The sequence below is a fragment of the Micrasema longulum genome, unplaced genomic scaffold, assembly GCF_059751315.1.
Source record: "Micrasema longulum isolate JH-2025_06_02 unplaced genomic scaffold, ASM5975131v1 h1tg000584l, whole genome shotgun sequence".
Classification (NCBI taxonomy): Eukaryota; Metazoa; Arthropoda; class Insecta; order Trichoptera; family Brachycentridae; genus Micrasema; species Micrasema longulum.
The window spans coordinates 25,121-313,478 of NW_028277780.1; the positions used below are offsets into that span (position 1 = coordinate 25,121).

Sequence of the window (288,358 nt, forward strand, 5' to 3'; positions counted from 1 at the left end):
TTAAATTTAGTCTAATCACAAGAAAGGGCGGCCTCCGTGGTGTAGTGGTCAAGACGCTTGACTCACGCACGGAAAGTTCCGGGTTCGATTCCCGGTGAGAACACAAAAATTAAAATGTGATTTTTCTCAAGCCTGGGTGCTCTGTGATGTAATTCACAACTGTAATTAGGCCTCCTGGCCTGTTGTGGTGCAAAAAAAAATGTAAAATGTAAAAAAATGTAAAAAAAATGAAATGTTGCTAGTCGCAACCTGAAACAATGAACCTATGTAAATCATGTTTTTTTTTATTAACTTAATTTTTTTTTCTTCTATGTATATGAATATCTCACTGGGCATAACTTGTACTGAGGCTTTCAATAACATTATTTTTATATAATATTCCAGTTAAAATAGTTAGTATCTATAATAACATATGCGCATACATACAGACACATACATATATGCACAGATGTACAAATATATAAATAAATAAATAGTTGAAACATTAATAATAATAAGAAAATAATCATAATAGCAGTAATACGAGTATTATAATACACAAAGGTACTGTGCAGATATTGCCAATCATACACAACTCTAAAATAAATCAATCGTTTTCAAGCTGTATACCGTTTAATTTAAAAATAAAAAATAAAACACTACTCAATCTATGTTCAGGGATCAAACGGTTAAAAGGTGATAATTAAAAATGTATAATTAAATAGATAAGTTACAAGTAAAAAAAATGGTCCTTTCAATTTGTGGATAATTGCCTTCCATGTCATCGTATTTTAATGGAATTTCATCATGATCAGACGTTATGCTACGCAGAAATATGTTTATTTATTTTATTTAATTTTACAATGCGCCCAAGGGGCATTTACAAAAAATATACAGGTAAGTAAGTACAAACATAGTAAGTAATAAATTTAAAAAATAAACAACGCTTTTTTGTATACATGTTAAAACAATAAAAAGCATACTACATAGTAAAAAAGAAAAAAACATGGATATAAGAAAAGTAATTGAATTAAAAAGCAAATTGTACATAACTTGTAAAGAATTTAAACAAAAATACATAAACATGTATATATATATATTTATACGTATAAAAAAATGGTATTAACAAATAATAAAAATTAGTTTACAGTAAGTATATATAAGATAATAACATGATATCTGGTACACAAAAATATTCATATATTAATTTCAGAAAAAGATAATATTAAACAACAATACACATAAACAACACAGAAAAAATTGTTTGAAAAAGAAAGTTTCATTACGACATTAATAGTTTGTTTTAAACAGCGCATTTAAGAACGTTTTTAAATGAATAATTGTCATATTAAAAATATCTGTATCACAAGTAAATTTGTTGGCTAAAAAATATCTGAAATTGTTAATTACAGAACACACGTATCTTCAGTAGTTAAATGTGTTGTTCATTTCTTATATCCATTTTCGCATTGATCGTTGCGTGCATTTCAGTTTCTGGCTACGTTTTTGTATCACAGACGTGGTTTCTAGTCCGTATGTCATCACTGGCAATATACAAGATTCAAAGTTAGATTAAAAATTCAAATTTAATCAACCTGTTTCGCTGATTAAATACCACCTTATAGTTGCTAAACAAAATTGATTTAATAGATTATTGTTTAACAAAGTAAACAGTGCTGTTAACATAATGTTATTCCTCCCCGTAATACTTCGAAAGCAATATTTGATTTTCGATTATCTTGACAGACTTATGAATATATAATGTAAATTGAAACTACTCAGCCAAGTAAGTTGTTTGTGGAATTTCCAGTAATATTACTAACAGTAACTGTGTACACAGTATTTATAGGTTTTCCGAGGTAGGAGTTGTTATTCGTTATTCTGGGAGTTAATGCCAAAAGTGCCTTCGTCAGATTTTGGTCAAAACGAATGTGGTCTTACACTGGTCGAACACTTTTTTTATTCTTTGAATAAAAACATAAAATTACTATGTTAATGGTATTAATATATTTTTTATCTGACGTCGCATAATTTTTTTTTACAAAGGTTTTAAATGTTCATATTTTGAATTACCGGAAAACGAGACGTTTTGCACGAAGTGATACATATGGTTTGTCGGACGTTTCGGCGCCAAACTAGTGCGCAATTTTTATTAGAAGCGCAGTTGGCAGTCATAACGCGTGACGTCAAAATGACATGATACCAACTGCGAGCTGTTTTGTAAGTGCGCATTTTTCAACCCGAAAATTATATTTGAAAACCTGTTTTGACGACATTAATAGTTAAATCATTAAGATCGTTAAAATTATATCTAAATATGTATATTACTTCTACTTCTTTGACATGAGTCTCTTTCGTGTATTTTTTTTTCTTTTTTATAATATGTACGTATTGAATATATTTTTGTAATGTATATGTTATATTTAAAATAAATTAAGTGAATTTAATTAAAAATTGAATTAAATTTTTAACGTTATTTCCGACATGTGAATGCACCAGAAAATAGTACGAAATAACCATTATTTCTGCGCAACAACTGAGTCACTTTAGTTATTTGTAAACAAATATGCGTTTTTCGTATCTCAAAATAGAGTGACAGCCTCGAAAGCGTTGATCAAAATTAAACTTTTAATAATGATATAAAATATTAATTTAAAAAATACAGATTAATTATAGTAAGAGTGAGAGAGATGTCGTTGTAATGGTGGGTTTGTCGAAACAAACAAAGGCTCTCAATTGCCCAACTGGACGAGCATTTATGGCTTAGCTTCAAATACCCTTGCGAGATGCGCATTGCGTGTCCTTGTAACTTTAGTAAAATAACCCAACGGTACTTTTTTAAGATAGACGGTTTTTTTCTAAATTGAAAGAATTTATTAACAAATTACAACAGGATGGAGAATACCTTAAATAAGGGAATACGGAAGTCAAGGCATTTACAAGGCTTATGACCTGTCATTGGCTAGTTTAATTGGCCACTTTACACACTGTGTAACATTCACCATTTTGCCTATGTTTGAACATCCGTATTTCTTCAATTCTTCCATCTGTTGATTTTAGTGAAGTTAAAGAGCTGAAACATTTATTATTGTGAAGAGATTCATCTGACTGAATTATTTCACATACTAGGCAACTAAGGCGTTGTTGTATTTAAGGTTTTCTCCATCCCTGTTGTAATTTGTTAATCTTAATTACCCCCGAGGGGGTGAAATCCAGTATTTTGTCTATGAGCGTTTGGACAAACTCAAATATTGTAAAGGAAGAATTTATGTTTTTTTTTGTCAAAGCGGGATTTTCGGTCTATATCAAGTGTTTTAGCATATTTAATATGGGCGTAATCTTTAATTGAAATAAAAAAACATCGGGACAACTGGGTTGTGATCCCGTGGTAGTATTGTGGACTCACGGACCTAAGGTCCAAGGTTCGAATCCCACTCTACCGCAACTCGATTTCCATTTTCCCAGCACAAGTTATTTACGACTTTTAGGAAATTGTCTGAAAGTTTAAATATTAAAAAGCAAATAAAAAGAATTCAAGTTTTTCCCTTGTTCTTTAATAAAATAATATTCGTAGAATCGAACATGCCTGATAATTTCAATCCCTGTCTGTGAAAAATTCACTTCCCCCTTTTACTTAATACAATAACGTATTTTATTTCTCTGGATAATCTTCTCTCGGCACAAAAAAGTACATTCCTCGACATACCCAGAATCGTTTTTAACTCTTGTATGGCTGTGATGTCACATTAGTCGACATAGGATACAAGATTTATTATATCTCTCTAAGTTTTTTGAATAATGAGTTCGCATTTTCTGTAATCTTAAAATTGACATTTTCACACCCGATTTGCAAAGTATAATTTGTATAACTATGCTAAATGTTAATACGAAAAATATTTATCCATTCTACGCGAAGAATGAGTCCGCTAATTTAGCAACACATCTATTCAGATACCTTATACACGAGAGAGCACGAAGATAAAAATCATAACAAGGAAGACAGAGACGCTATTCTGTGGCAGGTGTTGTTTAAAACAGAATCAGTCTTCAGCAGGTTGACGACAGTTATGGGGGACGCACGCGCGTTATATGAGTGACGTATTTGTGATTTTCAAATTATTTTGCAATAACAGGGCTAAATTATACGTTTTTTTGCATAAATTATGAATAAAGATTTATTAAAAAGTATGTCTTTATGTTTTTTTTTTCAAATGTTTAAACTTTAGAATATTCCATCTTTTACCAGTGGTAACACGATGTTACAACACTGCGCGCAAAGGGATTATTTACCACAGTCCTTTAAGAGTTAAGACTGTGGATCTTTCTATCGGTTTCACTAATACGCTCATTTTGCACTTTTACAGTCAGTGGCTACCTACGGTATAGGCTGGGGAGGTTGCACGGTGTCTATCGCGAACCTCTGAATAAATGTACAAAAATTAATACTTAAAGTTATGGTCCCGTAACTTTCTCATGTGAGACATTGTTTTAATTTATAAAAGTACTTGACATTAGTCAATTTTTTTAAAAACAGTTGTTCACACATTTTTGGTCGTGAACGAATTTCGCTCTAAAATTTCTTTGTTGTAGACCCAGGAGTATTCAATATCCGGGATAAACGTATTTTGTTCTCCAAAACGAAGGACATTTTCAGGAGAAGTAAACAAGTTAGGAATTTATCTTAGAGAAGAGACCATTGCAGGAGACTGCTGCGAGACATTGAATTATATATATTTATATTCTATTAAGTGTGTTGTGCAAATGTTTATATGTTTAAGAAGTCATTTTTCATCATCATCATCATTCCCTTTCCGCACCCAATGGTGCATAGGGCACTGCATTGGTTCACCAATTGCAGCGAACCTTGATAATTTTTGTTAAGGTAAGATGATCAGTCCTACGCTTTAGGTACCAGTCCAGAGACTATGAAATATTCTAGTGTGAAAACACTAGAATATTTCATAATCATTTTGTAATATAATATATTTTTATTTTTAGTTTTCTTTGATAATATGCATACTTTTACTTTCCATTATGTTGTATTTTACCTAGACCCAGGGTTTTTGGCCTTGTAGTGTAAAGGAAACGTTATTATTTTCTTTGTGTATCTTTATATGAATAAATATTTTTTTTAAAAATTAAAAAATTTGCTAATAAGAGAGTTACTCTTTTAAATTTTTTTAAATTTTTAATTTCATATTTCGCGATACTAATTTAATTTTTAATTGAATTTTAATACACTGTTGCCGAAACTACCGGATTACAGAAGACTCCTTCGAACAGCTTTTCTTGTTTTTTTTCTTTGGTTTTTTTAATCTTCTGCACTACAACAGGTCAGGACGTCCGATTACAGTGGTGAACTACACCACAAAACATCCAGACTTGAAAAAAACTTTTTTTGTTGTTCTCGTCTGGAATTAAACCCGGAACCTTCCGTGCGTGGGACAAGTCTCTTGACCAATACACCACGGAGGCCACCGTTGTGTTGTGAGCACCGCCGAGGAGACTTTAGTTCTAAGATGTGGTGTGCGGTATGTGGCGGGCAAGCTGTCACCTTAAAAAATTTACATGCAATTTGACGGTATGCAGGGTTCAAAACAGTTTAACAAGGACAGTTTTACCAACTAGAAGTTTTGTCTTCACAAAAAACCGAAGTTTCATCACAAGAAACGGTTTTGTGTTTTTTCGGGTGAAAATACATCATAGGTAATTGTTACACATAAAAATCTTGTTATTTTTAGTAGTGAAAGAAATTCTTAAGTCGAGTAATTTTGTATGAAAAATTGCTACTGATACAAACAATCCCTTTTTTGACAAAGGCACTTCTAAGATTAACCCCCTATAATATACTAACAAAGTTGCCAACTTATTGCTTTGTAAAGAAAATGTTTTACTGGGTTTAATATTTTATGGTAATATGTTTTTATACTTGTATCTAAACCTACGTATTTTGGAAGAATAAAAAGCAATCACATTGGAAAGTTCAAAAACTGTTTTACTTGTCAAGTCGTTTCAATTCCAATGATTTTTTCACCGTCATCGTAGAACGTTGGATGTGCAAAAAATGGTATATTTACTTTTTTAATATTTGATATTTAAACGAATTTATAGTGGCTATGTTTCGTTTTGAAAAAAATTACCTACTAACACAAGTATCAGATGAAATAATTTGGTCTTTATAGAGTTGAGACATAAAGTTTTTTTCATTTTATTGAATCCACTCTCATGTTAAAGTAAAGAAAATCACATGCATCATTGTTCTAAGATCATCACGATTTGTCCGATGACAAATATAAAATTCATTGCGTAATTGAAAATATTTTGTTTTCTTACAATTAAAACCGATAAAAAAATACAATGTCATAATATTTTATTTTTTTTTGTATATATTTTTTTTTTTATTTATTTTTGAAACCAACACAGTCATAGTTATAAACAACACATAAAAAAAACACCAAATAACAAGACCAATTATCAGTTTCATATAGAAACACAAATATGAAGAAACAAAACGTACAGTTCGCTAGGGGTGAAAGGAAGTGGGATGGGAAAATAGGGAAGGAAGAGAAGAATAAAAAATACTTAAATATAAAACAATGAAAAAAGAAATAAAAATGCACATAAAAGTACACATACAACATACATACATATACATACACACACACATCCATGTATATACATGCATATATATATATATATACATATTTAAACATACATACATACATACATGAACATATGCGAATACACTAATTCACATTTTTTTGCATGCACATACATAATTAATAATAAAACAATGAACACTAATAAGCAATACGATAAAAGAATAGTAACTAAAAATTTTGCTCTTATGACGTCTCGCAATTTTGATACATTTTTTAAAACAGTATTTTTTAATAATATGCGAACATTAATTATTTTCGGTATGCCATTATTCTGTCTGGTGGTATGGTCAGCACATTTGCCTTCTATGCAAAAACATTCGATTCCCGACATAGTTGACATAACATATTCATTACAAAAAGGTGTTTTTTTACTAAAATATTTCAAAGTCCCTGGACTGGCACCTGAAGCGTAAGACTGGTTATCTTACCAAAACAACGATCAAGATAGATACACTGCGATTGGTATGCAAATGCAGTGCTCTATGCACTATTTGGTGCGGAAATAGAATGATGATTTAGACTATTTTTGTTTTAAAATAAAATAATTATTTGCTTCTTAATTCAAAATTCTTACAAATTTTTTTACCCCGTGTCAAGGCGAATGCAGGATACAATGTGTAAAAAAAAAGAATTCTGGACAAGTGTTTTCGGTTTTTGACTCGATGACTACTCTCAGGTAAAAATCCTGAAATAGGACATCGAGTGGAGTCCGCCTCACAGTTTATTCATTGACGCGTTTGCCTATCATACATGAGATCCTGTGTTCGATTCCTGGGAGACTAGACGTGAAATATTTATTTATAACCACTTACCAACTTTTCTATTTATCTATGTGTTCCGGTTTCAAGGCGTACACCCGTCTCTCAATAATTACTCGTATACTCCTATAAATTCCTTTTTTAGGCAATCAACAAGCTCGTGAAAGCCCCAATATATTGGTATTGCTAATTAATTTAACATTGATTTGACTTAACTTAAATAAACTGAGAATTTATCTGAATGTGTAATTAGAGTTTTCATTCTATTAGAGAGGTAGAAACGTAATTATTAATTTTGTTTGTACCAACCATTTCGTAATTGATAATTATTTTGTCAATTTTATTCTGAATAAATATTCAAAAAAGGTATACTGTTAATATAATTAATGTCTTGACGAAGAGACGGATACTTCGCGAAACCGGTAAACATAGAAAAGTCGGTAAATGGGCTAATATAAATATTTAATAACATTTATTGAAATGTTTTACTACGAAGTTAATGCTTTGAATATTTATAATATAATATTTTCACTTTGTTATCTTACTTGTTAGTACTTAAAAGCTACATTTATTTTATCTTCATGTCCAGTTAGAAAACTAGTTTCATTACCCCTGGAGCTAGAAATAATTCTGAAATTCCTATTGCAATAGAAAAGGAAAGCGTCCGTTTATGCTCATTAATATTACAGTAAAGCTAAACGGAGCCATAGAATACGGGAAATGAAATCATAAAAGCCTACTTCCTGAAAATGAAAATTCTCAATGGTACTCACTCAATTTAATTAATTTCCTTAATTTTCTGAACATATTCACTGCTAAGTAGCAAAATCTAATAACGTTATAACATTCATAAATGAAATAATATAACATTTGTTTGACAGATTAAAAAAAAATAAAAATAATCGTTGATGGCGACCAGGCACCGAGTAGCTATCAAATAAAATATTGAGTTATAAATATTAATTTAAAAATATTGTTGAGAGACTATCACTCCCTCTCACTTCTGTTCAATGTACTTCATAGTCCTAACGCTCCTATATACCTGTGTGAAAAATTTCAACGCTTATCAGTTCATGGTTTACCTCTTCGTTCTCATTCTCAAGGCACTCTTACCCATACACAATTCCTCTTTCTTCTCTAACTCATAAAGTGTCCATGCGGCTCGACTGTGGAATCATCTCCCACCCACCATCAAAGATGTTACTACATTATCTCTGTTTAAATCACGTCTGAAGAAACATCTCCTTTCTCTTCCTTAATCTCTCCTCCTTTCCTTTTTCCTCTTTCCGCTTTTTTCCTTTTTCCCATTGAGTAATAGTTTTGATTTAAGGTAATTTATAAACAAATACGTTTATTTCTATTTTTATATATTTTTCACTTTTTATTCTTTTTTTTTTTTTTTTTCTATTGAATATGTTCTGTAACTTGAATTATAAAAATAAAACTTTTATTTTATTGGTTGGTTGGAAGAAATTGCCATTTGGCAATAAGCCCGCCAATGTACAAATAACATTATGTACAAAAAGTTAAATAAATAAATAAATAAAAATTGTTACGTTAGCAATATTTTGAGCGTTTTTAGAAAAAACCGAATTTTCCTCCCTAGGAGGTCATTTTTTAAGACGGGAATATGGAAGTCTAGGCATTTACAAAACTAATGACTCGTCACTGGCTGGTAAAATGGTCAGTTTACGCACTGTTTAATATTCACCATTCTGTCGATCTATCACCCACATAAACAAAGGTTCTAGCTCTTTAACTTCACAAAAGGCAACGGGTGGAAGAGTTAAGAAAATTTGGATGATTTAATATAGACAAAGAAGTTAATGTTACAAAGTGTGTAAAGTGGCCATTTTACAAGCCACTGACATAATATTAGCTCTGTAAATGCCTTTACTTCCTAATTTCCTTTTTGTATATGTTAAACTTTTCTGTTTCAATTGATGATAGTTTAAATTTCATCATAATCATAGAAGCCAGTCGTTTTGTATAATTTTTTTCACTTATCAGGTGAAATATAACCCCAGACGAGTTTTTTGTTTTTGTTAGTCCCAATTAAAATTTAAAAAAAATGATTCTAATGGAAATATTTCCGCCTCATAGTGTAGTGGTAGATACGTTTGTCTACCAAGTTTAAGGTTCTGGGTTCGCACCCTGCAGGGTGTTTATAAGGTGGCTCTACACTGGAATACTTCATTGTCTATGGACTGCTACCCAAAGCGTAAGACTGATCACCCTACCTTCCTGTAACAAATGATCGACATATGCTGCACGTACTTTAAAAATGCATACCCACCATCAGAAGCGAATAGTGGTTTGAATTTGACCATTACGTTGTAACCCGTTTTGACGAAAAATGCAAAATTTATTAATTTAACTAAAAATTTTTTCAACTTAACTTTTTCATCTTCTTCATACTCCTCTTGTTTCATCTTATAATAGGTGAAATTAGTATTTATGGCGATCTTTTAAAAAATTTAAAGAAATAGCAAAATCATAAAACATTTATTATCTAGGGCACATACTCACTGATAATTGTAAAGACGATCAGGACATAGAGAGACAGAGAAGAGCCATTAATGTCAGGGTCTCTATGCTAGCGAGACGCTTCTTTCAATGCAGTAACGAAGTGAAGAAAATCATATTTACTTCGTATTTGACGTCCATGTATACAGCGGAACTTTGGAACAATTATACGCAAGGAGCGTGGAATAAATTAAGGATCACGTATAACAACTCATACCGACAATTATTCGGATTGCCTAGGTACTGCAGTGCCTCTGAAATATTTACAGCTGGACGAATAAACACCTTCGCTGCCCTGCTTCGCCAAAGAGCCTGGAGCCTATGGGAACGCCTAAAAAAGTCTTATAACGAAATTCTCCAAGCCACTGCAGAGTGGATCCAATCACCGTTGTTCAAGCGATGGTGCGATATGTTAAGACCACCATAGGTGCTGCAATATAAAAATTTATTTTATGTTTATATTTATGTTTATTGTTATATTTATGTTTATTGTTATATTTTTGTTTATATTTATAATTATGTTCATGTTTATATGGTAGAATTGGCTCTGCACTTTATAGCGATTTTACTGGAATAAAAATTTAAATAAATAAATTAATTAATTGAGGAATAATCAAAATAACATGCGGTACCGCGTTTGCTTTCCAAATAGTTTTTAGCTTTTCATTTCTTTTGGATTTCGTTTACTTCATTTAAAATACGCATAATTTATCGTATGAAATAGTTAACTGTATCACTTTTTGATTTTCTTCCTTCTTAACACTTATCCTAATTTCCACGTTATATTTTTGATGTCTTGTTTTTTTTAATATCTTTTAAACCGTTATTTTTTTGTTTGATTGATTACTTTTATTTATACTTTATATGCCACGATGGCATTTTTGTACTATATGTTGTTTTCATTTTAATGATATTAACATTTTGAAAAGTGGTTTATGTTTGTTACTTTATATGTCTCAATGAAAAGGCGGACTGTAAATGAAGAACAAATTTCATTCAGTTTTGTGATTTGGAAATATTTGAGAAAGGATAGGAACATGGAATGGATACCTACTTTTAATAGGATCTGACTGTTCTTCAATTTCTGGCACTGGATGACAAAATGAACTATAAAATGTCATAGTGTTTTCCACGACGCGCGATAATTCCAACCACTTTTATACGATTTTTTTTGTGAATTTAAAAATCTGGTTTGGATTTTGTTCTAAATCCGAATCTTCTAATTTTGAATTTCTTCTATCTTGATGTTAGGTAGGTACCATAAGGATGGGTCAAAGGAAGGATGGGAACGAAAGGTAATCGGCCAGGAATAGTAAATGCTGTTATTTACTTAACAATATATATGATTTATATTCTTGAACTTTTATATGTTTAAATGCTATTTCTTCAATTTGGATTTGTGTTTCAATAATAAACTTGTTATTTTTTATTTTTAATATCGTATCATTATTTTCAAAGTATTTCATGTAAATTCTTGAATTTGGATTGCAATTTTTTTTTAAATATGTTGTATCATATTAAATTATCAATTATTTTAATTTACTTTTTATTTTGTTGTTTATTATGTTGGTTTAACACGAGCTAAGCCTAAAAAGCCGTAATAAGTTGATGAATGTATTATACAAATGTTATTTGAAATAAATAGTAAAAATACGTACACAGTTTTTTTCCACTTATATTCAAAATTTTACCAGTAACAGATCACGACAAAACCCGGTAAATATGTGTATTTTTTTATTATAATTAAAATGGTGTTCCACCAAAAAATATTAGTAGGAAAACTCAATCTATTTTTAATTTATATTTGAGAATATATTTAAACTTATTGAGTGATATACTTGAGAAAATCTGTAATTGGCTTGTTTGTTATTTGTATTGTTTATAACGAATGACGAATGTAGCTGTTGGGTTTCAGAATAGAAGATTAGAAACACAAAGTGACTTGTACTGCTTCACGTATTTAATTCTTAAGTTTCCTCGTTTATTCTAAGAAAGCACCCAAATATGTCTGTTGAAAAAAAACAGTGAAGAACTTTAAATGCTTAAAAAATCAGCTATTAGTGACTTGCACCTCTTTACATAAATGCCACAGAATTATTTCTTGACAGAAAAGAGTAAGTTGTAGCTCAGAAACCTACAAATGGGTGGACATGATGCAAAAACGAGGAAAGGTACCATCACCGGTTTGTGATTAGTGCCGAAAGGCAAACCATCAAGCATATTGCCTTGATGTCTCTAATGTTTGTCAATGTTTTTTTCTTTTTTTAAAAAATGTTTTTAACTATTCTTTTATTGTAATATTGAAACCCTTTATATTAAATAAATGGAAAATGTCCGTTATTAAATAAATAAATATCGTCATGGATTGCCCTACCGCTACCCTGGTGATTCAGATGCGGATATTCTGACTGCGGTTCCTAAATGAATCGAGTATTTGACTGGCATGGATTTGGGCTTCTTCATCTTACATTTTCTAATTTTCATGTTTTTGTCGCCTTTAAATTGTTTTCTGCCATAATCTTAAGAATAATAATTGCCGGTAGATAATGAAATAAATGTTAAGTGGTTAAAAATAAAATGTTTTTATTTTGGTGATAATGAAATAAAGGTTTCGGTTTTCATCTCACAGCGTCACAAAAATCAACAAGTTGTGAATGTTTGCTTTAAACATCATCTTGATATCCTACAAAACAGCCTTTTATGAAAACTTTCCAAGTCGTTTGAAAACATCTAGATTCGGACGAATCCAGCTACAAATAAACCAAAATACTGAGGCCGGTCCCAGCTTTGGCAAATCTTCGGATCTCGACTTACAAAAGCTTTACTAACAAATCTTAAAAATAACACAGTACCGTAAAAAGGAGCCTCACCTCTCGTCGTATGTCCAATCCCGGGTAAGCCTGCTAAGGCTTCTAAGTAGTGGTCATAGAAAATATTGTATTTGTATTCCATATTCTTCAAACGTTTTTTTATCCCTTTGTCTGAAGCTGCCCCAAAAATTATGTGGGATTCTATCATTTTTATTATGCATTGTGGTATCTTTTGTACTTTATGTTCATTTTTGCTGAATTAAGTTGATTAGGCAATTTTCATTCAGTGAATTACAGTGGCGGTTATGAAATAAAGAAATATAAAATAAAAAGTTGCAAAAAATTTTACCAATTCTAATTTTTGACACATTGTTCGAATAGTTTCAGGAACTGCCAAAATGCTCGGACGAATATTACGTGGGCATTTTTTTTTTACTAACTGCATCTTCAATATAACAAATATTGCATTATTTTGAACTGATTCAAGTTTAAGAGATAGCAAATCATGATACACATGGAAACATTTGTATGAGAAAGAGATATGTACATATTTTATCATCAAATTTATTGCATTTTCGAATATTTATGTATTTCGACCTCCGCCTTGGTGTGTAATGGTAGCACATCGTGTTTTTACAATGAAATATTTAATGTTCCTTAGACATGAAGCGAAGTCTGATTATTTTAACTTTATTTGAAAAAAAAAACAAGATTCAAGGAAATTGGTGTACTAATGCAGTGCCTTATTTTTATTATTTTTTAATTATTTTTATTTTATTATAATTTGTTTTTTTTTTTTTTAATAACCCGCTTAGCCTCTATTTTGAGGCTAAGCGGGCTATGCACCATTATGTGCGGCAAAGTAATGACGATGAAGTAGTTAAGCTCAACAGTCGGCGGCCTCCGTGGTGTAGTGGTCAAGACGCTTGACTCACGCACGGAAGGTTCCGGGTTCGATTCCCGGTGAGAACACAAAAACTAAAATGTGATTTTTCTCAAGCCTGGGTGCTCTGTGATGTAATACACCACTGTAATTAGGCCTCCTGGCCTGTTGTGGTGCAAAAAAAAAACACAAACGTCGAATTAAAAAGTCGAAATTCGCTTCAAGAAAAAGTTACTAAAATTATTATTATTATTTTTTTTAAAAGAAATATTTGAGTTCTTATAATTAACGCAAATATTTAATTTTGAGGGCTATTTTCAGCGAGTTGTTAATAACTTACTATTAGACATGGGAATCAAGTTGGGGTAGAGTGGGATGCGAACCACGGACCTTTGATCCGTGAGTCCGAGATACTAGCCACGGGACCACAACCCGATTCTAGTTTAATTGTCGATTAGATTTTTTTGGTTTCTATTCAATTTACAAAATCTTACTTAATACCCTTACAAATACGTATTATACGTTCGTTTTTGTTGAATTTTATTTTGAAATTCAGATTTGGGGTCTTACGCTGAAAATATGTGACATTTGCCAACCACGCGACAAAAGTCGAGTGATCATCTCGCTTGCTTTGTCATAATGCCATTTTTGAAAACCCTACGACAATTTAATTAGAAAAACGAATGGAAAAGTGGCAATACTAACAAATATGTGTTTATCTATGGTCGACTGCCACATAAAAACTTTTATTATTTCTAGTTAATTTTTGTCTTTTGGATATTTTGTGTATAGAACATATTATAAAAAAAACAATGGAAGAGGTTTTACTAAGACACTGCAAAATTTATAATCGTTATATACCTTTGGAATAACACACATCGACATGTTAGTTGAAATGCAACATATTAATTTGATCGATGGTTTTTAAAAGCAAATTACAAGATATATCTCCCAAAAACGTATTTTGACATTAAAGAGCGATAAAATAATTTTCAAATCTCTTTTTCTAGTGAAACTTCATTTTTTAAGTGACTGGTAAAAAATAAAGTTGTATTGTTTCACATTCGTTGATACACCAACATCAAAACATTTATCGGTGTTGTGAATTTTAAGTTGAAACGCAGTAAAAATATTCGTCATTCAAACATGAATGGCGACCGTTTTACACTGAGAAAATTTGACGGCTGAAGTTGCGATGTCGCATTTGATTGTCGATTTCAAGTGATTTGGGGCACTCGAGATGAAGTCTACAGGTTTATAATCGACTTTCGTATAGATGGTTCAAAAATGCTGTCACTCGTCAATTTGGGAGTCGCATACGATTCTTAAGACGAACGAGTCCATCATAAGGCCCGTGAAGTCTATCGAAAATTTACCCAAAAAGTAATCGCTAATTCTCAATTCTCATAACAGTAGCGGAAGCTCAAAAAAGCTTTTATTGTCCTTGACACAGCGGGGAATCCGCTTTACAGGGACCAAACTCTGTTCTTCTTTCATCATTCCAGCTTAGTTAGGCTTTGTATTCAGTTCCCGAAATAAACCCCTGAGTGGTAGGGATTTGACGTAAGTACTTTTCGATATCTGCGACCAACGATCAACGATGCCAACCCGTGATTAGTTGACGGTAAAAATATTACGAAAATATCTTTATTTTTCCTTATTTCATTATGTGTAGTATTCTTATTATTTTATCTGGGATTTCGTAAAAAAAATTAAGTCCGTAACAAGCGCACGGAATATGACAGAAATCACATTTCACGAGTTTTTACGTATGTTCCTCCGTTTATTTGCTATGGGATTTTTAAAACATTCATTTAAGATTTCAATCATTATTACCTAACTATCTCGATAGAATTAACAGTTCAACCATCAGTGATCCTGCTTCTTTTGGAATAACACAAAGTGATTTATTTCAACAGACAGGGAAAACATTTTTGAGAAAGGAATATGGAAGTCTAGGTATTTACAAGGCTTACGACCTGTCATTGGCTGATTTAAGTGGCCAACTTTACACACTGTGTAACATTCGCCATTCTGCCCATGTTTGAACATCCATATTTCCTTAACTCTTCCATCTGTTGACTGTTGTGAAGTAAAAGAGCTGAAACCCTTATCACCTCGGTGAGATTCATCCGGCTGAACCAAATCACCTACTAGGCAACGCCTGAAAACAATTTCCAATTTTAATACTTCTTCTTTTACCAGGAAATTAATTTAACAATGTTCGAGTTTGTCCAAATGCTTGCAGACTGGCTGGATTTCCTCCCTAGGGAGTTATTCATATTTAAATTTGTTTCAACAGATAGGAAAAACATTTTTGAGAAGGGAATATGGAAGTCTAGGCATTTATAGGGCTTATGACCTGTCATTGGCTGGTTTAAATGACCACTTTACACCTTCTCAAAAATGTTTTCCCTCTCTCTTGAAATAAATTTAAATATGAATAACTCCCTAGGGAGGAAATCAAGCCAGTCTGCAAGCATTTGGACATACTCAAACATTGTTTAACACGAAGCGATGTATTTTATATCTGACCCTTAACGCTCTCAGTACTAAAGCTTTCGTGTAACGCACATTCGATAAAATAAGTAAATTAAGACGATAAAAATAAAAAAAAGTCTTTATTCGATATTATTATCTGAAACGCGTTTACAAATATTAAAATAAATATCTTTCAGAAAAATATTTCATTAGGGTAAGTTAGGGATTAAGTACTCATAGTAGCATAATTTAAAAAAAAAACATCACATAACATTATTTATGTAATATTGATGTTTTTTGTTGATGTTTCTTGATAAAACTTAACCATAGTTAATGATCTTGATAAAATTATAAATAAAATTATCAATGAGACAAATTGTAAAAAAAATTATACCACTGTAAAAATGTTTTTTTCCCACTTGTATTTCGCCATGTGTTATTTTCCCACCTTTTAAATAATAAATGGTTAATCCCAATTTCGGTCCAAAAACTCCCAAAAATGAACGGTTTAGCAAACTAGTTGTAAATATTTATTTTTATTAATATCCCCACAGAGATGAGGTAGAATTTTTTCAAATTCAGGATTATGGATATTCGAGCGTTTACAGGGCTTATGACCTGTCATTGGCTGGGTACAGTGGCCATTTTACGTACTACAACATTCCCCATTCCGCTTATTAGCGAATATAGACACAGGTAACATTTTTGATTTTTGTATATACGTTATTAAATGAGAAACCATTCACAAGCGAGTTGGAGCGCCATCTATGTATTGATATTGAAGTTAAATATTTTTAATTAGCATATTACTTTATTTTTATGTATTTAAGACTCTTCCGAGTTAAATTAAGTACTAGTAATCGCCTGCAGATGACTCTGCAATTTATTTTTATGTACAAAATACACGTACCAAAAATAATGTTGTGTAAATATTTATGTTTTCTGTCCTCTGTTAAAATACTTATATGAAATTTTTATCTCCAAAATATGTAAATTATAGTATAAAAGCTGTAAACGTTACAATTCACCAGTCATGAAGATTTTTACTTAGGGAAAAGCGCTCGTTGGTCAAAATAATAAAAGAGTGAAACTTCATTGATAATTTTACTTATAATTTTATCAAAATCATGAATTATTTATGTATTCTGAAATGTACCTTTGAACAATTTTTATTAAAATATAATTAAACATCCGCATCATCCCCATTCTTAAAATTATCATAATCATCACCATACACAGTTCTCTTCTCGTAATCTTCAATTCCTTTAGAGCAGGCTCAGCGTATGATTACCTCCAAAGCATACGCTCAAATCCAAAAAAGGGGAAGATAAGGGATATATATTTTACTCTTTTAAATTTGACTTAAGATACTTGTACCAAATAGCTAAATACAGTCGGTAAACTCTTTGAAACTTTTTTTATAACTCAAACAAATCTAAACGTTTCAGTATAAAAAAAAATGGTGTTTTATAAAACATATATTATGTCCATGCATTGTACATATTTAATGATTAATTGAGGCAAACAAAACGAACGTAGATACTCATACCCGTATGCAGAGACAGAACTTAAGGTGAGGAAAGGACATTCTATTGTCTTTACGTTTGGGTTATTCTCTGCTTTGCGAGCATGCACAAACTGTTTTGTTGCGTCAGTTAAAAAAATTCTAATTGTGAATGTGTCGGGGAATCAATCACATTAGCCTTACTTTTCAGGAGATAGTTTTTGTGTCTCAAACTCTTCAGGAATTAAATCTAACATTTACAGAATGTCCTTTTCTTCCTCCATACTCATAGGAATTGGATTATTGCTAATAATTAGGAATATATAGTAAGGTGAAACTTTTCAAAGTGTCGTTAAAGGCATAAAGTTAAAAAAGGTTCTTCTACGAGAAAACTTTATTTGTAGCTGATAGCAAATATATTTATTACAAAACAAACAAACAAACCATCACGCCGTTTCCCCGTAGGGATAGACAGAGAGGATACAACGCCATAACACTCTATCTTGGCAAACAGACATCGCTTCCTCTACATTCATGTATCTTCTCAAGTACGCACGCCGATTATTCTTACTTTTGACATGTCCATCTTCCAGTATTTGATGGACTTGATCGTGCCACGTCTTTCTCGGTCTACCTCGTTTTCTGCATCCATCAACATTCGCATCGTAGATCCTTTGAGCCGTTCTTTCGTTCTACATGTCCAAACCAACGCAGCACCCCTTTCTCGATTCTGTCGATAATGCTTGTCTCAGCCTTACACACTTCACGGATCTCGACATTTGTGCTCCTATCATACATCGTCTTACCACACATTCACCTAAGGGATCGCATTTTAACAGCATTTAACCTACTTTAAGCATCATTTTTCCAATTCCATACTTCGCTTCCAAACATTAGATTTGGCACTAGAACTCCATTGTGATCTGCTAGTTTAGCCTCCTGCGATAAATATCTGTTTGCCAAAGTAGATTTCAGTGCACCGTTCACCCTGTTCCCGGCACTCACCCGCTTTTCAAGGTCTTTTCATCCCTAGTAAACATACTTTCCAAGTACACAAATTCTTCTACCTGATTCAGAATATCTCCGTTCACACTGATCTCACATTTAGTTATATTATCATCCCTTTCAAAAACCATATATTTATTATGTGTAGTTTATTTTTATTATTGAGTAAAAAAACAGTATGTACAAATCTGTTGACAATTTCCTTGTGTATTAGTAAAGAACACTCATACACATATCAAAAAATTGTTTACACAGAAAACAATAATTAAAATTATGTTAAATATAACAAGTGTCAAAGATAAGTAATGAAAAGTATGTTGTTAATGATAAAATCAATTAAATATCTGCTTCGCTCAATGTTTCTATGATTTTCGACTTAAATTTATATACATTGTCATGAAAAATATCAGTCTCGGTAAATCAACAGTTATATTGCCAGCATATTATTGGTATTGTGATTGTTTTAAATGGTTTGTTGACTTACCTTATTTGACTGACGTGTTTTGGAACATGTGTGAACATAGTTGCATACTGCAAGATAAGCAAATAATAAAAAAAAATCTTTGCTTATGTGATTGTTTCCCCGCTCATAAAATTGTGCATTGGTTTAATACAAACGATTTAAAGTATTTGTGGTTAACAATGTTTGAGTATGTGCAAATGCTTGCAGACTGGCAGGATTTTCTCCCTAGGGAGTTATTCATATTTAAATTTATTGGATCAGAGAGGGATAACTATTGAAAAGAAAATATGGAAGTCTCGGCATTTACAGAGCTTAAAGTTTAAGTGGCCACTCTTCACACTTTGTAACATTCACCATTCTGCCCATATTTACACATCCACGTTTCCTCAACTCTTCCATCTGTTGACTTTTGTGAAGTAAAGGAGCTGAAACCTTTATCATGCGGGTGAGATTCATCCGGCTGAACCAAATCACCTGCTAGGCAACGCCTGAAAACAATTTTTCAATTTTAATGCTTCTTTTTTTACCAGGTAGTTGATTCAACAATGTTTGAGTATGTCCGAATGCTTGCAGACTGGCTGGGTTCCCTCCCTAGGGAGTTATTCAAATTTAAATTTATTGCAACACAGGTCAAATCAAGTCAGGTCAATGACAGATCATAAGCTGTAGACTTTCATATTCCCTTCTCTATAATATTTTCCCTCTCTGTTGCAATAAATTGAAATATTTGTGGCTAGTTTGAAGTCAACAACTTAGCCTAATTTGGTCATCGTAATTCACGTATTCGGACTTAGGTGTGGTGTTGTGGACCGTTGCATTACCTATGTCTTATACACCAACAAACTTTATAAGCAGTTCAATTATTATTTGTTGCCAATTTTTCGCTTACAATCGACAAGCGACAAATGCCAGCAGTAGATAAATCATTCTTGTCAACACGAGAGTGTTTTTGCCTGCGACCATAGCGGGTGTAAACGCTCTCAATACTTAAGCTTTTGGGTTGCGCGGTGGACCATCGCCTTACGCCTCATTAACCATGAACCTCCTCCCCATAACTCTCTTACCCCTTTGATCGTAGAGTAGTTATAACTGTGACTTTTTAATGACGCAAACACTACGCCAGTAACAAAAAAAGAATTAAGCCCAGAAAGTGTTTCATTTATTATATTTATTATCCTAATGTAAATTAATATCGACAGGTTTTAAGCATTTTGTTATCAAAATATAATTATCAACTATGTAACATAACAAAAAAAAAAAAGAAAATTTTAAATTAGGAAATATGGAAGTAAAGGCATTTACTTTTGACTTGTCGTTTATTTAAGCACTTTATATATACAGGGTGTTTTCTTTTTTTCTTTTTTTTTGCACCAACACAGGCCAGGAGGCCCAATTACAGTGGTGAATTACATCACAGAACACCCAGGCTTGAGAAAAATCACATTTTTTTTATTTTTGTGCTCTTACCGGTGTTCATTAGACCCTGTCACATCCGAAACCACGATGATCAGTATGAGCAAGAAAACATATTGGCACATTAAAATATTTTTTTAGAACGAATATTTAAAATAAAAATTGAATATAAAAAAAAGCAAATGGTTTCTTATCTCTGCAGGGGAGAACCGAGGAGGGGGAGGAGGGAGTCTGATATACCGCCGACTGCGTGGCCAAGCCCCCCCTCGTTTCTCCCCTGCAGAAGTAAGCTACCATTTGTTTTTGTAATTATTTTATTTTTAAAAAAAATCTTTTTTCTAAATTTTTTTTTTTAATATGCTTATGTCTTCTTGCTCATACTGACCATGTTGGTTTTGGATGTGACGGGGTTTAAAAAACACCCTGTATTACTAGCTGACCCGACAGACATTGTCCTGCCCGAACGTTGGCTAGCCTTGGAAAAATACTTTTTATTGATAAGCAGGTATCTAGGTACTTGTTTGTGATTAAATTCCAAAGCTAAAAATTGTTTGTATTCAAATATTAAATTTGAGTAGGTACTTGTTTATGGTTGAATTATAAACCTTTTTGCAAACGTCAAACTTCGCTCTTGTCACCTACAGAAGGGTGTACTTATGTAGGAATACGATATTTGAAAATTTATTAAATTTAAAATTATTTAGGTATTACCGAAAATCCAGTAAAAATAAATGAATGGGTAGAAATTATAAAGAATTTAAGGAAAAAATCTGATTGAGATCCACAAAAAAATGCAGTTAGTAAACATTCAAAAACAATCTTTTTTTATACATTAAAAAACACTACTTTTCCCCTTTTTTGTTAATGCATTCTCCTCAAATGCAACCCTGTTAGATCGATGAATAAAGAATTTGTGCTCTTTAATTATTTTTACACGGTAGATTGAAGATTTTAATATCTACAAACACGTACAGCAAAAAGATCTATATTTCTATAAAAAACCGCACGTAAATCGGTTAAGCCGTTTAGAAGGATTCGGTGACATCACACGTACAGAAGAATTATATATGTAAAGATATATACAGTTTACACATAAATGGAAAAGGGCGTTATTGCCTTAAAACAATTTCTTCCTAACTACCCAATTCGTTAAATTTGAGAAAATCAGTGATAAACGAACATAATATTATAGTTAAAGATATGTTATAATATTTTCGTAATAAAACAAAATATTGGTATTTCAATTATTGTTTTACAAAACAAAAATTCACTTAATATCTCCCTTAAACTATGAAGAGACGAAATTCATTGGTTGGTTGTAACATATACCATTTTGTCGAATGTTCAAATGAAGATGTTTATACAGTAAACGTTAGATAAATCGATATTTTACTTGCATCTTGTCAGTAATGTTTCATCGTTCAGATGTGTGTTTTGATCACTCAGCGTCTAGAACTCGCAAGTCACGGGTGGTTGAAAAATAACGATAAAACAAAAGCTATGATAATACGATGCACTAAATTTTTTTTTCTTTCAATTCGTGAATGGTACACAGTGTGTAAAGTGGCCACCTAAACTGGCCAATGGCAGGGCATAAAGCCTGTAAATACCAAGGCTTTTTTATTTCCTAATTTAAAATATTCTTCGTGTCTGTTGTAATATTCTCCCTTCCTTTCCTCTTTGCTCTTAATTTCTTTTCCGATTGACTAATAGTATTAATTTAAGGTAGTTTATTTACAAAAACAATAGTTATTTCTATTTTAACATTATGTCTTTAGCCTTTTTAATTTTTGTTTTGTGTTGAATATGTTTTGTAAATTGAATTATAAAAATCACACTTTTATTTTATTGGTTGGTTGGAAGAAATTATCATTTGTCAATAATAATATTTTTTTATTTTTCTTTGCTTTGTTTGATGGACCATAAAACAAAAATGAAATCATTGAGTTTCCTCTGAACTGAAATGGAAAAACACTGCTTGGCCTCTGAACCACGGGGTGAGGAGAAAAAAATGATAAAAAATATCTTCTAACCTTGAATTATATTTCGTCGGGTTTCTGGTATAAGCTGGTGATTACACATTTTTGATTATAAGAGTTTTTCATTAATGGCATCAAATAATCTTTATTAGATTTTATTTGAATTTTTGATTTGGAATGAGTACCTTACAATATCTTACAACCAGTAAAACGTTATTTACCAATTTATTCCAGAGATCCAACAATTTGTCTTAAGCTAACAACATCAACAATAACAAGCCGTCACGCCGCGCCGTTTCCCCGTAAAGGTAAGCAGAGAGAATAGAACACCATATAACCCTGTCTTTGCATACATATCTCGCTTTCTTTACATTCATACATCTTCTCATGCATGCCCGCCGATTATTCCGACTTTTAACAAGTCTATTTTCGAGTATTTGTTGAATTTGGTCATGCCATGTCTTTCTCTGCCTTCTTCTATTTCTGCACCCCTCAATATTTGCATCGTAAATATTTTTAGCCGTTTTTTCTTTTTCCATTCGCTCGACGTGCCAACACAGCACTTTTTTCTTGATTTTGTCGATAATGCTTATTTCAGCCTTGCATAATGCAAAGGTTTTGACATTTATCCATCTATTGCACATAGTTTTACTAAACATTCGCCTGAGAGATCGCATTTCGACAGAATTCATTCAGCCTACTTTTATCCCTGTATGTTCATATTTTGCTTCCATACATCAGGGTAAGCACCAGGACTTCATTGTGAACGGGTAATTTCGCCTCTCGCGACAGAAGTTTATTTGCCAAGGTTGGTGCGTCGTTCCTGTTCCTGGCACTCCTTTTCCTTTCAATATCTTTCACAGTCATTTCATTCCTAGTAAACAACTTCCCAGATAAACAAATTTCTCTACCTGTTTCAAATACGTTTTTTAAAAAAGTGTACAACATCACTTACAACTTTAGCCAAAAATGCAAAAAACGTATCATGAAAGTACCGTAAATTCTTCATAAAATCTCCCTTAATCTCTTAAACACGCGATATTATGAAGGCAAAAAAGATTTTTCTCTCGTCGTATTTTCCTTGTAATAAGATTCGTGTTCCGAGTAATATTTCCGCTTAATGTCACCACAGAAAGTGTGACCTTAAAGTGCGACCCTTTTCTGTAGATAAGGGTTAAATGACTTTTTTAATTATATAAATTAAACATTTATTTAAAATCAGATAAGGCGTATTTTAGAACCGCACTTTAAAGGTGATTTCTAAATGATAATTACAGACGTTTAAATAATTTAAGTGTTTATACATTCAAATTTTTACGTTTTAGCACGTTCGCTGTTTTCATTTTCAGGATATTTCACCGATTTGTTTCCAAAAATATTATTTTATGATGTTTGAAAAGGTAAGCGTATTGATAATAAATATTATTAATTGATTCTGGGCGAAAAAAGAATGCCTGGTTACTAAAGCGTTATTTATGGACAAATTATTTTTTTTCGACATCTTTTTTTTTATATAACATGTTAAGTCCCGCATCATGTAATCTATGTCGAGGCAGATAAAAAATACAGCTCTGTGTGTAAAATAGAATCAGAAACATAAAAAAAGTCAATGTTACTCAGTTTGAGCAGTGTCCACCGAATAGCCGATGACTTTATTCCCTACTCTAAAATTTCTTCACCTTTGAAATACGTTCATCTTGATAAATCCCCATGGGGTGAAATCCACTTTCTGTCTGCAAATGTTTGGGTAAACTTAAAATATTGCTATTTTTTTTTTCAAAACATGGAATATTTGCGTTCTTATGATATACCCAAATATTTAATATAAAGGGCAATTTTCAATGAGTTCTCAATAATGGGAATCAATTTGGGGTAGATTAGGATTTTAACCACGGACCTTTGAGCCATGAGTCCGAGACACTAACAACGGGACCATAACCCTATTCAATTAATGTGAGTAAATATTTGTATATAACCACTGTTGCAGACACGCGCGCGCTTCCGGATCAAAAGGGAGGCGGGCGGCCACTAGGCTATCGAAAAATTCGCTGATCCGACACTGCTCCAGTTCCTGGTTCCGGGTTGTAAAGCCGAAACCGAGACGGCGCTTCGCCAACAGCGGCAAGACCCCGTGATCCATAGTGAGACGAATACAAGGACTGTGCACCTGACTACGGCTTCAATCCACGCGGCGTTTGTCCCTCCCCCCCGGGGGGTCTAGCTTCCTCGGGAGAAAGATCGCGGTCAGGGGCCGCTGCGCAGACGCCACCGTCCCTAGTGAAGGTCGATCGCTAACCCCCTGCTTCAGTTCCGAGTCCCGCAGCGCAGAACCTCGTTGCTTAGTCCGTGTTTAGATAACCCCATCTAGAGCCCGCACAGTGGTCCGCAAGCAGGAAGAACCTTCGTCAGGCTCTCGACGTGGTTAGCCACGACTCCAGGACGGAGCGCTCAGCGATCTTCGGATTCGGAGTGGAGCGGGGTGACGGTGACGAGTATGGAAATAAAACGCAGATTCGAGAAAAACTAAATATTTATTGTTTAAGTTGCACATGTATTATCAAACAATTTACACCGTCCCGCAGATGGTCACCAAAAGGTGTACATTTTGAAAGTTTTTTTTATTTTTGTGACACAACGTTTGAGATCACTTAAAAAATTAAAATATTTATAAATATATAACTTTTTATATTTGATTAACGAAATTCTTTTCTCGACTTTCAGAGTAAAAAAAATAAATATTTTTTTGTAAAGGGCTGGCCCGGGGACAGGATTTACCTGGATTTTACGAGCATAAAAATTATAAATATCTTGGCATTGAATTTCGTAAAATTAGGTAGGTAAAAAAATTGGATTTTTTCAAATAGAACTTGCTAGGCTCAACCGTTTAGCGCATTTCAGGTAGATACCTCAAAAGTGGAATTTGATACGGTCGTTCAAGGTAAATATCTAAGTCAGCTACATTTGATTCGGCTCCGGCTCGTTCAAAATGTATGGAAAATTAAAGTGCAAAATTTATGCATTTTTTATGTCAAATTGTAGATATTTAAAAACAGTGATGATGAGCGAAGATCGTAGTGAGAGCGGTTTCCAGGTGTGCCCGGCATCGTCTTTTCTATCTCGCGCCGGCAGATTCAAAATTCCGCGTGTTTAAATCCATCGGACCGATTTTTCCAAGAATAACTGCAGACCCCCCTAGGTCCCGATTCCACCGCGGAAACCACCATTCCTCATGGATTCGAGTGTTTTACCTAACTTTGCACGAAAATCACAAAAATTAAGAAAATATTTGTCAATACAAAATACGTAAAATACGTAAATAGCTCGGCTCGAAAATTTAAAGTTAGTCCTAAAATTCTTAAATAAATATCATGTGCAACAGATAATGATTTTAAATAAACCAAATCAAAACTTATAGGATTGGAGTCTATCGGACTTTAAAATATCGAAATCAAATTCAAATATTAAATAACAAACATACTTTAATAAATTTTTTTAAGTTTCGAATTTAATTATCAACTAAATTCTAATTAGTTTTATTTCCACAATTATTATCTTCTAAAATTCATCATATTTAAAAATATTAAATATTTAATGGTCACCGATACAACCACTTACCGGCTTCAAGACGTACCAGTCTCTTCGTCAGGACACTCACTATACTACCATGTAAATACTAAAAGACACTTTTACCTTTACCATCACCGTAGTGGACATGTTATTCAGGAAAAAATACATAAATTTCATGTCGGGTTAAAGGGGTGGCAAACACCACCATGTCCGAACATGCAACAAAATTAGGTTAGTAATATTTATCCATATATTGCAAAATGTGTGGAGGTGGAGGTTAGAAAGAGTAAGGGCTTGGAGGTTGAAAGTTACATAATTGGTTTATTTTTAAATAAGAAAGTGGGCTGTATTGAGAAAAGGTTTAACTATCAATTAGGATAATAATATTTTTCAAAATTCTTTTTATGTGAAACACCCCTATGTTGTTTATTTTAAAACGTTTTTAGTATTTGAACCTAAAATTTAAACTTCTGTTTCCTTTTGAGTTAAAATCGTTATTTGAATTTCATAAATTATATAGATGATTAGCAAACTCCAAAAAATTATAATTATTTTTTTTTTATTTTTATTTTATTTTTTTTGCACCACAACAGGCCAGGAGGCCCAATTACAGCGGTGAATTACATCACAGAACACCCAGGCTTGAGAAAAATCACATTTAATTTTTGTGTTCTCACCGGGAATCGAACCCGGAACCTTCCGTCTGTGAGTCAAGCGTCTTGACCACTACACCACGGAGGCCGCCGTTTTAACATCTCTTGTGTTCTTTAAGTCAAATATTAAAGCTATGTGACGTTTTCAAAATACACCTTGAGAGACACGTATTGCATCGTAATATTATAAGTTCTGTATCATTAAATATTAAAGGTTCTGTTTAATTTTTATGTGACAACATTTATAATAACAATATTATGTGGAAGCCTCTGGTTGGACTTTATGATATGTATTTATAATATAATTGTATCTTATAAATTTATAAATGTATGTTGGATTTCCAATAAAATATATTTAAATAAAAGAAATAAAATAAATTTATAAATAAAAATATATATTGACACATAAATATTAAAAATATTGGTGCCGCTTAGAAGACCAAACATTTTTTGGTTTTCTTTTCCAGACAAAAGTAATCAGAGATGTATGACAATAAAATATGTGTGGAACATTCTTATTCTGTTTTCTCTACATTTTCCACCCCTTTTTACTCCACTATTTGAACGAAATCAATCCTCAATAATTAATTACAAGTACACCACGAACAATTACGCTGTTTTCGGAATGTGTCATTGAATTAATTTCCTTGCATATTTCATTGCGTTCCTTGAGAACTTATTTAGGAGTCGTATTTAGAATAAGCTTCATGTGTACCTGTTCAAGCCTGTACGCTAGTACCTACCGGGTGTTTTGTATATTTTTTCAGCATTTTAATTTTTGAAAATAATATTTATTTAAGAACAATATTTTGATTATATATTTGAAGCACTGACTTTGTGATTATTCATATTGGTTTACTTATTTTTTTTACATCCTTTGTTTTAAAACCACCAATTATATACAAGTACTCACTAACCGACTGATTTTGGAGCTACCACGTGCTCCTTTACGAAAGTGCATTTTAGAAATGATTATAATCGTTGTTTCTTGATTTTGCAAATTTTAAGTCTTTATGCTCCTACCAGAAATACGAAAAACCTGCAACTATTTTATTTTAATAACAGTCTGGACTCAATGCTCCCATACATCGAATGCAAAACCTTGGAAATTAATATTCAGACTATATTGATTTCCGGAATTTGTCACTCCCTAAGTATAAAGAGATAATAATCTCAATACTTCTGGCTATTGCATAATACCTTGTTTCATGTGTACAGCCTTATAAAGATAATTATTTTTAAAAAAGAGAGAAATTATATTTAGTTTGAGACCCCTGAAAAATTATTTACACACAATCATAAGTTAAATATACACATTTGGTTTTGAATAGAAAAAAGAAACTACGAACGTAACAACAATGACTGATGAACCAAAAAAATAATCTGTTTATAAATAATTAAAATTCATATAAAGTTTATATTTGAAGCACTAACTTTGTGGTTATTCAGTATTTAGTGAACACGATAAAAATAAAAAAGGAATCAATTCATTAGTTACGTAAACCTTGACAATGAAGCATGTTTGTTTTGAAACCGGTCGGTGGAAAATAAAAGTTAATGGTTAAAAAAAAGTATTTTATAATTCTTTAATAATTAAAATTTTATTTATTTTTACTAACGTATGCAACATACATAATGTGCTCATGTGTACATCATAATACGTATGAGGGATTTATAAACTTTATACATACATTGTATTTTATAGTTTTTTAACTATGTTATACGATTGCATAAATTGGCTACGGCCGTTAACAAATAAATAAATGATCCTTTGTTATGTATTTCCGCATAAATCTAGGTAATTAACCCTGGACACCTTACGTTCGTGCAAACCTCATTAAACCTAACAATTCGTCAATTCGACGAACAATTTCCGATGTGGATATTTCTAATTAAAAACAATTATTTTTGGTATGTTTATAAGATGAATATTACATAAAGCAAAATTTATGTAGATAAAAGAAAATATATGAAATTAATTAAAAACATTTTTTTAGATAACAATTTTGAGTCAGACACAAATTTTTAGAATAACATAAACCCTAACTATTCGTCAAAATGACGAGTAAATTCGCAATATGTCAAGAAATTATGTACTTACCCGTTGGACATAATTGTCTTCCGAAAGACCTTGGCAAGCACTAAGTTGACAAGCCATAACACGATCATCGGCGTTCGTAATCTAATCTGTAATCTATCCATCTCTTTGGTGAATCATCTGGAGTCTCTTGCATTGGGTCCATTTTCTCAACGCTGTCTCTCCAAAATCATCCTCTCTGCCTTCTCCATCTCACACTGTCTTCTATATTAAAGATTCTTCGATTTGTTTGTTGGATATCCTATCTTTGAGGGTTCTATCTATGACAAGTAGCATGTTTTCATTTCCGATGATCTTAATAGAAGTTTTTTTCCGTTCTAACAATGCCTGCTCTTGCTTCGATTTCGTAAGTTATTAGGATCTGATACATTTTACCATATTCCAAAGAATTTTTTCAGGTATCCGAAAATAATCGTTGTTGTATAAGTCTGTACTTTGACTTCATTATACAGATTTCTGAAACTAGATAATCCACACCTAGGGACTTAAACTCAACGATTTGCTCCAGACTATTGTTTTCAACCAGTTTGCAGATAAAAGGTTGTCAAGATATTAAGTTCATTCTTCTAATACAAGTTTGGTATTTGGTGAATAATTTTTGAAATGAAACTTTTGTAACAATCGAATTTCATAATTGAATAAAAGGAAAGGGAAAAAAAGAAGGATTCTGAAGAACTGCTACAGAAATTACCCAGCTGTGGGCTTCCGGGAGTATCTAAAGGAGCCATAGTTGCGGATATGAGTGGAGCAGTGGAGAGGTTGACAGATACGAGCAAGTATACCGGTAGCCACAAAGAGAGGTTTGATGACAAAGGGAAAAGGAAAGGATTAGCCGGGAGAGAAGATGAAGCAGACACATCGGGATACGTCTCGGGATACAAAAATAAAGATTGTTACGATAAAAACACATTGAAACTAAAAACCGTATTAATTTTGCTTACAATCTTAATTTTGTAACGATTCTAGGAAGACTCAAGTAAAAATACATATCTAAATATCTAAAGAATAACTATTATTGTGTATTTTTGAACGTGTCTCTATTAACTTAACGTTATTTTTATATTGATCTTTATTTTGTAGAAGGCAAAACCGCTTCCTTGTATTGTTTGTAAATTTTATTATTTATTTTGGAAGTATTGTAAAAGCCGTCTGGACGTTAAATGGAAAAAGATTCAAAAAAAGAGAATATGCTTTACCAAACAATTTCAATAAATACATATTTGAATATAGTTTTTCCATCACTCTCTCGCAAATGCCGCCCCAATACTGTGCAAAAAATACGTTTTGTGGTCCAGTTTTCTGCTTCCCAAAACTGAATCGACTTGGTTGTTTTTTTTAAGAAAAAGTGAAAACGAAGTTTTCTGTGTCCGTACCATTCGCGTTTTTCCAAGAATAGTTTTCAAATTTGTTTACTGTACGTCCGATGACAGCAGGTATAACTGGGCGCTTTTAAGGGTTTAAGGTTGGTCCTATTTCCTACTACTACTACTACTACCATCACGCCATTTCCCCGTAGGGGTAGGCAGAGAGAATGGACCGCCACACACGTCTATCCTGGCATACAATCCTAGCCTCTTCCACATTAATACATCTTGTCATACATGCCCTTCGGTTCTGTCTGCTTTTGACATGACCAGACTTTAGGTTTTGGTTTATCTGATCATGCCACGTCTTCCTTGGTCGTCCTCGTCTAACGTTGTAACTATTTCCCATAGTAAATAATCTATTTAAAGAAGAAATAAGGTCACGCTAATGGTCAATATCTACAAAGTGTAAAAGCTACCGCAATCCAGGGAGAAATATGGAAAAAGGTTTGTATAAATAAAACTTATATCGCATTTCCTCTTAACATCCCGGATTCAGTTCTTAAGGTTTGTTTTCAGGTATTTGGAATTATCGGGTATAAATATCAACTAAACTCAAGTTATAAAACATAATTTTAATTAATTACTGATAGGGTTGGATGGTGGTAATAAAAAAAGGTGGGGTGGTAAAGGGAGTAAGACAAGGCGGGTTTTAATATTTATTGGAAATATTGAAAGCCGGGGTTTAGAATTTTGAACTAAATATTATTAATTAAAGTTTTGTAAGAATTTCTTTTTTGGATTTGTATAATTTATAAATTATTTATTATTATGTCTTTATTTGTAACTGAATGTAAAAATTTTATTCAAATGAAAATAATGATATTTGTCTGCAATATGATTTGCGAATTCAGAAAAACTTTTGCTAGAAAGGCCGCGGTGGAGTTGGTTAACTTTTTTTTTTATTCCACATAATTAATTCTGAAAGAGTAAATAATACGGTTGAGAAGTTTAAATATCGATGTTTATTTTATAACATGCGATAGTTTTATTTTTTTATAAATCGATATAATCAAATTCGTTTTAATTTGAGAAAGAAATGTAGGGTGTACCCTGTCGAACACTTACTTTGGTACAGAACAGAAAATAAGCCATCCGTACAAAGGCACTTAAGGTCCCACAAACACATTATAAATTATGTTCTATAAATCTGTTTTGCTACTTTCTGTCATATGTTTGCTTGGCGAAACGTGGCTTTTATTCGTACTGTACCTACGGAGCTCACAATTCCGTGTTATGTGGCCATTTCGTTCACATATTAAGCGAAATTGCCCGTATTAACATATCTCCAAGTTGGTTCAACTGAATTCCGAGAAACTTGTTTTTATACCTGTACTAAACTTAGACATATTGAATTATTTTTGAATAATTTTATCTGTAATATATATCGTTAAGTCTGTCGTAGCATTTGGTACAAACACTTAGGTTATTGCCGAATTCGACGACGGTCTCTTACTTTATTGTAAAAATGAAATAAAGTAAATGTCACACAGTGTGTTCATATTACTATTTCAACCAGCCTTGCTTTTGAAGCTTTAGTCATGAAATATAATGAATCGCGTCAAGGAGAAAGGCTCAAGTCGTCGTAGTCACTAAGTTGATCCATCTTGTTGAATTTTTCCGAGGGATTCAGATTCTTCTATCAGTCATTGTTTCACTTATTTCTTTATCGTGTAAGTTTGTTCTATGACTTGACCGCAGTTAATTTTTCTTTATTAAGTGCCCAATCAGGTCCCTGTGACGTAGGCGATAACCATGGAGTAGGCCTCTCTATCTTCCGCCGTCCAAAACGATTGCGCGACGCTCCTGATGACATTGTGGACTAGACCACTCCCGTAAGTTACGAAGCCATGACATCTGGTGAAAATGGTAATGTTTATCTTATGGGATGTTTAAAAATATCTTCTTTTACCAGATTCTGCACCAGCATCACATTTTCAACCCATTCATTTTGCTTTATTTTTTTCTTCTTAAAATCCAGCATTCGGCTGATTTAAAAAAATATTTTTTTTTTTTTTTTTTTACAATATACATAAGAGGTAAAAAGAAGGTAAAAAAATAAATCATAATTACTTTGCAATGAAATACATATAAATTGTAAAAATAGCAAAATAAAAATCCCACAAAGGCAGGGCCTGTTTGTGGGTATTTATTTATTATTTCACGTTTTACATAAAACTTTTTTTTAAATATGAATACCTCACTGGGCACAACCCGTTTTGAGGCATTCATTTACATGATTCAATATATTATACTCATAGTGTCTAAAAAATATACAAGATACAAGAAATACAAGAAATATACAAGAAATATTTATGAATTTTTGCTCCTATGATAAATAGACAGTTATAATACTTTTGTGTAACATAAGAAAGAGAAAATAAAATATTCTGTAAAATATGACATGGTATTTTTTTTAAATAGAAATTAAAAAAAGAAATAAAAAATATTTAAAAAAAACATCAAAATATTCATTATTATTAAAGGGCAACAAAATATTTTATAGAAAAAAACAGTTCATATCATTAGTTTAGAGTATACATATTTAGAAATATATTTTGCTACCACGCTTCATTTAACATTCAAATTAAAAAACAAACCGTACAATTTATTATTTAAATATGAGCATTTATATTTTATATAACATATTTAAACACCTGGGTAAGTATAATGTATTAACCAAATGTTATTAAGTATATAACCACTTACCGTCTTTTTTTATGTCTACCGGTTTTGAGACGTACCCGTCTCTTTGTCAGAACACCAATTAAACTAACGTACAAAACCCACTATACTTCTCTACTATAGTTGTTGCACAAAAATATCAACCCAACATATTTGAAACCACATGTTTTTAGTAGGCAACCCTCACATGCACTGATTAGTTTATGAAAATATTTGATATCTCGAAACCGGTAAACATAGAAAAGTCGGTAAGTGGTAATATACAAATACTTCATTATATTTAGTTAAATGTTTGACCACACAGTTAATGCTTTAAATATTAATATTAATATTGATTTATTTGTTAAGGCAAGAAATATTATATTTTTATTTGTGTGTGCCAAAATTTTTCCGACCATTGGTCCGATCTAAGATTCAGTCAACAGTCGAAGGGCATGCATTGGAAAATGTGAATACATTTGAAAGTGTAGGTATACCAATATAAACGATTATCAAACATTGTTACTTATTCTTTAATATTGTTAATCTTTGTATTTTTAGGTACAAACCTAAAGAGTGAGTGGGAAACTCCTTGATGATTTTCCAAATGCTCGAGTTTACTGTTTACCATATTGATGTGCCATATCTTCTTCTTTCTGTGCCATATCAGGTCTCCCCGACGTTGGCGATCACTCTAGAGTAGGCATTTCGGTCCTGCGCCAACTAGAACAGCGCCTCAACCCCACGCACTCCCGTCCAGTCGCGGATGTTTCTCAGCCAGGACATCTGCCGCCTTCCAACCCCACGCTTTCCCTCGATCTTTCCCATCATAATAAGCTGTAGAAGCGTATATTTGCTTCCGCGCATGATATGGCCCAGATATGCGAGTTTTCTCTGTTGTATTGAGGAAAGTAGTTCTTTTTCGGCACTGGCTCGTCTCAATACCTCCACGTTGGTCACTAAATCTGTCCACGGGATTCTCAGCATTCTCCGGTGAAGCCACATTTCAAAAGCCTCACATCGGTTCATGGAGTTCACCTTGAGAGTTCATGTTTCAACCCCGTAGAGCAGTATTGACCAAACATAGCACTTGACCATCCTCTGTCTCAGTTTTAAATTAAGACTATCACTGCAGAAGAATAATTTCATGCCATTGAATGCTGATCGTGCTATTTCTATTCTGCATATAATTTCCTTATCCGGATCCAGATCAGAAGTGATTTGACTGCCGAGGTATTTAAAGTTAGTCACTCTCTCTATTGTTTGACCATTTATTCGCAATACATGTGCCATATACGTATATGTTTTAAAAAATATTTTTTATAATTATTTTTGGTTTCTAATCCTTTATTTGTGGTGATATACTCATGTGTCTGTGTCATATAATTGCTCGTCCCATCTCAACACAGGACTTTTAGTCCCATGGAGTTGAGACTCATTGTCTCAAAAAATAAACAATAACCTTATGTATGTAAATAAATAAATAAAGTAAAAAGATTTTATTTATTTCTAATACATTTTCTTACATATTACAAAAATATATGGCTTCCTCTTCAAATATACTTTACCGCTTCTCTGCTTTATAGAGATGTTTTTGTGATTTATTTACCGGGTTCAATATATATTGTTTAATCAGTACAGACCTATACAAACGTTGTTAAAGTGTTTGCAATACCAGGTTTCTTCTAGATTGAAAGGTGTTTTAAGAAAGAGTGTTGATTTTGGATTGTGGTGATGAGAAAACACGTCCTTTCCAAAAGAAATCTGTTTTTATCCTTAGATTTTATGTTTACTTACCTCTAAACCATTCACGGAAAAATAAATTTATTTGTTTTTGTTCAGTAAAGTCCACCAAGTATATTTAGTTTTTAAAAATCTGGTATCAATGTGGGTGCTTTCTCATGTGTTACTTTATTTATTAATTCAAGTTTATTTATTTGACTTTTTTTACAATAGTACAATATTATTTGCACTAATATTAGCATAGTTACGCCTTATTGTATTTTTTTTTAATCGTCTTATTATATATTTATAGTATTCCATAAAAATATTTTTTTTTGTTTATAAATAATATAATAAAATGAAATTTTTCAAAAATGGCAATCAAGTTGGGGTAGAGAAGGAAGTTTGAACCTCGGACCTCCGGTCCGTGAGTTATTTTGATTTAATTCAAGTTATAGCGGAAGTTTGAAATTACCAGTACAATAAAAGAAAATTTTGATTCAGAAATTTTATTTTGTTTTTTTTACTACTACATTTTTCCGTTTATCAACTAAATATTGGTTAAATAAAATAATAAATCAACATACAATTATTATCCTGATATATTATATTTATTGAAATAAGGATACTGTTTAATATTCGTTGTAAATGATAATAAGGTATACACTTATAATTTATTTGAGTTGAATCATGAACGTGTGATTTTAAAGAAGGTATAAATAATTCTTCTACTTTGTTTCCCAAAGACAATATTTTAATTACCAATATTTATTTTCGAATAGTTCGGTAGTCAGCAGGTTTCTTCTGTCACAATTTCATTTCGTAAGTTCTTTCATTCGTCATTTGTCCATCTTATTCTAACTTAATCAAAACCATACTTCGCTCTCGTTCCCTCTCATATGAATGAACTTACGAAACCAATTAGTTACAACATAAGGCCACGGATGACAGAAGGGACTATCTGTATTGTTTTAAAATAAGAAAGCTGAAATAAGACATTGATTCAATCTACAAACTAAAATGTTTTAGTTTTTGTTGTGTTTTAAATAATAAACTATCCTTTTAAATAAAAGAGTGATTAAAAAAAAACGTTATTTGACTAAAATATTTTATAAATCTATTAAAAACTAAAAAATAAAAACTACAGATGGTCCCATCTGCCATCGGACTAGCAAATTTTACGGTCATTTAAACATAGATATATTACTTAATCAATATCATTTCATTTATACATATTTACAAATGTCTTTATTATAATAAATACTAAATTATTTACATTTCGCTCATATACTGTTCATTAAAATATAAATAAAAACTGCACATAAAAACAAATGATCAACAAATATTCATAAAAAACAAATACATATATTTGTTTTAAACATCTAAGATAAGAGATGATGGTTTAAAAATGTGTATTAGATTTTCACATGTGTTGAAGGTACTTATTAACAAACGGCGAATGTGCGATTCAGAAGGACCTATGTAAGAATCTAAGTTCTAATTTGTACAACTATATTTATACAAATTAACTTAAAAAAAACAAATGTGAGAAATAGTATTATAAAATAACCACAAAATGAACCTTACAAAAAAATTAAATTTATGCGAAACTCTTAAAAATAGTTTTTAATTTTACAAAAATATCAAAATGCAAAAATCAATTTTAAAATATTATTTTTTCAATAAATGTATATAATATTAATATTTTCGATGTTAACATCGTACAGGTACAAAAAATATTCAAAAAAACCGTTTACTTTAGGTGCCCAATTTAAAAGTAACAATAATTTTTTAAAAATACAAATCAAAATAAATATATATTTACTAGATAAAAAATATTATTTAGGTATACACATGTGTTCTATCATTCAGACAAAAATAACTCAAACTTATGCTGATAAACAAGACATTCATAAAAAAGTAGAAACAATTAAAAATCTACAGCGAAATAAGTTATTTTGACCAAATATTTTTCAAAAAGTGGAATTGTTTTTTAAGTTGTAATGCCGTATTTTTTTATATGTACATATATAAATTTAATGAAAGTATAAAAACCCCAATAATAAATTCTGTAATGTTGTCTTAAACGGCTTAAAGATTTGCACAGAGAACAATGTTATATTTATGCGATAAGATTATTATTTATTTAATTGTAGCCAAGGAAAACAATAAACATTCAAATTGTATTTTGTATTTTGTGTATTGGGTATATTTTGTGACAAATCATTTGAGTTGGTATTTTTTAATTGAGGTATAAAATATGTATTTGTTACATTACCAAAACATGTACTTAATGTATTTATTTGAGTCTAAAATTTGAGCTATTCGAAGAAATGTAAATCGTTTAAAATAAATTTTGAAATCCTCAATATTAAAGTTTTGATAGAAAATAACATATAGAGTAATTCAATGTTTGTGTAAAGTATTAAGATGTTATGAACTAACCCAATAAAGCATAAATGATTAAAATTATTATTATTTCACTCTTGAACAACGTAGAATAATGACAGAACTATGTTTTTTTATCGTTTATTTACCATTTAGATTCTCGTAGATACATCAATATTATTATTATTGTACAATATAGTTTTCAGTTTTCGTGTTTAAATTTCAGCGTAGTCCTATTTAAAATTTGATTTTTTAAATCAGATTTCTAATAGGAGTTATTTTATTTCACAAAAATATTTAAATTTTGGTGGGTATTTTCAACGAGTTGAAAATAACAATCAGAACATGCAAATAGAGTCATGATACAGCAAGGTGCAAACCTCGGACCTTTAATTTGTAAGACCACGACACTAGCCACGGCACCGAAATCTAATTGTTATTTTCGTAAATTAATTTTTTTTTAATATTAATTTCTGAGTTTTTTTTAAAGACAATGAAACAATAATTTTAGTTCTACAATCGAAATTGAATTAAATCAAAATCAATTTAATGATGGAACTGTGCTAATCTGAATTGGTAGGCTTATCAACGAATTCGCACATTTATAAACATATATTTTTTAAAAGAATTACCCGCCAATTTTAGAGGCTTGTCACCAGATGGGAAAGAGAGGATATGGGAATTACTTATGAAAAATACACCAAAATACCCAGATCAATTAAGAAAATAATATTTCTTGAACTCTTTTCTTGCCACTCATGGAAATTGAACCTGCGACCCCAGTTCACAGTTCACCTTTTTACCAACTGCCCCACGGTGCCTGTATTAAATAATTAACGATTAAGGATTCATAATTTTGACTTTCAGTTTAACTAAAACCATTTAAATCAATTTTAAGGCTCTTGCGTGTACATTTTTATTCAAAACAAATTAATAAATATAAAAACATTTTAAGGGTACATACATTTATTTTTTATGTATTTGGATTTTTTTTTTACATACATTACTTATTATCGTTATTGCTCCTGTAATATCCAGAAAGTGTCATTAAAAAATAAGGAAATATTTTTGACAATGAACCTTTTGATAATATTTTTTTTTCTTCATATTTTCGATTGATGAAAAAACGATAAATAATTAATTTTATTATGAATCTGGGTTTATTTTGTTAAAATTTTTGTATTCTTAATAAGAAATTAAAAATACTTTTTTTTTAAATCACTCAACGGATTTTGCAAGCATAATACCATGTATAATATTGATAACAAAATATTATTTATGTACAAGAATTCAACAAAAAAGAGACAACATAAATCTGTATATAAACTCTTAAAAAACTATAGTAAATAATCCCTTTGCGCGCGGTGATGTAACATCGTGTTACCACTAGTAAAAGATATAATAGGAATATCCTAAAGTTCATACATTTGAAAAAAAAAATAACATGGAGGCATATTGTTTAATAGTTACTTTTCCATAATGTATGCGAATAAACATATTATTTAGCCCTGTTAAAGAAAAATAAATTAAAAATCACAAATACGCCTTTCATGTTAGGCGCGTGCGTTCCTCATCACTGTCATCAACTGACTGAAGACTGAATCTGTTTAAGACAACACCCACCGTAGAACAGCGTCGCTGTCTTGCTTGTTATGACTTCTATCTTCGTGTTTTCTCTTGTATAAGGTATCTGTATAGATCTGTTGCTGAATTAGCGGACATTCATTATTTATGTATGTAATATTTTATGTTTTAACATTTAGCATAGTCATACAAATTTTACTTTCCAAATCGGGTGTGTAAATGTCAATTTAAAGATTACAAATAATACGAATTTTTCGCTTAAAAAATAAGAGAGATATATCGAGTCTTGTATCCTATGTCGACTACTGTGACATCACAGCCGCCACACAAGAGTTAAAAAGCAAAAAAAAAATCTATCTCCATGGTGTAGCGGTGAAGCCACTTGACTTTAGCACGGAAGGTTCTGGGATCTATTCCTGGTGAGAACACAAAAATTAAATGTGATTTTTCTCAAGCCTGGGTGATATGTGCTGTAATCCATCAGGAAAAAAAATCTCCAACAATACATTTAAAAGCTAAAAAAGAATTATACTTTGGTACATATTAAAATTCATTGTAATATTTTTGAAATTTTGTATAACAATTTAAAATAATGATAATGTGGCCCAGACAAAAAAGTAAGATATAACGCAATCAATCTGTCACATACTTAAAAATACTTTAACGTAAAACACAATGTAAATTTAGGAAAGATTTGTAAATAAGAAACAGATGTAGTAATGCTAGGAGCAACTCTGAAAAACTCAAAAGAGTTTGTGTTCCTTGGAAGCAGGATCTCACGGGATGGTAAAACAAAAAAAGATGTCGACTGTCGCAAACAACAAACAAGGCTTGCGTTCTACAAAAATTCAAAGATTTTTGAGTCAAACAGCTCGCCCACCACATACCGCAAACCGCATCTGAGGACATAAGTCTCCTTGGCGGTTCCCACGTACACGAAAAAATTGCTCGTTAACGTAACCAGCCAAAAATGATAACATCTTTGGCTGAAAAAAGGTAATTTGAAAGAACACAATCTTCACCCGATTGGATTGAGAAAAGAAGGAGGTGAATTCTTCACTGACTGGGATTGAATTCGAATCAAATAAAATAAACCTAAAACTCCTCAAGTAACTTGCCAAGACATATGTATGGAGCATGTACGGTTTTGAGACGAGGTGCCTTACCGAAAGAGATAAAAAAAGACTAGAAGCCTTTGGAGATGTGATGTAACAGAAGAATGCAAAGAATTTTCTAGAGAGACCACATCATTAATGACGATATTCTTAGTAAAATCGAAGAAGGGAGGCACGTAATCAAAACCATCTCAGAGAGGCGAGCCCAATGAATCAGCCACATTATGCGCTTTGAGGGTTTCCTGCATTACATTATAAAGTGAATGGCTAAGGGAACAAACTACAGAGGGCGTCCCCGAAGGAAGCATATAAAACAAGTGTACGTGGATTTAACCTGCGCCTCATATGTTGAGCTCAAGCGGGCTGCAGAGAATAAAGAGTAGAAGAGGACAAGATGCAGGACTTTGGTGCAAACCAATTCCCAGGATTGAGACTGCGAAGGAGAAGACAGATTTGTAAAACTGTTACCAATATTATTTTTAAAACCTCAAAAAAAAATATTTTTATATTAATTTGATAATGTTTATTAAATCTATTTACAAAACATGTTCTTAATTCGGATTTTAAATAAGTTAAATTTAGTTAAAAAACATTTTTATCATAATTTTTTATAAATCATTTATTGAATATTTTTTGCTTAAACTTTTGATTTTGTAAAATAATATGGATACAAAATATTAATATTTTTATATATGGATACAAAATATTAATATTTTTACATATAGATACAAAATATTATGAAAAAGAAAAACAATGGAAAATCGAGCAATTCAATCGATAGTTTGTACTTGAATAACAATATTTTATAATATGTAATTACATAACCATAATTTTGAAAAACACAATATCCTCAATTGATGGCTTTTATTTAAATAAACGCGTTAAACTAGCGATAACAATTAATTTCATGGGTGGTTGTGCTACTTTTCTGTGGATTTTTAACAAAAACAAAGAACATATCATATACAAATAAAATTAACATATCATATACAAATAAAATAATGAAATTTCGTAAAAACATCCAGTTTATTTAGAAGTAGAAAGTAATTTGAATATTTATGTACACATTTATAATTTAAAGCACCTAAATAATAACACCAACGACCAGTGTCGTATCTATGACATAAAGCTACGAAAAAATGAACCAAAGAAATGTGTATTACTTCCTGTATTTTTCCTGTGTATACCTTCATGTATTTTTCAGAAAAAAATTCATTCGTGTTTTTGTCATCTCTATATTTTAAATTGTTTATAGCAATATTCGATGAATAAAGGGTGCGTCTCGTGATAAAAAAACGTGTCTGTTTATTAAATTCATGTAAGGATCTTCAACTGTACATTAAAAAAGAAGTATTGTTCGCTTGATCAGTGATTTTTTTTACATAAATATCTTAGTCATTTAACATTTATATATATTTAATTCGTAGTCAAAGATAAGACCTATAAAGATATGAAATTCTATGCACTTTGCCTAATAGTAGACATGCGGTACTAGCAGCCCAAAATGGCCACTATGACGCTCAATAGTATGACAACGACAGGGTACTCAGTCCTAAGATGCCCGCCTTGCTGCATAGCCGCAGGGTGCTCTCCTGAAATAAAAAAATATTTTTCATGTATTCTTTTTCAATTCGTTTCATTGTTTTTTTATTATTATTAGAAGAATAATCTTCGTTTACTGAGATACCTCATGCAGTAAGAAAACAATTTTCAAACATTTATTTTTACAAACGTGCCTTATCACAATACATCAACGAACTAACATAATATATTTTTATTATGTTACCACACTTTTGATTTTATTTATTTATTTATAATTTAAAAAACAATGATGGTTAGATATTTAAATAATAAGGTCAAGTTGTGTTATTTTTCCTCACCATGTGCTTTGTAATGTTGTTGTTGTCAATAAATATATTTGTGTGTCAGCATTTATGGTTACTGGCATACATCTGTTTTTTTTTTATTAAAGGAATAACCCACTAACCCTCTATATTGAGGCTTGTCAGCAGGTAGGATAGAGGGGATAAAGAAGGAGGTAACGAAAAATACACTACAACACTCAGACCAATTGAGAAAAAAATATTTCTTGGATTTTTTTCTTGCAACTGGCGGGAATCGAACCCGCGACGCCAGTTTCACTGTTGGCCGTCTAACCAACTGCGCCACAGCAGATGTCTTTGGGCATATATTTTAAGTTATTATTATTTATTCACCATTTAACAAAATATAATCTTATCTACATCAAAACGAATCACTCAAAATCAGCGCGTTTCTAAAATAGTAAAGAAAAATAAATAAGAACAAAAATGATCATTGTGTACATTATATGTTATTCTTATTTATATATTATGTAGGTGCATATAATATGTATTTGTGTGTTCGTTTTGAATCAACGTTCGCGTATTGTCAAACCTTATTTTATTGTTGTCATTATTTCGTATTTACTGCATTTTGTGATTACCTACTGTATTGTATAGGACTCGTCGCACATTATTCATTCGATGTGTATCAGTTAAATTTGAAAAATAAAATGTTTTTTTTTTTTTTTTCAGAATACGGTTTTGAAATTTAACATACTTAAATAAATAAAAAAAACATTTTATAACATTTCGTCATTTGAATTTTAACAAAAAGGTTTCTAACTTTTTACTAAGCTCTTTATTGTACCATTTTCAATACAATTTACAAGTTTTAAGCAAATATATTATTTTCATACTTCGGCACCCATACACACGCACCCTCTCCTCATTCATTCCCACACGCACATGTATCCTCTCCCTCATTCATTCACGCATACACACATTCACATACACATGAATACAAACGTCACACAAATACAATTACTAAACTTATTTTCTTATATATTATGTGTCATTATATTAACAGTGGATTTTTTTTATTGGCTTTAGTATTGTTAAGATTTTTCTAATTATTTTGTTTATGTAATAGCTGTGAAAATCCCAAATAAAATAAAATAAATAAAAATAAAATGCAAGTAGGTACAGTAAATGCATTAGCGATATAAACTTATTTATTGATTATATAAACGGAATTTCTGCATCACAACAGGCCATTGCTATGCAAAACAAATTTTCAAATAAAATAAAAGATATATAAAATAAACAAATACAGAAATGCTAATGGTGAAAAATATAGATGAATAAAATAAAAAATACAAATTGCTAAATGTCCCAATAAATTATCCTACTTTTAAAAGGGGCATTCTTTTAATTCTGATATTGAACAACAAATGTTTTTGTTTTAAGAAAAAATCTACACAATACTGTGAAAAGAGGAGGTATTGAAATTGGGGAGGAAAGAATAAAAACCCATTCAACATTCTAGAATTTCTAAAATTTAAATTTTTACTTCATGTTGTGTGTGCCATATTGGATGCATCTCAAAAACCAACCATGCATCGTAATAAATCTTTCTCGTTTCAACCGTTTTTGCATTAATATATTTAGTTCTAAGGTTGCGTGCTCTTAGCTTCTTTTTGTTAAAAGCTCATTTATGCAGCGTTTCAACTTTGTGAAGCACTTTTTGTCCCTTTGGCGAAACAAGCATGCTCGTTATTTATCTTGCTTTACAACTGCAGAATGTGTTCTCCACTTAAAAAGTCTAGTCTCAATATTTATCATGGTACAATAATTATTAAGGTAACGGAGCACGGAGTTTCGGGCTAAATAAATACAGGTTTTGCTAGCGCAACGTGCACACGTTTGCATTAAATGTTAGAAACTTCCAGATCTCTCTGATACGAATGAGCAGAAATTTGTTTTCGGAACTTTAATTTGTTTTACTGGTAATTTCGGGTTAATAATTCCAAACTGACTTTTGCGATTTTCTCCATTGTCCCCATTTCGTTCTACTTGTTTAAAAAATTCAATAAAACATTCAATGGGTGATCAGAAACGGTTGGGATAGATTCTTTTCAACGTTTCGACTACCGTTACAGTAGCCATCTTCAGGGTAAACTATGTGTTGTGCGGAAAAAAAGTATTCATTCAATAGTAGTTTGTACTGTGTCGCAGTCAACTGTGGATGTCTGTTTGTCTTATTTACTTTAAGTCTCAACGCAGCAACCGATCGACGTAATTTTTTGCATAAAAATAGCCAGAGAGTGTGACGAGTTTCTTTTTTTTCCGAAAGAAGCTTGGAAATTTTTTTAGTGAAAAAACGAATAAATGTCAAAACTAAAACACGATGCTGCGCCGCCATACACAATCGTATTTTATTTTTCAAAGTGATAGTTGGAGGACTGACAATTGATACAAGCTACTTTTTATCTCAAAAAAGATATCATTTTATTGGAAAAATTCAAATTATTAAACAACAAAACTGATTAATTAACTAGTTTCTCCCTAATATCACGCGAACAAAGCCACAGGTAAAAGCTAGAGTCATTTTAACCATGTAAAGTGCCAGAAAATATATTGATTTTAAACAAAGACGACGCGGTGTGATTACATTTAATTTTAATTACACTTTGATACACACAAAGACCATTAATATTGATAACAGTCACCGTAAAAATCTTCTCTCTTATTGTTTAATTTTATCATTTATTGTTCGTTAATAATAGTTTCTAGATATGTACAGTACGCTTGAATGTTTAATAACCTTTTGTTTATGCGTTAGTCAGGGAACTTTTTTAAAGAAAATAATATTGTGTGCCTACTAGCACAAACGCAATTTGTATTATAACTTGGTTCACTGACAAGCATTTACACATCAATATAAGATATTTAACTTTTGAACGCCCATTGCATTGATACCAACACCTTTTATCATCAACATAATTTATCTATCTGCACTGCGTGGTAAATAGGGCAGTGCATTGGTAATTCAAATGGAGCGTTTCTGGATAATTCATTTTAAATGTCTTCGACAAAGACAGCATCGATTGTTTTACCTACCACGATGCAGAACCAACCTGCCAATGGTTGTGCCGGTTGGTAAAGCAATCTTGCTACTTAAGTAGCAAGTTTGTATTAAAGAGTAGATTTTAAGTAGAAATATGTCGACATCCGAGGCGATGCAATTAATCGCATCGCCTTGGATGTGGACATATTTCACGACAGTGGGCCCTCCCTTAGAAAATCACTTTCTAACTTTTAATTTTTCTTTTTACAGTTTGTTATATTATTTTAATAACATAACTATCTACTGTAATTTGTGATCTCTTATTGTATTTAGAATGAATTGGGTCTTTTTTCTGTAATGTTCTAAATATCTGAATAAAAAAAGGAAAATGAAATAAATGAAAATGAAAAATAAGACGATCGGTTTAACGCTCAAGTTTCACGTTCAGGAATAGTGAAATATTAGTATTTAACTATGTTAAATGAAATACTTCATATTCAACACGCCAGGAATCGAACCCGGGATCTCAAGCGTATTAGACGAGTGCGCCAATCACTACACGACAAAGCGGACTTATCTCCGCCTGATTTTCTTTGTTGGGATTTTACCCGAAAGTCCGGGGTGCTGGTTCTATTTCTCACCTAGAGCTGTATTTTTAATCCGCCCCGACACCCGACACACATTAACTTGATCATATAGATATTTGACAAAAACTAGGGAAAAAAAAATACGACTACCTACTTAAAATAATGTGTTGTTTGGTGATAAAAAAAGAAGAGAAGAGTCAAAAATAAAATGATGTGTACCGTAAGCGGAGGATTTACCGTTGAGCACGTGTACCACTACCGTGCGTGGGTTGGCGTTGGATGGGCTGCAGGTGTACTTGCCCGAGTCGGGGGCGCGCGCTCGCTGGATCAGTAGGTACGAGGTGGTGATGTCACCCTTCTCCGTGATGACGCTCACTCCTCCGCGGGGTGAGTCGTAGTTGATCTCCTGAGGGATAAAATACCAAAAACATTAAACACCATATCCAGTAGATACACATTAAGGGTGTGGAGGATTAGAAAGCGCAGTCGCTATTTTTAAATTATTGCCAGTGCAACACTGAAATGCTCCTCGGTAAGCAACACCCACTTTGTCGTGATTCCAGACAACCTTTATTTTCTTTCAGACCACACGGTCCTTCTTCCAGTGTGGGCTAAAAGATCGATGCGTAAAAATTGTTATCATCGGAGATGTTGAAGTCAGTGTTGTCAGTCGGCAGCGATCACTGGGTTGCGTTCTGATCCTCCACAGGAGGATCAGCAAGTACGAGATGTTGATGTCATATTTTTTCCGTAATCACGCTCACTAATCCGTAAAGTGAGTCGTAGATGATACAAAATACCATCAAAACGATGTCTAAAAGATATATTTTATGATTGGATTAGCAGGTAAGAGATGGTCAAACTAGTTATATCTATGGTCACCATCATATCTCACCATTTTATTAATTCTACTTTTTATTCATAATAATCGAAATTCTATATTAAACTCAAAAGTACATACCGCACTGCATTGGAAATAATACTGTGCATTGAATTGTTGGCATAGGCACCACCTACTGATGAACGAGGCGTGCTACATATCTTCTATCGATTTTTAAAGATTTTAAGGATTTTTATCTCAGAATAACCGTTGACATAAAAAATATTCGCTAAGGTTTCTGATAATATTTTATGCATCAAGATATTACACAGTAAAACTCAAATTATCTGGATTATTGAATGCAAGATTTTTTTACTTTTGAAATAATTTAGCGAATTGGAATCCAGCAAAGTTAATTGCGTAACTAAATTGAAATTTAAAATTTATTTTTAATTCCTAATAACGTTCTGGATATTTGGCAGTTCGCATGACTGGAATTCGAATAAACGGAGCTCCAACGTATTCTTCTTCCACATAGACATGGATGAAACATAAAAAATAAAATCATTAGTATTGTTCCTGTAAATTGTCTTGATTTATGCAAAAAATGATTATGAATAAAGTCAAAAGTTAACTAATTTGAATTTCTATTTTAGTTGTTATGCCATAAAGTATTTGAGAATTCCATGAACATTGTTAAATAACAATTTAGTAATAAGAAAAGTGGTATGCGGTAAAGGTATTTTTTTTAACCTTTTACTTTAAACTCTGGTATAAATTTATTAATTTGTTGCTATATTTATAAAATCAATATCGTTTGATACTTTTACAAAATATTCCCTGAATAGAGGTAGAGAAATGAAAAATCTGGAAATAACAACAGTAGCTGATATGCTGATAATGATAAATGATTAGCCGTTCAATCGTTATGACCTCACTTGTCGGTTATAACCGACACGATACAAGTTTCTCGTTGTGATTGTTAATCGTTTTAGCGATTCCGCTGTAACACCACCTAAGATTAGTCCATAATTATGCAGGATTAGGTTTCTGAGGGTTGGAGCTCCTACCCCAGTAAGATATCGACAGAAGACAAGAAGTTGTTGTTTAATGGGTATTTGGCAAATAAATAATGAATTGAATTATGTTTGTCCTGGGACTAGCTAGACTGACTGAGCGTTACGCCCTGTGGTCTCTTTATAGACCGCGTACTTTTGTTCTTCGTGTCTCCTTGGAACGTTATCGTTTTCGGTAGAGCAGGTATAAAGGTTATAAAAACGTTAAAAAGATGTTGTTTTTAGTTAAGTATTGTAATCAGTATTGGCTTCTTTTAAAAGAAAAAAAATTTCCATAAAAAAAGGTTTCCACTAAAATATTTCAATTAATTATATATTTTTTAAGTATTACCGAATGCATAATTTTACGTAGAAATAAATTGAAATGTCACAAAAATGTATGTGATTTAAAATGCGCATTTCTTTTCAAAATTAAAATTTGGCATTGGTAACTTTCATGTTCAATTGATTATTTTTAAATTATTTCGACAAGTTTTAGTTCAATACTTAGTCTTTATTGAGATCCCTGATACCTTAGTTCAGTCTAAATTTGAAATGGCGTAATCTGCCGGTCTAAAAGTATTTATATTTTAGTTACGTAACACTTTTGAGTATATTTTTTGACAGAAATACCTTTAAAAATATTGTTATTATCTAATTTATGTTTCTTTATTCTTTCATTATTGCGCTATTAAAAATAAACATTCGTTTTAAAATGGCAAAGTCCTATAATTTCCTAATTTTGCGTTTGTTTTACCAGACTACAGCCTTAATTTATCCCCTTAATTATATTATGTATAAAAATTGCTACATTATATTTTATTTATTGCTTTACTGTGAGCAAGCCAATTTTTGTGTGCATTATTTCTACATAAAATTACATATTTCTTTTGAGTACAATGCTCATCACTTTATTTTAAAGAATTTGTCTATTTTTAATTTCCCCTTTATTGTCTGAAAAAAAATGAAAGAACAGTAATCTATGTGTGGACATATGATTCTTTCATAGTTTTGAACCCTAATCTTTAAATTTATGACATATCTAAATCGTCTCAGAAATGTTTTTTTTTGTTAAATATTGGAAATGCATGTATAAATTGTATATGTATATATAAATGAAACTCGACTTGCGTTTCTTAATTTTTTTTATTAGATCATAGGATCATCTAGGAGTTACAACAAACTCATTTTGGGACAGAATAAGATTTACATAAAGGCATGGTCATAATAATAATATTGTTACAAGTAATAATATGTACGTAAAACTGAAGATTAGATAGCAAGCAAGTATTATAATACCAAAAAATTGAACAATTCAAAATAAAAAAATAATATTACATATTTACATATTGTAAGAAAGAAATATCCGAGAAAAAAGAAGAACTTGAAACTAAATTTCACCTTTTACATACCTCCTCAAGTAGTATTTTTTTTAATGAATCAAGTAATTTTTTGGCGTTCTATAGGTTTCTGGTAGCATGTTGGACTGACTACAAGCAAGGTACAGCAGAGACCTCAGACCATACCTTGTTGTGCGTGATCTAAGTACATGAATATTTTGACTCGTATTATACTGGTGGACGTCACGATTGAAGGTATTGCCAATATTAGTAAGAGATTCTTTATTTACACCTTGAAGCACCGTTTTTGCAATCTCATAATTTGGTATGACCAAAAATGGGAGAGTGTCAGTAAGTTCGTAAATGTCTTTGGCATGCGTTTCCATTGGTATACCGTATATGTTTCTTATAGCCTTATTTTGTATTAACTGTTTTTCTGATACACACTTTATTATGGCAAATTCTCAGATGCACGACAAGTACACCAAATGAGAGTGTATCATTGAAAATACATGGCACGGCGTAGTGATATCGGAAGAAAACTTATGCATTATACTAGTGATTGAAGAGATATTAGATTTAACAAAATCAAAATGGTGAATCCATGAGAGCTGTGAATCTATGTAGATTACAAAATATTTTGTCACGATAATCATTTCCAAGGGCGATATTGAGATAGATATCTCGTTTTTTACCAAATGTAATGTAGCTAGATTTTCAATGTTTAGACTGAGCTTTTTGATACGAAGTCAACTGGCAAGAGGATGAACATCGAGTTGCATTTCATTTTCAAGATCTTATATGTTACGATTGTGATAGTAAATTATTTTGTCGTCTGCATACAGTTAATACCCCAATGTGTAATATCATTAATATAGATAAAGAATAGCAGTGGCCCGAGAACGGAACACTGTGGTACACCACATGTAATCTGCCTGAAGTCACTTGATTGTCCTCCAATCTGAACTAGGCAACTCTGATCACTTAGGTAATTTCGAAACAACTAAAAAAAAGTTCCAACGATATTTAAATGATCTAATTTTTCTAATAGTATATTATGGTTGATTGTATCGAAAACTTTCTTGAGATCTATAAATATACCAGCAGTATATTCACCCTGGTCTATATGTTGTTGAAGTGTTGCAACAGACCAAAAACTGCACATTTTGTATCAAATAATTTTCGATACCCATATTGCTTTGATAAGAGAAGATTAGTGGATAAAATATATTTCATTAGTCTGTCTTTAATGACTTGTTCGAAAATCTTAGAGAATACAGAAAGGACCGAAATCGGTCGATAATTAGAGACGTTTTTACGGCAGTCACTTTTATATACGTTGACTTTTATATGCGTTGACTTTGACGTTTGCCGTTTGACCACGTGACCATGATAAACTAATCCACTTCCACTGTGGTCGGTCAAGTTGCTTAACGACTTTTTTATTGACGTGATAAACTGTGATTTATTCATTTACTGTTAATTATCGTTTGTTATTATAAACCCACGCATAACAACTATTAGGAAAAAATCCTCTTTATGATCATTGTCATTGCTCATACAAACACGGGAAAATTGCACTTATGAATATTACGTTTAGTACTGCGAATCTCACAAAAGAACGGCATTTAATGTTGCGAGCATAACGCTCGCTATCCTCTCCGCTGTGCCGGGTAAATGAACCGTGAATGTGATACACGCCTTTATATACCCTTATGGGAAGAATCCCCCTATCCCACTAGTGTATACAATATGCTGTGTATTTTGTCTTAATGGCGCCTAGTGTCTAATGGTTATAATATCACTTAACACCATGGTCAATGTTAAATGTTTTTTAATGTGTGAGCATATCGCACCAAAGGTAACATAAATAAAGAAAAATGTTTTGAGTTATGTATGACATGTAATAGACTTTATAATGTAGTATGGGGTTAAAACTGTCAGTAGGATCGCAATGAGTCACATCTTGCTGGAGAGTGTGATTCTATAACATGCTGCTAACACCCAGTTGCATTCCACCGGCCACACTACGGGCATGTCCAACTTGTTAGCAACTACGTCGCGAACCCTGGGCAATGAGATCACACTTGTAGCTGTGATCAGCAGATATTGAGAAGATGATATGTGAGTTTCTGGCGCCTTTATTTAGTTATTTAGATCTAAATTTGTTGCAACATAGAGGGAAAACGTTTTTGAGAAGAGAATATGGAAAGACTTCCATATTCTCTTCCACCTAGACAGGTGTTGCCAAGTTTAAGGTGTTGCGAGTGGATGAATTGGTTCAGCCGGATGAATCTTACCCACATAATAAAGGTTTTAGCTCTCTCTTTTTCGTTGAAGAGTTGAGGAAATGTGGATGTTAAAACATTGGAAAAATAGTGAATTTACACAGCTTGCAAAGTAGTCACTTCAACCAGCCAATGACAGGCCAAAACCCCTGTAAATGTCTAGACCTACATATACCCTTCTAAAAAGTGTTTTCCCTCCCTGTTGCATAGAATTGAAATATTTATTAATCGTTTGAATTAACAATTCAAGATAATTTTTGATAAATTATAGTAATTATTAAATATATACTGCAGTATTGTTACATTGAGTTCATTGTTTAACATTGGGAATGTCAAAATCTTTAATGTCGTTTTTCTCAATTTACCGCATTTTAAATTGTTGCACTCTAGACGGGGGTGTGTTTTTTGAACATTATATTTGATATCGTTAAATGGAGTTAGCTAACGACTTGACATTAAATGTTTGTGAAAAATATTTTTGTACAATTTATAATCCATGCTATAGAATAAAGTTCAAAGGGTAGTCAGAGCTGGAAGCAGGCAAGACGCATGAGCAAACAAGAAAATAAATCTAGCACACCCAATTAGTATTTGAAGCACTAGCTTTATAATTTTCCACGTAACATAATTTTATCACGTATCTTTGTGTAAAATTACTAAAACAAATTTATAATGCCACGCCGGTTGGTATTAGAACAAGACTGTTCCTTTGTCGAGGCTTAAAATAAATTTCTTCTCCTTGTGAGTGTAGGCTTTATGGCCTGTTCTTCTGGAGGTCTTGTCGCCAGCCTTCTGCGAGGTCAATCATAGCTGTCGATTCTCATATCTTTGATGGTCTGCATATGTGATAAAATTTGAGCCTTCTAGACTTTTTTGACATTGCATTGCATGGCCTTCCCCAAAATAGACGACTCCCGATAACTCTTTACAATAAACTTATAGGTACTAAATACTTTAACTCTTATAAAAAAACAATAAGTTACCTTAAATAAGCTTATGTTTTAAAAACCACACTTACTAGAAAAATAAATATAAATATTTGGGACGTTATATTGCACTGCTATCTGGTTCCTGGTTTATAAATTAAATATTAATAGAACCGTGTGTGTTCAAAAAAATTCCTGAAAAACCTACAATACAAATTTAATTTGCATTTTCCAAACTATATAGCTTCATAAAAATTTCATCACCTTGATTCATTAGCACACAGAAGATATATTTTCGATCAGATCCTGCTTTACAAAATTGTAAATAATAAATTTGATTCTCCAGAACTGATTTATCTACTTGCTTACCGTGTAGTCCCTCCAAACCAACTAGGCTCGCTGATATTTTCCATATTCGTAATATTAAAACTAATCATCGGAAACATTCTACGATCCCTCGTATACGTGAAGCATTTAACAACAATTTTTGGAACCTTTCCTAATTTATATAAATTTTTATATATATTTTTTAGTTGTTGTTGCCGACGTAAAAGTACATGCACCAACTTGGCGGCCCTTCCTGGGGTTTTAATGTAGCATAGGAGGCTTCAGTATGTGTAAGCGATCTACCACCTCCTCAATAAAGACTAGTATTTGTCACTTTCGGGGGTGGTGATCGCCATACTGAAGCCCACATATAGATTAGAATTCATGAAAATATTTGTATGCCCATAATGTGTTTTTATGTTGTTCTGTATAAGTGTTGATCGCCGCGCGGTCGGCGGGGAACTGCGGCCGGTAGCGGGAGGGTGGGGACCTTATACGTGGCGCGAGAGAGACCGATAGAGCCGGCAAATGTGCTCGCTATCTCTCTCGCCGCGTGATTGGTCAACCTAGCACCGCCCGCTATTGGCCTAGCCCACCGCCGCACGGCAAAATGTTGTATATATAGCCCCGCCGGGGAAAAATAAAGTCAGTCATCTCACCACACTACTAAGGCTTTCTACTCTCCACTTCACCTCCCTACCTCGCTTCAAACCGGACCTCATCGCCACCTGGATTCGAACACCGCTACCCCCCTGGACTTGGAACTCGGATACTCTTTGGATTGGATTTTGGACCCCGGATAATTTGGACCCTTGGATACTTCCCCGGAACACACCCCGCCGTTCCCACCGACGGAGAGATACCGGCCTTACAACCCGGTTGCCTGACTCAGGATTGCGGCCGCCAGCGCTACTCGCTAGCGACCCCGCAAGGGATCTCTAGGCGACGATACCTCCCCCGGAGCTTATCGTTCGTCGGCCGAGGCCCGCCTACGCCCGGCCACTCTGCGTTTGACACCAGCACCTATAGAAATACAGTTCTTGTGACGGGCGCGATTGCTACGGACGAAGCAGTGATCCGCCGCGTCTGTTACAAGTTGGTCCTTCGAGAAGAACCGGATATTCATCGCAGAACGCCTAGAGATGACTTCGAGAACCCCTTCACTCCGCTCGGGTCGAGGAGGCACGGAACCGAGAGAAGACCCTGCTACAGATCAGGACTCAGCCGAGTCGGACACATCCGAAGATACAGTCCAGCGGCTGAGGACGCAGGTTCGAACACTCCGTGCTTCACTACACGATCAAGACCGACGCGTGCCCTTGGAAACGAATCCCGAGCCCGCGCCGCGTGCTACGGAGATGGACGGCATCATGACGGTGCTGTCAAAAATGGCGATTCTACTAGAGGCTTCGCAAGGAAGAAGCCCGACTTCAGCCCCAGAGGACGTTAGCAGAGTCGGCGCCATGATAGCGCGCCAATCTACTGCCAAGGACCTACCCGCCTTCGCCGGAGAGCCGCAGGAATGGGCTACTTTCAAATCGCAGTACACTCAGTCGACGGAGATGTGCTGCCTTTCGGATCCAGAAAACCTCCTGCGTCTACAGCGCGCGTTGAAAGGACGGGCAAGAGAATCTGTGTCGTCATTACTAGTGGATCCAAGCCAAGTGAGGGTGATAATGAAGACGTTGGAGCTACACTACGGCCAGCCGGACATTGTAGCGTCTTCCTTGTTGGAAAAAGTGAGAAGGCTCCGCTGCATACAGAACGACGGATCTACGCAAGCATTAGTAGATCTGTCTAGCGCAGTTCGGAACGCGATAGCGACCTTAGAAGGCTTCGGTGGCGATTACATGTCTACGCCACAACTACTAAGTGAACTAGTGAGCAAGTTACCGCTGTGCATGAAGTCTCTCTGGTGGTACAGCAGAAGAGGAAACCGGGTGAGGCCCTCCGCGAAGGATTTCGCGCTCTTTTTGGAAGATTTAACGGAATCTTCGATGATAGGCGGCGGAATAGAGCCGCAAGTGTACAGCGGAAAACAACGCGAGAAGCCACAGAAGCGAGAACAAGTGCATACAGTGATTTCAACAGAGGGAAACGGGAAAAGTATAGCGTCATGTGTTTTGTGCGGACGAGGACATTTACTACAAACGTGCCAGGAATACATAGAGTGTAGTATTTCGGAAAGATGGGACATAGTGAAGCGAAAGAATTTGTGTTTTTCGTGTTTATCGAACACTCATCGGGCGATAAAGTGTAGAAATGTAAAAAAGTGCGGCCTCGATGGATGTCGCCGAACACATCACAAGACATTACACGACAGAAATAGTGCCGATATCAGTGAAGCTCGGTCTAGCGCCGATATACGAGCGCCAGATAACAGTGCCCGCCGCGACACGCCTGCAGCGGCGGGCGCCGGGGGAAACAGACCGACCGCGAACGAAACCCGCGCCGCGAGTTCAAATGAAAGAAACTACGATTACGGCCACGGTTCGCGGACGAATAATATAGTGACGAGCACCTACGCTCGGGAGGAACCGGTCCTCCTAAAAGTGATTCCCGTCATGTTAAGTGGTCCGCGAGGACGAGTGAACGCGTACGCGTTACTAGATGAGGGATCAACCGTGACATTGATTGACGCAAAAATAGCAAACGACATCGGCGCGCCGGGAGAGACTCGAGGATTAAAAATCCACGGTGCCGGCGGAATGTGCGTAACAGATAGTGCATCAAGAAAAGTCACAATTAAAGTGCGCGGAGTTACGGAAGATTTATTCACTCTCCGCGCAAACACAATACAGAAGCTGAGTCTGCCGCTACAGCCCGTGATTGAAGGGGAAGGCAGGATGCGACAAGTGTGCCCGCAGTTACTCATCGGCCAAGATAACGCCTCTCTCATAGTGACGAGAGAGGCACGGAGATGCGGGGAATACATCGCCTCAGTGACAGCCTTAGGAAAGGTGATACACGGTGGGCGGACACGCCAGACTAACGCCAGCATACTAATGGCGCTTAGTACAGAACAGAGACTAGAAAATCTAGTTAAACAAAATTACGCCGTCGACGCGTTAGGTATAAGTTCGACAGCCAAGATATCGCGTCAGGAGGCGCGAGCCACAGAAACCATGAGAGCCACGACACGTTTCCTACCGCAAGGACAGTACGAGACAGGGCTACTGTGGAAAGACAATCGAATATGTTTACCGGATAATCGCCGTACAGCGCTGAATCGATTTTTAAGCATAGAGAAAAGGTTCAGTAAAAACAGTGAATTCGCCGCGGCTTACAAGTTAAAGATTAAAGAATATCTAGACAAGGGGTATGCCCGGGAACTGACGCTGGCTGAAAGACAAGACACTGCGAGTGGGCTTTGGTTTTTGCCGCATTTCGCAGTGACGAACGTGAATAAACCGGATAAAATACGGATAGTATTTGACGCCGCCAGCCGCTGCAACGGGAAGTCATTGAACGACATGTTGGCCAACGGCCCGGACCTTCTCTCATCGCTTATGGGAAATATAATGCGATTTCGCGAGGGAAAGATCGCGCTGGCAGCAGATATAAGGGAGATGTTTCTCCAAATTAAAATAAGAAAAGAAGACCAGAGGGCGCAGCTGTTCCTCTGGCGCGATAGTCCCGAAGAAGAAATTCGGGAAATGATTATGACGTCGATGACGTTCGGCGCGGCGTGTTCACCGAGCAGCGCACAGTACGTGAGAAATCAAGTCGCAGAAGATCACGGGCAAGAGATGGCCGCCGCCAGGGATGCTGTGCGAAATAAATTCTACATGGACGACTATATGGATGCCGTAGACAGTGCAACAGAGGCGATACAACTGCGCCACGATGTCAGCGAACTACTACGGCGGGGCGGATTCATCCTCGCGAATTGGGCGAGTAATGATCCCTCCGTAATGGAAGCGATTCCTTCAAGTCTGAGAGGGAAAAGCGCACGCGAAATAATTAGCGGAACCTCCGTGACAGAGAGGGTCCTCGGCATCAAATGGGACCCGGTGACAGACGAGTTTCAATTTAAATTTAAAGTGTCACGGGAGGTTCCAACAGAGAGGCCTACAAAACGGCAGATGCTAAGTGAAGTTATGAGCATTTTCGATCCACTCGGTTTCGTAGGGTGTTTGACAATACGCCCGCGAATACTGCTACAAGATGTGTGGCGCTCCCACATAGAGTGGGACGAACAAGTGAATGAAGAACACGCAGAGAAATGGCGCACTTGGGTGGACATATTACGCAATACCGAGTGCGCTATACCGCGGCGCGTATCGAGCGCCAATGGCCAGCCAGTAGAGCTGCACGTATTTTCCGATGCCTCGGAGCAAGCGAGCTGCGCCGTAGCCTACATCGTGGAGGAGAACGCCGCCGGAAGGAATGCGACGTTCATGGCTAGCAAGTGCCGAGTTAGCCCGCTACGAGCGCTATCAATTCCACGCCTGGAATTACAAGCCGCGCTCATGGCCGCACGACTGGCGGCCACAATCAAGAAAGAATGCGGAAGTAATATACGCGATACCTACTACTGGACAGATTCTACTACGGTGCTGTGCTGGGTCCAGAGTGATTCGCGCATCTTCACGCCATTTGTAGCCCACCGCCTAGGGGAAATAGATGAGCTAACGAACGCTCAAGAGTGGCGGTGGGTACCAGGAAAGAAGAACCCCGCTGATCTCGGGACGCGGGACGGCGAGATACCAGACATCTCCCCGGCCGGCATGTGGTTCAGTGGGCCGAGTTTCATAAAGAAAAATAAAAGTCAATGGCCGCCGCTCAAGGTAATAACGGCGACCCCGGATACAAGCAGTGAAATAAAGTGTGCGAACAGTGCCATCGTGATGACAGCCCTCCCGGACGAAAGAAGATTTTCCTCCTGGCGGAGACTGATCAGGACTACAGCGTGGGTGTTGCGCTTCATAAACCGCTGCAGGAAAAAGAATACAGGAAGCGCGACACTCATCGCCCCGGAACTCAAGGCATCAGAGAGGGCGTGGATACTCATAAGCCAGACAGACAGTTACCACGCCGAGATAGCCGCAATTAGACGGGGGGAGTGCCTCCCGCGGAACAGCCGCCTGCTGGGCCTCACTCCCTACCTCGATAAAGATAGCGTCCTCAGAATGGGGACGCGAATTATGGAAGCCCCCGCGGTGAGCGAGCAACTAAAGGCGCCCGTCATACTGGACGGAGCGCACGCCTATACGCGTCTATTGATAAGGCATTATCACGAGTCGCGGCAACACGCAAGTACAGAGCGGACACTCAGCGAACTCAGACAACAGTTCTTTATAACACGATTACGGACAAATATAAGGAAAATTATATACGAGTGCCGCTACTGTCGAATACAGAAGGCCCGCCCGCAGCCTCCGCTCATGGGACAGCTGCCTGCCGGCCGACTCGATCATCACGTAAGGCCTTTTACCCACTGTGGGGTGGACATGTTCGGGCCCGTATACGTAACTATCGGAAGACGCCGGGAGAAACGATACGGGGCCCTGTTTACGTGCATGGTTACGAGGGCCGTGCATATTGAAATTACACCGTCGTTGAGTACTGACTCGACGGTGCAGGCCCTCAGAAGGATGGCGGCCCGCAGAGGACATCCGACAACGCTCTACTCGGACAACGGGACGAACTTCAGAGGCGCAGACAAAGAGATGGCGGCCGCCATGAAGGAACTAGCCCACGATCCCGAACTACAGAACGAGGCGACAAGGAGAGGGATCAAATGGGTGTTCAACCCGCCATCGGCGCCACACATGGGGGGAGCCTGGGAACGGCTCGTCCGGTCGATAAAGGGGGCGCTTATGGTGATTCTAAAGGAACAAGCCCCCCGAGAGGAAACGCTAATGACAGCGATAGCGGAGGCCGAGTACACAGTAAACACTCGGCCCCTAACCCACGTCTCGCTTGATAGCCGAGACGACGCTCCGCTGACTCCGATGCACTTTCTCATCGGGTCGAGCGGGGCCCAGCCGCATCTGGCCGATTACAGAGACGCGCCGCCCGAACTGTGCCTCAGAAAACAATGGCGGGTGGCGCAGAAACTAGCCGACGCATTTTGGAAAAGATGGATGAGGGAATATCTCCCGACGTTGGCACAGCGACGGAAGTGGCAACAGGCCGCCACACCGATCATGGTCGATGACCTGGTCATAATAACGGACGCCGCCCTCCCGCGGAATGAATGGCCGCGGGGACGCGTCATAGCAGTCACACCAGGGAAGGATGGACAAGTCAGGAGCGCCCGGGTCCAGACAGCCACCGGAACCTACACACGACCCGCCGTCAAGCTCGCCGTGTTGCAAATCAAGGACGACGTCGGCGCAGAGATGCCTCCTCGGCAGGGGGGAGTGTTGCCGACGTAAAAGTACATGCACCAACTTGGCGGCCCTTCCTGGGGTTTTAATGTAGCATAGGAGGCTTCAGTATGTGTAAGCGATCTACCACCTCCTCAATAAAGACTAGTATTTGTCACTTTCGGGGGTGGTGATCGCCATACTGAAGCCCACATATAGATTAGAATTCATGAAAATATGTGTATGCCCATAATGTGTTTTTATGTTGTTCTGTATAAGTGTTGATCGCCGCGCGGTCGGCGGGGAACTGCGGCCGGTAGCGGGAGGGTGGGGACCTTATACGTGGCGCGAGAGAGACCGATAGAGCCGGCAAATGTGCTCGCTATCTCTCTCGCCGCGTGATTGGTCAACCTAGCACCGCCCGCTATTGGCCTAGCCCACCGCCGCACGGCAAAATGTTGTATATATAGCCCCGCCGGGGAAAAATAAAGTCAGTCATCTCACCACACTACTAAGGCTTTCTACTCTCCACTTCACCTCCCTACCTCGCTTCAAACCGGACCTCATCGCCACCTGGATTCGAACACCGCTACCCCCCTGGACTTGGAACTCGGATACTCTTTGGATTGGATTTTGGACCCCGGATAATTTGGACCCTTGGATACTTCCCCGGAACACACCCCGCCGTTCCCACCGACGGAGAGATACCGGCCTTACAACCCGGTTGCCTGACTCAGGATTGCGGCCGCCAGCGCTACTCGCTAGCGACCCCGCAAGGGATCTCTAGGCGACGATACCTCCCCCGGAGCTTATCGTTCGTCGGCCGAGGCCCGCCTACGCCCGGCCACTCTGCGTTTGACACCAGCACCTATAGAAATACAGTTCTTGTGACGGGCGCGATTGCTACGGACGAAGCAGTGATCCGCCGCGTCTGTTACAGTTGTTGTATTTTTACAATTTACAAAATAAAGTAACATTCTAATTGAATAATTTATTTTTTTGTTAAATGTTACCAATCTAACACAATACAATTATTTTAACTGGTTCTTCTATACTAGAAGCCGGAATATATCAAGACGATTGAGATTTTGAGATAAATTTTTCTTTTTATTATTTTAATAAATAGATAAGCGTCATTTATTTATCAACTTCATTTCCATTCCAAACCTTATAGTGCATAAGGCACTGCACTGGTACACCAATCGCTGCGTATCTTGATTATTTTTGTTACATGAAGGTAAGATAATAAGTCGTACGCCTCAAGTACCAGTCTAGGGAGTATTCTGGTATAAAATATTCTGGTGTGAAAACACCCTTCTAAATAAATATTACATGTCAACCATGATGAGAATCAAACAGTACCGTTTCATTCAGTCCATTTTATTCCCTTAAGACGATAAAAGTTTTTGCTTATTTTTTTTTCCATAGACTTTTATAGAATACATTATTTTTAATGAGTTCCTACAAATCTTTTATTCGACAATCTGAAATATGTCCGACTTACCGTCGGACAGTAAAGTAAGAAAAAGGCTACGTTAGACCGCCACTGGAAGTACGATAATCCGATCCGGATACCGGAAGCCGATTGAAGCTGTTCCAAATAACCATGTTGTGGCCACGTAAAGTTGCATTGAAAAAGCTTTGACCAGACATTCTGTGGCTCGTGTCTTTTGGAATTTAAACTTAAAAACTTAATAAATGTAACTGGTATATTAAAATGAATTTAATTGAAAAAAAAGAATAATCGATTTCTTTTGGTATTATTTTTAAAAGAAAAAAAAATATTTTAGCTACTATATACCTAGATGTAAGCAAATATTCATATATAACCACTTAATTTTTTTAAATGTTTGATTTCACATACAAAGATTAATGGTAAAAAAACTTAATTATGACCTGTCAATGGCTGGTTTAAGTGACCACTTTACTCACTTTGTAACATTTACCATGCTGCCTTTTTTTAAACTTCCACATTTCCTCAATCTTCCACCTGTTGACTTTTATGTAGTAAAAGAGCTGTAACCCTCATCATGTGGGTGAGCATCTTGTTGAACCAATTCGCTTACTAGGCAACCACTTAGGGAAGAAAATCAGCCTGTCTTTAAACATTTGGACATACTTAACAATGTTGATTAAACTAACTGGAATAAGAAGTATAAAAGTTAAAAAAAATTGTTTTCAAGCGTTTCAATAAATTCAGATCTAAATTATTCCCTAGAAAGGAAGTCCAGACTCTCTACAAGCATTTGAATAAACTTCAAGCATTGTTGAAAAATGAATGTATAAATAGATTTACTTATTAATTATGATTTTAAAAAACTAAAAAAATGTTTTAATGCCGAATCATCTAATACATTCAAAGTTTGAGTGAGGTATCATTCAATATTAGATCTAACTATTTTCTGCAAAATGCACATCTCAAGTTGGATGTTCTGCCTAATTTGATAAATCGTTATAACTAGTCAAATACAGAATGAAGTTCTTTTTTGAAATATAAAAAAAAAGTATGCATTATTGATCAAGTAAAAAACATTCTAACTATTCTGTAGATTTGATTATTCACTCTTTTTACAAAAGTTCTATTATCTTAGATTTATTTTTTGATGGCTGGCTGTTTTCTGCATAACTACGTTCAGTTTTCAGAGCTAATAGCCAATATTGCCGAATTCTCTCTAAATTCCTAAGCATCTATATTTTATATTAATTTGTTTACTCTTGCAAATTCAATATTTATGGAATTCATACAAAAAGGACAGTGAAACGAAAAATTAAAGCGGTCGACTTTTCAAAGAAAATCAAACTTGAAAATTAAAATTTTTAATTGACTTGTTTTTTCCAGCAAAACATATTTTATACTACGAGTATGAGAAAAACAGATAAGAAAATACCGGGACTTTAAAACGGTTTTTCAGATGTGTTTAAGTGCCTTAAAAACTTTTTTTTTCACTTTATTGATCGTATATGATATATAAATTCAAATTGACGAATAAATTTTCTTAGGTTTGGGCTCAAAATGATATTACTAATTAGTCGTTTTAAACACGTATTTGTGTAATTCATTACAGTATTTTTACTCCTTTAAATATTAGAAGAATATTAAATCATGAAGAATGTGTGCCGTAATCATTCTGTAGACGTAAAAATAAATGCTGAATGCCAGGAAAAATATAAATTAGACGCATAATTTTGATCAAAAATATTGAGATTGAAAAAAGGTTAGATGCGTGGCCAGAAATAGCGTGTGGTGCCAAGGGTTAAGTTGGGTTCGAGACTGGTTCGAGCCGTGATCGAGCAGCTTTGAACAGTGATTGTGACGGGAGCGAGAAGTATTCAGGATGGCCGTATGCTGTGTTTAGACTTTTTTGCTTTAATCTACGTTTATATATTATATCGTTTATGGAAGTTAAACATCATGTTTATATTAACATATTACAACAGAGATGAAGAACATTTAAGAGAAGGTAATATAGAAGTCCAGGCCAACAGATGAAAGAATTGAAGGAATATAGATGTTCAAATATAGGCAGAATGGAGAATGTACACAGTGTGTAAAGTGGCCACTTAAACCAGCCATTGACAGATCATAAGCCCTGTAGATGCCTGGACTTTTATATTACCTTATCTTAAATGTTCTTCATCTCTGTTGTAATATATTAATATAAACAGCTCCCCGGGGAGTTGAATCCAGTCCTTGTCTACAAAAATTTGGACAAACTCAAAATATTGTTGATAAATTACCTGGTCCATGAAGAAGTATAGAAATTGAAAAAATAATATTTTCAGGCGTTGCCTAGTATGTAGGTGAAATAATTCAATTAGATGAATCTCACCCGCATAAATAAAGGTTTCAGCTCTTTAACTTCACAAACATCAACAGATGAAAGAATTGAAGGAATATATATGTTCAAATATAGGCAGAATGGTGAATGTTACACAGTGTGTAAAGTGACCACTTAAACCAGCCGTTGACAGGTCATGAGCCCTGTAGATGCCTGGACTTCTATATTACCTTCTCTTAAATGTTCTTCATCTCTGTTGTAATATGTTAATATAAACAGCTCCCCAGGGAGTTGAATCCAGTCCTTGTCTACAAAAATTTGGACAAACTCAAAATATTCTTTACCATGTTAATACCTTAACTAGTAAACAACTGTTACAACTAATTAACTTGCGAGTGCCTGGCCGGGTTACCCGATTTAATAATCTCTTCTATGCAAATGTATCTACAACAAACTACAGTGCACACTCGCCAATAAGAAGAATTCATGCATTTGCAAATGAATACGCAAATTATATAGATAAACTTAAAATGACACTTTTTAATTTTAAAAGGCAGTATCAATTGACGTTATTTTAATTTTAATGCCTAAATAATACAGTTTTGAGTTTGTTTGAGATTTGAGTTTGTCTAAATGTTTGAAGACAAAATGCTGGATTTCACCCCTTCGGGAGTCATTAAGTGGCCACTTAAACCAGCCAATGACAAGTCATAAACCCTGTAAACGCCTAGACTTCCATATTTCCTTCTTGAAGGTATTTTCCATCCCCGTTGTAATTTGTTAAGCCTTAATAATAATTTGTTGATTTCAATTGTGTACCGTTTATTGACTCATTTCTGTATTCAAAATTATAATTTTTCTAACTTTTTCTAATTTTATGATTCCTTTAAAGTAACTTGTACAAAAAATGCACTTCTGTTCTCTTAACTGCAATATATGTATGTATTATTGTGTATTTTCATATATTTTTTACTAATATGTAAAGATGTTTTTTTTTTTTTTTTACTTGTCTTAATTCATCTTTATTGTTTCCTACTTTTGTTTAAAATACATGTCTACCTTTATGTTTTAAAATGCATTTCTGGTCTCTTCACTGCAAAACATGTATGCATTATTATGTTTACCCATATTTTTGTTCAATAATATGTAAAGATGATTATTTTAATGTTTTTCTATTTTTCTTACTCTTCTTAATTCATTTATATTTTATCCTACTTTTGTGTAAAATACATGACTGTTTTTATATTTAAAAATGAAATTTTATTTTCTTTATTGCAATATATGTATGTACTTTATGTAAAGTATACCTACCCGTGTATGTTATAATTATATTTAAAAACAATTTTTCTTCATATTTTTTATTTTAATTATTCTTCTTAAAATCTTGTTTATTTTTTGCTATTTTTGTGCAAAATACACGTTTGTCATTATATGTATGTAAAAATGTTAAAGCCTACAGGGCATTTAAATAATTAAATATTTCAAAAACGATTTAAAAAACAAATTATTTTTATAAAATCTAGACGCTTTCCTATAACACTCTTTCTACATATATGAATGTTTGTTTTTAACAAAAGCCATCCCACGAAATGATGTGATAGACCTTGTATCCTTTGGTATTCGTATGGATGTATTGAATGGAATTGAACTAACATAGACGAAATTATTAGAGATAAGTAAGATGCTTTTAAAATATATATTTTTTATAGCTATTTTTTCTTTTTTGATCAGTGCTACTGTGCTTAAACATTGAATAAAATGCAAAATCGGTTAACAAAGGATGCTGTCAAAAACTTAATAAAACAAGAACACGAGAGAGATCGCTCTCTTTTCCACGCTGACGGCCTCCAAATAAAAATATGACGTTTAATCTGTAAAGCTCTTGATTATAAATTATTCTTAGCATTGTAAACTCAATGAAAAATTAATTGAATGTACGTAATCTTCATCGCGTATAATTTAATAAGCATGACCTACATAATTCCAAATACTAACCGTAATTAAATAATATCAAATCGGAATAATCTTCCGAACAAATCTCACTCCAACTCTAGTTTACACAAGAAAGGAGAATTTAAGATGGCGTTATACGGTCGTGAGACAATAATTTATCTGCTTAGCCAATTCTATGGTGGTTTGATCGAGATCTTTATGAATAAAATGGTTTAAATTGTCCTCATCGAAGTCCACTGATAATCTTTCAGGTCGAAATTCTGTCCTTTCATTTATAGCATCTTCGCCGTTCACTGCACAAATTTTGCGAGCAACTATGGTAACTTTATTCTCTCGATTGAACGCGAACAGAAAGAGGTGTGGAAAAATATTACTCTCGTCTACTTAATACTCCATTTCGAAGACTTCCAATAAAATAAAATAAAATGTGAAACGTAAAAGCAAGTACACTCTTATAGGGAAGATTTTTTTTTTAATGGTTTATTCCATAGCGTTGCTTTTTTTTAAATTTTGGCGCTCATTTTTAATTAAAAAAAACAACTTATGTTAACATCCAACATTGATCAACACCAAAGTATTTAAAAAATATACATTTCAGGGTTAAAAAAAGTGTTTGTTTATTATTTTTATATATTTCGGTATCAAAAGAGCCTTGATTTACTTGTATTTTATTTTATTTTACTTTAATTTTATTGATAAATTTTATATTTTTAATATTTTTGTGTAAACATTACAATATTGTGTTACCTAAATATTTTTAAAGAGCGAAATCCCTGAAAAAAAACTGCTTTTGCATTTTGGGGGGAATTGAATAAATGTTCAAATGAATGATTATGTAAACATTTTCAATAAAAAAAGAAATAAAAAAATCCGTTATTCAATAAACAAGCCATCACGCTGTTTCCCCATTGTGGGGGGCAGAGAGGATAGAACGCCATATCTATCTGTCAGCCTACAGACCTTGTTTCCTCTACATTCATACATTTTAAGCATTCGCGCCGATTATTCCAACTTTCGATATGTCCAGCTTCAAGTATTTGTTAGATTTGGTCATGCCATGTCTTTCTCGGTCTTAGTCGATTTCGACCACTGTTTACATTCGCATTGTTAATTTTTTTAGCCTTTCTTTCACTGTCTTTTCTCTCTACATGTCCAAACCAACGCAGATCTCATATCTTGATTTTGTCGATAGTGCTTACCTCAGCCTTACATAAACTGGGATTTGGTCCCGTGGCTAGGGTTGCGGACTCACGGATCAGAGGTTCAAGGTTCGAAATCGGGTTGTGGTCCTGTGGCTAGTGTCTCGGACTCACGGACCTAAGGTCCTTGGTTCGAATCCCACTCTACCCCAACTCGATTCCCATTTTCTTATAGTGAGTTATTTACAACTCGTTGAAAACAGCCCTCAAAATTAAGTATTTGGGTAAATCATAAGAACGCAAATATTTTTTCATGTAAAAAAAATAATAGAACCCTACTCTACCCTATCTTGATTTCTATATTCTAGTAGTTAGTTATTAACCACTTGAAAATAGCCTCAAAAATTAAAATATTTAGGTAAATTATAAAAACGCTAATATTTCCTTCTTTTGAATTTTTTAATAATAATACACGGAGCTGTATAGTGATTTTATAAATAAAAATATTCATAATTCATAATAAAATAACAAAACTAAAGAACACCTATTTTTTTAGAGCGGCTACGGGAATTCTTATCTAGCATCGCTGGAATTTTTTGGAGCGGCTACGGGATTTCTCATTTAACATCGCTCGATTTTTTTGAAGCGGCTACAGGAATTCTTATTTAACATCGCTCGATTTTTTTGAAGCGGCTACGGAAATTCTTATTTAACATCGTTCGATTTTTTTGAAGCAGCTACTGGAATTCTTATTTAACATCGCTAGATTTTTTTGAAGCGTCTACGGGAATTCTTATTTAACATCGCTCGATTTTTTTGGAGCGGCTACGGGAATTCTTATTTAACATCGCTCGATTTTTTTGAAGCGGCTACGGAAATTCTTATTTAACATCGCTCATTTTTTTGAAGCGGCTACGAGAATTCTTATTTAACATAGCACGATTTTTTAGAAGCGGCTACGGTAATTCTAATTAAACATCGCTAGTTTTCTTTTTCTTAAACATATATCTCTTAAATAAACATTCCTCAGTTATAATCAAATATCAAATAATGGAAATAATACTCTTTATATGATATTTCATAAGTATATATAAACACATTATCAATATTTCAAGTTTGAACTTTGTGGTCGAACGTTTTACTAAATGTTATTAAATATTTGTATAAAACCATTTACTGACTTTTCTATGTCTACAGGTTTTGAGACGTAGCCGTCTCTTCGTCAGGACACAAATTAAACTAACATGCAAAACCTACTATAAACCTTCACCATAGTTGTTATACAAAAATATAAAACCAATAAGACATGCATGTTATGAAAATATTTTATGTTAAGGGAGAAATAATCGAAAAAAATAGGGTGGGGGTGAAGGGAGGGGCTCGAGTTTAGTAGGTATAGGGTGACCATTACAATGGAACATCGTATAATTGAAATTTGTTTGATTATTGATCAAAGTATTTATTTATTTATTTTACACTTTATATACACATACTATTTATATACGGGTATAAGGATAAAGTATCATTATTTTTTAATGCTTTTCTAATTGTCGGCCTCGTGGTATAATAGTCGGCGCATTTGTCTACCATTCAAGGGGTCTCGGGTTCGATTCCCGACATGGTTGATATGAAATATTTATTTAAAAGGGTGTTTTCACACTAGAATATTTCATAGTCCCTTGACTGGTACCTGAAGCGTAAGACTGATCACCTTACCTTCATGTAGTAAAATTGATCGAGATATGTTGTGATTGGTGTACCAATCCAGTGCCCTATGCACCATTAGGTGCGGAAAGGGAATGATGATGATTAATTTTAAATATTTCTCACATTAGGAAAGCTTTCTCAACTCACGCCCCTCCCTTCATCCCCTCTTTCTTTTTTAAGTATTTCTTCCACAACACAAAATATTTTCATAACCTTATCACTGCATGTTTGTCGTCATCAGTGCATATGCTCATTAAAATGCATGTGGTGATAGTTTTGTATTTTTGTGCAACAACTATGGCGAAGGTGTATAGTGGGTTTCGCATCTTGGTTTAATTGGTGTCCTGATAAAGAGATGGGTACGTTTTGAAACCAGTAGACAATGAAGAGTCGGTGAGTAGTCAAATACAAATATTTTATTAGATTTAATATACATTACCGTTTATTTCAGTTTCAGCTATAAAACGTATTTTGGTATTAGTTGAATTTGCATATTGATTTACTCGAAACATTATTTTGTTAACTCGATCACGCAATATGATCCCTAAACTATTATTTCTAAACTAAAAATTTATGCCGTAGCGGCTCAGCCACGTTGCCAAAGGATTTGCGTTACCAGAGGAGATTTTCACAAAATTAAAATAAATCGTTTGATATTGGATAATATTACGACCCCTATTAATAATACAGGGCCATCTTCTAATACAGCCTCTTTTGAGGTATAATTTATATGCAAATCAGGATCCGGAAAACTAGGGGTCCAACACTGACTGAGCAAGTTGAACAGGGGTACAAAAAACTGAAATGTCGGTTGATTGTGACCAGACCCTTGATTTTGCGGACTATTTGAGATCTGTTGTCAGATTATCATAATTCCAGCTTTAAATGTTTAATTGACGGTTGACAAATTCACTTTTTTTAAGCCGTTGAAATAAATATTTTATCGCAAAAAAAAACAAGCTTAATTGAGTGCACTAATTATTTGATATTATGATATCGAAATATTGTATTTACGGATGAATGTTGTGTGCACAGAATCATAACAACAAATACATCTTTTCCCATCCATATCTGTCCCACTTCCTATTTTCTTAGCGCAGCTTCTCACAATACTCGTATTAGGGCCGGTCAAAAACGTTTAATCTTAAGTTTGCAAATAACATCAAACAGTCTTATGTTCCCAACAATATCAACGACCAAGCTGTGCCAACGTATACCTAAACCACCATCTCCATACACAAGCTGTGCAAGCGTCCAACGAACGCCAGTTTCACAAAAAGGTTCCAACACTCCGTCTCGTCTCAAGACATCAGCAGGTTTCATAGAATTGCGTGACCTCCTTTAAACAATACAGTCCGCTCGCAAAATTTTCCTTCTCCGGTACGAAGTATTTCTGCACATCTAGTTCACTCTTCAACAAATGTGATTAAAGCGTATTTGTAATTAACCAAAAGTTATTAAAATGGAAACTCCCTTATATACTTAAAATATAATCATTTTTTTTTTTAATATACCCGCTATTCAGAGGAGCACGTGAACATCGCCAGTTGCCTTCAAAAGATCATATTGTAAGTCATAACTTTCGTTTTCTTCCACGTCAATTTTTCGTCCTTTAGTTCTTCCGAACAAAGCCAAAAGATCGTCATTGACGTCCTTCTAAGACAACAGAAGCCCGCAGGTGTGACGAATAGACAAGTTGAGTTAAGGCTCTTCTGAGACATTAGCAACACGTGTGAATCACCCCACCCTCAAATCGCTCATTATAGGAGAATGCTGCGTCCGTAATTGAGGCCTCAATATCGAAGCACTTTGTAACTTACATTCTCCTGTAAAACTTATTTTTAAAACTTTGAAGTTGATGTTTTGAGTTTTGGTAAGGTACCGGGATTTGCACCTGTATATATGTGCTTCCAATACTGACATTATGAAAGAATTTACGATCGGCGTTTTGTTCTTAACCCCTTGAAATAAAATCAATTGAATCGATCAATTTTAACAACTTTTAGATCGACGCAATTGCAAATTTAGCTTTTTTTAAAGAATATTTTTTATTTGTCTCCCGGTAATGTCACAAAATAAAAACTTTATATTATATAAATTTAACACTGCAATCGGGTCTCGTTGCAGTGAAAAAAAAACTGTAAAAATCACGGAATAAGAATTTTTTCGTTATTTACAAATAATGAAAATACTAAATTCATCTAAATGTAAAAATGTGTCCGGGCGTGTCTTCGTGTAAAATATCAAATAATCCAGGACTAGTGCTTTTGACTCAATGGATGTTCTCAGGCAAAAATCCTGAACGTATGGATCGAGTGAAGATAAGTCCGGCTTCCATACTGCAGGTCCCAGGATCGATTCCTTGGAAGATAGACATGAAATATTCTTTAAAATGTGGTTTTACACATTGATATGTACGAGTATTTCGGCCTCGTGGTGTTTTAATCAGCGCGTTTGCCTACCATGCAAGAGGTCACGGATTCGATTCCCGACATGGTTGATATGAAATATTAAGTTAAAAGGTTGTTTTCAAACTAGAATATTTCATAGTCCCTGGAATAGTATCTGAAGCGTAAGACTGATCATCTTATCTTAATGTAACAAAAATGATCAAAACAACTGCGATCGGTGCACTGATGCAGTGCCCTATGCACCATTAGGAGCGGAAAAGGAATGAATGTACACACTAGATGCAACAACTTAAGTTCCGGAACCAAACTTGTAGTCAGTAAATGTGAACCAGCGTAAAAAGGCGCGACATACAACTTTGAATTCACAGTAAACTGGCGTAGACAGTTAGTCTTTTTTACTGTTCTACGCGTTTTACACGACTATATTGACGAGACAATGCTTATTTCTTAGAAAATAATTTCAAACTATCGTTCTATGATGCATCTCTTTTTTTTGTACCTCAGTCGTTTCACAGTGCATAATTGCATTGTTCTGGACTGGTATTATGATTATTTGGACATATCCCCTTACCTGCATGAAACAGTTTATCAATATACTACGCTGTATTTGAAATATCTATGCAGTGCCATTTGCATCAAAAAGATATAATTATTATATAATATTTTCTATATTAATGTATAATTATACACATTTTTCCTTAATTCAAACGTTGTACCTGTAATTAGTATGGGAAAAATTGTCATTTAAATTTAGTCAAATTAAGTTAAAGCTCCCAACCTTAGTTATTTCATTCATTTTCCACGGAGATTATCACAGAAACTAACAAACGCTGGGTTCAGATCATGAATATACCTATATTTTCTAAAAACCAGAAATAATTAGTTTTTAATCCATTTACGCAGTAAATTATGATACCACTGTGGACTTATTGGATTTGCAACAAGACAATGCTGAGTTTGTGTTTTAATATATTTTAATGTACCCTGGCCATTTATCCCAAAGTACCGTTGCCATTAATTGTGGTATTAAACACAATCAGATAAATCATAAATATTTCATTTAAATGTAAATAGAGAGGGCATAATACAAGTGTTCGTATTTTATTAAGGAAATAACAATGAGACCAAATATATTTACTTGAATTATTTTCACCCCTCATATGTACCTTGAACCTGAACCGTAAGGAGATGTTTTCGAATCAATGACTTCCTTTAAATAATAATCCTGACGAAGAATACAAGAGTTCTCGCGCGTACTACTAAAGTAATCCAGGGTGACATTTTTATCGATATTTTTTTTACCGGAAGACATTAATTTGTTAAATAACTTTTCGTATATTCTTCAAGGACAAATGTACCTTAAAAGTGTGAGCACGCGAGTAGTAAATTTGACTTATTCGTATGGATTACCATAGTAGTCCATGCGAGCATTGTTATATTTTCGTTGGTGATAGTTTTTTTTGTCAAGTAGGTTATTTTCCATACTAACATTTACAAAAATAATAAATTATATAGTTTCCTAGATAGTTTTTGGTTAATTATGTATTTAATTTTTATTTTAGGTAACCAATGGCAAGGACTTAAAAAACATTCAATAGAACTACAAAAAAATGTGTCCTACACGAGGGAAATAAGTATATCCGGATCATCGGGCTGTAATATACGCTCAATTTCATGAAACAAATTATTGAACATTATTTTTGGTACGTGTACTTGTACACACACATCAAAAATCAAAAATGTTACCTGTGTGGATATTCGCTAATAAGCGGAATGGGGAATGTTGTAGTACCTACTTAAAGTGGCCACTTAACCCAGCCAATGACAGGTCATAAGCCCTGTAAACGCTCGAATATCCATAATCCTGAAATTGAAAAAATTCTACCTCATCTCTGTAGGGATATAAATAAAAAAATATAAACAAATTATTTGTGAAGTTTTGCTTTTTTTGATCTCTCATAAATCTGAAAGTACTGTTCTTTAACCAGGTTTCCATAATTAAGGGTAACATTTAATTTTTCTCCATCTTAAAAGTTATGTTGTGTTTTTTAAAATGAATTAAAAACATATTTTGTGATTAGTATATGTTTCATTAAAAAATACAAGGAAAAATGAAAAAATTGTACTCTATTTTGGCCTAATATAGTTTTTTTTATATACACAGGGTGTTCTTTAAACCCTGTCACATCCGAAACCGCGATGATCAGTATGAGCAAGAAGACATATTTGCACATTAAAATAAATTTTTAGAACAAATAAAATTTAAAAAATTAAATATAAAAAAAAACAAATGGTTTCTAATTTCTGCGGGAAAAAAACGAGGAGAGGGGAGGGGGGAGTCTGGCACACCGTCAACCACGCGGCCGCACCCCCTTCGCTTCTCTCCTGTAGAAGTAAGCAACCATTTGTTATTTTTAATATATTTTTTTTACAAATTTTCTTTTATTCGTTCTAAATATATTGTTTAAATATGCCAATATGTCTTCTTGCCCATACTGACATCGCGGGTTTGGATGTGACAGGGTTTAAAAACACCCTGTATTTAGTAGCCTTACGTGTCATGTACAAGGCTAAGATGCTCGGAATAAAAATAGTTTTTGTTTGTCTTAGAAATGGGATGTTCGATCACTGATTTTGGTTTATTACTTTTACGAGTCCAATCATCATTGTTGCAAAGTCCAAAAACGATGGCGCGTAATAACTACTTTCAACGACAGTGTGGATATCTGTTAAAAATATTCCATCTTTCCTGCATTCCGCTTCAAGATTATGGCATTGTAAACTGAAAATGGGCACTGAAATAACAGATGTTCGATACTCTGTGAAGAAATATCATCAGATGGAAAATAGTCATCATTCCTTAATTTAAATCTATTTTATTTTTATTTTCTTTTATTTAGGAAACATACAGTACAGCTACAAAGTTTAATATTTTACACAATTAGTCTTAACTCTAATGGACCAGTGAAGTTTCCATATTATAAAGCAATTATATGTAAGGTTAATTATGACAGTATAAAAAAGAGAAGGAAAAAAAAACACAAGGTAACCTATATAGGTAACTTCTCATAGCTCCGTGTCCGGTAAAAAAATGGGTCGTTTCGAAAGTACTTTGGTGATGACGACGGAAGTTTGCTGCATCAGCCAGCGTTGGGAAAAACATTTTAGTGATTTTACTTGTAGAAGAAGCGCGGTAATGATTTTCCAAAACGCTGCTGCGTATTTTGTTTTATACAGCATTTAGCAAAACAAATACTATAGTAGGCCACGCGAACATTGAGATAAAAATTTAGGCGCGAGTACTATAATAATTATTGATGATGAGTTAGTTACCTCAAAATCAGTCTTGTTTAACTGAATATTAAAATTGGGAAAAAATAAATTTGTAATTGCAAATGTAACAATGTATTTTTATAAATTGACATATTTAAACTTATAGCTCAAATCGCGGGAGTGCAATCATTATAATATGCATAAAAAAATGAAGTAATGGATTTTTTTGAAAACTTCTTTGTGGCTTTACCATCTATCTTGCTATATATAAATTAATTTTACTTCTCCGTGGTAGTACTGAGTAAACAAAAACAATGAACAATAAAGTTTCAGCTCAAATTTTGAATAAACAATCAGTATTTTTGCTAGAACAATGTTAGGTAAAAAATGTTTTGAAAGAAAGGAAAATGAATTAATTTTCTAGTAATTAATTAATTATGACTGATAAAATTTTACAGAATAATAACAAAAGAATTAAAAGTTATATTGAGCAATGTGATCCAGCCGTAAAAACATGAGTAAAATTATATTGTTTTGTTGTTTCTTATTTTATTTAATTTTGTCCATTTTGAAGAAAACGCATGAATAATTGGAACGGTATTTTTTGTTTATTTAATTTTTTTGACGCAAATGGCCCTATGTGATTTCTTTACATACAGGAATATTAACTATTTTGCTTATGTTTGAACATTCACGTTTATTAAAAACGTTTTATTTTTATTTTTTATTAATAAATTTCATAAAAGGTGCATGTTTTTTACTCTACTTTTATACATCTAGTAAATGTTATCACTGTAAAATTCCAAAAAAACAGACTTACTCTTGTGCTTGGAGAGTGACATACACTGTTGGTATTGTTTATTTATAAGAGTTTATGTAACTTTAAATATAAACTAGTATATGAGGAAAAAAGCATAAAATAATAATAAATTCATACAAATTAACATTAAACGCAGATTTTACACGTGTTCAAAAAATTTCTTTAGATTTACTTTAAATTTATTTATTGACATATTATTTTAATTATGTTTTTGTTGAATTTTTTGAGTCTTGAAATCATTTAAGTGTATTGTTTTCAATTATGGAAAAGTAGAAAAGGATGGTGAAAGAAGAGTATTGGTGGTTAGTAAAATAAACGGAGCACTGAGCACAGTAATTGATAATAAAAACGTGTCAATCAAAGCTAGACAGGCAGCGCACAATGGAGTTTCAGTCCCAACACTTATCAGAAAGTGAAACATGGAACTAGCAGTAGACGAATGAAAGTACAGTGAACATGGTCAAAATGAGATCTCTTGTATATCTTGTTACAAATTATGAAATCAGAAGAGAGTGAGAATTTAAAACAGGTATAAATGATAAGATCAAACATGGGTCACTTAGATGGTTTGGTTATAAAGAACTAATGGATGACGGAAGACTGGTAAAACAGATATGCATGGTGAAAATGAATAGTAATGCAGGACAAAGACAAAAAAGACGTGACATGTTCAGATAAACTAAAACCTGAAGACTTTTAATGTCAAAAGCAGATATAACTGAAGGAATGTACGACTAGATGTGTAAAAATAGTGAAAAAAGCTAGAAATGTGCATCAGGATGGACGTGTGAGGCATTCTATCCTCACTGCTGATGTTAATGTTAGTATTTTGTAATGATTTCATCTTCCTTTCACTTTCGAGAATTATGCAGTGTGTAAAATGGCCACTTAAACCAGTAAAATGACAGGTCAGAAGCCCTGTAAATACCTTAACTTCCATATTCTTTTCTCAAGAATGTTTTCCCTCTGTTGGAATAAATTTAGAATGCACTGTTTACTCAGTTATATAATCTATTCTTGTAAAGCATGAAATATATATTTTTTAAATATCATAAAAAGTGAAGTATGTGTAGTATTATTAACAATGTTTTGAGTATGCCCAAATGTTTGTAGACATGCTGAATTTTCTTCACTTCACAAAAGTCAACAGATGGAAGAGTTGAGGAATTGTGGATGTTTGAACATGGGAAGAATGGTGAATGCTACACCGTGTGTAAAGCGGCTACTTTAACCAGCTAATGACAGGTCATAAGCCCAGTAAATGACGGGACTTTCATATTCCCTTCTCAAAAATTTTGTCTCTCTCTGTTGCAACAAATTTATTTGTGTATTATATTTATGTAAAAAACAAAAACAATGGTTACTTGCGTATGTAGAAAGTTGTTTATACACATTAAAACAAAATTATTAAAAAAATATATATATTGTAAATAAGACAAATAAAACAAATCGACCCGAGAATTCTCAATCTCAAAAATTTTTGTACAAGAAACTGTAGATACAAGATCTTTCTCAAGTTCTTTTACGATGTTTGATCCATGTAATGCAAGCGTTAGTATACATTATAAATGCAGTCACTGCTTGCGATATAATCACAGTCTTTGGGAATTCCAATCAATTTTTTAAAAATAATATAAAAATGCAAAATGGCGTCGTTTTGCGTTATTTTGGCGCTTATTGCGCGTAAAGTACTAGCATTAAGTCTCGTAAATTGGTTGGAATAAGTTTGTTAAGTGAACTTAGACGATACCAAGGCGAGCCTTCAGTTCCAATGTAGTCGTGTTGGTTCCGTGAGCCAACCGAAGACAGTTTCATTAAGAAAGTTTACGCTAATGGCCACTTTAGGTATTCTGAACGAGGTGGCGCGATTAACACATGTACTGCATAATCGCGTGCTAGGGTTGGGTGAACTAGGCTCGAAACAGCGCGACTTAAACTAAAGTTGTCGCTTAAATTAATTTAAGAAGCTTAAGTGTTGTCAGTGCGTAAAAACCCAAGTGAAGTCATTTCAAAGTTTTATTCCTGGCGTTTAAAAAGTGTAAAGCGTCAGTTCTTCCTATCACCAAAATTTTGTCTTAAAAATACTCAACATTCCGGTAAAAGTGAATTATCACCTACTACGAATAAAAATAAAAGTATTTGAAATGGATTTCGAATAAAAAATTGTATATCCAAACTCAAAATGAATATTTAGTGAAAATACGTTGTTAGAAAAATTCAACGTGTTTGGCCTTGGTTGGTGTGACTTCAAGATTTTTTATAACGTTTTAAACAAATTTTTATGGCCAGGATTAAATAAACATGAATCGTGACGTTTAAGGGGCGGCCGATGGAATGACCATTTTTCCGGGAATTCAAAATTACAAATTTAAAAGTATTTCTTATTCTACTAATAATTATTAAAAAATATTTTTTAATGGACAGTACTTCATAGAACTTTACTACAATAAAAATGTAAAATAAAAAAACGTAATATTTCCATACGCTTATGACACAAGTGAAGTCACGTGTCATTTCTGTGAGACGCTTATTCTAATTCATCTAATGATACTGATAATCTACCACTAAACCTTATAACCGAACAATTGCAGTGTATCTTAATCATTTTTATTACATGAAGGTAAGATGATCAGTCTTTCGGTTCAGGTGGCAGTACAGGGATTATGAAATATTTTAGTGCAAAAACACATTTTTAAATTAATATTTTATGTCATAAATATATTGAGAAGCGAGATCTTTTGCATGGTAGACAAACGCGATGCAATCAAAATATTGTTTTTTTTTCTTGTTTCATACATTATGTACCATTTGTCAATTTTGACAAAAACGTGCAAATAATTTCTGTTAAATTTTTTTTCTATTAAATAATTTTATGCTGAAACTTGCGTAAAAAAATATGTGCGTGTGCCGAGTGTTGTCAGTGCCGAAAAATCTAAGTTTTGTAATTCAGAAGAAAAGTTTTTTAATATTTTCAAATTGTAAGTTGAACTTCTTCCTGTTTCGTAAAATTAATATTATACCCAACGGACATATTTAAAATTTGCATTAATATAATTTACTCATAAATGTATATTATGCTCAAAGCAGATACAGGATACAAGGTACTGTTATGCATGTAAAATAGACTCAGAATCCCAAACAAGTGTTTTTGACTCGATAACTACTCTCAGGTAAAAATCCTAAAAGAGGAAATCGATTGGGAAAAGTTAGCCTCGTAGCGCAGTTGTTGGCGCGTTCCCCTAATATGCTAAAAGTCAGTGGTCCGATTCATAAGAAGGTAGACAATTAGGTTTTACATGTTTTTGTACTGTCAACTAAAGCTTTGGATTGATCACTTTATCTTCATTCAACAAATGATAGAGATTTGGTGTAGCAATACGATCCCTTGAGTACAATAGAATGGAATAAATATAATAATAAATAAATAATAAAATGGAATAGAATGGTTATGATGATGAAGATAAAATGCATAAAAAAATTAAAATAAAATAAAGTCGTTTGATCATTATTTATATCAGTCATTTTAAGAACATTTATTTTATATGAAATTATAACGCGTCCATAAAGTAAACTCTATTCTATTTGGTTAAAAAAAAAATAACGATAGACACAGTATTATAATTTTTTCAGTGTGAAGTCCGATAAATTTTTTACAAATATTTAATGGATCCATATTTTTAATATACTAAAAATCAGGCGTTTCACGTCTACCATCTGCGTTTATTATTGCCTTCAATTGTTTAGTTTATTTAAGGAGTTCTTTTGTTGATGTTAGATAAAAGAGGTCATATACTAACTCAAATGTTTTGTTTTGCTGTCTTTGTAGTATGGATTTATTAAATTGATTTCCTGTTCCCCAGATAAATTGCATATAAAATATTTTAGTTCTTACATAGGCTTCATATATTAGAATGATTTAATTTCAAGTTACAAAAAAAAATGCTTACGCCATACAAAAATATAAAAAATGGTTTTTGTATATAAATTAACTTAAATCAACACCATTGATCAATGAAAAAAGGAAATAAAGAGAATCGTGAAAAAGAAGGTAGATTAAGGAAAAGAAAGGAAATGTTTCTTCAGACGTGATTTTGAACAGAAATACTGTAGAAACATATTTGATAATGGGTGGGAGATGATTCCACTGTCGAGCCGCGTGGACACTATATGAATAAGAACAAAAAGAGGAATTATTGTGAATTTGTTCTAAGAGGGTGTTGTAAAAATTAGAACGAAGAGGTTAACCATGAACTGATAAACGTTAAAAATTTTCTCGGAGATTTATAGGTGCGTTAAAACAAAGAAATACAAGATATCATTAAAAGTAAACATATAATTAGGATCATACAAATCTGCCTTATTTTGTTTTATATTTTTAATCAAACAACCTTCCACAATAAATCAATAAATAGCTGAATCTTTTCTCAATAATGCTGAGTTTATTTTACAATGTTATGTTAGTGATAAATTTCAGAATCCTAAGATAGAGTTTCTGAAATAGTGAAAGTGCTAGCAATCCCAGTTTTCCACTTATACCCAACATTTCACTCCCTTTAATCCTCTATTCTCATTTTCCTACCCCTAAGCACCACGTGACTAGCCGGAGGGTGTCTGCAACGAGGTTTTTCGCTTGAAAACGAGTAGAAAAAGTTTTTACAGCGTTTTTATCTTTATGCTTTTATCAACCTCCCCACTCCGAGAAAAATCATGCATCGGCAGGGTGACAAGACGCGCAAATTAGAATGAAACTTTGTGTTTTGTGTCAGTTGATCATTAGTCCGTAGTAATTTGAAATTTTAATCTTGTTAACAAAAAGGTGGACTGTAAATGAAAAACTAATTTCTTGCAGTTTTGTGATTTGGAAATATTTGAGAAAAATAGGAGCATGGAATGAATACCTACCTTTAATATGATCTGAATTTTCTTATATTTCTGGCACTGTATGACAAAATGAACTTTAAAATTTAACAATGTTTTCCACGACGCGCGACGATTCCAACCTCTTTTTATCCGATTGTATGAAAAGTCAAAAATGTTGTTTGGTTTTTGTTCTAAATTTATGTTAGGTAGGTACCATATGGATGGGTCAAAGGAAGGATGGGAACAAATGGTAATCGGCCAGGAATAGTATCGATAAATACTGTTATTTACTTAACAGATCTGTAGTCTAGTCACAAGATGACAAAACGCACATTAATTTAATTGAATTTGTGCAAAAAAAATCTTCATATCCTAACATTTAAATGTAACCTGGGCAGAACCCTTCAGTCTTATGATCAGCGCCTAGAACATTTTGGTCTAGATGAGTTGGAATTTAGAAAAAAGATTTTAGACTTGATATATCTTTATAAAATAATTAATTGTAATGTTGATTCTACATTTTGTTTACAGAATATACCCCTAAATGTCCCTAGTCGGTAATTGAGATCGTACACAACATTTTATCTTCCAACCTTCAATAATATGGCAAACTTTAATGCATTATCACATATGTTAAGATTGTGTAATAATGTTAAAAGTAATGCTGATATTGATATCTTCAACAATACAATAAATAATTTTAGGAAAACAGTAACGCAATATACAAAATTAAATAATCACTTATGTAAGTTGGTATAATAATTTCTGATAACCTGTTAGTAATAATTTATTAAAATAACTTTTATAACAATCATAGAATTCAATTTAGGTTTTTTTTTCTATTTGTGCATGCTGTGTTCACATGTAATTGATGAACAATATCGAAAATAACAATTTGTGATTATTATACCAATGTCATATGTATTGTTTATTGTTTTTGAATAATAATAAATAAAATTTCTAACTTACTTATATAAAAAAAACTACTCTCGGTAAAGATTGATGAAATAATAAAAGTTTGGTCAAAAAGATTTTAAGTTAAAGAAAGGAAAGAAACAGTTTTAGAATTGCGGCGTTCTCCTTTTTAAAATGGCCTTAACTTTATTTTTTATTTAAATTTTAGTAGATTTATTGAACAATTATTTTTTAACATATCATCATCATTATTTCCTTCTTTCACCTTATGATGCATAGGGCTCTGCATTGATACACCGATCGCAGTGCATATGGATCATTTTTTTTACATAAGAGTTAGGTGATCCGTTTTACGCTTCTGGTACCAATCCAGAGACTGAGATATTCCGGTGTTTTCACGCCTTTTTAAATAAATATTTAATGTCAACTTTATCGGGAATCGAACCCGTAAATACGTAATATTATAGGAAATTAAGAAAAAAAACGTAAGGCTGATTACCTTGCCTAAATGTAACAGATAGTAATTGAGGTACGTTTCAAAAGTGCAAATTCAGTACGTGGATGATGTAAAATATTTTTTTTTAATTTGCATTATCAGTTTTGTTAATGTCTTTGTGAGGCAAAATAGCCGTTACACGAAGTGATAAATAATTAAGTGAAACTTTTTTTTTGATGCATAGGTATATGAACTCGTATTATTGTATATCTACCATAAAAATAAAAAAAAGTAACTAGATTTTTGTTTCAGCGTTGTTAAAAAGTAATTTTTTTCTGTAAAATCTTTGAAGTTTAAACTTTGTTTAAAAAATAAAATAAAAAATATGAAGCGTCACGAGAATTAATTTCGGAATTTTAACCCACTCCCTCACGACCAGAAAAAATCTCATTAAAAAGGAGCAGAGTTTTTAACAAAAGGCGGGAAAAAAACGGCGAAATAAATTGGCGAACATTTACAAAGAAACCAGCAATGCTAAATGGTGCTACATACCGAATTTCAAATAAGTAAAATTAAGGAAAAATATGTGGAATCGCTGGGACTATTTATGGCAGCGATTCTAAAATATTTCTTCTCAACAGCTTTTCTTCCTTCTAATATTGCCAAATATAGTCTGCGTTTGGGCGAATGAAGTAAAAAAAAACGCTTGAAACTGAAGATAGAAGCCGCCGGACAAGTCACATCTTGTTTTAACTTGACACTGATTATCTCAACGGATCGGGCTATCGTATTATTTTTTTCAAATAGATGTAGCGTCAACAGTAACATGCGTCGTTGTTTTTAAATAAGTAATTTTTTTTGACATTACATGAGAGCGGTTTTTTTTTATACAAATATAAGCGTTCTTTTATTTCACCTATTTTTTTCTATTTCGGTAGCCATTTTCAATGAGTTATATATATAACAAACTATGAGAAAATGGAAATGAAGTTGTGGTAGAGTGGGGTTTGAACCTCGGACCTCTGATCCGTGAGTCCGCAACACTAGCCGCGGGACGACAACCCGATTCAAACTCGAAGAGTTTATTTTGATGCTTGAGTGAGTCATATACGAGTATATTGGTTTTTTTCAAACCTGAAATATAAAACTTTTATAATTTGTATATTTATTTAATTGTGCCTCCTCAGGAGTTATCCAGGGATCGATTCTAGGTCGTCTTCTTTTTAAAATTTACATAAATGATATTTTTTATTGCTTTGATTTTGCCCATTTTTCCTTGTACGCTGATTATATGAAATTTTTAACCAAAATTGAATCTTTAGAAGATATTAAAAACCTCCACAGAGACCTAGATAGGGTCGTTGAATACTGCAATGATAATTTCCTTTATTTAAATGTCTCCAGATGCTACAAAGTAACGTTTACCAGAAATAAGATAATAATGCCATCCTTTTACCTTATAAATGCATGCAAAATTACTAAAGTAGACTATATTCGTGACCTTGGTGTATATTTGGATAAAAAATTGACATATAAAGAACATTTAGAGAAGACAAGCAAAGCTCACTAAACATGGGGCTTTATAATAAGAGTCCGCAGCAATCCATGGACACTAAAACTTCATATTTTGCACATGTACGCCGCAATATCCTTGAATATTGCTCCACTGTCTGGTCTCCCCAAAATTCCAAATATATTTTAAGAATTGAAAGAATTCAACAGCAAAAAAATGAATCACCTAAACAAGCGTCAATATTAACATTTCAATAACTGTGAAGAAGCTGCAGTACATCACAAAATCGATACCTTACAATCTGAAAGAATCATCAATGATAAGGTTTTCCTTTACAAAATATGCAACAACAACTTAGATTGCCCTCAACCGCTTGAGAAAATAAAAATGCGTATTTCTCAACGTACAACTCGACTGCACTAATTGTTTCATGTTGGTATTTTAAACACGAATAATGATAAGAATGCATCTTTTCCTAGAATTCTAAATAATTATAACACGTTTTTTACTGAAATCGAGATATATTTCCTCACTTTAAACAAATTTAAAGAAAATTATAGAACCCTTGTTGAAAATAATCATTAAAATTTAATCTCACTGTACCTACCTAATATTCAATTTTTTTGTTCTCTTTAATATTGTAATTAATAAATTTGTTTGGAAGAAAAGAGGAGGAAGGCTGATCTGGGGTTACTCCGTATGGATCCACCGGCAAAAGGAAGGCGGCCAAGTAAACAAAAAAAAAATATTACTTCATTATTATTGTAATATTTTATTTATTTTTTACGTGTGGAATGATTACATATATTTTGAAAAGAGGAAGTGTGGAAAAATGAACTTTTAAATACATTTGTTTACTACCAACAAGTACAATTTGAGTTTTTGTTGGATTTATAAGAAGTTCACGTTTTTTGTCCATGAAGAGATATGCTCGAGTGCAAATGACATTACTTTATGTTTTTCGACAATGTCAACGGGTTCAAAATGAATATACAATTGCAACTCATCGGCATATAAATGGTACAAACAGGGGAGGTTTTTTGTTATTGGATTGATGAATTTTCTCATTAATTCAATCAGTTCGAGCAGTGAGTGGGAGTGCACGCTACTTAAATAACCAGCGAATTTACGATTTTTAGTTTATTTTGCAATAACAGGCTCAATTATAAATACATATTTGAATAATGAAAAAATAATTATTAAACAGCCCGCTGCGTCTAAAGGATTTTTTAAGTACAGCCTTTAAGTATTAACAAGCCCTATTCGCCAGATCCTCACACAAAAGTGAAAGCAGTTAGAAATAACATACCTATTGAAGTTAGCTTGAAAATATATTACATACATTCTGATTCACTCGAGCGCGTCTAGAAGAAATTTCTAAAATATATTAATTTCAAACTTCATATTCCAGCTGCTTTATTTAATTATAATCAATTGTTATCTTCAGCAAATCTTTTGAGACTTAACGATAAAAGAATTCTAAATTACCTTAAAGTACTTTTTAGAGTGATCAATTCATTAATTGACTGTCCTGATTTGCTGGAGTTGGTGTGTTTCCGTGTACCTGGTCGACATACCCGCCACAGATCTCCTTTTTGTTCTGCAAGTTCTAAGACTAATTATCACGTGCACTTGCCTATCCCTAGGCTCCATAGATATGGCAATCAGTATGAGGACAAGGCTGATATATTTGGTTTTGGACTTGATAGTTATAAAACGAGTCTGATTTCTTTTTTTCTCTCGCAATACAATTCTTAAACTTTTCTTTATATTTAAAAATGTTTTTCCTTTTTTTGTTTTTTCATATTTATGTATTTGTTTCGTTAATATTCTTGGTTGCTTATGTGTATTTACCTATTTGTTACTATTGTTAAAGGTATGTAATTTTATCATTTTTTGCTATGTTTTTATAAACGTTTTTTTTTTCATATTTAAGTTCAATATATGTTAAAGACAATTTATGCCGTTTATGTAAAATAAATTAATAAATAAATATTAAGCAAGGCAAAAAATAAGCCTAACCCTTTTTAAAAAAACCCAGAATCAGATGAGTTACTGTGTACAGTTTTGTACAGTGAATTTTGTTTTGAGAATCGCTAGTGTAATTTTGCCTCCGGAGTGATATCGTTGTACGTACGAACCTGCCCTTTTTCGACCGAAAACAATCGTCACGTACAAACTAATTGAACGTATCACCAACGAAAACTAAATGCTTCCTTTGTATTATCCGGGAAACTAATGGGCTTTCTTACAAAGACACCTTCATTAAAAATGTATGTGATCCTATTCTAAGCAAATGATTATTAATACAACATTTGTGGAAATAATTTTTTCGGGATTATATTGCAGAGTTGAATTAGCTCCTGGTTTTGTTTCTCGGCAATGCAAAACATAATAAAAATATTGTAAAATATATACTTCTGTCTGTGTTTGTGCAGATAAATAATGCAGTTATGTGTGTCAAATAGAACCAGAATCTTTTTCAGAATTCTTTTTCGAAAGCATTTTTTGAACGAAATGCTAGATTAACGTAAAGTTAATGCTTGTAACTAACGGTGGGCATAATCGAAATTCTCGATTATTAAAAAAATTGAAGCATTTCGAAAAGCTTAAAATTTATCAAAAATTTCACTCGGACTTGACAAAAAATAATTAAGACATCTCGAGAGAATTCATTCTTAATGATTTTTCAAGTCAATCGAGATATTAATTCGCACTTGACTTTTTGACTGTTGAAATATTAATTCGAAATGGATTTCGAGACAATCGGATATTATATCAATTCGGACTTGAAATTTCGAGAGAAATCATTCGAAATGGTTTCTCGAAAGATTTATACGAAAAGTTTACTCGGATTAAGCTAATATTTCGATAGAGAATGACTTAAAGACGCTCTTTAAGAAATGCATTTGATGAGTTATGTCTGACATGACATTTTGAAAGCAATGAAAATTAATTTAAATGATTATTCAAAAGTGTAAAATATCGTTCCTGTTCAATAAAATTAATCTGTTATATTTAATAAAACGTTGGTTCATGTTTATAAAACAAAGAAAATAACCTAAGCTGATTAGGATGTAGCTAAACATTCGCAACTTTTATTTGATAAAAAAAAAACGAATGTTTGATCGCTGATAAGAAAAAAAAATACAAGTTTAAACATAGTTTTAACACGACACTTTTGTTAAAATTATCACTTTTTCACTTAAAAATATTTTACGTTATAAAGGTAATTAATTTGTTTTTTTTATAAAATGTAAATTCTGTAAATTATATCGTCGTAAATTTGTGAGTTGCACTGCTTTGGTTTTACGCTGTAATGATGCTTTCGACTAAACTATTCGTTGAACGTTCTAGCGATGTTTACAGCTAACGTGCAAGTTAAACATTTGATGATTTAAAAATATCAAGTTCTTACATCGGCGTTGTGGGTCCAAAAAATATGAGGGGGTGGCTCAGGAGAATGCCTCACGATACAAGTCAAGTTCAGGGTGCTACCCGTGTTGATGTACAAGTCTGGTCCACCAACAATAATAGTTATTGGCTCTGAAAGACAAAATTAATGTTACATTATTTTAAAAACATTTTTCAATTAAACTTAAAAGTTCAAAAAAAGCTTCGATTTTTCAAAAATAAATATTTGCGTTCTCATAATTTTACTAAAATATTTAAATCTAGAAAAAAAAAACAAATAGTTTTAAATGACTTAATTCCAGGAATTGACTTAGTAGAGCTGGGTTCAAATATTGGAACCTAAGTCTGCGACACTTCCACTAGGCCACAACCCGGTTTTATTAATAAATCAGGCCTCGGGTTCAGTCCATAATAATTGACTTGAAATAGGTATATAAGCATCAATATTTTATGGTCCTTGGACTGTTAATTAAGATTAAAAATGATAAATCGGGTTGTGGTCCTGTGGTTAGTGTCTCGAACATTCTCTTTTTCTCTCACATATGCATACGCTAATTCCTCCATCTTATTTCATAATTTGTACATAATATAAATTGTACATTAATATGCTTACTGCCAAATGGCAATTTTTTTCAACCAACCAAAAAAATAAAAGTGTAATAGATAAATAATTAAAGCTTCAAAAAGTATTCAACATAAAATTATATAAAAATCTAAAAATGAACAAAATTGAAATTAACAATATTTGCATACAAATCAATAAAACCAATACGAGCACTCAATGGGAAAACAAATAAAGTGGAAAGGGGCATAGATTTTTTTATAAAGAAAGTGTTTCTTGACTTAAATAAAGATACTGAGATACATTTTTGGGAGGGAGATGATTCCAGAATTGAGTCGCATGGGCACAATACGAGTTAGAGAAGAAAGAGAAAATGTGGATGGGAATTGAACCGGTGCTTTTAGAATCAGAACAAAGAGGTTAACCATGCACTGGTAAGCGTAGATAATTTTTCCAGCGGTGTATATGAGTTTATATGAGAATAAAGTGCACTGAAAAGAAGTGAGAGGGAGTGATGAGTCTCTCCGCTGTCTAATTTTGAGCCATTTAAATTGTCTAAGATAATCAGATGTGTAATCATGTTTTCTAAGACAAAACATATAACTTATGCATGTATTCTGAAGTCGTTAAAACAAATTGAGTAATTCAGAGCTTAAGTCAATTTTAAGACATTTTAGTTGCCTATGAAAGTTAGAAATTTGATCATATTTCCCAAGACCATCATTCTTTCAAACTTGATACCATTCATGCTGCTCGACTTTAAAATGATCTCCCATCCACTACTAAAGATACGGTATCTCTGTTTGATTCACGCCTAAAGGAACACCTCCTTGTTCTGCCTTAATTTCTCTTGTTTATTTACTTTTCCAGTAGAAGAATAGTTTCAATATGCATTAATATATATACACCTTTTGTAAGTTCTATTTTTGTATCCATTTTGTTTTATTATTTCTTGCATACGTTTCGAAAGGAATATTCTTTTATCGTTTTATTACATCGGTTGGTTGGGTTGCCGTTTGCCAATAAGCCCAAACATCTTAAAATATGCTAAAAAATAGTTTAAAATAAAAAATAAAAAGGTACATGAAATTATTGAACTGTCATTCTCCTAACTGTACCAAATTGTGCAAAGGGCATTGAATAATGGAATTTGCATTAATTCACTAATCGCAATAATCTGTGTTGATTTTTGCATACTGCTGATGTTTTATCCTTACATTAAAATATTTTTAAAATATTTGTATTTACCAACAACAGATAAGAACATCGAATGTCCAGTCGGCGGAGTTGTGCTAACTTGGCATTCGTATATCCCGGAGTCACGCTTCTGAGGGAACCTAACCTGAAAAAAGAGTGCAAATAAATTGTTTTATAAAATTAAATTGAAACAAAAATGTTAATTAAAAGATGACAACTGAAATAATTGAAAAATAGGGATCTTCAAGCATAGGCAGAAGGATGAATATTTGTAAAATTTTGATTTAAACCACACAATTATAGAACTAAATACCTTCCGTTTTCTTTTTAAAAAATATTTTCCCTTTCTGATGCTGTAAATATTTGTTTCTTTTATTAAATTTTAATATTAAAAAACAAAGTAAATAGAATGAGAAAAACACTGGGTTTGGACATCAATGCATTTTAAAATTAAAATTTCTTTTGATCCATACATATTAAGTTTCGTTTTGGATAACATATTAAGTTATCCAAAACGAAGGCCATTTTCTAGAGAAGTGTACAAGTGTGGGTTTTGTCTAAGGGATGAGACCATTGCAGGAGACTGCGGCGAGACATTATATATGGTACTATTAAGAGTGTTGTTCAGATGTTTATTAAAATTTATGTTTACATAAATTTTATTATTTGTGGTATTCTTTAATAATATGCATACTTTCAATACTTCCAAGAAAATATAAAGATATTCTGGAAAGCGGTGAAAAATTCCCGAAACAGTAATGAAAGTGGATGTATGACAGCTATAAAAGGTAAAGATGGGAAAATGGTGACAAATGATAGTGGAATAAAAACAAGATGGAAGGAATACTTTGAGGAGGTGTATGAAACACATACAGGAAATATAAGCACTGCGGCACCTCCTCAGGTAAGTTTAAATGCATATGATGGTACGACAGAGATAAGAATGGAAGAAATAAGAATTGCTGCCAAATATATGAAGAATGGAAAAGCGCAAGGTTTTGATAATGTTGCTGCAGAATTTATAAAGGCGGGCGGTGAAATAATTTTTGTATGGCTTCACAAACTTTTCAACCGATGTTTAGAGAAGGAATACACTCCTCCAGACTGGAGAAGGGCTGTTGTTATGCCTCTATACAAGAGAAAAGGTTCAAGAGTAGAATGCGGAAATTATAGAGCAATCAGCCTTTTGAGCGCTGTTGGCAAAATGTATGGAAGAATACTGATTGATAGAGTAAGAAAAGTTACAAAGGATAGAGTGTGGGATATTCAGAGCGGTTTTATGAATGGAAGAGGATGTATGGATCAAATATTTGCTTTACGAAACATGACAGAAAAATTTCTTGCTAAAAACCAAAAGCTTTTCTGCGCATTTGTCGATCTGCAAAAAGCGTTTGATAGAGTTGACAGAGAAAAATTATGGAAGGTGTTATCGGAGTACGGAGTAAGCGGAAATCTAACACGTGCTATTGCTTCTCTGTATAAAGACAGCACAGCATGTGTTAGGGTAAATGGATCATACACATCGTGGTTTGACATTCATAAAGGAGTGAAGCAGGGATGTGTTATGTCACCATGGCTGTTCAACGTGTATATCGATAACTGCATGAAAGAACTGAAAGGCTTAAGAATGGGAGCAAAAATGGGTGATTTAAAAGTCAATTGTCTTTTGTATGCTGACGATGCTGTACTCCTTGCTAATAACAAAGAGGAACTGCAATTCTTGGTAACAAAGGTCTACGATGTATGCAAGAGAAGCGATTTGCTGATGAATGTCGATAAATCGAATGTGATGGTTTTTGAAAGAAATGAAAGTATGACTAAATGTGAAATCACTGTGAATGGAGTTATACTAAAACAAGTAGAGGAATTTGTGTATCTGGGAAGTATGTTCACTAGGGATGGAATGACTGAGAAAGATATTGAAAGGAGGGTGAGTGCCGGGAACAGAGTGAACGGTGCACTTAAATCGACCTTGGCAAATAAATGATTGTCACAAGAGGCAAAATTGGCAGTTCACAACGGAGTCCTGGTCCCATCCCTGATGTATGGGAGCGAAGTATGGACTTGGAAAAACAGGGATGAAAGTAAGCTGAATGCTGTCGAAATGCGATTTCTCAGGCGAATGTGTGGTAAAACTATGTACGATAAATGCACAAATGTTGAGATCCGTACATTATGTAAGGCTGAGACAAGCATTATCGACAAAATCAAGAAAGGAGTTCTGCGCTGGTTTGGACATGTAAAACGAATGGACAGCGAGAAAACGGCTAAGAATATTTACAATGCGAATGTTGATGGATGCAGAAATAGAGGAAGACCGAGAAAGACATGGCATGACCAAATCCAACAAATACTTAAAGATGGACATGTCAAAAGTCGGAATAATCGGCGCGCGTGCATGAGAAGATGTATGAATGTAGAGGAAGCGAGATCTGTATGCAAAGATAGAGTGTTGTGGCGTTCTATCCTCTCTGCCTACCCTTATGGGGAAACAGCGTGATGGTTTGTTTGTTTGTTTGTTTTTTCAATTTCTATTTTGTTGTATCTCAACTCAACACAGGGTTTTTGGCCTCATAAAGTTAGGGATACGTAAAATATGTATTTTTACATGAATCAATAAAATACATCAATAAAATAAATCAATAAAAAATAAATGTAAAAACAAATGATGTAATTTTTTTAGATCCGTCCAAATATTTGTAGTCGAGGAATGGATTAATACTCTCTGAGGGAATAATTATAATAAACAACTTCATATAACAGAGATAGATAATACTTCAGAGAAAGCAGTACGGAGTGCATGGCTTCTGACCTGTGATTGGCTGGTAAAGCTTGTCAATTTACACTCTGTGTAGCATTCACTATTCTGCACATGTTTAAATATCCATATTTTTTCGATTCTCCCTTCCATTGATATTTGTGAAGTTTAACTAAAGCAGAGACAATCAAAGGACTCGAATGAATTTGAAAAAATCTAGGATTATTTATTAGGATAGACACGCGTGGCATTCCATATTCAATGCCTAATTTTTTTGGTGTGGTGGTAGTATTAGTTACCAAACATTGAAATCAGTCAGTGGTTATTTTTAGTCAATAAAAGATTTAAATTTAAGTATGACTATTTTTATATTTTTCATAAAACATGTATACTGTTTATTTTCAAGAGCATTCACTCACAAAGTCGAAAGTTGTATGAAATAATTAATTACCTGTAGTGTCCAATCTTCTGTTTGTGGGTGATGAATAGCTTGGAACCTTAGATCTGAAGTATAGGTAGACCTCCCAACAGTTAAGAGGTGAATATCCCGATGTCTTACCCAGGAAACCTGTGACAAAAAACATAAAAAAATATATCAAACTATGTTGCTGGGTCAAATACACAATATTTTTTTTTTTTAAATTTCAATTGATTTGTTTATTGATATTTATTGTGCGCATTTTGTTTATTGTTTATTGTGCGCATATTTCAAAATATTACATCTCAATTTTGGCTTATAGTAATGAAAAAAGTAATTTATTTTTTAAAAACACGTAGGTACATATTTATATATAAATAGTTTCTCTGTACGTGTGATGTCATTAAACTTCTCCTTAACGGCTTAACCGATTTACGTGCGGTTTTCAGATAAATATAGATCTTTGCGCTGTGCGTGTTTGTAGATATTAAAGTCTTCAATCTTATATGTAAAAAAAAAAAAGGAGCATAAATGTTTTATTCACCGATCTACCAGGGTTGCATTTGAGGAGAATGCATTTAAAAAAATGGATAGATGTTGTTTTTTTGCGTACATTGATTTTGAATGTTTACAAACAGCATTTGTTTTTTGTGGATCTCAATCAGATTCTTTCCTTAAATTCCTTATAATTTCTAGCCATTTATTTATTTTTACTGGATTTTTGTTAATGCAAAAATAATATAAAAATTAAACCATAATTAAAACGTATTCCTACATAAGTACACTCCTTTGTTGGTTAAAAGACCGGAGTTTGGCGTTTGCAAAAAGAATGCCACATTTGAAAAAAATATTTATTTTATGTTTTGGAATTCAACCATAAACAAGTACCGAGGTACCTACTTAAATTCAATATTTGAATATTAACAATTTTTAGTTTTGGAATTTAATCTCAAACAAGTACCTAGGTACCTATTTATCAATAAAAAGCCTTTTTTCAAGGTAAAAACGGGCAAGCCAACGTTCGAGCAGGACAACGTCTGTCGGGTCCGCTAGTAATATAATATAGATAGCATAGCATCGAAAGACTCCTTCGGAGACGTGAAAAATATACATGCCTGGAGTAATATTGAACATGGAGGTATCACTTCTAACAGGCATAACCATTGACAGGGTGGTTGGTATATTGGAATGTGAAACAGCCTATGTTGATGATGTTTAAGGGAAAAACTCATTCCAGGGATGTCAACAATACTGTGCAACAATCAAAAGAAATTCGTAGTTTAATACACACCCATTTTGGTATTTAAACTGTTGTGACCAAGCATAACCTGGGGAATCTCAGTAAAATAGAGACATTTTAGTGGAGATAATCGTGGGAGAATAATCGAAGAATCTCGATTCCGTGGAACGAGATGAAACGAAATGACAACTGTGACTGACATCTCTTTTCAGAAAATCTCCAGAAGTGCTGGAGATAGAAGCAAATAAAGATGAATCCTAGTAACTGAAATCGATTAGATATTGATTTACCTCTTAGTATACTGGTGAGCTTTGCCCACAATGAAACGTCTGAAGTGAATATCTTTCTTTAGACATTTAACCAATCCTCATTAATTTTTATTCCAATAGAATAGGGACGGGTGTCTCAATAAATGTATGTTATTGAATTAATTGTTTGAAAATATTCATAGAGGCATATTTTAATAAAAATAAATTAAATCTGTTTTTTCACTTAATAGTCAATTAAAAGTTTTTTTCTGATCCAATCAAATTCCGGTTGATGAATTTCTAGGATTTAAAAATATTTTTGCAGACCGTTTGTTGAATTGGATCAATTTTTGAGAACTTCCTTCAAGCCGGTTGAGAAAACTTCCTCCTAAGTTGTCTTATTAATAAAACAGGTGGAAGAATAATTAAGCGATGAATTGGAAAGCACAACGGTTGGCATGGTTTAATTATTTTCTCGAAAAGTTTTCGGGATGCTTTAAGGGTCACAAGAAATGTAGATAATTATTCAACGGACTGCGAAATTTAAACTAATTACTGAAAATTGATCCGTTTGTCTTAAATCTACAAAAACTTAAGTATTACCATGGTTCTTCTTTTTGTATTTTTTTATTTAATTAATTTTACAAAACGCACAAGAGAATACAGGGAAGTATTAACATGGTTAGTTGGTTAGACGGCAAACTGTGAAACTGGCATCGAGGGGTTCGATTTCCGCCAGTTGCAAGAAAAACATCCAATAAAGATTTTCGCTCATTTGGTAGTGTATTATTCACAACTTTTTTCCTTATACTTTCTTTCCTACCTGCTGACAAACCTCTTAAATAAAGACTTAGCAGGTGATGTACGACATATTTAAACACGATATATTTATATTTATAAAGTCTTGTAGAAACCAAAAGAGCATTTCGAAAAAATAGAAAAATATGTATGTAATGTAACATTAATAGTAAGGTTTAAAAATACGCACAAAAAAATAAATCTTAGTAAGCATTTAAAGTAAATAAGAAACATGTTAGAAAAAAAAGCAAATTGTAAATGTTTAATAACATATGATAAAATGAAATAAGAAAATTAAAATTAAAAATAAAAAAAAATAAAAAATTACGATAAATGTGAGATAGAAATGTATAGATATAGGACATATATTTAAAATAATTGAAAAAATAATTTCAGAAAGAGTAATAGATAATAATAATACACCAAAATAACAGGATACGTAATTTGTCATTGGTTTTAAGTGACACAATGTAACATTTACCATTATGCCTACGTTTGAGCATCTACATTTCTTTAAATCTTCCATCTGTTGATTTTCGAGATGTGAAAGACTTGAAAACTTTATTGAAGTGAGTGAGATTCATCCATCTGAATTATTTCGTCTACAACTTAGCAACACCTGAAGATATTTTTTATTGGTAGAAGAAATGTGAATGTTCAAACAAAGCCAGCTTGTCGAATGTTTTGGATTCCTAGATATTTCCTTCTTTTTAAATATTTTGTGTTCTTAGATTCAATATGCATACGCAAAAAAAATAATTAATAATTAAACAATTAGTAACAATAAACAAAATAAAAATATACCTACCCGAACTATAGACAGGAAAAACCATTCATCAAGGAAAAAGTATTATACATATGTACGTTGATATAAAACTTGTATGTTATTTTGGATTAGATGTTTGATAAATAAATTAATTGAAGTAAGAGCATAATCCTCTTTTTCTAAGGTTGCGAACTTCTGCCAATAATCTCAAAAAGTTTTGTGGTTTTTGCTGTGCATGTCGTAAATAGGAGAATTTATTTTGCTGATCCGACGCTTGCTTAAACTTCTAAATTAGGCAAATACCGTCGTTCAATATTTGTCACAATTCGAGGGATTTTTATTTACGAGTTTCAAGAAAGTTGTAATAAGTTGTAGGGGTTTCTGTGTCAACTCAACGGAGAAGTTTATTCAAATCATTTGTTGTGATATCAGTCACGATACAAACTACATACTGAAATAGTTTGAGTTAGATATGAAATCAAAATAACTTTTATTCGAGTTGTATTACCGAAGTTTTAATAATGCATTCCATTAACTAGAAATGTTCGGAAACTTTACGTAAGAAAGCTGACGCAACAACAAATTTGGCCAGCTTTTTGTTAAATTTTATTCAGAAAAATACTCGTATTTAAATGAAATATTTTCAATTAAAGAATTTTGTTTAGCTTTGGCTGAATTATAGTCATTAAAATGTATGGGAAGGGGTTTCGTCTTGTAATCGCGCGAAATAAATAATTAATTTATCTTACAATTAATGTTAAATAGAATGAGAAATTCGAACGAGTAGTTTTGATTCTATGAAATCTTGGTGTTAATATTATGAAAAAGGAAATCAAAGGAGAATTAATTCACTGTAAAGATTTAGTTTTCCTGTAGGTAAGTTGTAGTGTAACAATAATAATAATAATAATGATCACAGTTTATTAACAAATAAAACAATTACTTTATCTACTACATACACACATAGGTAAAAAATTTCTCTGGATCATGTCTAGTCTGCTTAACTAGGTACAACCTGTTTTAAGGCAGACATTTCTATGCAAAAAATAATCAATAACATTACTACCTGCTTGTTAATTTACTATACAATTAAACAATATTAATTTATTATTTAGGAATGTATTTTAAGTAAATTTTCCAATTTTTCTCAACCTTAACCCAGTAACCATTTTTAAAAAAAAAATTAATTGAATCCGGGTCATGGATTTGCAATCTTTAGGTAACATATTAAATATTTGTGGGCCCAGAAACCTGAAATTTCTTTGCCTGAATTCAGAGTTTGTAATAGACCCGATGACCCATCCTCTTGCTTGAATTCTGGTAGTGAGGGAGTGTTTCTTTTGGGATTTGATAGAATAATTGTCTTTCACAAATATTGTTATTCTAAAAATATATAATTGCCTTATATCTAAGATCTCAAATTCTTCAAATAACTTAACGCTGGGGTATCTTAAGGGGCTTTTTAAAAATTATTTTAATGATTGATTTTTGAGCAGATTCAAGAGGTTTTAATATGTACCTCCCCATCCTATTATGCCATAAGTTATAATTGAGTTAGATAAAATTAAATACAGTTGTTTGAGTTTAGTTAGGGATAAGATTTTACAAATTGACTTGAAGATATGGAATATGTCCATTTAAAATATTTATCAATAATTATTCCCAAATATTTTATATGGTGTACTGATTCAAGTATTTCAGAGCATATTTTAAATTGGAAGTTTTGTTTCAGTTGTCCCACTGTGGTTTTTCTAAATGTTATATATTTTGTTCTGTCAGTATTTAAAGTTAAGAGATTGTTATCCAGCAATATTTTAATTATATTGACACCGTTTTGAGCCGCAGAATAAGTTTCATCCCATTTGTTACAAGTAAAAATTAGAGCAGTGTCATCTGCAAATGCATGTAACAATGTTTTATATGTGTCAGACATAAATCATTAACTTACAAAATAAATAAAATCGGCCCCAAAATACTACCTTGTGGTACACAAAAATCAATGTTTTTTTCTTCGCTAGTAATAATATCTATTTTTACTTGTTGTGTTCTACTACATAAATAGCTTTTTAACCAATTTAGTAAATTTTCTTGGAAATTTATATTTGACACACGTTTAAACATGATTTTATTTGATATCGTGTCGAAAGCTTTTGCTAAATTTAAACAAAATAAAACACATTTCTTCATATTTAGAAAAAAGATCTGTTTTACCGGAGATTGCCGTATCTGTACCTATTCCTTTTTGAAATCCGCACTGATTTTCTGAAAGAATATTATTGATGTCTATGTATTCTGAACTTCTTTTTTAAACTATTTTTTTTATAATTTTAGAGATTGTGTTAAGTTATGATATTGGTCGATAGTTGGCAATATATACTCTGTCTCCTTTTTTTTGAATGAGAACTACATTAATTTTTTTTAAGGAAGAAGGAAATGTGCCAGAACTTAAGCTAAGGTGAAAAATTTAAGAGAGAGGCTGTGCAATAATTAATTTTAAATGCTTCAGTACAACAGAGCCAATACCATCAGAACCTGATTAATTTGATGCTTTTAGTAGATTTATAGTTTCAATGATTTCAATTGGGCTAGTAGTTATATTAAAGAAGCTAAATGTCGTGTTTTCTGTTTTTATATTTTCTAGATCGATCGTTATTTTGGTTTATGTGTGAAGCTACCCACAAAAACTACATGTAAATCAAATTGTAATTTAAATTTTATATTTGAAGCACTAACTTTGTGGTTATTAATTACAATAAAATAAATAAAACAACGTTGTTTTCAACCGCTATTTTTTTATGTTTTTTTCCACTCACCGGTTTCAAAGCAAACAAGCTTCTTTGTCAAGGTTTACGTAAGTAATGAATTAATTCCTATTTTATTTTTATCGTGTTAACTAAATACGTCCACGTGTATGATGGTATAAAAATGGCATATCTCAATTTGCAGAAAACACCCACAGTACCAGAAAAATCTTATGGTACTTTAAAAATCATGGAAACTGGTCAAATACATAATAAGATTTTTGTTTATAATATTTTTTAAAATACTCATTGTTTATCGTTTGATAAAGTCAAAAAAATTCTAACTCTTATGTGGACTTGATGATTCACTCTTTTCACAAAAGTGCTTTTATCTCAGTTTCATTTTTTTATGGATGCCTGCTTTCTGCATAACAACGTTTAATTATTTATTTATCTTATTATTAAATAAGCTATCCATTTTTTTAAAAATCTTATTAACCAGATTTATCGAAAGGCTTGTAATTATTTATTTATTCATTTATTAGTGACACGACACAAATACCTTTTATAAACATAAATAAATTTAACATAACAGTGTTCTATTATGAAATCATGATATAATATAACAACAATATATTTATACATATTACACAGTTGTTTTATACATTGTTCTATATAAAAACTTAGGTTAAAAAAATAAAATAATAATAATAAAAATAAAGATAACGCGGTATATTTAAATTAGCAAAAATCATAAATCATTGATTTGTTGGTATTAATGCAATGTATATTAAGTGCCCTAGGTATAATACTAATTGTCTCCCGATAAGAGCTTAAAGGTGATCAACCGTTTTAAAAATAATATATAAAAAGAAACAAAATAATAAACATTAAAAAAAATTTAACATTAAAAATTAAAAAAATATATTTTTGAATTTTAATAACTATAAAAAACAAATATCTAGTCATACGTTTATAAATACATTAGACGTGTATTTATTTATACATTTCTTTTTATCTTTTTACAAATAAACATAAATACTTAAACACCAGTCAAAATCCTAAATTATTTCTGTAATACTCGTAGCAAGTTTAAACTTCATTTGCCCAATGTGAAAAATGACAATATAACTGATCTGGTTCCCTAGACTGTGCAATCTTGGAATAGATTAATTAATAGCATTATTAGTAGCAGCAATATCTATATGAAATGGCACATTCTGTCTAGTAGTTTTAACAGGTATTCGGAATTATTTCATATTTAGCGAGTCAGGAGAGTCAAACATGCCATTTACTATCTTAAAAGAAACATTAAATCAGTCAGTTTCCGTCTTCATGGATGAAACAGTGGTAAAATAACTTGTTTTTTATTTAAAATTAACTCTTCTAACAAAAATTACAAGGACGGGGATCCTTACATAATATAAAAACAAAACACGACATATTACAAAGATGATCTGCAAAAACAAGTGTCAGCCTTTAATTACATTTAAGGGATAAAATCTTATCATTGGCATAAAGGGTGACAAAGGTTTGTCTCCCAACCCCACTTATCCTCTAATTTTGGTAGGAGTACTCTATTTACAGATTACGCATTAGGTATAAGCATCCCTAATCTCTAGGGATAAGCACATTTGAATACATAATTTGTTAACTTATAAGTCATATTAAAATAATAAATTACAGTAACGTTTGTAGAATAATCTTGACTAATTATTCTGAATTTTTGTTTCTTAAAAGGTTCCTTATAAAAGAAAAAAGATAATTTAATAATTAATATTATAAATAACTTCAGCGTAATGCCAACATTTAAAAATAAGAATTATTAAAATGTTAGACCAAGTTGTGTTCCCCTAGACTTGCGGACTCACGAATCCGAGATCGTTGTTTTTAAACTAATTGTTTTTCTGTAAAATTTCGCAATTGTTAAACACGTTAAATTATGTAACTGCCTACTTTTATGCAGTAGTTGATCTATATTTCTATAAAGCATAATACTTTATTATATTATTTAAATTGTTGTTTTAATAAATTTAAAACTTATCGCTATTAAGATATGGATAATGGGGGTGGTATGCGCACGAAATGATCAGTGGATCAGGCGAAATATATTTTTATATTAAGTGTTTTATTTGTGAGCTGAATGTGTTTTTATTTTTTTGAAATGTGTTTGTAATTATGATTTTATAAGATTAGGCATGTTTCAAAATAATAAAATATGCCTCCCGCGGCACTGGACACCTCAGTGCATATTACATCATTATCTTCAATGTAAAAAAAGTAAAAAATGAATTGTGAAAGAACAAGTAAATGAGTCAATTATAATTATAACGCATTTGGTTATTTAAACAATATTAAATATTAACTTGTAATATCATAAAACGCCTGTTTTTTTAAATTCTAATCATGTAAAAACCCTCTTCGACATTTATAGATAACAACAACAAACCATCACGCCGTTTCCCCGTAAGGGTTTCCCCGAGAGGATAGAATGCCACATCACTCTATCTTTGCATACATACCTCGCTTCCTCTAAATTCATACATCTTCTCATGCACGCGCGCTGATTATTCCGACTTTTGACATGTCCATCTTCAAGTATTTGTTGGACTCGGTCACGCCATATCTTTCTCGGTCTTCTTCTATTTATGAATCCATCAATATTGGCATTGTAAACATTTTTAGCCGTTCTTTTGCTGTGTATTCGTTGTACATGTCCAAACCAGCGCACAGCTCCTTTCTTGATTTTGTCGAAAATGCCTATCACAGCCTTGTGCATCTATCGTACATGGTTTTACCACACATTTGCCTGAGAGATCGTATTTCGACAGCATTCAGCCTTTTTTTATCCCTGTTTTTTAAAGTCCATACTTCACTCTCATACATCAGAGCCGGGACTAGGACTCCATTTTGAACTGCTAATTTTGCCTCTTGCGACAAATGTTTTTTTGCCAAGTTTGATTTCAGTACACTGTTCACTCTGTTTCCGGCACTTAACTTCCTTTCAATATCTTTGCCAGTCATTCCATTTCTAGTAAATAAACTCCACAGATACAAACAGATAATAATAAAATACATTGGTTTATTAGAATATACCGTAAATTGTGCAGATAGAAAATATTATTTATTTACAAACATGTGCGTACTTTTACCGACATAGGTGTTTAAGTCATTCGCCTGGACACAGATTTAAATAAAAAAAAACAGCAATACATGGACGCGACATGAAAAATGTAAAAACGGTGTGGGCCGCAATAAATTTTCGTACGAGACAAAAAGAAGACATTCTAGACATTTCCTATCAATATCTGGTACGATATGTGCGGCGTTACACGAAAACTTTGACCGCATAAATTTGGTTCAGAAACCAATAAATTTTATACAATGACACTGCAAAAAGGGCGTATCCTTATTTGCGCTGACTTGGTGAAATCTTCCATGCGCCTTTTTATTGTGAATTCGAATCTTATTCGGCAAAGTGTTAAATACACGTTCATGTTTTTTTTTGCACCACAACAGGCCACGAGGCCCAAATACTGTGGGAGCATTCTATTGTAACTGGCGGGACATTTGTTTCCAGAAATTGATCAATTTTAATATGTAACTATGTCATCGAAATTCATACAATAGTGAAACATTTTTTGAAACAAGATAAATAACTACTTTGCTATCATCATCATAATTCCGTGTCCACTCCCTAGTTGGAGTAAATGGTGTCCAAGAAGATCCTCTAGGAATCTCTGTCGGCTGCCAGCTCCTGTGTTTCCTCCAATGTCAGGTTCACGTCCCGTAGTTCTGACACAAACTGCCGACCAACAGTCAGCTGTGGACGTCCAGTACCTCGAGAACCTGATACCTTGTAAAGAAACAAGCGTGGTTAAGGCTCTCAGGACGCATCTGGAGCACATGGCCAAGCCAACCTTATCGCCTCCGCTTGATGACAGTTGTCACTGGAGTTTGATGCGTCCGTTCTCTTATTGCTTCATTACTTGCAAATTCAAACCACTGCACACCCAAGATTTTGCTAATATACCTAATGTAAAAACTCATAACTTCGCTGTTTTGGGTCCTACTGAGGTGCCACGATTCGCATTTGTATGGGAGATTTTTTTATACTGCTTTTAAAAAAAGTCAAACCGTCAATTTATTCTGCTTAATTATTACTTGAATAAATGTGACAGGGGGGCACTGGAAAATTCCACTATTCTACATTTCTGTGTTTAAAGACGAATTTTAGGTTAACTACTAGATTTTAAGTCGGCCTTGCGATGTAATGGTCTGTGCATTGGCCTACCCTGCAAGAGGTCTCGGGTTCGATTTCCGACATGGTTGATATGAAATATCCATTTAAAATTGTTTTTTCCCACGAAAGTCCTGAACTGGTATCTGAAGCGTAAGACAGATCATCGTACCTTCACGTAACAAAAATGAGATACGCAGCAATTAGTGTACCCGTGCAGTGTCTTATGCACCATAAGGTACGGAAAGGAAATGATAATGACTAGATGTAAATGAGAGTTTTTTTATGTTGTAAATCATGTAATATTAAACTTATAGAAAAATTGTGATAAAATGTAAGCCTAACAACAGTTGTAGAAGAACAAAAACAAATTGTGACTCACTAGTCCCACTGGACAGGATTTTGTGATACCTAATAAAAATATTCAGTAAATAGTAACCACAGACGAAAAAGTAATTACTTAGTACTTTGAATAAAATTTTGGTTTGTATTTTTTTTAATATAGACGTTTATGTTACTATTAAATTAAATGCGATAAATGGATATTCAAAATGAAATAATTCAGCAAAAAAAAATATTAAAGTTAGTTTGTGAACTTCCTTATCTAAGAGCGACTAAAGAACTGTTTAAACAATGCTTTGAGTTTGTCCAAATTTTTGTAGACAGGGACTGGATTCAACCCCCAGGGAGCTGTTAATATTAACATAATACAACAGAGATGAATAACATATTAGAGAAGATAATATATTTAGAAGTCCTCACTCTACCGCTACTAAATTCCCATTTTGCTATAGTACGTTGTTTACAACTCGTTCAAAATGGCCACAAAATTGAAATATTGGCGTAAATCATAAGAACGTAATTTTTTTTTTTTTTGAAAAAAAAAACAACTATAATTGGCCTCAAAAAGTAAAGTGACTTTTTATTATTTTCTTTAATGTATTTAAATAGATTCCTATAAAGGTTTACAGCCAAAATCCTCTCCTTTTCCCAAAACTTCTTAGCCAGGGAAAAAAATCCACTTGTGAAATATAAACCTTGTACATTATAAGCAAGGGGAATAGTACTGCAACTCTCATTAAAAAAATAGATCTAAAAAAAATAATTTAAAAATTCCCAAGTTTTTAAGAAGCTTAATGTCAGATTATTTATGCTTTCTTGAAATATAATTAAAATTTGTTATTACTATTAAATTTTCGTGAAGGGTTTCACGCTTCGCATTTTCTAAAAGATGTTTGCCGTTCGCCCTTTGCCCGCGTAACATTTAAATAATGTGAATTTAAACCCGGGACATATATTTTACCGAAACACGCATTTAAATTAACAAACCCTTAGTCTAGTCACGCTGAATATGAAAGGAGCGAAGTAATATTTTTGAGTTTACAGCTGTTAGATTTATAATATTATAATTAATAAACATATTATAATTAAAATTTTAATGAAGATGTGACCACAAAGATGCTCGCGAAATATTTTCTAATTTTTGTATTAAAAGTTACGGATTTTAAAACAAACAGCAAACAAACCATCACGCCTACATTTCTTCTTTGCAAATACCTCCCTTTTACATGCGTACACTTTCTCATACACGCACGCATTATTTCGGCTTTTGACACGTCCATCTTCAAAATTTTTTTGGGTTTGGGCATAAAATGTATTTTTCAGTCTTCCTCTTGTTCGGCACTTATCTACATTGGTATTTTTAATCATTTTAGCCTTTTTTTTCATCGCATTACTTCTTTTTGGATTTTTTAGAAAATACTAATTTCAAATTTACACCTATCATGAATAATTTTTACAACCTGAGCGATCGCATTTCGGCCGCATTCAAAATTCAACATTGCGTTTCTATAAGCATTGGCCCCAGAACTTCATTTTCTACGGATAATTTTGCTTCTCAAATGAAATTACTTTACCTATTAGATTAATGCTTCAAAAGACTTTTTGAAAAATTATACTAATATGATTAAAAAATGACCTTGTTTATGATAAAAATATAAGTTGATTTTTTTAATTTAAAATACGTGAGCTTTAATTCTGGCAATTTTTTTTTTTAGTTTGGTAGAACTGTCACTGATAGCTGTGTCAAATTGTATGTCAATATCTGAATTTGTCTAATAGCACGTATTTTGTGAACAGCAAAAAGTTAGTTTGGCGAATTTAACTATGTCTGATTTGGTGAGCAAAGAAATTGCATTGAATTTTATTGGCGGGATGAAATTTCTATTGCTAAAATATTGATAATACTTCAAAAGGTTTTTTGTGATCAGACAAAGGTACAAAAAAATTAAGTCAAGTCAGCGATGAAGTCAAAAATCGCTCTGGATGACCATCAACATCAACTGATGAACAATACGTCAATAAAATTTAAACCTTGGTGCTCAAAAAACGTATATAGACACTTTTAAGCCTTGTTTATACAACCTACATTTTATGTAAATTAGTCTAGATCATTTAAAAAAAATATTTTATGCTTCAAATGAATGAAATCTTGTTTGGTGCCAAAAAGACTAAATTTTTTTGAAAAAAAGTGTCGCGTTGAAGTCTGTGAAACAATGCTTCTGAAGCAAAGACTGATAAAATAAGATTTAATGCATGATAACTAGAGAAGAGACTTAGATCTGTGCACACGGTCCGGAAACAAGCGAATACCGTGCAAAAGGAGAGTCAAAACTGAAAAGATGGCGCCAAAGTCGTTCAAAAATCATGATCATGTTAACAGTTTTTTTCGATTATTGTGGTGTAGTGCATTATGAAATCCTTCAGTCAGACCAAACTGCTAACAACGAATATAAGTTGAGCGTTATGAGATTTTACGTGCAGCTATTCGCAAAAAGAGACCAGAGTTATGGGCCGACAATTCTTGGTTTTTGCATCACGATAATTAACTATCTAACACTGCTTTAGTGCTTTGAGACCATTTCGTCAATAAATTAACTCATACCGTACAACAACAATGGTATTCACCTGATTTTGCATTGTGTGACTGTTGGCTTTTTTTTTTATCTAAAAGTCCGTTCCTGGGACACCGTGTTGACACGATTGAAGAGATGAAAGCCGAATCGCTGCGCGCTCTAAAGGCCATTCCTAAAATCTACTATAACGTGGTTTTAAAGATTGCAAAAAAAACGTTTGGAAAAAGTATATTGTATCGGGAGGAAAGGACTTTGAAGGCAATGAAATAGATTTAGAAGAATAATTTAATATATTATATTAAAAGTTTTAAACAATTTCGCTTTATTTTTTTTTACAGTGTTATTTCCTTTCAGACTAGACAATATTTTTCGTAAGTAAAAACCTTTGTAAACAAGTTTGAATATTATTTTATACTATATGGAGTTTTTCAAAATCAAATCAGGCTTCCGTGGATTAAGTTATTAATTATATTGAATGTTACATTGAAATACATGTTCATAAAAGCTAACAAAAATTGAGTAACATATGAAAATGCAATATCATAAAAATTGGTCAGTAAAACTTGTTGAAACACGAATAAAGAAACGTCAATCATTAATTTTATCATAAAATAATTAGTTACGTAAATCTTGACGAACAAGCTTTTTTGCTTTGAAACCGGTCGGTGGAAAATAAAAAATAGTGGTTAAAAACAAAGTTGTTTTATTTATTTTATTATAATGAATAACCACAAAGTTTGTGCTTCAAATATAAACTTCACATTAATTTATTATTTATTAAGCAAAAACATAATTAAATCTCATATAAAAATATTTTATCAAACGTTTCGAATGTGTTTAAACGGCTGTAAGGAAATTCAAAAGAAATCAAAATTTACCTTGTAAGGAAAATTACTTTTTTTATTTTAGTACTTTACTGAATACCTTTTAATATCCGTAAGATACCAAAATCTACATATTTTCATATTTAGAAAACATCGCAAATTGGCTTCTCTAAAATTTAATTGGTATAAAAACGTCTATTACCTACGTTTTTTGGTTTAATTTAATATTCACATAAATAGAGATGTTTTTATTTGAAACTGGTTTGGAATAAGTTTTCCGGAGTAACAAAGAAAATTGAAAAAGTATTTTCTTTTTAAATATATGTACCAGTAAACGGCATGATAATACATTCACAAAACTCGTTATAATTTGTGAAATTTTGTATTTTCGATTTTGAAAATATAATGCATAGAAAAATATTTACGTAATGATTTATATGTATGATTATAAATAATTAATAATCTTAAAATCATCTAACAAAAAAAACTGCGGTTTCTTTTTCACTGCAGTATAAAAAAAAAGGAATTGAGTGTAGGTGCGTCTGTTTCAATTTGTTTTTGCCCTGAAAAGACGTAATACTTTTTTAAACTAATCGATAATGACTTTAGATCAGTTTCATATTCATAAAAGAGTTTATATTAATTTCTAAAATTATTAAAAAAATACAAAAACTCTACCCACAGTCAATAAAACATTACTGATTTCCAGTATTTGGAACATTAGAATGGCTCAACTATTTTGACATTTTCATATTTATGGTATTTTTACAAAAATATAAAAGTGTCAAACATTATTATTTATTTAAACAAACATTTATTATACAATCGAATAAATATTCATATGTTAAACCGTGGTGTATGGAAACCTTATAATGTACTGTAAAAAATACAAAACTTTGACAAACGACCAAATTTCGAATTCTAATTGTATAATCTTATTATGTTAAAAAAATTAATTTCAACAGCGTTGTATCGGTTCAAGACATTTTTTTTAAGAGATCGACTGCACCGTCATGAAAAACGATGATATAAGTCACCAAAAATGCTAACGTACACAAAGAAAACAATTGACAACAACACTACTGCATTTAAAGGCAAAGACAACTGCAGGGTAGCTAAAAATGATGTACAATGGATAAAACACTACAACGACTTATCTTATCGACTTTGTTAGTGTTATGCAAGCTCCCGAAGTTAATGTGACCAATAAAGATCTATCGTGAACGGTCTAGGATTATATGTTATTGAAACTAAAATTTTAATCAACATTAAAAAGTTCATGATGGCTATACTAACGAGACAAGACATGAATGACTTCAAAAGTTTATGATTCATATCATTAATTGTAGTGCTTTCATACAGATCACGCAGAAATGGCTAGTCTAAGCTTGTAACCGAGTAACACAGTCGAAACCTAAGCTGTGCCAGCGGGTATCCGGTAAGATATTGGACCCTCCCTTAAAATATGTTTAACCCTTTTCTCCCGGACGGTAAAAATCTGTCCTTATGTAAAATTACTGATTTATCTGTTATATGCATTTTTTCCAATTCATGTTATAGCTTTATTTTAAGATTTATTTTTTTAAAGTGTATTTTTGCAATTATATTTCTGTGTTAATAATATGTGTATGGAAAAATAAACAAATAAAGTAAAAAAATAAAATAAAAATGAAACTCATCACTGCCAGTATAAATTTGGACATTTATGAAGAGTTTCGGCCAGTTTGAGAAATTAGTTCCAATAAATGACTCATGGGGATCCGTTTTGCATAGAGCTATCAGCCTTTTGGTTGTGTTAAGTTACTACTACTTTACAAACCTCAATATTATAATTAAAAAAGATTGTACTTTTTTTTTTCAAATATTTTTGTGGTATAAAGCAAATTAGTTTTTATTTATCCATTTTTTTACCACTTTTGAATTGCAGTTTCAAACTTCTACCACAAAAAAGGGCATAATCATTTCCAAGTTAAAAATAACATAATTCAAAAATAAAATGTTCAAAAACTCTTCTAAATCTATGTTCAGGTATCGACCGGTTAAATTGATTGTGATATTTGTTTATTTTTTGTATATATCATATTTCATTTTTATTTATTAACGAAAAACAACAGTTGTTTTATAAGAATACAAAATATAAAAAATAAAACATAAATTCAGTTAAAGTTTTTCACAAATATAATGAGAGAATATGTTACACAGTAAAGAGAAAAATAATATATTATATAAGACATGACAAAAAAAAGAGCTCGTTAGAAGGTTAAGGGATGAGGAAATAGAGTGGAGGAGTGGAGGAGAGGGATTTTTATAATATAGTTGACCAATTCAAAATTTTGAGATTATAATAAAATAAACATAATTAAAGAAACATAAACTTAATACACGCTGAAAAATATTTCATTTTATAGTGTTTCAAAAAGTTTTTTTTGAATTCACAAAATTTCGTATTAAAAATATCTAAATGGTGACAAAGCAAAAAAAAATTGGAGTAGCTACGATAAATAAATGAGTTTTGAACATAATATTTTTTGGGGCAATGAATTATAAAAAAATTAACTTTTCGAGTTGACTTTACGGTACAATTGATTGAAATACGCTCCAAGAGATATGGACTATCGATAAAATTGTTTAAAATTTTGTAAAGGAAAGACAGATTAGAAATGCTTCTACGTTTAGTAAGGGAAGTTAAACTATGAAAGGAAGAAGAGTCTTCATATGAGTCAAAATATGTAAAAGATTTACGATCCAGAAGTGTAAGGAATCTATTCTGTATTTTATCTAGTTGTGATATATAAATTAGTAAGGGAATATGGAATATGGGAATAAAGTTTGATTCTAAAATGGGTGCATCACAAACGGAAATATCACAAAAAATCAAAGTTAACCTTTATATGCTAAATATCACTAAATAAGTGGTTAAGATAATAAGAGGTTGTTCAAAAATAAATTTCGTATTTTTCAAGTAAATTCAAATTTATTTTTTTATTTGTTCAAATAAACAGAATCAACCCGAATACTGTATGTTATCATCGATGGTCTTTTGCCATATTTCTGGTAGAGCTATGATCCTATCCCCATAGAGCTTCTGTGGTTTGCGGGCAAAAAACTGGGACAAATGATATTCACAGTCAATTCTTGAATTCAATTTCTTTTCCTGTGGATAGTTTTGAAGAGACCGGAACAAATGATAACTTGATTTCTTGTAAGACGCAAGACGTTACTAGATTTGGCATTACTACAGAATACAAAGTATTCAAGAAGAATGAAATCGTAAGATAATAATAATTTAATTAAACTATTATTCTAGTTAGAAATTATTCATACATCTTTCCTTAATAGCCAATTGTGGTAGCCGGATCTTTAGACAAATCTTAAAGAGAGATAAATTTCATTTATCGGTTTTTAATGCGAAGATTTCATTAGCAATAAAGAATGTCAACACAAAAGTTACCGAGGAGTTATTGCGTTTTGGAGGACTTCTTGTTTTACCGAGGATTTGTGGCTTTGCGTAGCATTTAAGTACACGATATTTTATTTCTTTATTCATATTCTAACAATACAAACTATAACTAATATATATATGGTTGGATAATTTATATAGCGCCATTTTTGTGAAAATCACCTCATAAAAATAATGTGACCTCACTAGGGTTACCCGTGCCAAAGACAATTCACAATATACTTTTTTTTTATTAATATTTTAACATTTGAGAATAAACAAAGAAGACTAACTTAGCAAAAAGAGATAATTAACAAAAGTCATTTATGTTTTAAATGAGTTTACTTAGGAGTGAAATAAAATAATAACACTCGTTTTTTATTTACTTATTTATTTAACTTTTTGTAGATAATATTAAGTGTACATTAGCGGACTTATTGCCAAATGGCAATAAGTTCAGCTTTACGCTTCAAGTTCCGGTCCAGGAACCTCTATGAACCATCAATCACGAGGTGAAATGATAAATAAATTATATTTTAATCTCCATGTTTGTATTTAAGTTTATTGAATTAAATAAGCATAAGTTAATTATAATTATCATTATAGTTTTGTAAGATATAAGTTAAAATGTAAGATTTGTGTAGTAATAAGGGTTGAAAAAAGGACAACATTCTAATTGGGCTATATGTGTGAGGGGGAAAGGAGACAGACACGATCGGGTGATTCCATAAAAAGGGTCACAGCCCTTTAGTTTTTGTAGTCGAGTGGTAGTTGTGGGTCAGTGGTGAGTAATCGTAAGCAGTCGGGTGTCAACACACAGAGAAGAAAGTCGCGAAACTCGTCGCGGGACAAGTACTCGGGCTTGTCCCAGCCCTTCGTTTGATCTCCAAACTCCAGACCTTCGAAGTTTCCTGGCTCAGTCTGCCAGCTTTCACCGCCTGCGTCCATGTCCAAGGCGTCCAGCTACCGCCAGCGAAAGAACTATCTCTACGCCCCTTGTCACCTCTCAACACGCAGCCTCACGCTTCGTCGACAAGACGTCCGCCTACGCGCTAACCGTGTGCCCCCGCCGCAGCTGGACGCTGCCGCCGCAAACAACAACTCCGCTTGCAGCACGCAGCCTCACGCATCGTCGACAAGACGTCCGCCTACGCGCTAACCGTGCGCCCTCGCCGCAGCTGGACGCTGCCGCCGCAAACAACAACTCCGCCTGCAACACGCAGCCTTACGCGTTGTCGACAAGACGTCCGCCTACGCGCTAACCGTGCAACACGCAGCCTCACGCGTCGTCGACAAGACGTCCGTCTACGCGCTAACCGTGCGCCCTCGCCGCAGCTGGACGCTGCCGCTGCAAACAACTCCGCCTGCAACACGCAGCTCCACGCGTCGTCCACAGACACGACGCCGCCTACGCGCTAACCGCGCACCCTCGCCACAGCTGGATGCTGCCGCCTTAGCTACCCACGCTACACCTTGCAGCTGGAAGTTGCTGCCTCCAGATCTTTTTGGGTAGTTTCAAGTTTAGTTATAAGTCCGTAATATTAAGAATTAATTTAAGATATTGGTTTAATATTTGTTTAATTAAAGGGATTGTTATCCTTTAATTGTTAAAAACTACAAAACCTATATGGGAATTTAATCAAGCACTCTTTCATTATTATGTACCCATTCCTCTCAACATAATATTACAAAGCAATCTGATTAATTTTTACTGAATTATTTTTATAATTAAGATTAACTTTAGAATGAAATAAAACAAACAGGAAATCCTTTATTTGTACTGTGATAAAGTGTTAATTTGTATTTTAAAATTTTACTTTAACCTGTGTTTTATTTCTATGATCAATAACAATGAACGTTTACCGAAATTTCATCTAACAAACTTGAAAGTATTTTTTTTTTAAAGAGGTTATTTTAATAAATGTACAAAGTCATTGGATAGACGGGAGAAAAAACAGTGGACCAGAGACAAAAAAGTAAATAGAAAAGTTGTCTCGTTTAAGCTTGAATCAAGATTGATTAAGTTTCTTGTATATATATTATAAATAATGTTATTTATTACCAAATAACAAACGGAGACCGGTTAGTCTAGCAATTTGCTCTAAAAAGTATTAGATAAATGGATGTAAAAGAAAAGTATGTTTTTGTTGAAAATAATAACAGCGCAATGTTTTTTGGCAAGATACATATAAATGCAATAACGTTTTTTTGTGCGTAAAAAAAGCACACAGTTTTTTCAGATTTTACAATAAAATTTTATAAAATACTTGAATGCATAGAAAAATTATAAATAAAACAGTATTTAACGTCAACAACATAAAATAGTCCAGATCTTATTAATATTTAAAGCATTAACTTTGTGGTCAAACATTTTACTAAATGTTTTTAAATATTTGTATTAAAAGTAAATAATATGGAAATATTACATTAGGAAAGCTTTCAGAAATTATGTTCCTTTGATCAATAATCAAACGAACTTCCAATATAGTCCGTTACACGATGTTCCACTGTAATGTTCACCCTATTAAGCTTACCCCCTCCCTCCATCCCCTCTACATTTTTCATTAATTCTCAAACAACAGAATATTTTCATAATTTAATCAGTGCATGCTTGTCCTAATCAGTGCATATGCTTATTAAAATTTATGTCGTGTTTGTGCAACAACTATAGTGAAGGTGTACAGTGGGTTTTGCATGTTGGTTTGCATGTTGGTTTAATTGGTGTCCTGACGAAGAGACGGGTACGTCTTGAAACCGGTAGACATGGGAAAGTCGGTAAGTGGTTTTATACAAATATTTAATAACGATATTTTTATGCTTAATACATATAAGAAAGAGCAAAAATTAAAGCAAATCACGATACACACACGTGTAAGAAAGGAATACATGAATATGTACTTTGTTTATTTATTTATTTTGATATTTCTATGTAACTTGATATTTATTTCACTAACTAATTACATTTAAATAAGTACATTAAAATGTACTTAAATATATAACTTATTTGCAGATAAAAGTCTGCTGTCACGCCTCACGCGCCTGAAAAGAAACTAATTAGTGATAAAGATTAACACTCCCCGATATATAATCTTAACTACTTTTGAAACCTTCGACTTCATTATTTTATATTGCTATGCCTGATGTAACCGTTGTCAATTTAAATACTAATACTGGAAGAAATCATACGAAAAATGAACCGTTTGGGTACGTGCCGCTATTTGATGTTAAAAACATGGTCTGCTTTGATTGTAAATAATTTAAATCTAGATTATTTACCTTTTCCATAATTGAAACGTATTAACGAATGAAACAAAAAATTTTCATTGTTTTTTTTTTCTTTATAAACGGCGACATTATTATTTAATGTTTCACGTCTAATTATGATCAAAGGCCTATATACAATAAAGGCAAAGAAGGCAATTATCCACGAATTGAAATGCCATTTCATATGCGCTTGCTGCGTGTCTGTTCAATTATACTTCATTGTTCTATAAACACTGTATGGCTTAATGAAATAATAAATTCACTATAATTTAACATTATTCGACACTGGGTTTTTCTACGAGACTACTACAGATTCACTCCCAGACTACATCCGTTTTATCTCACAAATTAACCCTTTGTTGCAAAATAATGTAAATTTGAAGAGACAATGATTTGAAATAAAAAAGCTCAAAAAGTTGTTTGTTTAGTAGAATCACGAAAGAAAGAATTGAAACTCATTGTATTTGGGACGATTTAATTTGGCGTCAAGGATTTAAGAATAATTGAATCAGAAAACAGAAAAGAGCTAAAATAAAGTATTTTCTTACAAGAGGATCCAAATTCACGGACATAAATAATTCGTCCAGTGCTTTAGGTGATCAATTTTTTAAGAAGAAACGTTATATTTTTAGATCTTTAACTTTTATAAATTTCCTATAAACGTTTGTGTCATCCATTTAATTTACTATCAATAAATATACGAATTAAGTACTGAACAGAGGTCGATAATAATCTTTTAACATAAAAGAGATTTAATAGGCACACGTCAAAATAATGTTTTTTGTTTTGTCATTGCCTTAGCTTTTTAGTTATCAATCATCGCCGTAACGCTCACGTGACGTAATTCATTATTTATTCAACATGCAATAAATGTACGCATCAAACCCCAATCTTGTTTTTATCTATCACCAACTGGAGTAGGAGCTCCACAACCCTCAACAAGCTAAATCCTACATATTTAATAAATCTATAATCGATTAAAAAATCCTTATTTATAAAATAAATCGGAACATTCAAATTTATATACACTCACCGTTCTGTTTCCAAGATTTCTAACTCTGCAGTTGAGTTGAGCAGTTTTTCCAACAAGGGCGGTGACATTTTTGGATGCAGTGGTGTCAAAGAAAGGTCCGCGGTCCAACGGTATGCCGTGACTCTCTGGTTCCTCCATGTCATGCTGGCCCAGATCTAAGACCTGCTGGCTTGGAGAAGCGCTGTATATCTGATTCCCTGAGGATTCTGTAAGAAAACAATTATATATTGCCAACAGGTGTTCATAACAAAAGGTGAAAGTTACTAATATTGTGAAAGATATATAAAAAGTAGTATTACGAGAGCGTTCATAAATTATAAATGTTAAAATTAAATTTTATTGAATCGTATAAATCCTTTGCACGTTAAATCAAAAACTCTATTTCCCATTTTCGTTTTGTCGCTATTGGGGATCACTTAATATAATTGGTGAAAGATGTTTAATTTTTTTTTTTTTATGAACTTTATTTATGCAATATTTTGATATCTTTCACTGTTTGCGAACTGAAAATAAATAAGTATTTTGAGTTTGTAAGTACTGGATTTCATTCCTTCAGGCCGTAATTTATATGTAGCACAGATGAAAAAAAATTTGAAGAAGGGAATGCGGATGTTCACGTATTTACATGACTCATGACCTATCATTGGTTAATTTAAGGGGCCACTTCACACCATTGAGTAACACTTACTATTCTGCCTATGTTTTAAAGATTCACGATGAAACACAAAAAAAATGAATTGCGATTCTTCTCAAACCTGGGAATTCTGTGCCGAAATTAACCCTTGTAATTAGGGTTTCTGGCCTGTTGTGGTGCAAAAAAAAACATCCATCTGTCTTAATTTTTTCCTGATGTTATTTTGCGGAGTTATTGAGATAAAACCTTTATTGAATGTGAATAGGATTAATCTGATTGAATTACTTCACCTACAGCCTACGCAAGGTCTAAAAATATTTTTTAGTTTTTATGCTATTTTTTCTACTAGTTCGTTAATAAATAAAAAATTAAGCTTCTTAATTTTTTAGTAGACAAACAGTGATTTCATAGTAACAATGACAAATTTAGAATCAAGTTGTGGTAAAAAAGGGTTCGAACCTAAGACCTCTGATATATGATTTCCCGACACTACTACGGGACTACAAACCAAAATCCGATGAAAATAAAATTTGTAAATTCTTCTAAAATACATTTATATAATATAAAATTAGGGTTTGAACTGATAGTAGCGTCGCAGTGAGTCACATATTGTTGACAAGTTCAACTAATTAGCGTCCACATCGCGAACCTTGGGCAATGGGATCACACTTATAACGGTGTGATCACAGCAGATAACGAGAGGATGTCGGCGAGTTTCTGGCGCCTCCAAACCAAAAGCAATCAGTTAGGGAAGGTAACCCTGACAGAAAAATCCACCAGAGAAATCGACGGGAAACAACTCTGGTCATATTTTCCCAGGAATCACCAGAGCGAGTACGCCAATAAGCAGTCGTCCGTACTGGCTGAGGAATATAGAAGTAGCGCGGGACAGAAATGTCACCGTTACAGAGAAGAATAATAAATATTTATTTGATCTCAAAATGTTTTTTTTTCACTAATAAAAACAAATCTTTTAACGATAAAAGTATTTTGAAAATAAAATGCCTATTATTCATTTAATCTTGTAATGTTCTTTTTACGGTTGATTTCAAAAGAAATACGCTGAATTTCTACGCATTAAAAGTTTTAAATTATAAAAATGTAAAATATTCGTAAATCTGTACTCGTTAATCTATAAACTATTTGAAAACATTGAGCAATTTGATTTTCTTATACTGTTTAAAAGGTCAATCGAAACATTTTCTCATGACGAAAAATTTGTGAACGTCCATCTATATCAGGAAAAAAAACTTAGATTACCCCTATCGTTTTTTAGTATCACCATCAAATGAAAATTGATTACTAGTCTTCTGAACCTCAAAAAGATCTAAGACCCTGTTTTTTGTAAAGATAGTCAAGCACTCATTTTTTTCATACATTTCTCATTTTATTATAATAGCAATTGACTAATTATTTTCACATGAAACCATCTCAAATATTTGAAAAATTATCAACGAGTTTCAAACTTAAATAGTCTTTTAAACAGTATTTTATTTTACATTTTATTATTACTTATATATTTGTTGTTAAAAAAATGACTTGAACATTGTTAAATTAACTTTATAAGTCCGTAAATAAATAAATCTTTAAAGGAGTTTTGGGTACAAAAATTCATACTATGGGAAAACCTTGTATGAAGATTTTGCTGAGTCCTCTCCTTCTTTAAGATAAAGTTGTCTCATATCCAGTACTTTTATGCACAGGAACAAATTTTCTGGCTTAGAGGGTGCCAAAATATGATTCTAAGAAATTATTATAAGCGGTTTTATGATTAATACCGCACAACCCCCCCCAGCCAACTATTCAAAATAAATGTTGTGTTTTCGCAACAATTTTTTTAGTTTCTTTTTGTATTGCTTTTTATGAGGTATTTTTAATTGCTTTAAACTTTTTTTTTTTCTTATTTTAAATTATTTTACTTTATACAGTTGTAATAATGATGGAAAAATCGAAACAATTTGTCCCATTCTCTATCTGTTGAATTTTGTAAAATAAAAAATAATATCTGAATACACCAAAATATTTTTCATAAATTTAATAAAATCAACTTTGTTTTTAACCACTTAATTAAAAAAAATCTACCAACCGGTTTCAAAACTATACAAGCTTCTTTATCAAGGTTTAATTAACTTATTAATTCTATCCAATTTTTTTAAATCAATGTTTACTGAATATTAGATATGGAGCTAATTAATCAAGTATTTTTGTCTTGTAAGGATGGAAAGCGTAATGTGAGATGGGTACAATCTTTAAAACTAAACAGGAGTGGACTAAAACATACGGGTTTTTTGATAAAAAAAAATCTTGTAACGAAAGCATTTTAAATTTTTATGCTGTCTTATTTTAAAATTTTATTTTCAACATGACACACTTTTAGCCCGTGTTTTTATTGAGATTTTGATTATTTCTTATCAGATGGTTTGCCAATTCAGAAAATGATATTATTATTTAGGCACCGTAGGTGTTTTTTTACTCTTATATTAAAGTATCTTTAAGTTCTTCCAATATAGATTGAAACGCAATCATTACAATTTAATTAGTACATACCAGATTTATTATATGTTGGGACATCTCCCATTACGCTTTCCGGATGTTAACAAGACAAAAATACTTGATTTATTGGCTCCATAGGTAATATTTAGTTGACATTGATAAAATGAAATAGGATATAATTCATTAGTTAACAAAAAAGTTTTTATAGCTTTGAACAATGGCAATAAAAAAAACAATGATGAAAAGAGAAATTTTAATTTATTTTATTATCAAAATCATAAAGTTAGTGCTTTAAGTATAAATTTTATAAGTATTTTTCGTTCGTAATTGTTTTTTATTTCACTCCAATAATTAAACTTCTTTACCGTAAGAAATTGTTTACCCTTCCATATTAGATTATCGTTCACTTGTAGCAGATGTACTAACAAACAAAACATAACAAGGCACCATCTGGTCAAAACAAATTAGCGGGAACTGAACAAAAATACCCCTAACTTCATTATTCATCCGAAATACGGAAACTTTTTGTCGTAAATAATGCTATTTATTCAGAAAAATAAAGCAGAAACGATTTTGTCGAGTGTGATACCTGAGGAGAAAATTTATTAAATTGGAGGGAATCAAATCAACGATTCCATTCGACATTTTTTGTACCCTGCGCAGAAATCGTACGGAAAATAACAAAAAATTTTCAGAAATTTCTTTTTTGATATTATTCTATGTGACACAAATATTTTCCTTTGATCCATTTATACAGACGGTGAGGCATTGTCATCCCTTGAAGAGGATCGTTCGACAATTGATTCGACACATGTAAGAAATATTCCTAAATATAAAGTATTTGTTTAATTTCTTTGTTATACGTTTTTTGACAACTTATAAGGGTGTTTGAAACCACAAAATAATTTTTTATATTCAGTACGTTCGAATTTATATTAAACGTGCGTTTTTTACCTATATTTTATTTTTGTTTCATTGATATTAACATTTTATTGTGATTTATCGCAATTTCATAGATCAGTGCTATACAAGCTCCTGACATAACTAGGACTTGTAAAGATCTATTTTTACGGGTCTTTTTGAACAGCTCTCGTCCTCCAAGCCTAAGTTTTTTTACAGCCTTGGCTACTGTGTGGAAGGCGAGAGTTCTTATTTTGCTAAACCTTCCCCCCTCTTTAGCCCAAATATGTAAAAAATCGAGCTATTGGGTGGGGGGTGAGCTCTTTAATATCCTCAGGTTAAACCAGTGGTCTCGTAAAGATGTAGTTTATTTTATGATGTAATGCATCACATTCACAAATTACATGTACAGGTGTTTATTCATCTGCACTGCAAAACCTACATTTAGACGTTTCGGAATGTTTTTAAAAAAAATAAATATTTGTTAATTTTTATAAACACATATTATTAACAAAGAGATATAATTACGAAAATACACTTTATAAAAATACATCTTAAAATTAAGCTATTTTATGAAAGGGAAAAATGCCCTCAAAGACTTCCGCGTCTGAGCGTGGGCCATTCCTTTTTTAATTATTAAAAAAATAATAGCATTTATATATGGTATGACATGAACATGAAAAAAAAAAGAAAAGAAAAACCAAATTAACATATAGATATTACAAAAACTTGATTTGAAATAAATCAGACCTTATAGTTCTATTTAAAATTCTTAACTCACTCTTTGATGCGCCTGAACTACTGAGCTTAGTAAAATTAAAAATCCCAACTAAAAACCTCAGACAAAACTTACTCTTTCATACCGATAACCATAGAACTAACTATGGTTTTCATTCCCCTATGCCCAGAATTCTTAGGTCTGCCAACAAACATACAATTCTTGATTTCTTTAATAACAAGTTGTCTTCTTTCAAACGATCACTGAATCAAATTCAATTATAAACACCTCTCTCCCGCTTCCACTCCCACAAAGTCTACCATAAACCATTGAGTCTTTCTATTTTTTTTATAATAATTTTCTAGGTATAAATGTGTCCATAAAAATGCCCATTGGGCGAATATATAAATAAATAAATTAATTTGTTTGCAGAATGCATTTATTTTTAATTTTAATTAATATTTTAAAGAATGTGTCTATCTGTTATTTCCATGCTGATCCAAGACCTCAAACCTACTTTAAAATGTACCAGTGATTATTGTGATTAATTCTAGCAAGGTGTTTGTTCAATCTGCAGTGCTCTCAGAGGACTTTAGTGATAACCCTTACTTTATTTCGGCTGAATTTTATTAGATCGAAGGCAAACCTTTACGAGTACCCCTTGATTAGTTCCTTCACGTGGTGCTGACCAGACTCATATAAGTCAATTAAATTTAATTGATCATTAAAATGATTGTGTGCTCCCTAGGTACATACAAGTCAATCATTAATTAAGATTATTAGAACGTTTTCTGGTGTTTTTAAATTTTTTGAATTTTTAAAAGTAAAATAGCAATATAAATGTCAAATAAATAAGTAGGCAAAAGTTTATAAGTATAATAATTTAACGTATCCAAAGGAAAAAAAAAGTTTTCTTCGAGATTGATTTTACTATTGTTAAATACGTCCTATCGCTAGGGAGCACTGAATCCGAGTGCCGTTTGGGTGATTTACCTTCGGTTTCTTGCCGGTCGCCACATTCCACGTGACTCCGCCCACTCTTGCATCATATTATGACTGGTACCCTAGCGACATCTTTTGAGTCGTAATTTTTACTAATACAATAAGTAAACCATAATTAATATGACTTATTTTTAAATTTTGTCGAAGAATTTGTTAACAAATTTCTTTGAGTACATTGATCTATCAACACGTAAAGAGTTTCAGTGCTATGAAATATTGTTAGTAGGAAGAAAATCTTTCTTGCCTTACTATGTAAGAATTCGTTTAGTCCACCAACAGTCTAATAAAGTCAGTCACGACAAAACCCAGTCACTTGTGAAAATTATAATTAAAAATTAAATAAAACTAAGTGAAGTATAATTAAACTCAATTATGTAGAAATCAGCCAGTATATAATTTAAAAAAAAACAGATATTGGTGTTATCAGATGCCGCAAGGTCAATTCTATATTCTCCTTAAAACTATGAATATAACAAAATATACATAATAATAATCACTTTCCAAAAATAATGTTGATTACAAAAACGGCATTTATCAGTTTGCAAAAAATACCCGCAACGCTAGGAAAATCTTACGGTGTAGAAGTTGATGGGAAAATTAATTTTTCCAGAAATCTACTTCTCTTTAATATATAAATTTAAATAAATACACAAGAATTTAAGTTTCATTAATTTATAAATTAAAAATAACTGTTATAAAAAATATGTTTTAATACGGACTGTCACCTCATACCTTCAAAATTTGAAAGAGATATTTTTTAATACTAGATCTAACTGTTTTCTGCAAATCCACACCTTAGGTTTTGTGGTCAACCAGACTTGAAACCATTAAAACGTGTCATTTTTTTTTTAATATAAAAAAAACGAATACATAGACTATTTATCATTTGCCATCGTAAAAAAATTATAATTGTTGTGTAGATTTAATTGTTCACTCTTTTCATAAAAATACCATTATCCTAGTTTCACTTTTCTGTGGCTGGATGCTTTCTGCATAACAACGTTCAATTAAACGTCGTTTTACATGATTTCGCTTAAAAAAAAAAAACATTAATTTTACAATGGGTTATACGAAAACTAAAATAATTATCCTATTCGTTACTAGAATGCCCTTCATCGCTCTTTTACTTACTAGGGGTATTTTATTTCAATTATTTATTGACAATTCTTGATGGAATTCCATTGTAATGATGTAATAACTTATACTAACATAAGAATTATTAATTTAAAAATACTTGGTACACTTCCACTTTTTTATAATATCAATAATTATAATATGATATATGAAAGTGTACCAAGTATTTTTAAATTAATAACTTATTTGTAAATATAAGTTATAAAATCTTTACTAGGCGTATAATATGTGTCATTATTTTATTTTTTTATTGATTTTTATACAAGAAAACCTATCCATTATCGTTCTTTTTTAGTGTATTTTTAAAGATACTGCGCAAACATATTCTCCATGTAAAAGTAGATATTATTTTTTTTATTATGACGATTCATGTTGATATACCTTTAAATACAAATAACTTAAACTTAAAATCCATTTGTCCTCTGAATTACTTGAGTAAATCTATGGCGTGTGATACGAATTAAGTTGTTTGAGTTCAATTGTACATTTCAAGGTCAAATTAAATGAATATTCATTGAATCACGTGTGTAAGGTGCTCTTGAGATATTATATTACGAAAATAGCGCTTTTCAAGTAATTCATAATAATAACAATAATTATATTGTTTGAAGTTTAAAGCTGAATAATTATAGCATGATAGTATTGGCCTTTCATAATAAATATTTAGTATTTGAGTACTATTATAACTTACATCTTACAAAAAATGAGTTTTAAGAAAAATGCTAAAAACGTCTGCAGCAACATTATTTTTATTTATTGTAGAAAATATTTTAGATTAACATTAATATTTAAGAAAAAAATATGACAGTTTTAAAAATGGATAATGTGAGTTGTGATTCGAAGTTTTGGTATATTGTGACTTTTTATGGTAATTACTAAAAAAATAAGGTTCTAATAATAGTGTTATATATTCTATTGAAGGAGATCCTTTAGCCCACTTTCTACCCTCAGCTGTTATAGAGTCTTGAAGGACTTTCTGTCAGCTGCACATAGAGGAACGCTATAATAAAGATTCCCAAGAAATACAAACTCTTTGCATTTTAAGTAGGGGAGGAGAATACATGGACAGGGGGAAATATGTCATCATCACCCCTCAAAATTCCCTCAATTCCTTTTTTCATTAAAAAAAATATACATATGTTTCAACAAACAATTTGCACAAATAAACGTATACAGATTTGCAAAAACAATTACTCGTAATAAACATAACTAACACAACAAACATATTAAAAAGCATTTATATTGTAAATAAAAGAACAGCCTTGAATAAAGGACTTCCTGGGTGATCAGAGGCAGAGGATCCGAATACCACCCCCGTAAGGGGAGGACAAAACAAGAGAATTTGTGCGTTCCGCTCGGAATAAAGCTCAGTCCCAACTGAATCAACATCCCACAGGAACAGTTCCCTGTCTCATCATATTTAACCCACCTAAGCATCCGTGCATCTGAGAGTAAAATTTGTAATGTTGGCCCTCAGATCCACATTCCACAAAGGGCGCAGCTCAATACCGAAAAATTCCATAAATGCGTATACATAAATCAGTACTCTCCTATCCTCACATGGCGTTTTAATGCTGCCTCTCTGGTCTATAAATGTTAGAGAAGAACTCCTGCAAGCACATGAAGAGTCTCAGACGCCACTGTCCGATATGCTTTTGTCAATGCTAGCAGAGGAACTCTCTGTCCACTTAGATTTGCTAGTCTGGCCACTCCGATGTCCAGACGTACCCATACCTGGGCAGCAAATTTACTAATACACTAACGATTTTAACTGAAAAGCGTGTGTAGGTCGGGGGTATGGGCTGGGCTGCTCCTTCGCAGCCGTGGTGTGTTATCGAGGACACTATCGTAGTAGGTAGGATTGGGTTTTTATATTTCGTGCGATACATAAGGTTGGTTGATAGGTCTTGATTAGTCTAGTCTTAATCTTCAATCTTAGGATGATACCAGGTTTTGAATAGGTTGATGCTTGGTTTTCGCGTTGAATGGTGGTGCTAGAAATAAAGCGAATTTATGAACGAAAAATTTTCTTTTGGGCTTCATAGGTTTGAATTATTTGGCCGGTGGAGTGGTGGTAACGATTTTGGTTCTCCTGATCGGACTTGTTTCTTCCAGTTTACTGACATGCTTATGAATTCACATACCCTATCGCCATCAGAATTGGGAAAATTAAATTGAGGGCAACAGACAAATTGACTGTACATACTTAGGTTACTCTAACAGTAATAAGGGTTTTGAAAGCAGTACATGATAATTTTTTGAAAAACGCATTTTTTTGTTAACAAAGAGTTTTTGAAAAAAAAACAAATTGAATGTTTACTAAAGCATAAAAAATAAGTTTTTCCAATGTGTGGATCTAAAAAGAGGCCACGCGACCTTTAAAACGAATCCGGGTAAGTGGGTGTAAAAACACCTTATTAAATCAATAATAATTTGCCGGCTTCGTGGTATAGTGATCAGCACGTTTATCTACGGTGCAAAAGGTCTCGGGTTTGATTCCTTAAATGGTTGACCTAAAATATATATTTAAAAATGCGTTTTTAAAATATTTCATAGTGCCTGGACTAGTACCTGAAGCGATAGACTGATGCGATTGGTGTATCAATGCAGTGCCCTATGCACCATAAGTGCGGAAAAGAAGTAATGAAGTATTGTGAAATCAAAATTTCATATCAACCATTTCGGGAATCGAACCCGAGACCTCTTGAGACCGAAATCATTACACCACGAGGCCGACGAAAAAAAACGCCTACACTAATTATTATATTTTTGTCCAAATTTTCTATTAAGGTCTTCTTCAAAGGATGCGTAATAATAAATTATCCATTCCACTCACCTACAGAGGGTAGGGACTGGGTATTCGGAAAGAAAAGGGGGAGTGATTGCTTTTAAACTTTTCCCAACTTCATTATTCATACGTTTAGCAGAAATCAGAACCGTTTCATAGCTTTTCCTTTTGGTTGCGAACTTAATCGAATTTAACGAGGAAGAATTTTCTCCAATCGCTTGTTCTGGAAAATTCTCGAACTAGATTGTAAAATGTCCAAATGTAAAATGACTTTTAAAGTGAATTCAATATTTAAGTGGTTTCTGTTATCTTATCAAAGTGACGATTCTACTTCAAATAATGTTCGCAAATCTTTAGAAATAAACTTTAATGGTTATAAGATCGGAATAAATTATTTTAAAAATAAAGTACCGCTAAAAATATCGAAAATTAAATCGCAATTCGATTTCCGAAAATCTCAAATAGGGTTATCATATTTATACAGAGACAGATAACATGGAATAGAATGAAATATGTAACATATTACAACAGAGATGAAGACAACTTTTCATATATATGTCTCAGGAAACTCGATCTTTTGACATTTTCGAAGGGATGTCCGATGAAAAATACAGCCTGTATAAAAATAATACCCTGTATATGAAAGAGAACTAGAACCCTGGACATGTGTTTTTGACTCGATAAGGAATCGAGTAGATATAAGTCTGCCTCGTTGTGGTTGACGCCGCCGTCTACTATTCTTGTAGTCCGGGGTTCCATTCCTAGCTGGGGACTTGAAATGTTGATGTTCGAGGCTTTTTGAACTGCAATCTTTTAGTCTTCCTGTTTGATACCTGAAGCGTAAAACAAATCACCTTACCTTCATGTAACAGATGATCGAACTATGTTTCATTTGGTTCACCAATGCACCAATGGGTGTGGAAAGGAGGATGATGATGTATATATACACCATATACAGTGTGTAACATTTATTTAGTAATTTATTAAAATTCTGATAACCATTTATAGACTTTCTTATGTCCACTGAATTCAAAACATAATAGAGTTTCATTTAGAAGGAAGGTTATTTTTGAAAATGTAACTACCTTTACTACCACAACACAGTAAATTAAATTTATATAAAAATAATTAATTTAAACTTTTGTTCTTCTATTGTTCCCCAGGCTTACAAAAGCTTGTAATTAATTTTTATACGACCAGAAAATCAAGCTAACTGTTAATTTTTCAATCAAAATTACATGTTTAATTAAAATCAAACTGTTAATATAATTAATCAAGTAACATTATTTTAGAATATTTCAAATAATATAATTTCATCAATTTGAAGTATTTCGTGGTTCATAGTAAATAATTTCGCTTAAAAAATTTCAGAGTCACAACCATTATTGTTGCCAACTATTTTAAACTGTGTTTTTTATCTCCTTGGACACGTAATAAGTTTTTATAAATGTAAAATATATGCATAAAAACGCCATTTGACGTCTCTGGGCTTCTATTTGTACGGCACCCAATTTCCTTGCTTTTGAATTATTTTTACTTCTTCTAAACGTTTGTCACTGTTGTGTGATGATTTTCTTATGATTCTGGATCCGACATAGGTCTTTACTGACTAATGCTTCCAATTCTTTGTCTTCAAACATTTTTGGTGGACCAACACGTTTTTTATCTTCAACATCAAAATCATTATTACTAAAATGTCCAAACCAATCTCCGCATGCTGTTTCCGAAGGAACATGGGTGCCGTAAGTCTTCACAAGAATTTTATGTACTTCAACTATTGATTTTTAAAAAAAGTAATGCAGTAAAATTACTATTAAATTTTTCAATTACTTTTAAAAAAATACCATATTATCTTTAACAGAATGTCTTAATTTTACAAAAAAATATTATAACTGTCCATTATTTATTATAGGAGCAAAAATTCATTAACATTTTCTTGTATACCCACGAACAGGTCATGTCTTTGTGGGATTTTTTTGTTTACTTTTTTTACTATTAATATGTATTTCATTGTTATGTAATTATGCTTTATTTTTTTAATACTCTGTTTTATCATTTGTGTTTATTGTAAAAAAACAAAAAAATATATATATATTACCCGAAAATATTCTATTTTTAGCACGAAATTCGACACGTTTAACGATATGATTAAATGTGTTGTTTATACTTCGGCGAAAAATGAAGCCTAAATTTTGTTATTTATATCACAGTTTTTTTTTACTCCCTTGCAAAATAGCAATTCCAGACATACTACACTACTTCTGGGGGTGCGATATATATTTTTTTTAAATTTCTTCAAAAAATGTTTTTATTTAGTTTGGCTTGAAGTATTTCTTTCAAATTGATATATGCAAATCTCTTAGAATAATCCTGTGTGATTTTTGTACAGGCTTATGGCTAGTGCATCTTCATAAAACATTATTAAGGAGCTTATTCTGATTATTATTTGAAGTCTAGTGATTTACATCAAACATAACGAGCGTTATACCTTGGTCGGGCAGTAAACCGACCCGACCGCAGCCCAACTACGTCTCGAAGTAATAAACTTAAACTCGCCATTATTGTCAATTTTCCGAGTAGGTACTGTTAAATTCAACCCCCACGGCCGACCAAGGTGAACTTCAAGAGATTATAGCGGGAAATTTAGAGAGCTTTAATTAGTGATGCGAAAAACCGGTTATAATATCGAATATTTTAATCGCATTATTTAATCGATAAATTCGAATAATTTTCAAACAAAAGTTTAAAGTTCAAACATATTCACATTTTAGTATGCTCCAGTCAATTTTTTATAATACATCTCCATTTATAAACGGGCTTTGCCATGTTATAGGAAAAAGAAACAGTTTGTTGTATACAGCAATTACAATTCACTGTCTCATGACCTAAAAAATATACAAAACATATACGTACTTTAAAAAACACCCAAAAAAAACAGTTCTTATAGCCCGTGTGACGAGTGATATGTGATGTAATTTTATCGACTTTTTATTAAAACTATTGTGTCATAAGATATTATATCCCCTCTTACCAGTACTTTTGCTGATTGGGAATATTTCGTACAAATGAAATATATAATGTAATGTAATATGTAAAGTTAGAAGATGCATTGTGTGATAAATAAATAATTCTAATCTAATATATATGGAGACAAACACCAGAGCACACTCCATTTTCATGTTTAAATGCACTAGTGCAGGTCTAGGTTTTCTAATGATAAAAATGAATGTGTAAGCAAAGGAAAATATGAGTAGTTTTTTTTTATTACTATTTTCTTATTGACTATCAAACTAAGGCAAATAAAAAAAGTATTTGTTTATGCATCGTATTTATTTTTTAAATTACTTCGCTTGTAACAAGTCCCAGTTAGTGAGATCTATTAATTGGTTGGTTGGCTTCCCGGAAACGGGAAATCTATCAAAACACTGTATCGTCGGTTGATTCGGAAGAACTTTTTACGTAATTCAAAGTAGATTTTTTTAATGCATTTTCGAGGTATTTTGCTGCAAAAATAAATCTTTTAATTTTTACCGCGTGTATGAAAACATTTTTTTATCAAGTTTTCCATAGCACTGAACTTCCTTATGAATTTCTAAATGAATAAATTAAAGACGTTGCATTGTGAATTTACTTAAGGAAACATTTAAAACGTTACTATCTTTTTATCATCATTATGTCCCTATCTGCACTCAGTGGTGCATAGGGCGCTACATTGGAAAACCAAGTGCAGAGTTTTAGGGTTAGGTGATAAATCCTTCATGTCAGGCGCCAGTTCAGTATCAAAGGAATATTGCAGTTAATAAAACTTCAAAATGAGTATTACATGTTCACCTTGCCAGGAATGAATTTAGAACCTTTAAAATAATACGCGAATGCACCAACCACTACACTATGAGGCGCAGTTATCTCCACTCGGGTTTTCTTTTCAGCATTTTTATCTGAGACTAGGATTCTGTTTCTATTTTATACACAGGATTGCATTTTTCATCCGCCTGGGGCCAGAGAATTTCGAAACAGAAGTAAAGAAATCTAAGATAAATATTTTTCTTTCCTTCACATTATTGCACTCATTTTTAATATTTTATGTACATTTTGTACTTGTTTAAACTGTTTTTAATATATTTTGAACTCGACAGTATTTTAAATTGTCATAGTAAATGTTTGTAGACGAAAACTGGAGTTCACCACCTCCTAAGGAGTTATTGAAATTTGCACATTATGACAGGGATGAAGAATGAGAAAATGTTAAATTACGCTCATTTACATTTATGTCCTATTGAAAATCAACAGATGGATAATTTGCAGAAATATGGATGTTCAAACATAGTCAAAATGATGAGTGTTACGTATTGTGTAAATTGGACAATTAAACTAGCTAGTTACATTGGCATGTCGAAATATTTTATATGCACCCTTATTAAGAAATAAATAGCACTGCTTGCTTGGTAAATATTTTGTTAAGAACTTCACTCGTAGAATGTTATTTGTGTACTGATAATATCATGTTTTTCCGGCGCTCACACGTATAATTATTGTTACGTGGAGTGCACTAGAAAATGGAAAGGACAAGTAAAAAGATATCGATTAGGTTAAGCTTTGGTTTAAATAATGTTTAAAATGTTATTATCTTTTCTTCTTCAATGAAAACTCTCAAACTAATAACAAATCAATAGAGTTCCTGAAACAGTTGTTATTACCTTACACGTGACTTTTTAATAAAATTATTCATATTTTAAAGAAATATACAGGTATTTAAAATTTAATGTAAAAGATTACGGGAATTTGCTCTAAAACAAACAAACTAGCAAGAAATAAAAATATAAAGTTTTCTGTGTTATGCAGACTAACAACATAGGCAAAAAAAAACAGAGAACAATTTATTTATTTATTTATGGTTTATTAAATTATTTCATAACATCTTTAGAACAAATATAAACTTTTATTTTATTTTATTTATTTCTTCAGGTAACTCATGTACAGCTTCAATCCCTTGTAAAATGAGTTTTTAGATTCTGTTTTTCTCCTCATTGGTAATTGTATCTTTTTTTTGTCCCTTGATTCATATGAATGACATTGTTGGTTAAATTTTATTATTGTTTTTATTTATTCATCTTAATTATTTTATGTATAAAAATTGCAAAATTATATTTTATTTTTCGCTTTACTGTGAGCAAGCCGATTTCTTTGTGCATTCTTTTTACTTTAGAATAGATATTTCTTTTGAGTATAATCCTCATCGCCTTATTTTGAAGAATTTGTATGTTTGAAGTTTCTCCTTCATTACATAAAAAAAAGAATGGAAGAACTGTAATGTGTGGTCATATTATTTTTTTATATATGGGAATACTACTTTTATATAATATATTACATTTCGTACTCTTCCCATGAATGAATTTTTTTTTGATTTTTTTTTTGTTAAATATAGAGAATGTGTTTTGAAATTCAAATATCCATCCAAGTAGACCCCGAGATACTTTATTACGTCCACATAATTTATATTCAAATAATCAATTTTAATAATAAAACCGTAGGGTATAATTTTTTCCCAATATTCATATATGTTCAACATAAACACATACATTTCTCTATAAAACACACAGTTTTCCCTGAAGATGGCTCCTGCAATGGTAGCCGAAACGTCGGATCAAATCCAACATACACGGTATCACCCAAAAAAGATACATAATATTGATAACAGTGACCGTGAAAACCTTCGCACCTATTTAATATATTTTGTTTTTGATATATTTAATTTTAATTTATTTACTTTCAACCATTTCGGTATATTTCCTAAATTGTAATTATTTTTATTATTACTGTATCATAACTATTTTCTGATATGTAAACTAGCGCATCATCTGCAAAAAAGTTGGATTTTATAATATTTTAGAGATTTACCGATCTCATTTATGTATATGATAAACAATATGGGGCCCTAGCACAATTAGGTATTCAGGAATACTAGATATTGCCGTTTTTTTTAATTTTGGTAAGTGAACGAATCTATTTTTTTGTGTATATTTGAACAAACACCCGGATTAAATAGCTGAAAACCGATTATTCCAAGACCGACTAAGAACGAAGTCTTCCGTTCGAGACTTGAGACTCAAGACATTTTCAACATCTAGACTCCCGAGATGCTAGTATTGAAATTTGAAGACCAGCAGTACGATTTTAAACGCTCTCTAGGGGGTAGAGAATGCATTGTTTTGTATGAAATTAACATTCTAATTCAAAAATACAACGATAAAAATATCATTATAAATAATATAATATTAAAAATGAGGGTAGAATTTTGCAATCTCTCAAAAGTGTGCCATCCTGTGATTCATTTACTACATGTATATTTTTTAAACATAAATTATCGTTAAAATTGAATAACCTCGAAGTCTAGAAGAGTCTGAAAATTTAGAGACAAGTCTCCGAGTTTCAACTTAGTTTTAAGACTCAAATTTATGTTGAAACTGGGAGCTCCACTAAAAACCAATCAGTTATCTTCATCACTCCATTTAGTATGTGAATTATTTGAAAAAAAATCATAACCGCTTAACTCTGCAATGCCCAATGTAGACGATTTGAAAAAACCAATAATCGGTCTATGAAAGTGATTTCAAACATTGGCGACTTATTTATTATATTGTATAAATACTATCCATTATAATGTATTTTTGAAAGTCGCCACCAGGTTTAAATTTTTCGATAAAATTTAGAACAAAAAGTCTGTAAAAATCGTATTCTGTCAAAAGTGTAATTTAGCTTTAGTTCAAAGGGTGATTTTTTTATATTTATAAAGATTTGAAGTTTGGTTCCGAAATTTTCATTATTTTATATAAGATGTTCATAAGAATAGTTACTTTTTGTTTTTCTTATACTCTTGTATTTTAAACTTTCAATGCTTGATGAAGCATATTGTCCACTCAAACTAAAATTTAAAATTAAAACTGAAAAAAAAAAACATTTTTTTCCCCAGTATTTGCATCAAAAAACATACGTCAAAATACGTTTTTAGTAAGTATTAGAACAATTAGGCATCGAAAGCTTAAGATCCACAGTTTTGTTTATCAGTTAACATCGAAAGTATCGATTTAATATTCGACGAGATATGGTTATGAATGCACAACACTAGCTTTAGTTTTAAAGGTCTGTTAATGTCTTAACCTGTCCTAACAAGCTTAAATATTTCATTTTGTTGTATGTTTTTTAGTTTAAACTGTGATGGTCATAATTGAATTTACGAAATAGAATTTCAGAAAATGAAAACTGTTTACTCCATACCAGTATGTTGCAATTGTATTCAATTGAATGTTTTACAGTACTTACACAATAAGCTTTTGTCAAATTTACAGAACAGATGGTCAATTAATTATTTTCAAAAGAAAAACTTTTTGTGATCTCGTGGTGTAATGGTCAGCGCGTTTGCCTACCATGCATGAGGTTTTAGGATTTTATCTCGACATGGTTGATACGAAATATTTATTTACAAGGGTAATTTTACACAAGAATATTTCATAGTCCCTGTAAGACTGATTATCTTACCTTCACGTAAAAAAATAGTCAAGGTTTATTCTTATTATTAATTTGTTCAAAATTACACCCTTTTAATATTTATGAACTTATTAAAGCTTTTTAGGCTATGCCCGTGTCAAGCCATAAAATTTAACAGTAAAAAAACACATGGTAAAATTAATTTAATTAATTTATGACATGTGTTTGCAATAGAATAACAATCCAGAAAAACAAGGTATAAATAATAAATAGTAAGAAACAATTTTATTAAGAAGACAGTATAAAAAACTAATCAGATATAAATATTCAAATAAAAAGTATAAAAATTTTGATCTTTACAGAATAAAATAAACAAAATATAACTATCATTGAAATCAATAGAAAAATATATATACTTGAAATTATTATTGAGAAATGGTTTCTAGAAACTCACTCTATACTATAGTAAGAAATGGAGGTTATAAATAATATACCAAATAACAGTGAGTACTGAATTTAATAAAACAAAAATACAAAGTGAAGTTCCATAAAAATATCAAGATAAAAATAAAAAAAAAGTATGGAATGATGCATGATATGGGTCTTAAAATAAATGCAAAAAAGACTAAAATTATGCATGTCAGATCCCCTCATGTACCAGCACTGAATCAAATTAATATAGTCTCTCATAGTTTTAACTGTTTTCATAATGATATTGTCATATTATGTAACTGTGAACAAAATGGTGTAGTTATGTGTATTTAATATGTGAATTTGGGCATTACTATTGATATTTTTATTAATTGGATAAACATATTACCAAATTGTGGTAAAGATTAACGACAGTTATGGGCAGCATGATAATAATAAAATATTTTGTACCAATAAAAACATTAAGATTTATTTATCAATCATTAGCAGAATCAATTATTAGGTACGGTATTACCAGTTGGGGCCTTTCTTGTAAAACCAACATTTAAAAATTTCAATCTTTACAAACCTTGGCTCTAAAATTAATTTACAGACCACCTAGAATTGATAAAGAAGAGGTACCTTTTTAAAAAGCAAGGGTGCCTGTCTGTAAATGCTATTCTATAGCTCAAATTTGTTACTAGATACCGATTTGATAGTAACTACCAGAAAATGTATTTTCATTCACATAATGCAAGGCTAGCATAACGTGAATGCTTGTCAGTGCCGAGGTTTGTAAACAAGTATGGCCAAAGAACACTTCATTATACAATTACTAAAATTAAAAATAGGATTTCTAAGATGATTTTAAAAGAAAATGTTGACAAAGCTTTTAAGAAAAAAACTAATTGAATGGCTAATATGTAACAAAGCTTTATGTTGATTATTATTTTATGTCATCTATTTCAATTTTTGTAAATAAATTTTGTGTGAAAAATAGTTATGCTTTAAGTTTTTAATAATGTTTATATTACTTTTCAAATTTATATAATTTCTCTAACGTTTCTCTTTGTAAGGGAAAAATAAGAAACCTGCTGACAAGCCGGTTTCGCAGTTTAGTGGGTTTCATTATTTTTCCTTCTATATTTTCTTTTCGTGTTTTACCTTCTTTAATAAAAATATATACAAAAAAGAAGTTAAGCAGATAAGTCATTTTTTGCTAATCTCGAACAATCAATGGGAGAACGAAACCAAGATTTCGTATATTTGAGTTGAGTATTAGCAGTCCAAAGTGCAATTGTCTTATGTGCACAATACCGGTTTACCGGCGTCTACTAGAAAGTGACCGAAAAACAATTTTCAAATACCTTTTTTAATTTAATTTCTCTGCCACTGCCTCAAAAAATCTTAAAACTCTTCTTAAGAAACTCTTAGGAAATAAAAGTTTAAAAACTTAAAGACAAATTTGAATGAACATTACATAACGAAACAGATAATGACTACACTAACCAGATGACACACAGTATAACTTAACCTTAAAATATGTAACCTTAACAGGTTTGTGAAATTATTTATTTATTTAAATCTTAAAATAGGGCACACATATCATACATATTGTTATGTGTGTTCTAATAATAACATTGCAAATATATTTAATTTATAAATTGTTTATCACATATGTCTTGACCATTATTTTAAATTTTGATATGTTTTTTTCTTCATAAATATTTTTTTCCATTTCGTAATACTTTTTAATTGCTTTAAATAAAATTGAGTTTTGTGACTTTGCCTTTTTCCTAAATGGAAGTCTAATTTTGTTCTTTTCTCTAGTATTGTGATTGTGTTCATGCTGGTTCCGATCAATTTTTTTCCAAAATTCTGTTTTTTTATAATTTTATGAACAAATATCATTGTATTGTAAAATATTCTTTGTTTATATATTAATAATTTCATTTCATTTACCATCGACTTTACCCTCGTATATCTGTTTTTTTTCAAAATGATTCTAAAGGCTTTATTTTGTAATACAGTTAGTTTATCTATGTTTTCTTTGTTTGATAAAAATAAAATGCTACTACAGTAGTTAACGTGTGGTTTAATAATTGCTTTGTAAATAGTTTTGCAGGAGTCCTTATCAATAAATCTTCTGATCCTTCCCAAAATTGATATTTTTTTTGCAATCTTATTTATTACCATCTTAGCGTTTTGGTGAAATGTAAGTTTTGAATCCAACATTACACCTAAATATTTAATTTCAGTGACTTCATTAAGTTTTTCATTTTCTATTACAATTATGAATTAAAAATAATAGAGAAATTCTTATTTTCAATTAATCATGTAATTAAAATGCTTCTTAAATGTATGAATCATTGAAAATAAACAAAGGATAATTAATGAAATTATTTTGAACTTACGAATAACATGCATTTACCTACTAAATCATAATTTTAGTAAGGCGGGAATAAAAATGGGTTGATAACTCTTAAGTCGCTACAGTATTATATTCAAGAAGAGACATGAAATGTTGAGCCTTAAGTTTACAGAGAACACAGGGTACTCGTATTCTGTGAGCAGTTTAATCCACGTGTGAGAGACAACACGTGTCATAAGGAAGAACCACTCCGGAAACGGAAGGGACGCAATTCCTTTTACGGAAATTTTAAAAGACTTTTTGAATTACGTTTTTCGTGAAAAAGGAATTGCTTGGTTTCCAGTTTTTACCAAATTGCGTTACAAAAAAAATATTTTTTTAAGCCTAAATAAATTTAAAAAAAAATTTAATTCCGTAAAATACCGCAAAGCCAAATAATATCTCCGAAAAAAGGCCTGTAAGAGTTATTTTGAAAAAGATGAAAAAATCTTTTTTATCCATCAATACGTGATGTTGCTTAGTGTGTGTATTATGTAGATATAAATGGGTTGTGTCATTCAGCCAATTAATTTTGAAATTTCTGCTACCCTTAAACAAATTACCACTATATATATAGATATATATATAGATATATATATAGATTTTAGCTTTTGTATTGTTACAATACAAATAACATATAGAAGTAAGTATACAGAGATAAATTAAATAAATATTGATATTGTATTTTAACTGTGAAAGAACTTTAATTATAATAATAAAAATACGTATTAAGTTTTATTCCACTTTTATTTATAATTTTTTTACCAGTGACCATATTTCGTCGTGACCGACATTGTCTGATAAAAATGTAAAATACATGAAATAATAAATAAAAGCTCCGAATCAATCGACAAAACAAAAAAATCAAATAACCGAGTAATTGCACTATCATTACTGATTATTGGCACCCTTAATTTGATGTAATTATTTTGGTTTGCGTGAGTTCTCGCAATTTATATAAAATTCTCAAATTTCCCAGAGTATTTTTTCCCGGGCAAAAATAACAAGTATTTATTGCTATTAATAACAAAGGTTTTCTGCTACATTTTTGTAATTGCAGCCTTGAATAAGAAAAGGATAAACGGAGGCTCGAAAGGAGATCGTGCGACGGAACAAAGGAAGGGAGGATGCAATATAATGCCTACAAGTATTTTGCTAATGTAAAGAAAGCTTTGTGAAAGGGTGAAAAACGTATTGAATGGGTGAGGATTACGCTATTTACATTTTGAAAAGCCTTTTCCATAGGTGCAGAGGAAAGTTTTAAGATCAAAATCTAATTGGAAAAAGAACAATATTTTTAGTTTGTAAAAATTTTTGTGTACAAACACTGGATTTCTCACCCCATAGAGAGTTTTAAAGATTAATATGTTATTACAACAGGTATATGGAAAATTAATAAAAATAAAATACGAAAGTGTAGTCATTTAAAGGGCTTGTCGTCTATCATTTGCTAGTTTAAGTCAACCACCTTATACACTAAGTAATATTCAACATTTTGCATTTATTTCAACATCTGAACTGTGGTAAAAGAAAATTAATTACAAATCTCTTCTTACTTACATTAGTCGTGTATTTAGTAACAGAAAATATATTTTTAATAGCAATTAGCAAATAAGATAATATTTAAATAAATAAATGTACATTTAACATTACCGTTATAAGCTAAGACTTCAATTTCATAGGCCACCCTTTCAAATAAACATAATTTTGAATCCTAATTTGATAAGTCACTCTTCCTTTTCGGAGTGAGATGTTCATTCAACCCCTAACGGGCTTTCACGTAAAACCTTCAAGTGTGTTAGGCTCTACAGCATGTCAGTTGACCTAGCACAGAATAAGAAAAACAGTTAGTTTTCGTTTCTAAATAATTTATGAGATCCCTCGAAGAGTGTAAATGTGTTAGATATTGTACATATAAAAGATTTCATATCATATTTAAAAAAATGAAGTATCAATATTTAAACACTTTACTCTCTTATAATTTTCTAACTCAGTAAATGTTTAACATCTCCTTTTACATTTTTTTATTCTTCATTCAACCATTCAGCATTTTAAAAAGGGGGTACTGATATTGTTTTCCTAATTCTTGTATAATAAACATATAATTTGCTTTTTTTATGTTAATTTTTGCTTCCTTTTTATCATTCTTGCGATTCAATCCGACGTCAATCCAAGTAATTCATTTTTGTTAAAATCATTTTTGATAATATTTTCATCCGTTTTCGGGAAACTTCGCCGTATAATTAAATACTCGTTTACCGAGTATGAGATTATATTTTTTTAATCCAAAATCTTGCAGTACTGAACTTTCTTCTTGTGTTGCGGTACACAAACTTGATGTATGTTATCAGCAAATACGATATTTCGCATAAGCGATCGCAAACATCTTCGTTCGGTTAAACGTGTGTGCAACCCTCAGATCATAAGCGTGATATTCAGAATTCAATGTAAAACGAGTATTACATTGTGAAATACTTACAGAAGATAATCCAACGGAAAACCATTCTTTAAGCTTTGTTATGGAATGACGGAAGATAAAATTTAAGCTCTTTTATTTCCTGAATTATTATCTCAATAATGAAATTTGAATTAATTATATTCAACATGAAAATGGGGTATTTTCACAAATGAGGAACGTTGAAAGTATTTAATGTATTTAGAAATAATTTTTAAGATCCTAGTGATAAAACTGTCCATATTAAAACATCGACTTTCATTAAAAATTTCGGGATTAAAAACAAATACTCACAAATTGGCTGGCATTCAAAAAAAATATTTATATATTTTTTTAATATCGGAGTTGCTTTATTATTTACCTCGCTTATAATAAACAAGGTTCATAAGTCAAAAGTGGATTTTTCCGCAATTAAATTTCTCTAAGTGTATCTTGGCGTGTATCTGGCGACCCAGAACGGGTAGAAGAAGTGTCGGCAGGCCTCAGACAAGGTGGTCTGATGACATAAGACGAGTTGCAGGAAGTGGTTGGATGCGGTTGGCTCAGGATACGGAAATATGGAGACTAAAGGGGGAGGCCTATGTTCAACATTGGACAAGAGACGGCTGATGATGATGAAGTGTATCTTAACTCAGATCAAGAGGGATATACTAATGTAGGCCAATCAGGAACTTCTAAGTATTTGCTCATGTGGAGAGGAAACCACATAGAACTTTTCAGGGGAAGCCGGCCTGTTGGCAATAGTCAACAAGCCTTTCGTTCCACTAGAGGAGTGTTCGGAATTTTGTTCCCTACTTTGGTTTATTTTACCAATTGCCTGCACTATATTAATCATGTATGATACTACCTCTCATGTGAGTTTTTTATTACCTACCACCGATAGGATGTCGCATAGATCTTCACCCAGGCCTTTGCATCGCGCCTTCATTTGATTTCTTTGAAAGCTGAAAAAGGGTCAATGGATCAGCTGGTTAGGGACATCTTGAAGAGTTTTATCATCGCATGGGCACCTGTTGATCTCGGAGAGCTTGAAGCGGTGCAAATTGGAGTCACTTCACTTTGACGTTACGCACTCCGAGTGCGCAACTAACAAATGTTGCGTTCAATTAAAAAAAATATATTATGCGGTAGCATAAAACATGCCGTTTTTTTTCCATAGGACGCAAAACATCTCGTTTTCAGGAAATTTAAAATATGGGTATCTAAACCATTATCGAAAAATAATCCGATGTCACACGGAAAAAAAACTAATACTATTACCATTGTGTTGTTTAGCTCATTTACAAATATTAAAATTAATATATTTTTTTAAACTTGCAAAGACCCTATTCTGATAAAGCCATCATTATAATGCCCTATTCTGATCGTGCCAACTCTAACGTATGGAAGCGAAGTATTGAATTGGAAAAATAATGATGAAAGTAGGTTCAATGCTGTCGAAATGCGATCTCTCGGGCAAATCTGTGGTAAAACGATGTATGATAGGTGCAAGAATGTCAAGATCCGTGAACTATATAAGACTGAGACTTACATTATCGACAGAATCAAGAAAGGGGTGCTGCGTTGGTTTGGACATGTAGAGCGAATGGACAGCGAAATAACGGCTAAAATGATCTACGATGCGAATGTTAATGGATGTTGAGTACGAGGAAGACCGAGAAAGACATGGCACGATCAAGTCCAAGTATTTGAAGATGAACATGTCAAGAGTAGGAATAATCGGCGTGTGTGCATGAGGAGATGTATGAATGTAGAAGAAGCGAGATCTGTAATCAAAGTTAGAGTGATATGGCGTTCTATCCTCTCTGCCTAACCTTACGGAGAAACGGCGTGATGGTTTGTTGCTGTTGTATTTAAACTTTTTAGTAAGTTTTAGATACGGTTTCCGACAAATTCAGTAGGGGAGTTTTTTTTAAATATACGTGATGTACTCGTAAATGATGCGTGAAAATATTGATGCAAAAAAAAATACTAATACAGCAATAAGGGAGTTCAGGAAGTTGAAATAAGAATCAATTTTTTTTTGCGGTACAGATTAGAGCATTTAATTTTAACGCGAAGTTTCTTGAAATTGTATAAAAAAAATAATAAAAATGAACTACTTTAAACTACATCACAAGTTCCATAGACTAAACTAAAATCTTAAAGTCTTGTTATATGTTGTGATAGATTCCCAGTTTCTGTTAGATATTTTTTTCAATATTAAGTAGCTACGGAGCTCAATTTTTAAATATCAGAAAAACTCGCCGACGAGAATTGACAAAGAAAATCGTAGCGACGATAAAAAAAAATGGAAAATTTTGAAAGTACACTAAAAAAAAAAAAAACACAACTTTCTTTCTGTCGTTGTTTAAGTACCAATTTGGTGCGGTTAATGTTAAAAAGTGGAAGAAAAAAAAATATCACTAACAACATTTTAATATTAAAACCTTCTTTTATGGGGTTGCGCGTGTAACGTTAGATTTCACTAAATTAGTTTTATACCAATCTAAATATGTTGCAACAGAGAGGGAAAACATTTTCGAAAAGAAATTTGTAAATATAGTCTTTGAAATATTGAGATCATAAAGTTTAACTTGCTGTTCAAATAAAATCATTAAATACAAAGTAAGCAATTGTGTTAGAGGAATATTTCGCTTATTAAATAAACCAAAAACACATAAATAGTCATACGTAAAAAACCCTGTATAAAGAATAAGAGAATGAAATTTATTTGTTTAGAAAAGTCTTTATATAGTATTTGAAACCTTGTGTAAAATAGCGTTAAATTCATTAGATTTTTCTAAGCATTTCTCTGTTATTAATGATCCCCCTTTGACACCGTTTAACTTTCTGTGAACTTAAAATTGCTTAACCGATTAGAAATGAAAGTGGAATACAAACCACTGAGATTTGTCTCAAGGTACAGACGATGCCGGTAAATCACTTTGATCTGTGATCCCGAGTCATCTACACATTTCCTTTTAATTGGAAGGCGCTGCACAAAGGAGCGGCTTGCAATCAAAGGGAGCCGAAGAAGAAAAAATGCGAACAAAAAATAAAGGAGTCAGAATAAAACTACCTAGAAAAGTCGTTTGAACGGAATGCGAGAGATGGCGCCGGGGTCCGCGTCGCGTCTTTTAACTTCTTCGAGCCCACGGCTATTATTGAGTTAGTAAGTAAAGGTGCGTTTTTTTTTGTAGTGTTTACCAATCTAATAAAAATTTTATATCATTTTTTAAAAATTGAATTCTCATGGGCCTCTAGCGATAATTTAAAATTCACATTGGATTACGCATCCAATCAAGCAGCAACAAAAAAAAAAATAGTTTTCATAGGGGCACACGGTATGATGCATAAGTGTAAAAATTTCATAATTGTTTTTTCACCACGAGCACATTGAACAGAAAAATCAGCTTTCGTAGGAGTTTTTCTTCTTTTGGTGTAAATGTGAATGAAAATCTTATGGTTCGTTGTCGGCGTCATCTTAGATTTCGCCGTGACCAATATTTGTGTGCTTTCGAGGGCTTCGTGTGCAAAAATGGAAACCAAATATTCAAAGGTATTACTGAATAATGCATTTTGTCAATTACTAGAAATATTTTTTTCGCAAGTGGAGGGTGGGTTGCGAAATAATGGGACAGCGCTGCGCGTGGTGGTCAAAATTTGGGCTTGTGTGGGTTCGCATTTTTCTCTAATTTTCATATATCCACTGCTGGATATAGGCGTTTTTAAACTCTTTACACTCATCTTTGACTTGACCCCTTTACGTTGAGGCACCACCATTTATCTGGACGATATCGTTTGTTCATCGCCTTGATGGCTTTCTGACACTTATTTTACATTTGTCCAAGGCTTCTACTTCAATATTCTTGCCATCCATCTAGATTCTCCCTACCTAGCTATATTTCTGGCCTATTGTCACATTAGTTTTACCACAACAGTTAGATAATTAAAATGATGATTTAAGCGTATACGCACATTTGTTCTGACATTTTGGCAGCCATACATTATGATGTTCTAGCATAAATATTTCATTATGACTAGCTTCAACCCCACAAAAATCTTTCTGTCAAACAATAATCAATTGTAAGTTGGTTTGCGATAAAATATTGTTAATATTTAAAGTATTAACTTTGTGGTCAAACATTTTAGTAAATGTTATTAATATTTGTACATAAACACTTACTGACTTTTCTTTGTCTATTGGTTTTGAGACGTACCTGTTTCTTTGTCAGGACACCAATTGAATGTTGTTATGCAGAAAAGAGGAAGTAATTTTGTGAAGAGATTGAATAATAATTTACCATACGATTTGAATGTTTTTGACTTTTACAAACGATAAACAACGAATAAATTAGTTTTTTTAATAAAACAAACCAGAATGCAATTTTGCATTTGACCAGTTTTAATGATTTTCAAAGATTTATCTAGTGCTGTGGGTGTTTTCTGCAATTTGAGAAATGCCGTTTTTGCAATCGACACCATTTTCAGAAGGTGATTAATCCAGTTTTTTGTATGAAAGCGGTCTGGCTGTGCACCCAATAGCATCAAAATTTAATTTTTCCAAAACTGTGGACTAATTGCTTTCTGCATTACTACGTTCAATTAAATCAACATGCAAAACCCACTATACACCTTCACCATAGTTGATTCACAAAAATACTAAACGCGACATATATTTTCATAAGCACATACACTGATTAGGACAAATATAAACTGATAAGTTATGAAAATATGTTATGTTGTGGGTGAAACAGTTGGAAAAAAGGGAAGAGATGTAAGGAGGGGCGTCAGTTTAATAGAAATGGGGTGACTATAACTTTTTTCAACTATTTCTCACACAACATAAAATATGTTCATAACGTAATCAGTGCATGTTTGTCTTAATCAACGCATGTCCTTTTTGAAATGCAAGCAATGCAATAAATCTATGCAATTCATAAAAACCTGCTGACGAGTTGTATGTATGCAACTCAGCAGGACTTAATTTAAGACTATTTTGTAAATATTTTCGAAAAAAAAAAGTCCTATTGGTTTTGTATTTTTGTGTAATAACGATGGTGAGAGTGTAAAGTAAGTTTGGAATGATGGTTTGATTGGTGTCCCGATGAAGAGACGGGTACGTCTCGAAACCGGTAGACACAGAAAAGTCGGTAAGTGGTTATATACAAATATTTAATCACATTTCTCTTAGTAATATTTTAGGTCACTACCTGGTTAGTGAAAAAAAAAATTGTTAGCATAAAACCACGTGAATCATGTAAGTGATACCAAGGGCCCAAATAGGTTAAAATCTTTTCCCCCTATAAAAATATTCCTTCGCATTTTCGTCTTGCTCGGTGTAGCCAGTTATTCGACCGTGGCTTGTCTTTGTTCCTCTGGGTGGTCTTAGATGTAAATTTTCCGTGCGAAGATGAGAACCGGGTAATGGACCATTTTAGGGTTATTTTGGGAGCAGTGATACATTGCGGATATAATTTTGCGATATTCTTAACATCAGTTTCGTTTTTCAGGAAAAAGAAATTGTTTCATTTTTTATGAATTCCCGAAAAAAAACAAAGTATTTGTATTTTCAGTCTTAGATAATCGTGTTCAGGACAGTTCTTCTTGGACCAGTTGTTTGGTATTATTCCATTTTCAATAATCTTCTTAACTTCATTTCACTTTACTTCATTTCCTTTCCGCACCTAATGGTGCATAGGGCATTGCATTGGTTCACCATCCTGTGGTCTTGTCCCTTTCCCCTTCTCTATGATTACCGAATGGAGCTTCTCGCTACTATCCCTGGCCCTGTTATAGGTCCTGTCGGATATACAGATCTGGTGGCTTCTAAAAAGAATTTCAAGGCTTTTTAAAAGTTTTGTAATCATTTCGGCGAATTGATCATGTCCAATCAATTTAATCCCAGTCACTGAAGAATTCACTTCCCTCTCTTCTCAATCCAATGAAGTACATATTATGTACTTCTGGATTACTTTCTTTCAGCACAAAGATGCTAAGGCTACCAGATTTCAGAGAGCTCCTTCAGGCAGCTTTTTTCGTCTGACAACGAGCAAATTTTCCGTGTATGTGGGCACCGCCAAGGAGACTTATGTCCGCAGATGCGGTGTGCGGTATGTGGTGGGTAAGCTGCATTGGTTCACCAATCGCAGCTTGTCTTGATCATTTTTGTTACATGTAGGTAATATGATCAGTCTTATGTTTCAGGAGCAAGTCTGGGGACTATGAAATATTAATTTCATGTGAACCATGCCGGAAATCAAACCCGAAACCTCTTGCGTGATAAGCAAATGCACTGACAACTAAACCACGAGGCCGACAACTTATTATCAGCATATTTTTTTCTGTTATTTTAAATTCCCGCGCAAACCGTTAATTGCATTGTCCACGCCCCTTATACGTCATGATTTGGTTTAATTTTGAATTTTTTTTTTGCCCGTTTCAATTTAAATATAACATCGTCACGAATCTTAACGTTACAGTTGTCATGGCCAAACAAGGCGTGTTTTTGTAAAGACGTATTTCTTAACAATTTTATTATTAAAATCACGCTTGAAAACATTTATCTACCATATCAAAATTTATTTTTTTAAATACAGTTAATAGTTTTTAATCCATTCCACATGTTTGAAATGGTCTTCGTAGTATGACATACTTCCCTATTTTATTATGAATAAGTTTTCAATACGTGTGTCACTTATTTATAATTTGGATTTGGCCGGGTTTGCAAGTAATACCCTCAATTTATCGAAGGCCCCAGATGCATGAAATAGAGTGGAGAAGTTTAGTTTTATAGTCATAAAGCTTAGTTCGGTTCAAAAGTTTAGGGTGCAAATCCCTACTTTTTTATTTGCAATAGATGAGATAAGTTGAGGCCCTGAGTTCGATTTCCGATTAGTTCTATGTTAAATATTTATTTGAAAGGTGATTTTAACTGCAATATTTCAGTTGCTGGCTTGGTGCGTAAGGGGTGAAAGTGATCATCTAAGTTCTTGGCTAAGATTAAATATTGCTTCAAGGGGGCATGCGGTGGGAACAAACTTTTATGAATATGTATTTGAATCAATACTGTGCAAAAAATACTGATTATGCCTAACTTAAATCAACGTTTCGTATTCCCGTTTTCCGCACCCTGATAATGAAACGATTTTTTTTTTGTAGAAAAAGTATCAGAATGACATTTTCTGTGTGCGTTTTAATTTTGGGTTTATCGAAAAAAAAAATTATTTATTCCTGCAAATATAAATATTATAGAAAAATAATAACGTATCCCCAACTCTATGAGGCCAAGAGCCATGCGTTGAGTTGGGACACAACATAATGAAAAGTGGAAGCATGCATTTTATTAAAGAATACTAAAAATAAAAAATATGAAAATAAGATACTTTTAAATAAATATCTGGACAACACGCTTAGTAGTATATAAATCTATGCAGTAAATGTCTCGCAGCAATATTCTGCAATGGTCTCTTGCTTGAAAACTGCTTTCATTTTGGCGAACTTAATATGTTCATCCAGGACATTAAACACCCTTGGGATCACAATTTTTTTTTTTCTAAAATTCTGCCATTAATTTGTATATTAAATAGACTTCATTAACTCGGCAATAGTTATTTCCAAGTATCTGATATATTTAGTGTAGGGTATTGTTCCTATGGAACAAAACTATTGAACTTTTTCAAAGATGGTGAATGGTAATTATATTTATTTATTCATGCATTTCATGTTATATATATACAGTTTTTTGTTCACTTTGCCTAGCTGTTTGAAACAGTAATTATGATTTTCTTGTTGTATTACTGTAGAATATTTTATTATTTAAACTTTCTACTGAATATGCTGTATAATTTTTAAGTTAATTTTTTAAAATATAAATCTTGTATATAAATCTTCGGTATTAGGAAATTTATGTTTTTAAAAAAAACAAAATATGTTAGTTTTAAAAATGTTTGTAAAAGACAGATTTGCCGTTTATATTAATAAAATAAAATTTCACACATCCAAAAACGCAGATATAATTGAGCGTTTTTCAGGTTATTGCATGGTTCAAGTAATTGTCAAAAATAATCGAAAAATAAAACGATAGGGATGGGATGCCAATTGAAAATATTTATGGTGCGTAAAAAAACGAATACCTTAGTGCCATACTCTAGGGATGAAATACGGGAAGCATTTGTATGAAGAAAAGTAAGACCGCGACTTTTCTTAAGACGTGATAACTATAAAACATGGATTGTTATACGTGAGATATTTTTTCTTTGTCATGAAATATGAAAAATACAGTTCTGTGTATGAAATAGAATTAAAATCCTGGACCAGTAATTTTGACTGTGAAAAATAAAAATCCTGAAAAAGGAAATCTAGTGGAGAATAAGTTCACCTCATGTGTTGTAATTGGCGCATTCGTCTACTATTCTCGAGGTCTTGGGTTCGATCCCTGGGAGAATGGATGCAAAATCTTGATTTCAAAAGTTGTTTAAAAAGAAATAGTTCATTTTTTAAGGACTGGCACCAGAGGCGTAGGACTGATTATTTTACTATTTTGTAACAGAAAAAAATGCACCTATTTTGGTTTACCAATTTAGTGCCCTATGCACCCCGGTTGCGTGAAAAGACATGATAATGGTTCTGATTAGTTTATTTATTGAACAAAATATTCATAAAAATAAAACGTTTGGAATTCGAATCAAACAATATTTGCAATAAATCTCGAAAATACCACGAAAAAAGTTTTTATTTAATTACAAAAAAGTAGGTCAAAACGAAATCAAATAAAGAAAAACCGTTGCTTTCGTTTCCCCACTAACTTTATTTATAAATTTAATAAACTGATTGAAAAGTTGCCAAATAATGAAGATTGAATCCCCCACCGCACCGATACAATGAGCATCAATCACTATGTCAATAATAACACCAAGGCATTCCGTGGAAAAATATAACAGTGAAAGGGAGATATGACTGGCTCACAGCAGTAGTGAGATATCGCTCAAAATAGCACTCTCACAGAACAAAGAAAGTACAAATACTAATTTCAGGGTGAGTTGACCGACAACATTTATTTTAATAAACCAAGTTAACTAATCGTATGGTTCTTTAGTAATATTGTTTTTTGTAATATACACGAAATCAAGATGATAAGCATAATGCTTCGACGCCAGTCTAGAGCCGTTAGCACAAAAGTTGCAGACTTTATCTTCACTAGCCTTGTTTCCTCTTTCAAACGTCTCCATTCCTTCCTATCACCCACTTTGATCATCTATGTTTTGCCAACTATCGAGGCAATGTCACCGACCAATCTTTTTTATGGTCTTACATCACTCTTTCTGTTTGCCCATGTTCTCCATTTTATTATTCTGGGTCTTCACCCGCCATTATTTTGACTCGCCAAGTAGCCAGCCCTCTTCGATTTGAATTTTGCTGCACGATCCATGATATCTGCGACTCCAGTTAGGCGCCTTATTTCTTCATTCCTTAATCTGTCTTTTAACATACACCGAGCATTGGACATTCCATTGATCATTGCGTGCATTAAAGTTTCTGGCTACTTTTCTGTGTCACAGAAATGGTTTCTAGTCATTGACACCGTCATTAAACACGATTCATAGACTTTTTTTAACTTGTTGATTTTATGAACCAAAATCTTTAAAAAAAGTAACAGACTATTCGTTTTTATTCAGACAAAACGAGTATAAGATTCATCATATGTCGCCGTTCAGACAAAAGTTACAACCCTAAAAATAACATTTTTAAGTTAAATATGCAATTCGAAGAGTAAAATTATGTAATTTAAGAGGCAAACGTCATCAAGACTACTTAGTTTAGAAAACGTTACGTAAATCCAATTTTTTTGTTTATCACTGCGTGACATTCAACTAAATCTTAACAAGCACTCAATTCAGATAAAGTTTGTTATGAGTTAAGGCAAGTTTGATATGTTTTTAGTACCCCAGTTTTTTTCCTACAAACAAAACTTTGTTTGTGTTTCAAAATTAAAATAATGAAACATCTTTAGGTGTTGTTATTTTTTGAATAAAATTTGTATAAGCACAACATTATTTGATTTCCTTCTCTGACACTTTTGGCTCGCATTGTCGTAGAAAACAAGTAAATGTTACTCAACCAAATTTTTGCTATCTGTATTAAAATCTTCTGGATATTTGTACATGTATCAAAAAAAAGATTCGCTAATATAATTTGATATAAAAAAAACCTCCAAAGCACAAAAATCTAATATTTTGTTGGTTTTCAAACTTTCGCATTACGATTTTTCAAAATATTATTGGGTAAGTGACTTTCCTTAAACGGTGACGATATATTGATAGCATAAGTGAAATAAGTTCGTTGATTTTTACGGTAGCGTTTATTGATATATGTGTTTTTTTTTATAATTCCAGGTTGGACTTGTTTCGTCATTTTCGCTATCGTTGCGGAAACAATCTTCATTGAAAACTTTACATTTTGTAGAAAAAGGGGCCTTTGTTTTAGTAGCTCTTACCGTGTCACAGTAAGTAGTATATTAAACTCGAGAAGGCAGAATACACTATTATTTTTCCGAAACAGCTGAAACTATTTTACAAAAAAAAACTTTTTCTGTAAGGAAAAACTAATAAGGAAAGTATTAATTCACAAATGTAACTGCTTAGAGAAACTGTTTCTAATCTATTGGATATGTACAATTTTATTTTGTTTGAGGAGGCCATAAGCGAACAGCCGTTCTCTAAAATGTTATTCAAAATTTGTTTCTCAGAACAGTTTTATTTATGAAATGGTTACTGTTACTACCAATCTGTTTAAATAGCCGAAATGTCCGTCTGTAATTCAAATAAAAAAATGACACTAAATCTCACCTTCACTTAAAGGGGTTTCAGCTTTTTTACTTCACCAAGGTCAACCAAGATTAAGTTAATAATAAATGTTCAAGTATAAGCTGAACGGTAAACGTTAGACACTGTATTAAATTATTATTTTAATCAGTCAAGGACAGGTTTGAGGCTTTTAAAATGATGTCAATTTTTGTTTAAAAACACGTCAATTATAATGAAAACATTTTTTATATCTTTGCATTCCTGTCACAAAATTAAAAAAAAAGATCAAGCGTGAAGAATTACGCCACGTTGGCACGTTTGATTGCAATGCTTGAGTTCCTGGGTTCAATACCCGACAGAGTGGATATAAAATATCAGTTTTAAAGGTGGTCTTACATTGAATTATTTCATAATTATATTTAAGTGTCGTATGGTACATTAAAATAAATAAATAAATCATATTCAAACACCTGAAATCTAAGACTAATACCATCATAATTCCCTTTCCGCACCTAATGGTGCATTGGTACACCAATCGCAGCGTATCTTGATCTTTTTTGTTACATAAAGGTAAGATGATCAGTCTTACGCTTCAAGTACCAGTCCAGGGATTACAAAATATTATAATGTGAAAATACCCCTCTAAATAAATATTTCATATCAACCATGTCGGAAATCGAACCCGAGACCTATGCATGGTAGGCAAACGCGCTGATTATAACACAACGATGCCGATAACTACGACAACGACTAATAACCTGAAGTCAAAAAATATTTAGGATACATTGCAACTGGAGTATTAATTTAGCGCTTTGTGCACCACAGGGTGCAGACAGGAAAATGATGATGACGTCTCAAATTTTAAAATTTTAGAAATATCTCACTGGAGTTATAAGCTTGAGATATGAAATAAACCTCGATCGAGCCGAAATCCGCTACCTTTGAGAAGACACAAAAGTAATAAGACATCTATCAAAGTATGGAGAAAGAAAGACAAGTTCAGAAGGTGAAGTGTAGAACTATTCCCCTAAGAATCTGATGTAAGACGTACGAGTATATTCGAAAAAAAGATCGTACTATTGCTACTGTCGTAGATTTCGCAATCCGCCTTACCAATGGACCGCCAGTTATCGTACGTGTCATCTAAAACTAAAAAAAAATATATTTAAAACAAAATAAAAAATAGCTGGTGGACCACTGCCCAAGAGAACGGCTCCCGATCAAGATTAAATCAATGATCTAGATGAAGTCGCGGATTCTAAATTTTACTTTGATTGAAACGCGTCACATTATACACTCTAATATGTTTAAAAATTAAAATTAGAAATCAATCCAATCCAAGTGTTTTATTGTGGATACCTTACCAAATATTTTGATTTTGACCATATTTCATATAGAATATGTTTTTAGACTCATTTGATTGATATACAATAGGGAAATATCACATACTACGAATAGCGATAAAATATATGAAATGGATTTAGTATAATTAGTTGTATTTTTAAAATCAGTATGGATATTGTTGAGACATGTTTTCATACATAAATGTAAAAAAGAAATTGAATAAAAATACGTTGCTAAAAAAACACAACACGCCTTGGTAGTTGTGACGTCGAAATTCGTGACAATGTCCTCCATAAATTTGAATCGGCAAGAACAAATAAACATGAATCGTGGCGTATTAGGGGCGTAGCCGATGGAATGACCGTTTTTGCGGAAATTAAAAATTACAAATTATCGTTTATGTAAGGTATTAATAATAAGCAAAACCAATTTTTTTAACCCTACAGTATTTCACCATTACTACTTAATTTTTTTTTTTTTAAGTGATATTCCCCTATTACAATAGAAAACTAGAAGGCTGAAAAAAGACTCACATTTAACCAATCTTAAACGGAACAACTATGGATGGCTTCAGCCAGACGACATAATTTGATTCAGGATACGGCACTACCCGATGTAAGAAGTACCGCTTTACCCACCGTTAATCTACTGGGAGTCTTCCTTATTTCGGACCTTTCTCTTGACGCTCAAATAAGTAGAACGATAAGTTCATGTTTCTACCAGCTGAGACAAATTAAATGAAATTCTGGTCGATGCCTATCCAGAATCGACTATCGTAATGGTATCTATTTATCACTCCACTACTTTGGGAATAACCCTGGCTACATTGGCTACGACAGAGGTCACAGAAGTTTGTGGTCGCAGAACCTAGCAGAAGTGCCAAACTGTGAGAGTAAATTGATGTTACGGAAAAAGCTTAAATCTCACCTGTTCTGTAAATCATTTGAATAAATCCACAGCATGTTTTGACGAAAAAGATTGTTTTACTTAAATAGCGAATTAAAATATTACACTTTATTTTATTTTATTATTGTTATCAAAAACATTTTTCACTTTGTGGTATGACATTTTACACTTATTTGTTTATAAATTTGGATAAAACACTTAATTTTTTTAATTACACTTCGACCGGTTTCGAGGTTACTACCTTATCGTCAGGAATTTAACTAACTTATAATTACACGCGTTACTATTTATATACTAAAATATTTTATGAAAGAGACAGAAAATTGAAAGAAAGAGAGAAAAAGAAGATAAAATAAATCATCAAAAACTTCAAATAATAAATAATCAATTAAATTTAACTTTGAGTCCTCTTTTAAAACTATTTCCGTTATGATTTATTTTATCTTCTATCTCTCTCTTTCTTTCAATTTTCTGTCTCTTTCATACAATATTTTTTTTTATAAAGCAATGCGTGTAGTTATAAGTTAGTTAAATTCCTGACGATGAGGTAGTAACCTCGAAACCGGTCGAAGTGTAATTAAAAAAATTAAGTGTTTTATACAAATAAATGTTTATTTTATTTATTTACAAAATCACTTTGTGAAGCGCCCCTATGAAATTATTTTTGCGAAAATGGCGATGTATGAGTTATGTATAATAATAAATATATATTATTGAATTTTGTTAGAAAACTTTGAGATATAAGTGGACTTGTTTCATTTGAGTATTATAAAATATAGCATCCAGCGGTAAAAATCGGAAAAATTCCAAAAAAATTGACTTGGTTTGTTTTCCTTGTATGCTCACGTTATATTATCTGATTAAATACAGACAAAATATTTAACAATAATTTTCCGAATTTATTTCCAAGTTAATTTTTGACAAATTAACAAAGGTTGGCCTCTTGGTGTAATGGCCAGCGTGTTTACCCGCCATTCTAGAGGTCTAAGGTTCAATTCCTGACATGGTTGAAATAAAATATTTATTTAAAAGGGTATTTACTAATACAGTGCTCTATGCACCACTGGGTGCGGAAAGGGAATGATGATGGAAATTATGAATTTACTCAATTAGAATAATTTTTTTTTTTAAATTTTATTTTACCTCGTTTTCCTTGACTCTCTTTTTATTTTGTATATTTTTTATTAAACCGTGATTATCCCTTATCACACTTGTCGCTGGGCTCGACATAAATGCACACATTTTCGCAAATTTGTTAAGTGCCTACTTTTAAATAATGTAGGTCAGTGTTCACTTTGCGTAGCGCTGTACATCAAATTAAATTGTGTATTTCATACGTGGTAATTAATTCGAAATATATGCTAATTTTACTTTAGACCAAAACACGAGCAAAAATTAGTGTGGGGTTTGACCCGCTATACCCAGTTGAATAATTTAATAAGGAAGGTATGAGCAAGATTTTTCATATATTTAATCGCTCTCTTTTCCGCGCCGTCAGCCTCCGAACTAATGCGTGACGTTTCATCTTAATACCTCTTGATTGTAAATTATTCATTCCATTGTAAACTCAGTGAAAAATAAATTTCAAGTAATTCAATCTTCATCATTTTACTTTCATGACCTTCATAGTTCTAAAAAACTAAAATTATTTTTTTTTTTAATTCTCAGATTCATTAACTTCAAACATAATTTTACAGATAAACAGATAGACCGTAGTTTGGCGTTCAACCACTTAGCCCCATCCCCTTCCTAAATCCTCCCTCACACATTTTGGCACAAATCGCTTACCATTATTAACCTTATTTTAGTGCATGTTTAAACATAGTGGTGTTTGCATCCTTATTAACTCTGCATGTTATTGATTTATTTTTTCTTAAATACTATGCATACTACGGTTACGGTAAAAGTGTTTTGCATGATGGTGTAATGAGTGTCCTGACGAAGAGACGGGTGCGTCTCGAAACCGGTAGACATTAAAAGTTGTTATCTAGTTAAGTACTTATATTTACTTACATTAATCATAGTTTATTACTTAACCTTTTAAACTTGTCGTCCGACCGATAGCGATTCTCTTAACTAAGCAAGTGATGATTTTTGCTGGAAGACTAAAAATATAGATTAGTTTTCCTCCATCTCCATGTCGTTAACAGTTCTTGACGATAAGATTAAACAGTCCTTGAACTAAATTAAATTTTTATGGTGGCAATGTTTTTACAGGTTTGCTTTGATATGTTATTAGGGTAGCATCTAGCCACTGAATGTAGTCGTTCGCATTCAAAACTGACAGCTATGTCAAAATTAAATTTGACTTCAAAGTTCATATATTTTTCTGTCGTATTTTTATTAAGCTTTTATAAAAAAAATTGGTGATCAAAACTATAATATAATTAATCAAATTGTAATTAAACCAACAATTTCTTGGTGGAGCAATATTTTAGTCACATTTAATCAGCAGATAAGTATACCACGGGGTGCTAGATTAGTCTGTCCATACCGATGTACCTACCCAAAACTTGAAGGTAGAGGTTAGATATTGTATCTTCGTAATTGCTAGAGATAATTTATATTCAACTATAGAGACATGGCAAAGGTATGGAACTTCCCATCGTAATCGCAACCCTGAGAAGCTTGCTTGTTTAAACATTATTAGGCCGGGTAATTCATTATTACCAAACGTGCGCAAGAAAAGCAAGCAAAAGAAAAAATCATAAAATGCTGTGAACAAAATCACGCACCCACAAAATTTTACTTTAAATAAGATTTCGTTCCTCTTTATATTAATCTCATATGAAATTTTTGTCTCTAAAAACACACACATTCTGCAGTTTACGGCAAGTCGTCGCTAAGTTATAGTACTCTAAAAACTGGGTTAAATGAACCAAAAACATTTTGAAATCACCGATTATCTAAATTCAATTTTGTATTCTTTTTAGTCCGTGCCCAGATAAAGAATACAGTTCTGTTTGTTAAAGATAACAAGAATGAATGTCGAAATAAAGCTGGCGGCCTTGTAGTAAAATAGATTTGACGATATCCTCACCTATGGTTGATTCCGGGTTCGATTTCCGATGAAATCAGAAATATTAGTTGTGATTTTGCTCAGGCCTGGATGTTTTGTAATGTAATTAACCACTGTTTTTGGGCTTTTCGACACCCCTTTCACTGTCAGTGTACCTCAGTATATATAGTAAATTTGTTTGTGACCATCAATCTAATTTTTTCAAACCGGGAGAAACAAGTCTGATCGCAAGAACCAGAGACGTTGCCACCCCTCCACCGGCCATTCTGTAACAGTTCATACAAAGTCACCATTGTAAGTTATTTTGCCCGGTTCAAAGACACCCTGATTCAGACGGTCGTTTAAAATTAAAACCTTTTACATGTTTTAAAGAAAATAATAACTAATAAATCCATTATATTCCGAGAAGCATCTAATTCGTTGAAAGGATTAAATGTTCATTTTAAAAATCGTCAATCTTTTATAAACAAAGAATATGGATTAACAAATTACAACAGGGATGGAGAATACCTTAAATAGGGGAATATGGACGTCTAGGCAGTTACAAGCGTTTTACTTATGACCTGTCATTGGCTAGTTTTAGTGGTCACTTTACACACTGTGTAATATTCACCATTTTGCCTTTGTTTGAACATCCATATTTCTTCAATTCTTCCAAATGTTGATTTTAGTGAAATTAAAGAGCTAAAACCTTTATTGTTGTGAAGAGATTCATCTGACCAAATTATTTCACATACTAGGCAACGCCTGAAAACAATTTTTCTATTTATAAACTTCTTCTTTGACAATATTTGAGTTTGTCCAAATGTTCGTAGACCATTGTTCGTAGAGTATTAAAATGAAACCGACTGGTCCAAAAAGACGTTTAAAAATTTAAAAATTGTTTTCAGGCGTTGCCTAGTATGTGAAATAATTCAGTCAGATGAATCTCTTTACTGCAATAAAGGTTTCAGTCAGCTCATTAACTTCACTTTAATCAACGAATGGAAGAATTGAAGAAATATGGATGTTCAAACATAGGCAAAATAGTGAATGTTGCACAGCATGTAAAGTGGCCACTTAAAGTAGCTAATGACAGGTCATAAGCCCCGTAAATGCATAGACTTCCATATTACATTATTTAAGGTATTCTCCATCCCTGTTGTAATTTGTTAATCTTAACGACTCCCAGTAAAATCCAGTCTTTTGTCTACGAACATTTGGACAAACTGAAATATTGTAAAGAATATGGAAATAAAAAAAATGAAGTTGGCAGTTCATTTCAGTTCATCAGCAGTTTATCCGCAATGCCATACAAATCTAAAAAGAGGCCACAAGAATAAAACGGATTCTTGTATCTGGTGGGGACTTTCGATGTAATTGGGTCCCTGTGGTTATAGAATTGTTCGTCAGGTGACCGTTCTTACATAAGTCATAGGTACTGTGGTGTCTTTTCGCAGTACGCCGACCATCTGATAAATAAAGGATGTGTGAATTCATAACCGTATCGAAGATGGTCTTAAGTTCAAAAACCTCTCCCTTGGCAACCGGCAACCCTCAAAATCTACCGCTGCGGCCATTTGTAAGAATCATATCGTCTTTTGACAGCCTTATAAATAATTCATGGTGAAGCAAAACTTACTCAGTAACCTGTCACTCCGGTATTAACATACATATTTTGGTTCACCACAATCGAATACCCTTCGAGAAGCATGTGTTAGGGAGTGATAAACTCACTTCGACATTTTATGTTACATTTCTCGCATTATAAAAATAACAGGAACGAGACATTTGATATCTAGAATCGATATATCTAATCACTTAAATAAAATCAAACGATAACATTTTTGTTAAGTTCCTAATGCAATTTATTTTAAAAAATACAATACGTCGACTTGTATACATACAAATTGCACATAATTAACTCGTATCTCAAATACTATTACTATGAATATTACCACAAATTATTTTGTAATCTTCTAGTAAACACTTAATATATAAGAAAACATTTATAAAACATATTTATGTATATTTATCATCATCATTCCATGCCCGTCCCCTAGTTAGAGCATATGGTGTCCACGAAGATCCTTCACGAATCTCTGTCGGATGCCCTGTGCTCAAAAGAAGAAGACTCTCTTCTTTGGTGAAATACTCGTACGTGTCAAATAAAAAAGGCTTGTTTGACTCTCAAAAAAGTTAAAGATACTAAACGCCCATGTATCTCAGACAAAAGCATCTCGTAGTTCTGACATGAACTGCCGACTAACAGTGAGCAGTGGACGTCCAGGACGTCGAAAAACTGATGCCTTGTAAAGTAGGCAAGCGTGGTTAAGGCTCTCAGGAGGCATCCGCAGTACAAGGCCATGCCAACCGTATCGCCTCCGCTTGATGACAGTTGTCACCCAAGTTTGCTGAGTTTGTTTTCTTATTACATCATTCTGCACAAAGTCAAACTACCGCACACCCAAGATTCTCCTTAAGACACCTTTTCTCATAACTCGGTATTTTGCTGTTTTGGGCCATAGTGAGGTGCCACGATGCCATAGAGGAGAATTATATTTTATCATTTAGGTATATTAGAAAGTTTTAAATCGCATATACTGTCCATCAGGATCTTAGAAAATGACAAAATATTAAATACCTTGAGCCAAATTTAAAAAACATTTTAAAATAAACGTTTTTTAAATATGTCTCAGAAAGAGACGTCATCTAATTATATCATTAAGCATGACCCAGATATAATTTTAAAATAAGATGAAAAGAGCAATTTATTACTTGGCCATCATTTTGAAACCTAGTGTAACCTCAAGTTACCACACAATGACGCGAGGGAGTTTTTTCACACAGTATGTTAAAGGTTGATAATGACAGAGACTTCAACAAAACTCTCTAGAGAAAAAAAAATGTTCAGTATTCGTAACAAATATTTTATCAAACACAAAATATTTTTGTTGAGTTTTGTTTGTCTACATAAAATGTTAAAAATTGAAATTTTGTTTCAGAAATTTCCTAGAAACTACTCGCAAAAATCTCACACGGATCAAATATTAGAGATATTTTACTTTGATAGGTAAGCGAATTAATATCTTATTGTTTGTTCTCGGTGTTATGTATGGTTTTGCCGCGACCAATGTTGGTCTAGACTGCCTGTTTTATCAACTACTGGAAATAGTTTGTCGCAAGTGAAGGGTGGGTTGCAAAATAACGTCACAGCACTGCGCGTAAGGAACTAAATTTGGGCTTGTGTGAGCACGGCGCTCGCTCAGTTCAGTTGTATTTCCGGAACAAATTAGTCAATTTTAGTAATCGAGGTGTCTATGAAGATGCAAGTCGCAGATTTCAATAATACAAATATAATAAAATTAACCTTGGAAAGCGGAATATACACATTTAAAACCATTTGTACTAAGGAGTTTGATCAATAAAAATGTTGTGTTTTGAGTATTTTTTTTTATTTCATTGCACATTTCCATCTGAAAGACAAAACGAAAAATACCTCCAAATAACAAGAGTTTGCGTATGGAATTTTAAATTCAACATTAGTCCCCGTATTTTTTTTTAATATAGCTGTGCTCAAAAAAAAGAATTTGCGAATAATCACCAATTTTTGCCGGTCCTTTTTTTTGTTGGTTGGAAGATTGAACGGCTTTAAAATACACGCATCAGGATTTTTTTTTAGTTTTACGGAACATGATCTAACGATTATTGTGGTTCGAAATTAGAAAGCGCAAATACTATCACTCCTCAATTTTATTCACTGTATTTTATATTCCTAACGCTCCTATATATATATACCTTCTTGAAAAATCGCAAAGCTCATCAGTTCACGGTTAACCCTTTTGTTATAATTTTCAAAGCACCCTCTTAATACCTATCCACAATTTCTCTTTCTTCTCTTACTCACATTGTGTCCATGCGGCTTTACTATGGAATCATCTCCCATCCACTATCAAATATGTTTCTATGGAATATCTATTTAAATCACGTCTGATAAAAAATCTCCGTTCACATCCTAAATCTATACTCCTTTTCTTTTTTCTCTTTATTCCTTTTCCCCATTGTAAACTGGTAAAATGTAATACAATAAAGATTAAATACAAATATATTAATTTATATTTCTGTGTCATTAATTTATTTCTTACATTTTCTATTGAATACGTTTTGAAACTAAGTAATACGTTTTTTTTTGTTTAAAGAATAAACCGCTAAGTCTCTAATTTGAAGCTTGTCAGCAGGTGGAATAGAGGGGATATGGAAGAAGGTAATAAAACATACGCCACAATATTCAGACCAATTAAAAAAATATATTTCTTGGATTTTCTTCTCTCAACTGGAGGGAATCAAACCCGCGACGTCAGTTTCACAGTTGGCAGTCTAACCAACTGCGCCACTGGCGCCAGATGTTCAAACAAAATGCTAAAGGCATAATGATTAAAGTTACACAGTGTGTAAAGTGGCCACTTAAACCAGCCAATGGCAAGTCAAAAACCCTGTAAATGTCTAGACTTTCATATTTCCTTCTTTTAGGTATTATTTATCTCTGTTGTAATTTGTTTTTTTAATGTGAATAACACTTTTTTTATTTTTTTTATAACATTTTATTTATTACAGCAATTTACAAGTTATTATTTTTACAATAAATTAATTAAGTAGTACAAATTACTTTAGATTTATTGATTGCTTGGAAAAAATGCCATTTGGCAATAACTCAGTAAATGTTCAATTTATTATATAATATACTATCTACAAAAAGCTTTTAGTAATAAGCTAGCAAAAGTGCCTTAATTTTGTAAATAAAAGTAAATGAAATACAGAAACAAAATTATTCATATATTTTTGAAAAGAGTATACAGATATAAAAAAACAATATGAAGAAAAATTGTAACATACCCTGATAATACTAGCCAAATACTTGTCATAAGCCGAGTTAGTGCAAACACATGCGTAATATCTTTTTTGGTGAAATACGTGTCAAACAAAAAGGCTTGTTTGACTCACAAAAAAAATTAAGATAATGAACGCTTATGTATCTCAGATTTTTCTGACAAAAGCATTTTGTCCTGTTGCCATGCGAAATTGAAATTTTATAAATTTGCCTCCTTCCTTACCGAGGTCATCTTGGAAGGAATTTCAGACAGGACCATCTTTCAGGGGATTATGTTTTAAAATACGCCATGAGTGATCTCGGGATTTCTCTAAGACAGATAAATCTTTTTACTTAAGACCGCTTATAGAAATCTCGTTGTAATTTAGTACATCTTGAAATATGTTTTTCGGAGACCGTATCAAATTACAAAACAAAAAAAAACATCCTTGCTCATACACTGTCCAAGCAGCTCGACTGTAGAATCATCTCCCATCTACTATCAAATATATATTTTGTGTACATTTAAAAAAAAAGATAATTATCACCATTACACTTTCAGCATCCAATGCTGCATAGGGTATTTTGATTATCTTCACATGAAGTTGAGGTTTTGCTTCAAATGCCAGTTTAGAAACAATGAAACATTAAAATTAAAACAACCTTCAAAATCAATTTTTCATGTCACCCTGCCAGAAACGAAATCCAGGCCCAAGACCTCAATTTTTTTTACCTTTTTTTACATAAAAAAATATTCGTTTAAACTTTATAGTTATAGGAGCAAAAAAATCTTACCGTTTTTTTTAATTAAAAAAAAAATGTTTTACTTTTAAGTTATAAGACCCAAAAATATTTTTACCGTTTTATCAATATCAACAATTTAATTAGCAAAGTGGCGACTTTATCGAGTCTATTTTTTAAAATCAAAAACTTTGTTCCAATAAAGGAAAAAAAAAATGTATGAAGCCTATGTAAAAACTAAAATATGTTATATGCAACTACTATGAGAAACGGGAAATCAAAATGACATAAGCAGACTACAAAGACAGCAAAATAAAATATTAAAGTTAGTATATGACCTTCTGACTAACTGAACTCTCTAAACTAGAATCCTTAAAATATATCCATAAATTAGCCACTGACGTAATTGTAGACGAAGACTTAAAACTTGAAAAAATCTGGATTAAACATAAACACAATACGAGAATATCAGATAAATATCATGTACAACCTTTTAAAACGATGAAAGGACAATCGAGACTCATAAACCATGGACTGAAATTATACAATAAACTACCAGACAAAACTAAACACCTAAAACCTTTACAAAATATGTTAAAAATATTATTATGAACAGTAGAACAGTAGATTTTTTTTCTAGGTTAAAAAATAATACGTAGGAAACTAACCCTAGTATCAAAAAATATATAATTTTGTTCTTATCAAGTTGTAACATAAAGCGTTAAAAAAAAAAACAAATTGCTCAAATGCAAAATAGAAGAAAATCACATGTGTCGTTGTTCTACGATCATAACGATCTAATATATGGTATTAAAAAAAAATGATTTTCTATATTAATGAAAATAATTTTTTTTTGTTTCTTTACGAAAAATGATATAATGTTTTTTTAAGCGTTTTAAGCAATAACGTTGGCTTTGTGGTGTAGTAATCAGCGCATTATCCTACCCTGCAAGAGGACACGGATTTGATTCCCAACAGGCATGACTTGAAATATTAATTTAAAAATGTGTTTTTACACTACAAAATTTCATAGTCCCTGGACTGTCACCTGAAACGTTAGACTGATCATCTTATCTGATGTTACAAAAATGATCAAGATATGCTGCGATATTGCAGTACCATATGCACTATTAGGTGTAAATTGGGTATAAAGATATAAAGATATAACACAATATCTAGAGACCCATAAGCAAAAACTCAATGTAAACTTGATCCACACAGGTTTTATGTTTTAGAGACAATTAACATATAAAATACATATTGTGTTTTTACTTACGATTAGTTTCAGTTTTTTTTATTTGCATGAAGTCGATAAGTTAGTGTCGAGTGTCATAATATGACTTTGCAAATGACTGCTTTTCCGCTTATAACGACTTTGTTTAATTATTGCTGATCAAAAAAATCTGTAATAATTATTAAATACATTTTACCAATTTGTATTGAGTTTTTTAAGTAGGATAGGCATACCACATCGATATATTGTATTTACCTATCGACTAGATATATAACCTGAAATAACAATACAGGTGTGATCACGTAAAGTTCTATAAAAAATGCCAGCACAGATACGACAAATTTCATAGCAAAGCCGTCCATTGTGCGGTATATTTGCCGATTTTCCGCGAATTTTTTCCGGCGCTGACGCGATTTTTCCTCGCGCTTAAAAACTCACGTCATTATGCAAAATTGTTTCCTCGGAATTCAACTCAATAATAAAGTGCCTTCAAGGACTGCGACTTTAGTGATGCGCTTATTCGGTTACCGAATCAACCGAACATTTAGTATCGGGTTATGAGAATATTTTGCCGTAAATCAGAGGAAAAAAAATCTATTTCAGAATGCATGTATTAATGTATATTTTTGGTCTCCGGAAATATGACCGCATTTCTAATTATTAAAGGTAACTTAAATTGTTCAAAATTAGACAGTGGAAAGACTATCACTCCTTCTAACTTCTGTTCAGTATACTTACAATTCCTCTTTTTTCTCTAACTCATATCATGTCCATTAAGTTTGACTGTAGAATCATCTTTCTTCCACTATCAAATATGTTTCTACAATGACTCTCTTTTTTTTTTTTCTTTTTTTTATTATATTGAAAACATATAATACATAATTATATACAATATTCCCAAGGAGTTTTTAAAAAAAAAACTCATTTAGGGACATACAGATAATAATTTTTTTAGAGACGTTTTTAAATTTTAAACTATAATATTATTTAACAGAAGCAGAAAAATTAAAATTATGATATACTACAAATTAAAAAGGGTATGAAAAATACTTGAAAATAACAGAATAAACAGAATACTAGGCATGGAAATAAATTCAAAATAATGTTTACATTATGCAATCTGGGAAAGAAAATTGAAAAAGTTTAAAAATTACATGGATGTATATATACATACTGAACTAGTACAAAATAAAATCTTTTTTTTTAATTAACAAAATATGCGCACACCCAATACAGGTTAATTTTTTTTATCAAAAACGTTGAAAAAATTGAAATTATGTATACAAGCCAAAAAAAGTATATAAAAAGAAAAAAACACAAATAACATTTAAATAGTATTAAAAATTACATATACAAGCAAAAACGGTGAAATATTAAAAGGTATATGTTCAAGATGCGCATTCTCTATAAACTAAATCACGTGTGCGCCTGAAGAAATATCTCCTTTCCTTTTTACTTTCATTCAATGCTAGTATTGATTTAAGGTTAATTTATACAAATATTGCTATTTTTGTTTGCTTATTACCTTATTTTTCGAAATTGATTTTCTGTTAAATACGTTTTGAAACTTATTTTATTTGGGAAATCAACAGTTATAGATTTATATTAACATTAAACAACGGATATATTGTATAAACTCAGAACTGACAACAGATTTTCACAAATTGTACAAAGTTAGTAAAGAAAATATAAAACATATTTTACAAATATATATTTTTAAAAAAATAAAAAAATGATAAAGGTCATAACTGTAGATGCCTAGACTTCTATATTACCTTCTCTTAAATGTTCTTCACTTCTGTTGTAATAATATGTTCAAATAAAACATAACAAAAAAAACGAATAAATGCCACTTCATCCCTTCTCGAAAATGTTTGTCGTCTCGGTTGTAATATAAGAAGGTAAACGAGTATGTAAACTAAAATATTAAATCTGTTTTTCGATTTGGGAAACAAACGGCTTATTACGTTATTCGAATATGTGATTTTAAAGTTACAAATTACTCTCACCGCAAGTTGAAATCATCCAGGGCCGCATGAGATGATATCATACAGAAACACAGTATTTGTGGACCTTGGTTGCTGAATTCAGTATCAATTTGAATACTTTTGCATAATTTGTAAAGCCCCACGTTTGCCGGCAGGAAAAAACTTTCCCACAACCAACTGCCATGGCATTTGGGGTACTTAACGACGGAGTCTCATACCAAAGGCCCGCTTAAACTCAAAAGTACCGCAAGAGCGATTTTCGGTCAAGCACTCAGTTTTGGAAATTCAAAGCGACAAAAAATTCTGTAGACTTAATTCATCTAAAAGTTTTCATGGAATTCCCACATAGATGAAAAAAAAATGCACCAGGATCTAAATTTATTGCAACAGAATAGGAAAAACATTTTTGAGAAAAGGATATGGAAGTCTAGGTATTTACAGGACTTTAAATTCACCTTTTTGCTTATGTTTAAACATCCACATTTTCGCAACTCTTCCACCTGTTGGCTTATGTAAAGATAAAGAGCTAAAACCTGTATTGATGTGGGTGAGATTCATGTGGCTGAATTATTTTACCTACTTGGCAACGCCTGAAATTTTTTTAACATCTTATACAAGTTAGTTTAACAACGTTTTAAGTGCGTCCAAACGTTTGAAGACAGGCTAAATTTACTTCTAAGGGAGTAATAAAAATCTATTATAGATATAAGTCGTTGTCGTTGTTATCGACCTCGTGGTATAGTGGTCTGCGCGTTTGCCTACCATGCAAGAGGTCTCGGGTTCGATTCCTGACATGGTCGATATAAAATATTTATTTACAAGGGTGTTTTCATACCGGAATATTTCGTAGTCCCTGGACTGGTAACTGAAGCGTAAGACTGATCATCTTACCTTTATGTAACAAAAATGATCAAGATACGCTGCAATTGGTGTACCAACGCAGTGCCATATGCACCATTCGGTGCAGAAAGGGAATGATGATAATTGTTTTGATATATTTAGTTATAAATATTTAAAACTTGTTTTGTTTTTTATATTCAAGTCCAGAATTTAGTTTAAGTAACTCCTAGGAATGTTATTATTTTTTCATTTGTTTTATATTTGTTATTGTAAAAGAGTTTGTTTTGTTTGATTTATAAAATATAAAAAATAAAACAAAATATTATTAATAATAATAATATAAACTTCTCGAATTTTCATTCATAACATAGGTTGGAAAATAGATCGGTCTGGGAATAAGGATCAAGTTGGGTCAGGGCTAAAATTTTGGCTCCTCTGCTTAACTCATACCCACCGGAGACGGGATTCTCAGACCCTATGAATACGAAAATTATCGATTAAGCGATAAGTGATAAGCGATAAGATTTTCATTCAGTCTAATCGTTCCAAAATAAACTTCTATTTAAAAATTGAAATTATCGGAACAGAATTAACGTGATTTTTTAAAAAACGTGAATAAATTGAAAAAAAAAAATTTTTTTAGATGTGTCAACAATATTTTGATTTTGTCTAAATTTTTGTAGACAATGACAAGATGTAGGTAAAATAATTCAATTATATGAATCTAACATACATAAATAAAGGTTTCAGCTCTTTAACTTCACAAACATCGACAGATGAAAGAATTAAAGGAATTGAACGGCCTCCGTAAAAGTGAAAACCCTGACACAGACATTCAATGACCGATTAGATCAAAACTGGTTAAATCCACGAATTAGTTTTATCAAATCTAGTTAAATCCAATCCAATATTTCAAAATGAGTTACTTCCAAATTATATATGAATTTTACACGGAAACTAAGTCTAATCGATCAAATCAAATAATGTAGGATACTTTTATTACCTACGTCAGACCTACATATAGTCAAAATAACAATTTAGTCGAGTAGCAATTATCAGTTTCAGAAAAGTGTTCTTTGTGAAAAATGCTTTGTCTGGATATATTTATTTTTGATGTTAACCGACACATATGACATCTCGTAGAAAATACTCTATTTAAATATATTGAAGCATTGAAGTTGACAATTTTAATTCTCTATTAGTTTCTCAATGTTAATATTTCAAAAAGATTATTACGTTAATCCGATAGTTTCTAAAGATTACTTTGTGTCCATTACAGCAGTCTTACTATTAACATAACCAGAAACTGCGCTAATTACATCAACTAATCTGTTGGAATAATTATTTCACTGCAGGTGGCTTTAGCTTTGGTAATCTCTAATGTTTTGAATACAATGTATACTTGGAATGACATGCAAATCGCAAGACTGATCGTTTTAACCGAATGATTCCTTTATATTCACTTCTTAACTATTTGTAACGTTAAAACTTATAATTTGCAATTTAATGTATTTATTATTTATAAATTTGTTTGACAAGTTGTAGTCTGCATTATTTTACGGGCGGTTTAACCCATTACGTAATGCAGACTGTTAATAAAAGTTAAAAGCCAATAAATAAAATACAGATTGCAGCTTAACCGCCGATATGCAAAGAAAAATACATCCATAATTTTCGCTGAAACCGTATCCAGCAAGCGATTTGCCCGATTAATATGTGAATTCTAACTTGCATTTTGACTTCTGGGTGTGTAAAACAGTAATATTGACATCTCCTACGTATAATATCGTAACCCACAAAACGCGATTTAATAGGAGAAGTATTGACAATTTATTTTGTATAACTCTAAATGCACATATTTTTGAAAAGATGTCACCAATATCTATTTTTATATCTTGTTTAATAAAAGCTAAAAATATACTTGAAATACTTTTCGGTTTTTGTAAAAATGCAAAAACGATCATGTACTACGGAAAAAAAATTTAAGTAGGTATTGTATGAATGACATAATACGATATAATGCTTTGAAAAAGACGTTAATTAATTAATTATATTAATGATATTATACTATATTTTACAGAAGACTTTATTGAAAAAAAATTACCGTATTTGTATCATACGATAAATATTTGATTCTTAGAAACGATATAAATAATCTTCAATAGAACTAACAATAGCAAACGTTGTTTTTTGAGTATAAAAAAAACATCATGACTTAAATCAAATAATATGATTGGAAAATATCATGTTTTTTATTTTTAACATTTTTAAAGGAAAATGCGTCTATTAAATACGGATCAGTAAATAAAATAAATTTTTGCTACTTATTAATAAAAATAAAAATAATTTTAAATTTGGAATTTTGAATTCTCGCGAAAACGGTCATTACATTGGCCACGCCCTAATATGTCACGATTTATGTTTATTTTCAACTTTGTTTCAAAACATTAAGGTTTGTTTAAACATCTTGACGTCCCAACAATCAATGCTAAACACGTCGCGCTTTTCTAGTGGTATTTTTTTTTTGAAGTTTTATTTGAAAATATTTCTCCACAATATAGACATTGATTTTAAAAATACAATAAATTATTCAGAAAGAATTTCATATATTTTTACCCGTTTTCGTGATATGTGATATTTTCCTATTATCTGGTTCATTAAATCAATTCTTTTGTTAAATTATAGGTAGGTATTTGTTACAATAAACATAATGAATATTTTGTTTTTACGGCTAAATCACATTGTTTGTGCTCTAGGAAGCTCAATTATTATTTTGGCAAAAGTGTCATCTATTTTGAAAAAAGAAGAGAAAATTAACCACATAACAAAGAAACAAATAATATTATATCCATTTCGAATGTTCGTTCAGCCCTCCTATCATAGAGAAAGATTCTTATTGGTATCTTTTTTTAAACTACCAATCTCTCATTGGTTCCGTTTTTTGTACGGCTGGGAAATATATTTGTATCATCCAATCACAACACAGATTAGTATGTAAGTAGCTTAGACTGTTAAATATGAAAAAGTTTATTAGCAGTTAAAAGACTAAATGATATATTTGTCATAAAGTGAAATTTACAGAAGAGTTGATGAAATAATTTTTAAATGAAAAATGAGCATGTTTTATTTTAAATTTTGATTAAATTTCAAAGCATAGATGCTGTATGTAACTATAAGGGCTATGTAGGATAACTACAAAAAACTGAGTTTAATTTTAACCTAAAGGGCCTCCGTGGTGTAATGTTCAGCGCGTTCGCCTACCATGCAAAAGGTTTTTGAGTTCGATTCCCGACGTGGTTAATGTGAAATATGTAATTAAAATTGTAACACAAAAATATTTCATAGTCCTTGGACTGGCACCTGAAGCGTAAGACTGGTCATCTTTCCATCATGTAACAAAAATGATACGCTAAAATTGGTGTAGCAATGCAGTGCCCTTTTCACTATTAGGTTCGGAAAGGAAATGATGTTGATGAAAGAGCAATCCGTAAAAATATGTCCAATTTTCTGTTACATAAATCCATAGTGACTGACCGAAGTTTCGGTTTCCGTTTCGGCCAGTTTCAGCCAATAAAACGAGTGTCGGTCGCAATTTTGTTGCCTAAAAAATTATTGCCGTAACTTTGGCTCAGCCGAAACCTGCAATCGAGATGTGTCGGTTTACGTTCGGGTGTAAAAGTTACTCGTATAACATAATAACAAACCAAAAAGCAATAAAAATTAACAAATAAACTCAAATAATTTATGCCTTTTATTTCTTTGCTTATTTTATTAAGCTATTGTTCTAATGAAGTCGTTTGGTTAAACAACGAAAATGCTGAACTTTGGGCGTTTTAAAGTGACTTTAAACATATGAAAATAATTTTCGGTTTTGGCCGAAACCAGAAAACTAGAACAGAAGTCTAATTTCGGCTTAGGTTTTGGCTAAAATTTTTGTTTCGGTCGATCACTATAATTTTTTTTATGTGATTAACGTCGTTAAAAAGAGTTTTTGATGTAAACGCCAAAAAGTACGTCTAATATCCATGAATGTCAGATCATACGACACAGCTTTAAATTATAAGAAAAATTGTATATTTTCCGCAATTTCGGGTATAGTGGGGCATCAGTCACTTCGACCTTTTGCCGTCGATATGTTGAAGACCCTTTTGAGACGAGATGGTAAAATATGAGCCAATTGTCTGACTATAAATAAGAAGTGTAATATCAAAGACAAACATCTGTCATGTGATGATTTTTAACAAGCTTCACTTTTCGTCCTGGGGAAGTCCGTTGATAAATTTATACTTTTGTGCAAAATAATTATTTTACATACCGGCCATGTGGTGAAGTAATAATTTTCATGTTTTTTCAATAGTATCAATGTTTTCATTTTTTTAGTTTTTTGTTTAAAAAAAAAATTCGCGTATTTATTATTCGCCTGTGGTTGTGGTCCTGTGGCTAGTGTCACGGACTCACAGATCAAAGGTCCGTGGTTTGAATCCCATACTATCCCAACTTAATTTCCATTTTCTGAAAGTGAGTTATTTAAAACCGTTGAAATAGGCCCTTAAAATTAAATATTTGGGTTAATCATAAGAACGCAAATATTTTTTAATAGAATATTTTTTAATGTTTTCAACGAGTTGAAAATAACTCACTATTAGAAAATGGGAATCAAGTTGGGGTAGAGTGGAGTTCAAACCTTAGACCTCTGATCCGTGAGTCCACAACACTAACCACGGGACCACAAACCGATTTATTTTATCATATTACGGTTTTAATCGAAAATGACTGCCGATTGATTGATAGCCAATACAATATGAGCGGTCGATTAAACAAATAGTCGCATATATCAGTGGTGGTCAAATTCATCAGACCCATGACCTACTTTTCACTGTCTTGAGTCCGTGCTATCTTTTAATCCTTTAATCAGAGTTTTATAAATAACATTATAACAGTTTTATTTTTATAATTCACGCAATATACGAATAATTGTAAAAATGAAACAAAACACTTTAGATATTTGTTTACTATATAGAAAAACACAAGACAAAATTTAAAACAATTCTGAGTAGCAGCTTAGTGTGAGTCAGGTTTACTGTTGGATATTGCCACGTTAACGAATCTAACGAATGAGATTCTGTTCTGCGAGGACAGTGCGTTTTTTTCGTTTCTTTTAGTATGAAAATGTCGATTCACATAAATATGCTGAACCAAACCAAAAATGCAATTAAAAGTAATTATGCAGAAATCTGCCAGTCCATATTTTGGAAAAAAAATATAATGTTGTGATGGGGTGCAGTAAGGTTAATTCGAAGTTAAAAATGAAAATACCCAGGCAATACAAAAAAACTGTAATAATCACCATCTGAAAATAGTGTTGATTTAAAAAATGGCAATTTGCAGAAAACACCCACAGCACTAGATAAATATTACGGTATTGAAAAAGGATGTAAAGATTTGTGCCTCCAGAAATAAATTTTTCTTCAATAAATTAAAGTCCATAACTAGATGGGTATTTCAATTTTATAAATTCGTTAATTTAAAAAACCCGGTTGTAAAAATATAAGAGTATATTTTAATACAGAATGTCACCCCATGAATTCAGAGTTTGATAATTTGAAAAATAAACGATGATATTTTATTCAATATTAGATGTAGTTGTTTCCCGCAAAATGCATATTTTATGTTATGTTGTCAGCCAGACTTTAAAAAACCAACACGATTCCTTTAATATATAATTTTTAAAAAATTCTAGTTTTTGTATCAAATTAATAACGTGGTTCTTTTCAATTGAGTGCACGTAAATAAATATCATTTGTAATAATATTATATTCAATACATAATGATACAAGAAACATCAAAAGTTTACAGCATTTTTCTGTAAAATGCACATTTTAGGTTGTGTGGTCAGCTAAAGTTTAAAAATCATTATAACTGGTCAAATACATAATAAAATATTTTTTTTATATAAAAAAAAGCAAATGTTCGCATTATTCATCATTTGTCAAAGTAAAAAACATTTTAACTGTTGTGTAAATTTGATTTTTCACTCTTTTCATAAAAGTGATACATGGCGGCCTCTGTGGTGTAGTGGTCAAGACGCTTGACTCACTCACGGAATGTTCCGGGTTCGATTTCCGGTAAGAACACAAAAATCAAATGATTCTTTTCTCAAGCCTGGGTATTCTGTGATATAATTCATCATTGTAATTGGGCCTCCTGGCCTGTTGTGGTGGAAAAAAAAAATTCAAAATACATTAAAATACTTGTAGTATTTTCTTGTGCTCATTTATTTTTTTAAAAAATATACCTTTCCTTAGATTCACTTTTGGCTGTTTGCTTTTTACATTTTTTTTTTTTTTTTACATTTTACATTTTTTTTTTTTGCACCACAACAGGCCAGGAGGCTTAATTACAGTGGTGAATTACATCACAGAGCACCCAGGCTTGAGAAAAATCACATTTTAATTTTTGTGTTCTCACCGGGAATCGAACCCGGAACCTTCCGTGCGTGAGTCAAGCGTCTTGACCACTACACCACGGAGACCGCCAACTTCTTTATAACTATGTTCAATCATTCGGCTCATTTATCTAATAAGGATATATGAAGCAATATATTGCAGCGCAAAGTAAGAATTTCATTTTCCATAAATAATATGGCCCGTTTGAAACATCTCTGCAACTATTGTCCTTAATACCATTATTGAATAAATTCCTAACTGATGAATTCAACTAACCGCTTAATTTATTAGTCTCGTCGCTATCGACAGGCCTAATAGCCGCAATCGACTGGTTAGCCACCTCTGGTATATACATTTCCCGAATAAATGTTTCAAAAATGCATTGAAAAATTTAAAAAAAGCATAATTTTTACGAAATAATTTATTTGCTTTCTAAAATCCTTGTTTGATTTTAATATTAAAATTATATAATGTAGTTTTGTATAATAAACGCCAGGTCAACAAATATAATAAATACATACATAAATAAATACACCTACATACATACATGGTAATTTAAATCGCTAAATTCTAGTAAGTAATTAAAACAAGTAAAATACTTACGTGTCCGTATTAGAAGAAGAATGATGACGAATGGCGCCAACGTTTTTTCTGTAAACGCCATTTTGTATTCACTCAATTTGAATATCATTAAGCGACAATTTTTTAATACTCTCTTAACTTTCACATTCGTTATAATGTATAAAGTCTAGAATCAATTGAGTTAGACTATTCACTTAACACTTCAAAAATATTTACTAAACTATAAAATAAATCATAATGAATTGGAGTTTTCTGGTTAATATCTCACAGGAGGCATCTGAAACAAAAAATGTAATATCAGAAAAATATTTAAAAAAAAACTCAAATATGCTTTGGAAAGCATGTTTCGACTTAGACCATACTCATATTTGACTGCTGTTTTGTTTTTACTAATTATTTATATACAGTTTGATCGAATGTTTAATAGCCTGTTAAAATCACGAAAAAAGAAATAACGTCTTAGAAAAGTTATTATAAAATTAGAGACATTTACATGACTTATTGGCTGGTTTAAGTAATTTTTTTTACATACACTATGTAATTCACATTGACCATTTAGCCTATGTTTGGGTATATTTTCAGGCGTCACTTAGTATGCAGGTGAAATAATTTAGTCAGATATGTCTGTTAAATTCAAAAGTTGTCTTCAAACGTTTGGACATACTCTAAATGTTGTTAATGTAAATTGTGGGTGTTTATTAAATAAATTTCTATAACTCTTTTAGCCCGGGTGAACATTAAAAAACACACGCGAAATTTAAGATTTCTTTAGTCACCTATCCACCTTGTACTAGTGTTTCCTTTTTATTTAATGATATCTCTTAGTACGTCGCTATTTTTTCTGCTTATTTTGGTATAAGGCACACCGCAAAAAATTAAGTTTTTGTTTGTTTTGGAGTAAACTTGCGACATCTTTCTAAATTATATTTAAGACGTGATTTTGATATACACATTAAACTTAAATTAATTTCTTATCATCAAATTAACACCTAATTAAATTTTTCGATTTATTACCTCTATGACAGATTTTAAAAATGAAAAATGGATGAATTTTTTTTTAAATTTCAAACAATTCATTTAGTACATACATATTAAGACATCCACAAGAATAAATTTAGGTTTTAAAGGGTTGATTTAAGTTTTAACAAATATTTCCTCCAAGTTAAATGCAAAATAAACCTGATGTTCAGAATACTGGTACCATTTTAGCAATTATCATCAAAGTTCTCATCTGTCTTGGGGCGATAATAAAAGGGAACACAATGGAACCAAGATGACTTGTCTTACGAGTAATTCGTAGGGAAAATAATTCCACGTGTACACAGAATTAGGGAATCTGTCGAGATAGAAGTGTGAGTCTTAAAAGCACAATATTTCCCTTCCATATACGTTTTCAGACGCATTGTCACCGAAAATAACCGAAAAGATTGCTTACCATATGCGTTTTCAGATTCATAAATTGTTTTTTTTTATTCAGTCTTTGAAACTAACATGGAATGCTTAAAATCTGATTTTATTATGATTACTTTTCTATAACTTCTAGAGGTAGATTCTGCTGCGCAGATGAGGAAACATCTATACACATTTTATGTGAATGTGACGCTTTATATTATAGAGAAGCTGCATCCTTGAGGGACCACTGGCTAAATCTGGGGATGATAAAGATCTCGCTTCGTACCGAATAGCCCGATACTTTACGAATCTGGGCATGGGGGGGGAGAATTATCAAAATATCGCCATCGACACAATAGCTAGGCTTTTTAAAAGACCTGGGCTCGGGTAAAATTTTTCACGGGGACCCGTCACAATAGATCTTCTCAAGTCGCAGTGACGTTTTGAGCTTATAAAGCCTTTCACTTTAAAGAATAAGAAAAAACCTATTGTTCTGACGTGATTCCTACACAATTAAAATGATATTATGAGATTTTTTAATTTAAGTTTTTTTTATTTAATTGGCTATTCCGTAAAGTTGGTTGGATGTCGCTGAGGAGTTTTTGCCATTCCATCGTCAATATTCTGTAAACTGATGTATAAAAACATTACAACAATATAACTATCTCAATATCGCGGCAAAAGACACGATAATCATGTATAATGATTCAACTGTTTGTGTTTTCTTAACTTTTAATTTATTTGGTTTTTAATTTTATTTTTTAATTTTTTATTTAATTTTTTATTTTTTTGTTAGACTGTAATAAATTGCTATTGACAATAAGTCCGCCATTTAACTATGTATATCATTGTTATTATTTTTATATATGTGTTATTAAATACTATGGCACTGTATGAAAGAGATAGAATGTATGGGTATTGGAGCAAACATGGATAATTTTTCAGTAAGCTGCTTGTAGTATGCTGACGATGCAGTTTTGTTAGCAAGCAGCAAGGATGATTTGCAGTAAATAATCTCTAGAATGTATGATGTTTGCCTGGAGAGCGAATTGGCGATAAACAAAAGTAAGTCAAAAGTGATGGTATTTGAAAGGGATAGTGAGGTTACTGACTGCATAATAAATGTAAACAACGAATGTCTTTAACAAGTGGAAGAATTTTTGTATCTAGGAAGCATGTTTTCAAGAGATAGAAGAGTAGAAAAAGATGTTGAAAGAAGAGTGAATGCGGGCAACAAAATGAACGGAGCACTAAGCACAGTAATTTCTAATAAAAATATGTCAATAGAAGCAAAACTGGCAGTGCACAACGGAGTTTTTGTCCCAACACTTATGTTTGGAAGTAAAACATGGAACTGGCAGAGGAAGGATTAAAACCGAGTGAACGCGGTTGAAATGCGATCTCTTAGACGAATGTGTGGAAAAATCAATGAATGACAGGGTTACGAATGATGAAATCAGGCGAGAGTGTCAATCTGAGTCGAGTATAATTAATAACATTAAGAAAGGGTCTCTGAGATGGTTTGGTCAAGTAGAACGAATGGACGACGAAAGAATGGTAAAACAAGTATGTATGGTGAAAATGAACGGCAACGTGAGACGAAAACGACCAAGGAAGACGTGGCATGACCAGATAAACCAAAATCTTAAGTCGGGTCATGTCATAGAACCAAAGGGCATGTATGACAAGATGTATGAATGTTGAAAAAGCTAGGAATGTATGCCAGGATAGACGTGTGTGGCGGTCCATTCTCTCTGCTTACCCCTACGGAGAAATGACGTGAAAGTAGAAGTAGTAGTAGTAGTAGTAGAAACTCTATGGTTAATAAATATTTATTCTTATTAATATTAATAGTGTTTTAGGCATCGAATTAAGAATGGTCCAGAAGGAGCGTAGAATCATATTTAAATACATAGGATCGTGTCCAATAATTCTTCCACTAAGCGTCACTTTCGCCGCGCGCATTTGTGATGCCGCCGCGTAATGTTGCACGATGAAAAAAAATAATTATAACACAAATATAAGGTTTAAAAAAAGCAATTTGTTAATTTCTCTAAAATTTGAAATATTGATTGACACAACAGAGTAGATGAGTAAAAGGTCATTTAATAGGAGTAATTTAATTAATGAACATTAAACTTACAATGTAAAACAAATTTAGTTTTACATAAAGTGGATATTTTTATATCATGTTAAATAATATTTGATGTTTAAAAGATAATGTCGGCCAAATGTCCACGAAAGATTTGTTTAATCTGAGATCCAATTTTTATGAGCAAAGTAGGGTAAAAAATTTACTACGCCGGCAATACTTACAAAATGTTAATTTTGTTTCTTCGACAATCTGAGAGATGGAAAAATAATTCAATTTTTAAGTAATGCATTTGTTACACACACATTCATTTGCTAATTACACATGAAATGTGATTGCATCATGTTTCTTTAAGATCCTAGCAGTATTTCTACACTTTGAAAGGACACAACGCGGCATAGTTGAATTCAAATCGGGAGTTGCGTACTGAGAAGAAACAAATGGGTCAAAACGTTAACCTACTCATTTAGTTTATTTCAGTCGCCTTCTATTCGATGTGGGTATGCAGTTTCTGGACTATTCTTAATTTTATGGTTCTGGGTCAGTTTGTTTGGGTTGAACATGCTGACAATTTGTAGTTTTATGAATTTCATTCGGTGATTTCCGTGCGCTTCCAGGTACGTTCGGTCAACTTTGGAATCTGTCATTCCTGAAGAGGACGGGTGAAAGGAAACGCTCGTCCCGAACCCACTGATGGCTGAGTTAAAATAATGAAAATTCGGGAAATCTGTCGTGGAGAAGCAAGACAAAACGAAGCTAATGGTTTTTATATTTACTTAGGAGAGAATGTCTCAATTGTTTCCAGTAAGAATAACTTGAGCATTCTCAACGTTCAGGATGAAATATTCCATCATTTGAACGCAGTTATGCAGAAAGCAGCCAGTCCACAATTTTGAAAAAATGAGATATCGATTAACATAATACAACAGAGATGAACATTTTAGAGAGGGAATATAGAAGTCTAGGCATCTATAAGGCTTATGACCTGTCATTGGCATTCAGTCCTTGTTTACAAAAATTTGGACAAACTCAAAACATTGTTGAGATGTTGATGTTATCGGGTGTAATATGGTCAATTTTATGTTCTGCTAGAAACAGCCAGACCGCTTTTATAAAAAAAATCTATATTAATCACCTCCTGAAACTGGTATTGATCACAAAAACGGCATTTTTCAATTTGCAGAAAACACCCACAACACTTGTAAAATCTGATGGTACTTTAAAAATCATTAAAACTGGTCAAATACATAATTTAATTCTTGTTTCTTATATAAAAAATAATAATGTATTCATAGTTTATCATTTGTCAAAGTCAAAAAAATTCGAAATGTTGTGTAGATTTGATTATTCACTCTTTTCACAGATGTGCTATTATCTCAGTTTCACTTTTCTATGGCTGGATGCTTTTTGCCTAGCTATGTTCGTTTACAAGTCGTTTCAAACACTACAATTGAATAAAAAAGATTATTCAATTGTCGAAATTACTTCATCCTTTCTTCATTTTCTCATATACGAGGAATCTTCTAAAAAATAATGTCAATCTTATAATTTACTTTGAATGTAACGTAATTAATATTTTGATAATGATAGTACATATTGAAATAGTATATCTGGCACGACTAATGTACTCGTATTTTGTACTAAAGCAAAATTGACTTTTTTGACGCATTTCTATGACGAAAGTGGACTTTGGTGTTTTATTTACCTATAAAAAAGCTTTTTGCGACAATTTCTGCAAAAAGTGGACTCCCGTGTTTCACCCTCTAAGCAACAGAATTGAATATTTTTTTTTTTAAACTCTTGTGTGGCTGTGATTTTACACTAGTCGACATGGGGTACAAGACTTGATATATCTGTCTAATTTTTTTAAACGATGGAGTTGTATTTTTTGTAATCTTTTAATGGATATTTTCATACTGGATTTGGAAAGTAAAGTTTGTTTAACTATGCAGGATGTAAATACAAAATATATTTATCTTTGCTACGCGAAGATTGAATGTCCGCTTATTTAGCAAAACATTTGTATAAGAGAGAGCACCGAGATAAAACTCATAACAAGGAAGACAGAAACACTGTTTTGTCGCGGGTGTTATGTAAAACAGATTCAGTTGGTTAAAGACAGTTATGGGAGACACACGCGCGTAATATGGGTGGCGTATTAATAATAATAAATATATGTTGTTTTAAATAAATTATGGAAAAGAAAATATCTGTACCTCAAAGGCAGACGGATGAAAATCCAGAATCTGATGAAATGACATTTAGATTTTCGTATCCAATTTATGATCATGTCTATTGATTTTGAAAAAATGTAAGTCTTATAATGAAAGAACCAATATTTAAAGAGACTGAAAATGCTATAAACTATTAGAAATTACTAAGAGAAAGTAAATTCATGAGGCTTTGGTTGAACTGTCTATCTCTGGGGTACAGATATTAAACAGTATGTCTCCGTGTTTTTTTTAATGTCTGAACTATAGAATATTTCGTATTTTACTAGTGGTAACACGGGCATATTTATGTATAAATTTATTTTTAAAAAATACGGAAAATGTCCAATTCAAACAAGTCATATAACGAAAAGCAATAATAATACAGTAACAAATAAAAGAAGCAACACAACAAAGAATAGCAAAGACAAGTTAATACATAAGACAGGCTAATGCCTGGAATCCAGAGTTATTTTTCAAATACACAGTCAATTTATTGAGAATATATTTTTAGTTTATTTGTAAAAAAACTCAATTTACAAACGAAATAATTAAGATCTTGATTTTCATTTACAAATCTAATATTTCTGGATAGAGGCGCATGGCTACCATAATTAGTCTTATGATAACCGAGGAACCGAATCATATTATTTTTGATTCTTCGTGAAGTTACATTAAGAGATATTTGTTGGAGAATAGTCGGGAGATCGAATAAACCATTAAGTATTTTAAACATGCAAATTAAATCTTAATTAAATCGACGTTGTGAGAGATTGGATATATTGAGGAAAAGTTCTATGTCAGGTATTGTTATAGTGAAATCTTATGATTTCTAGTTTTTCCTTTTGGAATTTTCCTTTTTCCTACTCAAACCATTCAATTTACGAAAATCAGTGGTACATGAACATTTTGTATGTATTTTATAATATTTTCGTTTAACATTAAAATACATAGATATTTTTGAATAATTTAAAATTGACTCAATATATACACTATACTATGAAGAGAGGAGGCGGTAACGAGGAAAATGGAAAGAGAAAGGAAACACTCAAATAATCACTAACTTATATTTCATACATGATTTAAATTTCAATAAAGAAAGAGCGTCTCTGACATTAGTAAGTAGTCTAGTATAATCCTTGTTTTTTTATTACTTACTTCACTCATATACTAAGAAAAAATGTCAAGATACGGTGCAATTAAACGTAGTTATGCAGAAAGCAGGCAGCAGGCAGCCCCAGAAAAGTATTTTTATATTCATTGTAAAGAATTGCTTAATTCGTTTGTTATAAGGTTGTGGTCCCGTGGCTAGTGTCTCGGACTCACGGACCAAAGGTCCGTCGTTCGAATTCCACTCTACCCCAACTTGATTCCATTTTCTAATAGTGAGTTATTTACAACTCGTTAAAAATGGCCCTCAAAATTGAATATTTGGGTAAATCATAAGAACTCAAATATTTCTTTTTAAAAAAAAAAATAATAATTATAATAAATTTTTAAATAATTTAATTATGTGTTACAGGAATTAAGGTGATTTTTCAAAGTCTGGGTGACCACGCAACCTAAAATATGCATTATGCAGAAAACAGCCAGAGCTAACACTAATTGATACCTCATTCAAACTTCGAAAGGTTACATTCTGTATTAAAACATTCGTTTCGTTTTTTGTGTTTTGAACTTTTGCTAAGTTATATATTTCTTTTTGTTAACATGTTTTTTTAAAAAGAAATATATTTTTTAAATTTCATAAATGGTACATGTTTTTAAAATTCATTTATCTAGTAAATGTTATAGCTGCAACTCTCCAATAAAAGAAACTCACTCTTGTGCTAAAAGAGTGAATTACACTGTTTTAATTATTTACTTATAAGAGTTTATATAATTTTAAATATACGAGTACATAAGAAAAAAAAACAAAGGATATATAAAGAAAAACAGAAAATAATTATACATTCATACTTATTAAAATTTAATGCAGTTTTTACACTTCCAAAAATTTCTTTAGATTTCCATTGAATTTATTTAAAGATATATTGGTTTTGATAGTTTTTAGTTCATTAAAGATATTATTATAATTTTTGACACCTTTAAAGACGAAGCTATTTTGAACATGACTTGTGTGGAATTTAAGGATTTTAATATTGTTTTGGTATCTGAGTGACTTATTCATCTCAAATTCTTTCACTTTTTCTTGTTTATATATTTGTGTAATGGAATTTATTTTATAAATAATGCCTACTGTATGAACATTAAATAATTAATATGTACATCTTGAGTGGTTTATGCTATGTATATGTGCCGCATGTAATGTATATGTTTGTGTATGTTTTATATGTGCGTTCATGTGTGTGCGTGGATGGCTCGGAGTGTACATTCGGTATTTTTATTTGTTTTAATTTATTACCTCCATGGAAAACGCAAATGTCAACAATTATCTTTTTTTCACTTGAAATTCTTATTTATTTTTTATTTTTTGTCACATTTAATGTTTATATCTTTTTAATTTATGAAAACTTAATTGGTCTTTTTATGTTAAAAAATTGTTGTTTTTAGTACTTATTTTGTATGACTGTATGTTTTCTAAATAAAATAAAATAAAAAATAAATAAATAATAGACTTTCCGTATTAAATGTTGAGGATTTCTTCAAAATGGCTATGATAATTAATCTTTGTACTTTTTTAAGAGGGTTTATTATATTGGCATATGCACCACCCCATGTTGTTACTTTTTATTTTATTAAATAAATAAATAAATAATCATTAAAAAAGTTGAAGGCATAAATAAATAAAGTTATGTGATTAAAATATTTACGTACTTAAATTTTTTTAAGCAAACTGTATTTCTGAAGGCATCAATCTTCCCATCAGTATCTATCTATACCGTAAGGTTTTTCTAGCGCTGTAAGTGTTTACTGCAAATTGAGAAACGTCGTTTTTGTGATCAATACTATTTTCAAAAGGGGATTATTTCCGTTTTTTGTATGAAAGCGGCCTGACTGTTTTTAGCAGAACATATAATTGACCTAACTGCACCCGTTCACATCAATATCTAAATTTTTCAAAATTGTGCTGTTTTCTGTAAAACTACGTTCGATTCATATATGAATGTTATTTCTATGCCTACCTAGAGCTTCAACCACGTTTGCTTGCTTTACAAAGAATCAGGTTTTTGTGGTCCTGGATGTACACAATTGAAGTTCTTAGGCAGTTTTAGGCACGAAGAATACACGGGAGTTCACCACAAATAGTGATCCCAATAATACACATATTTTTTTAAGCCTTTGTGTCATGTGCTGTATTTTACCACTTTAAATGGACCTCTTGACTTGTGGCGGATAATACAATAAAATAAATCCTTTGTTCCAACATTATTTTATGGTCAAATATAAAATTTATACGGAAAAAAGGTGAAGTAACGAATAACACATTGCGAAGCGATCAATTCCAAAATGACAAACGTCAATTTATCGAAAGGCTGCATTAAAATTCACGCTTACGGTATTATTTATGATGGGGAAGGTTTCGTAATCGTTTTTGACAGATTGTGACTATTATGTTTTATCGGTGCTTGTTTTATCGTGCTTTTTTATCGATACTTTATTCGGAATACATTTAACGTCAAAGATGGCCCGAAGGTATTTTATCTTTTTTGTTAGAATCGTATTTAAAGTACTTGATTTGTTGTAATGTACTTGATTTGTGGTAATGTTGCCATGAATATGTCCAGGCAGATGAAGACGACAGTTTTGTGTTTGAAATAGAACCAGCTCTTCAAAGAATTCAGAGTACTGATTATTATTCAACAGTATATATTGAGAACGGTAGTGGTTACACACATAAATAGAGACATTTACCCAAGCGTCAACCATAACTATAATACAAGGTACTCTAGTAGGGATCTGATACTAAGTGAAGGGGTCAACACTGTTCCGGCATCGAGACAACACTATTACGTAGGCAAAAATGTTCATAACCTTTTGCCAGAGTCGTGGAAAGACAGGAGTGTTGTCAAATTACGGAAGGTGTTGACCTCGCTCTTTCATGACATTGGTCGTAGGGAGTCTTCAGCTCTTTAACTTCACAAACATCAACAGATGAAAGAATTGAAGGAATATAGATATTCAAATATAGGCAGAATGGTGAATGTTACACAGTGTGTAAAGTGGCCACTTAAACCAGCCATTGACAGGTCATAAGTCCTGTAGATGCCTAGACTTCTATGTAACCTTTTCTTAAATGTTCTTCATCTCTATTGTAATATGTTAAAATGATTAGTTTTACGCTTCAGGTACCATTTATGGGACTACGAAATATTCAATTATGAAAACACCCCTTTAAATAAATATTTCATATCAACCATGTCGGGAATTGAATCCGAAACTTATTGCATGGTAGGCAAACCCGCTGACCATTACACCACGAGGCCGACATACAATATACAACAATGAAAATAATGTCACCTCCCTGGGGTAACCCGCACCGTTAATTCATAATTTATTAATTCATTTGGAATTGCGTTGGTGTGAAGTAATTAAAATATTTAAAATACGTTTTTTATTAAAATTTCACGAGTAAGTTTAGAAAAATACTGCTTTATTTTTAAATTTTTTGAATTTTAATGTTTTTTTTTCCACCACAACAGGCCAGGAGGCCCAATTACAGTGGTGAGTTACATCACAGAACACCCTGGCTTGAGAAAAATCACATTTGACTTTTGTGTTCTTACTGGGAATCGAACCTGGAACCTTATGCGTGTGAATCAAGCGTCTTGACAACTACACCACGGAGGCCGCCAATAATTGAAGACTTATATTTTAATACGTGTGAGAAAGCATTTATTGAATATCCATTTATACAAATTGTAATAGCCCTTTTAAAATAAAAATTAAATAGATATTTAATCATCATGTCCCTTTACGCACCCGGTGGTGTATAGGGCACTACATTAGTTCACTAAATGCAGCGTTATATTGATCACCTGTTACATACAAGTAGGGAAATAAGTCTTACGATTCAGGTGCCAGTCCAAGGACAATAATATACTTACAGTAAAAATAAATATTTCATATCTCTTTCCCAATTTAATTTAGGACCGCAAACATCGCAGGCAAACACGCCAACCACTGTTCCTACTATAAAAGCGGATTTTTTCCACTTGATTTCGCGTTTCAGGATCAGGAGTCGAAAACACTCATCGAGGATTTGGCTTCTGTTTCACTCAGAGAACTGTATTCTTGATCCGCATGGACACAGATCTAACATAAATACATGACATACTCAAACTTTTGAGGCACTTGCCTTCGACAGTTTTCGATATTGGGAGCATCGTTTATCAAAAATTATATATACTGATTAGGTAATTATTACATTTATTTTTTACTCAATTTTATTCAATCAATTGAAAATTACGTTGGCGTAAGGTTATTTAAATATTTTTACAAACGTTATTGACGATCAAGCATTCAAAACGTTTTTTTATTTTTGAATTCACTCAAACATTATTTATGTGTAAATAAACATCTTTGCATATAAAATATAATTGTTATAAGTGCAAAAAAATATATTTACGGAACCAATACATTGATTCATTTTCAATCAAAGTAAACTTTATAAATTTACGAAAGACGGTTTTTTTTTATCGGCACGTAATATTAATGGGAAATAATGTAAATAATAAATAATACTCAAAAAGTATGAAGAAAAGTTTGAATATTTTTCCAACCTTATTAGGAATAGAATCTTTGATCCTAGAATGACCCTATACATTGAAACTAAATCCTTTATCCACTTATTTAAGATATATAACAGAGTGCCAGCATATTTAATAATTTTTAAAGGTTTAAACGAAAATTTTCACTGCTTTTTTAAAATTCGTTCAAAAACAATCACACCTTTTTTAAATTAAACTAACTTTGAAATAAATTGTGAAAATAGTAAAACTTAATTTTGATTCTCTTCCAAAAAAAAAATGGTCCACCTGCATTTATTAATACAAATATTTAATTAACCAAATAATAAATAGGGTTTTGTTAAAGGGTATATAAGTATGATCTGTAGAATTTACATTAATGGTTACTTCGGTAAAAAATGTTTGTTAAAAAAAGTGTTTAAAGTCGTGAAATAGTTAAACTGTTTTAAATAAAATTATTTGAATCAAACAAAAAATATTGGTTTCAATTTATTATTACTTTAAGTCATTTTTTAAACTAATTTGAAGATGTATATATTAAAAATAATATGAAAAATTCTAATTAATTAAAAATAGTGTAATAACATTCTACATTTGTTTAATTCCTTACACCTTTAATCAACCTAGACCTCACGATGTTTGTTCATTATGTTTATGTCTATTTGCCTTATTTTTATTGTTGCCTCATTTGTAGTTTTACTTTTTTTGTATCCAATTTTTATTTCAATTTCAATATTTCATATTTTAAAAGTGGACTCTGTATTTCGGTTAACTTAAATGTGTGACAGTTTATTATGAAATATGAATCAATTTTTTGTTTAAAAATAGTGTTAAAACACTGTCATTAATAAAAATATTGCTTAACTAAATATTTAAATTTGATTGTTTAAAAATATCACGAACAGTATTTATTACATATTAAAAATAAAACAAATGAAATAATTCAAAAATTAAGTCAATTATATAATTACCATAAACATTGTTCTGTCCATCCATTCGCATATTGTAGATCATTTGCTACATTAAAAAAAAAATAGAACTAAAGTTATGAAAAAAACACAAAACAAATAATTAATGTTTCCCGTCGTACAATCTGGTGAAAATACTTAAAAAGAATACGTATACTTAGTTTTATAATTTAGTTTTTAAAAAAAAATTACTTTATTTGTATTGTTAATTTTATGTTATGTTATCATTATTGAGTGGGTGTGAGTTTGTGACGTTTAGGTTATAAGTGGTAGCGTTGATAGTGCGGGATTCGTTCGGCGTCGATTTAAAAACCTTATGTCGTCACTGTTCGGCGTCGCGGCGCTTACTGACCCGGGCGGCGCCGGCGTCCTTTACGCATGTGCAAAAGCTCCCCTCTTCTCATACTCCGATTTGGTTTTCTCCTCGGTGTCAAAAAAGACGGTTGCTCGATCAACATCATTACGAATTATAATAAAAATTATATATTTTTTTACGTAAAGCAATACAATAATAGATTTATTTAGTAGGGTAATGAATAAGCGGTTCGCGTTATTTAACGATTTTTTATTTATTTAACATTTCTGAAGTTTTTATTTGTTTTCCAATATTGTATTCAGCTATGCATGTTTCATATGAGTACTTTTCATTTGTTTTTTTTTTGTCAATTTTACTTTCCTTTGCAATATGTATATAGTTAACATATTACAACAAATATAAACAATATTTAAGAGAAGGTAATATATAAGTCTAGGCATCTACAGGGCTTATGACCTGTCAATGGCTGGTTTAAGTGGCCACTTTACATACTGTGTAACATTTACTATTCTGCCCATATTTTAACATCTATATTCCTTCAATTCTTCCATCTGTTGATATTTGTGTAGTTAAAGGCCTGAAACCTTTATTTATGCAGGTGAGATTTATCTAATTGAATTATTTCACCTACCTACTAGGCATTGCCTGAAAATGTTAGATGCCTAGACTTCTATATTACCTTATCTTAAATGTTCTTCATCTCTGTTGTAATATGTTAATATAAACAACGACCCAGGGAGTTGAATCTAGTCCTTGTCTACAAAAATTTGGACAAACTCAAAATATTGATGTTGATATAATTTAATAATTTCATAGTGTAAACGAAACGATATTTTGAAATTGAATGTATATTAAATTAGTTTATAATAATATTTGTCATTCATAAGACGGGATTTTGTGGGTGACTGTCCGATTTTGAACGGATTAGCCAACTTTTGTCATTTCCAGGGGGCGATGGATTGCTTTTGATTCCCATTGTGGTTTTTTATCGTATTTCTTATTCGATAGGTTTGGTTAGCTCGATGGTTTGCAATCTGTCGTGAAGGCTCCTTTCTTGTCTCCCTCTGCAGAAAAACGCAGAGAGGATCTGTGGGGAGAGGAACTTGGCAATAGGCTCTGGAAAATGCCATCCGAAAGCATTAACACCGCCCACAGTTTGGATTTTCCTACGTGGAAAGTTCTCAATAGACTAAAAGCAGGGATGTCTAGGTGCAAATACAATCAAAAGAGGGGAAACTTTCTGGGAAATATGATACAAAATGCGATTGTGAAGAAGTGGGTAATAATTCTCATCTACTGCGGTGTCTACAAATGCAGTTAACTTGTGAAGGGGACGATTTGAGGATGACTACTGACAAGGCGATATCAATCGCTGCTCATCGGAGTGGCAAGGTCTGAATTCTGCACCTAATAAGTAAGTAAGAAATAATATGAGATAAAAAAATCACTTATAGGTTGGTATCTATTAAAATCTAAAAAATAATATCACTACAAAATATCAATTTGAGAATATGATTTTAAAATTAAGTTTTTATTTTAACTGCTTTGTTTTTATTTTTTTATTTAAAGCATATTTTTTTATAAAAAGGAGTAATTCAGTTTGGTCAATAATCCTTGCACTGGCCGAGAGTCACACAATGAAAAATTTGTTCAATTTAAATCATTATAATCAGCCGGAAAATCCTACATAACTCTAAAATAACATGCATTTCACACGCGGAAGATTTATGGCTAGAAAACGTAGTTTATTTTGTTGAATTATTCGTAATAAATTCAAATAAGGAGGCTTTATATCACCGGAATGCCAGCATTTAAATTATTCTCCAAACACAGGCTAACCGATTTGCGCTCTCTGTACCGGGACAAAAGGCTAGAAGCCAGCATTATTCGAATTTTTATTGCCGGTTGAAATCAAAAACGAAAACATTATTCGCTAGAAACTAAAAGCGTCCAGGGGCTTCTGTTCATTTTCTCCATCGAAATGAATGAAGGTCTTCGCGATCGTTACGAACGATCGGTTTCGATCGATTTATGTGTCGGGTTGTAGTCCCGTTGCTAGTGTTGTGGATTCACGGATCTGAGGTCCGAGGTTTGCACTATATTCTGCCCCAACTTAACTACTACTACTACTACTACCATCACGCCATTTCCCCGTAGGGGTAGGCAGAGAGAATGGACCGCCACACACGTCTATCCTGGCATACACTCCTAGCCTCTTCCACATTCATACATCTTGTCATACATGCCCTTCGGTTCTGTCTGCTTTTGACATGACCAGACTTAAGATTTTGGTTTATCTGATCATGCCACGTCTTCTTTGGTCGTCCTCGTCTAACGTTGCCGTTCATTTTTGCCATATATACTTGTTTTACCATTCTCTCGTCGTCCATTCGTTCTACGTGACCAAACCCCAACTTAAACTCTTTAAAAATTGCCCCAAAAGGTAAAATGTTGGAATAAATCATGAGAACGTAAATATTTATTTTTAAAATAGTAATAATCTTGATATACCATATGATCAAAAATAAAAGGGAATTTCTTATTTAAAGTTCATGCGCTGAACCAATTGGTATGAACCATTGATAACAATCGGTTTTTTTATCAATGTATATTTGTATTCGTTATGTATATTTGTATACGAATATTTGTATTCGTTATATCTTTGATCTTCGCAAATTTGGCTACATAACTGAGTATCGCACGCAACTACATTGGCTCAGTGTCAGGCGGAGAAAAAACGTTCTCATTCTTTCACTTCTTCACAATATTTTACATAATCCCATTTCACCTGTTTATCTGAGAGAGCTCATCCAACCCCTTTCACAACGCGGACTATCTCTTCGTTCTAGTAATGAAAGAACCCCTTTAATACCCTGTCATCGCTCTAATTTTCTTGCCTCCTCTTTCACAGTAGTCGCCACTCGATTGTGGAATAATCTACCTACTAATGTTAGAGACACCTCTTTTTTATTTACATTTAAGTCAAGATTGAAATGTCACTATCTTAATATTTCAATTGTTCCTTTATCCTTCTCCTTCCCATACCCTTTCCTCTCATCATAGTAAAGTGTTAATTTTTTTTTATTTGTTTTTTTTATTTTGTTAATCTTTGTTTTTATTTTTTGTATAAAATTGTAAGATTCAATATGTCTATGTATTTATAATTTTTTCAAACTGAACGGTTTGGGTAGGTAGGAAGAAATTGCCTTAAGGAAATATGCCCGCCCGTATATTTACATTTATTGTATATGTAAATAAAGTGTCAAATAAATAAATATTTTTTTTATTGATGATGATCCAGAGAAATCTATTACCTAAGTGTTTATGTAGTAGATAAAGTTATTGTTATTTTTGTTAATAAACTTTGATTATTATTATTATTATTATTTAATGCCAGGCAATGGACATTGTTCTCGTGCATGGTGAAGTGGCGTGTCGGGGAGCCGCCTGGGCTGGTATTCCAAACGCAACTGTAGCGTGTTTTTACGTACTAAATACGCGTTATAGGGCGCTGTAAATGCGTTCGGAATACCAACCCTGGCGCGTATCGCCATAGCATATCGAGGCGCTTCAACACAACACACAAGAGCAACGTAATTCTGCCTGTACAATATTTACATCAGCGATACGCGCTATATGGCTTCCCAACACACCATATCACAACACACGAGAACAATATAATCCTACCTTATTTTGTATTCACAATCATCTTCATAAAAAAAAATTGAAAGAAATTTTGTATGCTAAGCCAGCAGAGCTAGCTAGTGTCGTAGACGCTATGTCGTGATTTATTTTCCTGCCTACAGAGTTCATAGTCGGCGTTGTTAGTATCGGAAATTCAAATTAAAAATTACTTTGTCAGCTCTGAACAAACTTTTCCTTTGCAAGCTGCAGTGAAAGTGTCAAATATTCAGCATTAAGCCTGAAAGTTTTCCAATCCTTTTTTTTAAACTTTCGTTTACATAGTGATCGATGCATAATGATATGAAAATTTTCAGTTTACGAATGAAATAATGCACAGATATTTGATTTTTTTATCATCATTTCTCTATCAAAAGGCAAGGGTTTTACGGAAGATTAAGTGATCAATCATATGCCTAATGTGCCAGTCCAGGAAGAACGAAATATTGCAGTGGAAGCATTCTCTCCATATACTTGAAAAGCGTTCTAAAGACCAAATATCTTCTTATTAGTTTCACTCATACTGAAAAAAAAAGGTTTTTATTAATCTTAAAACTTTATTTTTTAACTTAAATTTCACACACCATGATTGAAAATAAATTTAACCTTACTCTTTTCATTGCGCCTTTCCCTGCGAGTTCGACAAATTATACGGAGGGCTTAAGTTGGAGACTGTCATTTTTCTCCATGGCAATCTCCAGGGTGTGATGTCTAAGATACTTAAATGGAAATGAAAAAGGTTCCGGGTTCGATTTTCGGTAAAAACGCAAGAATTAAAGGTGACTTTTCTCAAGCTTAATTCACAACTGTTATTGGGTATTTTGGCCTGTTGTGGTACAAAAAAAAAAAAAAAATCAAATTGGAATTAAATATAACGACATCAGTTAAAATTACTAACATCATAAACTTGGCGGCCTCTGTGGTGTAGCTTGACTCACGCACGGAAGGTTCTTGGTTCGATTCCCGGTGATAACACAAAAAATATGTGATTGTTTTTAGGCCTGGGTGTTAATGTGCTGTAATTCACCACTGGAATTGGGCCTGCTGGCCTGTTGTGGTGCAAATATACATATATCAACCAAATAACATGTAATTATATAGTTATATAATTATTCTGAAGGATTATTTTACACTTCCAACGCCCTTTATACAACTCGCCAAAGGATTAATGCATTCAAATATTGAAGTGCAAAACCATTTCAATAACCAATACTTTACATCCATTAGAAATCGAACCTAGGACTTCAAGCGCGTTAGGCAAATGTCTAAATGCCAAATGCAAGGGGACTTTTAACCACTTGTTTTTTTTCTGATTTTTTATCAGAGATAAGTCAGGAGTTGAAAACATATATATTTTTTTGGTTCTATAGAACTGTATTCTCCATCCGCCTGGACAAAGATTTGAACACACTTTAAATACTGTTACTAACGAAAATTTATAGAAAAATCTAATTTTACAAATTATGCTTTAATTGTACATGATTCTACGTGACGCAAATTGATCAGGAAAAAAAAATCTCACCATTATTTTTTTTTAACTAGATCTCTTTGCATACACATGGTTATTAATTACTTAAAGGATGGGCTAAGTGATCACTTTATAGTGCAAAAAAAATATGTATTACATTAGTTTAAATATGTGTCTTTAAAATAATGATTCTAAATTTTTGTAGTATAGCAATACATATATTTTTTTGAGAATATTTTTGGACCCCTGTATTTAGTAGCCTTACGTGTCATTTATAAGGCTAAGGTAATTTTAAAAAAAACATTGTCGTTTGTCTTAGAAAGGAATGTTCGATCACTGATTTTGGTTTATTACCTTTATGAGTTCAATCACCATTGTTGCAAAGCCCAAGAACAATGGCGCGTGATAATTACTTTTAACGACAGTGTGAATATTTGTTATTATTCCACCTTTCCCGCATTCTGTTTTAAGATTATGGCGTTGTAAACTGAAAAATGGGCACTAAAATAACATATTTTAGAAACTGTGTGAAGAAATATCATCGCATGGACAATAGTCATCATTCCTAAATTTAAACCTGTATAGGTAACTTCTCAAAGCTCTGTGTCCGGTTAAAATTCGGGTCATTTCGAAAGTACTTTAGTGATGATGACGAAAGTTTACTGCATCAGCCAGCGGTAGCATTAAGAAAAACATTTGAGTGATTTTACCTGTAAAAAAACCGCGGTAATGATCCTCCCAACACTGCTGCAGATTTTGTTTTATTCAGCGTTTAGCAAAACTAAGGGGAAATTCTGAGAAGAAAGGTGCCGTTCTTTTACAAGTTGCGGCTCTTGCTCGTTCATTTGCTCTCTCATTTCCTACAATACCAGCATATCCCCTTATCCAGCATAGTTGAATTATCATCCCTCTGATTTTTAAATGTTTAATTTAATTCAAAATATCTACAACTAATGGATTTACCGACCGAGTATTAGTTATAGCTTGAACGTCCAAGAGACAATCAGCCAAAATTTGTGGCGATATTACATTACTAGCAACTCTCACACATAAGAAACAAAACATAACTGGGCCGCTTATTTTCAATAACGGTCCACAGCATAGGAGTTTTTTTTTGTTTAAATATAAAAAAGAGTCTCCTAAACTAACCATTTTTTTTTTATTATATTTTTTTGCATCTTAAAAAAGGTACCTTTACATAAAAAAAACAAAAAAACTTTCCATAAATACAAATAAACCCCCAAAGGCATGGCTTGTGCATATGTAAATATTTAATTTTAAATTTCAATAAAGCCTACTGGAAGAATACGATAGATATTAAAAATATAAAATAATTGCCAACATTAGAACATAATTTTTTCACACATTAATCACACAAATATATGTGATATTCATTAAAAAAAAAATTTTTTTTTTCAATAATTTTAACACAAATGTAAATCGAAACATATTTAAATAATTTGCCTTAATCGTATAGTCGTCATGAAATGCATTTGACAGTTTTGGAGCTTTAAAAAATAAGAGTCTCTCCCGTGTCTAGATTTAAGGGTTTTAAGCAAACTATTTAATCTTTAATGATATCTATTAATTTTTTTAGCAAATAAATGTTCGCGCGTAAAAACTTTTAGAAATTGCTAATAAAAATATGTTTATTAAAACTAATGGGTTACCTCGTTATGCCCTGAATTACTAATTACTTCGGAAAACGATAAATTAGAGGCATAGCGGGTTGTTACTTTTTTTATTTAATGTATAATGAATATTCATAATACATTGTGCATAAAACAAACCAGTTCAAAAAAGAATTGTGTCCGTGTGAAGTCTCTAGAATTAGTGCGTTATTAAAATAATAACTACTTTTTATTAACAATTTACAACAGATATGGAGAATACCTTAAATAGGGGAATATTAACTTAAAACATAATTAATAAACGCTGTTCTGCAAGACTAAAAGCAAGAAAAATACGAAATAAAAAATAAAATTTAGCGAAGGAAACCTTAATAGATGAAAAAAAAAAAAAAAAAGCTGGTGTTTAGGTACAAAGGATATCCAAGGACAATAAAAAAAGCAAAACCTCATGTTGATGACGCTTAACCAAACTCTGAGGATATCAATGTTTCTCGCTTCTCGGAAAAAGAATTAAAGGACACTATAATTCTCGTGTGGCTGTCTGCATAAGATACAAGACAAGATATGTCTCTCTTTTATTGAAATTACATTTCCACACCAGATTTGGAAAACAAAATTTTCATAAATATGCTGAACTTTAATATTTAACATATTTGTTTTTTCCCTGAGAAGAATAATTATACAAATAAAAGTGATCCTTATACCACAATAAACATGTTTACCTCTATAAGAAAGAGCATGAAAATATAACTTATAACAAGGAAAACAGAGAAGTTATTCTGTGGCTGGTGTTTGTGTGAAAGAGAGAAATAAAAGAAGAAATTCGTTTAGTCGGTTATTGGTAGTAAGCGGTCCACGTTTGTTAAATGACCGGTGTATCTACGATTTTTGATATATTTTGCTATAACAGTACCAAATTTATTTTTATTTTTATAATGGACAAGGAATTATTTAACAGTATGTCCCCTTTCACCCAATAAAATGTTCCTTTCTTGAATGGTCAAGCCTTTATGTTGCATATATTCAATCAATGCATTAATTCAATAAATAATAATTTATATTTAAACTAGCTACGAGTAAACCTAATAGAGTAAGAATTTATAATGTTTATTTGATCTTCCCACTATTCTAACTTAGTAAATTTATCTCCATGTGACTAATTTAGTTAATTACCCCACTCCTACGTGTGTGCAACCACTTATGATCACATACCGTCAGTAAATCATTTCTTAGTAAACATTTTAAACGTTAGTAACCATTGTTTTAAAGTTCCTAGCGCATTATTCTTAGAAGCGAGCGCATGCGCCGTAAATCACGGAACGCCATATACTCCTGCTATATCACGAAGTATATCTTGTACGAATCCATATATCACTGATGTACCTAGATTTACGAAAACCTAGTACATATATCAGACAGGGTACTTAAACATAGATAATATATTGCACCTACATAGAAGATGTACCAAAATCGAGATTAGATTAATTATTCGTAGTATTTTGAGTACGTGAATTTTTTTGTAGTAGAAATAAAAGACGAAAGATACTTAAATCCACAAAATTGCAACAATAAAGTAGTTCATTGTTTTTTTTTGTTTGTCAATAGACTATTTAATAAGGCCGATTTTTCATTTTTATTTTTATATATCGTATTATCAGCGCGATTCTGTATTTTTGGAATAACTTCGCGTGCGGCGTCTGAGGTTTTCAGTCAGTTCTCCCGATTGGTTTGTTTACGGTTAGCAAACCGGATATCCTATACAGCTTTCATAACACCGGTTGGTTCATATGAATCAGTGACGTCGTTCAAAGTCGTGCGTTTTTATTAAAATACTTTTTATTATTTTTTTCGTACATTTTCAGCCTTACAATTTAATGCTCTAATTTTTACCGCGCGCAAGAAAATATTTTTTGTATCCAATTTCCCGTAGGGCTGAAATTCCTCATAAGTAAAAAATTTTATCGCTTTCGCGACATCTTTGAGACAGGTATCTTTTTTTAAAAAAAATGTGTTATATAATAACATGAGCTGCGTTCTATTTTTTTTCAAATTTAAACATTGATATCAAAAGTTTAATAAAATCATAAAAGTTATACCTACGTTATTCGAAAGAAAATATTATCTGCTCTACAAGATATTATGTTTTACATAACATTATTTAATTACAAGCAGTGGCAGCTAAAGGGGTTAAAAATTGGGGACTATTTTTTTTACTTAATAGGTACATTTTATTCGAATACAAATTGATGTACAGGTTAAATGAATATTAAAAAAAATAAAAAAAATGTTAAAATGAGATTAATATGGACAAAACAAGGAGATAGTGGAAAGAAAAATTGATAAGGAGCGGTAAAGGATGATTGAAGGAAAGTAAGAGTGGAAAATTGCATTTGATTTAATGATTCGATGAATTATGAATGAAGAGCATGAATCAAGCCTATTTATTCTCTTCTGTACATATTGTATGGAGTGTTTAATATATCAAGACTATTCAAATTTTCGTAAAATGTTTCACATATACGAGGGATCGTAGAATGTTTCCTATGATTAGTTTAAATTTTACGAATATAGAAAAAAAAAGAAATAAAAATTACGCTAAAATTATTGTAAATTTCACAATAACTTTAGCGTATTTTTTTTTTGTAACAATACATGGATACATCTATGTCTACGTAGATTTTTCTAATATGTTTGACAAATTTACAAAATACCTAACATAGCAAGTGCACTTTATCTTGGCTCATAGAGTTTCTTAAAAATGTCTTAATTCGCTTTAATGTTGAAAAATATATTTCACTCTCAACTATCACCATCGTAATCCCACAAATAAAAATTACTAGTGCCTACATTTAACTTTTAAAACACAAACAAATTACTAAAAACGTATAGGATTTAAATTTTACGAGTCAATATGAATTTATTGCAAACAAAACAGGACCCTAACAACTACTAGGTAATTGGACACATGCAAGAAGCAATATATTATTATAACAATTAATTCACAAAGCTCATTTCAATCTTGTAAAAAAGGACGGAAAAATATAAACTTATGTCAATCTTTTCCATTAAGAATTCGTCCTTTTTAAGTTAAGGTATGTAAAACACATGGGAATTCATTAATAATCGTATCTCTTGCAGTCTAGACTAATACCGATATTATTGTTATCATATCATATTTGCCGCAACAAATCGGTTCTTAGAACAGGCATATGCCCATATGAAACCGATTGCAACATTGGGCATACTAATATTTCTGGCTTGTCGACCCTTCATATACTGAGCCCACTCCTAGTACAAGCAGAATTCGCCAGAGTGTTTTTGTGCCGTTTTTGTAAAAATATATGTATAAACTAATAAATAAATAAAAAATATACATCTCATAATTCTTTGTTCAAAGTTTTTTCTCAAATATCTCTGTTAAGTTTTCAATTGAGATTTCTAAATTAGTTTCTAATACTCTTATATGTTGATAATGATTAAAAAAGGTGAAAAATTTGTTGTTAATTCCATTAAATTAAATTGTCGTTTTTTAAAATACCCCATCAGTATTTTCAATTATTATAATTACAGATATAAATTGTCGATTCATCTTATATTAAGTTTGTAAAAGTTTTGTTAAATTTCAAAATTAATTTTAATTAATTCAGCTCTAGACTGCTTATATGCAGTTTATTAGCATAAGTTGGGTACCCTGAACCCGTAAGGTGCGATTTTCCAGTCCGCTAGCTACAACCGCATCCCTATGATTCACTGCCTACCCCTTTCTAACCGCAGGTGTTGTACATATACATACACTTTATATAGGTATTGTGTAGGCTTTAACTGAGGTACATCGCAAATGAAATGTTCTCAAAATGTAAGTTACTAAAATATCATGGGATATACACCATAAAATATATTTTTCATTATAATCTTACTGTTGATATTAAACACTGATTTATATTTAATATTTTTTTTACCCAGCCCGTTACTGTGATGTAACTGGCGTTGCTTAATCAATTAATATATCCACCACTGCTATAAAAATTACAGTCTTTTTTTTTTATAATCGTTAAGTTTACCTTAACGCATAAGAAAAAAAAAGTATATTTTGATATACTTATTAGATAACTTATAATTCCATATTTTGTCCATCAGAATCTCCAAAAACACACTAAACGAACACTAAAGTTGCCAGTACTTCTGCCTTACGCCTGTAAGTAGAGTTCAATATAGGAGATTATTTTGCCCACGCTGCGAACGTCAGCTAATATTTTTTTTTCATGTTGTAAGCAATCAGTTTTTTTATTAATTTTTTTTTGCACCACAACAGGCCAGGAGCCCCAATTACAGTGGTGAATTACATCCCAGAACCCAGGCTTGAGAAAAATCGTATTAATTTTTTTGTTTTCTCACCGGGAATCGAACCCGGAACCCACCATGCGTTAGTCAAGCGTCTTGACTACTTCACCACGGAGGCTGCCAATTTAAACATATTATAATATAACACAATTTTTTTGTCCACTTTGCCGAGTTAACAAGGATACATACCCCGTTACAAGCTATGCAATTACAAGTCGGTCCAAAAACTTCAAAAAATGGACTGTTTAGAGTTTAGAATAGTACAAAAACTATAAACGTTGTAAATAATTCACCAGTCTTGAAGATGCTTACTTAGGGGAAAGCGCTCGTTAGTCAAAATAATAAAGAGTAAAACTAAACCAAGAAGTTTGATTGATAATTTTATCGAAATCATTAAATATGGAGTTTTATCAAAAAATATCAACAAAAAACATCAATTTTATGCAATTACATTTTAATACTAACTAACTAACTAACTAACCATCACGCCATTTCCCCAGAGGGGTAGGCAGAGAGGATAGAACGCCACACCACTCTGTCCTGGCACACTTCCTTTGCTTCCTTCACATTCATACATCTTCTCATGCACGCACGTCGATTATTCCGACTTTTCACATGACCACTTTCAAGAATTTGTTGTACTTGATCATGCCATGTCTTTCTCGGCCTTCCTCGACTTCTACAACCAGACACATTCGCATCATAAATCTTTTTAGCCGTTCTTTCATCATTCATTCGCTCCACATGACCGAACCATCGTAAAAGACCTTTCTTAATTTTGTCGATAATGCTTAACTCAGCCTTGCATTCTGCTCTAATTTCGACATTAGGGCACCTATCATACATTGTTTTTCCGCACATTCGCCTGAGGGATCGCATTTCAACAGCATTCAGTCTACTTTCGTCCCTTTTTTTCCAACTCCATGCTTCGCTTCCATACATTAGGGTTGGTACCAGAAATCCATTGTGAACTGCTAATTTAGCCTCTTGCGATAGACACTTATTTGCTACGACAGACTTTAAGGCACCATTAACTCTGTTACCGGCACTAACCCTCCTTTCAATATCCTTGTCCATATTTCCATCTCTAGTAAACATACTACCCAGATATACAAATTCTTCGACCTGTTTCAAACTATCTCCATTTACTACAATCTTACATTCAGTCATAGTTACATTTCTTTCAAAGACCATGACGTTCGACATTTTAATACTATTTAACTAATTGCTATTACCATCTTAACACATGACTTTTAGCCGCATGGAGTTGAAACCTATGTCTTAAATAATACCCAATAAACTTATGCATGTAAATAAATAAATAAATACATAAAAAATAATTCCAGACATAAATACATATACATATTTATATATATACATACATTCACATATACATACACAAACACACATACACATACACATACCCATGCGCACGCACATACATAAAGACAATAACAGGTGGTAGTCACTTAGTGACAGGTTTGGACTATAGGATGGATGCATAAGAACATCCCATCTGAGCTCCCGGAGCTTCTGGCGCGTCATCAAAGATGTGTCCTGATGAAACACGATTCCTCTCCTATTCACCAATGCTGGCCGCTTCTGTTCGATCGCCAGCTTCAAACGGACGAGTTGTTCACAGTAGAGGGCAGAATTGAGCGTTTGGCAATAGCGGAGCAGCTAATAGTAGAGTATTCCCTGCCAATCCCACCAAACACACAGCAACACCTTCCTGGCCGTCAGTCCTGGCTTGGTCACGGTTTGGGCTGCTCGTTGGCTTTTGACAACGATTTTTGTTTCTTGACATTGTCATAAATGATCTATTTTTTATCGCCATCCGTTTTAGAGAAGGGTTGATTTTAACCATGATTTTATCGATATTTTCAACGACAGGCCTCATTACACCATAATAAAATTCCTTGAACCACTGTTATGCAGAATGAACTGAAGAAATATTGGCTTGGTATACCTTGGTATACATATATGTCGCAATTTTTTTTAGTCGCTTTCAACGCGTTTTTCCCTTTCAGAAATATATTTTGCAAAATTTTTTTTCCTTTGAGAAATCCATACTCGACGCACCATAGTTAACGACTAAACCAACCAAGCGAAATATTGTTCAAAAAACGTTTATTGTCACATTTTCACTCACACCTTTAAAACGCTGTAACGTGTAATCCGATGTGGCCAATAATAAACGAGATATCCTGATTAACAAATTACAACAGGGAGGGAGAAAACCTTAAATGAGGGCAAATATAGGTCTAGGCATTTACAGGGCTTATGACTTGTCAATGGCTGGTTTAAGTGGCCACTTTACACACTGTGTAACATTCACCATTTTGCCTATGTTTGAACATCCATATTTATTCAATTCTTCCATCTGTTGATTTATTTGAAGTTAAAGAGCTGAAACTTTTATTGTTGTGAAGAGATTCATCTGACTGAATTATTTCACATACTAGGCAACGCCTGAAAGCAATTTCCCAATTTTTAAACTTTTTCTTAGACCAGTTGGTTTCATTACAAAATTTGAGTTGGTCCAAATCCTGAGTTAAAAAAAAAGGGCGCGAAATAACTTTTTCCTTAACCCGTTATATGCAAAACTTCATGATTGCCTTTTGTATTTTTTTTTCGTTATTTTTGATTTATATATTTTATTTTCAATATCAAGTAAGAATCTCCAATCCACGGCATGCATCAACCTATCTGACTCCCTACGACCAATGTCGTGAAAGAGCGAGGTTATTTTATATAATAACGTTATCACTTTTTAATTCAACTCTAAAAATTTTTTGCAAATGCTATTGATATTTTTATATGGAAATGGAAGGGTAAAACAAAATTAGTATTTAAAAAATCGTTACTAATAAAAATATTTTGATCTTGTTCCCTAGATATTAAGACAAATTCATAATATTGATTATTAAAAAAATATATAAAGTGGATTTGATAGAATCAAATCAAAATTTTTAATATTTAACAACATCAATTAAAAAATTGTTTTCTAGTAGCCTTCTACCAAAAGAGAATTGTTAATTTTCTGAATAGGGCTACACTGAAATGCTCAGTGGTCCATGGACTCAAAAGGTCAGAGGTTTATGGTCTTATTTTGGAAAGCCTTTAGGCTGTGTTTCTAACGCTTGAAAATTATTTCAAACAACAAAGATAGGTATTAAATAAATTTTGCAAGAGAAATCTGAGTTGCCATGGAAGGTTACCCTTATTAATACTACGAATAATTTTTAAATAGGATGTATTGTAGATGTAATATAAAAAATCAATACATGAAATATAGTCGAGAAAACAATGAAATTCATAATTCAAAAATTAAGTACGGTTTTACACATTAATTCGCTCAAGTTCATAATTAAAATAAATGGCAAAGTAATAAATAATATCAAACAGATATATGTTACTGCCATTAAAGCTGAAACTGCTGATAATCTGCAGCAACTTGTCGATGAAATTACGCAGGAAAGGCACAAAATGAAAGCTCTGAAAATTAAATTATGTAAGCCAGTAAACGGAGGCATTAACATCCGTCTCATTTGAAATGTTTGTGTGATATAAGTAACTCGTTTCAAATATTAAGAATGCTGGTTAAATGACGTGTAGAATCCGGATTCGAAGATTGAGACAGCAATTAAAATAGCGAAATCGACTTTTAACAAAATATCTTATATGTGTTAAAAAAAAACATTGCTCTAGTTCCACAATCCATGGAGAAAATACGCGAATACTTTTGCGTGAAGAAACATTTATTTTTATTTTTTTTTTTCATTTAAATTTTTTTGTTTTTTTACAATAAACATAATAATAAAACAGAGTTTTAAAAAATAAAGCATAATAACTTATCGACGAAATACATATTAATAGAAAAATAGTAAACAAAAAAATCCCACAAAGGCATGGCCTGTTCGTGGGTATACAAGAAAATGTCAATGAATTTTTGCTCCTATAATAAATAATGAACAGTTATAATATTTTTGTAAAACATAAGAAAGAAAAAATAAAATTTTCTGTAAAACATAATATGGTATTTTTTTATAGTAATTAAAAAGGAAATAAAAAATATTTAAAAAAAACACAAAAATATTCCTTATTATTAAAGGGCAACAAAACAAATCATAGAAAAAAAGAGTTCATATCTTTTGTTTCAATCCAGGATAGTGCGTGTTTTTTTTTTCATCAGAAATAATTAAAAATTTTTGGGCCTATAAGATAAGCATGTCTCTGTGCGAGCCTCGTTTTGCAATGTGGTATTTCTAACACACGATTCCTTCTTTGACATGATATATTTGAATTATTTGTAAATGAATTTTGGTTCTTAAATTTATTTTTTAAACATTCAAAACAGTATATTTGTCTTAGATCTAAAAGTTTAGCTTCTTGGAACAATTGGAAAGATGAGACATGAGACTGTGTTTCATAAATATGTCAAGGATGAGCATAATTGAGGCCTTCAAACTATGAGTGCCGAAGAGTGCAGCAAAACTCATAGATTTATCGTGTTTCCGGTTTTAAGCATCATGCATAAAGAAAAGGAGATACAGACCACTGATTAAGAAGAAAAACTTCATGTTTTGGTGGCATATTTTGCAATGAGAAGCATGCCCTTTCTCAACTGACTGTGGAAGGAAAGATATAAGGCAGACCGGGTATGAGACGTAAAAGAGCATCATGGCTCAAAAACTGTTGACAGTGGTTCGATCTGTCGGATGCAACAGCGCTGATTAGAGTAGCCCAAGATCAAGATGAGGTCAGGACGATGGTGGTGAACATCCGAAAAGAGCGGCAAAGAAAAAAAAATCGATAGGTAAATAATTAGTTTCATCGCACGATATCACAAGACTTGCGTGGTTTTTAGGAATTTGACGTTTAAACATAGGGAAAATGGTGAATGTTATACAATGAGTAAAGTGGCTATTTACACCCGCCAATAAAGAGTCATAAGCCTTGTAAATGCCTAGACTTTTACATTGTCTTCTCTTTAATGTTTACTTTTAACTTTATAACTCCCTGAAGGGAAAAATCTAATCGTTGCTTCCCAACATTTCGACAAATTTTGAATATTGTTTGTATTATCACGCTTGCCTACTTTACAAGGCATCAGGCTCTCGACGTCCTGGACGTAAACTGCTGACTGTTCGCCGGTAGTTCATGCCAGAACTACGAGACGCGAACCTGACTTGGGAGGATGCAAAAGAGCTGGCAGCCGACAGAGATGCCGGGAGGATCTTTGTGGACACCATATTCTTTAACAAGGGAGCGAGCACGAAATGATGATGATGATGGTTTTACAAAAAAAAATCTTATTTAAAAGAAAATAAACATTTCCAAGAGCCACTTTAATGTTGATATACCAACGTTATTTTATTTTTGTAATTCGCAAAATCTCAAATGGATAAATTAATGACTAATATAATAAAATAAATGCTGATCAAATTATTTTACCGTGTTGTAAAAATAAACATGAATTTTATAAACACACTTTTGGGATTTCGGAATATTCTGGAACCATTTTTTTAGGTTAGAGGATAACTTTGGAAAATCCCTGAAGCACCCAGGATAACTAAATTTATTCCGAAGTTTCAAAGTTCGGATTTTTAAATATAATCTCAAATTTCGTCAATATTAAATTAGTATGTCTATCAGTTTAACGGTTTTAGACCTTTTTAAATAAGGTTAAATACATATTTTTATCCATATTTAATCCACAAAATGTCCGCAAACATTTAGACATACTAAAAAAAATGTTGATTTTTTACAGTTACATACCCCAATATAAATATTTTTTTTAAAAATTCATTAGAAAATAAAAATAATAAATCTTTTTTAACTATTATATGTAATGTCATAGATAAAAAATAAAAAAAAAGGTATACAAAATTAAATGGCAAAATTATTGCCACTTCCGATTTTTTATAGTCTAACCAAAACGAGATAAAAAATACAATAAAAAAAAATTATATTAAATGTTTAAAAAATATTAAGTTTAAAAAACACAAACCGTTAAAACATTACGCGCGATTGTTGTTTCTATTTTTTTTTTTTTTTTTTTTTTTTTATATACGCCTCCACTCGTTTGCGAGTGATTTTGTATTGTTTCTATTGATCACATCAATAATATTTCATGCACTTTAATTTATTCTATTGCATCATCCAAATATTCATTTACAATATAGAAACATTTATTGATACATTATACGAGTACATCAGTGTTTTACTAGAGCTGGTAGCTTTCTACAATATGCACACTTTGGGTAGTGTAGTCAGCCAGAGTTTAAAAATCATTTTTACTAGTCAAATACATTATTGAACTTTTTTGTATAAAAAAACCTATGTTTGCATTGTTTATCATTTGCCAAAGTAAAAAAGATTCCAACTGATGTGAAAATGTCATTATTCACTATTTTCCCAAAAATGCTTTTATCTTAGTTTCTAACTACGTTTAATTAAACACAGTTGAATTCAACTTATTGCATTTTTAAGTACTACACAATATTTCTAGTTCTCTATCTGAAATAGTTTTATTTTAATTGTGGTGTTTTTTTGTCTCTTTGGATCTATGGAATGTTAACTTTCCCTTCCCGGTGATGTGTAGCTAGTACACATTGCATTTTACAATTTGAATATCTCTATAATAAAAAAAAAATTGTTATCGCCAGTTACATACTTTCATATTTATTAAAAAAATGTATTATTTATTAATAAATAATTATTGGGCACTGGAAAAGAATTTTCTAACAAATCGGAAATGAACCACCAACACATTCAAAAGTTTACCAATGTGTCGTGTGTCGTACAATAATAGTACCTAATAAACGATTGTCTCAAGCACTCTTAACGTCTCACTCTCGATGCTTTTGTTACATTCATAAGCGAAAGAGACAAATTCACGCGTCACGCAGGCCAAAAGCAAAGTAACTTGTACCACTGCCTCAATACGCCAGATGCGCAGTTGCTTTCGAGCCTTTGTTAGGGACGGTCTCTCTGTTAGAGCTGTGACCGTCACCCAATGTTTTTTTTTATGATTTAGTAATTAAATCAATAATATTAGAGTTTTTGACATTAACTAAAAATTATTGAAAGAAATGCCAACGAATAATTATTTTTTTCCGATATACAATTTCTCATTTTTTGCATGTGTATTGGACTACACAGCACTGTAACGCGCGGATGTTTTGGGGCAGTAAGGAAAGGGATATACATAACTTTAATTATTAAATATATTTAATTGTTATTTGTGGCACTTAATGTTTCTAAAAATTTCTTTTTTTTTTTTTGATAACATGTTGCGAAGTTAGTACGATACAGCCGTACTAACTGCGGTAAAGTAAAAAAGTAAAAAACCGCGCAATTTTCAATATGCTTTTTTGTTGAATATTAAAACTCATATTTCCAAAAGCACTCTCTTACAAGGTTTCTGGTTCTATTTTACTTGAAAAACTACATTTTTTATTTTCGGGTATCCAAAAAATAATCTTCGCCAAAATTTCACGCAAGCAAAATTGTTTTTTATATAGTTGAAAAATTTCTGTGTACCAAAAATATCGTTCTCTAATGATTTTTGAATTCGTAGATGTTATGTAGCGTTTTCAATTTGTGTAGTTTCCTGCGAAGTTAATCGCACTTAATTAATCAGTTTCAAAGCATGATAGTTTATACTGAAGATGAATTATTGTGCCACTTTTAACTAAGACATCATCAGATAACACAAATTACTCAAGCGAACACTAAACTACGCACAGCGAAACACCAGACACCGCCAGGCGCTACGCGTAGCTACGTTTCATGTTATGCCTACATCGTTTTCCTTGAAAACCCGTGTGATTTACAATTCACCATGTTATTAAATTTGTTATTTTAACTTATTGATGAGGATTCAAAAATTTCAAGGTTTGGGTAATTAATTTACCAAAGAATAAACAGCAAGAAACCAAATTGATTGTTAGGTTGTTTTCCAAAGTTGACTGTTCCAAAACACGGAAAATTGAATTTTATATCAGACGAGCTGAAGACGCCAATGCTTTGATATTGCAAGTTTTTACTCGTTTACATATAAAATGAACACAATCGAAAGTTTGATAGAAATTATTGTATTTAGTTGAAATAAGATATGTTTATAAACATTATTTTTCTTGTGTTTTGGATTACTGTTTTCCTATACCTAACTGTCTTGAAGATGCCTCTCCGATGCTTTTCAAAAAAACCACTGCATTTTGGACTTTTCTTTTTTTTAGCCTAACTAAAATAGACAAAATCGTCGTTTCGTGGTCCCATTTTTCTTACCTCAAAACTAAACCGAATTGTTTTTTTTTTTTAAATAGAGTATTAAAATAAAATATTCTGGATCTTACCTGGAATTACCTAAGACAGCGTCAGCATAGATTGTTTCATATACCAATATTCAGGACCAACCTGCCTATAGTTATGCCTGTTGGAAGGGCTACCGCTATGCTGAACAACATCGCTCTGGATATTGATCTGTTCAATGTAACCGAAGGGGTTTTCCGGAGCAGGATTCTTCTACTACTTTGGCATGAGTCTCTTTCGTGTATTTTTTCTTTTTTATAATGTTTACGTATTGAATATATTTTTGTAATGTTTGTGTCATATTTAAAATGAATTACTTGAATTGATTTTAAATTTTGCTAAAAACGGCACGTAAATGGATCCAGTGGTTATTTAGTATATCAAGGACATACATGTGAACATTGATTTATTATAGAGTACAGTTTTATTCTTACGATAGGGGGAAAAAAGCAAAAAAGACACATAATTTCAATTGAAGTATGGATGCTTACTTTCTTACTAGGTATAACCTGTTCTGGGATAGCTGGGAAATATTCATCAACTATTTTTTTAATGAATCATTTTAATTATATTGTTATAAAAGTACAAAAATAAACAAAAATACAAGCGTGTATTAAATAAAAGTTATTATATCACAAATTAATTTGGGGACTTAAAACAGGTTGATACACTTATTTAATTTTGTCAAAACGCATAACTATTGGGTATATAAAATGTACTTAGACAAAACTGATGATTTCCAGGAATTAGTCAGTTTTTGGAAATATTCTAAAAAAAACAAAATATCGGTTTTTAAGGTAAATTTTGTGTTTTTTTTTCAAACAAAGAAAATAAGAGGATTAATCAAAACACGTGTGTCAAATACGTTTTCTTCGTATTTTTATTCCTCTTTATTCCTTCGATTGAACGCGAACATAATGTGTTGAAAATGCTGACATTTGTAAAGTCAACATTAAATTTTAAAGGCTTATACATAAATTAAATAATATGTGCTACGTAAAAACATATAAAAATTTTCAAATGGCGGATGAGTTTTAACATTTTGTTTTACTTTTGAAGCTTATAAAGAAAACGGACACGACTTATGTTAACACCTAATATTTTTACAAATATTTTTGGTGTATTTGGTGGAAAGGCCTATTTTTTTCAGGAGCAATATATACTTGTCATACCTTTATAATTTTATCAACACTTTATCATTTTTCGACTTTAAACAGTCTACAATAAAAAATATCGATCCCTGAAAAAGTTAAAATTTGGAAATAGTCAGTTTTGGAAATGAACTCTAGAATACTAATTGTCTTATTGTTTCAAACCATATACTAACTAACCTTGTTCGTGGAAATCAAAATCAATTGCCAATCAAGGCGATAATTTAATTATTTAAGAACTGTTTTTTTTAATTGAAGAAAAAAAAAAAAAAACTGAAAAAAAAGGCGGGATTATGTGTTTGAAATGGAATTAGTACTCTCTGAGGTAAAAATCTCGAAAGTGAAAAATGATTGAAGAGTCAGCCTCGTCGTGTACTGGTTAGTACTTTTGCCATTCTGCTTATAGTACCGGGATCGATTCCGATCTGATTTGCAGTAAGATGTTTTGTTAAATCCTCTACGCACTGTGTAGCATTCACAATTCTGCCTATGTTTAAAAATCTGAATTTCCTCAACTCTTTCATCTGTTGACTTTTGTGAAGTCAAACAAACTTAAAAAAAAAAAAAAAACCACATCCTCATTTTTTTTGTATGTGCGTTCTTGTCGAATGCAACCCTGGTAGCTCGATGAAAAAAATATTTATGCTTCTAACTTTGTTTTTTACAGATTCGATTCAAAATTTTAATATTTATGAACACGCGCTGCGCAAAGATCTACATTTCGCTGAAAGCCTCACGTAAATAGGTCAAGCCGTTTAGGAGGAGTTTAGTGATATCACACGTACAGAAGAATTATATATATATATATATATATATTCAAAACATTCGTACAAATCATATTCCTATATAAGTACACCCCTCTGTTGGCGAGAAGACCGGAGTTTGACGTTTACAAAAAGAATGCCATATTTGAATAAATATTTATTTTATGTTTTGGAATTCAACCATAAACAAGTACCTCGGTACCTACTTAAATTCAATATTATTTGAATGTAAACAATTTTTATTTTTCGAATTTAATCACAAACAAGTACCTAGGTACCTACTTATTACCGAATTATATATATATATATATATATATATATAAATATAATTCCAAAACATAAAATAAATATTTATTCAAATATGGCATTCTTTTTGTAAACGTCAAACTCCGGTCTTCTCGCCAACAGAGGGGTGTACTTATATAGGAATACGATTTTTACGAATTTTTTGAATTTAATATTATTTTAGTATTACCAAAAACCCAGTTAAAAGGAATAATTGGGTAGAAATCATAAGGAATTTAAGGAATAATCTGATTGAGATCCACAAAAAACGAATACTGTTTGTAAACATTCAAAAACAAACTTTTTTTATACCCAAAAAAACAACATATATCCATTTTTTTGTAAATACATTCTCCTGGAATGCAACCCTGGTAGATCGATGAATAAATAATTTATGCTCCTTACTTATTTCTCACAAATTAGATTGAAGATTTTAATATCTACGAACACGCACAGCGCAAAGATCTATATTTCTCTGAACACCGCACGTAAATCGGTTAAGCCGTTTAGGAGAAGTACGGTGACATCACACGTACAGAGGAATTATATATATATAAAGATATATACATATATAAAATAAACAGGCTATCCTTAACATATTTCATATTGAAGAAAACGTATCCGATGTTACGAACAAATTACTTGTTTGAAGTTTCCGAACAAGTTTATGTGTCCCTAGAGCTCAAAATAATATTTTAATGACTGTGTTATTTTCAAAAAGATCTGATTTATACCTTTGTATTGTAAGGTTCTTGTAAAGAATCCGAGGAATAGTTTTTAGCTTTGTATTTTTCTTGCAAAGAAATATCCAATGAATAACAAGTTTACTTTGACAGGCTTCTTTTATTTCTGCGCTAAGCAAAACAAACTTTCCTATCAGATTCTCTAGACGCTTTTCTCTTTCCCATTCAATTATGCATTCTTTGTTCCTGAAGAAGTCGCAGCAATGCCAGAATCCTGCCCAAGTCAGACAAAGGTTACCGATTGCTTTAACTAATGAAATAGTTCGAAGAAGCCATACCGGATATAATGATGTTCTGTTCCAACCATACAAGAGTAATATGTGTTTTTATTACAGAGATTGATTATGAATAAAAATTCTTACAAGTGCCAGTAATTCAATTTATTTTAAAATTTTGTTTGTATTTTATTTATTAGGAATCATACACCGGAAATGTTAAGAGCGGAACATTTTAATGAAAAATATCGTAATTATTTTTTTTGGAAGATCGCTTTTTTTAATTTTATTTTTTTATTGAGATTAAAAACGTATTCGACCAATGAAGCGATACGCACTGGGTAGGGGAGGGTTTGTAGAAGGGATGCTAGTTCGTGATATTATGTATTGTCTCCATTTTAAAATTGTAATATTTTTTTATATTTTTATAATTAGTACATGAAAAAGTTAATAAGTGGATTTTTTTTAGTTTTGCGGTCTGGCCCTGAAACACAGTGAATTTAATTTTGCAAGACCCGTCACGTTTAAAGATTTATCCCTCATATTATGCAATATTTCAAATACAACTTTTACTTAAATATTAATAAAGTATGAAAGTAATAGAAACCAGTTTGAATATAAACAAAAAAACAAAAAAAACTCAAATTGGAAAAAAAAGCTTAATCTTTTTTTTTTAAATGCATTAAAAAAATAACTATGAAAATAAAATAAAATGACTAAATAATATATTATGAAGTTAGAGCAATGGATAGTAAATTAGTTTTAAATTTCCTTAGTGAATTACAAAAAATCTATACATGTATATTTTTATTATAAACATAAATGTTCACTACGAGGCCGACAAAGTCTCAGCACGCTTGTGTACCGTACAAGAGATCTCAGGTTCAATTCCCGATGTGGTTGATTTGAAATATTTTTTAAACAAGGTGTTTTTACGCTTAAATATATCATAGTACCTGGACTGGCACTCAAGACTGAACTTCTTACCTTCATGTAACAAAAATAATCAAGATACGCTACGGTTGGTGTACCAATGCTGTTTGGTCAGTCCAATGCCTTTCCGGCATTGAGCACTGATAAACAGCGGGATTTAGAGATTAGTGGACTGTATGGAAATTGTTACTCAGTTTTGAAGTTCTTCTGATTGTTTCTTATATGAAGCACTTCATTATTGCTGCAGCACGGATACCGATATCGTGTAGATGATGATGAACTATATAATTTAGCTGTTTATATAACACTAAACTTCGCTTTGTACGAAAATGCTGACGCAGTATATGATAAAGATTTATCAGAGAGACAACTTTTCACATGTGACTTGCTCACTGGATGGTATAAGCACAAGAGTTTTAAAATCGTTAGGATTTGGGAAGGAACGGAATATTTACAGACTCATGCGAGTTGCTAGTATAGAAAATGTAAAATCAGTACTTAACAAATGCAGTGCCGTATGCATCATGATATTATATATCAAAATATTTATATCCGCAGGAATTTTTTCAGGTTCAAAGGGTTAACAATATTATACAGGAACTCGATTGAATAATCAATCTATGTACATTTAATCTAATGGTAAATTATTTAACATGGATGGATGTGGTTCTTCTTAGCGCTTACAAAACAAAGAAAAGCCAATGAGATCGTGGGAATTGAATTGTGGTTTGGATTTATTTCCGCTTCTAGAGAGGAAATCAAATGCGAAAAGAATTCATTTATTCTGTTCGTGTTCCTCAGATTATTTTTAATTTAGTCCAACCGTGTCTCTTATAGCCTTCTTCATGGTTTCTAAAAATCTCTTCTTAGATAATGAAAATATCCCAGTTTTGAAACAGTATAAAGATAAAAAAACATTTATTCTTAAGACGTATACATACTCAATTATGTTAATGTTTTTTGTAGATATTTATTGATAAAACTCCAAAGTTAATAATTTAGATAAAATAAAAAAAACTCGTTTGATCACACTTTTGACCGTGAAAATAATGTCAAATTATTTAGTTTTGAAAATAAAGGGAAAAAATTAGACAAACTTGAAACATTGGAAATAAATAGGATAAAATTTACAGCTTTAGTAATTAACCAACAATTAGAATTCACAAACTTCCCTTTACTTAAACCTTTAATTGAATTTAATATTGTTAAGTTCAATCTCACGGACCAAAGGTCTGTGGTTCGAATCCCACTCTACCCCAACTCGATTCCCACTCTCTAATAGTGAGTTATTTAAAACTCGTTGAAAATGGCCCTCAAAAATGTAATATTTGGGTTAATCATAAGAACGCAAATATATATATTTTTTTTTTAACGTTATAAGTGTTTTTCTCTATGAATATTTGAGTATTAGTTAGTTAAAGCCTCGAATATCACATTTTTTATTTTCTTTATTTAAAAGAAAATAATATAAACGACAAAAAATATTATCAAATTAGTAATTTTCATTTCGAAAACAAAAATGTAATATTTATGTATGGTCCTTAAAAATATGTAAACTTCCCTATTATAAAATCCAGGTATTGTGCTAAATGAATCTGCTAAAATGTGTATTTCCCACTCTTGTTACTTCTCCCATATGTTTCTTCATTACCTTTGAAATTATAGGAATTATAAAAATTACAAGGACTTAATTCTAGTTTCGGTAGAAAACATTCCGAAAAGTTAACAGTTTTTGCAAAACAGTAGTAAAAATATGTATGTTGTCAGTCCTTTATAAAAAACTTATGTGATCTTCTTATAACAACACTTTCTGAAAGAAGAACTATTAATGATCTCATTGTACTGTATAAAATTGTAAACTCTCTTTTTGACGCACCAAAAATAGTTGAATCGATTAATTTTAGAGTACCTGCTGTAAACACTAGGAGTACTTTATTGTTTCATTGCTCCAGTACTTCTTCCAACCAACAAAACAATTCATTGATACCGAGACTGCATAGGTTAGGTAACACTTATGGAACGGCTGCAGACATTCTGCCTAATTCTTTACCATCTTATAAGTCCACAATATCAAGTTTATTTGTAGCTGCTCGTCAAACTATTATTGACAATTCAATTTCATAAATAAACAAAAAATACTGACTTGTTTATTTTTATTACCTTATGCTTGTTTTTTATTTTTTACTATCATATCAAATTGCATTGTAGTATTGGCAAATACGCATTTCATAGATACATATTTTTATTTCTTATTTTTTCGTTATAATATATATATTTTTTTTTTATTTTAAAATTTATTTATAAACCCTTACGGATTATAACATTCATTTTACATAAAATAATATATACATTTTTCATTTATACTCTGTTGTTCAAAATAATATTTTTTACATCTTTTGTAAAGTTTTGTCTGGTAGTTTATTGTATAATATCAGTCCCTGGTTTATTAGTCTTGATTGTCCTTGTCTTGTTTTAGAAAGTTGTATATTATGTCCATGTTGACTACAATTTTTTACTAGTTTTAGTTCTTCGTCTACAATTACATTAGTGGCTAATTTATGGATAAATTTTAATGATTTTAGTTGAAAGAGTTCAGTTATATTTAATTGCTTAGTTTGTTTAAAAAGTTCTCTAGTTGCAGTTAAAATGCTTGCTTGTTTATTAATTTAACTTAAAAATGTCTTTTTTGCTTACCGTAACACTTTATTTATTGTTTGCTTAACAGAATTTATTTCATAAGCTTATATCTTTGCATTTTTTGTTTATATGCTTACTTTTTTTTCTTGCATACCTTTGTTATAATTGTTTTTTTTTTACTTTGTAAAACATTTTATCATATCCTTTTTAACTAATTTCACAAACTTTTTCTGTATATTCTGTTTATTATTTAGTATGTTAGCATGTATTTCATTTTAATTTTTTGCAAATGCCTTTTGGGCGTTAATGAACAAAATAAATAAATAAATAACCAACCCTTGTCACAAATATTATAAAAGTTTAAAATGTTGTAAACAATTTATCAGTCCTGAAGATCCCTCCTAAGGCAAAAGCGCTCGTTGGTCAAAATTTAATTAAGTGAAACTAAACTAAGCAGTATCACAAGTGTTTTTTGTTCTATTTTGTGTTCGTATCCTGAGCTGCAAAAAACAAAAAACAAAAAAATATTACACTAAATATTGTTTTTTCCGTCCACTGTGATAATAAGTTCATCAAGTGCTGTAGTTGAAGCGTTTGCCTACCACTATTGAGATTGGGAAATAAGATAAATATACGGTTATCGATGTTTAAAATATATATTTTAGAACCAAAATGTATTTACAACTAATTCAAATAGATCAAATCAAAGAAGGAATCGTGTTCTAAAAAAAAACATTGTAAAACAAGGCTAGCACAGAGACATGCATATTTTATAGGCCTAAAATTTTTTAATAATTTTTTTTATAAATAATATTTTATTGATCGAAACTTTCAAAAATTTTCCTCTTTTAAAAAACACGCACTATCCTGGATTCAAACTAAAGATTAACTATTTTTTTCCATAGTTTATTTTGTTGCCCTTTAATAATAAGAAATATACTTTTATGTTTTTTTTTAATATTTTTTATTTCCCTTTTTAATTACTATAAAATAAAAAAAATATTTTCTTATTTCCTTATTTACAAAAATATTATACCTGTTTATTTATTATAAGAGCAAAAAATTCATAAACATTTCTTGTGTACCCACGAACAGGCCATGCCTTTGTGGAATTTTTTGTTTACTATTTTTACTGTAAATATGTAATTTATTACTTTGATTTAATCCCTTATTTTTTTAATACTCTGTAAAAAAAATTATTGAAAAAGTGATTCCGTGGCTGGTATTAAAGACTCACGGATCAGAGGTCCGAGGCGATATTGAAGGTGAATTGAGACGATAAAAATTGTACACAAAATTGCACTGGGAAACATAAGACGATTACACAACATGAACCAAAAATACTGACCTGCACAAATAGACCAGACAACAACAATACTACTATAATTTAAACAAGAAAAGACAGACATAGAACAGTCAAAAACACTACAGTGATTTACTAACCTTACCACTTGAAAAACACGATGGAGACTAATTATGTAAAATAGATAAGCTTTTTTTGTTGACATCGATCCTCTACAAAAAAATATTTGTATAATTAAATCTGACATTGCCCGTTTTAAATCTGAGGGACAGATTAAACTAATGCGGTAAGAGGTTAAGTATGGATAAGCGTATTTTTAAAATATGTTTTAAATATACCGTTTATTTTTATTCAAGAATAAGCTTAATTACTGTCACTAAGAATGAAATATATGTGTTGATAAATAAGTCGTTGTAAAATTCTGAAAAGAAACAATGATTTTTTTTAAATTTATAATTAATTAATATAAATTTTTAAATTAATAAATATATTTATTTACATACATAAGTTAACTGTACATTATTTGAGACATAAGTCACAATTCCATGGGACTTGAAGTCTTGTGTTGAGATAAAACGAGCAATTAGTTGACACAGACATATGAGTATATCACCACAAATATAGGATCAGAAAAAAAAAATCGAAAGCATATTTGTGGCACATCAAAATGGTAAACAGTTAACTCAATCATTCAAAAAACCATCAAGGAGTTTCCTATTCAAATCCCTCCCACTAAGGAAAATCCAGTCCTTTACTCCTTTTAATATCAATATAATTTATTTATATGTGGGTCGTTTAAGATATGGGCACCTACAACACTGGATACTTGCAACTCTGGGTGCCAGGCCTACCAACACAAATGCGTAACACGTCACCAATGACTGAAAAACTAAATTAAGACTCTCTTTGCCCATCATTGATTCATTTTGTCTTCGAAACAACATTGTTAACATAAGTACTTAAAAGTTTTCAGGTTAATTAATTTCAATTATCACGGTTTTAACCAGAATTAGTTCGGTATTGATGACATTGTATTTTGATTGTTTTTAGTCAATCAAATTAAAAATAAAACGCCAGAAGAATTTGTTTATAATTTTTGGAAATTTTAAACACACAACCTTGTAACGAAATTTCGGTCGAAAGTCGAAATTCTATACAATTATTTTTTTACATAAAAACAGATTCACTTCAAATAATATTTTGTTTTAGTTATTAAAAATATAATTATAGATCGCCTACATTAGTTATAATTTTAATTGTGAGTTATTAACTGATACATTTCTATTAAATGAAGTAATAAATTAATGATTCATATATGCATTTTAAAAAAATAAATGAATTAAATGATTAATTTATTTTTAAGTTGGTCGTTTAAAACTTGGGCGAAGTATTTTTATTTTTCCCAGTTTCCAATAATTTATTTTTGTATTAACCGATTGAAATCTGTGTATTTATCAATATATTTTACTACCGATAATTTATTTATTCACTGCTCGATTACAGCAAATTTTGTCAAAAAGGCTTAATTGAGCGATCTTAAAAATGTAAATAAACGATTGAATGGGCGCTGTCAAATTATTGCTGGAATAAATTTCATTGAAATTTTCATTTTCCTTTTGATATTATTCCGTTAAAGGAACACGGCAATCCCTCTATTGTTTTAAAGGAATATTTTTCCCCGTAATTGGAAAGAATCCCCGTAAAAGGAAATTCAAATGAAGGATTTTAAAGGGTAATATCATATTTTAAGGAACAATACCCAATTAAGGGACGGTTGTATTTTAAAAATATACCATTTACAAGTTCAGTAATGATAAAAAAATAATACAGCATCGTCGTTTTCATTTTCGCACTCGCACCACTGAGTGATAGGGAGCTAGTTTTTAAATTGAAGTGTGTCTTGATCATTTGATGCATAAGGCAATAAGATTGGTTTGACACTAGATTTAGTCATGGGGGGCAAGTACAAACGCTATTTTCATCGGTACATACCGAGATGATATATTTACCGTCCCTACTATCTCTATCTATCTCGATATTCTCTACCGGTTTGTCGTCTCTGACGCCATACGATCAAATTCAACCAATAAGTTACGCCGAAACTTTTCTCCGAGTTCTTTTGTAATTAAAATTTTAAAAAGTTCTCATTAATATTTTAAAAAGACTTCTGTGATGAGCAGCCACGTGATCGTGGAAACGAGCAACGTGAAAAGCAGCAACAAAAAACTATTTGAATTAAAACAGTTATAAAGTCAATTTGAATATGACAAAAAATACAATATTATCTTTAAAAAAATAAAAGAGATATATCTAGACAAATGTGACATCACAGCCACACAAGAGTTAAAGACTTAAGTTTGAAAGTTTTAGTAATATGAGAATCTCGCCTTCCACTCAGCAGTCAGGTTCTTTAAAGGCTTGAAGGGCAAAAACTAACTTACGGGAACCATGATTGAGTGATGCATGACGTAAGGAGCTTACAATTTACTCTGAACTACAAGAATTAGATTAAAAATACGTTCAACTTAAACAACTACATAAGTCTTTTTTTATTTCCTTGTTCATCGCTTCAGATAAACTTATATTGATCTCTCGCGCGGTCATCTCTGACTTTATTCTTGAACCCCCTTCCAGCTCGGACCGAATTGGTCCCTTTGCAGAAAAATAAAGTAGTTCGCTTGCTAGCAAAGCTGGGCGGTTCAGAAGCTAAATCCTTAAAAGGTGTGAGCGCAGTTCCCTGATCCGATTACCGCCACTATTAGTGGGAAAATACCGGCTGACGTCAAACAGAACTAGCAGTGTTCAGCTTATATTGAATTTATTCGTGGAAAATTTTAAATAAAAAGTATTAAGAATTCAATTAAGTCGATTTAATGATTTTAGTATCAAGTATTTATTCCGGCACGCCAAAAGCCTCCTCTTTTAAATACGATTAAAATACCACCGTGAGATTCACGCTCAAAGTAATAATACTCCACTCGCCAATACAGGGTGTTTATTAAACCCTGTCACATCCGAAACCACAATGATCAGTATGGGCAAGAAGACATATCAGCATATTAAAAAAAATATTTAGAAAAAATAAAATTTTCAAAAATAAAATATTAAAAAAAACAAATGGTTGCTTACTTCTGCAGAAAATACGTGAGGGGAGTGCAGCGTAGTATTAGACTCTCCCCTCTTTCTCCTCGTTTCTTTCCTGCAGAAGTAAGCAACTATTTGCATTTTTTGATATTTAAAAAAAAATATATATCCATTCTAAAAAAATTTTTTAATATGTCTTCTTGCTCATACTGATCATCGTGGTTTCGGATGTGACAGGGTTTGAAGAAGACCCTGTATAGGGATGGTTGTTCCAACAATATTTTTAGTATATCCAAATAGTCGTACACAAAACTCTTTTACTTCACAAAAGTCAACAGATGGGAGAAGAATTTAGGAAAAATGGATGTTTTTAATTATTTTTTTTGTTATATGGGAGTTGCTTATTTTTTGCCTTGCTTATTATATACAAGGCTTATATTAAATGCAAAAGGTACGTTTCTTCGCGAAATACGATCTCTCCGGCGAATGTGTGGTAAAACTATGTACGATAGATGCACAAATGTTGAGATCCGTACATTATGTAAGGCTGAGACAAGCATTATCGACAAAATTAAGAAAGAAGCTCTGCGCTGGTTTGGACATGTTTATGAACATATTACACAAGTTTATGAAGAAACATGAATAAAAATAAAAGGATCTTAAAATAATTATTAAAATAGGTGGTACCGGACTCCATTTTTATACATAAAACAATGAACTTAAAATGCCCACAATAAAGCAATAGATCTCATTCTTTTTGAGTAATAATGTATAATAAAAGATGTTTTTTTTTCTTATTTTGTGCACCACAACAGGCCAGGAGGCCCAATTACAGTGGTGAAGTACATCACAGAACACCCAGGCTTGAGAAAATTCACATTTAATTTTTGTGTTCCCACCGTGATCGAACCCGGAACCTTCCGTGTGTGAGCCAAGCGTCTTGACCAATGCACCACGGAAGCCGCCTTTATTGTTATAAAAATTAATATTTAATTTTTTTACGGGTATTCCAATATTAAATCTGCCATTATTTCGAAGCTGTCATAATGTGAATGACAGCTTTATTTCACCAAGATAGCAGATAGGTAATATGGTGGCAAAATCAATAAATCGATGTCAACTTCTCTCCGTATGACACTGATTGACAACATGAATGCAGGGTGCTTGATAGAGAAGCACTATTCATGTTTAACCAAGTAAAGTCACCTGCGTCTCATTATATACAAATCCTATAGAAAACTTGTTTTCAATGACAATAATAATGATGCTTGAAGACGATATCGACTGAAAGATAAGTTTGTCATATACATCATTAAATATGTTTAATAATAAAATAAAATACAATTTCTTCAAGATCTAAGCCAATCAACAAGTAAAAATATGTTCGGACAATCATAGCCGCGATTATAAAGACAATTTTCATCGGCACATACCGAGACGGTATACTTTACTTTTGTACTATCTCTATCTACCTCGATATGTTCTACTGACTTGTCATCTCGACATCATATCGTCAAATCCAAAAAATGAATGGACCCAAATATTTAGACCACGTTCCTTACTGAATTAAAATTTTAAATAGTTCTCATTTAAAATAGTTTTCTTTAATATCCAATAAATCCCTATTGAAGCAAAATATACTCGCTTGAACACGATTTTTATATGACTTTTGAAAATAACTTCTTTGTATGTTTTGTTTTCGTCTGTATGTACCTACTAAGCGATTACAAATTCACCTATTTTAACCTATCGATGCGTACACTCAGGAAGATATTAAAACATACGGAAGAAATGTAATAACTAAGTTAATTTTTCATAGTGGAGACATTTCAACACCTAGGTCCTCTTATATGTTAATAGGAGAGAATTTAACCACATTATTTTTTTATTTTTGACTTAAAAGGAGTTTATTACACATTATTTGAGACATAAGTTTCAATTCCAAAGAATTATTGTTAACCCAATTTTCCATACGAGTACATCTAGGCGTTCGTTTTCAAAACTGACAGTTTTATCAGAATTAAATTTGAATTCAAAATTTAATTGTTTCTGTCCCATATTTTTAATAGGATCTTAAAAAAAAAGTGTCAACCTCAGAACGTTCAAAAAAATTAATAAATTGAAATGAAATGAAAAAAATTCGTTTGTACAAAATTTTTGTCACTTAAAATACGTAGATATGTTTATATTGCTTACCGAGTAGTACTAGACCCGTCAATACATACCGATGTACCTACCTCAAAACTTGAAGGTGGGAAGATCGGTAGCGTATCTTCAAAATCGCTCGGAAGAATTTATCTTCAACTATGAGGTCATAATGAAGCTATCACTTTACTGTATAGATATGTGTACCGTGACGTAAGCTTCCCCTTCTTAAATATCGATGTTCTTACCCAAAACTTGAAGGTTGAGAGATCGGTAGTGTATCTTCGTAATCGCTCGGGAGAATTAGTCTTTAACAATGACGTCATAATAAAGCTATTTCACTTGGAAAATACATTAATATACATACAGGTAATTAGAGTTACGTAATTCATCATGTATCCGGCCTAAGCCAATTACAACAGTTACATGAAGAAACATATAAACGTTGTAAGTAAAGTTAGCATGTACAAATAATTTTAAAAAATCATTTAGATATCATTATCTAGAACAATTTATACGTTTAATTTTTCCATCTGTTGGTTTTTGTGAAGTTAAAGAGCTAAAACTCTTGAAAATTTTCTACCAGTTGCTTTCAATGACAATATTTTGAGTTTGTCCAAGTATTTGAAGAGAATATCAAGATTTTACCCACTAGGGAATAATTAATTTCAACATATTACAAAACTCACCCTCACTTCTGTTCACTGAACTTTATTGTATTACAAACATTAAAAAAAAATACTTATCGGTTCATGATTTACCTCTTTGTTCTTATTCTCAAAACACCCTCTTAATGCCCATCCACAATTCGTCTTTCTTCTCTAACTCATATGGTGTCAATGCGGCTTGACTGTGGAATCATTTCCCATCCACTATCAAAGTTGTTACTACAGTATCTCTATTTAAATCACGTCTGAAAAACCATATCCTTTCCCTTCTTTAATCTATTCTTTTTTTCTCTTTACTTTTTCTTTCCATTGAATAAAAGTATTGATTAATGTCATTTATATACAAATGCAGTTATTCTAATTTTTTATATATTAGTTTTTTTCATATATTTTCTATTGAATACGCAGGGTTACTTAAATTATGTAATAAAAACATATATTTTATTGGTTGGTTGGAAGAAATTGCCATTTAGCCCAAAAAACAATGTACAATTCACATTGTAAACAAGAAATTAAATAACAAAAAAAAACAACAGAGATGGAGAATATTTCGGTAGTCAGATGGCAGAATGGACCATCTGTAATATTCAAAAATGTTCAAGGAAGCTGAAATACGTCTCAATTTCAAGACTTTAATCCACAAACTAAAATATTTTAGTGTTGTTTTTCAATAATAAATTACCATTTTAAATGACGCTGATTTTTTTATTTTTTTGCTGCGTGTATTTACTGAAATGTCAATTAAAACTTTTGAAAACTAAAACATCGAAAAAAATTCAGATGGTCCCTTCTGCCATCTTACTACCAATTTAAGGAATATGGAAGTCTTGGCGATTACAATGTTTGCACTCGTTGGCTGGTTAAAGTGATCACTTTACACACTGTGCAGTGGTCAGTTTAGACTTAAATATTATTTTGACAAATAATCAAGAAAATATCAAATCGATAAAACAAGCAATTTTGTTGAACCCAATAAACGTTATTCAATGCCGCCCGTAAACACATCAAAATTTCGAGCTATTTTGATAATCTCAAAATAATTATCATACATTAAATTTCTCGTGTACTTCCTGGGAAAACTAAAGTACTAACACCTTATAATCCGTTCACGTTTCTGTATAATCCTCTGACTCGCAAATTCCCCTATTTTTTGCTACGTCAAGCCCTTGTGAGACCCTTTCACCAAATATTTGACTAATACGATTATTCCGAGCATCCCAAACCGCTAAAACCCTAACAACATACGTGGCAAAGGTACTGAGTGGGGTCAATGCAAAGACGTTACCATTAATAGGCTCTTCTTACAAGTGCGAAAACAATGCATGTTGAATATTTTATATTTTATTTCCAACGAAATTGCGGAAAATAGTTTTCCGAAATTGGGGAAAATCCATTTGGTTTTCAGTTACCTGAAATAAGCTTCAAAGTGCTATAAGCATATCAAAGGTAACTTTGAAAACCTGTTCCCAGCAAGTAAATAGAGGAATTTCGTAACCTTACTTTTTGTTTTTTATAAATTTATTTATTTATTCAATATAATACCTGTCGTCGGGTCAATGCCAAAGTCGCGAATGAGCAAAAACATAATTTTTAAATATTGTGGTTTGAAGTTAGGAACTGGTGTTTTAAATATATTCATATATTGTAACTAAACTACCTTCTTAAAGTTAAGTACTTTTTAAAATATATTAATCAAAATGATCTATTGAAAAATTAAATAACTTCACAATTTACATTATTTTTATTACATAGTTGTTTTTTGCGTAGCTAGATTTATCAGAAATGATTTTTTCGTAGAATTTTTGTGAGGCTCCTCCCCACCCAATAATTTCATACTGGAGAAATGAGTGAACAGAATAATTGTCTTTATTTTTATTGTTATCGTTGGATAATTTATTTATTTTTTTTTTTTTTATTTGAGAATTTATTTATAAACCCTTGCGGATTATAACATTCATATAACATAAAATAATATATACATTTTTCATTTATACTCTGTTGTTCAAGATAATATTTTTTACATCTTTTGAAAAGTTTGTCTGAGTCTTTTGTTTAATTTTGTCTGGTAGTTTATCGTATAATTTCAGTCCCTGGTTCATTAGTCTTGATTGTCCTTGTCTTGTTTTAGAAAGTTGTATATGGTATTTGTCTGATATTCTCGTATTGTGTCCATGTTGACTACAATTTTTTACTAGTTTTAGTTCTTCGTCTACAATTACATTAGTGGTTATATTTATTTAGCGATTTTTCGTGAAACTCACATAAAGGGCGCGGTAAAAAAATATCCATTTACGTTTAGCAGCTACAGAGCGCATGGACGATTGAAATTCTTGTTCCTCGATTCCAAATATGATCTATATCAACAATAACAGATATGGGCTAGATTATATCATGTCTTGCAGCTACAGAGCGCATAGACGGTAAGTAATCTAGCCCCCATTTATATTATGTTTATATTTGACAATGAAGTTTCGTGTTTGAATGATATTAAAATAAAAAAGTAAAAAAAAAAACTCACTTACAAAAATTGGAGTAAGATTATAACGAGTCTTGCAGCTACTGAGCGCATGGGCTGTTAAAATTATATACCATATTTACTAAATTTAAGAGTTTTGTGGTTAACATATTACAAAAGAAATGAAAAAAAATTTGGAAATGGTAAAATAGAAGTTTAGGCATCTACAGGGCATATGAACTGTCATTGGCTGGTGTAAGTGGCTACTTTACACACTGTGTAACCTTCATCATTCTATCCATACTTAAACATCTATATTCTTTCAATATTTTCATCTGTTGATGTTTGTGAACTTATTGTAGTGAAATTTTATTGTTGATAAAATGTTCATATTGAAGTAACTTTACCAGTCGTCTTGCAGCTACAAAGCGCATTGACAAGAGGAATTTTAGCAACGTAAAAATATATGCATAAGTTCACAAAAAATAAACATTGAGCGTAGTAAATAATTTGTCAAGTGTTCATGCTTAAAAGTAAACAATAATTTAATTAAGCACTTTTTCTACATTATGGTTAATGAAATCAAAAAAGATATCTTCGAAGACTTAATACATTTATGCATTTCATTGTTTTGTTAACTTATCCGGTAATTTGATATTTTCATTTTGTTTTTTATATATCTATGTTTTCATATTGGAAGAAAGGTGGTCGTCAATCAACTAAGTTATAATCGCTGCGTACACCAAAACAACCTAAGAGCAATAATTAAATTGATAATTAGTGGTAAATTTTTAATTATTGTTTTATTTTCTGCTATAAAATTCTTCTTCAATCCGTGCCTCATGTCTGAGGATGGTGATTACGCCCGACTTCAGGCATGGCTCGTCTGTGGACAGTCTCCCTCCATCTGGAACGGTCTTGTGCTCTTCTATAGGCATTCGTCAGTGATGATTCTGATAACTCAGTGACTGTACCGCTCCATCTTGTCGGTTAACGTCCATGCGACCTTGTCCCTTCGACACTTCCCAGGAAAATTGTTTTCTCCAAACTATCAGAATCTCACCTGGAAATATGCCCAAAGAACTGCAGGATTCTTTTCTCGCACATGGATATCAATCTTTCTCCTATGTCCAGTTCCTGGAGAATAGATGCATTCGTACGTCTGGCCGTCCACGGAATCCGCAGTACTCGCCGCCAACACCACATCTCGAAAATAAACATCACCAATTATCTTTGCGTTGCGCTATAAAATAAACATCACCAATTATCTTTGCGTTCGGTGGTGCAAAGGGCACAGTATTGGTGCTCCAATAGCAGTATATTTTAATCATATAATCATATTGCAGTGGAAAACCACTTTTATAACCTTTATTTCACTGGCAGGCAAACGTGCCATTTACTACACCCCGAGGTTGACTTATCTCTACTAGATTTCCCTTTTCAAAATTTTTACCAGACAGTCGAGTCAAATATCAGAACAATATCATTCACGACATTCTAAAAACGAGAGAATGACAGACGAGACTAAAATTATACAATAAACTACCATACAAAATCAAACAAAAGACTCAAGACAACCTCTTCACTGGATATTTTAAATAATATAATTATTAAAAGAATAAAAATTTAAAAAACATTATTAATTTTGTTAAATCAATGTAATCCGTAAGGATTTGTAAATAAATTTCGAATATAAAAAACACTCGTCCAGGGTTCTGATTATATCAAACACATGGAGCTGTATTCTTCACCCACCTGGACACAGTAAAAATGAATATTGTATATGTGTTTTATTCAGTTTTTAATGTGTTATTTTACTAGCTTCTAACCTTATGCATGTATTTTGGAGTCGTTCAAGTTCATCGAGTTGCTCACAGCTAAAATCAGTCACGGAAACATCAGCGTTATCTAGTATGGGTAGTAATAATGCTTGTACAAGTGAGCATTTAATTAATGGATAAGATTTTTTTCAACCTTTTGACTCTTTTGTCATCCATAACTAAACAATATTAGATATACTTATTCTTTTAATTTATTTTTGACTGCATTTGTTATGCTATATTTTTTCCCCTGTCAGTTCTTGGTTCATTTTCATTTAGAACTGAACTTTTTGTCTACTACCAATCTAGCTTTGATTTATATATTTTTATAAGCAATCAAAATCATTAATAACATAAAAACTTGTGTAAATATACTATCACAAAAACAAAATGCAATTAAATACATAAGCTCTTAGCTTTTTAAGAGAGGGCGGATTCTCGTTCTTTCATATTTCCCAAGACATTAATAAAAGAAAACTTCCGGGGATGAATATCGTAGATAACAATAGCCAGTACTTGCAATATGCTAAAGAAATAAGGACGCTCTTTCTTAGGAGTGTACTGGAAAATGCAAGAAATTTTACTCTTAATATCAACAGACAATGCGGCAGTACAAATTAAAATATACCTTGAGTAAGTATGCAAATATTTTTCATGAAATTCATAGCGGGTAAACGTTTGCAAAACAACACAATCCAACTAACAGCCAAGTGCCAGTTTAAAAGTTTTCAAATATTTGAAATAACCGTATTTTATTTAAAAAAAACCTTTTTGGAATAATTATGTTTGGGTACCAGTACAATAATCTAACAAAACCGTTATTTTTTTAATAATCTATTAAAAGTACTACAACATATCATTTTTATTATAAATGCCTAAAAATTTTTGCGTAGCTTACAGCATCATTTTATATCAGATGTTTTATAGGTATTGAATGCACATATTGATGGCTTAGTTCCATAGAAGGATAACTTAAAGATTCAAAGTTTTGAATTACATAATACATTATTTATTTATTAATACTTTTACATTGATTGTATTCTTTTTTTTATCCAGAATAATGTTCCGTTACTGGGGTGTCCCGTGCCGAGGGAAACATTTTACAAAATGTGAAACATGCCTAAGATTAGTTATTTTACAAAGTTAACATAATAATAACAATATAAAAAACCTAATTAGTCCAATTAATCTAATTATAATAAACAAAAATATTCACAAAAAACTTAACCAATTTATATAGACCAATAAAACAAATTTCATTAACAGTACATACATTTTACCTATTTGGCTTGATCCACTCATCGATCCGTGCGCAACCCACCTCCACTATCCATTTCTTAATGGCAATTTTATATTGTGAGAACTTACTTATTATTCTTATGGATAATGGAAGAAGATTGAACACTATAAGCGAGTAGTAGGTCAATCCTCTTTGACCGAATGTTGTATTTATTTTTTTGCACCATCAGGGTGGAGTGACACTTGTATTCGTAACAGAAGGTAGAGAATAATGTTAACGTGCGTATAGTAAATAATTATTGATATTTACTATACATTTCGTTTTAACTCTACAAAAGTAGAATCCTTAAGTTAAATTGTTTTTTTCTTGTCAGACATATGTTTTCATATGGAAATATATAAACTAAACAATCTCTCAGCTCCATAACTAATTTAAACGTCGAGTTGATTTACATAACAAATTTAATCCTAAAACAAGTAAACATTTTGAAAATGTTTATACATATATATTGAGTGTGTTACATAAATAATTATTTGTTACAAATCAATCTGTCAAAACTTTGAGCTGCCATTACTCTAAACTAGTAATTCTATTTTATCTCCGCATAGATTTAAGCCATCAATATATTTCCTACTTAAATGCTTTGAATTGTTTAAATATTAAAATTTAATTGAAAGCATTAAACAAATAAAAATAATAATTTTTATAATACCAATTAAAGAGGTAAAATTTTGATATTACGAAGAGTGAATCCCCCATTTGGCGATTATGCGCGGCTTTTTTATATTTGTCTATCGATTATGATATTTTAGGGTTTTTATATTAATTGCAAAATTAATGTTATTTATTACAAATCACCGACACCGTTGATATGTTTCAGTAAATACGAAAATAAATGTCGGCGCCCAGCTTCCAGCCCTTTCCCAGTCAACGAAGAAACCAGCAGATTACATCAGATTATTTTTTCATGCAAATATGTTTACTGTCTTTAAATTCTTAAAACTCAGTTGCTGTTTGTTCCTTTTTAAGTAAACTTGCAGATTACATATATTATTTGAAGGCTATATTTAAAAAAAATAGTTTTTCGAGCATGATTTCTTAAAGCCTATTTTTTCTTAAATATTATACAGTGTCATATGACATGGAGAATGTGGCACTCGACGTGGCCCTTTTAGGCATTATTCATTTGTAGAAGGAATTGACACGGACGGCACAGCGCTTCGTGTTGACATTTCAATAATGATGAAAATAATACCCACTTAATGTCTCTGTGGTATTTTCTAATAAACTTTTGTAAGGATTTTGTATTAAAATAGTATAGAATATAGCTACATATATCGTAAATTTATATTATTTGTATGAAGAAATGTCAAATCGCGAATCTTCTCAAAGATTTGAATGGACTGTACGTTTTATATCTGTTTTGTACTGTCACTTATGAAGTAAAATAAAATGTACGCAGTGATAATACTACTTTATTTTTGAGCAGATGGGTAGTTCCAGCTTTTGTATCATAACACATTAGTAAACAATAAATTATTTACAGGGACCATTTTATTAAAAAAGGACCGTTGTCAAAAATTCAATGTTTTTTACAATGAAAACCTCAGTAAACCCTTTTTTAAAACATGAAACCTATGTTTTGCGGTAGGTAAAGCACTGACTACAGACACATTGAACGTAGTTATGCAGAAAGCAGTCAGTTCACAATTTTGAAAAAATGAGTTACTGTTGTTATCGGGTGCAGTGTGGTCAATTATATGTTCTGCTAAAATAAGCCAGGGCGCTTTTATACAAAATACTGTAAAAATCTCCGTCTGAAAAGAGTGTTGATCACAAAAGTGACATTTCTCAATTTGCAGGAAACACCTATGGCACTAGAAAAATCTTACGGTAGAGATGCTGATGAGAAAATTGATCTGGGCACCGCCAAGGAGACTTATGTCCTCAAATGCGGTGTGCGGTATGTGGTGGGCGAGCTGTAAATATATACTTTTTGGCACCTTATGCCGTTTATGTAAAAAAAAACAATTAAAGGGAATTAGGTAAATTGTTTATTTTTTAGTTTTAGTGTCGCTTTCAAAGTCATTTCTTCTGCCAACAGGGGTGTTATTCTGTTATTATTATGTTAACTTTGTTAAATAGGTAGCTAATCTTAGGCATGTTTCACATTTTGTAAAATGTTTCACTTGGCACGGGCCACCCCAGTGAGGGAACATTATTCTGTATAAAAAAAGAATACAAACAATGTAAAAGTATAAATAAAGTAAAAAACATTCAAACTGTTATGTAAATTTGATTATTCCATTTTAAAACAAAAGTTCTAATATCTAAGTTTGACTTTTTAATAGCTGGCTGCTTTCTGCATAATTTCTGAACTAGTCCTAGATTTGCCACTCCCTTCATTCTTGAAAGCGCTTTTATTAATTTGTTGTATTTGTGTATAAAACTGTTCAGTTTTTTATATTAAAATTTTTTCGAGATACATTTAGTTATAATTTTTTTACTTGCTTTGTTTCTTTGTTGTTCTGAATGTATTCTTTTAAAAAAACGTTAGTAACACAATACCTTTTTTAAAAACATTTTATCGTTCCCGGACTGGTACATACGACGTCAGAATCACCTTACCTTCATGAAACAGATTATCGCACTACGCTGGAGTTAATTTATCAATCAAGTGCCCTATATAAATATTTATTAACATAAGACAATAGATATTTTATTTCTTTTACTTATTTTATTTATTTCATTCATTCCATTCATTCCATTCATTCCATTCGTTCCATTCGTTCCATTCGTTCCATTCGTTCCATTCGTTCCATTCGTTCCATTCGTTCCATTCGTTCCATTCGTTCCATTCGTTCCATTCGTTCCATTCGTTACATTCGTTTCATTCGTTTCATTCGTTTCATTCGTTTCATTCGTTTCATTCGTTTCATTCGTTTCATTCGTTTCATTCGTTTCATTCGTTTTATTCGTTTTATTTGTTGTATTTGCTTTATTTGTTTTATTTATTCGTTTTATTCGTTTTATTTGTTTTATTTGTTTTATTTGTTTTATTTGTTTTATTAATTTTATTTATTTTATTTATTTTAATAATAAATATTAATAAATATTTTCCACTTGTTTACAACTTTTTTGAGATTTTTTGAGGTTTGTGACGATTAACTGGTCAAATTCATGTATGATTTTTTTGTATTATAAAAAAAACAAATGCATGCATTTTAAAAGTAAAAAACCATTCTAAATGTTGTGTTAATTTGATTATTCCCTCTTTTTAGAAAAGAGCTAGTATCGCAGTTTCACTTTTATTTAGCTGGCTGCTTTTTGCATAACTACCTTCAACTGGAACATGTAGCGCAGGTGGCTTTGTTCTTCCTCCTTCCGTTTTTTAACCCATTTTCCATTTCCCCGTTTTCTGTAAGAGTTTGTGTGTCGAGGAATCAGCAGACAGAACCGTAAATAATCCCGCCTTAACTTACCCGCCCCGAGGTCACGTGATCGTTGTCGATCGCGTTCATATTTCATTTTCGACAAAGGGCTTCCGGACAGTGAAAATCCGATACAAAAAACGCGCTGCAAAATCGAAAAGCGGTTGTAACATTTTTGCTTGCTTCTGTTCCGGCGTCGTTAATTTATTATTTGTTATCTTAAATATTTAATATTTTTTTGATTAAAAGTTTCTTCTGTCTGTTCAATGGCTTGTTGTTGAGAAAACAAATTTTCACGCAGATGCGGGACGCAAAATATCGGGAGACAAAGTCCTGGGGCTTCTACAATATTATTGAGCGGAGTGGACTCTTATTAAATTTAATAGAAGATAAGTAGATATCTTGTTTAAACATCTGGGCTCCAAATTGCTCACTAGAAAAACTATGACCATTATTTACAAAACTCTCTTTAGACCAGTCATTGTATATGGTACCGAATGCTGGGTTATGACCAAAACAGATGAAAATATGGTATTAGTATTTAAAAGAAAAATATTTTAAAAGATATTTGGTACTGTCAACCATAACAGAGTGTGGAAATGACGGTTTAGTCACGAATTAGAGGCACTGTATGGTGAACCTAACATAGCATAATTCATAAAAATAAGAAGATTACAATGGTTGGGACAAATGCACAAAATGGATGATAACCTTACCCCAAAAAATATTCTTTATACCTCTCCGGAAGGCAGACAAAAAAAAGATGGCTGGATAGTGTGGAAAGTGACATTAAGGCACTTGACTTGACAAACTGGAGAAAAGCCGCAGGGTGCAGGGACAAATGGAGACAAATTATGGAGGAGGCCGGGGCCCACAACGGGCTGTAGCGCCACTGATGATGGTGATGAAGTGGGTATCTTCGATATGCGGTATGCATGTCAATCGGTCACACCCCCTTTCTAATTCATATCATGCCACTTATCTTATTTTCGTTCTTTGTGGAATTTTCGGATACGATTTGACACTTGTGAACGTCACTAACACGAGGGCAGGCCCTGATCTGGAGCTCAACACTGGTGGTTGGTGGAAAGTTTTATAATGCGGTACACACGTTCAACAAAATAAACGCGCGATGTACGACGCGAGTTCCTCATATGGTGGATGATAAAAAGATACTGAAGTGGGAAGTGAACAGTGGTTGTGGGTAAAAGGATGTAGAAGTTGTGATAATACTTGACCCAAGCATATCCACAAAATTCGCAACCACTTGTATTTTTTACGCAGAAACTGAAATGAAAATTTCGTTTGCCCAGAATAAAAAAAAAACACTTTGCTGTTATACTGACCTAAGACAAGACAATATTGTCCTATTTATTGTGTTTTCTACGTGTAAACGATACTTTATAAATATACAAACGGTTTTTGTATTAGTTTATCAAAAGAAAGCTCAACCAATGTGATTTTCAAAGTAGTAGTGATACAAATGAAATTAGAAATTTAAATAATAAATCTCGCTGCAGTGTTTGTCAATTAAGATTTCTAAAAAAAAAATGTTTGGCTTAAAGAGCACTATAAAATACTACAAATATGAAGGCACAAAAGATTTAACAGGTGGGACACGATTTATAATCTTCATTTCTGGACGTTTGGTATACCCCATACGACTCGGCTAGATCTATTATAATGCGACATAAAACTATAAAGGCATTTACCTCGAATTTAATAACTGACCGAACTCACTCTGACTTCAAAAAAAATATTTTTAAGTTTTATTTTATTTTATTTGAAATTCTTACAGCCATTTCATAAAAAAATAAGTAAAAATATAATAAAAATACTAGAGCCAATTAAAAAAATCCACCGTAAATCTAATAATACATCAAATATAAGAAAAGGAGTGTACGGAATTGTTTGTGTGTGACGTTTGTATTCATGTGTGTGTATGTGAATGTGTGTGTGTGAGAAGATGAGGGTAGGTGTGTATGTGCGTGAGTGAATGAATAAAGGAGAGGGTGCGTGTGAGTGAGTGCGTAAGTATAAAAAATAATGATTTAAAACTTGTATTTATATTGAAAAGGGTACAGGAAATAGCTAGCTAAGAAATATGTTTATTGAGAAAAAAAAATACTACTTTATACATACTTTTGAAACGTTTTCGAAAATACTTTAGTCTAGTAATGTTATAATTGTATTTTTAAAAAGTATGGTACATTTCAAAACCTTATTCTGAAAAAAAGCATTTTATTTTACAAATTTAATTGATACACGCTGAATGGATAATGTGTGACAAGTCCCATATAATACGGTAGATAACCACAAAATTCAGTGAATACAGTATAATGTCAACACAATAAAACAAGATAGGTATAACAATACGCTTACGTAGGTTCAAAACGAACATACAAATACATGTTATATGCGATAACATTAGATTTCGACAATTCACTTGAATTTTTTACGGCTTCTTTAAAATAATATCATTTAATTAAGTACCTACACACGGATTTTACCACACTTGTATTTTTTATTTTATCGTATTTTTTACGTCGAAGAAAAAACTATTTGAACCTGCGAAATTTTGACAAAACACGTTTTTCCTAGTTTTCCCAGTGCGTTCAAATGTTGAATAAGCTTATATGAACGAATTTGTTTTGAACCAGGTGAACATACAGAAATCGTAACGCACACATAAGCAAAGATTATTAAAGATTAAAAAGCTCATATTTTTCCGTACATACTCTTTTTGAATCTAAAAAGTTGAGGTTTTTTATTCCAGGTCAAACATCGAGGGGGTTATTTATCTTCTCTAAAAAAAAGGTTTTATTTGATAAGCTGTTACGCCATCATTCTGAAAAAAATATATGAAATAATGTTTTTGTGCTTAAGAAATCACTTAAAAAAACATCATATAAACACGTTTCATATTATGTTGGTTTTTGTTCAGTTATTGCGAAAATCCATTAAACATCTAGTTTATGTTATTTATTTGTTAAAATATTTTATTTACGTTTTACTTTATTTTTAATCACTCATTTTGTTATTTTGTGACTTCTTAAATAATAAATTGCATTCAAATTTTGGCAAATACGCATTTGATTATTTTTTTATAACATCTGTTTTCGCAATAATATGCTTGCTTGATTATTTAGTTTACAAACATTTGTCTTTCTTGCTTGCCGTGCACTTTATTTACTTTGTTTGCTTTACAGAATTTATTTCTTTGCATTTTTTGTTTATATACTTAATTAATATGATTTTAACTCTGTATTACTTTTTTTTCTTCTATTTTTTCAAACTTTTCTAACTAATTAATTTTTTTTTTTATAGACATTTTGTGCTTTATTTTAAAGTACGTTGGCATGTATTTTTCATTTTATTTTGTAAATGCTCCTCGGACTTAAATGAACAAAATAAATACAACTCTACTGTTTCTTTGTAGCTAGAGTGACATGACCCTTTGATGCACACTGTAGGTGAATCGTTATGGTTTTCGTATATTAAAACGTCTCGTTATTATCTGTAATGAAAGGACTTGAACGTGCGCTATCGCCTAGAAGCCTAACACAAAAGCCGTCGAATTGATCTCGATAGAATATAATCCACGACCCCACGCTTTGTGTCTAGGCGCGTTGAGACGCCTTGTTAGGGGGTTGAATGCTACTGAAAACTATACCACAGCTTACATTAACCCTTTGCCACATAAATCAACGCAAAAAAATGTAAAAATGTTCAAATCCCAAGAGACACGAATTTAAAACTGAAACTTTAAAGGTCGTGTGCGTTGTGTGAATTATATTTAAAATCTATTTCATTTACGACTCATGTATTCATCATCGCGTCGTCAATCCGTATCTGTGTATATGCATGTTTAAATGTGTGTGTGAGGGTACATATGCGTGGTAACGTTAGTTAAATAAAATGTTTGTATATTTATAGGGGAGAGGGTATAAGAGCGAGCGTGGTATGAAGTTTGATTGCATGAAAATATATTATTGCATTCAAAACCTTTTTTTAAACAGCAAATGTAGCTTATCTGAATTATCTGTGACATGAAGTATAAGTTATCAATTTTATCTCTTAGGTGATAGTCCAGGATAAATGATATATTGCACTGTATTACCGTCATTAACTTTTTCAGACCTAAATGAATTCACGTGAATATAAACATTATTTTGTATTCTGTATTATAATTATTTGAATATTTTTGGTACTCGTATGTTTGATTTTTTTTATCTTTCGTATTTTATAAAATATTCAACTTTAATTTTAATTCACATTGGGTTTTTACACTGAAAATGACTCTTAATTTTATGTTTTATGTAGTGTTATCGTACAATTTATGTTTATTCCGTCAAATTATTTAAATTTTATTAAATGATGTTGAAAACTTGGCTTAAATATAATTTAAAAGGATGACTAAAATTCGTTTCTAAACAAACAAACCAGCCAGAAGCGCTGTTAAACTAAAAAATGAACTTTTTGGTGAAAAGAAGTTGCATAAAAAAATGGGTTAAATTAACATAGTGTGGGAAATTGGTTGCTTCATCTAAATTTCTATGTAACCAAGGTTTTTAAAATTAACGTCTACTGCAGGGCATTATGCATGTGCATATTTATCTATCCTGTAATGTTTAGTAACCCAATCAATAACTAGTCAATCATTGGCTAGGCCTGGCCAAAAATACTGGTGTTGAATTTTTTTTGCTGTTGTAAACTTATACTTCATTTGATTTAATTATACTTTACACACTATAATAAGTCTATCATATTTCATTATAATATTATTCCATATTTCAAATAATATTTGGAATGAGCAATGCCAGCTTACGTATAAGAACATCCGCCATTTTCAATTTCGATGTCGATTTTGGTATTTTGTTAGCTAGGCTCAAAACACTAAATATATCAAACCGGTTATAAGATAGACAAAAATGCATTAAAACACCGGACCGTCAATCGTAATGAGTTGATATTGTCGCTGGAGTACCTCGAGGTGGAGTTTTATCACCATGGCTATTTACCCTATTTGTCAATCCGCAATTTTAGACCTGTAAGCACCAGTGAAGCTATATAATAGATTCAATCACACTAAATAGCATATCAATATGAACAAAAGAGTATTGTTTACTAATTAAGCTATCTTAAATACAAATTTTGTTTGGGGATAGTCACAAATTACTTGGTAAGTATACACAAATACTTTTATTCCTCTTAATGGCGATGGTACCTTTATCCAAAACAGTAAGTTTCTAAAAATCTAAGAGTTCTAATGGATGAACAATGAACATCTATGCTAGCGAGCTGATAGTCATGAATTAAACCGCTAAATATTTTTCAGCCTACACTCACATAGGAGATTGCATAAATTCTTACTTGTCAATACCAAATACTAACTTGCACACGTATTATTACAACCCATTTGAAATTGCGTTGATGTTTCCGCAACTTTATAAAGTGAACGACTTCAAAATACATGCATTAGGTATATTTTGAGCTGCAGTAAAACATATGACTGCTTTTCTGATTATCGTAGGCAACCAAAGTGGCTGAAAATTAGACAACGGAGAGACTATCACTCACTCTTATTTATGTTTACTGTTCTTAATAGTCTTAAGGCACTTTTTGCTTCAGTGAAAAATTTCAACCCTTGTATCAGTCCATTCTTATTCTCAAAGCAACCTCTTAATACCCATCCACAATGCCTCTTTCCTCTCTAACTCATAAACGTCCATGCAGATTGACTGAGAAATCATCTTCTATCCACTATCAAAGATGTTACTACAATATTTATATTTAAATCACGTCTAGAAAAATATAACCTTTCTCTTTATAAATCTATCCCACTCACTGTTTTGCTCTTTTTCTATTTATTTATTTTTGCCATTGAGATATAGTATTGATCTAGGGTAATTTATATAAAAGTATAGTTATTTCTGTTTTCGTGTACATTTAGTTTATTATTTTATTTTCTTTTGTACAGGTTTTGTAATTATTTATATAAATAAAACTATAATTTAATTTGATGATTGGGAGAAATTGCTATTTGGAAATAAGTTCGTCAATGTACAATTTACATTATGCCCATAAAGTTTAAAAAATAAAAACACGTTTTAAGTAACAAAATCATAGCAAATATCAACTATACTCTGTCAGTTCGCATGTTTTAAATGAGATTACAAGCGAATTACATATTTGTGCATGTGCCAGCATTTCACGGATTACGTTTACTGTATCTTCATAGTTTTTTTGTCAACAAGCATTGTTTGTCTCGCATAAGCCACGATTTTGCCATATCAAGTATTTTTTGATAATAAGGTCGTCCCCTAAGCATGATCTCGCTTGATCTTTTGGCGCTTGAATCAAATAAAGTAAAATAAACATAATGTTGCATTAAATCACTGATTCTTTAATGTAACTAATTAACTATTATTTATTATGTTATTTCTTCGCAAAAAACTAGACTTATTGCTCAAATTAAGGAACCGTCTTTGGTCATAATCCAAGTAAAGGCTTTGATTTAAACGTTAGAATGTTTTTTTTTTTTTATCAAAACAAACTTCAAGACTGAAAAAAGTTTATTGTTAAGTATCCTTGGCACGGATAACCCCCAGTGAGGTCAAATTATTTGGACAATTATAGTTTTTAATGTGAAAAAAATAAAAATGAATTAAAATTATGTTAAGGGGTTAATACGGCTACTCATATATAGTATCTAGAGTCGGACGCGCCAATAGATGTTGGCTTTGGCGTCGGCGTCGCGTCGCTTTCAATAGAAACTTGATCGTAAAAGATATCGAATTATTTTGAAGCGTAAAAAGTTAAGTGCAGTTTCAAAACCAATGATTGCGTGATTATTTTGGTTATTATTCCTCTGTCAATACCTCATTATCGCTTATAATTGATGGAGACTCTAACCTAAGTATAATGAATTCACGACACGTTTAAAAGTTTCTATAGAATTTAGCATATATGATCCCGAACATAATATGGAAAATTGATTCCTGATGAATTAAGTTAAATCGGCAGGTTTAAATAGATAGTATTTTCTCAATTTGTTTGTTGAACATTACTAAATTTTATTTCATTTCAACCGGGTTGTGGTCCCGTGGTAGTATTGTGGAGTCTCGGACCAAATATTCCAAGTTTAAATCCCGTTTTACTAAATCTCGACTTCCATTTTTCCAGAATAAGATTGTTACAACTTTTAGGAAATGGTCTAAAAAATTAAAAAATTGAGTAAATAGATAGAAATAAAGTGTTTTAAAAAAAGAAAGATTATACCATTTTTAGTGGAACTGCTTTTTTATTCTTCTTCTTCTTGTGGTGCCTCATCAGGTCTCCCTGGCGATAACTACAGCGAAAGCATCTCGGTCCTGCGCTACTCCGACGCTAGGACAACCGCTCGTTAGATGTACTCGCCACATTGATTTCTGGGAAAATATGACCAAATTGGTTTTCTGTTGCCTTCTCCGGTGAATTTTTTCTATTGGGGTAACCTTTCTTAGCTGGTGGGTTCTAGTTTGGAGGCGCCAGAAACTCGCCTTTCTTCCTCTTGTTATCTGCTGGAACCACACCGTTATGAGTGAGATCCCATTGCCCAGAATTCACCACGTAGACGCTAACGAGTTAGACTAGTCAGTAGTGTTGCCGGTGGAATGCAACTGAGCATTCGCAGCATTTAATAAAATCATACCCTCCAGCAAGATGTGACTCACTGTGACCCTACTGACGGTTCGAGATCCGAACATATAGAAAAAATACGTACATATTTTCATTTCACTTTTATTTATAAGTTTTACCATTGACCGAGTTTCATCGTTACCGATATAGTCAGACTGGTGAGAGACTTAACAAATTTGCTAGCAAGAGTTGTCAATCATGATTTAAAATAATTATGGAAATAAACATTTTAATTTTTCATTTGTTTTTAAAATTAAAAAAAAATATTTGGCCAAATATGAAATGTTTGTAAAAGGCAGATTTGCCGTTGATGTTAATAAAATAAATAAATAAATAAGTAATAAGATTTGAAGTAAAAAATAATACCAATTTTATTAGTTTTATGATTGTTTAAAAGAAAATAACAAAAATTAATCTAAAATACATCATTACATGATAAAAATTGAATGTATTTTAATTTAATGTAGAATAAAAAAATGTTTAGTCTCCTATCAGTCTGGCGATGTCAGTCACTAGTGATAATTATAATTAAAAGTGAAATAAAACTAAAAACTTATTTTTATTATGATAATATTTAAATTTATATCGTGTTTTAAAAAGTTTTAATTGAGGTTAGATTATTACATAAATAAAACATAAATATTATTTAAAATCTTAACTTAACTACAGTTCGGTGATATTGAGTTATATAAACCATAAATATGCCCTTTATGTATCCAATCATTCAAAATGATTACATTTTTATATTTTTCAAATTATTTTTTTGAATATTTTATTTAAAGAAGGTAAAACATGAACAGATAATATAAAAGGAAAAATAATGAAACCCACTAAACCGCGAAACCGGCTTGTCTGTTTAATAATAATAAAAATACAAAAATAAAATTGGAAATAAGGAAACAAAATTAACCGTTTACATTGGAGTCCTGAAGATAACCCTTATATTTGTAAAAAAATTATAAAATTGAAAAAACAAGGATAAGGGTAGGTAAGGAGAAGATGTATTTATAGAAAAGGAGCGAGGTGATTAGATTTTTATTATGACTATTTAAAAACTGATTTATTTTCTTGTATTGGCAATCGGAATACGCGCCTATGTTAGAAGTATATGAAATAGTAATAAATAGAAACGCAAATGACGCATCTCTCGTTCCACCAAATAGCTCCGGTGAAGTTAGCTAGAACTTCAATATTTTTTTTCAGCCAATTAACAGGTATAAGTAAGCCCTAACAGATCGGCATTAATGAGTAATACTTAATTTATACATACTCTCAATAGTCCTAAAATCTATTTCAATTTACAAAAGGTATAATAAACAAAAGGTATAAATATGGCATAATCTAGGCAGACATGGCAAGTGTGTCATCGCGAGTCAGGAGTAACAACACCATTTGCTTCTTGAATGCCTGCCCTTGCTGAAGGAACACATCGACAGCACTGTTTAATGAGATTTTGTTCTCTGTTCTGAGGATCCTTGGCAGAAGGGAAAAGAATCCGATGTTACTTTTATAATTTACTACCCCAAAGACAGGATTGGTACGCAATTTACCGTGAGTTATATTAAGGTGTACCTGAGCTAGGATATCATGGGCATTTATACAGTTAGATATTAATTTGTGCAAGAATATCAAACCAGCCAAAATCCTTCTGAATTCTAAACTGAAGATATGAAAGTACTCTAGACGATCATAATAGTTAATTATGATAGTATTTGATCCGATTCTAAATAAAAACGTTTTTAAAAATTTACTTTGCACCGATTCAATCCGCGTTATATGGATATTATAATTAGGAGACCATATTATCGAATTAATAGTAAATTCAGGCAGATGATAAACAAGATACGAAGAAATGATTTATACACTGTAATTGCAATTTTCGAGCTTTTGAGTGTTTTAGATTTTCGTATAATAAATCCACAAATTTTGGACGCTTTCTTTGAAATGTGGTCAATATTTTATTTATACCACAGTAATTATTATAGTTATAACGTTACAAGTCGTACAATAAATTTAAAGACTTCGAAACAGAAAAACGGCGTTTTTATTTAAGCTAATTATACGTACAGCCTTCACTCCGAGATATGTACGCAAAAACAAAGTTATTTAACGTTTTATCATCTCCACTTACCCTTACAAAGAAACGGCGTGGTAGAAAGATTTATTTGATTTTTTGTACTTAAACTAAAACCAGTTGTTTTGTCAATATCATTTTAAGTACTATCCTATACATAAAATTAATTCTTGATTAATTTAATAAACGGTTTCCTTAATAATTATTGAGGAACTTTGTTAATGTTCTTCAAAAGTCATTAATATCAGGAACATGTAAAGAAATAATTATGCTTCGTCAACCGCAAATCTGATTTATCTTCATGAAAACCTTAAAGCGAATTTACAAAATTAATTCAAACAGCCTTAGAAACGACGAAATCTATCAAAGCATAATATTAAATCTGAAACAAATAATGTTATTTTCTGTTACTTGGAAAACTGGTGGATTTTCAAATTGATCTTAATAACATAAAATAGAGTAACAATAATTTTAACTCCGATAAAAAGGTTTACCACAAAAAATTGTTGTATATCCATAAAACAGTTTAAAAATAACTACATAAGGTATATGCTTATAAATAAAAGAGAAAAAGTTTTTTTTTAAACTAGTAATAATGTAAAAAAGTGGTCTTCGTCGTGTAATGGCAAAGATACTTGACTCACTCTCGGAAAGTTCCGAGTTTCATTTCCGATTTCTGGTGAGAACACAAAAATTAAAAGTGTTTATTCTCAATCCTGGGTGTGTTCTGTGCTGTAATTTACCAATGTTATTACGACCCCTGGCTTATTTTAGATCACAAAAAAATACCAAAAAATCACTGGAAAGAAATAAAATTAACGAATCCAGTAATTGTCTACAAATATTTGGACATATTTAAAATAGTATTGAAGTTAGAATTTGCATATTTATTTGATTGAAAATATAGTTTAGATAAATAAAGCTTCTCGCATATTAAATAATATTACTACCTACGTTCAGACTTCAAATATCAACAAACAAGTACGAGTGTTTACTTCATCGATAAAGGTTAATTTAATTTATTTTAGAAGCATTAAATTCAATTTCATCTAAAGAAAATTCTTCAATAGAATGAAAACAACAATTCAAAAATCGGCCATCAAATAAAATAAGATTATTTGGTTGATACAAACAATTATTTAGAATGAGAAGCAACATTTTGACTGTTTATATTTTGTTTGTAGAATTTCCACAAAGACCTTATCAAGCCAGACATTTCCTGTAAGTCTTGATTTATTTACTCAGGTTTATATCAAAACAAAGAAATAAAAACAAAAGAACAACGATTGATCAGAGTCACAATAAGAATATTATCATTGGATCACTCATGTGTACTTTAACGATTTATGAAATATTTCATAGGATATCTGAGTTGGCGAATCGTTTGTTTGGAATGCGTATTCACTGTGATAATGTTATGTTATAAATGAACCCGGGAATATCTGTCATGACAAACTGTATCACTAAGGAATATTTCCATAAAAGAGAAAATATAATGTATTTTGGTTTATTTGATAATAGCTCCATAACTCCACAGACTCCATGCTTTACTTAATAAATCAGTCGAATGACGGCTAAGTATGATATGTAACTTTTTTTGGAATATTGAGTTATATGTACTACCGGATTCATCTCGATGAGATTTACAATCAGGAAAAATATAGCGTGTCTTCGTTTAATGGGGTATGAAAATATTAGCCATGCCACTTTATAATATTTGTCTATTTTTCCTTTTTCAAAGATGGCAAATTGAGATAGGTCACTTAACGACAAACACAACTTGACAACAGACGTCACATACTATCTTTTGAAATGGAGTAATGGTTGACAATTTATGATATATCAAACACATCCTGCTTTGCCGTCATTGTTTTAGATAGCAAAATGTGATATAGGTGCGAAGGTTTTCACGGTCACTGTTTTTATTTTTATTTTTTTTTGAGTGAAACTGTGTGTGTTGGATAGACTGTGAGAGTTTACCCTGAGGATGGCTCCTGCAATGGTAGCCGAAACGTCGGAACAACTTCAACACGCACGGTTTCACCCAAAAAAGAAACATTTTGAAAATATGATATGTCAAACACTTCTTGTTTTGTCAACCATGACTTTTTTCTAAATATGGTATGTCATGTTTGTTTTAAGATGGTTAAATATGGTATGGTTAAGGTATTTTGTTTTGTCAACCATTACTCATTTTCTAAAGATGGTATGTAATGTTTGTTTAAAGATAATTTAATTTAGTATGCCAAACATATTTTGTTTTGTCAACCATTACTCTTTTTCTAAAGATAGTATGTAATGTTTGTTTAAAGATAGTTTAATTGAGTATGCCAAACATATTTTGTTTTGTCAAACATTACTCTTTTTCTAAATATGGTATGTAATGTTTGTTTAAATATAGTTGAATTTGGTATGCCAAACATATTTTGTTTTGTCAACCATTACTCATTTTCTAAAGATGGTATGTAATGTTTGTTTAAAGATAGTTTAAATTAATATGCCAAACATATTTTGATCATGTCTATTTAAAGATGGCTAAATGAACGTCAAACATGTTATGTTGTTTTGCCGTCAATGTTTTAGATAGCTCAATATGATGTATCAGGGAAGTTTAGATAAAAATGAATTTTTTAAGCATTTTGTATAAACACGCCAAATTGAAAAAAAATATCTGAGAAGCGAATGTTCAATGCATCTACTAACACTAAAATCAGACTTTTAAACTAAAATGTTTATTTTCAGAGGAAAGAGGGCAATTTTTAAATCTAACTGCGCCACCACCTAACCCCCAGGAGGTTCTTCTGACTCTTCTAACCTTCATAAAAAAGTATGAGCCTTGCTCGAAATCTCCTAAACGTGAGTCAAGAACGATCCCAATCTGTCCAGTTACGCCTAGGTGCTTGACACTGTCGTGAAAGCGGACCCCGACACCATTTAACATAATTTTTTGGTTTCTTCCTCTGTCAAGCCCATCATTCATAATTAATCCCATTATCTTTTATAAAAATGTAAGTATGTTAGTTTTACCCCACGATCTTATTAAACTTTTTCTAACTCTTCTGATATTACCCTAGAGCAACCGAAAAGCGTCATCAGCATTAGCAACTACCATGCAATCCTCTGACATGTCTCTTAACATGTCATCGAAGAGTACGTTCCAGAAGGTTGGGCCCAAAACCGATCCCTGAGGGCAACCCATGCTTGTTCTCCCCTTTATGACTGAAGAGCCTAGAATCACCGATATGGTTCTGTTTTCCAAATAACTCTTTTCAATTGTAAAAAGCTCCTTTAGGCGCTCTTTGCTCTTTATTTTGGCTAGAATCATGTCCAAAAAAGTTCCGCAAACGTATTTTTTCGACCACCCTTGCGCCCAGATAGTTGTAAACAGTATGGCAGTATGGCATAGTTGTAGAAGACAAAATAAATGAACTCGTAAAGAAAACGGAAGATGCTCTAGAGATTATAACAAAATGGGGATTAAAAGCCAAACTAAATTTTGCTGAAGAAAAAACAAATGCAATGTTCATTTCTAGAAGAAAAGACCAGCAGCCCATCATCCACATGAATGGAGTCCGGTTGGAATTCGTCGATCATTTTAAAGTTTTAGGTATAACCATAGACCGCCACCTGAATTGGTCTAAACATATTGACAATGTTTGTAAAAAAGCTGCGGCTATTACAAACAAACTTGTTCAGGCCACTAAACCAACATGGGGTGCATCACCGGAGGTAATGCAGCAAATGTACGTAGGAGCGGTCGAGCCCCTGATTACATATGCTTCAAGTGTGTGGGTAGATGCGGTAAATAAAAAATATAACAGGAAGAAATTGGACTCCATTCAGAGACAAATTGCCATCAGGTCTTGCAAGGGCTATAGAACAATCTCCTTGGTGTCTGCTCAGGTTCTTAGCGGCTTCATGCCACTCGACCTTAGAATCAAGGAGCTTGCAGAAGCTTATGAGGTCAAGAAGAGTCTCACTCTGCAAGACTTGCCAACTGACAGGTTTTATCAGGGAACCGGAAATTTTTTCTCCCTTCCTCATCCTGCGGAGCGATACCAGATAGACTATGGATTCAATGACCAAACGCTGCCTGACATGAAGGAGAACGAATTGAGGATCTTCACTGATGGCAGTCTCTTAAATGGCAAAGTAGGTGCAGCATTTGTACCCTACGATGGCGTAAGAGAACTGCCTGCCAGGAAGTTCAAACTCGATCACTTTTGCTCAGTATTTCAGGCTGAAATATACGCTATTAGAGAATCTATAGCTTACGCTTTAAAAAAACCGCCTAATAGGTGGAAACATATAACGATTTTGACAGACTGTAAATCATGTATTCACGCGATTGCGGATCGTAATTCGGTGAACCCAATGGTCATGAGTATACGAACTGATATCCAGATATTAAAAAATCGATCGCAAAATGTGTACATTGGCTGGATTCGAGGACACTGCGGAATAATTGGCAATGAAAGAGCTGACGAAAAGGCTCGGGAAGCAACATTAAAAAAAACAGTTCCTGATTTTGCTGACTTCCCAATAAGTTTTGCTAAGAGAAAAATAAGAAGCAGAACTTTACAGCTCTGGAATGATCGCTATTTAGCAGAACCCACAGGAAAGGTAACAAAAAGGTTTTTTCCATCTATTTACCATGTTTTTGAATTTAGGAAACTGCAGCGTGCAGGATACGAACTCACACAAATCCTGACAGGACATGGCGGATTTATGAGTTATTTACACAGATTCAAAATATCTGAGATCAACACTTGCCCATGCGATGATGTTACTCTCCAAGATGTCTCCCATCTATTGATGCATTGCCCCTTTTTTAGTCTGCAGAGAATGCAACTGGAGGCGCGATGCAGAAGTCTAAATGAGGATTTACACGATGTGCATGTAGTGATTAGTCACAGGGACTTGTCAAGAGAGGTATCATTATACATGACAGATATAGTTAAGGCAATAAAAGGTATCAATGATAGCAGGACACCAAATGCCGAACACTGTTCAGGTAGATCGGAGGATCTGTTGACCAATGGCAACGGTCCGCCTTCTTCTGACGAGTTTTTTGTCCTTACCTCTTGAAACAGGTCACAGCCGAGACATCTTACTGATCCTTTTATAAAGTGACGAAATAAAGTTTTTCAGTAAAGTAAATATTTTTAAGTAAACAAGTTAATGGCTGTCGCTTTGAAGTGTATATTAACCTTGTACATTGCAAGCAAGGTATTGAATAATGCAACTTCATATATAAAAAATAAAAAAAAAACAGTATGGCATCCTCCGTAGAACGAGCTCTGATAAAGCCAAATTGCTCTCTCGCATGGGAAAAAAAGACAGCTGTCCATTCTGTTTCTGATATTTTTTTCTAAGCCCTTACCAAAAATTGGCAGAAGGGTGATCAGTCGATACGCCCCGGGACCTGTTTTTTTTTACCTTTACCTTTCGGCATAATTTTTAAAAGTCTTTTTTGTCAGTTATTTGGAAAAAAAAACATTTTTCTTACCACCATGAAGAAAAATATTTTATGTCAACCTTGGCAGAAATTGAACGCGGGACCTCAAGCACGGTAGGTGAACACATCAACCTGATATTAACCTGAGAGCAACCATAGAGTCAAAAACGCTCAGCCAAGATTTCGGTTCTATTTCACATACATAATTGTAAACTTCACCCGCCCGGACACAGACAATAAATAATAAATGAAATAATTTAGAATCATATTTTTTTCGTTATCTTTGGTTATCGTGAATTATTATATTATCCATAAATATAAAAAATAAAAACAATATGCAATTCATGTCCACAAAAACTGTTGATTTAAAAACACGAACATTGTGTTTACGTATCTAGGTTTGCATGTATCGAGAAAAGATTTTTTTTCTCTTGGTTATTTCATTTAAACCGATTATTAAATTATATTTATATAAAGCTTAGTGCCATATAAAAGCATTTATCTTAAATCGAATTGTTAAATATGTTTGAAAACATAAAAGCAGTTTTTTGCTGCAAAAGTAACGATACAGAAGGTATTACTTAAGTGTGGATAAGAAAACTACAAAAAGAAAATTTGATTGTTATAGCATTTATTAGCAGTAGGATTTTTTATTTATAATTTGCACTAAAATTTTTAATCTGGTCATGTCAAAATCAAACACAACCGAAGGGCATTTATGAAAAGATATATGAATGAAGAAAAACTAGAGATGGATGTCAGGATAGACGCGTGTGATGATCCATCATTTCTGCGTACTCGGTACGACGGAGAAATCTCGTAATAATCGTAGTAAAAGTAATAATAGTAATATCTGTGATGATATACTCTTGTGTCTGTGTCAACTAATTGCCCGTCCTAACTCATCACGGGATTTTAAGTCCCATGGAGTTGGAATTTATGTCTCAAATAATGCGTAATAAACCGTCTTTAAATGAATAAATAAATAAAATAATTTTATTCCTAAAAAATGGAAAATGAAAAATCAATTTCTCCACACTTGTTTTTGAGCCGGTGTAGATTGAGGACTGAAGAATTCACAAAAATTCTGTTTACCAGATGCTACAATAAAGATATACTGCAATATTAAGCTTAAATATTAGAGACGTAGAACTGAGATGGACCTTATATGCATTTTCAAAATACTTAATGCCTTAAGTGATGTCCCATCTCTGTTGCAATCAATCTTTTTCATGTTCCTAACCATGTCACCAGAAGTCAAAATCTGCTTTTTATAAAATCTTCTAAGAGCAACTTTGGTTTTTATGCCCCAATGTCCAGAATGTGTAGATTAGTCAATTCATCACACGACTTGGAATTTTTTGGGATAGATCTTCCGGCTTTTCGTAGATCTCTTCGCGACTAAACAGTGTGGGATGAAGTTGGATTGGCATGGTTTAGTTCAAAGTTTTTGGTCTTTTGTTTTTTTAAAATATATTGTTTACTACGAGTATTATTGTTTTGCCCTTGTTTGTCGTTGCTAAATAGTTTTATGTTCTTTTTGTTCAGTTTCTTGCATTTATGTTTCTTCATGTAACTGTTGTAATTGACTTAGGCCGTATATATATAATAAATAAATAAATACCTTAGATTAATTACAATTGCTCAGTTTGTGGTTAACGCTTATTTAATTTATTTACAATAAAAAAAACAAAATTCAGAAAATAGTTTAAGAATACCCGGGTTCAAGATTTTTTTTAAATAAATCGCTTTATAAATAGTTCCACAAAAATTAAGTTTGAACATATTACAAGCCTATTGCCAAAAAAATCCAATGAAAATTTCTTGAAATGCTTTTATTCATTCTGAAGCTGGAATAATTTCCCGGGTGTAACCATATTGATTTCTCAAAGGGTTTAGAAATGGGAATATGTACATAAATCCTATAGAGATCAAATACCTAAGTAGGCTAGCCGTATTATAGTATTATATTGAATTTATGCGAAGCCTATACAGAACAGGTTGACAGGAATTTCTATCAATTTTAATGTTTTCATTCAAAGCGTCTGAGATTCGTTACAGTATTGATGTCAAAATGTGGGATCGTTGTCAAATGGGGTTAAAAATTCATTTTTAACATTGGGTTTTGTTTGATTTATTTTTCAATAAAATAGCTTGCAAATTGTTTGACTGATTGTGAAAAATTCGATTTGAAAAACAATAAAACAACGCAAGAGAAATTTAATTACGCACTTATAAACAAAAAAACAAATCGCATTTCATCACTAAACTTTCCATTTGATTATAAAATGGGGATTAATTATTGCAAAATGAAAGTTATTGTAAAAATGTTCTAAATCTTGGAAATGTACGAACATCACGTCAACTTGATAAATTAAATAATATGTTTATTTTTTATAAACGATTAATTTAAAACAAATATTGATAGACGTAAGAAAATATTTTATTACTCAATTTAGTTTTCGATTCTCTTATCATTATTTATTTATTAATATAAGTATAAACGTGAACGTTTTATTGAAGCAAAAGGGCGGATATATTGCCCTAAGGCATTTTCCCCCACCTACCTTAACCATTTGAATTAAGAAAATAAATAGCGAACAATTTTATAAAGTAGGTATTTTACAATTGTTTTAATTTAAATGAAAGTACAAACAAATATGAGTTTAATAAATTTTAAAGTGGTTTAAATTAATTAATAAAAAATCTAAAGAAATCAAGGAAAAGGGATGGTTGAGGAGGGTAAGAAAAAGAGGAAATAAAAAATTTATTTTTTTAGATAGTAACATTCCAGATTTAAGTGCAAATAAAGAAGGCGCGTCTCTCGTGCTCTAACGTATAGTTTAATCAACGAAATTAACTAGTATTAAAAGAATTATAATAAATGAAAAATTGACAGGCGCTCGTTGCTTAGTAAGTGAATTGGTTCAACCGGATGAATCTCATCCACGTGCTTAAGGTTATAACTTTTTAACTTCAGAAAAGTCAACAGATGGAAAAGTAAGAGAAGAAAGGAAATGTGGATATTTAATCATGGGCAGAATGGTAAATGTTATACAGTGTGAAAAGGGCCACTTAAACCAGCAAATGACAGGTCATGAGCCCTGCAAATGCCTAGATTTCCATATCCCCTACTCAAAAAGTTTTTCCTCTCTTATTAAGAAATTATTGAGAAATGTTAATTTTTGACTATTTCTTCTAATACTTTGAGATATTATTTGGTTATGAAATTGATCTTAAGTTTTCGGTTAAGTGTTTATTACTATTTTTAAAGATCAGTATAACAAAAGATTCCTTTAAGTACGATTCACCTTTGGCGTGGTTCTTAAGACGTTAGTAGGTCAGGCACAGTGGGGATTGGTTTCCGGGTGAGTCCCACACATACGTCTACCGTCAGACTGCTCATTGCTGATTTTGCCATTAAAATTCATGTCAACCTCACAGCCTTCGTTATATGAAAAGAGTCTATGTAAATAAATTCACTTGTCACATAAGATCATTTCAAATGTAATAATTTATTATAATTGTTTAAAAAAATAAGATATTCCTAAAAAAGGTTTTTTTTTCTCTTGAAGTCTCCATTAATTTTGATAAACCCTTAACAGGGTCAAATTCAGTATTTTGATATACTTCAATTTTCACGCATATCCATATAAAATGGAGAAAAACTTGCTAAAATATTGAAAGAAGTTATGAAAAATACACCGCAACATACAGATCAATTTATTAAAATATATTTCTTGGAATGTTTTATCGCAACTGACAGGAATCGAACTCAGGATGCCAGTTTCACAGTTGGCGCTCTAACCAACTGCTCTACGGCATCTGTCTAAAAATAACACAATTTTGTAACGTAGAACTCAAAAAAAGAAATAAAAAAAGTTAGCACCCCTATTTATTTTCTTGTTCAAATCGGCGCTATAAGTGGTCATTTGTGAGTCTCTTTCTTCACTGTTTCTTCCTCCCCGAGAATATCCATGATTAAGGCTGAATAGCCTATTGAACGCTACCATATATTACAAACTCGATCTCCTAACTTCACATATTCCCCTGGTACTCCACTTCTGTGACCCTAATACATATTATCCCGACCGCCAATTGTGGGAAATCTTCCAATCTTTCGATAAATATTTCATCACATTTTTCAGAATGTATTTTTAATTTACAATATTTGAATTAAATTTATTCATACAAAAGACAAATTGCTCCCCCAGAAGTATACTGTCAAGTCAAAATTTGTATGTTTTGAGTAATGAATGCAGATTGATCACATTTTTTTCTCTTTATTAAGAGATCTCTCATGTATCTCTAAAATTGTTTTTAGCCAGAAACAACACAAACTTCATTATTCTTTTAAAACAATGAAGAAGTTTCGTGCTACGGGAAATTGACCATTAAAAATGTTTTATTACACGAGTTAAAAATTGCCTCGAAGTTTATCTAAATTTTACGAGGAAATTTATAGATATCAACTATTTTTAAATGACGTGATAAGTTCTTCTTAATCAACCAATGATATAGTGTTGTGAAATATTTTCGATTTCCGTAAGGCAATTTACCAATCAGGAGTTCTCACTGAAGAGAACTAGTGACGTCACGCGCCGAGTAATTAAAACTGACTTTTGAATATCCAGTGGCGTCCGCTTCGATCGATTCGTTTTTTGTTGAGCACTTCAAGGAGGTCATAATTTGTTTAGTTTTACACGTTGTCTTGTGGAAATGAGGTGAGCGCAATGCTGCAGTGAAGATCTTGAAGAACATTTCAGAACAGGTAACCAAAGTTATTGTCACAAGTCCACGTCTCCATTCACATGTGTCCGTTTTTCTTCAGGCACGGTAATACAAAGCGAAAACAAAGCCCGCCATCACTGAGCGCCGACTACACAGTCATATATCAAATTAATTTATCCCTTTCCAAAAGCGATAATCGTCGCGTCGAATTGAGCTGCTGGCTATAATAAGGTCATATAGTTTTCGCATGTGTTAAGCTTTACTTGAATATTACAAAAAAAATAGTCTTTATATTTATTTATACTTTTACATTGTGTGTATTCTTTTTTTTATACAAAATAATGTTCCCTCACTAGGGTGTCCCGTGCCGAGGGAAACATTTTACAAAATGTAAAACATGCCTATGATTAGCTATTTAACAAAGTTAACACAATAATAACAATAAAAAAACCTAATGTATCGAATAAACATAACTTTTATTAACATACTCAATAAAATAAAAACTAAAATAATCATAAAAAACAATTTATAAAAACCAATAAAACAAATTTCATAAACAGTACACACATTTTACCTATTTGGATTGATCCACTCATTGATCCGTGCGCAACCCACCTCCACTATCCATTTCTTAAAAGCAATTTTATATTGTGAGAACTTACTAATTGTCTTTATGGATAATGGAAGATTGTACACTTTAACCGAGTAGTAGGCCAATCCTCTTTGACCGAAGGTTGTTTTTATTTTAAAAAAATTTGCAGCATCAGGGTGGTATCTTTTAACTCTTGTATTTGTAACGGAAGGTAGAGAATCATGTTTACGTGCGTATAGTAACAAAGCTTTTTCATAAAGTTGTTTTATAGATTTTACATTAAGATTTTCAAATATACCGAGGGAGCTAGTTCTGATTGGGACTCGTAAGATAATTTTTATTAAAAAATAGTAGTATTGAGATATTAATTGATTAAGTCCAATATGCAACGCTACCGCCCGCGCCGCGCCGCCCTGGTTATATTACATGAACGGAAGGGTTAAAATATTGTTTGTATTTTACGAACAATTTTTTTTCGTTTCTTAATGTTTATTTTGTTATTTTATTTGTTTTAGTCTTTACCTAATGCTTTAAAAGTACGCGTAATTAATTTATTGCATAAGGTAAACAAACAGTACATACAAAACATATTGTCACTTAAATCGTATTACTAGTGTAGGACACACCAAAAAAAATCGTCTCAATATTTCTATGACTTTTAACATAAATTTAAGTTCATTGTCATAAAAATATCAAACTCCGTTAATCTATGGTTATATTTTTCTTATACTCAAGGTATTTTAGATTGTTTTAATAGTAAGTTTACGCGTTGTCTCTGTAAAACAAATGATTTCGTCTCGTGGGTCTTTTAGTAATATTATGTTTATTTTTATCCTAATCAACATACGTCTCTCCCCACCTGACGGTGCATAAGGCACTGCATTGATTCACTTAATAAAGTGCATGCCAATAATCTGTTACATGAAGGTATGGTGATCGGCCTTACGCTTAATATGCCGATATAGGAACATGAAATATTGCAAAACCAACTTTTCAACCAACATTGCATGTCGACATTCCCAGAAATCAAATCTTAGACCTCCAGCACGGTGAACGAACGTGTCAACCACTACACTACACGAGATGAACATATCTTTGCTCGATTTCATAGTTCAAGATTTTTACCTGAGATTAGCCATCGTGTCGAAACCGCAGGTCAATCCACCTGGACATTACATTTTACTCACTCTAAAATTGAAAATTCAATAGTTTTTAAAACCTTAAGTTTATAATTTTACATTTAAACATTTTAGATAATTTTTTTTTGTTAAAGCACATGCTGGTGAATAGAGGAAAAGTGTGTCCAATACTTTTTTTTTATCGAGACATTTTCCATTGGTATTTATTATCACTTGACAAACAAATACCACGGATATTTTTATATTTGACCTTGAAGTATTATTTATACATCGTCACATATTTATGACGTCCTAAAGCGCAAAAGTCTTACAATTTTTATACCAAAAATAAAAGCGACGCCCATAAAAACATGAAATAAAAATCTTCGGAATCGGAGGGGAAAAAAAAACAGATGTCTGGATGTTTCCTGGGATATTCCGTAATATTTATTTATCTAACAGACAAAATATTTGATACATCGGTTTTAATTTTTTTACCAAATTTTACCCATTATGAAATAAAATACTTTTTAATTAATATATTCATGTCTGAAACGTAAAAATTTGTATTTTTTTTTTCTTTTGTGCCCATAACTGTTTTTCTATTTCTTTTGTATTATTTATCTTTATGAAAGATAAATTCGATTATCATATTTGCCGCAACACATCGGTTTCTTAGAACAAGCATTTGTCCTTAGGGAAACCAATTGCCCAAAGGGGCACCCTTATATTTCTGGTAAGCCGAACACTTCATATATTAAGCCTACTCCTAGTACAAGCAAAAATGTCCTAGTGTTTTTTTGTGATGTTTTATCTTTTATGAAATATGTGTGTAAATAAATAAATAAAATTTACTTATGAAATACATGCCTTTTATTTTTTGTGTATTTTATTTAACGCTCATTTCAATGATTTTGTAAGGTTCAAAACAATAAAAACACCATTTACTTATTTCAATATGTTTCGGTTTTGGCATAAGACAAAATTCAGTTTCGGTTTTGGCTGAAAAAAGTTTTTTTTATTAATAACAAATAAAAATACAATTTAACAACTAAATACATTTTTACATTAATCATATACATGTATTTACATTTAAGTTTCCCATTACGTAAAAGAAATAAACAATTCTTGTGTACATAATGGGGAGTGACGTCTTACAAAAGTTTGTTTTATTTCAATTAATAATATTTTTAGGATAACATAAATAAATTACAAAAAAGATATAAACGATGTTTTTAATCAGTGTTACATAAAGAAGAATTATAGATGTAATTTTTCACTTCTTTCTTAAATATATTGTATTCTTGACTGTACTTTTTATTATCTTTGTTCATTTTATTGAAGAAAAATATTCCTCTGTAAGTATAATGATGGTATGCAGTAGTTGTTTTTAATTTAGGAATTAAGATATTACCACCTGTTCTAGATCGCGTACTTACGTTTTGCGACCCAGAAATACTACTATTTATTTTATCTTTATGTATTTGAAGCAAACAATTCTTTTTATATAGCAATTTTATAGCTCAAACCTTAATTTTTTTAAATTATTGAACAGTGGGAAAAGTAGACGGTTTTTTCAAAATAACTATTTTAATTAGTTTTTGTATTTTTTCAACCGGTAAAATATTAGTTTTAAAAGCACTACCCCATCCGATTATTCCGTACTGTAATATGGATTGGGCGAATGAGAAGTAAATTGATTTTAATTTTTCGATGGTTAATATATTCCTTAATCTAATAAATACATGTTTAGGATTCTCATTATATTTACAATATTATTTATTTGCTACTTCCATTTTATATTTTTATCTATTATAATGCTATTTTTTTCAGTGATTTGAAGGCAATTATCATTATGAAACTTATATCCTTCATTGCATTTTGTTGTGTGGATACAAATATTTATAGGAGGTATAACTTGTTCTTTCAATGTAAAAGTGACGTAATATGTTTTTTCAGTATTCAGTGACAAAATATTGTCATCGAACCTTTCTTTTAATTTATATTTGATTTTAAATTTACTTCGTCCCATGAAGATCCTCTTATAATGAGTACAGTATCATCAGCATATAAAATAATAACACTCTTCATATTTTGTGTATTAAAAATATTATTAACATTTATAATAAATAAAATAAGTCCAATTTCAATCCCCAAATCTAAGCAAATTATTTTGTTACTAAAAGTGTCATTAAGTTTCACTATCTGTTGACGTTCTCTTAAACCTTTTATGTTATACGCCTAAGCATAGTGGCAGAATAAAGATGAGAATATCATCCTTATTTAAACACTTTAATATTTATGTTATTCCCATCCTTATTCTACCACTATTCCTAGACTAACTTTGTACCAGGTTTAAAAATAAGGCCCGTTATGTTATTCAACCATCATTATTATGATTACTGTTATTGATGTGGGAGCCATGTACACTTTTGAAAAAAATATTCTATTTGACACTCCGGAACGTGCTAATAAGCCATTGGAGTGGCTACATCTACAACAAAATATGAATCAAGTTCAACCCTACGGGAAATTGGATACAAAAATTGTTTCAAAAAAAGTTTCTTGAAAATGTACGAAAAAATATTAAATCGCTCTACTTTGAACGACGTCACTGGTTCATATGAACTAACCAATGATAGAGAGCCGAAGGATATACGGTTTGTTTACCGTTAACGAACCAATCGGGAGAACTGACAGAGAAGAACCTCTGACGTCACAAGAGTTATTTCAGAAATACCAAACTTTAAAAAAATCATAGCGCTGATAATACGATACCTACATAATTTTTTTGGTCTTAATAGTTTATTAACACATTAAAAAATAATTTAAAAATACTAAAGTTCCTCTCATTGTGTTAAAAAAATGTGTATGTTATTACTTTGAACATATTTCAAAAAAAATCTTTGTTAATAATTCTGGCTTTTTCTTCAAACCATGTAAATAATCGAATCAATTGCTTTACGTGAATACAAAGGCCAACTATCTATAGGCAGAGTGGTGAATATTACGAAGCATGTAAAGTGATCCTGTCGGCCTCATGGTATAGTGTTCAGCACGTTTGGCTATCATACAAAAGTTCTCGGGTCCGAATGTTGACATGGTTGACATGAAATATTTATTTAAAACGGTGTTTTATGACTAAAATATTTTAAGCACCTGTTGCGTAAGATTAATCATTTCACCTTCATGTTATAAAAAAAGGTACGTTAATTTTGATATACCAATTGCACTGCATTGGCACACCAAATGATACTTGTATTGATCATCTGTAACATGAAGGTAAAGTAATTATCCTTAAGCTTTGGGTACCGGCCCAAAAACATGAAATATATACCACCTTTAAATGATATTTCGTATTAACCTTCCCAAGATCGAACCCGGAACTTGGTAAGCGATCGCACCAATTACTGCACTTTAAGCCGGACGTATTTTCAGACTCAATTTTCATATTTCAAATTTCAAAAACTCGTCCAGGATTCCAGCTCTAATTCAAACGCAGTTTATGTATTTTATTTGATTTTTTTAAAAGCCCTTTTGGATTTAGATTAATTTTTAAAAAAATTGTTGCTTTATTTACATTATATTTATATTAATAGTATTTTCAACATCTTTTGTAAAGGTTGTCTGAGTTTTGTCTGGTAATTTATTGTATGATTTCAGTCCCCGGTTTATTAGTCTCGACTGTCCTTGTTTTAGAATGTTGTATATTATATTGTTCAGTTATTCTCGTATTGTGTCCATGTTTACTACAATTATCGCGTATTATCGGACACACAGATAATTTATTAGCTTTTCCTTAAAACAAGTAGGACCTGTGTTTGGTTCACTAAACTTTATCGTTTGGTAAATCAAATAAGTTATTGATGAATAATGCAGTCACTTTTTCACCGGCATAGATTAAAATAGACGATAATAAAGATAAATATGCATTCAAAAGGGGGGTGCAAAGCTTTCTATCCGTAATCAGAATGCACTTAGATAAACAAAACTCTCTCTTTTTCTTGCGGTATAAAATTATTTGACTACTCTGTTAGAGAGCAACGTTTGACTCTGTTGAACTTTGAGTTTCTCATTGTGTTTGTTTTTGCTTTAGCAAAATACTAGTGGCCAATTTGAAAACTATATGAGAAACATATTTTATAATGCATCTCAACCACAAAATTCCGGTAAAAAAATTCCAAACTTAACTTGAACAAAACCATAAATTATCAATTGAGGAATTAAATTATTTAAAATTTATTTGAAAAAAATATGTTCTTGAGAAATATCGAAAAAAAAATGTTCATAATAGTTTTAAAGATGTATGAACTAACTTAATAAAGTATAAATAAATAAATAATGCCAGAGAAAACATAAAAATCAAACTCACGATCAAAAAGAAGGCGAAGTTAAAAAATCCAATGTATTTATATATTTATACACTTTATATACATGTATAACTTACGTAAATATGCATTTATAATGGACTTTGTCCGTAAATAAATAAATAAATAAATAACGGCGGGTACATTGCCTCAAGGCAATTTCTTCCTACCTACTCAAAATCAGTGGTATTGTATAATATAATATTTTTTCATATTTTTTTATCATTTTATTATTTTTACATATTTCCATACTGTATAATATAATATTGTTTATAAAGTATAATATTTTCAGCATAAAAAAAACACAGATATAGAAATTGACTAAATATCTACACTGTTAAGAGAGAATGGTGGAAAGAGGAGGAAAGGGGAGGAGTAAAAAAACTCAAAATTTTAGGAAGTGACATTTCATACGGAATTTGAATGTAAACAATGAAGTCTCTGACATAAGTGCGTAGATTATTACAAAATCAAGCAGCTTTTACTATAAAAGAGTAGGCTAAAAAATGAGCAGTGAACGGGCATTGAAAGGGTTCTCTTGCTAATATTGATTTAAATTATAAATTACTAGCTTTTACCCGCGTCCGCTCGCTTGGTATAACAGAAAAATTACGTGGGTAATTATTAGTTTAATAACATAACCACAAGTATTTTTCCAGTGGAACGATATATTTTTTCGGAATAAAAGGTAGCTTGTATCGCTTGCCGGTGCTTCAACTATGGCTATGAAAAAAATACGACTTTCCGTTAGTTTACGTGACGACGTAGAATTTTTATTATGTTCACAAATCGAACGAAAACAAAAAGCAAATCAAACTATTCATAGATAAAGCAAGTCAATCATGGAAATTCACAGAAATAATTAAAAATTGATTTTTTTTTCCAAATAATGTTGCTCATTGTTAATGTATTATTCATTTTTGTCATTGTACTTTTTTGATTCGAAGTGAAAAAATAGTGTTATAATTATTTTCTAACCTCTCAAGCTATCTCGTTGTTCTGTTGAGCCGTGAAGGAAACACAAATAAACGAACACACCTTTGCATTTATATTAGTGTAGATTGTAATAAAATGATGTTCAAAATGCGGGCTCTTAAATGTATACTTAATGTTTGTCTTTAAGTCTTCGGTGATATTTCACAGTGTTTATGTTCGTTTTTTTTATTTTCATTATTTTTGTTATTAATACGATGTCTTAATCTTGCAATTTTAAAATGTTTTCAAATACTAACTTATGCACTCTACTTTTACAAGACAAACTTGCTACTTATTTACATCCACAAACATCCTCACCTTCTATCTCACGCACAAACCCTTAGTCTATTCCTACTTGTTCATGAATAATGTATTTTTGTGGATATCGGTAATTGGTTTCATTTTGTGTTTTTTTTTTTGTGATATGTATATTTGCTGTATTACTGTTGATATTACAACGAACAAAATAAAAAAAAGCCAGTTAAAAATATTATTATATGGGAAAACGTATTTATTAAAAAAAATAAATTGGATACCATGCTTTATGTCCTAGGTTCGATACCTGGACTGATGCCTAAAGCGTACGATTTATTTCTGAACATCGCACGAAATGTAAGACTGGCCAACAGAGGGCGCTGTCAAACATCATGAAACAATAACCACCAGACAGATCGCTCTCTTTTCCACGCTGACAGCCTCCAATGAGATACTTAACGTTTATTCTCTAGTGCTCTTAAATATGTTTTTTTATCCTCATCATTGCTAACTCTTATGTAAGTGATCCTAAATTACATGACCTTCCCTTTTTAAACTTTTAATTTATTTATTAATTTAAAATTACACTCGTTCATATATAAGTGAACTTATTAAGGCTTTTTAGGCTGTGCCGGTGTCGAGCCATAATAAATGACAATAAAAAATACAAAGTAAAATTAATTAGATTGAAATAAAATGAAATGTGGTGTAGTAAAATTAACAATCCAGAAAAACAAGGTATAAGTGATAAATAATAAAATTCCAAAGAAAACAATTAAAAAATATATTTGGACATAAACATTAAAATATAAATTATAAAAAAATCGATTCACACATAATCTAATATACAAAATAATATTATCATTGAAATCAACAAAATAAAAGTAAAATAGTAAAATGTAGAAGTATTGAAAAAAAAACAAAGTAATAGTATCAATGAAATCAATAGAAGAAGAATATATATATATATATATATATATATATAAACTTAGTTGAAATGATAATTGAGATATGGTTTCCAGAAACTCACTCTACACTGTAGAAATAAATAAAACGCCAAATTAGATTGAGTACAAAATTAAATTATTCAAAAATACATAGTGAAAAAACATAAAAATATCAAGTTATATAAAAAACAAATGAAAGTAAAAGTATAAGGAGAAGGAGTTTTGTCAGTTTAATAATAATCATGACCTATAAAAGTTTAAAAAACTGCAATTAACTAATATTAAATCGGAATAATCTTTCGATGAATCATATTCCAACAAACTGATCACGTACGTTACATTTGCAATTCTTGTTTAGTGCCCTATGCACCATCGATGGTTTCAGAGAAGTTGAACTTACAATTTTGTTTGACTACAAGCGTAGTAAATAAACCAAAAAATCGAATCAAACAGTCAGATATTTTTTATACAATTACTAAATTTTTTACCTGGTTTTGCTCGGGGTCGAGTAAAAATCAATTTCTATTGGTTTTGAAAAAACATTGAAACAGACAAACAAACAACAACAAACAAACAGACACAAACTGTTTTTATAATTTTATTAGATTTATGTTTTTAATTTATTTAGATTTATTTCATTTATTAATGTAAAGTTCTCTGGGCTGACCCTAAGTAAACGGGACATACAGTTAGGAAAAAGAAGATAGATTTATTAACTTTTTTTTAAATAACAAGTTTCCCATTATTCTTTTCTTGGGATTTTTAAATTGAAGCCTTAAATCATTTTTTTTGTTCCATAGAAAGTGTTTTAGAAAGTAATAAAAATCCTCAGAAATTTTTACAACTGAGTTGTTAAAATTCTTAGAGTTAATTAAATTTGTGTTTACTGCTAGATATTCCCAAAGGCGTTACAATTTAGAACATTCTCAACGTGCTAGTTATATATTATTATCTTCAAATTAAGCGCTGAATGCAGTAATAAACTTTTATTTTTATTGCGGGCCGATTAATTGATTTCCGGAAAATTTTTATGAAGGAAGTTAAATAAAATACGTGAAGAATTATTTTTTATTGGATTGTTAAAATAGGTCCTTTAAAAGAACACCGCGGAATAACTAATTTTTTTATTCTTGCTTCATCAATTTTATTTATTTAAATATGTAAGTGGAAGTTTTATTTAATAAGTGTACTGCATCTGTTGTATTGCACCTGAGCGATTTAATTGCAATAGTCCAAAATAAACAGTTTAAAGTATGCAAAAATGTTTCTGAATATATTTTTTATCCGCATAATTAACGGATTAGAAAAAAAAATATTTATACAACCTTAAAAGCAAAAATGTCAATGATTTACTATAATTTTTTGCTTAAATCCAGAAATGATGTTGGCGCAATGATAAAAATGCCATTGTTATTTCAGAAGACAATCAAAACTTGACTACCAAAGTGACTGGACTTTAAATTGTGCCTTTGTTTTTACGAATGAATATTGGTTAACTGATAGTGCGGGTGTATTTTTAACTGCTTTCAATGTAAAAATGAGTTTTTTGATTTGTGCCACTGTTATTTCTGGAGTGCGGTATTATTTTTGAAATGCGAAGTTTTTTTCGTGATGTAGCAATACGGTATTACTTAAATTTTAATTTATTTTTAGTTACATTGTGGATTGCACATTCGTAAATACCCGACGCATTATCCACTCGAGATGCTTCCGTAGCATTTAAATATAATACTTCTTGTTCGATTTCGTTACGCTACAAAATTTCCCCTAAGTAGCGCATACTAACGTCACTAAACAAAAACATTAGGGTGGTCCTTGAAAACAAATATTAAAATCTACCCCTTTATTTTGTTCTATGATACAAAAAAGATTTTCACAAAAGTCTTAGATTAAAAAAAAAATGTCTTTGGGGTCACTACTAAGTATTGAACTTTTAAAATAACTGAGTTTTTTTTATTGTTTGTTATTGTATTCAGAAAACATAAATATATATGTAATAATAATTGACATGTAAATTAAATATAATTTTCTTTGCTATAGGCTTAAATTCATTCGTAGTTGTTTTTTTAAAAAAAAATCGTTTGTAGTAGTCATCTCTAAAATGAGGTTAAAAAATTCCAAAAAAAATCACTATTTTTTTTTACAGAGTTGATCAGAATTACAGGGTGCCCCAAAGAAAAATAAGAAATTAATTGATTACCCTCAATTAAGGATTACCTAATAAACATTCCAGTTTTTAGTGTAGTTTCTTGGTTGCGCCGTTAAAATACTCAAATGTTTTAAGTATAACAGCTATTTTTTTTTAAAAAAGGAAATATTTGCGTTTTTATTATTTACCCAAATATTTAGATTTTGGGGCCATTTTCAACGAGTTGGAAATAACTCAGGATTAGAAAATGTAAATCAAGTTGGGGTAGAGTGGGGTTCGAACCTCGGATCTCTGATCCGTGAGTCCGCAACACCAGCCTTGTATTACAAAAGTTTTTTTTTCTCTAGGTTATTACTAGGGTGGATATCGCGTCAAGATTCTCCATCCGACACGTCTGCTATTTATTTAGCTACTTTGGAGGGATTCCGAAATATTCCAAACAGAAAGCGTCGGGTATTTTTAAATATGCTAGCGGATTAAATAATACAGTTTTGTGTGAAGGGTCAAAATGAAAGTTGTGGGTACAATAACTCTTTTTGACCCTTCAAAAAATAAACAGTTGAGAATAGTCCATCTGGCGGTGTATAGATTGACGCATTTGCCTACCATGAACTTTATTTGTTGTCGATATTTGATCCCATCAAGGTTGACAAGAAATGTTTACTTAAGCAGTTGTTTTACATTTCATAATATTTTAGGCCCTAGACTGGTACTTGAAGCGGTAAAAAAATTATTCTTCCCGTTTGCATATCACAAATAATCAGTGATTTGCTGCAATTGGTGTACTAATGGTATTGTATTGAATAGACACGTTACAAGTGCATAGTTTATGGCATTTCAATTTATAGTTAAGCGCCTTCATTTTCTAACGCACATTCTTTGTTTTCAAACTTGACGCTTAGCAAATAAAAGCCGTTCTATCTGATAAAATACTGTTTTAATTACACTGCAACAGGAAAAAATAGAACTGATGGTGAAATTTCAAATAACTTCCTCAAATTTCCATTCTCAAAATCACTCGCAGACAAGTGCAGGCATTGAATGTATAAAAAATACATTCCACCTACTGACATGGCTTTACACGAGGGAGTGCGGATATTATCCAATGCCTTATCCCATTGAGTTCTTTCAGGGTATGCTTGGTTACAGCAGTTTAAAGATCAGAAGGAATGTATATTAAACGTTATATTTATTTGCATTGTTGCGCGGTATTATTGACCTTGAACCCTGAAATTATGCGGAGCATTAGCTTTTATTCTTTATGAATCCGAATAATTACCTAAGACAGCGTCAGCATAGACTGTTTCACATTCCAATATACAGGACCAATCTGCCAATGGTTACGCCAGTTGGAAGGACTATCTCTCTGTTAAAAAATATTACTTTGGGTATTGTCATTTTTCACGTCTCTGAGGGAGTTTTTCGTTACAAGATTCTCTTACTTTCTTACATATTATTACATGGATATTATGTATACTGTTGTGTTACTTAAATATAAACCTAACTTCACCTTATTATTTTAACTATTTTTATATTTATGAACAAAGATATTTCATTTTATAATGTACATAAATTTGAATTAATAAAATTTAAAATTGAAATTGATTTTGAAATTGATCGATTCTAAGCGGATTTCTCCTAAAAAAAGTTGTATCATTCATAAACAGAAGCTTTTCATTTAATACGTTGATACTTTGTGATAATTTTTTTGTAAACAATTTAAATATTCGAACTAGTATCGAAGCTATGACTACAAGTTTAACAGAAAAAAAACGTCACAATCGTAGTACAACGACGCATGTGATTTTTTCAAACTTTACACGAGAGCAATTTTTATTTTTCACACTTTGTATTATAACTTGAAATTTCTAAAGTATATTCTTTGAAACTTGGGTTAATTATATATTTTTTTCAAACCTGAAATAAAAAACCTTTGTAAAACACTTTTTAAAACAAATATATAAAAAAGTCACTGTGGCATTTTTTGCACGTCCATCGTTGTTATACAATCACGACGATAAGAACTAAAAAAACATGACATGTGTATCGTGATTTGCCATCTGTTTTTTTCCAATTATTAAGCTTCATTAACAGCGTCGTCACGAAACATCAAAAATACTTCATCTGAAAGTCAGCTCATAATAGAGTGACATGTCTTTTCATTATGTCGTCTATCGGATTTTGTCTCGGGGATACTGTCGCAAAATCAGAAGTCAAAACTTCGAGAATCAAACCCCGCCGTAGGTATAGGTATATATAATTATTTAAAACTCGATGAAGAAGACCACAAAATTAAAATTCAAAAATTTAAATAAACGATTCTGGTACTAATACAATGTCCCGATAAGAAAATATTATGACAATATTTATCTCGACATTAGATAGTTCATAGGTTTGGAAACTACAATGAATACATTAAAAAACTACTTTTAAATGAATTCACAAAAGTTTTCTTCCCACAATTACCTCATACAAGTTCACCTTTCTTTCTCTTCGTTAAGTAAAAATGGAGGAAACTATATGTAAATGAGTCTAATTAACACCTCCCCCAGAAGTAAACTGTGAGTTTTAATCTTTTTCTTAGCACGAGTTTGCACTAATACACGCCGTTGAAAAACATTTGTAGACAGAAATAAAATAATCTGTTAAATATGCCAAATTAACATACGCCCGTCTTCATGTCACGTCCCCTTACTAAATATCGAGAGAAACGAACGAAAAACAAAATAGAACGTCGCCGAAGACAATGGTTGGAATTGAAAAAAGGACCATTTACCGTTGGCATCCGAAATAGATTTTACTACGCGCATTCCACACACGCAGAAATAAGTCAAGTCTCGACTGAGAATTTGTCTCGTGGCCAAGATTTTTACTTTTAGTTTCTGTTCTAAATTGATTAATATTTTTTTGAAAAATTGAAATGATTACATTTTTTAATAGTATTGTTAAAAATATTTTAAGTTTGGCCAAATTTATTTTGACGTGAACTAGATTTAGCCAGTTAGAGAGTTATCGGAATTAACATAAAACAGTATAAGACGGGAACATTTTAAAGAAGGGAATATGGATGTCTCGGCTTTTTGTGCTTACGACGTCTTATTAGTTGATAAAAATAAAAAAAGAACTTTAGTTAATTTTTATTCCTCTTGGCTGCATGTCTTATTTACTTGGGGTCAGCCCTGCAAGTCCTCAGTCTATACGTCGGACAAAGAGATTTGTTGTTTGGTTTCTGTTTTACGGCCGGTTGCCATCTGACGTAGAAATATTAACCCCTCTTGCTAACTTGGCTCGGGATGCCGCCATTGACTATTGTTCCTCCGCTGCCATCTGCAACACGACGTCCTGTTCGACGCCACTGTCTCCCAACAGCCTATGGCCCGAAGTGTATCCGTGTGGCCTGTCCCTTATTATTTATTAATTTTATTTCCTTAAGTTAGTTAACATGTACCACTGAATATTTTTTTTTTCAAAGATAAAAGTTCTTTATAAAACACACATACTTAAACTTTTAGACATTTCTTAAGAATTGTAAATAACTTATGCTGGAAAAATGAAAATCAAGTTGGGATAGAGTGGAATTTTAACCAATAATATTAGATGTGATTGGTATATTAATGAATTGTTCCATGCACCATTATGCACGTTACATTTCCAATGAATAATTCATAATCATCTTCAGTTCTCCGTCTGCATCCTGTGGTGTATAGGGCACTGCAGTGGTTCTTCAATTGCAACGTTACTAGTTAGTTTTATGTACCTGAAAGGTAAGGTAATCACTCTTACGCTTCAAGTGCTAGTCCCGGAGTAATAAACTATTGCATTGTTGTAACACAATTGAAAAAAAATTTTAAGACCACCCTACCAGGAGTCGAACCTAGGACCTCAGGCATGGTAGGGCAAACGCACCTACCACATTTTTTAACAAGATGGACTAATCTGCAATCGATATTTTTTCAGGATTTTACGCTTCAGGTACCAGTTCTGGGATAGTAAAAAATACAGTTAATTGAAATGTTGAATGCCCCATGAATATTTTACATCGACTTTTCCAGGAATCAAACCTGGGACCTCAAGCATGGCTGGCAAACACACTTGTCACAACACCGCAAGTCAGACTTGTCTTCATTCGATGTCTTTTTTCAAGATTTTTACCATACGTCGTAGAGTCGTAAATAATGTGATTTATTTGATCTTACTGTACCTACCTAATATTTTATTTTTTTGTACACTTTAAAATTGTAATTATTTTCTCTTGTTTGAAAGAAGAAAGAAGGGAGGACTGATAGCTCTGTATTACTCCGTATGGATCCGCGGGCGGAAGGTTTTTTAAGTCCGAGTAAACAAAAAACTTTTTCTTTTATATTTTTTTATTATTTCAGTATTATTGCAATATTTTATTTATTTTTTACGTGTGAAATTATGCGGAGTGGCTATTTCAATGTACGCTTTTTACTTCTTTTTTAATGTATAGAAAACTATAATTGGCCTATAAACTTGGTTTATTTGTAATTTTTTTTTTTTGTTGTTGTTGTTGTTGTTGTTGTTTTCTTTTAATAATGAACTTTAAATAAAATGATAATGAGTCAACCCTTTACTTACTGTGCCAAAAACATGTGCGCATTACGGTGCTGTGTAGTCAATAAACATGCAAAAAATTAGAAATTTTAAATTTTAAAAAAAGGAGTATGCAGCTTCAATTATTTATAGTGAAAGTCAAAACTGATCACATTTTAAATTTAAATGCTAAAACATGAAAAACCTATTAGCTCGTGTTCGTAGCATTGGCGGAAAAACCCCCTTGTATGAAACTCGGAGAGCTACTAACTGGCATCTGGCAGAAGTACTGGCAACTTGTGACGTGTGAAATTTTCTCTATCGTTTCCGAATACACCTGAAGTATTGAGAGTGAGACGTAAACAGTATGTGCGACAACATTATTTATTAGGTACTCTTTTACTCCATACTCTGCAATACTTTGTTTTTTGGCTGTTTGTTTCTGTAAAATAAATGAATAAATAAACATGCGACACATTGGTAGACTTTCTATTGTATTGGTAATTTATCTCTAATTTTGGATAAAATGCTTCTCCTGTTCTTGTTCTCCTGATGTAAATGTAATATGGAGGAAACCGAAAAATTTAACCAAGAATTTGATAAATTTAAAGTGATTTTAAGGATAAGCAATGTTTATGGGAAGGAAGAGTTAAATAACTTGGCCTCGAACTAAAAGAAGACAATCAGTCTGTGCGCGTACCGGCATTTTAGTCTGTAAATGTGAAGATTCTTCCCCAGATAGCGTAGCAATGGATGGTGACATAAGTAACGGTCTGTTAACATTTACAACGAGACAATTCCAAGAATATATTCAACCAAAAAAATCTTCCCTCGTTTTCAATTTGCTAGGGACTTAAGAGGTTAACAATGTAAACTTGTTTTTTTACTTATTTTTTTTTAGTTTGCGTCCTGGCGGATAGGAAAATGATAAACACAGATCTGTTTGTGAAATAGAACCAAATCCCGGAGGAGTGCTTTCGAGTCAATGCTAATAAATCTTTTCATGATAACAATGTTTGATTATGTCCAAATGCTTGCAGACTGGCTGGATTTCCTCCCTAGGGAGTTGTTCATATTATTTCAGCTCTTTAACTTCACAAAAGTCAACAGATGGAAGAGTTGAGGAAATGTGGATGTTCAAACTTGGGCAGAACGGTGAATGTTACACAGTGTGTAAAGTGGCCACTTAAACCAGCCAATGACAGGTCATAAGCCCTGTAAATGCCTAGACTTCCATATCCCCTTCTCAAAAATTTTTCCCTCTCTGTTGAAATAAATTTTCATGATAATTTGTGCAACAACAATTTAAATTGGATAAACCAAGCATTGATTTTGTTGGCTAACTTGTTGGATAACTTATATTTACATATAAGTTATTAATTAAAAAAATACTTGGTACTTCCACTTATTTATTTTGACCAATTAGTCTGAAGATGCCCATTAGAGGGTGAAAGCGCTAATTGGTGAAAATAAATAAGTGGAAGTGTACCAAGTATTTTTTTGAATTATAATAAATTATCTTTATTTATCATAATTTACACTTTAATAAAATAGTTGATTCAAGTTTATTGTGTGAATTGGTGGATTTATTACTACTATTACTAGTACAACCATCACGCTATTTCCCCGTAGGGGTAGGCAAAGAGAATGGACCGCCACACACGTCTATCCTGGCATACATTCCTGGCTTCTTCCTCATTCATACATCTTGTCATACACGCCCTTCGGTTCTGTCTGCTTTTGACATGACCAGACTTAAGATTTTGGTTTATCTGATCATGCCACGTCTTCTTTATTCGTCTTCGTCTCACGTTACCGTTTGTTTTTGCCATATATACATGTTTTACCATTCTTTCGTCGTCCATTCGTTCTACGTGACCAAACAATCTCAGAGACCCATTCTTAATCTTATTAATTAAACTTAACTCGGATTCGCACTCTCGCCTGATTTCATTATTCGTAACCATGTCATACATTGATTCCCAGGCATTCGTCTAAGAGATCGCGTTTCAACCGCGTTCACTCGGCTTTGTGGATTTATTATCACTGTTAATTTCTGAAAGTCAATCAAACATAAAAAAATGTTATGTAAATTGATTATGATATTCCTAGCTTTCAACATTCTCAATAAATAAATTGACTTAACAAAGTTATGTCTTCTAAATATTCATAAATACTGTAATAACGTTTTTATTAAAATGCTTTTAACTCTTTTGTAAATACTTTGAAACAATAATTGACTACCTTTATAGTTTTTCGCACTAACTAATATTTGTACCGATAACTATTCATTCTTAATTAAAATTTGCATTTTGTAAACAAATCTTATTCTGTTCATTTATTACTCCAGTGTAGGATTATTGGGTGGGGAGGAGCGTATAATAACATAATTAATTCTTTGAGAGTAGTACAAAAGCAAACCGTAAAGCAATATTAGTTATAGAAAGATCAACGTTTTTAACAAAAAATATATTTATTATTCCAAGTTCTTAACTTTTACAATATTTACAGAAAAACTAAAATTCAGTTTTTTAAATATTTTTTTTAAATTAAAATTTTTCATTGATAAACTTTTGCGGGTAACATACGTGTAACAAAATATTTTTACTTTTAAAATTGACATTCTACTGTTAATAATAATATTTTTAACATCTTTTGTAAAGGTTGTTTGAGTCTTTTGGTTAGTTTTGTCTGGTAGTTTACTGTATGATTTCAGTCCATGGTTTATTAGTCTCGATTGTCTTTTTCTCATTTAAGAAGGCTGTGTATATTTTTCTGATATTCTTGTATTGTGTCTATGTTTACTACAATTATCGCGTATTATCGGACACAGAGATAATTTATTAGTTTTTCCTTAAAATAAATAGGCCCTGTGTTTGGTACGCTAAACTTTATCGTTTGGTTAATCAAATAAGTAGTTGATGAATAATGCAGTCACTTTTTTACCGGCATAGATTATTGATAGATATTATGTTTATGTTTACTACAGTTTTTTTCAAGTTTTAATTTTTCGTCTACAATTACGTCAGTGGCTTATTTATGAATACAATTAAGGGATTCTAGTTGATCAATAAAAACATTACAAAAATAGAAAAACAAATAAAAGGAACACTTTAAATAATAAATTGATTAAAAAAAAACTATTGCAAAACGTCAATAACAATATTCTACAGCATAATGTACAAACATATAAACATAGGATTATTTTTATTCAGGTTGAACTTTCCAAAAAAGAGTCAAGCTCTTGTGAACTAGGCTCTTGTGTGCACATAATTCAGTATAGGTCTCACACGCATAAGAGTACACTCTGTACACGCATAAGAGTAGCTCTGTACACGCATAAGAGCTTGCCTTTTGTTTTGAGAAGAACAGCATTAAAAGCAAAAAATACGATATTACACCATATTTATATATTTTTTTAAGATCTTGATATTTTTTTAAAAATGCGTTTTGAAACTGAAATATGTTTTTAATTGTATTAAATAAAAAAATAATAAAAAAACCAACTATTTATTTTGCCGGATTGTGATATTGGACTTATGAAAAGTCGATTTTTTGCATACTTTCGTGGCTTAAACAATTTATAGATAAAAAAGAAAAATGGTAAGAAAAATAAGATTTTCGAACAAATTTTATATTTGAAACGCTCTTAAATAAACACTCACTGTTTCCTTTTTTCAACAGGAATAAAAATTAATGAGACCGCTTAAGCACTTGGCTGATGTATAAAGCAAAGACCCATTTGTGTTAAGACGGATCATAAATCCAGATCCAACGAGTCGTTTAACCAAAAATAGACTTCGAAAGAAAAATATTAAACAGTCTTGTCATTCTTCCCCCGAACGTCAAAACATTTCACAGATAATTATGGAAAAATAAAGAAAATAAGATTTTTCGGAATTCAGATGCGCAATTTGACATGCTTTCTGAAAACTTGTTTTTATTAATATGTTATCGTAACATTTACCCACGTTTTTTTTCGCATTCGAAACTCGTTTTATTTTATTTACTTACTTTATAAAATTTATATTTGAGGAGCTGACTTTTTGGTTATTCATTATAATTAAATAAGTATTTTTAAGAAACTTTGGTTTTAACCACAATTTTTTCGACGGACCAGTTTCAAAGCTATTAATTAAAGTTTCTTTTGCAAGGAATAATCAACCAACGAATCCTAAAATTTGGTAAGGAATCAAAAATAAAAAGTATTTTAAATTTTAAATTTTAATAATATTTTTCATCCTATTTTATTTTTAATGGTATTAACATATTTAATTGAAAAGTATGCACTTAATAAAGTAGCTTTAAAACCAGTCGGTAGAAAAAAGAAGTGGTTAAAAACAAAGTTGTTTTACATTTTTTTTAATGTATTTTATTTATTATCTATCTATGCCCAGAAGGCTCTTACATGACAAAAAACTAACGCTTATATCTAATAAACAAGTATCAAAAAAAATACGTCCATAACTATTTTTTTTTAAATTGTAAAAGAAATATTTGCATTTTTATGATTTACCCAAATATTTATTTTGAGGGCCATTTTCAACGAGTTGTAAATAACTAACTATTAGAAAATGGATTCAAGTTGGGGTAGAGTGGGATTCGAACCAGGGACCTTTGGTCCGTGAGTCCGAGACACTTGCCGCGGGACCACAACCCGATATAAATAAAACTAAAAATAAAATACTGCGTGTAGCTAAATATAAATGCATAGTTAAATGTGTTTAAAAAATAATAACCGTTTTAGGGAAAAAATAAAGTTACAGAAGAAATTATTTAAGTGTAGGTGAGCAAAGTAGAAAAAAATATATGATTTTGACAGCATTTGAATAATATAAATTAAATTGTTTTATACAAAATGTATGTTTTGTTTTTAATGCGTTAAAATTACAATCAAATATATCCACATAAAATAAATTCATCAGAGTTAACAAAACGTGGCAGCCTCCGTGGTGTAGTGGTCAAGACGCTTGATTCACGCACGAAAGGTTCTGGGTTCGATTCCCGGTGAGAACACAAAAATTAAAATGTAATTTTTCTCAAGCCTAGGTGCTCTGTGATGTAATTCACTACTGTAATTAGGCCTCCTGGACTGTTGTGGTGCAAAAAAAAAAATGTAAAAATGTTTTTTAAAAAATGTAAAAAACAAAATCAGAACTGCGCACGGGTGCAAGAAAAATAAAATCAAGTGGGGATAAGTTGGCCTCTTAATGAAGTAATTGGCAAATTTGCCTACCATGCTTGAGATCCCAGATTTAATTTCCTCCAGAGTTTATATAAAATATTTGTTCAACAACGCTACAATTTACTGTCTCTAGATTGGTACCAAAAGCTTTAAATTGATTGTATTTAGATTGTGTAACAGATGATCAAAGTACACTGTGATGTTGATGTTTCAATATAGTGCCCTCGGCACCATTTGATGTGGGTAAGAGTATGATGTTGATGATATTTTTGCATGTGTTCTTTTATTTGAAAAAACATGGAATAACAGCAATCTCCGAATATTAATATAATAATTAGTAAAATTACTAACAATGTGTAAGTCAAAATGTTTATAGTAGGCAAGAGGAATTTTCTAGATAGGAACTTAGAAGATCTTACCTTGTTGCAACATAGCGGAAAAACATTTTTGAGAAAGAAATATTACAGTCTAGGCATTTTAAAGGCCTATCACCTATCATTGCCACTTTTTACAGTTTGCGGTGCCTGGTTGGTGAAATAATTCACCCAGTTGAATCTAACCATGATCAAATCAGCTTTTTTACTTTACAAAAGTTAACGGATGGAAGAATTAAGGAAATGAGGATATTTAAACAAAAACAGAATGGTGAATGTTTCACAGTGTGCAAATTGGTCACTCAAACCAGCAAATGACAGGTTAAAGCTCTTGTAATTGACTTCAATATTTCCGTCTTTAAAATATGTTTTCTCACTGTTGCAACAAATTCAGAATAAAAATTATTTATAATTTTTTTCATTTATTCATTTTTTCATAATTTATATCATAATTTATCTTATTAAAAAATATTATCATAATTTTTTTCCATTAAAGATTAAAAATAAAAATAATGTGACCTCTCTGGGGATACCCGTGCCAAGGCCACTTCACAATATACTTTTTTAAAGTTTTTTACATGTGAGAATAAACAAAGAAGACTCAATACACAGAGATAATTATAAAATTTTCAGACAGTTTTAAATACTACGTTTATAAGTTTGTTTTAAATTTATGTGCACCTTTATTATTTATATTATAAAACGTTCAATAAAATAACAAAACATAACATTAACCATACATTTGTGGAGCAGTTTATTCAATAGTTTTTGGGGGAATAAGACAATCATTATTATTATTTCTTGACTTTCATATTAACTTCTATAAGATGTCTTTCATCTCTATTGTTATATCTAAATCTTAAGTAATGATTTTAATTCATAAATGAGATGTGAAACTGTTGTCCCAAGTTTGTTTTCCATCAGTTGCAAGAAAAATAATTTTATTTTTCAATTGGTGCGGTGCTGGAGTGTATTTTTTATAACTTCCTTCCAAATCTCATATCTCATATTTCCCACCTGCTGCCAAGCCTCTAAGTAAAAGTTTAGCGCATTATTCTTTTATATGAAATATAAAATATTTATTATTACATAGTTAAGCAACGACAAATAACATTTTCCTCGTACAATAATCCTGAGGATTGATGTTCTTTATGTGCGTATTAAGGATTAAGTGTTGGTACTTGAAAGTCTAGAGAAGCTTATTGATTTTCAACTCGGAGATAAATCGGATTGAATAAGCTTTTGTTTTTATCGGCAGGGGTGAAACAATTGGACGCTACAATTTCGTCTAGCATTCGAGAGTTCAATATTCCCATTAAGTCTAATAAAGCATTGAATCAAAGATGTGTCCCGAGTGTCTCCAATTTTGATGGAATAAATTTAGTTTGAACTAGTAACATTGTAATTTATTTCGTGGGAGAACTCTCGACAAAGGGATGATAATATTTAGACATGTCTGTAGCCAATATGTTTGCTCCGAGCTAACATCAGCTAATTCAATTACTCAGCCTCACGGTCTAGGCATATACATATGTACATTATGTACTTACATACTTATTATTTATTACGGTTTTGTTTACTCTATTTTGTTCAGCGTTTCGGAAAGATAGATAGTAAAATATCGCAAGTATTTTTTTAGCATATGCTTGAAAAATATTTCAAAATAAAGTGAATAAAACAGTACTAGTTACCGAAGTTAAAATTATCTGGATGAAAAATGAAGTATTTTTCTCATTAAGCTGTTTTGTACACAAGAGTTCATGTTTTGTTTTTTTTTTTTCATTGAGACTTTATTCAATAAATTACACATTTTTTTACAATATTAATACAATATAAAGAAAACAAAGTATTTAAACATATTTTGTCCCGATAAACTATTAAATAATAGTTTGTCACCGGGTGCTCAGGCATTAGTTCTAATTTATAATCGAATACAAGAGTACTGACATAATACCGTATACGTTTACGATAATTAACATTTATTATTTTGTTTCTGATGCTTTGAAAAATATTATTAAGACAGAAAAAAAAACTCAACAAAACCAGATAAAAATGGTGAGAAAAAATAAGAAAATAGATTTAAATAATACAATTAAAATGAAAGAAAAGCTATTTACTTGAACATCTTTAAAATATAGGAAAAAAATATATCTACACATACATAAATGTAATGTCATAAATGTAATCAAAACACAATAAAAAATTTACTTATGTAATTTATCTGAAATGAATAAATCAGATATAATATATTTTAATTATCTTGAATAAATTACCCGTAATATTTTGTGCCAGCCCTGCATTAAATTTAAGTACGGGCCCAACGTATGTAAAATAAGTATTATAGATAAATATGTATAGTAGCCGATGCTTGAAGCTGGCTTGGCCGTGCTGGTACTGCACTATATTATACGAATGTAAAGACAGAAGTAGTTACTCACGCACAGTGCATAGGTAGCTCAAAATCACCTGTATTGGTAGTGTTCTTGTACTGTCAGCGTGCAGCCAATCAGAAAAATCCTTTGTGCCGTGTCCTGATAGTTTTGATTTCACAATAACAATATAAAAACAACAAATTCTTAAAAAAACGAATGAATAAAACTCTACTTAATATGCAATATCATGAGATATCTATCCCGACAAAATGTAGGTTCACTTTTTGGTAGTGTAAGTGCGTTTAAACATACAAAAAAGATTAAATTATTCAGGAGACAAAATAGCGTGACACTACGTGCGATATTTATATATATTTATCATTTTTAAGTATTATTAGAGCATTTTTTTTCTTTTTTATTATTACCTAAATAAATACTAGCCACTTTGTGTTTATGTTAAATTATTCTTAATTTTAGTTTGTTATATATATATTTAGAGCATAAGATTTTCTCACTTTAATTGTTATTTTTTATTTGCCATCTTGGAAATTTTATGTTTCTTTTTACTTTTTTTTGGTTTTAAAAAAAAATATTTTGCTATAAGTAATTTGTCAAGTTTTTATTTTTCAATTGAATTATATAGTTATATTTCATATAATATATTACATAATGAATTGTTCCCTGTTGTGATTATTTCTGTAAAACTTTTTATTGTTAAAGGTTCCTTTAACCGTTATTTAAAAAAGTAAAACAAAATAAAATAAAACAATGTAAATCGAAAATTTCAATTCATATCCAGAAAAAAATAAAATAATAAGAAAGTTCAAACTACAAATTAAAATCAATATTTAATTTTTTTTAATAAGTGCTTTAATTATTGTCTCATTAAGAAACATTAAATACGGCTCTTGGTAATTGTACGCATATCTCAATAAGTTTTTGAATAAATTTTGCAGTATATAAGATAGAAAAAAATATAAGACGCCTGAAAACTAGACTCAGACTCGTGGTGTAATGGTCAGAGCGTTTGCCTACCATGCAAGTGGTCTCGGGTTCGATCCTCGACATGGTTGATATTAAAATATGTATTAAAAAGGTTATATTTACACTAAAATATTTCATAGTCCCTGGACTGGTACCTGAAGCATAAGACTGATCATCCTACCTTCATGTAACAAAATAATCAAGATACGCTGCGATTGCTGTACCAACGCAGTGCCTTATGCACCATTAGGTGCGAAAGGGGATTGATGATGATGAAAACCCCACTGGTATATACATATTATTTAAGTTTTAATTTCATTTTATTTATTCCTTTCATAATTAAAAAATAAATGATCTGTCTTCCTAGAACATAATTACATACTTTTTATTGAATTTATTTCTTAAATTAATTTTCTCTTTTCAGCAATTAGATTTATGTCATAAATGATTTAATGAAATGAATAATTTTTATTAATTCAATTTTCATTTTTGATTTTCTTAAACAAGAAAATGCATATCATCAATAAATTGTTTAATCTGAAGAACTTGATAGAAAATATTCCTATTATTTATAATTAAAATCATTCGTATATCATGCATTATAAGTGTTTTAGTAGGAAGAATTATATAATATAATCAACGTCTTTCATTAAATATATATATTTATCTTTAATCAATCTTGTAAGATGACCTTAAATTTATTTCATTATAAATTAAAATTTTGATTTATTTTACAAATATTTATTTAAATGTTCAAGGACATACAAACTCGACAACCTTTTACCGAGTCATCCAACATCTAGAAATAATTCTTTCTCTTTTTATATCACTGGAAGAATGTGAAAATGTCGTTTATTGAATGTTACTTAAAAAGATGACAATACAACTGCGCTAATTTTGAATGGTATTTTTATGACCATTTTTTGGGCGGCTCTTATAATTAAGAATGCCAGGGCTGAGCATTACCTTAAAATATTACGCATTCACTTAATGTTTTTTATTAGTGGAATCATTTTATAATTAAATTTATAAGCATAATATCGTTAATTGAGGTTTTTTTTCTTGGATTCCCGATAGACGAAATAAGGCGAAATAAATGTATCCATAAGACAGGGCGGAACAATTGTCCCCTGAAAATAACAATTGTGTGTGTTCCAACCACTTTATATCCATTAATTTGGACAAAAACAAATTATTACGTGTAATAAATGGTGCTATGGATAAATATACATTTATTTCATATTTATATACCATAAAGTCGGAAAAATCAGTGCACGTGCATGAGAAGATGTATGAATGTAGAGGAAGCGAGATCTACGTGCAAAGACAGAGTGATATGGTGTTCTATCCTCTCTGCCCAACTCTTCAGTGAAACGGCGTGATTTCTCCAAATCACCAAATTGGAAGTGATATCTTCACTCCATCTAAAAATACAAGTTAAAATAAAAAATAAAATAATAGAGATTACGGTTTTCAGTTTTCAAATCAAACAACGAATTCGGAAAATGTTTGGAATTGGAGACCCCCGTTTAGCCAGTTTTTGAAGATGTAAGTTACAACCTGCCGTCAGAGGAAGCCAATATTTTAACAAATTGGTTAATTTTCAAACTAAATAAATTTACTTTATTGCAGTTTTACTTGTTTATTATATGTAAATGCATATTTGTTGATAAAATTAATTTATGTACCCAAAAATGTCATTTTGAATATTTATTATTGCTTACTTTTATGTATTGAAAATGTTTTTACTAAACTTGTTACTAAATTAAAATAAACTTTTTTATAGTACTTCCTACTCCCTACCAATCTCTGTAAAAAAACGCCTTAAGTCGTGCGTTTGTGACAACCCTGTTTTATAAACACCTGAAAACTTAAAACGTCTTCACTAAACAAACGACTACGCCCCCTTTTTAAAAAATCGTACAAACTTTGGAATAGTACGGACTCTAAAGTGTATATACTCTAAGAGTGTATCACCACAAATATTCATTTTATACCACGTCGCTGATGATCAAGTTCTGTGTTTTGAAAAAGAATTAACAATTAAAAATTCAAATAATGATTAGTTTTTCACTTTTGTTTTAACTCTGTACTCTTGTGCGTAAATTTTTTTTTAAAATTATTATTATTAAGTAAATATATTTATATAAACCATGAAGTTAACTTTATAACTTTCCTTTTAAAGCACTTCCTTTTTTTTTTTTTTTAGTCTCTTTTTTTTCTCATTCTTTTTTTTTTCTCTTCCTCTTTTTTAAAGCTGCTATTTCCTGAAATTTAGTTTTTTTTAAATAGGTAAATATTTATATTTGTTGCAGATAAAATATTTCATTTTTTATATATAAATACTGTTTACCATCGTATACTTTTATCGATGTTTTTGTTCTTTTTTTAACATTATGCTTTATTTTGTTGTATTTTTTTTTCACTGGTTTTATTGTAATTATGTAAAAGTTCATGGAACAGTAAATAAATAAACAAAGGATCAGAAAGTCAAAAAAATATTTTTAAAAACATATATATATGGCCATCAATATGGTTAACCGTAAACTCAAACCCTCGAAAATTCATCAAGGAGTTTTCCAGTCAAATCCCTACCTCTGAGGAAAATTCAGTCCGTAACTCCTCTTTTGAAAATATTTTTTATCCTTGAGAGCTTAATACGCTCTTCCAAAATATTGAACAAAATTAGTAATTTATAAAACAGCACTATATTGATCACATGCTCATCCTTTTTTAGAATATCCCTTCGTGATCTGGTCTCTCTTCTATGTGGGCCAGATAAATCATATCAAATCGGTGCAAAATAGTCCGCTAAGAAAAGCAGCATGGATGATTGGCCTGGAGAGGGCAGATTACACTTACGGAGAAATGGAGTCAATGTTGAAAATCTCAAGTCTACAAAAACGTACAAATGACATTGACTGTAAATTTATGCTTAATTTTTGTACCATCGTTACTGGAACAAGTAGCATTCAATGATCCGATCCGACGGTTGCGAAATAATAATGCGCTGTTCCTTTATCAACACAGCACAAACTGAAGCTTGCATGCACCAATGTACCGATAGTGTCACATTGTAAACTCGAGATAATATTTGGACTTTTTTGGTGAAAGTTTTTTTTAAATAAATATTTGCGTTCTTATGATTTACTCAAATATTTCATTTTGAGGGCCAATTTCAATGAGTTGTAAATAACTCACTATAAGAACACTTTCTAGATTTTAGCAATCACTAAGATAGACCAGCCTTGTCATTAGGTAGAATTTTTTTTTGTCCAAGCTTTAATTTTTTTTAGTTGTAAATTATTTTAATTGTACCTGTGTTTATATTTTAAATGTCAAAAGGACTAAATAAGTACGTAAATAAATAGTTAAAATAGCTATTTTTTTTATTTGGGAGCAATGCTTCTTGTTGAATTGTTTAAACTAGGCAACGCCTAAAAACACTTTTTTTTTTCTCTTACACCAGTAAATTTTATCAATTTTTACTTCACGAAAGTCAAGAAATGCAAAAACAACCAAAACATACATAATGTATAACCAGCCAATGATGGGTCATAAGCTCTGCAAATGCCTGTACTTCCATTTCCCTTTTTGATTTTTTTCTCAATTCTTTTTCAATAACTTTCAATATTGATAATTCCCTAAGGGATGCATTGTCTTCAAACATTTGGACAAACTCAAAATCAATATTTGTTGACAAACATTTTTTGTTTTTTTAAAAGTTTAACGATAGTTTTTTTTTGTTTACCTTTTTGATAAAAAGGTTTTTATTATTATTTAAAAAGGCTAAAATAATGTAAAAATAAACTGAATGAAATATGTTTTTAATGCTTTAATTTAATTAAAATAATGTTTTGATTCTCGGGTTCTGTATTTTAGTTAAGCTTAATGAAAAAAGATTGTTTCCGTAGAAATCCACAGAATTAGAAAAAAATATAACTCATTTGAGGATTAAATCAAGCACATTTATTAATTAAAAGTCTAGACTTCCAATTTTAAATCTATTCAAAACAAATGGTTGTTAATTTGTTAAAAGAAAAAGTTTATTTGTTAACTGTATGAAAGAGTAACTCAAAATTAAAAAGTTTCTTCTATTTCTATAAAGTTTTTTATTACCAAGTATTAATTTATTCTATTTTTATGAATCAGACGTTGCCCTTATTAAATTTTACTTTTTATTGAATAATGCATTCCTTTGTAATTTAATTTTTCAGTTTATTTTGTATAATATCGAATTATCATCATCAATGGCGCTACAGCCCGTAATGGGCCCTGGCCTCCTCCAGAATTTGTCTCCATTCGTCTCTGCATCCTGCGATTCTTCTCCAGGTCGTCAGGCCAATTGCTCTAATGTTACTTTCCACATTATCCAGCCATCTTAATTTTGGTCTGCCTCTGCTTTGTCTGCCTTCTGGAGGGGTATTTAGAATCTTTTTTTGGGGTGCGGTTATGATTCATTCTTTGCATGGGCCATGTGGCCCAACCAGTGTAATCTTCTTATTTTGATGAATTGTGCAGTGTTGGGTTTGCCATACTCTAATTTGTGAATCAACAGTCTCCTACCACATTCCGTTATGATTGACAGCACCAAATATATTTCTTAATATTTTTCTTTCTTAATACTTATACCATATTTTCATCTCTTCTGATCATAAGCCAGCATTCGGCACCATATGCAATGACCGGTCTGAGAAGAGTTTTGTAAATAATGGTCTTAGTTTTTCTAGTGATCAATTTGGATCCCAGATGTTTAAACAAGCCTGATTATTTTATGTAGAATACCTGATTATTTTATGACATGACGTAAAAAAAATATTTATTTAATTCACCGCCCCTAGTTTAAAAAATGTTTTTTTCATCCTATCCTAAATTATTTCATGGCTACCATTTAACTAAAAACACTTGGGTGTTAGCACAAGATTTTGTTTTTTTTTTCAAAATTAAAAATGTGCACAAAAAGTAAAACAAAACAGTAATACGTCATTCAAAAAAAAAATTGCCCTATAAGATATTATATTTGTTTTTACGTACAAATAATATTTTGTTTATAAAGTTTATATTTGAAGCACTAACTTTGTGGTTAATCATTATAATAAAATAAATAAAACAACTTTGTCTTTAAACACTTATTTTTATTGACAAAGAAGCTTGTTTGCTTTGAAACCGGTGAGTGAAAAATAAAAATTAGTGGTTAAAAACAAAGTTGTTTTATTTATTTAATTCAATATTTTGTTTGATTACAAACAAAACTCAAACACACCATAACGCCGTTTCCCCGTAAGGGTAGAGAGAGAGGATAGAGTGCCATATCTCTTTGTCTTTGCAAAGAGACCTCGCTTTCTCTACATTCATACATCTTCTCGTGCACGCACGCTGATTATTCCTACTCTTGACATGTCCATCTTCAAATATTTGAAAGACTTGATCGTGACATGTCTTTCTTTAGTCTTCTTCGTTTTCCGCATCCATCAACATTCGCATCGTAGATCCTTTTAGCCGTTCTTACGCTGTCTATTCGCTCTACATGTCCAAACCAACGCAGACACGCCTTTCTTGATTCTGTCTATAATGCGTGTCTTGGCCGAGCCATTCAATTACAAATGCTCTTTAACTTCTCTAAAATCAACAAATGGAAGAAATGAAGAAATATGGATGTTCAAACATAGGCAAAATGGTGAATGTTACACAGTGTGTAAAGTGGCCACTTAAACCAGCCAATGACAGGTCATAAGCCCTGTAAATACCTAGACTTCCATATTCCCTTTCTGAGGTATTCTCCTTCCCTGTTGTAATTTGTTAATCTTATTTATTTTTTCTTTCATGTCATACAAGCTTTTACCTGAGGCTTTGCTCACGTGGTATTAGGGAGAAATTATTTAGGTAATTGATTAGTTGTGTCGTTTTAGTTGTCGCAGGAAATAAGAGTTTCGTTTATCAATAAGAATTTTCTTATTGAAAAGATACATATTTTATCAGGATAGGGGGAAGGGGAACCTTGGTCTTCCAACTATCTTCAAGCTATGAGAGAACGACGATGATCCATTAATCCATGGTGATTATCATGAATTCATCGTTATTTTGTTTATTAATAGAAAATCCTAATACATAAGCATACCAAAATAACATTAGACAAAGCAAGTCAATTTTAGAAATTTAAATAATTAATTTTACATTAATTCCAGCCCACCTTACCGCCAACTTATTTTCAAATAATGAAGCTCATTTTTTAAATATTATTGTTAGGATACGGAAACAACTTATCAAAATTCGGGAATAAACGTATCAAAATAAAATAAAAACATCCACTACCCTCCATCTAAATAGAAATCATTTAAAAAAAAATTATTAACGTTCATATCTGCAAGCCTTATCTCACAATTAAAAAAACTCTAATTTATTATTAATTATTTCTTAAATATTTTATTAATTATTTCGTAATTTTAAATTAATTTATTTTTAAAATATTTTATTTAAATATATATGTTTGCATCTTTTGATTTATATTTATGGGTTTTAAGGACAAAACTTTAATTAATTATTTTTTCGACCAGTCAGTTTTTTGGTTGGCTGGAAGATATTGCTTTTAGCAATAAGTCCGAGAAAGTACTTATTTTTTGAACTTGAAGTTTTTAATAAATTAATTAAAAATTGTGGAACTACATCTTAAGCCTAACTGAAATTATAGAATTCCTTAAGTCCATTTTACTAGAGACAAATAAGGGAATTCTGCGACACGTGGCACCTGTCCATTATTTCATCCACACGGAACATCAGCAACGCGCAACGGGAAGAAAGGAAAGGTCCACAGACACGACGCGTCCTGACACGTACACCGGCGGACATCATGGAAGGTGCAGGTGAAAACGCATCCAGGAGTTGAACTGCACAGTACCCGCAAACATCAACCGAGGGTCATAGCAAAGCATGGTTTTCTGCCGTAGTTTAACGGGGAACTCGGGAGAGTTTAAAATTTGGAGTAACAATTGACGGACAATGGGTGAATTGCGGAATACCTTTACTTAAGGCACCTAACCTAAATAAGCATTTTAACTAAGAGTGAAACTATTATTAATCATTGACCCACTACACTTTGGACAATGCGAGCGTATGTACACACTATACAAATCACGGCACTTAAGGTAATAATACCTTATAAAACACAGTTATTTCTTTAAAATTTAAATTTAAAAATTAAATTTCTAGATTAGGTCTATAGAGTTTAAAGTGGCCAATTTTGTTGGACACACTCGGACGTTCACACGATGGAACCCACGTTAACGTTCCCCAAGAAGTGTGTGGGCGCTGGCTCCTGAAGGATAACGTGAAGTCAGGCTATAACATCTATTCGTTTTTGTGTGAAAAAGACAAATTCATTGTTTTTAGCAAGTAGTAAAAATACGTTACTCATAAGCACGTCTAATCAAGGACTTCGCAACTCATGACTGTAAAATTAGATGTTTGTTTGTCCCGAAATTTTAATGCATAGCGGAAATTAATTAAAAAAACACTTGTACTCACTTCAAGAGACTCCAACATTCTTGGTAGTTCTGAAAATATATAGCTTTATAAAAACAGGGAGGTTCAAAATAACAAAAATTACTTAAATAATTTCGTAACATTTTTTTTTTATTATTATTTTTTCTAGATTCAGGATGAAAATAAGTGTCCTATTTCACTTTTCATCTCTTCATCTATGCCTATGCAAAAAAAAGTCAATCGCTCGCTCAGTTGAGACTTAGCTTACTTATTTATTATATGCGCGAGGGCATTTTTAATTAGTATTCCTGTATTTCTCTATATTATGTGTAGTTTTTAATCTTCTCGTATATTTAAGATCATAAAACTTCAAGCAAAAAAAAATAGCTTTAGTGCATGCCAAGTCCAAGCAAAAGAGCTAGTCTTTCTTAAAGTTGCAGTTTTCAGATTGACTAAATATAAAAAACAAGATTGCAGAAAAAACACATGTATCAATTTATATAACTATAATATTCATTAATGAAAAAATAATAAATAAATGTTTTAAAAAATTATAACAGTTTTGGACAAAATATTAAAGTTTACAGTAGGTATTATTGAAGTATAAGTAAGCAAAATACAACAAAAGTGATTTTAACAGCATTCAAATAGTGTAAGTTATTTTGATTGGATCGCAGTATGAATTTTCAGTATAAAAACTGAGAAACTGAGTCTAAAAAATAGAAAATAAAATATCAATTTTTCCATACTGTTTTGAGCCGAAAGGTATAGTCAGGATTGGAGATATTACAAAATAATCATTTCTACCACACGCCACAACAAAAGAAGACTGCATTTTAATCAATCAAAATAAGAATGTATTTGCGGCTTGTATTATTTACTTTAAAAATAAAGCAATGTCTATATATAAACTACGTAAATTAAATGTCTTTTCTATTTTTGTTACGCTTCAGTGCAATTTATCTAGTTGAATAAGATAAAAATATTTGAAGCATGTTTGCAGGGGAAGAGGATAGTGAGATAAGAAACTAATTTATGGTAAGGCATAGTGTTGTCAGCCAAAATTGCTTCTTCACACGCACTGAGAGCTTAAGGGTAGAAACTATAGTCACTTTTTATCAGGCAATAAAAATTCATATCAGAACGCGCATTTATTTTTTTAAATCGAGTTTTTAATGCAGCTTGGTTAGATATTTTTGTATAAATTAAATATGTCTTACTGTTCGTCGCCTTTCAGCCAAAAGTCACTAACCGTAAAAAGTCCAATTTAAGTTCAATACGCCAATCAAAGCGCGAAATTACGCTCTTTGACATACAAAAGTCACCAAAGCTACGTAGTTTAAAAAAAAGTTGCGTCAATCGAAATTATGTGTTGTTCGTGAAAATAGTGGAATAACTTTCAATTAAATATCAACAAGCATTAATCACTCAGGGCAGATATAATTTACTGACAGTTTAAGCCGATCTTTATCTTTTATTATTTTTATCATAAAATAACATTTGTTTGTGTTTGTGTTTATGTATTTGTTTAATTGAACATAAAATAATAAGCATGTTCAGAACTAATTTTTTTTATATAACATATTTTTAAACACAAAATTAAATCATTATTTTCATTTTTAACATCCTGTCACTTTTGGGTTGTATTGTGCAGATTATTTATTTTATGTTGCATTGTCCAGATTTTGAATCTCCATTTTCTGTTACTTAGTTCTTTATTTGTCTCAACTTATTATTTTTTTTATTAGTACTTAATTAACATAATTGTCGTTCAAAAAATTAGTAAACACACATTTTATATTTTTGTTTCTTAATTTTTCGTAGATAATATGCTTCCTTGATTATTTTGATCTCTTACATTTCTTTCTTGCTAACGAGAAAACTTTTTTACTATGTTTGCTTTACAGAACTCATTTCATTATTTTATATCTTTGAATTTTTTGAAAACCTTTCGGATATATGAAAATGTATTTATGCCTTATGTACCATCAGGTGCGTATAGAAATGATGATTATAGAACATAAAACGTTAAAAACTTTTTATAAAACAATTGTAATTCAAATTATTTTTATTGAATAGTTTACAATTATTATGGCAAAAATTTATTGCAATGGGTTAAAAAAAAACCTGATAAAGAAAAAATGTCATCCAAATTTTATTTTAAACAAAATATCAGAACAAAAAACTCTAGTCATATTCAATTACAAACATTAATTAAATTTTTGACAGATACTTTTTCATGGGATATGTTATCTGCAATATATCATATTTTATAAGAGTAGCTGGTAAAAATGCAATAAAATTTTGTAGTTGCATTAAAATATAATGTTATTTTTTGTAAGAAAATAGTCCGGAAAACATTTTTTTTTGAAAACGAACTGGTATCTTTCTACGAAAGTACTTTGATTAATCTCAAAATATCCCTAAAGACTTCGACTAATTGAGCAATATATTTAGCGGAAATTCCCCGACTTCAGATAAACAACTCTTTGTGTGATAAATGGTCGCGAAGCAATTTTAAGCTGAATACATTTTTTAAATTCTCAGAAGAGATTTTTTGTCAGAGCATCTCGGCACAGTATTTGATTTATGGTCGGTTCCCTTCGCTCAAAAGATTTTTAATACAACAGCCGAAAGATTCTATTGTTTTATTGAATAATTAAACCTTAGATAAAGAAAGCCTGAAGCGCATTGTACAAAGAGACGTAAAATTCTTACGATGCTATGCACGGACCAGTTTGGCGTAACGAACTTGGCAATAAACCGCGAACAATTTTCTTTTATTCATTCTAGTAAAATTTCATTATTCATCGTTATAATTTGTCTGCTTTAGTTTTATTAGTATAAAGTTGTTTTAAGAGATCTTGGTATCTCTTTGTGCTATGGAAGATGATCTTCTCGATTGCGAGATTCTCATTCGTATACGTATTGAACAGCTGCTACTATTTAGTTAGCATTTCTATATAAATGTGTGTATTTATTTTCAAATTTTTAACTTAGGAATTTTTTAAATTTTTTAGTAATCAATATATTTTCATAAATGGCACACGTTTTTTTTATTCAAATACATATTTACTTTTATAAATCTAGTAAATGTTTTTCATTTCATTTTTATTTCATTTCATTTTTTTTTGCACCACAACAGGCCAGGAGGCCCAATTACAGTAGTGAATTACATTACAGAACAACCAGGCTTTAGAAAAATCACATTTTAATTTTTGTGTTCTCACCGGGAATCGAACCCGGAACCTTTCGTGCGTGAGTCAAGCCACTACACCACGGAGGCCGTGGTGTAGTGGTCAAGACGCTGTTGTAACTATCCAAAAAAAACTAGCTATTGTGCTTGGAGAGTGACTTACACTGTTACAGTTATTTATTTATTTAAATTTGTATAATTTTTAAAATGCGAGAACATGAGAAAAAGAATACTTTTGAAATATAAAAAGAAAAATAGAAAATAATAATAAATTAATTCTAATTTATATTGAATGCAGTTTTTACGCGGGTTTAAAAACAAAGGCGACGTAAAGTCCATATTTTGTTTACTAACCCAAAATCCGACTATGAATCCAAAGAAATAAGGAAGCCAAACAAAGCAAGTAAATTATGGGAAATTCAATAAATACTTTCGAATTTATTATTTTTGAACATCCCATCTTACCCCCAACTTATTTTCATATAATTTTGCTTATTGTTGACTTGTTTTATATTATTTTCACTGTACTTTTTTTAAATTAAGTATTCTATTTTACTTTTTGTACCTATGCAAAAAAAATATATCAATCGGTCGCTCCATTGAGACGTTAAGGAAACACAAACAATCAAACAGACACACATTTGCATTTATAATATAAGTATAGATTGAACCCATGTGTGAAAATAAAAAATAAAAATTTAAAACCGGAAATATAAAGAAAAAAGTATAATTAACTCACTCCCTTAACTCAAGCAGTTTGCTCACTAAGGGCCTTTCTTATTAGATTTCCTTATATTAAGCTTATAATTTGGAAAAACAATACCCGGTATTACTATTTATACCCGGTATAAGAAAAAGGTTTCTTACAAAAATATTTGCCACGTATAAAAACTATACTAAGCTTATTTCATCGTTCATATTTTGATCATGCCACATTTTTGCTTACATTTATAAACAAGCTGCGTGCGCATGAGTAGCCACAAATACTAATAAGTAAGAGAAACAAAACCAAACAAAAAATGTCTAGCGTCATTAACGAAATCCAAAACGTTAAAAATCAACAATGATATTTATTTCTGATGTATTGTTTAATTGTTTTTGTGTTTTACCCATTCACTCAGAATTTCTCGTAAAAAAACAACAGTTTTTTCTGAGTATCGAGAGACTTTTGAAAGATAATATTCAATGTTCATAATTTAAAAAGACAAATCTTAGATTCAACTCCAAGCACAAATTTACATTGGTCATACAAACGTTTAATTATTGACTGAAATATGCCCTTGATAAATTTTTCGACAATAGGTACATTTATTTAATAAATTTAAATATTTTTAATAAATCTTTTATGTATCCTGCAAAATATAATAATGATCAATACTATGTTAAAACATCTTCTTAATAAAATTAATCTAAGTGTTATGTAAATTTGATAATCAGTTTTACAATCATCAACGATATTTAACTTTAAAATCTCTTGAAAGATTCTGAAATAAATGCAATCTATTTTTCTACTGACAGATCGCGTGCCATGATAAAAACATTGATATAAATATAGCTGTTACGATGTTATGTTTCGTTCGGGATAAAATTTTAAAACAATCCACAAATTTGGTTTAAGATCCTTTTAGAAGAAAAAAAATTCAATACACATTCAAAATCAAAGCGATTTAAGATAATTGATTATACTTTTTGTTGAGACATTTTGCCCTTAAGTGACAAATCAAACGTCGAAAATTTATTTCCCTTCATATCCGTCAAAGCCCTCTACGATTTGCCATCTAATCAACGCTAGGCTAAGGTCCTAGATTATGTCTCTATGCTTTAAGGTTTATCTTGTATTCACAGCTTTGGCCATCAAGTAAGGGGTTGAATCATCCCTTAACGTCAAAAAGGGATCAAATTGAATGCGAAGAAGAAAAATATTACTCTACTCGGAAAAAAAACCTTTTTCTTTGGGGTTACGAATTTTTTTGGGTGGATTGAGAAATGTTTTTATGAATACGCGATTTTATGTTGACTTGGGATATGTGAGGTCGTTTATATTTTTATGGTACCAAAGCAATCAGAGGACATTGTCAGAAAAATACGAGTAAATGCCATATTTATTGGAATATTCATGCAAGGGTGAATATTCGCAAACCGGCTAAAGTCAATAAAATTAATACCACTTGCAGAATGAATGTTTTAAATAAGTTATTAAATCTTTTTTTTAATTGCATCTAACCATTGACATATTTAAACATAGATCCGCCACATAGAGTATAATATAGTTATTATATACAGTGGTGATACGAAAACGTACGCATAGTATTTTTTTTGTCAAATAAATATTAGCGTTCCTAAATTTACCAAAACATTTTCAATTTTGGTGACCATTTTGAACGAGTTTTAAATAACTTACTCTTAGGAAATGTATCAGTGCACCCCTGTGACTAAAAAGAGCTTCGCAATTGCGCCGCTAGGCGTAGTTTGACGTCTAAATATAAATTATATTTAACTTTGTCTTCTTTTAAAAATATATTCTTTATGATTCATATTATACTCTTTCTTTCATTTTTTTTCAAATATTATGTTTTATAATATAAATAGCAACGCGAGTAATTATGAGCTTCAGCCTATCCTTCAGATAATTTTTTTTACAAGAAACGCAAGGTGATCAAGGTTATCAAATAAAAAACTTTAGCCTTAAGGAAAATTGGGTACAAAGAATCTTCACTTGGGCGCGGTGAAAATTAGAGCATTAAATTTTACGACAAAGCTCCTTGAAAATGTACGAAAAAGTAATAAAAAATATTAAAATGAATACAAACTTCTTTGAACGACGTCACTGGCTTATATGAATCAACCAATGATAAAAGAGCAGTAAAAGATATCAGATTTGCTGACCGTAAACGGACCAATCGGCAGAATTGACAGAGAATAAGTGGAAGAGCACCTTTGACGCCACACGTGGAGTTATTTTAGAAATACAAGACTGTAAAAATTGTAACGCTGATAATACGATTAACAAAAATTGAAAAAAAATGGCTTTGTTTTTAATAGTCTTTTAACCATTAAAAAATAATAAAAAAACCACCGATTTTCTTCATTGATCAGTCAAAAGTTTTATGTGCCAGTCTAGAAACGACGAAATGGTGCAGTGTAAAAACAATATTTAATGCCCATCCTGCCAGAAATTCAAACAATGACCTCAAGCGTGGTAGGCGAACGTGCTTACCACTACGCTAAAAGGCGGACTTATCTCCACTCGATTTTCCTTTTCAGGATTTTAAGCTAAGAGTTGAAAACACTCATCCATTGATCTGGTTCTATTTCAGATGTAAAACTACTCATATAATATTTATTTCTCTCAGGCACATAAAATTTTATTTATGAAAATCATTTTTGTGTCCGGGCTGACGCAAAACACAATTATGTGTGTAAAATAGACCCAGAATCCTAGACGAACGATTTTGACTCGACGGCTGCTCTTAGATAAAAGTCCCAAAAAACGAATCCAGCAGAAAAAAGTGGTTAGCGTATTCGCCTGCTATTTTTGAGTTCCTGGGTTTAATTCTTGTGAGGGTAGACTCGAAATATTTATTTAGACAGTGATTTGATACTGTAATATTTTACTGCACCTGGACTGGCGCATGAAGCGTAAGACTGATAATCTTACCTTTCTTTTACAGATTATCAAGATACCTTGCATTTACTCACTTCCAATGTAGTGCCCTATGCGCCATCAGGTGCGGAATGATGATGAAAAGCATAATTTTAATGAGTAAATTCAGTTTTTTTTTTACTTGTTAATAGACTTTTAAACTATCTATGCAAATTGTGTTTATGTATCGTATTATCATTAATTTGATTTTGTCAATTGTTATAATTTTGAAATAACTCCACCCGTGACGTCTCGTTGTCGTCTGTGAGTTGTCCTGACTGGTGAGTTGGCTTCCTGAAAACTGAAAATCTTAACAACACTGTAGTTGATTGATTGATTTGCAAAAACTTGTTACATAGTTCAAAGTAGTTCATTTTTATTAAAATCCTTTTTGTTATTTTGTTTATACTGTTTCGAGAAACTTTGCACTACAATTAAATGCACTAACTTTTACCGCATGTAAGAAATAGTTTTTCGTATTCATTTTTTTGTAGCTCTAAACTCCTCATTGTTTGACATTAGATTTATAAGATTTGGAAAATCATGTTTTTAGTACTAACATTTATTTTAACTGATCAAAAATTTTAGTTTGATAAATAAATGGGCGTAATGATAGATTTAGAACTTAAATTTTATCAAAATACTAAGATGGTAACGAAAAAAATTTCAAAAAAAAAAGTTTTGTGAAGGATTAGAAAATTCGTTGCAAAGAATTTATGCAAAATTTTATTTAACAAAAATATCGGATAACACATTGACTTCTATACCAGCATATTTTTTTTTATTAAACCAAGACCATTAAAAAAAACAAACCATATTACAAATCAAAGCCTTAAGAATTATTTTGCAAAAAACTGATACGCAAGTGTTAATTTGGTGTTGAATTTAAAATTAAAAGGACTATTATGTAAGAAAATAATATTTTACAGTGCGATGATATTTGTGTTTAATATATTTAAATTCTCAAAACCACAAAATTTCGGAAAAAAAATCGATCAAAACCAACATGAATATGATCACAATATCAGAGAAAGGATAAAAATCAGACCCCCATTTAGAAAAACAGTGGAGTAACTTAATTCAATTTTATCATATGGCAGGAAAAAAATGTTATGATATGCGAAAAAACATTTATTGAAAAGAATATGTTTTAAAATTCAAACAGAACGTAAAGAATTATGTGTTAGAAGAACTACCAAATTAAAAATATGTATAAAATTCACATTTGAGGTACTAACTTTGTGGTCATTTGTTATATGAAATAAAAATTTTAAAAACTTGGTTTTAATTCGATTTTTTTTCCTTTTTTACTTCAATTATTTTATATTGATTTTATTGAAATATATGTTGGCATATGTACATTATTATTATTAGAGCACTCATAGAAATATGCGTGTCTTATTTCAAGATTTGAAATAAAAAATGGCTTTAGGTAATAACAACCATCATTTCCTCATCTTCGTATTTTTTGCGATCCGACAAAGCACAAAAGCTTCACGAGAATACTAGATATATTGTTATTCTTGATATACACAATATATCGTATCGGAGGTATACCCGCAGTCTGCGATTGCTTTCGTGTTTCGGAAAATGTAGTTTATTCGATTATAAGACCGTGGAAAATAAAGCCGTAAAGAAATGCGAAAATTTTTATCATACTATCTTGTTATTTCTTGAAATATCCTACTTCCTATCCGGATATTAACTATTGGTGTATAGTGTGGTAGACAACCAACATTAAGGTACGACCAAACCGCCGTTTTATATTTTTATATTTTAAATAATTTAACTCTTAAAAGACTGTGGTAAATAATCCCTTTGCGCGCGGTGATGTAACATCGTGTTACCACTAGTAAAAGACGGAATATTCTAAAATTCAGATATTTGAAAAAAAAGAAAAACATGGAGTCTACTGTTTAATAATTTATGGGAATAAACATGTAATTTAACCCTGTTATAGCAAAATAAATTGAAAGTCACAAATACGCCGCTCATGTTACGCGCGTGCGTCCCCCGTCATTGTCATCAACCGACTAAAGACTAAATCTGTTTTAGATGACACCCACCGCAGAACAGCGTCTCAGTCTTCCTAGTTATGACTTCTATCTTCCGGCTCTGTCTTGTATAAGGTATCTGTAAATATGTGTTGCTGAATTAGCGGACATTCATGCTTCGCGTAGCAAGGTTAAATATTTTTTGTATTTACATATAGCATAGTGATACAAATTTAACTTTCCAAATCGGGTGTGAAATCGTCCATTTGAAGATTACAAAAAATACGAATTCATCATTTAAAAAAATAAGAGACATATATAAAATCTTGTGTCCTATGTCGACTAGTGTGACATCACGGCCACACAAGAGTTAATAATGCAACTGACAAGCTAAATATAATTAAATACAGATTAAATATGTATATGAAAATGCTACCATGAATGTAAAAGTAAATGACAATCTTAAGACGGAGAAAATCAAGATCAAAAAGGGTGTAAGACAGGGTGACACGATATCTCCAAAACTTTTTACATTAGCCTTAGAAGACGTTTTCAAGACGCTAAATTGGAATAACAAAGGCATAATAATAGATGGCAAGTATCTAAATCATCTCCATTTTGCAGACAATATAGAAATAATAAGTGAAGAGGGAAATGAACTGGAATCTATGGTAAAATAGTTATACGAAGCTTCTAGAAAGATCGGTCTGGAAATGAATATAGACCAAACCAAGATTTTGAGTCCAATTCCTATCAACATATGTACTGGAAATAAAACTATCGGTGCTGTTGACGAGTTCATTTACCTTAGGCACAAAATCAAATTGGAAAAATTTAATCAAACTGCGGAACTGCCTAGACGAATCGGGATAAGTTGGGCTGCGTTTGGAAAGCTGAAACACGTTTTCAGAAATAAGGAAATCCCAAATAATCTGAAGGCCAAAGTCTACAACTCTTGTGTTCTGCCGGTGGCAACATGCGATCATGAAACCATGTCACTCACTGCTAGAAGTGTTCACAAAATTAAGTGCACTATGGAAAGACAAATGTTGGGCGTCTTTTTAAGAGACCGAATAAGGAATGAGGAGATAAGACGTCGCACAAAGGTGACCGATATCGCAGAAAGAGAGAAAAAGTGGGAAGACAAAAATGGCAGCGGGCGGGTCATGTGCCGAGACAAGAAGTCGATAGGTGGACCCCCGGAATACTAAACTTGAGACCCTACGGAAGTAAAAGGAAAGTAGGGAGTCACAAAGGAGATGGACTGACGACGTCATCAAACTCGTGGGCCATGGATGGAAACAGAGTGCCCAGGACAGATAAACATGGAAAAAATTGGAAGAGGCCTATATCAAGCAATGGAGAGATATGGGCTGATAAGAAGAAGAATAAGAACTGACATACGCTTTGATGCAGTTTGGATAAATCGAAAATAAACGTTTTGATGTACAGATTAACAATACGGCAAAACCCTTTTTGTACAATATCATATATTCAAGCGAAAAAGCAAGTTTTAGAACACAAAGTAGGCAAATAAGTTGTACTTACCAAAGCTCAAAACACCAAACTGAGTTTTGAGAGTAAATGCTTGAGCAGAATATTAGGTATAAAGTGGTTCGATTTTATAACTAACATTGAAATCCGAAGACGGACGTAGCAGCCTCCTATAACAAGCGTCTTGGGTAAACGGCGGTGGACCTGGCTCGAACCCGTGCTGCGCATGCCTCAGGAGAACCTAAACCCAAGTTGCCTCTTCTTTAAACCAGCGGGCTCACGCCGTCCTGGAAGGCCGTCGATGACGATCTTTCGACTTTATTCGGCAAAACTAAGAGGCGCTGGATTAACGTGGGAATGGGCAAAAATGCTGGCTGGCGATAGGGTCTCCTGGAAGCAAATGGTGATGTTCACATGCTCCTCTTAAGAGCGGATTTGGAAAAGAAGAAGAAGAATACATACAAACTCAAACAGGACTTTGGTTTCATAGAGTTGGGACTTATGTTTTAAAAAACGTGGAAAAAAGTACTGTGAACAAATAAATCACTTTAAAAAAGTGTTTATTCAATCATTTACATAAACATTAGCAATTTAATTGATTTTGTCGTACACAATTTTTTATATAAATTCATTTATTTTATTTATTTCGGGTATACAAAATTAGGAACGGTTGTGTATCCGAAATAAGACACTTCCAAAAATATTTTACATCTAGCATGTCAACATAGCCTAATTATTTTGATTTATAATCGACTTAATTTACTATGACACATTCATATTTAAAAACATAATAAAGCATTCATGCTTACCACGTCTTGTCTAACTCGGCCCAAACCGATATCGTCTTTGTATACTTGCAAATATGGCGGCCACAGCTCTAATCAACAACGGTTAACAGTGCTATCTAGCAGTGGCAAATGGTGAATTTATTTACAGGTAAGCCATAAAAAAAATCATAAATTTGTACCTACATAGGAGGTACATAATACAATGTAAGTAATATATACTATAAATTGATATTTTCTGTGGTTCTGTGTGATACAACAACTCTTATCCATGAAATCAACTCAAACGATGTAATTTTGTGATATATTATTTTATATAGATATATTATCCATTATTTTGATAAATAATTAATTAAAAAATACCACTATGAGTTCAGTCGATATTAGGTATTCAATTGAAATGTCAACTGGCCGTATTGTTCTAGTAATTACTAGTGGTAAAAACGGCCGCGTGGAGTGCTATATGTCTTGCAATATGACGCATGAAAGTATTAATATAGTCTTATGTCAAAAGTACCATCTCAAAGAAAAATAGTCTTTAAGAAACAATGTTTAAAATACTGTTTTCCAAATCAAGAATCTTCAAATAATTTGTGTAATCTGCAAGTTAAATCTAGGATAAAAAACCCGCACTGGGGTTAAAACATTCAAAATATAGTATATTTATTTGTATGAAAAAACAATCCGGAATAATCGGCTAGTTTATTGGATCATAGCCAGGCGCTGGGCGCGCTTTATTAAAATTAACATTTATATTAGGATAAAAATACAGACGGTGAAAATTGTTTAAAATAAATGGTAATTATTTATTTGTTCTTCTGTAAATAAAGTTACAATTAAACATTAATATGGTTAGTAAAATATAATGGTAAGCTGTGCATAATCGCTTCTTTACATGGTTTGCCCCTGCTATCTAGGTAATGATGTAAAAATTGTCACGTTACCCGAAATAAAGACAGTATATGAAATATAAGTACTTTCTTCTACAGAACTTAAAACACGATTACATTATAAACGCAATTCATTTGTATTTTAGTCAAAGCACAATAAAAATACTGCACTGATCGTCATGTTTACCGCGGTAGTGAGTAGATTTAATATCACTAAAACGGTGAGAGATAAATTCTGTACTGCACGAAACCTTCCATTTGTGCTGGGGGCTTTAGAAAACTCGGATTTTTTCCAGCGGGAGTACACATTAATCATATCAGGGAATTGAACGCACCCTCGAGCTTTGTCGGAGGAGGAAATCCATACTTTTTGTGTATTAAGTCTACTTGAGAAATATTACCTTGCAGCAAATCTCAGAATGGTAGGTCGGGGGAATACATACATACACTTTTCTGGGCCAGAAAAAACACCACCGAGAAATATCATTGTATTGACTTACTTGCCAAATTATTTTTTATGGCGTAGTTGAGATACTACAATAAAAATAAAAATATTATTTTATTTATTTATTTGACACTTTATATACATATACAATTTACATACATATAAGGGCGGGCATAAGACGGGCCTTAAGGCAATTTTTTCCAACCAACCTAAACCGTTCAGTTTGATAAAATTATAAATACATGGACATATTGAATCTTACAATTTTATACAAAAATTAACAGCAAAGACTAACAAAAATAAAAATATATATAAAAAATAATAATTATTATTCTATGAAGAGAGGAGAGGGGATGGGAAGGAAAGAAGAAGGATAAAGGGACAATTTAAATATTTAGATAGTGACATTTCAATCTTGACTTAAATGTAAATAATGAAGTCTAAGTCTAATACTCAGGTTGAGTGTCATAAGTAGGCGCTACTTGGGGCGATTAAAAAAAATGTTCGTAAATTAACGAGCGCCCGAGTGATTCCGCAACACCCCGAATAGATTACTCTTCGAGTATTTTCTTATATACTTCCTGGATTTTGCTGCAAAAGGAAAAAGAAGGTTGTTATATAAACAAAATATTCAATTATTTGCTCAAAATTTGTGGTTACCTATGTGACACTCATTGCACATTATTCATTCAATATGAACCGATTTGATTTCAAAATAAAATCCTTTTTACAGAATGGGGTTTTAAAATTTACCACACTTCCTAAAAACATATTCAAAACACCGTAACATTACTTAGGAATTTTTAATTTTGAAAGTAGGTATAAACTTGTTTTAAATATTTTCTTTAATAGTCAAACCTCTTATGAAGTTCTCTCCTATACCCTTTTTCAATATAAATACACGTTATGCATGTAATTTTTTTTATTTACGCACCCTCACACACGCACATACACACACATGAATACAAACGTAGAACACATACAACTTTGTGAACTTTTTCTTTTCTTACAACATAATATTTTTAAAAAAAGGTAAAAGTGTAAATTCCAGTACATAATATTATTATATATTTTTATTATATAATATTATTATGTACTAACCTTTACCCTCGATTTTGCTCGTATAGTATAAAGAAGAAATTATTTAGAAAGGAAAATTTTTCCGGGTGGAAAAATGTATTTTTTCGAAATAAAAAGTAGCTTGTATCGATTGCCAGACCTACAACTATTTAAAAAAATTGTATATAACGATATGTTGAACTATGGCGACATAGGATCGTAATTTTGTTTAAAAATCCAACGACAAAACCAAAAGCAAACCAAACTAACCATAGGTATAGCAAGTCAATAATAGAAATTCAATATTAGTATGGATTATTTAAATTAATAGTGTTTTTATTTAATTGGCTCTATTATTGTCAATATATTTCTACTTTTGTTTGTAAAAATCTGTAAAAATCCCGAATAAAATAAAATTCAATCAAATAAAATGAAATAAAATAAAATAAAATGAAAAAAAAAAAAAAAAAAACATGAATCTACTCAAAACTCTTATATATCTAGAAAACATTAATTAGGATCAGATAATTAATATTCGTACGCAAAATGTAAGCTACTCGTAATAAAAACGTAAGAAAATCATATTCTCATTGTATACCATTTTGCGCAGCAGCGTTTTCAATATGCGACTCGTTTTATTGATGTTATAGAATATTATGTGTATATCTAGTAGAAAGCTCGTTTTATCTCTATGTGCTTTTACGAGTTACTTTGAGTTAAACAAGCCTAGCAAAGCATTTTACTATAGAGTTTTAACGTACATATTTTTCTGATAAGGAGGACGCTGTAATGTATTGATGTTAACATAAGTTGTGTCATAAAGAGAATAAAAGGAAAAAAACAAAAAAAAGCCACGATTTATTTTTAACGAAAAAGTAGTCAATAATTTCTTAGCATCTTTACCGTACGCAAATAACGCGAGCAACTTTAAACGAACGCTAAAAGAAAGTGTCTAAAATGATCACATTCGTATAATTGACATTCCATTTTTTGAAATGGTGATTTTAAGGCCTTCAGGCCTGTAATCAAATTAAGACAATATAAGCAAAGCATGACATTACCGACACTATTTTCAATGTCATTTACTTTTCTGATTATAACAATTTAAACTTTACATTTAATCATGATATTCACAACCACGATTCACGAAATTCAAAATATTGTGTATCTGAATTTCCCTCAACGATGTTCGGCAAAAAGTCGCTGGAAAATATTGACCGTTCCCAAATGAATAAACTGTCAGATAAACTAAAAAACGAAAAGTCGAATATTAAATCGAAAAGTGCAGCGAAAATATTTTTTTTTTTTTTTTTAAAAAATAAATATTTACGTTCTTATGATTTACCCAAATATTTAATTTTGAGGGCCATTTTCAACGAGTTGTAAATAACTCACTATTAGAAAATGGAATCAAGTTGGGGTAGAGTGGGATTCGAACCACGGACCTTTGGTCTGTGAGTCCGAGACACTAGCCACGGGACCACAACCCGATTTAAATATAACTTGAATCTTTTTGATAGTGATAGTTTTTGATATAATTTCTATGAATAATGTATAATATTGTGTTTTATATTTTATATTGTATTAGCTGATATTTTTGCTGTCACGAAAATATTTTTTTTTTCAATTTTTGATGATTGTTTTTTTAAATATTTTTTTTATAATTTTTAATCAAATCAAATAAATAAAATGAAATATTTAAGTTCATAGCAAAGAAGTGGCAAATATAAAAATTACAAAAAAAATATTTTAGCCCATAAATTTAGCATATATAACAGAAGATAAACACAAAAAGTTCGGGAGTGAAAGAGGCAATGTATGTCAATATATTGGTTAATGTTATAGCATCTTCTCGTATGTTACCCACTGCAATTTTTCGTACAATTTTTATCGTTTTAATTTCGTCTAGTATTTTATGTCATGCTTTAATTATTTTATTTTTCTCATCGTTTAGTCGTACGGCTAAAAGATAAAAGTTGATTTATTTTATTTTATTTTCGTTGTTATGTCTGTCTTGTGCCAATTTCCATTTTGTATGTATTATCATTATCATGACCATTAATGCTTATAAAACTAAAATAAAAGGTACACTAGACTATTGTTAGACCGGCAAATATGGATGGCTCCAAGTGCTAGTATATGAGCAACGTGAAACAGCTGAAATACAAATGCTAAGGTGGTTGGCAAGAGCATCTCTTAAACACAAAATTAAAAGTTCACGCAATGGTGGTAGCCTGGGTAATATGAACAGTATGCTGGAAAAGCGACAGCAGATATGGTACGGGCACATAAGATGGAATCCACCGAACAAAAGAGGCAATCCCAACAGCCTTATCTTGGCCATTTCTTAAATCAATGATTTTTTTTCAAATCCTCACCCTTCAGGCAAACGTCACAAACCTGAAAAAAAACATTTTGAGAAATCTTAATATGAAAGTTTGGAGACCAAAAAAAAATCTGATTTTTCCGTTTTCGAAGTAACAACACAATTTCTTCATGCCTTTATAGTAAATTCATATATTTCAAAGATTTTTAAGCGGCTCAAATTTTTTTCAACAATTTTTACTTGTTAATAATCTGAACAATGCAGGCCAAAAGAGTTTGTG

At 31.6% G+C, this 288,358-nt stretch overlaps 1 protein-coding gene across 1 annotated transcript; it reads right to left on the minus strand.

Moving 5' to 3' along the window:
• Positions 1 to 40,625: 40,625 nt before the first annotated feature.
• LOC148280389 (zwei Ig domain protein zig-8-like) lies at positions 40,626 to 178,650 on the minus strand. Its single transcript, XM_088228471.1, has 8 exons — positions 178,326 to 178,650; positions 165,992 to 166,247; positions 110,808 to 111,013; positions 89,333 to 89,449; positions 86,175 to 86,268; positions 84,369 to 84,496; positions 45,294 to 45,480; positions 40,626 to 41,210 (listed from the first exon to the last, which is right to left on the minus strand). The coding sequence occupies exons 2-8, from the start codon at positions 166,077 to 166,079 to the stop codon at positions 41,110 to 41,112; spliced, it is 921 nt and encodes a 306-aa protein (XP_088084597.1). The 5' UTR covers positions 166,080 to 166,247; positions 178,326 to 178,650; the 3' UTR covers positions 40,626 to 41,109.
• Positions 178,651 to 288,358: the final 109,708 nt, after the last annotated feature.

Coding starts and splice junctions, on each gene's coding strand:
- LOC148280389 (XM_088228471.1), bottom strand. CDS start 166,079: ATGATATTCAAATTGAGTGAATACAAAATGGCGTTTACAGAAAAAACG. Junction 86,269..89,332: donor CAGAAGATTGGACACTACAG/GTAATTAATTAT, acceptor CTCTTTTTTCAG/GTTAGGTTCCCTCAGAAGCG. Junction 84,497..86,174: donor GATGTTCTTATCTGTTGTTG/GTAAATACAAAT, acceptor TTTGTCTTTCAG/AGCCAATAACTATTATTGTT.